This window comes from Bolinopsis microptera, chromosome 8 (assembly GCF_026151205.1).
Source record: "Bolinopsis microptera isolate Bmic1 chromosome 8, MBARI_Bmic_1.0, whole genome shotgun sequence".
Classification (NCBI taxonomy): Eukaryota; Metazoa; Ctenophora; class Tentaculata; order Lobata; family Bolinopsidae; genus Bolinopsis; species Bolinopsis microptera.
In genome coordinates, this window is record NC_087079.1 from 17,146,491 (window position 1) to 17,379,219 (window position 232,729).

The 232,729-nt window shown below is 39.1% G+C and overlaps 9 protein-coding genes across 10 annotated transcripts; 5 read left to right on the forward strand and 4 right to left on the reverse strand.

Annotated features, from left to right (window-relative positions):
• Window positions 1–23,742: 23,742 nt before the first annotated feature.
• LOC134819386 (N-acylglucosamine 2-epimerase-like) lies at window positions 23,743–50,699 on the reverse strand. Its single transcript, XM_063829325.1, has 12 exons — window positions 50,625–50,699; window positions 50,109–50,209; window positions 49,797–49,916; window positions 42,966–43,113; window positions 42,685–42,782; window positions 41,015–41,090; window positions 37,294–37,433; window positions 35,899–36,036; window positions 35,555–35,694; window positions 35,257–35,365; window positions 25,154–25,241; window positions 23,743–24,526 (listed from the first exon to the last, which is right to left on the reverse strand). Exons 1-12 carry the CDS (start codon window positions 50,677–50,679, stop codon window positions 24,444–24,446), a joined length of 1,296 nt encoding a protein of 431 aa, XP_063685395.1. The 5' UTR covers window positions 50,680–50,699; the 3' UTR covers window positions 23,743–24,443.
• Window positions 50,700–55,168: 4,469 nt separating this feature from the next.
• Window positions 55,169–117,047, reverse strand: LOC134819414 (uncharacterized). Its single transcript, XM_063829362.1, has 4 exons — window positions 117,032–117,047; window positions 59,586–59,738; window positions 59,350–59,416; window positions 55,169–56,121 (listed from the first exon to the last, which is right to left on the reverse strand). The coding sequence occupies exons 2-4, from the start codon at window positions 59,729–59,731 to the stop codon at window positions 55,942–55,944; spliced, it is 393 nt and encodes a 130-aa protein (XP_063685432.1). The 5' UTR covers window positions 59,732–59,738; window positions 117,032–117,047; the 3' UTR covers window positions 55,169–55,941.
• LOC134819388 (aminomethyltransferase, mitochondrial-like) lies at window positions 66,672–88,251 on the reverse strand. The gene is made up of 9 exons (XM_063829327.1): window positions 88,146–88,251; window positions 83,879–84,007; window positions 79,560–79,644; window positions 78,457–78,620; window positions 76,873–76,954; window positions 74,011–74,153; window positions 73,580–73,763; window positions 69,411–69,572; window positions 66,672–67,358 (listed from the first exon to the last, which is right to left on the reverse strand). Exons 1-9 carry the CDS (start codon window positions 88,224–88,226, stop codon window positions 67,177–67,179), a joined length of 1,212 nt encoding a protein of 403 aa, XP_063685397.1. The 5' UTR covers window positions 88,227–88,251; the 3' UTR covers window positions 66,672–67,176.
• LOC134819413 (biogenesis of lysosome-related organelles complex 1 subunit 2-like) lies at window positions 92,063–99,639 on the reverse strand. The gene is made up of 4 exons (XM_063829361.1): window positions 99,579–99,639; window positions 98,588–98,718; window positions 94,710–94,842; window positions 92,063–94,028 (listed from the first exon to the last, which is right to left on the reverse strand). Exons 1-4 carry the CDS (start codon window positions 99,625–99,627, stop codon window positions 93,934–93,936), a joined length of 408 nt encoding a protein of 135 aa, XP_063685431.1. The 5' UTR covers window positions 99,628–99,639; the 3' UTR covers window positions 92,063–93,933.
• A 44-nt stretch (window positions 117,048–117,091) lies between the features above and the next one.
• LOC134819421 (heterogeneous nuclear ribonucleoprotein F-like) lies at window positions 117,092–130,181 on the forward strand. Of its 2 annotated transcripts, XM_063829364.1 has the most exons (15): window positions 117,092–117,146; window positions 117,416–117,551; window positions 121,975–122,072; window positions 122,512–122,572; window positions 122,982–123,093; window positions 123,236–123,420; window positions 123,542–123,651; window positions 123,871–123,980; window positions 124,165–124,269; window positions 124,399–124,593; window positions 126,123–126,368; window positions 127,121–127,344; window positions 128,398–128,469; window positions 128,631–128,732; window positions 129,856–130,181. In XM_063829364.1, the coding sequence occupies exons 1-14, from the start codon at window positions 117,096–117,098 to the stop codon at window positions 128,723–128,725; spliced, it is 1,800 nt and encodes a 599-aa protein (XP_063685434.1). In that variant the 5' UTR covers window positions 117,092–117,095; the 3' UTR covers window positions 128,726–128,732; window positions 129,856–130,181. The 2 variants fall into 2 exon arrangements, 1 of the variants encoding a protein (XP_063685434.1); XR_010160759.1 differs by lacking the exon at window positions 127,121–127,344 and having other exon boundaries at window positions 117,093–117,146.
• Window positions 130,182–130,587: 406 nt separating this feature from the next.
• Window positions 130,588–134,084, forward strand: LOC134819422 (mediator of RNA polymerase II transcription subunit 27-like). Its single transcript, XM_063829365.1, has 4 exons — window positions 130,588–130,759; window positions 130,893–131,065; window positions 131,287–131,447; window positions 133,322–134,084. Exons 1-4 carry the CDS (start codon window positions 130,597–130,599, stop codon window positions 133,821–133,823), a joined length of 999 nt encoding a protein of 332 aa, XP_063685435.1. The 5' UTR covers window positions 130,588–130,596; the 3' UTR covers window positions 133,824–134,084.
• A 368-nt stretch (window positions 134,085–134,452) lies between these two features.
• LOC134819423 (mRNA cap guanine-N7 methyltransferase-like) lies at window positions 134,453–136,023 on the forward strand. The gene has a single exon (XM_063829367.1). The coding sequence runs from the start codon at window positions 134,883–134,885 to the stop codon at window positions 135,855–135,857; it is 975 nt and encodes a 324-aa protein (XP_063685437.1). The 5' UTR covers window positions 134,453–134,882; the 3' UTR covers window positions 135,858–136,023.
• Window positions 136,024–136,392: 369 nt separating this feature from the next.
• Window positions 136,393–221,187, forward strand: LOC134820027 (E3 ubiquitin-protein ligase HUWE1-like). Its single transcript, XM_063830204.1, has 83 exons — window positions 136,393–136,532; window positions 136,780–136,878; window positions 137,127–137,255; window positions 137,342–137,428; window positions 137,552–137,625; window positions 137,961–138,039; window positions 141,875–142,050; window positions 142,215–142,344; window positions 143,291–143,419; window positions 143,588–143,738; window positions 143,872–144,035; window positions 144,254–144,361; window positions 144,472–144,576; window positions 144,786–144,918; window positions 145,137–145,256; window positions 145,431–145,511; window positions 145,758–145,864; window positions 146,078–146,252; window positions 150,121–150,212; window positions 151,783–151,865; window positions 152,166–152,276; window positions 152,942–153,072; window positions 153,403–153,509; window positions 153,620–153,741; window positions 154,771–154,885; window positions 160,188–160,386; window positions 160,549–160,699; window positions 161,962–162,113; window positions 162,939–163,070; window positions 165,014–165,201; window positions 165,613–165,739; window positions 165,865–165,974; window positions 166,939–167,055; window positions 168,518–168,689; window positions 169,367–169,494; window positions 169,978–170,100; window positions 170,280–170,378; window positions 170,596–170,706; window positions 171,342–171,506; window positions 173,162–173,249; window positions 174,446–174,629; window positions 174,810–174,957; window positions 175,175–175,251; window positions 175,784–175,871; window positions 175,975–176,136; window positions 177,728–177,898; window positions 178,482–178,566; window positions 178,899–179,056; window positions 179,452–179,641; window positions 180,408–180,584; window positions 180,711–180,829; window positions 184,857–184,932; window positions 185,853–185,977; window positions 186,017–186,056; window positions 186,329–186,498; window positions 186,670–186,838; window positions 186,988–187,151; window positions 188,255–188,354; window positions 189,011–189,124; window positions 189,294–189,521; window positions 189,697–189,823; window positions 189,924–190,059; window positions 190,239–190,369; window positions 190,578–190,689; window positions 191,015–191,117; window positions 191,234–191,416; window positions 192,458–192,616; window positions 192,967–193,128; window positions 193,589–193,704; window positions 195,421–195,494; window positions 196,459–196,533; window positions 196,949–197,090; window positions 197,621–197,736; window positions 197,948–198,065; window positions 198,897–199,049; window positions 215,785–215,946; window positions 216,292–216,367; window positions 216,824–216,956; window positions 217,133–217,310; window positions 217,870–217,995; window positions 218,201–218,410; window positions 218,634–218,835; window positions 219,024–221,187. Exons 1-83 carry the CDS (start codon window positions 136,488–136,490, stop codon window positions 220,634–220,636), a joined length of 12,267 nt encoding a protein of 4,088 aa, XP_063686274.1. The 5' UTR covers window positions 136,393–136,487; the 3' UTR covers window positions 220,637–221,187.
• LOC134819814 (cysteinyl leukotriene receptor 1-like) lies at window positions 203,351–204,304 on the forward strand. Its single transcript, XM_063829963.1, has one exon. It carries the CDS (start codon window positions 203,351–203,353, stop codon window positions 204,302–204,304), a length of 954 nt encoding a protein of 317 aa, XP_063686033.1.
• Window positions 221,188–232,729: the final 11,542 nt, after the last annotated feature.

Below are 232,729 nucleotides of genomic sequence, written 5' to 3' on the forward strand. Positions count from 1 at the left end.
AGAGACACTGGCAGCGGTCCACTCTACCCATGATTATGGGTTTTGGTCAAATTGAGTTATTTCAAATTTAAGGATATGACTGGATCTGGACGAGTCATTTTAGGGTTTATCAAAAAATCGTTACCACCATATTGACCGCCATTCAATTCTACACCTTTTGAACAGGCTCGATTTGTTTGAGTCTCAAAAATAGCGGACTGGGGGTCAAGCATACAAAGTGTCATCAGTAAATTTCAGCTATGGAGTTATATCAAGACCGTGTAAGACCGTGTAAGACCTTGTAAGTCCTTGTAAGACCTTGTGAGACCTTGTAAGACCTTGTAAGACGTTGTAAGACCTTGTAAGACCTTGTAAGACCTTGTAAGACCTTGTAAGACCGTGTAAGACCTTGTAAGTCCTTGTAAGACCTTGTGAGACCTTGTAAAACCTTGTAAGACGTTGTAAGACGTTGTAAGACCTTGTAAGACCTTGAAAGACCTTGTAAGACCTTGTAAGACCTTGTAAGACCTTGTAAGACGTTGTAAGACCTTGTAAGACCTTGTAAGACGTTGTAAGACCTTGTAAGACCTTGTAAGACCTTGTAAGACGTTGTAAGACGTTGTAAGACGTTGTAAGACGTTGTAAGACCTTGGAAGACCTTGTAAGACCTTTTAAGACCTTGTAAGACCTTGTAAGACCTTGTAAGACCTTGTAAAACCTTGAAAGACCTTGTAAGACCTTGTAAGACCTTGTAAGACCTTGTAAGACCTTGTAAGACCTTGTACGACGTTGTTAGACCTTGTAAAACCTTGTAAGACCTTGTAAAACCTTGTAAGACGTTGTAAGACCTTGTAAGACCTTGTAAGACCTTGTAAGACGTTGTAAGACGTTGTAAGACGTTGTAAGACGTTGTAAGACCTTGGAAGACCTTGTAAGACCTTTTAAGACCTTGTAAGACCTTGTAAGACCTTGTAAGACCTTGTAAAACCTTGTAAGACCTTGTAAAACCTTGTAAGACGTTGTAAGACCTTGTAAGACCTTGTAAGACCTTGTAAGACGTTGTAAGACGTTGTAAGACCTTGTAAGACCTTGTAAGACCTTGTAAGACCTTGTAAGACCTTGTAAGACCTTTTAAGACCTTGTAAGACCTTGTAAGACCTTGTAAGACCTTGTAAAACCTTGAAAGACCTTGTAAGACCTTGTAAGACCTTGTAAGACGTTGTTAGACCTTGTAAGACCTTGTAAGACCTTGTAAGACGTTGTAAGACCTTGTAAGATTCAATAAACTTCAGCTAATTCACTAACAACCACCCTTATTCCGTAACACTAGGTATCGATCCGAACACAACCCATAGAGATTTTTACAGCATGTGATTGATGTAATTAATCGAATTTTATTACAATTCGTAAGCCGTGAATGAATGGGAAAAACGAGCGACTGATTTCATTCTCGGTATCATTTAGCATTTGAGAACGGTCAATCAAATTAATATCATATCCTTTTGTTTGGGAAAGAGAGACACTGGCAGCGGTCCACTCTACCCATGATTATGGGTTTTGGTCAAATTGAGTTATTTCAAATTTAAGGATATGACTGGATCTGGACGAGTCATTTTAGGGTCTATCAAAAAAGTCATTACCACCATATTGACCGCCATTCAATTCTACACCATTTGAACAGGCTCAATTTGTTTGAGTCTCAAAAATGGCGGACTGGGGGTCAAGCATACAAAGTGTCATCAGTAAATTTCAGCTATTGAGTTATATCAAGACCGTGTAAGACCGTTTAAGACCTTGTGAGTCCTTGTAAGACCTTGTAAGACCTTGTAAGACGTTGTAAGACCTTGTAAGACCTTGTAAGACCTTGTAAGACCATGAAAGACCTTGTAAGACCTTGTAAGACCTTGTAAGACCTTGTAAGACCTTGTAAGACCTTGTAAGACATTGTAAGACGTTGTAAGACCTTGTAAGACCTTGTAAGACCTTGTAAGACCTTGTAAGACCTTGTACGACGTTGTTAGACCTTGTAAAACCTTGTAAGACCTTGTAAAACCTTGTAAGACGTTGTAAGACGTTGTAAGACCTTGTAAGACGTTGTAAGACGTTGTAAGACGTTGTAAGACGTTGTAAGACCTTGGAAGACCTTGTAAGACCTTGTAAGACCTTTTAAGACCTTGTAAGACCTTGTAAGACCTTGTAAGACCTTGTAAAACCTTGAAAGACCTTGTAAGACCTTGTAAGACCTTGTAAGACCTTGTAAGACCTTGTAAGACGTTGTAAGACCTTGTAAGACCTTGTAAGACCTTGTAAGACGTTGTAAGACCTTGTAAGATTCAATAAACTTCAGCTAATTCACTAACAACCACCCTTATTCCGAAACACTAGGTATCGATCCGAACACAACCCATAGAGATTTTTACAGCATGTGATTGATGTAATTAATCGAAATTTATTACAATTCGTAAGCCGTGAATGAATGGGAAAAACGAGCGACTGATTTCATTCTCGGTATCATTTAGCATTTGAGAACGGTCAATCAAATTAATATCATATCCTTTTGTTTGGGAAAGAGAGACACTGGCAGCGGTCCACTCTACCCATGATTATGGGTTTTGGTCAAATTGAGTTATTTCAAATTTAAGGATATGACTGGATCTGGACGAGTCATTTTAGGGTCTATCAAAAAAGTCATTACCACCATATTGACCGCCATTCAATTCTACACCATTTGAACAGGCTCAATTTGTTTGAGTCTCAAAAATGGCGGACTGGGGGTCAAGCATACAAAGTGTCATCAGTAAATTTCAGCTATTGAGTTATATCAAGACCGTGTAAGACCGTTTAAAACCTTGTGAGTCCTTGTAAGACCTTGTGAGACCTTGTAAGACCTTGTAAGACGTTGTAAGACCTTGTAAGACCTTTGTACGCCCAAATTGATAGAAAATTGCTAAAATCACTGAAAATTACTGTTTTCACCATTTTCTGTCAACTTTGGAGAGCCGTTGTGATAACAGTTTTTCTTGAAATACTTTGAAACTTTGCATTGCTGTTTCGATTGAGTGGTTAAGTTATATCGAAGACAAAGAAAAGATAAGTATAACACACGCAAGAAATGGTGCTGAACACAAAATTGGACCCAAAAGGATCCCTGTCGACGGATATTGCAGGTGAACACATAATCTTAATCCTTACGTCAGCTTTTTTTTGCGAAATTGAATGCATTGAAGTTTTTAAAATAGCAATAATCAATTCCGTTATACCATACACTGTTTATAACCATTAAATTATCGAGTAACTTTATTCTGAGGTATGCTATTAACTTTAAACAGTTATTTGACCAGTAAACTTATTTACTGTCATTATTAATAAATTATGTTTCAGGGAGACCAAAACAGTTTACCAGTTTATGGGATGTTTCTTTCACGGCTGCCCAATTTGTAAGAAAGATAATCGTGACGAGAAGAAGAACGGTTGGCTTTCATCGGATGAAAGGTTTGAGAGAACAGAAAAGACAAACGAGTACATAACCGAAAATGGGTACAGGTTGGAAGTAAAATGGGAGTGTAAATGGAAGGAAGATAAGGCTACCTTGTCAACGAAGTTGGTAAACAAGTACTTGTATCCATTTGAAGAGAAATACAGACTCACCCAATCAGAAATACTTACAGCAGTTGAGGCAGGAACCATATTTGGTGCTGTGGAGTGTGATGTGCACGTACCAGAGATACTTAAAGATAAGTTTTCTGAAATGACTCCAATTTTCAAAAATACTACGATTACAGAAAACGATATTGGGGAGCATATGCAATCATTCTTAAGAAGTCGGGATGAACATTTTAAACCAACACGTTACCTAATTGGATCAATGTTTGGGGAGAAGATCCTGATCATCACCCCGCTTCTAAGGTGGTATTTACAACAAGGATTGATAGTTACAAAGATCTACCAGCTGATTCAGTTTAACCCAAAACGATGCTTTAAAACTTTTGCCGATGAAGTATCTGATGACCGACGGGCAGGTATGTTTTTAGTTTTAGTTAACAAACAATTTGAACTATATATGACCTATTATTAGTAAACAATCACAACAAGCAGTAATGTGTTACATTACTTTAGTGCATCATTAATATTATAAGATTCTGGATTAATAATTAATGATTTTCATCTCCTGACTTGAATCTGCAGGTGATCAAGATCCTGACAAGAAGATAGTAGCTGATACTTCTAAACTTATTGGTTAGAATTCCTTGTTTCCTAATAGAAGTTATAAAACAATTTTAGTTTATAGTATCTCTGGTAATCTTATCTTTAAAATAAATCCGTATTTAACTTATAATCTCGGACATATCAGATTGAATCCATATATTTATGTAGTGTAATGTTGTTTCAATGGATAAGTTTTGGTACAGAATTGTGAATTTGGCAGCAGGTGTAATTCTACTGACACTTACTCTAAATACTCAGGAAACAGCGTGTACGGTCACAGCATAATGAACAAAGAGAAACACTCAAAAGTGAAATTTTTGGACGATGCTTAGGCTTCTAAAGCTGTGAATGATCCATTTTTCATGGACTTGGAGCAATATGATGATAACACATTCGAAGTGAGTTCGACATAATTTGACTAAGATCATACTTATTATTATATATTATTACAATATAAGTATATAACTATTTTAAATACACATTTATAATATGATTAAAGGCACAAACAATATTATATATTTTGACTCGAATATTTCAGATACGTTCCAAGGTCAAGAAGTTCAAGTATGATTTACCATTACAACTTGGTTTCTTTGTGTATCAATATGCGAAGTTAGCCATGTTACGATTTTACTACGATGTCGTAGATAAGTTTATCGATCGCAAAAGATTTTGCCTGCTTGAAATGGATACAGGTTTGTGATAAAGTATTTACTATTTACATCTACAGTCAAGGATCGTCTAAGATTATGTTGTGGAGTCAAAAACGGATTTTTGACTCCACAAAAATGCAGATATTTGTTCGTGTGTTGAGTTAAAAATATAATTTTTCAGACAGCCTGTACATGGCACTCAACGCTGCCACTTTAGACGAGGTTATAAGAGAGGACATGAAGGATGTCTGGTTGTTAGAAAAGCCAAAGTGGTTCCCTAGGACAGATACCAAAGCTAATATTGCTTACGATAAGAGGACTCCTGGTTAGTTGCTTTGTTCAATTTTAAGTTGTTGCATAAACGCACGCAAATCATTTGTTTCAATACTGTAGCTCTAATTTAATTCATGTAAATCAATTGGGGTAATAGCGGGTATTTTGTAGCATTATATAAGAATTTTAGTCGCTTATTTTAAATCAAATCGTTAAATCTTAGGGCTGTTCAAAGTTGAATGGAGTGGTCACGGGTTCGTTGGATTGAATTCAAAAACGTACTTCTGCTTCCACAATGACGAGAAATTAGACAAATATAGTAGTAAAGGCATCAGTAAGCGTTGGAAATTGACGAGAGACGATTACTTGAAAGTTCTGGAGAAAGATAACGACAAAATTGCTAGTAAAGATTCCGATGACCTTACTAATAAATTGTTGCAGACCAACAGAGGATTTATATTAAAAAACAATCAATTGCTTACATATAACACTTCAAAAGAGGGTCTGAAAAATTTCTATTGTAAACGAATTCTCTTAGCTGATGGTGTTTCGACAACATACCTAAATATATAAAGTTATATAAGAATACGGTTACCATTAATTTTAAACAATCTTATGCCATTAATCTATTTTTGTTTGTTATTTGATTTTAGCAGTAGATTATTTATTGTTATAAACCAAACAGTAAAACATTAACAGCTTAGGATGTATGATCAATCAATAGTTAGATATGTTTATCTCTACTATAATTCAAAGAATTATTTCTGCTGTATGTACACTGTACGACCGCCCACGTGCAAATTAGACGAGAAATAAGAATTTAAGTAACAACCAAAACGTTCCATAGCAACGGTGTTTTAATGCACACATGCACGTGCAAAGATTGTTTTAAGGTCATTTTGATCGGTTTTGTGGTAATTACGTTGTGTTTAAAGTGTTTCATATTTAAATCGGCTGTATCTTCGGTTGGGATGGATATTTTTTGATGCGATTAAAACTTTCTTTCAAAGAATACTACTAGCTTCGTCCCTGTTACCACGGGCTTTCTAGTTTTATTATAAAACTATATATTTTTAAAATAAACAACCAAACTACTTTTTAGTTAATATTTTAACATCACTTTTAGCCGTGGATTATTGAAAAACTTGCTTCACAATGATTATACCTAGCTCAGAAATGAATTTACAAAGCTCGCTTGCAGAGATCCCGCTTGCCTTTCAAGAAATCTATCAAAATCGTTGGCATACAATGAATGGTTCAAAGTCAGGAAAACTGAAAGATATCTTTCATTTCCCATTATTAACGGAGACAGATTCTGAAATCGAATCGAACATCAAGAGAGTTCTTTCTCGTTATCGCAGATCGATCAAAGTTAATGTATCATTTGGATTCATTTTGAAAGAAAGGATTGATGGACAATTGAAATTTGTTCATCCCTCAAACAACAGCAAAATCTTTGAAACACCAAAAAGGATCAGTAGTAATTCAGATATCAACGCATTACTGGAAGATGTGGAGTACAGAGACGCGATAGAATATGCAAAAACTCAGCGACCATCAACCAAATGGATCCCAATGCGCATTGTCTGCCTTCGTTTGGATATTTTCAAACTTTATAACTGCGATTAGAAATTTAGTCATTATCTTCAGTTGTATGACTATTCATTAAGTATATTAAGAGTCTTATGGACTATTGACAATGAAATGATCATTTATGATAATGGACTAAGAATGACTATAAATGATAATTGATTGTAGATGTGATAAATTAATGATAGCAGACAATAAATCATTTTTACGACAATGGGCTGTGTTTTATGTGTTAATCATAACTAAATAACAATAATACCCCAAATTATAATTTAATCCAACTAACTGAATATATATTTTTAAAGCCCGTAATAACAATAGTTAAAATATCGGAAGCATAATACCGAAGTCAAATTATCGTCGAATGGGTGATCTCAGAGATTGTTTTAACAATTCATTCAGTATATTATAAAATATGAAAGCAACACAAACGAATCGCTTCTATCGCAAATTAAGTAATCATGAATGCTCAATACAATGTTCCTGCTGTTATTGACCGTATCATCCAAATCAAAACAGATGATCAAAACTGCGTATTCGCATTTACCTTAATTTATTCCGGCGGAATTAATTTATCAGATAAAATATTCCGGCGGAGTTAATTTATCTGATAAAATATTCCGTGCGATTTTTAAAATGTTCACATTTGCCTTTATTTATTCCTGCGGAATTAATTCATCAGATAAAATATTCTGTGCGATTTCTAAAATGTTCACATTTGCCTTTATTTATTCCTGTGGAATTAATTTATTAGATAAAATATTCGCATTTACCTTTATTTATTCCTGCGGAATTAATTTATCAGATAAAATATTCCGTGCGATTTTTAACATGTTCACATTTGCCTTTATTTATTCCTGCGGAATTAATTTATCAGATAAAATATTCCGGCGGAATTAATTTATCAGATAAAATATTCCGGCGGAATTAATTTATCAGATAAAATATTCCGGCGGAATTAATTTATCAGATAAAATATTCCGTGCGATTTTTAAAATGTTCACAATTACCTTTAATTATTCCTGTGGAATTAATTTATCAGATAAATATTCTCTGCGATTATGAAATGTTCACATTTTCTATTATTTATTCCTGTGGAATTAATTAATTAATTATTTTCCTGTTGTACGTTACAATTGGGCTAATTAATGGTTGATTGGGATATAATCAGGGTTAATCCTTCCTGTTTACATTATAATTACATCCTGTTAGGATTAAAATCACTGCATCTCTCTAGGTTAGTACCGTTTCCTTTGAGAGGAAGGGTTAGTTTCCGGTTGTACGTCACGATTGAACTACTTAATGGCTGATTGGATATAGTCAGGGTTAATTCCTCATGTTAACGTTATAATCACATCCTGTTAGGGTTATAATCACCGTGTCCCTTTAAGGTTAGTACCGTTTCCTGTATCGGTCACTTTGAGAGGAAGGGTTAGTTTCCCGTTGTACGTCATGATTGTGCTAATTAATGGTTGATTGGGATATATAATTACGGGTAAAAAATGTTCACATTTGTTCACAGGAACTTATAAATGTTCGCATCTGTTCAAAGGGAATTAATAAATGTTCACATCTGTTCACAAGAACTGATAAATATTCGCAACTATTCAAAGGGAATTAATAAATGTTCACATCTGTTCACAGGAACTTATAAATGTTCGCATTTGTTCAAAGGGAATTAATAAGTGTTCACATCTGTTCACAGGAACTTATAAATGTTCGCATCTGTTCAAAGGGAATTAATAAATGTTCACATCTGTTCACAAGAACTGCTAAATATTCGCAACTATTCAAAGGGAATTAATAAATGTTCACATCTGTTCACAAGAACTGCTAAATATTCGCAACTATTCAAAGGGAATTAATAAATGTTCGCATTTGTTCACAGGAACTTATAACTGATCTAAAACGCTTTTAATATTTCACATGGAATTAGTTATTTTGTAAGATTCCATAAAATTGATAATTATTTTACAATTTTTATGTCATTTCGTATTAAGTATATTAAAATTAAAAAGTAAACATACTTTAATGAAACACATCTGTTCTAGATAACAAAAATCTGTTGTAATCTATTCTTATTCACTCTCAAAGACCAGTTTAGAACATATTGAGAACCGTTTCCTTTGATACGAATGGTTATTTTCCCGTTGTACGTCACGATTGGGCTAATTAATGGTTGATTGGGATATAATCAGGGTTAATCCTTCCTGTTAACGTTATAATTACATCCTGTTAGGATTAAAATCACTGCATCTCTCTAGGTTAGTACCGTTTCCTTTGAGAGGAAGGGTTAGTTTCCGGTTGTACGTCACGATTGAACTACTTAATGGCTGATTGGATATAGTCAGGGTTAATTCCTCATGTTAACGTTATAATTGCATCCTGTTAGGGTTATAATCACTGTGTCCCTCTAGGGTTAGTACTGTTTCCTGTATCGGCTACTTTGATAGGAAGGGTTAGTTTCCGGTTGTACGTCATAATTAGGGTAATTGATGTCTAATTAGGCTACAATTAGGGTTAATACTTCCTGTTAGGGTAGCAATCACTTCCTGTTGGGGTTTTAATCACTTCCTGTTAGGGTTAAAAGCACTTCCGGCCCCGGTTCGGTTCAAAATGGGGGTTGAACGGTCCCTAAATTACTACTCTCTGTCCCATTTTCGGTTTTTGAAGCTGAATTTTCCAGGGCCGAAATTTTACAGTTTTGACCGAATTTCTGACCCGCAACCAATTAGTCAGTCAACTATAGATAGCAAATGTCACGATTGGGGTGCTGGAATTTTGATTTGGGTCGGAGGAAGCTCACAGCAGAAATCTTAACAAAACGAAAAGTTGTATTTTCAAAACTCTGTCCCATTTTCAGATTTGAAAATTTGTGAACCCACAATTGACAGATTGGATGAAATTTTTGCCCACAAACCAATTAGTCAGTTAATTAATGATGATATGAAACCAAATTGAGGTACTGGTAGTCATAATTTCGAAAAGAATTGAAAAATCATACTGTCCCATACTCTGTCCCATTTTCGGTTTTTGAAGCTGAAATTTCCAGGGCCGAAATTTTACAGTTTTGACCGAATTTCTGACCCGCAACCAATTAGTCAGTCAACTATAGATAGCAAATGACACGATTGGGGTGCTGGAATTTTGATTTGGGTCGGAGGAAGCTCACAGCAGAAATCTTAACAAAACGAAAAGTTGTATTTTCAAAACTCTGTCCCATTTTCAGATTTGAAAATTTGTGAACCCACAATTGACAGATTGGATGAAATTTTTGCCCACAAACCAATTAGTCAGTTAATTAATGATGATATGAAACCAAATTGAGGTACTGGTAGTCATAATTTCGAAAAGAATTGAAAAATCATACTGTCCCATACTCTGTCCCATTTTCGGTTTTTGAAGCTGAAATTTCCAGGGCCGAAATTTTACAGTTTTGACCGAATTTCTGACCCGCAACCAATTAGTCAGTCAACTATAGATAGCAAATGACACGATTGGGGTGCTGGAATTTTGATTTGGGTCGGAGGAAGCTCACAGCAGAAATCTTAACAAAACGAAAAGTTGTATTTTCAAAACTCTGTCCCATTTTCAGATTTGAAAATTTGTGAACCCACAATTGACAGATTGGATGAAATTTTTGCCCACAAACCAATTAGTCAGTTAATTAATGATGATATGAAACCAAATTGAGGTACTGGTAGTCATAATTTCGAAAAGAATTGAAAAATCATACTGTCCCATACTCTGTCCCATTTTCGGTTTTTGAAGCTGAAATTTCCAGGGCCGAAATTTTACAGTTTTGACCGAATTTCTGACCCGCAACCAATTAGTCAGTCAACTATAGATAGCAAATGACACGATTGGGGTGCTGGAATTTTGATTTGGGTCGGAGGAAGCTCACAGCAGAAATCTTAACAAAACGAAAAGTTGTATTTTCAAAACTCTGTCCCATTTTCAGATTTGAAAATTTGTGAACCCACAATTGACAGATTGGATGAAATTTTTGCCCACAAACCAATTAGTCAGTTAATTAATGATGATATGAAACCAAATTGAGGTACTGGTAGTCATAATTTCGAAAAGAATTGAAAAATCATACTGTCCCATACTCTGTCCCATTTTCGGTTTTTGAAGCTGAAATTTCCAGGGCCGAAATTTTACAGTTTTGACCGAATTTCTGACCCGCAACCAATTAGTCAGTCAACTATAGATAGCAAATGACACGATTGGGGTGCTGGAATTTTGATTTGGGTCGGAGGAAGCTCACAGCAGAAATCTTAACAAAACGAAAAGTTGTATTTTCAAAACTCTGTCCCATTTTCAGATTTGAAAATTTGTGAACCCACAATTGACAGATTGGATGAAATTTTTGCCCACAAACCAATTAGTCAGTTAATTAATGATGATATGAAACCAAATTGAGGTACTGGTAGTCATAATTTCGAAAAGAATTGAAAAATCATACTGTCCCATACTCTGTCCCATTTTCGGTTTTTGAAGCTGAAATTTCCAGGGCCGAAATTTTACAGTTTTGACCGAATTTCTGACCCGCAACCAATTAGTCAGTCAACTATAGATAGCAAATGACACGATTGGGGTGCTGGAATTTTGATTTGGGTCGGAGGAAGCTCACAGCAGAAATCTTAACAAAACGAAAAGTTGTATTTTCAAAACTCTGTCCCATTTTCAGATTTGAAAATTTGTGAACCCACAATTGACAGATTGGATGAAATTTTTGCCCACAAACCAATTAGTCAGTTAATTAATGATGATATGAAACCAAATTGAGGTACTGGTAGTCATAATTTCGAAAAGAATTGAAAAATCATACTGTCCCATACTCTGTCCCATTTTCGGTTTTTGAAGCTGAAATTTCCAGGGCCGAAATTTTACAGTTTTGACCGAATTTCTGACCCGCAACCAATTAGTCAGTCAACTATAGATAGCAAATGACACGATTGGGGTGCTGGAATTTTGATTTGGGTCGGAGGAAGCTCACAGCAGAAATCTTAACAAAACGAAAAGTTGTATTTTCAAAACTCTGTCCCATTTTCAGATTTGAAAATTTGTGAACCCACAATTGACAGATTGGATGAAATTTTTGCCCACAAACCAATTAGTCAGTTAATTAATGATGATATGAAACCAAATTGAGGTACTGGTAGTCATAATTTCGAAAAGAATTGAAAAATCATACTGTCCCATACTCTGTCCCATTTTCGGTTTTTGAAGCTGAAATTTCCAGGGCCGAAATTTTACAGTTTTGACCGAATTTCTGACCCGCAACCAATTAGTCAGTCAACTATAGATAGCAAATGACACGATTGGGGTGCTGGAATTTTGATTTGGGTCGGAGGAAGCTCACAGCAGAAATCTTAACAAAACGAAAAGTTGTATTTTCAAAACTCTGTCCCATTTTCAGATTTGAAAATTTGTGAACCCACAATTGACAGATTGGATGAAATTTTTGCCCACAAACCAATTAGTCAGTTAATTAATGATGATATGAAACCAAATTGAGGTACTGGTAGTCATAATTTCGAAAAGAATTGAAAAATCATACTGTCCCATACTCTGTCCCATTTTCGGTTTTTGAAGCTGAAATTTCCAGGGCCGAAATTTTACAGTTTTGACCGAATTTCTGACCCGCAACCAATTAGTCAGTCAACTATAGATAGCAAATGACACGATTGGGGTGCTGGAATTTTGATTTGGGTCGGAGGAAGCTCACAGCAGAAATCTTAACAAAACGAAAAGTTGTATTTTCAAAACTCTGTCCCATTTTCAGATTTGAAAATTTGTGAACCCACAATTGACAGATTGGATGAAATTTTTGCCCACAAACCAATTAGTCAGTTAATTAATGATGATATGAAACCAAATTGAGGTACTGGTAGTCATAATTTCGAAAAGAATTGAAAAATCATACTGTCCCATACTCTGTCCCATTTTCGGTTTTTGAAGCTGAAATTTCCAGGGCCGAAATTTTACAGTTTTGACCGAATTTCTGACCCGCAACCAATTAGTCAGTCAACTATAGATAGCAAATGACACGATTGGGGTGCTGGAATTTTGATTTGGGTCGGAGGAAGCTCACAGCAGAAATCTTAACAAAACGAAAAGTTGTATTTTCAAAACTCTGTCCCATTTTCAGATTTGAAAATTTGTGAACCCACAATTGACAGATTGGATGAAATTTTTGCCCACAAACCAATTAGTCAGTTAATTAATGATGATATGAAACCAAATTGAGGTACTGGTAGTCATAATTTCGAAAAGAATTGAAAAATCATACTGTCCCATACTCTGTCCCATTTTCGGTTTTTGAAGCTGAAATTTCCAGGGCCGAAATTTTACAGTTTTGACCGAATTTCTGACCCGCAACCAATTAGTCAGTCAACTATAGATAGCAAATGACACGATTGGGGTGCTGGAATTTTGATTTGGGTCGGAGGAAGCTCACAGCAGAAATCTTAACAAAACGAAAAGTTGTATTTTCAAAACTCTGTCCCATTTTCAGATTTGAAAATTTGTGAACCCACAATTGACAGATTGGATGAAATTTTTGCCCACAAACCAATTAGTCAGTTAATTAATGATGATATGAAACCAAATTGAGGTACTGGTAGTCATAATTTCGAAAAGAATTGAAAAATCATACTGTCCCATACTCTGTCCCATTTTCGGTTTTTGAAGCTGAAATTTCCAGGGCCGAAATTTTACAGTTTTGACCGAATTTCTGACCCGCAACCAATTAGTCAGTCAACTATAGATAGCAAATGACACGATTGGGGTGCTGGAATTTTGATTTGGGTCGGAGGAAGCTCACAGCAGAAATCTTAACAAAACGAAAAGTTGTATTTTCAAAACTCTGTCCCATTTTCAGATTTGAAAATTTGTGAACCCACAATTGACAGATTGGATGAAATTTTTGCCCACAAACCAATTAGTCAGTTAATTAATGATGATATGAAACCAAATTGAGGTACTGGTAGTCATAATTTCGAAAAGAATTGAAAAATCATACTGTCCCATACTCTGTCCCATTTTCGGTTTTTGAAGCTGAAATTTCCAGGGCCGAAATTTTACAGTTTTGACCGAATTTCTGACCCGCAACCAATTAGTCAGTCAACTATAGATAGCAAATGACACGATTGGGGTGCTGGAATTTTGATTTGGGTCGGAGGAAGCTCACAGCAGAAATCTTAACAAAACGAAAAGTTGTATTTTCAAAACTCTGTCCCATTTTCAGATTTGAAAATTTGTGAACCCACAATTGACAGATTGGATGAAATTTTTGCCCACAAACCAATTAGTCAGTTAATTAATGATGATATGAAACCAAATTGAGGTACTGGTAGTCATAATTTCGAAAAGAATTGAAAAATCATACTGTCCCATACTCTGTCCCATTTTCGGTTTTTGAAGCTGAAATTTCCAGGGCCGAAATTTTACAGTTTTGACCGAATTTCTGACCCGCAACCAATTAGTCAGTCAACTATAGATAGCAAATGACACGATTGGGGTGCTGGAATTTTGATTTGGGTCGGAGGAAGCTCACAGCAGAAATCTTAACAAAACGAAAAGTTGTATTTTCAAAACTCTGTCCCATTTTCAGATTTGAAAATTTGTGAACCCACAATTGACAGATTGGATGAAATTTTTGCCCACAAACCAATTAGTCAGTTAATTAATGATGATATGAAACCAAATTGAGGTACTGGTAGTCATAATTTCGAAAAGAATTGAAAAATCATACTGTCCCATACTCTGTCCCATTTTCGGTTTTTGAAGCTGAAATTTCCAGGGCCGAAATTTTACAGTTTTGACCGAATTTCTGACCCGCAACCAATTAGTCAGTCAACTATAGATAGCAAATGACACGATTGGGGTGCTGGAATTTTGATTTGGGTCGGAGGAAGCTCACAGCAGAAATCTTAACAAAACGAAAAGTTGTATTTTCAAAACTCTGTCCCATTTTCAGATTTGAAAATTTGTGAACCCACAATTGACAGATTGGATGAAATTTTTGCCCACAAACCAATTAGTCAGTTAATTAATGATGATATGAAACCAAATTGAGGTACTGGTAGTCATAATTTCGAAAAGAATTGAAAAATCATACTGTCCCATACTCTGTCCCATTTTCGGTTTTTGAAGCTGAAATTTCCAGGGCCGAAATTTTACAGTTTTGACCGAATTTCTGACCCGCAACCAATTAGTCAGTCAACTATAGATAGCAAATGACACGATTGGGGTGCTGGAATTTTGATTTGGGTCGGAGGAAGCTCACAGCAGAAATCTTAACAAAACGAAAAGTTGTATTTTCAAAACTCTGTCCCATTTTCAGATTTGAAAATTTGTGAACCCACAATTGACAGATTGGATGAAATTTTTGCCCACAAACCAATTAGTCAGTTAATTAATGATGATATGAAACCAAATTGAGGTACTGGTAGTCATAATTTCGAAAAGAATTGAAAAATCATACTGTCCCATACTCTGTCCCATTTTCGGTTTTTGAAGCTGAAATTTCCAGGGCCGAAATTTTACAGTTTTGACCGAATTTCTGACCCGCAACCAATTAGTCAGTCAACTATAGATAGCAAATGACACGATTGGGGTGCTGGAATTTTGATTTGGGTCGGAGGAAGCTCACAGCAGAAATCTTAACAAAACGAAAAGTTGTATTTTCAAAACTCTGTCCCATTTTCAGATTTGAAAATTTGTGAACCCACAATTGACAGATTGGATGAAATTTTTGCCCACAAACCAATTAGTCAGTTAATTAATGATGATATGAAACCAAATTGAGGTACTGGTAGTCATAATTTCGAAAAGAATTGAAAAATCATACTGTCCCATACTCTGTCCCATTTTCGGTTTTTGAAGCTGAAATTTCCAGGGCCGAAATTTTACAGTTTTGACCGAATTTCTGACCCGCAACCAATTAGTCAGTCAACTATAGATAGCAAATGACACGATTGGGGTGCTGGAATTTTGATTTGGGTCGGAGGAAGCTCACAGCAGAAATCTTAACAAAACGAAAAGTTGTATTTTCAAAACTCTGTCCCATTTTCAGATTTGAAAATTTGTGAACCCACAATTGACAGATTGGATGAAATTTTTGCCCACAAACCAATTAGTCAGTTAATTAATGATGATATGAAACCAAATTGAGGTACTGGTAGTCATAATTTCGAAAAGAATTGAAAAATCATACTGTCCCATACTCTGTCCCATTTTCGGTTTTTGAAGCTGAAATTTCCAGGGCCGAAATTTTACAGTTTTGACCGAATTTCTGACCCGCAACCAATTAGTCAGTCAACTATAGATAGCAAATGACACGATTGGGGTGCTGGAATTTTGATTTGGGTCGGAGGAAGCTCACAGCAGAAATCTTAACAAAACGAAAAGTTGTATTTTCAAAACTCTGTCCCATTTTCAGATTTGAAAATTTGTGAACCCACAATTGACAGATTGGATGAAATTTTTGCCCACAAACCAATTAGTCAGTTAATTAATGATGATATGAAACCAAATTGAGGTACTGGTAGTCATAATTTCGAAAAGAATTGAAAAATCATACTCTCCCATACTCTGTCCCATTTTCGGTTTTTGAAGCTGAAATTTCCAGGGCCGAAATTTTACAGTTTTGACCGAATTTCTGACCCGCAACCAATTAGTCAGTCAACTATAGATAGCAAATGACACGATTGGGGTGCTGGAATTTTGATTTGGGTCGGAGGAAGCTCACAGCAGAAATCTTAACAAAACGAAAAGTTGTATTTTCAAAACTCTGTCCCATTTTCAGATTTGAAAATTTGTGAACCCACAATTGACAGATTGGATGAAATTTTTGCCCACAAACCAATTAGTCAGTTAATTAATGATGATATGAAACCAAATTGAGGTACTGGTAGTCATAATTTCGAAAAAAATTGAAAAATCATACTGTCCCATACTCTGTCCCATTTTCGGTTTTTGAAGCTGAAATTTCCAGGGCCGAAATTTTACAGTTTTGACCGAATTTCTGACCCGCAACCAATTAGTCAGTCAACTATAGATAGCAAATGACACGATTGGGGTGCTGGAATTTTGATTTGGGTCGGAGGAAGCTCACAGCAGAAATCTTAACAAAACGAAAAGTTGTATTTTCAAAACTCTGTCCCATTTTCAGATTTGAAAATTTGTGAACCCACAATTGACAGATTGGATGAAATTTTTGCCCACAAACCAATTAGTCAGTTAATTAATGATGATATGAAACCAAATTGAGGTACTGGTAGTCATAATTTCGAAAAGAATTGAAAAATCATACTGTCCCATACTCTGTCCCATTTTCGGTTTTTGAAGCTGAAATTTCCAGGGCCGAAATTTTACAGTTTTGACCGAATTTCTGACCCGCAACCAATTAGTCAGTCAACTATAGATAGCAAATGACACGATTGGGGTGCTGGAATTTTGATTTGGGTCGGAGGAAGCTCACAGCAGAAATCTTAACAAAACGAAAAGTTGTATTTTCAAAACTCTGTCCCATTTTCAGATTTGAAAATTTGTGAACCCACAATTGACAGATTGGATGAAATTTTTGCCCACAAACCAATTAGTCAGTTAATTAATGATGATATGAAACCAAATTGAGGTACTGGTAGTCATAATTTCGAAAAGAATTGAAAAATCATACTCTCCCATACTCTGTCCCATTTTCGGTTTTTGAAGCTGAAATTTCCAGGGCCGAAATTTTACAGTTTTGACCGAATTTCTGACCCGCAACCAATTAGTCAGTCAACTATAGATAGCAAATGACACGATTGGGGTGCTGGAATTTTGATTTGGGTCGGAGGAAGCTCACAGCAGAAATCTTAACAAAACGAAAAGTTGTATTTTCAAAACTCTGTCCCATTTTCAGATTTGAAAATTTGTGAACCCACAATTGACAGATTGGATGAAATTTTTGCCCACAAACCAATTAGTCAGTTAATTAATGATGATATGAAACCAAATTGAGGTACTGGTAGTCATAATTTCGAAAAAATTGAAAAATCATACTGTCCCATACTCTGTCCCATTTTCGGTTTTTGAAGCTGAAATTTCCAGGGCCGAAATTTTACAGTTTTGACCGAATTTCTGACCCGCAACCAATTAGTCAGTCAACTATAGATAGCAAATGACACGATTGGGGTGCTGGAATTTTGATTTGGGTCGGAGGAAGCTCACAGCAGAAATCTTAACAAAACGAAAAGTTGTATTTTCAAAACTCTGTCCCATTTTCAGATTTGAAAATTTGTGAACCCACAATTGACAGATTGGATGAAATTTTTGCCCACAAACCAATTAGTCAGTTAATTAATGATGATATGAAACCAAATTGAGGTACTGGTAGTCATAATTTCGAAAAGAATTGAAAAATCATACTGTCCCATACTCTGTCCCATTTTCGGTTTTTGAAGCTGAAATTTCCAGGGCCGAAATTTTACAGTTTTGACCGAATTTCTGACCCGCAACCAATTAGTCAGTCAACTATAGATAGCAAATGACACGATTGGGGTGCTGGAATTTTGATTTGGGTCGGAGGAAGCTCACAGCAGAAATCTTAACAAAACGAAAAGTTGTATTTTCAAAACTCTGTCCCATTTTCAGATTTGAAAATTTGTGAACCCACAATTGACAGATTGGATGAAATTTTTGCCCACAAACCAATTAGTCAGTTAATTAATGATGATATGAAACCAAATTGAGGTACTGGTAGTCATAATTTCGAAAAGAATTGAAAAATCATACTGTCCCATACTCTGTCCCATTTTCGGTTTTTGAAGCTGAAATTTCCAGGGCCGAAATTTTAACAGTTTTGACCGAATTTCTGACCCGCAACCAATTAGTCAGTCAACTATAGATAGCAAATGACACGATTGGGGTGCTGGAATTTTGATTTGGGTCGGAGGAAGCTCACAGCAGAAATCTTAACAAAACGAAAAGTTGTATTTTCAAAACTCTGTCCATTTTCAGATTTGAAAATTTGTGAACCCACAATTGACAGATTGGATGAAATTTTTGCCCACAAACCAATTAGTCAGTTAATTAATGATGATATGAAACCAAATTGAGGTACTGGTAGTCATAATTTCGAAAAGAATTGAAAAATCATACTGTCCCATACTCTGTCCCATTTTCGGTTTTTGAAGCTGAAATTTCAGGGCCGAAATTTTACAGTTTTGACCGAATTTCTGACCCGCAACCAATTAGTCAGTCAACTATAGATAGCAAATGACACGATTGGGGTGCTGGAATTTTGATTTGGGTCGGAGGAAGCTCACAGCAGAAATCTTAACAAAACGAAAAGTTGTATTTTCAAAACTCTGTCCCATTTTCAGATTTGAAAATTTGTGAACCCACAATTGACAGATTGGATGAAATTTTTGCCCACAAACCAATTAGTCAGTTAATTAATGATGATATGAAACCAAATTGAGGTACTGGTAGTCATAATTTCGAAAAGAATTGAAAAATCATACTGTCCCATACTCTGTCCCATTTTCGGTTTTTGAAGCTGAATTTTCCAGGGCCGAAATTTTACAGTTTTGACCGAATTTCTGACCCGCAACCAATTAGTCAGTCAACTATAGATAGCAAATGACACGATTGGGGTGCTGGAATTTTGATTTGGGTCGGAGGAAGCTCACAGCAGAAATCTTAACAAAACGAAAAGTTGTATTTTCAAAACTCTGTCCCATTTTCAGATTTGAAAATTTGTGAACCCACAATTGACAGATTGGATGAAATTTTTGCCCACAAACCAATTAGTCAGTTATTTAATGATGATATGAAACCAAATTGAGGTACTGGTAGTCATAATTTCGAAAAGAATTGAAAAAATCATACCGTCCCATACTCTGTCCCATTTTCGGTTTTTGAAGCTGAATTTTCCAGGGCCGAAATTTTACAGTATTGACCGAATTTCTAACCCGCAACCAATTAGACAGTCAACTATAGATAGCAAATGACACGATTGGGGTGCTGGAATTTTGATTTGGGTCGGAGGAAGCTCACAGCAGAAATCTTAACAAAACGAAAAGTTGTATTTTCAAAACTCTGTCCCATTTTCAGATTTGAAAATTTGTGAACCCACAATTGACAGATTGGATGAAATTTTTGCCCACAAACCAATTAGTCAGTTAATTAATGATGATATGAAACCAAATTGAGGTACTGGTAGTCATAATTTCGAAAAGAATTGAAAAATCATACTGTCCCATACTCTGTCCCATTTTCGGTTTTGAAGCTGAAATTTCCAGGGCCGAAATTTTACAGTTTTGACCGAATTTCTGACCCGCAACCAATCAGTCAGTCAACTATAGATAGCAAATGACACGATTGGGGTGCTTGGATTTTGATTTGGGTCGGAGGAAGCTCACAGCAGAAATCTTAACAAAACGAAAAGTTGTATTTTCAAAAGTCTGTCCCATTTTCAGATTTAAAAATTTGTGAACCCACATTTGACAGATTGGATGAAATTTTTGCCCACAAACTAATTAGTCAGTTAACTAATGATGATATGAAACCAAATTGAGGTACTGGTAGTCATAATTTCGAAAAGAATTGAAAAATCATACTGTCCCATACTCTGTCCCATTTTCGGTTTTTGAAGCTGAAATTTCCAGGGCCGAAATTTTACAGTATTGACCGAATTTCTGACCCGCAACCAATTAGTCAGTCAACTATAGATAGCAAATGACACGATTGGGGTGCTTGGATTTTGATTTGGGTCGGAGGAAGCTCACAGCAGAAATCTTAACAAAACGAAAAGTTGTATTTTCAAAACTCTGTAACGAAATATTTTCCTAATACCCAGTAATCAATATCAGTATGACTATGAGTATGGGCATGGCCGCTTCCTTAAGGGGGGGGGGGGGGGGGGGGGGGGGGGGGGGGGGGGGGGGGGGGGGGGGGGGGGGGGTGTAAGAACAATAGGTAATTTTTTTGAAACTTTATTTCGAGATAGCTATTTAAATGTGGATACTAAGACAAAAATACCCCAAAAAATGAACAAAATTGCCAGTATCTTCGTTCGCGATATTCGAGGAATAGATTTCATTAATTTGGAAATAACTCAATCAGTTTTCAAAATTTTTGCATGAAATTTTCGGAATCGACTCTAAATCGCATTTCCACCTTATTCTAGCAAGCCGATTTTTGATTTAGGCCTCCAAAAAAATTTGGCGGCCAAATTCGAAAATTTGCCTGGCAAAATTCAATCAAAAATATTGATATTTGACCAATTTATGGGACGAAATCTACCAAATTTGATGCGTATGCCAAAATATGGGCATATGGTTTTTTGCTCATAACTCAGTCATTTTTTGTTTCAATCTTGACGAAATTTCATATACGAGCTCAGGAGACCACTAGCTACAAGTAGTGCACCTTCAACCTGGGTTTTGGGCATGTTCAGGGTATTTTGCTAAAGTGGGCCTAATTTGGACCAAATATGGACCAAATATTCGGTCACTGGTCCTAGTTTGTTGGTCAACTGCTATCTCGAAATCAAGTTTCACAAAAAATTATCCATTGTCCCCCCCCCCCCCCCCCTTAAATTGTATATCTAACAGTGCAGTATACAAAAAAAATTGTCCAAATGCCTAAATTTAAAGTAAGTATAATTTACAAATCCTCTGTGATACATGATACAAATATTAACCATATTTAATCAAATCATTTCATTGACTCATTTGGTCGATATTGTCTGAAGATGTCAACGACTTCTGATTCTTGCCTATTATTATATGGAGATCAATGATGTACACAATAGACTAACAAGCTAGGTAAATAAGTTACTGTACAAACTGAATATAAAATAAAATACCATTAATATCATACACTGCATAGATTCAATTAGTTATAGCTGCTGAATAGTAGATCAAATATTGCACAGTTCTATAAAACTATAAGTATAACTAAGAAATAGATAAACCAAACCTCTCCCATCTCTAGCATAGTTTTTTTCCAATTGTTGAGTTCGGAATTTTCCTTAAATATTAATGGCGCGCATTATATCTCCACAGAAAGCACATCCAATTTGATACGTATGAACTTGCTTTTATGCTTTTATGCACACAAGTTTTATTAACATTTAAAATATTATATTTGATTTTATTTCCACTTCGTGATATTGTAACGCTGTTAAATTTTAAGATTTTACTTTCATACTTTTATTCGGCTTTTGTTTTATATCTGAACGTATTTATGAATTGATGTATAGCCAAAACGAGTTCGTTAGTGTTCTCCTTGGTAATTTCATGTTTAATTCCTGTTTAATTCCGTATGAAATAGTTTTATAACTTGCTTGATTCTAACGTGTTTGAACGGGGAATCACTTTCGAGAAAGTAAGTGGTAAATCCATTAACAATGGACAACAAAAGTTACTCACGCTATTGTGCTCTTCTTGGAGAAATAAGACACAAGCTACTCACGCTATTGTGCTCTTCTTGGAGAAATAAGACACAAGCTACTCACGCTATTGTGCTCTTCTAGGAGAAATAAGACACCAGCTACTCACGCTATTGTGCTCTTCTAGGAGAAATAAGACACAAGCTACTCACGCTATTGTGCTCTTCTTGGAGAAATAAGACATAAGCTACTCACGCTATTGTGCTCTTCTAGGAGAAATAAGACATAAGCTACTCACGCTATTGTGCTCTTCTTGGAGAAATAAGACACAAGCTACTCACGCTATTGTGCTCTTCTTGGAGAAATAAGACACAAGCTACTCACGCTATTGTGCTCTTCTAGGAGAAATAAGACACAAGCTACTCACGCTATTGTGCTCTTCTAGGAGAAATAAGACACAAGCTACTCACGCTATTGTGTTCTTCTAGGAGAAATAAGACACAAGCTACTCACGCTATTGTGCTCTTCTTGGAGAAATAAGACACAAGTTACTCACGCTATTGTGCTCTTCTAGGAGAAATAAGACACAAGCTACTCACGCTATTGTGCTCTTCTTGGAGAAATAAGACACAAGCTACTCACGCTATTGTGCTCTTCTAGGAGAAATAAGACACAAGCTACTCACGCTATTGTGCTCTTCTAGGAGAAATAAGACACAAGCTACTCACGCTATTGTGCTCTTCTAGGAGAAATAAGACACAAGCTACTCACGCTATTGTGCTCTTCTTGGAGAAATAAGACATAAGCTACTCACGCTATTGTGCTCTTCTAGGAGAAATAAGACACAAGCTACTCACGCTATTGTGCTCTTCTTGGAGAAATAAGACACAAGCTACTCACGCTATTGTGCTCTTCTTGGAGAAATAAGACACAAGCTACTCACGCTATTGTGCTCTTCTAGGAGAAATAAGACACAAGCTACTCAAGCTATTGTGCTCTTCTAGGAGAAATAAGACACAAGCTACTCACGCTATTGTGTTCTTCTAGGAGAAATAAGACACAAGTTACTCACGCTATTGTGCTCTTCTTGGAGAAATAAGACACAAGCTACTCACACTATTGTGCTCTTCTTGGAGAAATAAGACACAAGTTACTCACGCTATTGTGCTCTTCTTGGAGAAATAAGACACAAGTTACTCACGCTATTGTGCTCTTCTAGGAGAAATAAGACACAAGCTACTCACGCTATTGTCCTCTTCTTGGAGAAATAAGACACAAGCTACTCACGCTATTGTGCTTTTCTTGGAGAAATAAGACACAAGTTACTCACGCTATTGTGCTCTTCTAGGAGAAATAAGACACAAGTTACTCACGCTATTGTGCTCTTCTTGGAGAAATAAGACACAAGCTACTCACGCTATTGTGCTCTTCTTGGAGAAATAAGACACAAGTTACTCACGCTATTGTGCTCTTCTTGGAGAAATAAGACACAAGTTACTCACGCTATTGTGCTCTTCTAGGAGAAATAAGACACAAGCGTTTTTAACTTTAAGTTTGTTGTTCTCTTTCAGAATGACATCAATAACTGCTCTTGCTGCCCCCCCCCCCCCCCCCCCCCCCCCCCCCTGACATAATAACAACAAAACGGCTGCGTTGGTTTGGACATGTCAGTAGAATGCATGAACTATCTACTTGAATGGAAACCCAAGCATGGGAAGAGATCAAGAGGTAGGCCTAGGAAGAGCTTAAATGATGTATTTATTGAGGATGCTGAGCAGATATTGGAACGATTGATTGTATGAGAAGATTAGCTGCAGACCGAAAGGGATGGAGAAATGTTACCCGCCGAAGTTGTATAATACAAAGTAATGGCGCAGTCGACGCAGACTAATCCTTTATTTTGGATGGAGATCTCGCCATGTAACATGTATGTATGTATGTTTTCTTTCAAAAGTATTTCGAGTAATTTATTGCACCCAATAAATTAGGTGGTTAGGTAAAGTGATTTATATAAGTGCATTTATTGATTCTCAATATATTGCAAAAAGTTTGGTCTCGATTCACGAAGTTTAAAAGAAGTTACACTCGCCATTAGTATATATGGGGAGTGAGCTTTCTGTGGAGATATAAACTGCAATATTAACTGAGGATAATGATAACATGTCATCTTAGTTGGTGGAAATTATGATTTGTGATAATCATTAATTAGCGATCGTGATTAAACAAAAAATAATACATCAAATTAATATCTCTTATATTAATCATATATCATACGCAACCACTTATTACTGAACTACAAAAAGTCTACTTATCGACCCCATATTAGGTCCCACAAAATATATAGAGGATGTCTATTTCTCGACCCCACCAGCAGCGACGATATCCCTGACAACCCGAGCACACATCCACAAACATCTTGCAACGTGAAAACAACCTGTGGTAAAAGAAGATGACAGAAAAGTTCTTGAATTTTGCGGACGGTACCATCTAATATTAAGACTTAAAGTGAAAGTGCTGGTACCAGCACGATCGTCCGCCATTTACAATTTAAATAATTAATTTGAGGGGGGGGGGGGGGGGGGGGGGGGGGGGGGGGAGGTAGCAGACCAACAAACTTGGACCAGTGACCAAAACTTTTGAGGGGATCCCAGACCCCAACCGCCAAACGGTGCCTACGGGGCAGCCACCACCCGTAGGCACCGTTTAGGTCTCAAATCAAGTTTTACTATTATACCCCTCTTTACTTTTCTTAAAACCTTTTACTGGTACTAGTAGTAGTATTTCCCCCTTTCTAGTATACTCTATTTATCATCATATCCCTTTACTCCCCTTTACTAATTAGAAACAAATTTAACGGACTTTTACCTGGACGCAGTGGCGTAACGAAGGGCCCCGCTGACCACAGTTTTGCTAGTATCTCAGTTAACTTTTTCAAAATTGTCCCACATTCAAACGACGATTTTTGATCTGCTTTGCGGCCTGGTTATTCCGCAGCCTGGTGCATGGACTGGGCCAGGCTTCTTGGATACTGCTTTATATCTAACTTAAGAGTTCTACAAACCTTTATCTGGACCACCTTTAAACGTGTGTGTAACTCGTCCTTCGTTATCAGCGTACCCGTACCACTCACCATGCCCTGGCTCCCGGAACTGAAGAAAGGTTGTGTCAGATACTTCTGGGAACTGAAGTGATCGAGTGCTTCAAAAAAGAGGGACTAAACATTATTTTAATCATAAATATGCCAAAAGTAGATGTTAAAGGAGTACATAATAGCAAAGTATAAAGAAAGGGAATGTATGTGCAAACTCCAGTATAAAGAAAGGGAATGTATGTGTTGCAAACTCCAGTATAAAGAAAGGGAATGTATGTGTTGCAAACTCCAGTATAAAGAAAGGGAATGTATGTGTTGTAGCAAACTCCAGTATAAAGAAAGGGAATGTATGTGTTGCAAACTCCAGTATAAAGAAAGGGAATGTATGTGTTGTAGCAAACTCCAGTATAAAGAAAGGGAATGTATGTGTTGACGACAACATAGCCCCAATGAAACGATCCTGATCAAATTTTATTACGGTTCTGTAGCAGTGTTCCGGGTCGGTTTGATTGATTGAAATGATTGAAAGCCCCTCGTAAGGGGGTTGTCTCTAATGGACTAATTTATTGATTACAATCATAATTATAATAAGTTAAAAATAAAGACCCCAATGGGCACTCCTGAAAACATAACTACTAGAAAATATATCAAAACTAAATAGAAAAAAACTGAGGACAAATGTGATAAAACCGCAACAAATTGCAAAAAATAGAAAATACATTTTGGATTCGTTATTTAATGGCACGCAGCAGAAAATTGTAATAAAAGTCAAGCAAACGTTATTTTTCCACAAATCACGGTTACAAATGGGTTTGAGATTGAGTTTCAAAATTGATTTCACTGTACGACAAACATATTCTCTTTAAAAATTTACAGATTATAAACATAGCATTGATTTGGTTTGGTATAAAAGTGATAGAAAACAAATTTAAAACTTAATTCTGGACGTTGGATTTAGCCCCAATTAGCAGCAAAAACAGTTAGGAATTTCTGTTTCTTGTGGAGCTACGGAGGCCGCTGATTTTGTGGATGAGAAATTTACTCGTCATTTACACAATCATCCCCCTTCTGCAGCTTCAGTATTGCTTTCTTACATTGTGATTTGAACGCCTTCAGCGATTGGCATGACACTGAATTGAATGCTTCGTCTATCGATGCGTCTACAAATAGGAGTGGGCCGTTGAAGAATATTGAATTTCTATGTGTGGTAGTATTGCAGTGTAAAATCCGGATTGGAGTATTGTTTATGAGTCGCATGGTTGCAATGTATTCTGTGTAAAATTATCTTTATCCCGGTTGTTGCGACAAGTGAAAATGCTCTTATTAGGGAAAGGAGTTTACTCGACGTTTCAATGTAACTACATCGTATTCATGATCTCAAATTATTTGTTATATAGTAGTGTTGAAAGTATTTTAGTATTGCAGTCATTGAACCATTCATAGTTAGCTTCAGTGATAACTTCTGACTTAGGAACCTGTGCCAATGTGCCAGGTAACTACTGGAAGTACATAAGGAATGTATAAAAGGAATGTATAGAAGATATGTATAGAAGGAATGTATAGAAAGAATGTATAGAAGGAATGTATAAAAGGAATGTATATAAGGATTGTATAGAAGGAATGTATAGAAGGAATGTATAGAAGGAATGTATAGAAGGAATGTATAAAAGGAATGTATAGAAGGAATGTATAGAAGGAATGTATAGAAGGAATATATACAAGAATGTATAGAAGGAATGTATAAAATGAATGTATAGAAGGAATGTATAGAAGGAATATATACAGGAATGTATAGAAGGAATGTATAAAATGAATGTATAGAAGGGATGTATAGAAGGTAGCCGGTCATGTGTCCACTGTCCAGTAACTCGGCAACTAGCTAATTAAACTCGGAAACAAGTCCCGACAACACACACTTGCTGTTGTGCTCTGTTTTTAACATTTACTCTCGCTGTCCGCCTACTTTGTACTGGATGGCACTCATCCGATGGTTTTAACATTTACTCTCACTGCCCGCCTATTTTGTACTGGAATCTGGATGGCACCCATCCGATGGTATCTAGTCCGTCACCACATCTGTTGCCAAGGAAACTTTATATTTCTTATCAACAATTGATCTTGCTACAGGGCAACTTCAAGTGACAGTAGCTTGGGAAAATGATTATAAACCCAATTAGCTCACCTTGTTAGCTTTGAAACGACAACTTCACCCAATCATTACTAGAAATCTAGAGGTCATATGAAAATTAAACAGGCTTCCAAATGTAGCTCTAGTTTAGCTGCTTCCTGGTTTCTACTGCTATAATTTTGGAGACAATATTACATAAATGAATTTTTGTCCCCTTTTTTCTTCCGTCCGTTTTCTTGATTAAGGGGGGGGGGGGGGGGGGGGGGGGGGGGGGGAGGTTGGGGGCGCCAATGGATATTTTTTTATGAAACTTGATTTCGAGAAAGCAGTTGACCAACAAACTAGGACCAGTGACCGAACTTTTGAGGGGGTCCCCGGTCCCGGACCCCAACCGCCAAACGGTGCCCGTGGGGCAGCCACGCCCATATTTGGTCCAAATTAGGCCCAAATTAGCCAAATACCCTGAACATGCCCAAAACCCAGATTTTAGGTGCTCTACTTGTAGCTAGTGGTCTCCTGAACTCGTATATGAAATTTCATCAAGATTGGACAACAAATGACTGAGTTATGAGCCAAAAACCATATGCCCATATTTGGGCATACGCACCAAATTTGGTAGATTTCGTCCCATAAATTGGTCAAATATCAATATGAGACTTACTTTATATGAAAGGTAAGCCTAAACTACATATTCTCTGTAAGTTATAGCTTTATATCTGTTTAAATGTGGATACTAAGGCGAAAAGACCACCAAAAAAGAACTAAATTGCCCGTATCTTGGTTCGCGATATTCGCGGAATTGATCTCATTAAAATTGTAACAACTCAATCAGTTTTCAAAATTTTTCCATGAAATTTTCGGAATCAACTCGAAATCGCATTTTCATCTTATTTTGAGAACAGATTTTTGATTTAGGCCTCAAAAAAAATTTGGCGGCCAAATTCTGAATTTTCCGGGAAAATTTACCTTTCATATAAAGTAAGTTTCATTCAAAAATATTGATATTTGACCAATTCATGGGACGAAATCTACCAAATTTGGTGCGTATGCCCAAATATGGGCATATGGTTTTTGGCTCATAACTCAGTCATTTGTTGTCCAATCTTGATGAAATTTCATATACGAGTTCAGGAGACCACTAGCTACTAGTAGAGCACCTAAAATCTGGGTTTTGGGCATGTTCAGGGTATTTGGCTAAATTGGGCTTAGTTTGGACCAAATATGGGCGTGGCTGCCCCACGGGCACCGTTGGGCGGTTGGGGTCCGGGACCCCCTCAAAAGTTCGGTCACTGCGTCTAGTTTGTTGGTCAACTGCTTTCTCGAAATCAAGTTTCACAAAAAATACCATTGGACCCCCCCCCCCCCCCCCCCCCCCCCCCCCCCCCCCCCCCCCCCCCCCCCCCCCCCCCCCCCCCCCCCCCCCCCCTTTAAGCCGTTCGGAAATTACCCACAGACAGACAGACAGACAGACAGACAGACAGACAGACAGACAGACAGACAGACAGACAGACAGACAGACAGACAGACAGACAGACAGGACAGACAGACAGACAGACAGACAGACAGACAGACAGACAGACAGACAGACAGACAGACAGACAGACAGAACATCTTGAGATTATTAGTATAGATATAATTTTGCCAAATTATAAAATAGGCCGACCTCCTGAAAATTAGACCACCATTCTTACCCACATTTGAGAAACTGTTTACCCTAGAAAAATGCAATTATCGTTAGGAAATCGATCACCAGTGTCCAGTGATATTATAGTCCAGTACCGAAAAAAAAAATCATGTTCACAGCTGGTTTCAATTATCTTATTCTATATGATAATATATATCGACGGTACAATGCGGCTACTCGGTAACTATGTATTATCACCGTAAGTGATATCCGTTCAATAATGAATCAAGCGATTTTGACGAGTGAGTTTTACAGTGGCGTAACCTTGCCTGTTGGCGCCGCCCGCTGAAAAAGCGCCCCCCTTTTGGCGCCCCTCCCTAAAATTGAACAAATTAGACGATTTTAGAGGATACGACGGTAAAATCTCTTAAAAAGTGTTTCGGTACCGTAGTTAAGTTTTTCGAAATTGTCCCATAATCAAACGACGATTTGGCGCCCCCCAAGATTGCGCCCCCCCCCCCCCCGCACAGCGGGGTCGGCGGGCCCCTTCGTTACGCCACTCAGTTTTATTGTCAAAATAGCATTACAATATTATTGATTATATTTATACACCTGCCTGAAGAGCATAATTAATAACGACACTTTTATTTACACAACTGCCGTTGTAAAATACCAATTAATATCTCAATAGTAATTATGATTCTAGATGATTAACTCATTATACCAACAAGAAATGCGGCCGCTTTTCTTTTGTGGGTGGCCGCTCAATTTCCCAATCCGTGATGGCTTATTTTATTATGTTCCATGCAACTTGGGTCCTCAGTCTTTACTGTTTATAAGCACTAGCAGGAACCTGTATAACCCTAAAATGGTGTAAAGACTCAAGAGACTAAAATAATTATTACCTATTTAATTCGCGTTTTTGACACCGCTTGGGGGTCCAAATTTTGGGCTCTAAGCTCCTATTCCTTGGCCAATTTTTTATTTTTTCATGCTGATTTGAAAAGCATAAAAGCATTTCACCCAGTCAAAAAAGTTTCAGTTGTATATCTTTTACCTATTTTGCGGAAAGTCGCGTTAAAGTTGATGCCGTGGTGTCAGTAAAATAGTTAGTACTAGTATCTGCAATATTTAGTACTAGTATCTGCAATATTTAGTGCTGGTATCTGCAATATTTAGTACTAGTATAATATACAATAATTAGTACTAGTATATGCAATATTTAGTACTAGTATATGCAATATTTAGTACTAGTATCTGCAATATTAAGTATTACTATCTGCAATATTTAGATCTAGTATCTGTAATATTAAGTTTCTATATGCAATATTTAGTAAGTTTCTATATACAATATTTAGTAAGTTGCAATATTTAGTACTAGTATATGCAATATGTAGTACTAGTATCTACAATATTAAGTATTACTATCTGCAATATTTAGATCTAGTATCTGCAATATTAAGTTTCTATAGCAATATTTAGTAAGTTTCTATATACAATATTTAGTAAGTTGCAATATTTAGTACTAGTATATGCAATATGTAGTACTAGTATCTGCAATATTAAGTATTACTATCTGCAATATTGAGATCTAGTATCTGCAATATTAAGTTTCTATATGCAATATTTAGTAAGTTTCTATATGCAATATTTAGTAAGTTGCAATATTTAGTACTAGTATATGCAATAGTACGCCCAATAATAGTCGCCCAATCAGCCAAATCTATACTGACTCCTTGCTAGTTGCTCTCCTGTATTATATTGTGCATATCTCAATCTTTCAATGACGACAAACAAAATTGACGTTTAAAACATGTTATTTTTACGAGGCCCTACCACAACCTGACATCTTATAACAACTTCATCATAAACAATCACACTGCTAAAATCTAGGTAAACTATAGGTAAAAATATAATATTAATCATAAGCTTAAATGTACTAATCTTTGTATTCTAAATGGGGAAAAGAAGAAACATTGTCAGTCAGTCGAGAAAATTGTCAGTCAGGCAGCAGGCTATATGGCAGCTTTTCGTATCACTTATATGTTTTAAACAAGTCGCCCTCCACAGTTAGCGATGCAACTATCTGACCCAGACCCAGTGATTTTAGGACCAATATTTGGTATCTGTGCGGTAGCCGGAATCATATCCTGCTTCTACTTGATACTTCTGACAGCACAGAGGAGTCTCTCGCTGAGAAATGTTGCGTTTACCTGCTCAGCTTTCGCTAATCTACTGGGTAACTACAATATTTGAGCCTGTAATATCAATTAGATTAAAGCCTGTAATATCAATTAGATTAAAGCCTGTAATATCAATTAGATTAAAGCCTATAATATCAATTAGATTAAAGCCTGTAATATCAATTAGATTAAAGCCTGTAATATCAATTAGATTAAAGCCTATAATATCAATTAGATTAAAGCCTGTAATATCAATTAGATTAAAGCCTATAATATCAATTAGATTAAAGCCTGTAATATCAATTAGATTAAAGCCTGTAATATCAATTAGATTAAAGCCTGTAATATCAATTAGATTAAAGCCTGTAATATCAATTAGATTAAAGCCTGTAATATCAATTAGATTAAAGCCTGTAATATCAATTAGATTAAAGCCTATAATATCAATTAGATTAAAGCCTGTAATATCAATTAGATTAAAGCCTATAATATCAATTAGATTAAAGCCTGTAATATCAATTAGATTAAAGCCTGTAATATCAATTAGATTAAAGCCTGTAATATCAATTAGATTAAAGCCTATAATATCAATTAGATTAAAGCCTGTAATATCAATTAGATTAAAGCCTATAATATCAATTAGATTAAAGCCTGTAATATCAATTAGATTAAAGCCTATAATATCAATTAGATTAAAGCCTATAATATCAATTAGATTAAAGCCTGTAATATCAATTAGATTAAAGCCTATAATATCAATTAGATTAAAGCCTGTAATATCAATTAGATTAAAGCCTGTAATATCAATTAGATTAAAGCCTATAATATCAATTAGATTAAAGCCTATAATATCAATTAGATTAAAGCCTATAATATCAATTAGATTAAAGCCTGTAATATCAATTAGATTAAAGCCTGTAATATCAATTAGATTAAAGCCTATAATATCAATTAGATTAAAGCCTGTAATATCAATTAGATTAAAGCCTATAATATCAATTAGATTAAAGCCTATTATATCAATTAGATTAAAGCTACTATAACTGCAATAGCAAGTTCTTATATGAAATAGATTAAAGCTACTATAACTGCAGAATCGAGTTCCCAGAATTGTGGTATGTTTCTCAATTAATAATTTGACAAATTTTAGGGTTTGCGATAAGTCCTACGCTGATAGCAACATCACTTATGGTCAAGTTTTCAGTGACTACTTCTATAAGCGCTCTTAAAATTGGTGAGTTCCAGCGAAAATAACAGTCCAGCGAATATTTTGCAAAAATATAATGAGCTGAGTTTGGGGGCATAAAATGGAGAAAATTTCTATGGAGAAAATGGAAAAAAACCATTTGGGTAATTCTCCATTTTCTGTACTACTATTTACAAAAAATCTTCGGTCGCTAACCCTTGTCCTTGACTATTAGTCTTTACTGTTAGTAGCGGACAGCACACGGTTGTCGCTGTCCCGTTTAGTTGCTACTAGCAGGAACCCGTATAACCCTAAAATGGGGTCAAGACTCAAGAGACTAAAATAATTATTATCTATTTAATTCGCGTTTTTGACACCACTTGGGGGTTCAAATTTTGGGCTCTAAAACTCCTATTTCTTGGCCAATTTTTAATTTTTTCATGCTAATTTGGAGGCCATTAAAGCATTTGATCCAGTCAAAAACGTTTCAGTTGTATATCTTTTACGGTTTTTGCGGAAAGTCCCGTTAAAGTTGACGCCGTGGTGTCAGTAAAATGGTACGGAACCCTCCATATATATCGTCTCGCTTTATATATAGTAAGATGGTAATTATATTAGAAAAGCTATTTTTGCGCGATAATCTGGATTGAGTACTGTTGGTGCGCGGCGCTAAACTGTTTAAATATTTTGTAATTTATTTCGAGCTAGTATTATTCACTATTATGCACAGATCCGTGTCAGCTTACACATTACATCTCAATAATAATCTCAGAATGTTTGTCTGTGTGTGCGCGTGTAATTTCCGATCGGCTTAATCAAGAAAACGGTAAGAGTTTTAAAAATATCACGCAAAATTGTCTACGCGCCAATAATTATGACATCCCTCTGTACAAGCTACCATATACAAAAAAACCTCGTTCTCTTACCATTGTCCTTGACTCTTTTCTGCCTTCGGTGTTCGGCACTTGAGTCATCGGGAAAAAAATCTATTAACATTTAATCTGCTATGTGATACTACCTTGTGAATGGCGGTTAATTAAGTAATCTAATTTTAATGATCTAATTTTAAAGTAAATGATAATTCGAACTAATATATATTTATACGCCCGCAGGAGATTTAGGGTTCGTTCTGGGAGTGATTGTCTTCTCATTCTCGTTCACAAAAAGACACTTTAAGGAGCGACAAAAGGAACTGCTCCTAATTTACACGTTAATGCCCCTGACTAACATTCTGGAAGCCTCCACCACAATACCAGTAGTATCACGCAATTCCTCTGTGAAAACAACCTTCTGCCTAATGAACATGGTAACAAATACTGGGTTCATGCTCCTAAACTTGGGGGTCTGTTCTGCTGCCATCCGCAGTTTCGCTCTCTTGGGATACCGCAAGGTTTATGATGTCACCGTGATAGAAAGCGTACAGTTTAACAGACAATATGCCGTCATGTGTTACGTCCTGGTTACTCTTTCGTTTCTTCCCAAAGTCACGTACGACGCCTTCAGCTGGGTTACAAACGAGGAAAGGAAGAGTCCGGAGTTTTTCCAACTGAACACTTATCTCATGACTCGTATTTTACTCTATACCAGTGCATTCGTGCAGACTTTCTGTGTGGCTAAACTTTCTTGATCCTGACAGTTACTCCCGAACAATGATTGCAATATCAATATAATATTTGCTTTTTTCTTTGTTTACTCAATTTCTGTTGATATTCCATAGTTATACGAATTCACTCCATTTTTCGTTTTTACAGAAAATATTTAAATATTATATTTCATTTGGAAACGAAGGGAAACACACAATGTTAGGCTTGAATCCTGGAAACGAAGGGAAACACACAATGTTAGGCTTGAATCCTGGAAACGAAGGGAAACACACAATGTTAGGCTTGAATCCTGGAAACGAAGGGAAACACACAATGTTAGGCTTGAATCCTCCGTTACTAAAATACATCTTTAGAGCCTGTAAAACATTTTAGATAAGCACTCTATCAAATTCAATGCGTAGAACGTAGGGTTCTACGCTGTAGGGTGTATCAAAAAGAGACAACCAAACGATATGTGTTAAGGCCAGAAGGAGGGGGCGGGGGGTTAATTGGTTCTACAGGCGGCCTACAAACTGGGGGGGGGGGGGGGGGGGGGCCGGTGGGGCGGGGGGTAATTGGTTCTACAGGCGTCCTACAAACTGGGGGGGGGGGGGGGGCCGGTGGGGCGGGGGGGGGGGTAATTGGTTCTACAGGCGTCCTACAAACTGGGGGGGGGGGGGGGGGCGGTGGGGCGGGGGTAATTGGTTCTACAGGCGTCCTACAAACTGGGGGGGGGGGGGGGGGGCGGTGGGGCGGGGGGGGGGGTAATTGGTTCTACAGGCGTCCTACAAACTGGGGGGGGGGGGGGGGGGGCGGTGGGGCGGGGGGGGGGGGGGTAATTGGTTCTACAGGCGTCCTACAAACTAATTACATCATTCTTGCTATTGGTCTTCTCGGGTATCAGAACGTCTGTAACACCACCAGTTATTACCAATGTCCACTTCAACAATTTTCCCACAGTGATGTGCCACCATACAATATATCAATCGAATAACGAATTACCAACACAACTATTTAATAGGGCTCCACCAGCCACCTCGGGCTATATCGCTACTGGTCGAATTGTGTGGCATGTGCTTGCGGACTGTATTTTCAGCGGGCGGCATGAGCACAGGGCTAAGGTCACCCGGGGTATATAAAAGCACATGCCGCGTTGGTGGATATAAAATCAAGTGCTGAGATTGCTGATCATTGCAGGTATATGTATTTTATTCTATCAAATGTATCATTTAGTCCGAAATCTGAAGATGTCTAATAGGGCTAATAGTAATTAAAGTTTAAAAAGTTTAAAAAGTGAAAGGTAAAAAGTGAGATTACAGAATTGGACGCTTACAATTTTACTTTTTTAAGGTGAACTCTCCCAACTCACATGAACCATAGCGTAGTCGAATACTCTGGAGAAGTTGTTGAGGAACTTTCTTTCACCGGAGATCTTGTAAGAGGTAATTAGAGCTATCATGGCTTCCGTAACAGGCCACCTAAATGACAGATATTATAACTAATATTCCAGTTAGTCCAAATCCTGCTTTTCAGACCCATATCTATATCTATATTTATATTTATATCTATATTCTATATTTATCTAAAATTGGAAATTGGACATGATTTTGACATTAAATGCGTACAGTTAAAATGAATGTCGCAGAAAATTTAGAAATTTCACTGACCACAATTTCATATTCCATGTAAGCTCAGTAGGACTTAGTCCATCAACATCTAGATATGTGAATATACCACCATGATTGGGGTCCCATGCAGCAGTAAACATTTTATCTACGAACAGGGTCAACACTTGCTTCCTAAGTTCCTGTAGTCGGAGCATGGATATTAATAATGAATAATGATAATATGGTACAACAAATAAGTCAAAGAATTATATTTTGCTTACCACTAGTACAGTGTAATTGTTGTAGTTCGTTGTTTGAAAAGAGAATCACAATTGTAAGTCTCATGCAGCGCAGTTTGTTCAATATTGTAGGCCCCCCCCCCCCCACCCCAATATTGTAGCTACCTTCTTATGAGCGATGAGAGAGTATTTCAACAGAAGCCACCCAATCTCCAGGACGGCTCCAGGGTTAACAAGTCTCCCAATTGCTCCTTCGATCTCTCCGGTACTTTGAACAGTTTCTAACACCACTGTATTACTCCTCTGAAACACAAGAGTTAGCAAACAATGTTACTCCTCTGAAACACAAGAGTTAGCAAACAATGTTACTCCTCTGAAACACAAGAGTTAGCAAGCAATGTTACTCCTCTGAAACACAAGAGTTAGCAAACAATGTTACTCCTCTGAAACACAAGAGTTAGCAAACAATGTTATTCCTCTGAAACACAAGAGTTAGCAAACAATGTTACTCCTCTGAAACACAAGAGTTAGCAAACAATGTTACTCCTCCGAAAGACAAGAGTTAGCAAACAGTGTTACTCCTCTGAAACACAAGAGTTAGCAAACAGTGTTACTCCTCTGAAAAACAAGAGTTAGCAAACAATGTTACTCCTCTGAAACACAAGAGTTAGCAAACAATGTTACTCCTCTGAAACACAAGAGTTAGCAAACAATGTTACTCCTCTGAAACACAAGAGTTAGCAAACAATGTTACTCCTCTGAAACACAAGAGTTAGCAAACAATGTTACTCCTCTGAAACACAAGAGTTAGCAAACAATGTTACTCCTCTGAAACACAAGAAACACAATGTTACTCCTCTGAAACACAAGAGTTAGCAAACAATGTTACTCCTCTGAAACACAAGAGTTAGCAAACAATGTTACTCCTCTGAAACACGAGTGTTAGCAAACAATGTTACTCCTCTGAAACACAAGAGTTAGCAAACAATGTTACTCCTCTGAAACACAAGAGTTAGCAAACAATGTTACTCCTCTGAAACACAAGAGTTAGCAAACAATGTTAACACCACTGTGTTACTCCTCTGAAACACAAGAGTTAGCAAACAATGTTAACACCACTGTGTTACTCCTCTGAAACACAAGAGTTAGCAAACAATGTTAACACCACTGTGTTACTCCTCTGAAACACAAGAGTTAGCAAACAATGTTACTCCTCTGAAACACAAGAGTTAGCAAACAATGTTACTCCTCTGAAACACAAGAGTTAGCAAACAATGTTACTCCTCTGAAACACAAGAGTTAGCAAACAATGTTACTCCTCTGAAACACAAGAGTTAGCAAACAATGTTAACACCACTGTGTTACTCCTCTGAAACACAAGAGTTAGCAAACAATGTTAACACCACTGTGTTACTCCTCTGAAACACAAGAGTTAGCAAACAATGTTAACACCACTGTATTACTCCTCTGAAACACAAGAGTTAGCAAACAATGTTGCAGGAAATATTAAAAATGGCGTCCTGCCCATTATTGGTAATACTGACGAGGAAGGAGATCTACCTGAATGTGCTGCAGGATACGTTTGGTGAGATACGCAAAGTCCTCTTTGTGTTGTCGGAGTTTTGTGGGATTATGTTCCGAGATGGCCAACAACATTCGCAGTACATGACCAAGATCACTCAGCGTAGAATAGCTTGTATCTGGGTAGATGATGATGAGACACTTTGGTTTCACCAAATAAATTAGATAGCGAATTTAACATAAACAATAAATTCGACCGTTTTCCCTAGATGGAGCGTGGTGCAACCAGGCATGCTCAGTTTACTTCATACTATTATACTTAAAAGTATATAATATATGAATATAAGTAATACTAATGATCCGTTTATTGAATATTATTCATGAATAATATACGATCAAATTTCATCTGTGCAGGATAATGGAAGTAAAAGAAATGGTCATTCCCCAAACCGTTTTGAATAAAAGCTATTTAAAATGTAAAGCTATATTTTAACAATTACTGCGACGTCAAATTGAAAATTTACAATAAACATGTATCGCACCAAATCCGTTTAATCTATGTTCAGAAAATATGGTCAAAACAATAAGTTTATGCACGTTTGGTTTTTTTGTGGATATTCGCACATTCGTAAAAATTCGCTTTTTATTTTGTAAGCTTTTTTTTGTTCATTAGCATGGTCAAGTCTGTCGGTGTAATACCGATTTTAAGTCATTTGTTTAGGTATTGAGTTCATTTTGATTGAATCTACATATTAACACCTACGAGAACCTTTCCAAAGGATTACTTGATTGAGCAATAGACAACCATGTTACACGCCCATTTATGTCGAGTGAAGCAGAATTCGATCTTTTGACACCGACAAACTTCTACTTATGCTACCAATCACACAGTTCTTGAGAAATCGCTCCACAAATCCTTGTGAATGTAGCAATTTCAAGTTTATCAGTTTGCAGTTGTCATGTAGAATGATGGTTATGCACAAGTTTTTGAAACTGGATTTTGAGTATGTATATACTACATAACCTCAAAAGTGTCAGTTATTTTGAAATAATTTTCGGCAGTATCGAGATAGCCCGACCACGGTCCGCGGACCACGGTCCGCGGACCACTGTCTGCGGACCACTGTCTACCAGATCATATTACTGTATAATAACAGTATCCCCTGAATCAAGCAACAGGTGTTTGTGAATAGTTGATTGGTTACCAGATCATATGAATGGTATGTATGGTATCTTGGATGCAATTAGTTACGACTAGCATAATTAATTGTAGCGTAGTAAATTACTGGATCAAACTATTGATTACGGTCATGAGCAGCGCATGATATACCAGCATGCCTCTTGTTGCAGAAAACGCAGAAGCTTGGGTTGGCTCTGGAGACGATGAGGGTTTTACCAGCTTGAGTCCACTTGTCGAGAGGTGAGATAGGTTTGCAGATAGGGTCGCAGGGTAGGGCTGAGTTCATCCGTTTCGTTTTCTCTGAGACCATAGTTGTAGTTGTTCAAGAAGGAGTTCATGATAGAAATGATTGATATTATATTGCATGATGTGAACTGATCTCGTAAGGTTGCTTAATCGTTTAATAAGCCTTGACACCACCGCTGATTGGAATTCGCGTGCGATGATGTGAACCCTGCCCATATCCAAAAAAATTGTAATTTCCTACATTCTCAATTTTTTCGTTTTCTGTGGCCCGCTCGCATAAAAAGTCTTTGTATTCGCGCGGTTCAAAGATTTTTCATGGCGGAATCCAGATTCTCAATTTTACTTTTTTAGGGCCCGGAACAGGGACGTAGCCAGGATTTTTCTTTGAGGGGGGCTGTTGGCGAGCGAAGAGAGCCGACGTGTCCAATCCAGTTGCGCAGCGAGCGAAGCGAGCAAGCTGTGGCAGGGGTCTGGGGGCGCAGCCCCCAGCGGGGTCCAGGGGCGGAGCCTCTTGGCGGGGGCTAGGGGGGGCCCAGCCCCTCGGAAATTTTTTGCGAAACAGGGTGTTTTAGACGACATTTGGCATTAAAGAAATTTGTAGGACAGCAATAAACTGGGATTGAAAAGAATCAAGTACTCACGTAAATTTGGTAACTGCACAACAGCAATCTGCATTCTCCAATCAGAATTTACGACTTACTCATGCCTCATCGTCTTAAGATTTTTACATTTCCTACGGTCTAGGGGACACTATTGACTATTTATAGAAGTCTTCTAGAATGTTTGCTTGGATTTAATGACAGATATTTACTAATCCACAGTTCAAATCTTTGACTGACTGCAGTCATAAACACAGCCCAGTTACCAGGCGACCATGGGGACTAGGGGGCTTATCTTTTTTCTGGGGTTCGATTTTTTCCGGGGGGGGGCTGCCGCCCCCCTAGCCCCCCCCCCCTGTCTACGTGCCTGGCCCGGAATGCTTTTTAATAGATAATCCTAGGTTACTTTTGGGGGCGAAGCCCCCGAAAATTTTGGAAATTTAAACTAGATTTGGCCTCCTGGAACGAATCTGACAATGGAGAACGATTTTAGCATACTATTTTCTGATTTCAATTTTTATTGGGATAAATTGTCTGGATTCTAGAATCCCTAAACACTTGGCTTAACTAAAGCACGAAATAGGAGACAGCATGAAGTATCAAGAGTTTATAATTTTGGCAAAAATGTTTTCTCATCTACTACCATCACTTTCTGCTTTCAAGCCCGTTTCATAGACTAGATAAGTAGATAGTAAAATGTTAATAAAGTAATAATGACTATTTATGTCGTGTACGCGAAAATGCCTCAATAATTAGCATCTGGTTAGTGGTTACTTGATGCACAGATTTTGTAGCTAATAGCAACAAACTTTGGTCTGTGAAACGAAATTTGATAGACTGGATCAGTGGATCCCTGACTGAGGACATTTAAATAACGGTCCAGCAACTTTTAGTCTGCTCTTTCACTTAAATTCCTACTGAAATATTATCGAAAATTCTCAGAGTTGGCTCTCGAATTTCCTACTTTTTGTCAAAAATTTCCTACTTTTAAAAATTTCCTACATTCTTAGAATGCGAGAATGCGGGTTTTTGGATATGGGGAACCCTGCTTGATTCAGGGGATGATGTGAACCCTGCTTGATTCAGGGGATACTCAATACTGTTATTATACAGTAATATGATCTGGTAGACAGTGGTGTTGATGATAGAAATGATTGATATTATATTGCATGATGTGAACTGATCTCGTAAGGTTGCTTAATCGTTTAATAAGCCTTGACACCACCGCTGATTGGAATTCGCGTGCGATGATGTGAACCCTGCTTGATGATGGAATTCGCGTGCGATGATGTGAACCCTGCTTGATTCAGGGGATGATGTGAACCCTGCTTGATTCAGGGGATACTCAATACTGTTATTATACAGTAATATGATCTGGTAGACAGTGGTCCGCGGACAGTGGTCCGCAGACAGTGGTCCGCGGACAGTGGTCCGCGGACCAGTGGTCGGGCTATCTCGATACTGCCTAATTTTCAAAGGTTCGTAATCAGATTGACGAAAAAATCTCACTTTTTTAGTTTCCACATAATATGTGATATAGCTGCTGGAGACGAACAAGGAGAAAAAACGGGATCATCGAAATGGCGTGCGCCAAATATTGAGGTTTACCAGTAATTACAAGTAAAACTGGACCTTTAAGATTGACGAATAAACTCATACTCTCTATTATCTATATATCTCATTCAGTACCTAGGCTAATCTTGGAAAAGGTGCAATCTTGCTTGTTTTTACATACCCATTCCGTATGAGTTGATATTCCCGCTGTCTTTAATCCACGCAAGAACTGTCTTCAATACCGTCTCTCCACGTGACTAATACCAGAAAAATTGAATTTACTATATTTTAGAATATGATAACCGTTGTAAAATGGGGAATAACTTGTATGTTGAATTGGTTATCCAAATTGTACAATTTCAACATTTTTTATATAATCGCTATAGATACAATAGTACAACAGGGGGATTATGTTTTTGTCCATATTTGTCTATACGGTTTTGTCCAACCTCAGAAAATAGGGTACTGCATGGACAAAAACTGGTTAATTTAGGTGATTATGGTGAGAGAGTTGACGGGTGGTTGTTTTTAGAAGTAGTGGGTGTTTACAGGGCTGAAGTAGTGGGTGTTTACAGGGCTGAAGTAGTGGGTGTTTAGTGGGTGTTTAGTGGGTGTTTACAGGGCTGAAGTAGTGGGTGTTTACAGGGCTGAAGTAGTGGGTGTTTAGTGGGTGTTTAGTGGGTGTTTACAGGGCTGAAGTAGTGGGTGTTTACAGGGCTGAAGTAGTGGGTGTTTACAGGGCTGAAGTAGTGGGTGTTTACAGGGCTGAAGTAGTGGGTGTTTACAGGGCTGAAGTAGTGGGTGTTTACAGGGCTGAAGTAGTGGGTGTTTACAGGGCTGAAGTAGTGGGTGTTTACAGGGCTGAAGTAGTGGGTGTTTACAGGGCTGAAGTAGTGGGTGTTTACAGGGCTGAAGTAGTGGGTGTTTACAGGGCTGAAGTAGTGGGTGTTCACAGGGCTGAAGTAGTGGGTGTTTACAGGGCTGAAGTAGTGGGTGTTTACAGGGCTGAAGTAGTGGGTGTTTACAGGGCTGAAGTAGTGGGTGTTTACAGGGCTGAAGTAGTGGGTGTTTACAGGGCTGAAGTAGTGGGTGTTTACAGGGCTGAAGTAGTGGGTGTTTACAGGGCTGAAGTAGTGGGTGTTTACAGGGCTGAAGTAGTGGGTGTTTACAGGGCTGAAGTAGTGGGTGTTTACAGGGCTGAAGTAGTGGGTGTTCACAGGGCTGAAGTAGTGGGTGTTTACAGGGCTGAAGTAGTGGGTGTTTACAGGGCTGAAGTAGTGGGTGTTTACAGGGCTGAAGTAGTGGGTGTTTACAGGGCTGAAGTAGTGGGTGTTTACAGGGCTGAAGTAGTGGGTGTTTACAGGGCTGAAGTAGTGGGTGTTTACAGGGCTGAAGTAGTGGGTGTTTACAGGGCTGAAGTGGGTGTTTACAGGGCTGAAGTGGGTGTTTACAGGGCTGAAGTAGTGGGTGTTTACAGGGCTGAAGTAGTGGGTGTTTACAGGGCTGAAGTAGTGGGTGTTTACAGGGCTGAAGTAGTGGGTGTTTACAGGGCTGAAGTAGTGGGTGTTTACAGGGCTGAAGTGGGTGTTTACAGGGCTGAAGTAGTGGGTGTTTACAGGGCTGAAGAATCAATATTGCAAAGATTCTTAATAACAATCCGCCATTTATAGATTGTACCTGGCTAAAACATTTTAAAATGCTATTTTTTAGGTATATATTTTCACCCAAATCCAAATCCCACCACCCAATTTTGAGCCGAAGGGGAAGCACAAATGATAAGTTTCGCCAGCATAGCATTAAAATTCCGGGTTGTAACTCAAGAAATATGATTTGTATTTAAAAAATACTTACAATATAGTTGGATTGTTTTGTAGCATAGTGCAGTTCAAAGAAAGCCATCACGAAATAAACTTCAGAGATAATGTTTGGACGAACACTCAAGGGCTTTCCTGTAAACAGAAAGCTGAGTCAACAGACAGTAAACACATTTATAAATATCACAAAAATAAAGAGATCAGAGTTTATAGATGTGGATACTGAACATGTGCTCACTATTAATGTAAACAAACAATTATCACCTCCCCGCCAGTATCCACATCTATAATAAAAAGAGCGGATAAAAAAGTAAATACCTTCTCTAGTGACAGAGTGAAAGCATCGACCATCACTTGACCTATAAGCGTGTCGTAGAAGGAATTCACCTCCCATTTTGGCGGTGTTTAACATATCTTCAGTATGGTAGACATCAGTGCAATTGTACAGCTTGGCGTAAATGTACGTCTGGATAAAAATTATTACTGCTTTATAACTTTCAGTATACTAACAGGAAACGATGTAACAGAGTCGATATATTTTAATGTTGCCATGGGGCAGTGGCGTAACTTAGGGCCCCGCAGACCCCACTGTGCGGGGGGGGGGGGGGGGGCGCCGTATAAGGGGGGGCGCAATTTCCTGAATTTTAGGACCTTTCACTGAAAAAACGCCTTGTTTGTGTATTTCCCTGTTCAATTTAGCGTTCGGTCGACACGAGAAAAAATATTTGGGGTACCCTTTTTTGTTTCAGGGGGCGCAAAAAGCTGTAGGGGGGCGAGAAAAAAAGTACCCGACCTTTTTTTTTTTTTTAGGGACACAAAAAATTTTAGGGGGGCGCTTTTCGTCACTGAGCGGGGGGCGCCAACAGGCAAAGTTACGCCACTGCCATGGGGTGGCAAGTCCCCATACATCGCAGTCCGGTAGTTTCATTGCGTCTTAATATATGGTTAGGTTTAAGAATAGGGTTCAATACCACCATGTAAGCTAATGAAATTAAATCGCAAATTTTCATTTTATTTGCTTTGTTTGACCCATCAATGACTGCCAGGGAATGAGGGCCGTTCAAGAAGAAGTGATTTCCGCGGCAATCTATCATTCCTTCGAAAAAGAATCTAGAGCGAGGAGGAATGACCGACGCGCGTCAACTGCGCGCGTTTCCCACGGTTTTTGCGCATACAAGATACAACTGGAAGCATTCGCGTTCAACAACATTGAAATCCACAGTAGATGAATCCATAAATTTGGAACATGGGCACATCGCAGTATTGGCCGTATTTGAGTGCTCGGAAGGCTCAGTTCGGTTTTCTAAGATGGATATAGCCGTAAGCTAGGCCTAGGAGCCATCAAAAGTCGTATAAAATTACCCATGGAATGACCAGAAATGAACGAAAATGAACATTATTCTCAAAGTGCTCAGAATGGTTTAAAATGGGTCGGAAAGTGTTTACATTGGTCCTAGGACCACTCAAACCAAGTTTGGGAATCACTGCATGTCTAGAACCGATGTGAAGGTGGTTCCAATTTTGATTTTTGTAACCATTTTGGGAACATGGGGACATCGAAGTATTGGCTGTATTTAAGTGCTGGGAAGCCTCAATTCGGTTTTCTAAGATGGATATAGGTGCTCAGAACGGTTTAAAATTGGTCGGAAAATGTTTATATTAGTCCTAGGACCACTCAAACCAAGTTTGGGAATCACTGCATGTCTAGAACCGATGTTACCAATGTTCCAAAATGTTCCAATTTTTGCACAATAATCCTCCTGAGAATCCAGATTTTTGGAACATGAGCACATCGAAGTATTGGTTGTATTTAAGTGCTGGGAAGCCTCAATTCGGTTTTCTAAGATGGATATAGGTAAAAACTAGGTCTAAGAGCCATCAAAAGTCAAATAACATTACCCAGGTTCATGGAATGAACGAAAATGAACAAAAATGAAAATTTTCCTTAAAGCGCTCAGAATGGTAAGAAAATGGTGGCAAAGAGTCAATATTTTCGTCCAACAGAGTCTTAAAGTTGCATTCAGAATTATGTACAATTAGCACACGTACCTCCAAGAGAAGGCAGAAATTATTTTATTGGGCAACTATTTTGGTTTTAATAATCCCCCAATATATTGATATAAATTTTTGACATCATTAGCTGTATTTGTTCGTTGAGGGATGAAGGTAGCAGGTGAAAGGGTTGGTTGAGCGGCGCGAGGTAGGTTGCTGGTGAAGGGGTTGGTTGCGTTAGGTAGGCTGGTGGTGAATGAGTTGGTTGAGGGATGAAGGTTGCTGGTGAAGGGGTTGGTTGAGTGAGGTGGACTGCTGGTGCTTCTTTGAACTGGTAGATAAAGAGGTAGGCTCATCAATTTAGTGATTTAGTTGTGGTTAACAGAGAGGGAAAATGATTTGTATAACTTAATTATCTATTTATTCTCTTCTTATTCATTAACAAGCTTGCTAAGTTAATCCTATTGCTGATGACCTGATCTGATCTTACGCCTCTACATCCGATCACACCAAATAAGATCGGATAACCTTGCTACGCTCGGATCACCTTATTCAGATCACATCTTTATTTGCTTCCACACATCTATTACACGAAGTGATGTGATACAAATGAAACTGATGTGATCTAAATATAGGGTGTACATTGTGTGACTGTCTGACTGTTTATGGAATCACTGCATGCCCAGAACCGATACGAGGGGTGCAGAATACCGAACCATCTTAACAGTACAGTAAATGAATAGTCTGTTGATTGGCCTTATGACTCTTTCGTAAACTCTTTGGAATTGCTCAGAGCGGTTTAAAATTGGTCGGAAAGTGTTTGTATTGGTCCTAAGACCACTCGAATTGGAACATTTTGGAACATTGGTAACATCGGTTCTAGACATGCAGTGATTCCCAAACTTGGTTTGAGTGGTCCTAGGACTAATATAAACACTTTCCGACCAATTTTAAACCGTTCTGAGCATTTTTAGGACAATATTCATTTTTGTTCATTTTCGTTCATTCCATGAACCTGGGTAATGCTATTTGACTTTTGATGGCTCTTAGGCCTAGTTTTTACCTATATCCATCTTAGAAAACCGAATTGAGGCTTCCCAGCACTTAAATACAGCCAATACTTCGATGTGCCCATGTTCCAAAAATCTGGATTCTCAGGAGGATTATTGTGACAAAATTGGAACATTTTGGAACATTGGTAACATCGGTTCTAGACATGCAGTGATTCCCAAACTTGGTTTGAGTGGTCCTAGGACTAATATAAACACTTTCCGACCAATTTTAAACCGTTCTGAGCATTTTTAGGACAATATTCATTTTTGTTCATTTTCGTTCATTCCATGAACCTGGGTAATGTTATGCTACTTTCGATGGCCCCTAGACCTAGCTTGCAAATATATCCATCATTTACAATTATTTTTGGCACTATTTAGAGCTCATTAGGGCAAATAAATGCATGGCACACTTTTGGCACATGTTCCAAAAATGTTCCAAAAATCTGGATTCATCAACTCGAAATCCAGAAGACGTTTCCCTGAATTTTGTAGGGGATTTTGCGCGTCGCACGTACGTTACAATATTTATAATTGTAGAGGATAAGATTTTAGAGGTCTCCCGTCTCACTAAACTGCTCGTATTTAGAGACAATAAGATATAAATATAACCGATAACTTAATAACACATCCAACCCCACTCAGGCCGCCCATCCCAAAATAGCTGAAGTCCCCTAAAATACAGACTGAGAATCTTTACCCCTGTAGGGGATTTATGTTCCAGGGTATTTGGAACATGTTTAGGTGGTTAAATAGTAAGTACCTCTCCAAAACCATCAGAAAATCAAGTTTTGACCTCTTGACCCACTCAGGCCACTCCCAGGAACAATGCACAACTATTTGTAGGGGATTTGAAAACCGTGTCAAATCCCCTACAAATCCAGACTGAGAATCTTTACCCCTGTAGGGGCTTTATGTTCCGGGGTATTTGGAACATGTTTTTGTGTAAAAATGGGTATTACCTGTCCCAAACCATCAGAAAAATCAAGTTTCGACCTCCCAACCCACTCAGGCCACTCCCAGGGGCCACGCCCATCCCAAAATAGCTGAAATCCAGGTAAAATCAAGATTGAAAATCTTTACCCCTGTAGGGGATTTATGTTCCAGGGTATTTGGAACATGTTTTTGTGTAAAAATGGGAAGTACCTGTCCCAAACCATCATAAAAATCAAGTTTCGACCTCCCAACCCACTCAGGCCACTCCCAGGGGCCACGCCCATCCCAAAATAGCTGAAATCCAGGTAAAATCAAGATTGAAAATCTTTACCCCTGTAGGGGATTTATGTTCCAGGGTATTTGGAACATGTTTTTATGTAAAAATGGGTAGTACCTGACTCAAACCATCAGAAAAACCGAGTTTCAACATCTTGACCCACTCAGGCCGCTCCCAGGGGCCACGCCTAAGTCCTAACCCAGAAAGGTTACAGGGGGTGGGGTGGGGCAAAAGTAACGTTACATACGTTGTGTCTTATAGTTTATACCACCACCGTGTTTCATATTATGGACCTGTAACTTTGCAGATGGCATGCTGTAACTATTACGCCCATATGCATATAATATTAAATCACCTATATTGTTCTTTCCGGACATGCTAGACGCCCATTTATTTCAGATTACTGTAGATAATTAATTGGTGCATCTGATCTGAAAAATTGAGGCCAAACGGATTTGAAATGACGAAGTTATCAAGCATTTTGTGTATCTCGTTACAAAATTGATTGGGTGATTATGTGATAGGACACCTTAATTGGGTTCCCTTGCAATTTAACGGGTCGCCTAATCACCTGAACAGGTAATCCAATCACCTGAACACACGTAATGAATAAACTCGTTATGCCTCGTATCTCAGTCAACTGAGAAGCTACAACTCTCATTTTTTCAGATCGAACGTAATTTGAATGGCCAAATACAATTCTATAAAGTTTGGCTTGATCTAATCAAAACTATCAAATAAATGCGATAATGAACCTTCATTCGAAAAAAATGAGCATGAATATTATTTGATTTAACATATTCCTTGAATGAGTGGTGATAGTAAGTCATACCAAAAAGAATACCCCGGAACACAAATCGCATACGACGGTAAAGATTCTCATTCTGGGTTTTATGGGATTTCCAGATATTTTTGGATGGGCGTGGCCCCAGGGATTGGCCTGAGTGGGCTGAGAGGTCGAACGTTTATTTTTTTTAATGGTTTGGGGCAGATACCAACTATTAAACCACCTAAACAAATTCCAAATACCCCGGAACATAAATCCCCTACAGGGGTAAAGATTCTCAGTCTGGATTTGTAGGGGATTTGACACGGATTCCAAATCCCCTACAAATAGTTGCGCATTGTTCCTGGGAGTGGCCTGAGTGGGTCAAAAGGTCGAAAGTTGGTTTGTCTGATTGTTTGGGCCAGGTACTACCTATTAAACCACCTAAACATGTTCCAAATATCCCGGAACATAAATCCCCTACAGGGGTAAAGATTTTCGATCTTGATTTTACCTGGATTTCAGCTATTTTGGGATGGGCGTGGCCCCTGGGAGTGGCCTGAGTGGGTTGGGAGGTCTAAACTTGATTTTTCTGATGGTTTAGGTCAGGTACTAACTATTTAACCACCTAAACATGTTCCAAATACCCCGGAACATAAATCCCCTACAGGGGTAAAGATTTTCAATCTTGATTTTACCTGGATTTCAGCTACCTATTTTCGGATGGGCGTGGCCCCTGGGGGTGGCCTGAGTGGGTTGGGAGGTCAAAACTTGATTTTTTTGATGGTTTGGGTCAGGTACTAACTATTAAACCACCTAAACATGTTTCAAATACCCCGGAACATAAATCCCCTACAGGGGTAAAGATTTTCAACCTTGATTTTACCTAGATTTCAGCTATTTTGGGATGGGCGTGGCCCCTGGGAGTGGCCTGAGTGGGTTGGGAGGTCTAAACTTGATTTTTCTGATGGTTTCGGTCAGGTACTAACTATTTAACCACCTAAACATCTTCCAAATACCCCGGAACATAAATCCCCTACAAGGGTCAAATCCCCTACAAATCCCCTACAAAAATCAAGGAAACGTGCTCTCGTTTCCTTGATTTGTAGGGGATTTTGCGCGCCGCACGTATGTCACAATATTGATCATTGTAGATAATCTTTCAGAGGTCTCACTAAACTGCTCGTATTTATACTTTTATAGACACTAAGATATGAAAAACTTAGTAAAACACCCAACCCCACTCCAACGCCGCCCATCCCAAATAGCTTGAAATCCAGGTAAAATCAAGACTGAGAATCTTTTCCCCAGTAGTGCATTTATGTTCCGGGGTAGGTGGAACATGTTTTGGTGGTCAAATAGTTAGTACCTGTCCCAAACCATCAGAAAAACTGAGTTTCAACCTCTTGATCCACTCAGGCCACTCCCAGGGGTCACGCCTAACCCAGAAAAGCTACAGGGGGAGGGGCCAAAAGTAACGTTACATACGTTGGGTCTTATACCACCACCGTGTTTCATATTATGGACCTGTAACTTTGCAGATGGAATACTGTAACTACTAATTCGAGTATTCCATTTATTCCTTGAACCTGGGGCATTTGATGTGACTTTCGGCCCCTAGGCCTAGCTTATGGCAATATCCTTCCTAGAAAACCGAATTGGGGGCTCCCAGCCCTTTATAACTACTATCCAAGAGTGGTCCAACCTCATTCTCGTCGATTTCGTTCATTTAATTTTGTTCATATCATAAACAAACTTTTTGAAAAACGACCATTAACTACTACTAACTAGTAAACTAACCATATATTCACTGTATTCATAACTAAGTTTAAGTACCTGTTATAGAAGTTTGAGATCCAAAAATCACAGAAAATCATTAAAAAAATGTGTTTCAATTGGTACTGCTTAGTGACCTCCGATTTAAAAAGTCTAGTTGACACTATCTGTCTTATCTGTTGAGAGAGTCCATACTAAAGTAAATGAATTCTGTAGAAAAATGATTTCGAGAGTGAATTTTTTGAAGTGATGGTGGAGCAAGATCGATTCTAGTCCACATATGAAAAGTGGTGGGTTTTGGTATATAATAGATGTGCACTTAAGCTGACTGGACCATATTTAAAACGAACCTGTTGAGCTTCAAGAGCACAGTATTTCGTGGTATCATAAATTGTCCCATCGAAGTCAACACAAGTCAGGTAGCCCAAATGTTCTGTATCTAAGGAGTTATTGTCCCAGAATCTCAGCACCTGATGAATATTGAAGATTCAAGATGATTTAAAATAAAAAATCGAACACAAAAATTTTACGAATGAGTTTGATTATAATTGTAGATTAAATATAAATATATCATTAACAATTCTATCAACTCACGATAAAACAATAACTAGGAATGCCGACACATATATATATATAAAAAGGGTTAAAATTCTACGATTTACATCCTTGAGTTCATGTTCAAGTCGGCCAGCAAGCTCAGCTAAAACTTTTAGCAATTCCTCTCTTTCCTTTGTTGCCGCGTCAGTTTCAGGTGGATCTAGCACTGAAAATATTGCAATATATGTTAGCTTTGAAATTGCCGGAACCTGTATAACCCTAAAATGGTGTCAAGACTCAAGAGACTAAAATAATTATTACCTATTTAATTCGCGTTTTTGACACCACTTGGGAGGCCAAATTTTGGGCACTAAAATTCTTATTCTTTGGCCAATTTTTTATTTTTTCATGCTAATTTGAAGGCCATTAAAGCATTTGACCCAGTCAAAAAAGTTTCAGTTGTATATCTTTTATGGTTTTTGCGGAAAGTCGCGTTAAATTTGATGCCGTGGTGTCAGTAAAATAGTACGGATCCAAATATATATCATCTCGCTTTATATTATATAGTAAGATTGAGGTTTGCAAATGAAGACGTTTTCTATAAACAATGTCGAGACTTACACTTGGTAACGATAACTTACACTTGGTAACGATAACTTCGGGTCCGTCTTTTTTACCACCGCCATTACTAGGCATTCTGAGCAATTAATGTTATAATATACTAGGCATTCTGAGCAATTAATGTTATAATATACTAGGCATTCTGAGCAATTAATGTTATAATACCTACTAGGCATTCTGAGCAATTAATGTTATAATATACTAGGCATTCTGAGCAATTAATGTTATAATATAAAATCTAAAGTTTGAAAGAACCATGCATAACACGAATTATAAAATTTAATGAAGGATTTTCATTATATATTATATATTATACTATTTTAGAATAATGTTAACGATAGATTGAGGCATTTTTAATTAAAAGGTGCAAGTTGTAGTTTTACTGTAGTATTATTTTCGCACGTATAGATTTATTAAATGAATATAATTCGGAAAAATAAAAAAATGTCGAAAATGAATAAAAATGTACACTCGGTAATACAGGCTTCTCCGTAACTTGATATTAGGAGATGCAGTTACAAACTTTATTTTTTTTAGTTTATTGTAAACATGGTACTTTAAAAGCCGGGGGGGGGGGGGGGGGGGGAGTGGATCATAAGGTCAGAATCGTACGTGACGTTGAGGGGTGGGTCATTATTATTTTCCAAAACACACTTAGTACATGGTACATTTCCCAGAAAAACAGTTAGTACATGGTACTCAGGGGGTGTCCAAAAAACCCCATTTTACCTCAAATTTCAATTTTGGGAATGGATTTTTTGGGTTTTGAGGTTTTTGATTTTTTTGGGGTTTTAAAAAAACTTTAATTCGACTACGTACATTGAAAACAAAACCCCTACTAAATAGTGGGTATAATTTGCCCATTTCCCAATGTTTAATGAGCTGTTTAAAGCAATTTATGGGTGGGTATCTTATTTTATATACCGAGACACAGTTAGTACCGTGATTTCTCAACAGTTTGGTGGGTTTGGTCGTTGATTACGTAATCCAAATTTTCTTTTTTGCTCTCTAGAATAATAACAATTTGACAATATTTTAATTCAAATTCCACTCAATCTCACTCTGATAGTGATAAAATTCAGAAATTGATAAAATATCCGGCTATAGTAGTAAGTAGTTTAGAAGGTGCTTGGCCGGATATCATAACAATGATTTCGGCTCATCATGATAGCATGATTAGGGTAGCATGAAACGTATAGTAGAGAAAAGTGTTTTCTAGGGAAAAAAGTCAAGGGGGGGGGGGGAGGAGGGGGTCAGGCTATGATTACGTAATATAGCTGTCAGGAGGGGGGAGGGGTCTTGATTACGGTTGATTACGGAGGGGGGGGGGGGTAAAAATTGCTAAAAAGCTAAAATATTATTGATTACGTAATTTGACCAAAACCCATAATCATGGGTAGAGTGGACCGCTGCCAGTGTCTCTCTTTCCCAAACAAAAGGATATGATATCAATTTGATTGACCGTTCTCAAATGCAAAATGATACCGAGAATGAAATCGGTCGCTCGCTTTTCCCATTCATTCACGGCTTACGAATTGTAATAGGTTTCGATTAATTACATCAATCACATCATGCTGTAAAAATCTATTTGGGTTTTGTTCGGGTCGATACCTAGTATTTCGGGATAAGGGTGGTAGTTAGTGGATTAGCTGAAGTTTATTGAATCTTTATTGCCGAGTACCTAGCTGCCTTCGGGTAGTTCTTCTTAATCAATTACAATTGTAAATGAATAGGAAAAGCGAGCGACCGATTTCATTCTCGGTATCATTTTGCATTTGAGAACGGTCAATCAAATTGATATCATATCCTTTTGTTTGGGAAAGAGAGACACTGGCAGCGGTCCACTCTACCCATGATTATGGGTTTTGGTCAAATATCATCTCTTTTTGATTATAATGTCAGGGTACTTTTCAAAGTCAAAATTCATAACTTTATTAATACGGTAAAGGAGGTAATTTCAACGCGATTTTTGAAATTTTACCTTTGAAAACATTTCCTTGTGTTTAGGTAAGCACTAAGCATATCTGTCGATCACTGACTGAAAATGCCACATTATACTCATTCAAGTCGGCGTTAAATTTATATATAATGCCATTTAACTGTCATGGAAAAGCAGAATCTAATCGAAATCACGATTGAGCAAAATTCTCACCTTTCGCACGTGCAAACTTTGAGCGGACGTTGCGTGCGCATCCAATATTGAATCACCGTAAATTTTTGCATATTCGTTATTTATGTATAGTTTGATAAGCATGCAAAGTTCCAAAGTATTTCAAGAAGAACTGTACTCACAACGGCACTCCAAAGTTGACAGAAAATGGTAAAAACAGCAACTTTTAGTGATTTTAGCAATTTTTAATCAATTTGGGCGTCTCCCCACGTGTGCAACTTTTCGATTTTCAACTTAAAAACTAGCCTAATGCACAATTTATACCTATAGGAAGCAGAACTGAGCTCCACAACCCAAGGGATAGCCCAACACCAGAGAATACTAAATCGCAAAATTGACGTTTTTATAAAATAATTCTTCAAAAAAGCACTAACTTCAATGGCAAATATCTTTATGAAGGAGCGAGCTAGGGAAACTTTCCGGTAGATTTTCGGATTGCTTAAACAATTATCTAACCTGAAAATGTCCTCAGATTTTGAATTAAATTACTCCTTAATGGTGTAAAATCAGTTTGAAAAGTTGTTATTTTGTCAAAAATCAAGTTTTAAAAACACTTAATTTGATGACGTCATCAAGTGGTGATGATGACGTTAATTTATTTTTTGATATAATTGAAACTGAAGTATAAACGATTATCTGTAAGACCTATGGTCGGAAATTGCTGTATCTTTTATAGGTACAAATCTACAGACACCTGAATGTAGCCTATTGACTGGCAAAGCGTCTATCCCTGAATATATATGTATATCTGTATATCTGTATATCTGTATATCTGTATATATACAGATATACAGATATATATATATCACGACAATCTGTCGTAAAACAGGGGTTCCAGAAACCCCACTTTCCGATACTCCTGAAACACAAATTTTTTTACAGTCGATTTGGTCAACTTCCAGACGCCCTGCAAAGTTTCAGATCTCTAACTCAATTTTAACATGGTTTTTAAGGCAACTGAATATGGCGATTTTGGGTTTTTTACCGAATTTTGTATAACATGCTGGCGCGTATTTTGCGCAAATTTCTTAAAAACCTCCACATAACTATTTCTTGTTCCTGTCATCTTTAACATTGAATTAGAATGATTTGAACTTAAATATACCTGCTGAACAACTTTCGATGAGTCTTAATGCCTGAAAAACAATAAAGGGGATATAAAAGTAAAGGGGGTAAATAGTAAAGGGGGTAAATAATAAAGGGGGTAAATAGTAAAGGGGGTAAATAGTATTGTGAATATAAGAGGCACGGTCATGCTTGCCAGCATTGTGATATTATGTGAACGACCCCTAATTTCAGATTTGCTCTTTAGCTGAATGACGCGACCGAAAATTTCAAATTATCACGGTCAATTCGGGTTTAAACTGACTGGTTGATAAATGTAAGAACACTGTTCAGAGTTCATTGCTACAGCTGTATCTTGTGTGAACATATGTTTGTAATTTATAAATTAAATACTAATGTGACCAATCTTAAATATACTTTATATCAAAAGATACTTTCTGCCATGCATTTTTGTGCAGTGCAAGCGATCATTACAATCTTTACAATACAGAAAATAAAAACATCTGAATCGAAAGCAAACACCACGGATATTCTGCAGACAAAACACTCTCACAACATACAAGGGAGGGGCTTGGGGCATAATGCTGGATGTCGTATCGCTAATTAGGAGTCATGCTGAATGTTGTATCGCTAATTAGGAGTCATGCTGAATGTTGTATCAATAATTAGGAATCATGCTGGATGTCGTATCGTTAATTAGTCATGCTGGATGTCGTATCACTAATTAGGAGTCATGCTTGATGTCGTATCGCTAATTAGAAGTCATGCTGGATGTCCTATCGCTAATTAGGAGACATGCTGGATGTTGTATCACTAATTAAGAGTCATACTTGATGTCGTATCGCTAATTAGGAATCATGCTGGATGTTGTATCGCTAATTAGGAGTCATGCTGGATGTCGTATCACTAATTAGGAGTCATGCGGGATGTCATATCGCTAATTAGGAGTCATGCCGGATGTCGTATTACTAATTAGGAGTCATGCTGGATGTCGTATCACTAATTAGGAGTCATGCTGGATGTTGTATCGCTAATTAGGAGTCATGCTGGATGTCGTATCGCTAATTAGGAGTCATGCTGGATGTCGTATTGCTAATTAGGAGATATGCTGGATGTGGTATCGCTAATTAGGAGATATGCTGGATGTTGTATCACTAATTAGGAATCATGCTGGATGTCGTATCGCTAATTAGGAGTCATGCCGGATGTCGTATCACTAATTAGGAATCATGCTGGATGTCGTATCGCTAATTAGGAGTCATGCTGGATGTCGTATTGCTAATTAGGAGATATGCTGGATGTCGTATCGCTAATTAGGAGTCATGCCGGATGTCGTATCGCTAATTAGGAGTCATACTGGATGTCGTATCACTAATTAGGAGTCATGCTGGATGTCGCATCGCTAATTAGGAGACATGCTTGATGTTGTATCACTAATTAGGAGTCATACTGGATGTCGTATCGCTAAATAGGAGTCATGCTGGCAGCTGGATGTCAACGAGTATACACAATTGAATGTTGAATGTAGTAGTGAAAAGTGAAAAGTCTCAAACATGAAAAATGACTATGTTACGAGCATGGCACAAACACGAACGTTGGCATACTGACCATGTAGCATATTATATACAACCTTTAGGTAAAATGCAAGACGTGCCGCAGATTGATTTTACATTATAAGCTTGATCGTACAAAATGCTGTATTTCCTAACAAGCATGTTTGTGAGAGAATGAGTCTTTAGGTCATGTGTTCACTACATGTATATGATAGTGAGTAATTTTATAGCATGTTATTTTTAGCGTGTGCATACAATGCAATGTACATACAGCTTACATGCAGCGTACAAACGGCAAATGGGGAGAAACGAGACGATACATTTTAAATAAGGCTTAATTCGAAACTCAGTAAATAATGATCAACAAAAGTTATATATTGTCGCGAGGCCCTCGGCCTCTATTCTAAAAATTACCCATATACTGCATCTAAACATAGTGACTGACAGAATAGTAGCAATTTAACAATATTAAAAATGTAATGTAATTCAAACGATTAAAAATAGTCCTTTTTGTTTCTAGCACATTGTGACTTCCCCTCGCACAGAGTGCTATGCTGCGCTATCAGCACTTTCTGACTGCGCACTGTCCTCCTCCTGCAGTATCTTGTAGTACTCTCTGACAGTAATCTTCTGGGGGACAATGTCCGAGAGGAACATAAGACAGTCGTACTTGTCCACTACGCTCGCCAGGTCTTTATACACCACCTCATTCATTCTTCCTCCTGATACCTGTACAATACCATCATTATTCTTATATACTTATACACCACCTCATTCATTCTTCCTCCTGATACCTGTACAATACCATCATTATTCTTATATACTTATACACCACCTCATTCATTCTTCCTCCTGATACCTGTACGATACCATCGTTATTCTTATATACTTATACACCACCTCATTCATTCTTCCTCCTGATACCTGTACGATACCATCATTATTCTTATATACTTATACACCACCTCATTCATTCTTCCTCCTGATACCTGTACGATACCATCATTATTCTTATATACTTATACACCACCTCATTCATTCTTCCTCCTGATACCTGTACGATACCATCATTATTCTTATATACTTATACACCACCTCATTCATTCTTCCTCCTGATACCTGTACGATACCATCATTATTCTTATATACTTATACACCACCTCATTCATTCTTCCTCCTGATACCTGTACAATACCATCATTATTCTTATATACTTATACACCACCTCATTCATTCTCCTCCTGATACCTGTACAATACCATCATTATTCTTATATACTTATACACCACCTCATTCATTCTTCCTCCTGATACCTGTACGATACCATCATTATTCTTATATTCTTATACACCACCTCATTCATTCTTCCTCCTGATACCTGTACGATACCATCATTATTCTTATATACTTATACACCACCTCATTCATTCTTCCTCCTGATACCTGTACGATACCATCATTATTCTTATATACTTATACACCACCTCATTCATTCTTCCTCCTGATACCTGTACGATACCATCATTATTCTTATATACTTATACACCACCTCATTCATTCTTCCTCCTGATACCTGTACGATACCATCATTATTCTTATATACTTATACACCACCTCATTCATTCTTCCTCCTGATACCTGTACAATACCATCATTATTCTTATATACTTATACACCACCTCATTTATTCTTCCTCCTGATACCTGTACGATACCATCATTATTCTTATATACTTATACACCACCTCATTCATTCTTCCTCCTGATACCTGTACGATACCATCATTATTCTTATATACTTATACACCACCTCATTCATTCTTCCTCCTGATACCTGTACGATACCATCATTATTCTTATATACTTATACACCACCTCATTCATTCTTCCTCCTGATACCTGTACAATACCATCATTATTCTTATATACTTATACACCACCTCATTCATTCTTCCTCCTGATACCTGTACAATACCATCATTATTCTTATATACTTATACACCACCATTATTCTTATATACTTATACACCACCACATATTCTTATACACCACCTCATTCATTCTTCCTCCTGATACCTGTACGATACCATCATTATTCTTATATACTTATACACCACCTCATTCATTCCTCCTCCTGATACCTGTACGATACCATCATTATTCTTATATACTTATACACCACCTCATTCATTCTTCCTCCTGATACCTGTACGATACCATCATTATTCTTATATACTTATACACCACCTCATTCATTCTTCCTCCTGATACCTGTACAATACCATCATTATTCTTATATACTTATACACTACTTCATTCATTCTTCCTCCTGATACCTGTACAATACCATCATTATTCTTATATACTTATACACCACCTCATTCATTCTTCCTCCTGATACCTGTACGATACCATCATTATTCTTAAATATTTATACACCACCTCATTCATTCTTCCTCCTTAAAAGTAAATTTTTATCCCATCAAAAGATATCCTAACCAAAGATACAGCGTACGCTGAACTAAACGTAATAACGAAATATATCAAAATTCCGTTCCAACAATCATTGCACGGGTACGTGCACGTTTCCACCTGCGTTACTATTAAACTTCTTATTTCTTATATAATTCGTAGGTGGGTAGTCGGACAAACAGACAAAATAAATGTGGCCTCTAAAAATAAATAAGTATGTAGTTAAAGTACATAATATCTGAAAAGTGACAGGTCTCAAATCAAATATGATTCAACATGTTATAAGAACCCCCCCCCCCCCCCCCCCCCCTTTAGGATAAATCCTATGTACTGAGGAAGATGTAGGAAATCATAGAATTCTTGCAGATCTAGCCTTCAAAAAGTCTGAGAAAATGTCGCTCACTGGGAAGAAAACTTCTCTAGAGAGAAAGTTGAAAATCTACAAGATGTGCCAAAAGTCAGTACCCATACGTTGGCCTTTATAGCTCAGTCACTGAGTGCCCAATTGAAATGATTCTTTCTGGTATGACTTAGTACCACCACTGGTTTAAGGAATTTGTCAACTCGAAAAATATTCGTGTTCATTTTATCAAATGAAGGTTCATGTTCGCATTTATTTGATAGTTTGGATAGTCGGATCGAGCCAAATTTCATTGAATTGTGTTTGGCCATTCGAATAACGTTTGTCCTGAAAAAAAATGACCGAGAGTTTATTCCTTACGTGTGATCAGGTGATTGGCTTACCTAATCACGTAATAAGGTGACCCCGTTAACCACTCCGTTAAACATTATGGGAATCGTTAGGGCTGTCCATTTGCCCAATTAAGGTGTCCTGTCACAGTGTCACGTCATAATCATCCAATCAATTTTTGCTAACGAGCTACACAAAATGCTTGATAATTTTTTCAGATCAGATGCAACATTTAATAATCTACCGTCTCTGCATGTTCAGAGAGAACAATATAGGTGTTTTAATATTGAATGGGCGTGGTCTAAAATGTTTGAATTTTAAAATTTTTGCGACGGAATCCTTGAACAAGTAGATACAGTATGCCATCTGCATCTGCAAAGCAACAACTCTCAAATATAAAACACAGCGAGGTATAAGGCCCAGCCTGTATGAGTTGTACAAGTGTAACTGTATTATGCAAACTGTTGGAGTCCAACCTAAGCCAGTGGCTTTGAAAGCCAGCCATTCAAGAAGATTTTCATTCATTGTTTTTGTGTTTATTTTCCTGTTTATAATAATAATCCCGCTAAAATGGAACACTACACACTGACATGACATCTCAACAATTGGAAATATGGGGGTGTCAATTGATAAAGCTTAGTAATTTAGCATTTTACTATTCTTACTTAATATAATTCAATGCATATAATCATCAAAAAATGACTTTGCGCTGCTATTAGAAATAGTTAATATAACAAAAGTTAAAATCAGAATTATAATCATAATTAGAATTAAATTAGTCAGTTAAATTATAACCTTGTAGCTTTCATCCATTACATCGTATGCTTCTCTAGTCATAAGTTCGACAAACAATTCTGTAGCCCTGAAATTATCAAAGTAATGAGATGTTTCAGCAGGGTGACTAAAATGAAACAATAAGTTTTAAGTTTTGATTTAAGAATTGATTTAGACTGCACGACAAGTTAAACAGCTTTCAAGTTTAAAATTTTACTAGTTTTCAATGAAGTAATAATTACGCATTCAAAACCTACCTGGTAATGATGAATAGTGATTCTTGACTTATCGCGTTGATATCAGGGCACTGTTTCATGATGTTTTTAATCCTGGACAGTGGTAAGAGAGTCAAACATTTGTTCTCTTCTCGTGATAGCTCATGTACACCGTTTTCTTCTGCCATGCTAAACCTGAATATAAACTAGAGAAACTCACAGAAATCTCGTCCTTCAAATGCTTAAAATTGCTTGATGCCTAATTCTAAGAACGAGTCATAAGTCATTCTTCGTTAACATTGCTTCTAAAGTAAAACGATCAGTTTCTCATAGTTCAGAGCTTGGCTCTTTTGCAAATGATCACACCGACTTTCTTCACGACTCAGCTAAAAATTCATTATACCTTAGACCATCCGATCCAAGTGAAATCATTAAGAATTTTGTAAAACAAAGCCACACTAGATTCTAAGACATGAACATCCTTAATACGCAAATGAAAACTTCCGCCTTACGACTAGTTTGAGCAACGTTATCAATAATCGTTAAATGAGGGAGTTTTTCCTGATCAACTGAAGGTCACTAGAGTAGTTCCGATAAACAAAGGTGGTTCAAAAACCACAATATTAACATATTAAATTACCGTCCAATCTCCTTTCTCAAAAGTTTATGAAAAAGCGATGGATCGTAGAATCTAGATCAACGCACTTTTTGATGGTTAATATGGTTTCCCTGAACAATAGACAAATATCCCTCTTGTTGCTTATAGATTTTAGTAAAGCTTTTGATATCGTGGATCACGGCATATTTATTTTTAAAAATCTTCAGCACTATGGCATTCAAGGTAAAGCACTAAATCGTATCTCCATAACAGAAACCGAACTCGTAGCATGAAATGTGGAGAAAAGTGGTTTTCAGAAAAACTTTGAAAAATTTTAACTTAGAAAATGTTTGGTCCGAGTCATCCTCGATATGTACCTCCCGTATCAAGAGCTCCCCATTCCGAGCTCGTGTTGCAAAGGGGAAGCCTGTCTTCCGAAATTGTATTACCAGGGGGAAGCCTCGAGTCCAAAATTGTGTATCAAGGGGTAGGTGCGGACTTCAAAAAACCGAAAAAATATTTTTGGCTAATAATGAACAGGGTAGCATGAAACGTGGAGAAAATTGGTTTCCAGAAAAACTTTGAAAAATTTTGACGCGGAAGGCAGGCCTCCCCTTTGCAACACGAGCTCGGAATCGAGAGCTCTCGATATGGGAGGTATGTATCGAGAATGACTCGGACCGAAAGTCTTTCTGAAAACCACCAAAATATTCGGGTTTTACACACTAGTGGTACACACTACCTTAACCGTCACTGGCCAAATGAATCCTTCGGCCTCCTGTAATTGGCTGGTTACACTTGTGTAATAATGTGGCTGTTGGAATACTCTGAAGTAAAATAAGTGTGAGGTTTTTTTAAAGACGTCGGTTTCGTCTTCGCAGCAGACTCTGAAGAGAATCAGAGACCCACGTCCAACAGACTACACCGGAGAGTTAGATGCCTTGAAAGGAGAATTGGACTTCATTAAGCATTACCTGTCAGATCAGTATGAGTTGAACTGGACAGAGGAAAGAGAATGGGATGAAACTGAGGAGGTGTATTACAGAACAGGTCACATTGCCACTTAATGTTTTAAGCGTAAGAGCAAGGCATGTGGTAAGCTGGGCCGAGGTACTCATGAATGTGAGAAGAAGAAGTCAGGAGGATACTCAGGAGGATACTCAGGAGGATACTCAGGAGGATACTCAGGAGGATACTCAGGAGGATACTCAAGAGGATCCTCAAGCTCAATGGGACACCCGTCACTCCAAAGCGATATTAAAATGAGTGTTCACTAGTTTGGGGGTTAGTGAATAGGAGCAGTAGTCCCAGGTTACAATTACAGTAGTCTCAGGTTACAATTACAGAGATGGCAACCTAACTGGCCACACCAAACCTACTTTTAATGAGTATGAATGATAGTAAATGAATAAATTACATTCAATTTCAGCAATGGCCAATTGGCTGACTATAAGGTCATGGCCTGAACAAACAATTTTTTTAAATAGTCAAGTGATGCTAAAGCAGAGCACAAATGTGTAATAAGTTAATAGATTAAAAACTGATTCATGTGATGCATTACGCAGAGCACAGATAAAAATACTGATTCAATGATTAAAATTATAGCTGTGAGTGTCAATAAATTTCTGTGTCATAAAAAAGGAACGATGTACACGTGATCTGAGATACCAATATCTCAATATCAAAAGGATAGTGTCTAGAAACATTCATAGTCCATGGTGGCAGGTATCAAGTTAAACGAAGTTACACTGACTGGCAATGTATACGATTGCCGTCTCCCTCTCTCACCCCTGACCGCTATCAGGGTGCTCCTGAGGATTGAGAATCTAATCCTGGTGCGCATGTAACACTGAATAGCCGCATAGTCTTCTCCTCTCTTCTGGGATAGTTTTTCAGCGAGTCTCTTGTGGTATCTTGTGGCTTGTGGACCCCATCCGCCATTTGTTGAGTATATAAGTGGGGTAAAGGTGCCTTTTTCCACCTGGATGATTCTGTTGTTGTACTTTTTCATTTTCCTCATTTCATGAGCTTTATAGATCTGTTCCATATCTTTTTTGTCATATGTGGGTGAGTTGGGGTGGGTAACACAGACATCAAAGAATGTTCGTTCAAATGTGCTCCAGAGACCTTGTGAGGATACATCAGGTGCAGCTCTATCAGCATTGGTACCAACAATTTCTTCATTATCAAGGGGTATCAATGCTGGCTCAGTCACTACATCTCTGAATACTTCACGCTGCAGCTCTGCATTTAGATCGCGGATGTTGTTGTGTCTCATAGAAACATAGCCACCTTTCTTGCATATAATAATAATAATAATAAATACAACATTTATAAACCGCCTTATAGCTAAATCATATAACTCGATATAATTTAATCCTGGAGATAAACTCCAGTGCTTTCTAAAGCGGCTCTTACATTAACTGAGCTTAGTTTAATTGAAAATTAGACATGAAAAGTTCATTTTACCTATGTAAATGCAAAATCAATCAAATGCTAGAGAAAAGAAGTATGTTTTAAGTTTGGTCTTGAAAGATGTAACTGACTCAGCTGATCTTATGTCGTATGGCAAGGAATTAAATACTTTAACTGCACAGTGACTAAAAGCTTTCTCTGTGTTTACATAGTTAGGAGAGGGCGAAAAACTAAGGTAAAAATATTCATTATCAAGACGTACATTATAAGTGTGTGATTCACATTATTTCTCTCTCCACAAGCACAGTGAAATGGGGTGTTAGGGATCTCCCAACCATAACGCAAGTACAGAGCATCACGGAACTCAATCTTGTTCAGGGACTAGCCAAATCTCTTCAATGGAAGTGCAGTAAGCCAACATCCTGAACCTTTCTCTTTGATGAACTGGAGAGATCTCTTTAGGTTGGGATCTCTTACACTGTCCTCTATTGATTTACTAACCGTAAATAAGTGTTTCTCCTTGATTGCCTTTTTATAGTGTCATTTTGAATTGACATGTTGTAATGTTCAAGGGTGTTTTGCTGGTTGATAATCAGGTCTGTGAGGTCTTTTGTGATGGTGACTGAGGCTGTGAATTCTCTATTGCAGTTTTCAACTGGGTTGGAGATACCTAGGCCACCATGTCTGACTGGCAATGCAAATATGGAGCGGTCCAAGTCTGATACGTTCTTACCCAAGATTGCTGGAATAAAATCTGTTCTGATGCAATCCTCCAATGGTTGAAACAAGTGACTTATACCCGGGATGGTCCTCTGAATGAACGTCCACCGGTGACAAATTCCCTTAGTATGAATAATGAAATAGGCTAGGTGCCAGGTGGTTAGTGCAGCAGGTCCAGGGTTCGAATCCTAGTGTCACCTAGTCTAGGAAGTAGCTGATTAGAATTATTCTCCATTATTATATTAATTAGATCGCAGTGCTCACGGCCTGTACTGCGTGAACGACAGAAATATCTTGTAAATTATTTTGCTTCTGAAATGTTGGCTCTAGTAATTAAGAAATGCGACATGTAATTGTAAGATAACAATTAAATAGATCTTGTGCGCGGCGCCTACAGCTGACCTACGAATTTCTGAACAATTGAAAATTGTGGCTGTGTGCGCGGCGTACTGTATATGTGGTTGAAATTAAAATTTGAATTTATTTATGAATATAACATTATGTATTGATTGTTTTGTCGACGGTCCTGTATATGGAACAGATATTTTACGAGTATCACCCATTAATCAAATCTAAACTGTCTATATTGACAAAGTTCTTTCTTGCCCCTCTGTCTTCCATTTATAAATACATTTAAAGCCGCGCCGGCGTTCGATCTAATTCTTAGATCGAACGCGTTCGATCTAATTTCTGCGTTCGATCTAATTACATTTTGGTGACAGTAATGAACGAATGAAGTTATAACTTGTATTTCTCGCACCTGGAGTACCTACCCCACAAATCCTAAATTCCCACCACTTCTAAGTTCTAACCACAAGCGTGCTAAATCAATTTTACTGGGCGACGCTCAGCTTGACGGATGTTACTCGTCTAAATTTCTTCGAAGTAGCGCGCGCCGCTTTCTTCTCGAAATGGCCCGATGGTACGAGCTACGAAGTAGCGCGCGCCGGGCCAAATCATTAACAATGGTCAACGCTCAGCCTGTCATTCCGCTGAATCTTTATTATGTTTATGAACATAATAATCTGGGGTCCCAGGTAAAATCACTTTACAGTCGAGTGTAGAGTGATGAATCATTCCACATAGCCATGTGTATAACGCGTACTGCAAGCAAAAGGGCTCTGGTTAGAGCAAATGAATCATCATCCTTCTAACCATCCTTAATTTTTTGAAAAAAAGGTCTATGGAAAAGTTTTCCGGGTGCTTCGCCTCCTCGACCGTACCCTTGATTGACGGTGTCAACCCATTGAGATCGTTGCGCGGCGCGTCGAAGCGGCGAAGTCCTCCAACCTCGACCCCTGACAGTGGGCTTTTACTAATTCGCTCGCCCAAAAATTTCAAGTGACTTTGGTTTTTATGGTTTTGCAGCCGTACAAAACGGTTTTACATAAACCCTAATCCCAACCCTAACCATAACCCCGAAGCTAACCATAACCCTTACCACAACCTTAACCCTAACCCGGGCCCTAAACAATCGAATTCGTATTTTACTTGCCTGTCACGTGACCAAAACGGTTTTTTGCCCATAACTCTCCAGGGAAGCATTTTAACCCTACGTCATGGGGATGATTCGGAATCAGCGTCCAAAAATACACCGCGACCGATCCAGATCACTTTCATGCCCAAAGGGCCGGCCTTTTCACAAGAATTTTCTTAAAATTTGGGCGAGCGATTTAGTAGGAGCGCTGACAGTGACCGAGACTTTACCTGGGGATCTTAAGCTATTATATTTATGTTCATAATCTTGCTCTACCCAGAGCCCTTGCGCTTCACCTGACCATGTGCTTTCGCGCCACTTCGGGCGCGCTTGTTTCACAAGTTGTGAGGCGGGCGCGCGCTACTGCAAGCGCAAGGGCTCTGGATAGAGCAACCCTTGCGCTTGCAGTATCGCGCGCCCGCCTCACTTGTGAAACAAGCGCGCCCGCAGCGGCGCGAAAGCACATGGTTATGTGAATTCATAATCATAGAGCCGAATAGAGATTAGATTTAGTAGTCAGTGTAATAAGTGCTAAGCGTGAGCACGGAACTTTTTTTCTCCGATTTCGATAAATTTGGTACCAAAAGTTGTCTAAAAATGTTAATAAAACAAATCCACCGTGTAGCAATTTTCGCTAAAAATGCTACACTGTACACGACGCTTGTTCGCCGCGCGTGATTTCTTCGCGCAAACTTTAGTTTTTGGCCTATAACTTTCACCTTTTTAGTTGTTATCACATAATTATTTATGGCATCGTAATCAGCTCATCGAGACTTGTAGCGCGATGCGTTACTGTGCCGCGCCGCGCACTCAATAAGGCTTCTCACAGCGACAGATCGGCGAGATGCGCTACTGTGCCGCGCCGAGCTGCCATGAATTGACATCGTCAATTAAATCGAGACGAAACTTTTATTTATATAATTGTAGCGCGATGCGTTTAAGCTGAATGAGGCTACTGTACTCGCTAGATCGGCGAGATGCGCTACTGTGCATCGCCGAGCTGCGATGAATTGACATGTCAATTTAAAACTTTTAGTACTTATATTTTAAGATTTAAAGGAAAATTGTTTTCAAAAATTGTTAATCTGAACACAAGGAAGGACCTTGTTTGAAGTTTTGAAAAAATTTTGAAAAATTTGGTCCTTCAAATACTATAACTTTGGTACCAGAAGTTGCATCTGACTAAGCTTATTACGATCCTGTAAGAATTATTTCAAAATATTCAATATTTTAGGAGTTATAGGCATTTTAAGCAATAAATTACCCATTTTTCGACCTTTGTACATTCTTGCAATACACGTACAGGAGGCCCACATACTATACAGCTCGACGTTATCTGTTATCTTGTTATCTGTTATCTGTTATCTGTTATCTTGCTACACGGTGAATTTTCATTATTCACAGTTAGAGGCAACTTTTGGTATCAAATTTATCAAAATCAGAGACAAAAAATTCTTTACCAACTCATGGCGCTTATTACATAGAATGACTGGCTGAGCGCCGCCCAGTAACCGGGACTCCGCCCAAGACCCCGCTGGGGCAAACCGGAGCCAGCCTCGCTTCGGAATTACAAATTACGGCCCTGCTTAATTTGATGGGAATTAATTGTGGTTTCGCGGATATTATTATTAAGCATGATATCATGAAATGATCAGAGCTTGCAACCAATAATAATATAATATTGCAACCAATAATATATGTTTAGTTGAGTTATTCTATTGATGCAATTTGAAATTTCAGTCTTGCCGTTATATGACCACTAGGTATTTCAATATCTAAGTCTCTTGTTGCTGTTATTGGCATTGCTATCATTTACCTATTTCACATAGAATGAACAACAATTTTGCTGACTTCCTAACAAAAAGCTAGACATGACAAAAATATTGTGGTATACTTATAGTAAACTGAAACATCTGTAATCTTAAAAATGTGTAAAAAAACCTTAGAATCATTTTAAAATTCGAAAATAGTTCTGATGGTATTAATTATGAGTGCATAAACAAGAAACAACTTATGAGTTAAGTATCAACACCACGAGTATATAATATCTCAATTTCAACTTGAAATTTATCATTCAAACGATATCTTTAATTTCCAACTGTTGCAGTAAGTTGGCTACGCTGCAACGGAATAACCTGACATCGAAACTCATCATGGAGTAGTTAGCGTGGAATAACACAAATATTGACAAGAATGGTTAGGCTTTCAAAAGGGCAATGAAAGAAGAATGAGTCTCATAACTCTGGAATATGAATGAGATAAATTTGGAGAGTCTCTCATAGAGTTAATCTCACTAAAGTTACGCAAAATCTAATGTAACGAAATAATCCAAATGCTTCAAAATTTATGTAAAACAACTACCCTAAATACAACTTTATTAATTGCAAGAAGGCTAATATCCAATTAGTTTACTGTAAAACACGTCATTTAGGTGGATTGTAGTATTGAGTAGGTACGAAGGGCATGGTTACTTTAGTGGCGGGAAACACCCTCTTCCTAACTTGAACAAGTAAAGGGGTGCCGTTCTTTATGTACTTGCTGTCCACGTAAGCCATTGCGATGTTCAGTCCACTACACGGCGAGGGGGATCCACTCGTCACTTCACCTGTATAAGGTTACAGTCACTTCACCTGTATAAGGTTACAGTCACTTCACCTGTATAAGGTTACAGTCACGTGACCTGTATAAGGTTACAGTCACGTGACCTGTATAAGGTTACAGTCACGTGACCTGTATAAGGTTACAGTCACGTGACCTGTATAAGGTTACAGTCACGTGACCTGTATAAGGTTACAGTCACGTGACCTGTATAAGGTTACAGTCACGTGACCTGTATAAGGTTACAGTCACGTGACCTGTATAAGGTTACAGTCACGTGACCTGTATAAGGTTACAGTCACGTGACCTGTATAAGGTTACAGTCACGTGACCTGTATAAGGTTACAGTCACGTGACCTGTATAAGGTTACAGTCACGTGACCTGTATAAGGTTACAGTCACGTGACCTGTATAAGGTTACAGTAACGTGACCTGTATAAGGTTACAGTCACGTGACCTGTATAAGGTTACAGTCACGTGACCTGTATAAGGTTACAGTCACGTGACCTGTATAAGGTTACAGTCACGTGACCTGTATAAGGTTACAGTCACGTGACCTGTATAAGGTTACAGTCACGTGACCTGTATAAGGTTACAGTCACGTGGCCTGTATAAGGTTATAGTCACGTGACCTGCATAAGGTCACAGTCACGTGACCTGTATAAGGTTACAGTCACGTGACCTGTATAAGGTTATAGTCACGTGACCACTTTCAAAAATGTAGGAGAAGGTAGATTTTTAGACTCGATTTTCAAGACGCGTGATTGAAAATCGCTCGCGCAATACAATTACTCATAATCGCTGACCTTTAACCGGCGATAATTTCGGCTAGGAACAATATTTTTTCCATGGGACCAAAAACAACTAATAAATATCACTCCCCTCTACCAGAAACAACTATAAAATCAATTTAGATGAAGACCCCCCGGCCCCCTTAAAGACTCTCGTGAAGGGGGTTAACTGTTAGAACACTTATCTTCCATGAAAAAATATATAATAATAATAATAACATGGTCGTGGATATTTAATTGAGTGTTTAATACACTGTGGATTTTCTTTTATTTTTGACTGTAATATACGCTTTTTGCCCGGTCCTCTTATATCTCTTCCCTTGCTCCGCAAGCCCTGTCTCTTGTTTATACAACTTTTAACTCCTATCAATGTACATATCGGAAAATTAGTGTATTTATTAAGTATACTGTATTGAAAATAGCCTCAGATTTGTGTAATGATTATCTTCTGGACTTTGTGATATACAATTGTTACAGTTGTTTCTCTTGTTTTTTTCCCTTGCTCTGCAAGCTCTGCTTCTTGTATAAACATTGTGTTTAGTATTTTGTATATTCTTGTATTTATTGTGGTAATTTGTGTTTCAGATTTCAGTATTAGTAATAGGTGTTTGCATAATTACTGTATTATACACTCTGTGGCCAGCTCTTGTGTGTCCCATCTCTTGCAAGCCCTGTTTCTTGTTTATAGTTTTTTTATTTTTTATCAAGACACTTATTTCAGAGTTCTACACGAAGACTTATCAGATCCCTAGGATGTTTTATATTATTACTTCGGATTTGTGTAAAGTTTGATAATAATATATTAAGACTAGTGTAACCCGTGCCTACGGCCGGGACTTCGCTATCGCAGTTGAAATGCAAAAGTATAATCCCGCCTATTACATGTTACAGGGTGATCACGATACATTGAAACAGTTTTAAATGTCTATAATAATTTGTATGAAGGAACTGTCTACTATATTTTCCACTAATTTTTTTGCTAATCGGTTAAGATTTTGTTAAAAACCAGTTCAGATTCGGATATTTTACAAACTTGAACATAGGTCATGAAATTTCGTATCTTTTGCTGCAAGGCTCGTCAAACATGCTATTGCCTAATTTGAGAATGATCCAAGCTCGTTTGTCGCCAAAAGGTTCCTTTAACATACCTTTCAGCCCAACAAGAATTGCACCGGTTAGCAAATATATGTTGCTTTATGTATTATTCTAAATTTTGCTTCTTGGCGGTCTAGTGTAATCGATCTTGAATTTCTAATCATTAGACAAACCGATAGTTTCTCCCTCCAAGTTGAGAACAGGATAGCCGGGCCGAGCAGGTGCTCTTTCTACCACCAGACCTACTCTTCTTTTTCCCGTTTTAGGCTTCGCAATGAACTGTCCCATGATCTTTTCAGCACCAGGGAAGTCCCTTGCCGCTCGGCGTCTTTTACCTGTGGTAGGAAATCTTACATCTTTATCCAATAAGGCATGTCAAAAAAGCAATCTATGGTTTTGGAATTTCGGACAAATCCGGACAGGAGGGGGGGGGGGTTTATGAATATTTTGGCAGAATTAACGAAAAAGTCCCATTTATTTCAACTCTTTGACACTAATTGTTTTAAAGTTTTAAGAGAACTCTCCTTAAATTATTTTAATGCAGTCACTCAGATAAGATTATACCAGGACACTTCAACAAAGACACATACTCTGCCCACAATAAGGGGCCATAATTGTTTCAACTATGTAACTGTATAGAATTATTATTATTATTATTGACACTAATTACTCTGTAAGTTTAGATCCTTGCATTTTGAACGAGAAGGCGATTCCCAGAGCAGCTCATGAGAGCCGAGACACAACTCGCATATTCTCCTACTGCCTTAAAACTTATTCGATTGGATGGCTGCTTAAGTACTTAAATGTGGTTTTGAAAATTCGGACACACCCGAACAGGGGTAAGATACTGCACTTAGCTATAGCATTGTTCACGTTACCAGATTGTTTACGTTTTGTGTCTCGTCCTCGCGGGCTATATTATTCATATAGCCCAGCGGGCTGAAACATGTCATTCGCTCGCGGGCTGTATCATCAGCGGGCTGAAAAATTCCGGGCCCTTTTACTAGCGGGCTGTGCGGGCCTGCTGTAGCAAAAAGAGCCTGCTAATGAATATACTTTAATATAATTTAAGATACCTATATCCGTATCTTTTTGGAGGCCTAAATAAAAATCGATGCCCACAATAAGCTTGAAATGCAATTCTTAATCGATTCCGAAAATTTCATGCAAAAATATTGAAAACTGATGGATTTATTTTAATTTTAATGAAGTAATTTAGGCTAATATCCCAAACCGAGATATGTGCAATTTTGTTCATGATGATTGAAGGACGAAGGTATATAGATATCTTTCACATAAAGTTAGTGTCATTCAAAAATATTGAAATTTGATCGATTTTTGGGCAAAAGCTTTCAAATTTGGTGTGTATGCCCAAATATGGGCATATGGTTTTAAGCTCATAAATCAGCCACTTTTTGACCAAACTGGATGTAAATTCATGTACTACTCCAAAAACAGGCTTATCTTGCAAATCTAAACGAAGAATACAGCTCGAATAATTTTGGGTATATCAAAGTATATTAGAATGTAGGTTTTTTCCCGATTTGAGGGCGGGAATATACTTAAAGGGGACATACACCAAAACCTTTTTTGCCGGGACCCGGGATTTGACTTCATATTATGAAAGTATAGATTACAACTGTAAGATTTGAGGCATTGAAAAATTCTTTTGAGAGTACGCACATTCGAAAAAAAAATTATTTTCTTTTTCGAAAGTTTGGACCAATTCCAAAGAAGGGCGACCTTAGCGAACCAATGAACTATCGGGGAATAAGCTTGTCATCCCTAGTTGCCAAGTCTCTAAACAAGATGGTTCTAAACCGGTTGAAGCCAGAAATCGAGACAATTCTGCGTAGAAACCAGAATGGATTCAGACCAGGAAGGTCAACAACTCAACAGATATTGGTACTGAGACGTCTTATAGAGGGTGTCAAGAGTCGGAAACTGCCAGCTGTTCTGACATTTATAGACTTTAAGAAGGCTTTCGACAGTGTACATCGTGGGAAAATGCTAAAGATTCTAGAAGCTTACGGCATTCCAGTCAAAATCGTGCAGCTTATACGGCTCATGTACGAGAAGACAATGGCCAAAGTCCTAACTCCAGACGGAGAAACTGAATTGTTCGAGATACTTGCAGGTGTGTTACAGGGTGATACCTTAGCAATAGTCATCGACTACTGTATGAGGCAAGCCATAGGCGATGATGCGGAGCGACTTGGACTCACCCTCGAACGTAGAAAAAGCAGAAGAGTGGGGCCCAAGATCATCACCGATGTGGACTTTGCAGATGATATAGCACTTATATCTGAGGACATGGACAAGGCTAACGAGTTCCTGCTCAGAGTAGAATCGGCGGCAGCAAGCGTGGGACTACACATAAACGAAGGCAAGACCAAGGTCATGACACTGAATATGGAGGATCGATCTAGCGACCTACAAAGTCGATCCGGGGAAGCCATAGAAAATGTAGATGATTTCATCTACTTAGGCTCCTGGATTGAGAGCACAGATAGGGAGATAAGGGTTAGAAAGGGAAAAGCGTGGGGTGCCCTACATAGACTGAAGGATATCTGGAAATCCAAACTCTCAAAGAGCCTAAAGATTAGATTGTTCATAGCGGCTTGTGAATCAGTACTGCTCTACGGATCAGAAACCTGGACACTGACAAAGGCTCAAGAGAAAAGTTTGGACGGGACATACACAAAGATGTTGCGTATGGTGCTGGGTATCTCATGGAAGGACAAGGTCAGCAATATAACTTTGTATGGTAGCCTCCCAAGGCTGTCAAACAAGTTACGAAGCAGGAGATTAAAAATGGCGGGACACTGCATCCGACATCCTGAGCTACTTGCCAGTGATTTAGTCTTATGGGAACCTACGCACGGTAGAGCACAGCAAGGCCGACCAAGACAAAGCTACTTGTCTATGTTACTGAAGGAAGTTGGGACAAACTCTAAAGAGGAACTGCGAACCCTGATGCGGGACAGGGATATATGGAGGGGGTTTTCTGGCGTAGATCGGACTTAGCTCCGACATAGTAGTTGAGAAGTCTGTCACTGTAATACCGATATTTCAGTCATTTTAAACGATTTTTGGCTGATTTTTTTACTGAACATTATTAACAATCCGTACAAGAAGCCCTGTAAAGAATTTTATAATTAAAGAATATATGACGAAGTTACAGACCAAACAAGGTCGAGAGAAGCAAAATTGAAATTTTTGTAAAAATCAAAGTTGTATATTTTACCATTCACCCAGGTCATAAGATATCGCTTCAAAAATTCTTGTGAGTGTAGCTGATGATCATATCCAACTTTTTGGAACAGGATTTCTCTCAATTTTGAGTTTTAAGGTATGAAATGTGGCCTCAAACGACTTGGTAAAATTCATCGTAAAAAAGGGCCAAACATGGCAGATTTAAGGCTTAAAATGCCTATAACTCAAAAAGCATCAATTTTTTTTGAAATAATTTTTACAGAATCGTGATCAGCTTGAGAAGACGAATCTTTTAGTACCAAATTTATAATAGTTTAAAACACAAAATTTATAAAAAAATGTGTACAATTTGTACAAAATTTATACAAGGGGGGACCCTTGTGTTCAAGCTAGAAAATTATTTAAGACAATTTGTCTTCTAAAATAACCTATTTGGTACTAAAAGATTCGTCTTCTCAAGCTGATTACGATTCTGTAAAAATTATTTCAAAAAAATTGATGCTTTTTGAGTTATAGGCATTTTAAGCCTTAAATCTGCCATGTTTGGCCCTTTTTTACGATGAATTTTACTAAGTCGTTTGAGGCCATATTTCATACTTTAAAACTCAAAATTGAGAGAAATCCTGTTCCAAAAAGTTGGATATGATCATCAGCTACACTCACAAGAATTTTTGAAGCGATATCTTATGACCTGGGTGAATGGTAACATATACAACTTTGATTTTTACAAAAATTTCAATTTTGCTTCTCTCGACCTTGTTTGGTCTGTAACTTCGTCATCTATTCTTTAATTATAAAATCCTTTACAGGGCTTCTTGTACGGATTGTTAATAATGTTCAGTAAAAAAATCAGCCAAAAATCGTTTAAAATGACTGAAATATCGGTATTACAGTGACAGACTTCTCAAAATTTCCAAAACTTTCGAAAAAGAAAATAATTTTTTTTTCGAATGTGCGTACTCTCAAAAAAATTTTTCAATGCCTCAAATCTTACAGTTGTAATCTATACTTTTATAATATGAAGTCAAATCCCGGGTCCCGGCAAAAAAGGTTTTGGTGTATGTCCCCTTAATATACTTTAATATGGTCAGCACTCAGCCCGCCATTGCCAGTAAAATTTACTCACTGATCGTCCACATCAGAGCTCCCTCCACAGGTGTAGTGGTCTCATTAATATCGTTACCATAAAGACAGAGACCAGCCTCCAGTCTCAAGCTGTCTCTAGCACCAAGACCAGCTAGTTTCACCTCGTCACTCACACTCATCAGTCTCTCCACCAACTCCACTGCAGCGTCATCTGGCACTGAGATCTGCAAAAGAATGAAGGTTAGTCTCTCCACCAACTCCACTGCAGCGTCATCTGGCACTGAGATCTGGTAAAGAATGAAGGTTAGTCTCTCCACCAACTCCACTGCAGCGTCATCTGGCACTGAGATCTGGAAAAGAAGGTGAGAGACAAGGTTACTTAGCGTCATGGCCTAGCTACAGTGTAGCTACAGTGTAGCTGCTACACTTTGTTTCTCAAATATCACGGAACAGCAGCACTACTACACTTACCTCTACGCCGTCCTCGCCGGTATACCCGCACCGGGTAACCCGGCAAGGTATTCCCCACACGTCAACTAACGCTGTGTGGTTAAAATACAGCTCAGACAAATCTTCTTTTATTCCTTGTTGTAGAAATGACGCCACCTTCGGTCCTGTATGATTCTTCATTAGAATTCAGTTGGGGGGGGGGGGGGGGGGGGCCCTCAGTTGACAGATTACAAACTGACTGGACAATCTAAATGGACATGTTCATTTGGAGTTGAGGTAAATATTAGTACCCCTGTTGAAAGGTACGGTGTAGTTAATTTTGTCAAACTAAGAGATTATATAAACTCTTGTTGGCTACGATAATCGTCTCGTCCTCTAGGCAAACTTTGTCACATATCGTCATCGATATCTTAATCAGGTGATAAGATATAAGACCCGTTTGGCCACTTTTTTTCCTTACTCTTGCTGAGGGCAAAAATATCGTAGGGAATAAGTAATCGGGTTTGGATAAATGAGGTGGCCCGACGGCGCTACGTTGATGACAAAAGTCTGCTCCTTCGCAATATAGACCACTAAACGTTTTTGATAGAGAATTAGAATTAGAATCAAATTTACATAGCAATATAATATAAATAGTAAACAATTTAAAGACGCTTCAATCTGCTGTGCATGACATTTAAATCAGTTAAAAACTGTTAATAGAGTACCATTCTAATATAAGGGCATATTAGATACCCACTTTGATATATCGTCAGAATCATGGTTTATTCCGTCACACCTTCAAGAGAATATATGAGCAATGTTTAGAATTAGGGCACCCTGACAATCAAATGTTAGCAACATTTGAACATTTCAACAGATGTGCAGCGTATATATAGACCTGTAGAGTGAAGTGTTACAGTGTACAGTGTACAGTGTTGCAGTGTACAGTGTTACGGTGTTGCATTGGTGACAGTTACAGTAATGTTATTCAAATCTCAAACAGAAATGCGGTCGCTTTTCTTTTAGTCTTTTGTGGATGGCCGCTCAATTTCCCGATCCGTAATCACAGTGCTGCCAAGCATGACCGTTGCCCTTATACCTCCCATACTATTATACCCCCTTTACTGTTTTTTCAGGCATTAAGGCTCATTGAAAGTCGTTCAGCAGGTTTATTTTTAGTTCGAAACATTACTGTAAGTGTCACCATTCATTCACAGGTTACGAATTTTAATAAGTTTCGATTAATTACAATTACATGCTGTAAAAATCTCTTTGGGTTGTTGCCCCTATCGTCAATCATTTCTGGTATAGCTGTAAGAAATGTGCAGGGGTAATGTGAATTTTCTGTCGTTTTGACATCAAAACGTGTTACGTCGTGGTTTATAGACCATCAAAACGTGTTACGTCGTGGTTTATAGACCACCCCAGTGGAAAGTCATGTTATCATCCACATGGGGAAAATCTTGCACCAACGCTGCCCAAATGACCTGAGGATTCATTTTTATACTCAATCAAGACACGGAATCAAGGCCACCATTCCAAGTCTTAACAAGAGCAGTACTCAACGTCAACAGTCATTGTATGATGGTTCATTTGCAGTAATGGGGCCACGTTTATGGAACACCATTCCATCAGATCTTTACCTCATTGAAAACACACTGCTGTTCAAAGCAAAGCTATCAGCATTTCTTAAACCGTTTCCAGATAACCCATTTGTTAGAAATTACAGCTGCCCTAATGAAAATTCGTTGCTGAAGTATGAATAAACCAGCGGCGATGCTGCAAGGGCAGTCGAACTATTCGTTGCGGGAGGGGGGTCATACACTTAGTACCGTACGTGACGTTGGGGGGGGGGGGGGGGGGGTCATATTTTCTTCAAAAACACAGTTAGTAAATGGGACATTTCCCAGAAAAACAGTTCTAGTACATGGTTCCAACTTCCAAAGGGGGTGTCCAACCCCAAAAAACCCCATTTTACCTTTTTAACTTTAATTTTGGGAATGGATTTTTTGGGTTTTTGTAACTTTTTATCTAATTCGACTACATTGAAAACAAAACCCCTACTAAATAGTGGATACAATTTGCCCATTTCCCAATGTTTATTGTTTAATGACCTGTTTAAAGCAATTTATGGGCGGGTATTATATTTTATATACCAAGAAACAGTTAGTACCGTGATTTCTCAACAGGTTGTACCACAAAAGCCGGAAAAAGGGGTGGGTGTCTTAATTATTATCCGAAAAAACAGTTAGTACCGCGAAAGAGGTGGGTGGGTCTTTTGACAAAATTCCAAAATTACACTTAGTCGACGTCACGTACAGAACTTAGTACCTGATCCCCCCCCCACCCGTTCGTTGACCCAGTATAGCAATATACGTAATACGAATCCAAAGTTAGTACTATTAACGCTGAATAATTAACGTGGTATTAGCACAGCTGAAAAGTGAAACATTTCTTTTGCCGCGAAATCTTCAAATAAGGCTGCACTCCCGCTGCACTTGCAGTATAATTTTACAACTTAATGAAAAAACTTTATAAAATTATGAATTTTCCACAACTAATCAGTAATACCAAATAGTATAAGCAATGACTAAAGAATAAAAATGTATAATAGTTGAATCGAGAAAACGGTCGCATTTATAGTTAACATTATCGATTATAGTGCGGGTATAGTGCCTAACAACAATACATTTTCCTCCTGGGCAGTACTGCACATATGTAAGTATGGGTCACGTGGCTAATGTTCAGAACTTTTGAACATGCTAGGTTAAATTTTGCCACTAATGTCAAAAAAGCTATTATTTCATTTGTGTTAAATACCCATAACCTCAACTTCAAATGAACATTTCCAAATAGTTCAACAGAATGCATGGAATAACTAATTTAATTGTATAGCCTCACCCTGTACTGCAATGAGGCTATGCTGTGGTTTCACCTCCACTGTGATATCCAGCCCCGACCTGACCGCTGCATCTCTTCGCTCCTGAACAACATTACCTTTCAAAAGTAGGTACGCAAAAAACAATTTCTCGAAAAATATATAATTTGTTGGCTTCCCAGTGGGAAAAGAGAAAGCGGAGAGACACAAAGCTTTTCTAACATGACCATGTTATGACATGGTTATGACATGGTTAAGTTATGACATGGTTAAGTTATGACATGGTTAGGTTGTGACATGGTTGTGACATGGTTAAGTTGTGACATGGTTAAGTTGTGACATGGTTAAGTTGTGACATGGTTAAGTTGTGACATGGTTAAGTTGTGACATGGTTAAGTTGTGACATGGTTAAGTTGTGACATGGTTAAGTTGTGACATGGTTAAGTTGTGACATGGTTAAGTTATGACATGGTTAAGTTGTGACATGGTTAAGTTGTGACATGGTTAAGTTGTGACATGGTTAAGTTGTGACATGGTTAAGTTGTGACATGGTTAAGTTGTGACATGGTTATGACATGGTTAAGTTGTGACATGGTTAAGTTGTGACATGGTTAAGTTGTGACATGGTTAAGTTGTGACATGGTTATGACATGGTTAAGTTGTGACATGGTTAAGTTGTGACATGGTTAAGTTGTGACATGGTTAAGTTGTGACATGGTTAAGTTGTGACATGGTTAAGTTGTGACATGGTTATGACATGGTTAAGTTGTGACATGGTTAAGTTGTGACATGGTTAAGTTGTGACATGGTTATGACATGGTTAAGTTGTGACATGGTTAAGTTGTGACATGGTTATGACATGGTTAAGTTGTGACATGGTTAAGTTGTGACATGGTTAAGTTGTGACATGGTTAAGTTGTGACATGGTTATGACATGGTTAAGTTGTGACATGGTTAAGTTGTGACATGGTTAAGTTGTGACATGGTTAAGTTGTGACATGGTTAAGTTGTGACATGGTTAAGTTGTGACATGGTTAAGTTGTGACATGGTTAAGTTGTGACATGGTTATGACATGGTTAAGTTGTGACATGGTTATGACATGGTTAAGTTGTGACATGGTTAAGTTGTGACATGATTAAGTTGTGACATGATTAAGTTGTGACATGGTTAAGTTGTGACATGGTTATGACATGGTTGAGTTGTGACATGGTCATGCTGTCGGTATTCTAGTCTATGACCGAAAGTTAAAGTCTCATAAAAAATATTGAAATTTACTCATTTAAGGGGCCAACAGCTATCACATTTTGTTTGTGTTTCCAAATATGGGCATATAGTTTTTGGCTCATAACACGGCCATTTTTTGTCCAAACTGGATGTAAATTCATGTATGAGTTCAGGGGAGTAACAACTGGCTTATCTTGTAAATCTGAACGAAGAATATAAAACTACTAATTGTAGGTATATTAAAGTACATTAAAATGTAGGTTTTTTCCGATTTTGACCCGGGGATATACTTTAATATACTTTAATATGGTTGCCCCACCCCCCAATTTTGGGTTTTGGTGAAAAATACATTCAGCTATTTTATCTATACTTAATTACTTACACTGATATGAGCGAAGTCTTTCTCAGCGCAGCCAGCATTACAGACTAGGTTAAGAAAACCAGCAGAAGATTTGTGAACAATACAGTCGTCAATAATACCACCTTCCTCGTTAGTCATCAGAGAGAGTGTGCCGGTATCTAATGCCAGTGACTCCACATCAGCCACTGAAATACAATAGTTAGTCATCAGAGAGAGTGTGCCGGTGTCTAATGCCAGTGACTCCACATCAGCCACTGAAATACAATTCTAAATGTGGGGAGTTACTGTCATTATTAAAAATTCCCAAATCTTTGCACAAATCATATAATAATAGCCGGCTAGCTACAAACGATATAATAGCCGGCTAGCTACAAACGATATAATAGCCGGCTAGCTACAAACGATATAATAGCCGGCTAGCTACAAACGATATAATAGCCGGCTAGCTACAAACGATATAATAGCCGGCTAGCTACAAACGATATAATAGCCGGCTAGCTACAAACGATATAATAGCCGGCTAGCTACAAACGATATAATAGCCGGCTAGCTACAAACGATATAATAGCCGGCTAGCTACAAACGATATAATAGCCGGCTAGCTACAAACGATATAATAGCCGGCTAGCTACAAACGATATAATAGCCGGCTAGCTACAAACGATATAATAGCCGGCTAGCTACAAACGATATAATAGCCGGCTAGCTACAAACGATATAATAGCCGGCTAGCTACAAACGATATAATAGCCGGCTAGCTACAAACGATATAATAGCCGGCTAGCTACAAACGATATAATAGCCGGCTAGCTACAAACGATATAATAGCCGGCTAGCTACAAACGATATAATAGCCGGCTAGCTACAAACGATATAATAGCTGGCTAGCTACAAACGATATAATAGCCGGCTAGCTACAAACGATATAATAGCCGGCTAGCTAAAACGATATAATAGCCGGCTAGCTACAAACGATATAATAGCCGGCTAGCTACAAACGATATAATAGCCGGCTAGCTACAAACCATATAATAGCCGGCTAGCTACAAACGATATAATAGCCGGCTAGCTACAAACGATATAATAGCCGGCTAGCTACAAATCAGAGAAAACATGTTATTTACCAAGAATGGATTCAATAAACTTTATCCTATCTTTTCCGTGGATGTGAAGCTGTAGCATGTGGCTGACATCGAATATGCTAACACCCTGAGAGAGAGTACAGTGTGGGCCAAAAGTAACGTTTTAAATTAATTACAACACTACAAATCTATTACATTTATCGAGAATTATGTAATGTAACGCGATGGAAGTATTTTATCCTGTCCAAACCCAGGATGCACGACATAAACAATTTGTTTTAACTTGTTAAGCATTATAACAACCCCTAGTTTCATATTTGGGACCTGTAAATTTGCGGATGGTATGCTGTAATTACTAATTCGAGGATTCCGTCGCCAAAATTCGAATATTTTAAACCACGCCCATATATTATTAAATTACCTATTATGTTCTTTCCGAACATGCTAGACACCCAATTTTCTGAAATGTCTGTAGATAATAAATTAATAGTAATAATAAATTGAAATTTAATAACACCGCTTTTAAGATAAATCTTATAGTTATACTCAGCAGTGTTTGAACTAGTCATCCCAGAAAATATCATGAATACTGAGCTAAAAAATAACATATACTTGAAATATATCGTCAATACTAAAGCCCGAAAATGGTACTTAAATATATTATGCAAATATCGAATTCCAAATATGACCACAATAGTTATCGATAAAGTTGTTCAAGTTCATCTGGAGACATTTTGAAAAGGTAAGTTTTTAGAAAAGCTTTAAAAAATTCCAAAGATTGAGCAGAGGTGATGGTAACAGGCAGACGATTGTAGATCTTTGGAGCCACTACAGAGAAGCTACGCTCACCAAACTTTGAATTACAAGAAGGACCAATAAGCTTCAATGAGTGACCATGATGAGCATACTTGAACATGTCCTGCAGATAAATTGGTGCCAATCCTAACAGTGACTTGTGAGATAGTAATAAGATTTTGAAGACAATCCTTTTTTTTACATCTAACCAGTGAAGCTTTATCAGGTCATCATCAAGATGGTCATGTTTATATTTACCAGTGACAGCTTTTGCAGCAGCATTCTGAAGTAACTGGAGCTGATGCAGCAGCTTCTCGCCAATACCAAAGTACAGACCGTTACAGTAATCTAGACATGACACTACTAGACTGTTAACGATGATCTTAATCTGTTTGGGACTCAGTAGAAATCTGATTTTTCTGATATTACATAACGTATGAAAACATTTCTTCTTGAGATTTACGATCTGTTTATCAAATACCAGCTGATTGTCCATTACTAATCCAAGGTTCTTAACAGTACACACAAACATTACCAAAGTGTTAGGAGCTATATCAACGCCATGAAGTTCTATCTCACTGAGCACTTTACTAGGTCCAAAGACTATGAGTTGTGTTTTAGAATCATTCAGTTGCAGGTAGTACTGTGACATCCAATTCTTTATCCTCTTGCTCCTGATCTGAAAAAATTAGCCAAAACGGATATGAAATGACAAAGTTAACAAGCGTTTTGTGTATCTCGTTAACAAAATTGATTGGGTGATTATGTGACACGACACCTTAAGCCTTAAGGGTTAAGGCCACAGGGGGTCGAGGTCATTTTTGAGATTTTGAGTTATGTTGTAGAGCTCGATCTAAATTTTCAAATGGTTTTGTCCTCAACGAAAAAAAGTTTCCCATCTGTAAATATTACACGTAAAATTTTGAGGTTTACCTGTAATTCTACTTTAAATAAGGTTTTGGCAGAAATCTTTCTTCTTTTACAGTTTACACCTTGTAACTTAGCAAAAGTGTTTGTCAAGGTCTTGTCCAACAGAAATATGAGGCGATTTTTGATATTTTGCTCCTAAGCTGAGATATGAGGTTAACAACAAGTGCGTGTCATGATATTTTCGACTATTTTCGACAGTTAACCTCATAAAAAGAGTAAGAAGCAAAATTTTAAAAATCGCAAAATTTTAAAAATCGCCTCATATTTTCTGACTGTGATTATCTCAGGAACATTAGTTCCAAATTTGAGCTGAAACAGATGAAAGCTCTAGTAGAAGATAGATTTTAAAGGTGTTTTCAGGAGAGCCAAAAGACTGATTTTAAAGAAAATGTGTAATTTTTCAAATAAATAAAGAGCATTATATAATAGTTTTGTTGACGTTGGACGGCCAATTTGTACCCATGGATAAGTTTAACTTAAGATGAGAGCAAAAAAATGTTAAGCCCCCCTGCCCCTGCCCCCCTGCCCCGGCCCCCTCTGCCCCGGCCCCCCCCCCCCTCCTGGCTACGTGCCTGGGCATCTCTGGCCATTTCATCTTGTAGCTGTTTTATTTTCTTTGCACCGATGGATGGTTTACTATACAGCCCCACATCCAGAAAGTTAAAATTTTCCTCGCAGATACAAAGTTTTCCGTGGCACGGCTTGTGGTCAGAGAATTTTTTTAAATTCTGCACTTGGAATGGCCCCCCCCCCCCCCCCCCCCCCCCCCTTGGAATGACAGCACTGATTCTATCAATTCAGGCGTGACTGCCATATAGTCAACTACGCTGGCACCATTGTAGTTGAAAGAGGTATATTCCCCAAAGATGTCTCCCAGTGTATTACCTTTTAGCAGCGATAGCCGAGGAAATCTAACAATAGGTTACCCTGGGGTTAAGTACTTGATCCTTGCTTACTCTCCCGATGGCCGCTAGTTTTTGGATGGCTGGAGGGGATTTCATCAGGTTCAGTGCTAGAGTCATCTTCTTCAAAGTAGAAGTTAGTGTTTAGGTCGCCCACCAGCAAGATCTTGCCAAGATCGGGGTTACATGATAATATGTAGAAAACAATATTGGTATTGTTGGTATTGGTATTGGTATTGTTTTCTACATATTATCATGAAACGGATCGTTTGTTTTAATTTTTCGAATTACATATGTACTAGAAAAACCCGTGGTCACAGGAAGGAAGCTAATAGTATTCTTTGATAGCCAGTTTTAAACGCTTCAAAACATATCCATTACAACCAAAGATACAGCTGATTAAAATATTGCTCGCACTAAACAGAACGTAATATCAACAAAACCGATAAAAATGCCGTTCTAACAATCTTTGCACGTGCACGTGCGTGTAACAACCCTCGTTACCATGGTTACTATGCAACCTTTTGCTTTTTACCTAATTTGCACGTGGGCGGCCGGCGGTCGTACATTATACATTACTAGCAGGAACCGGTATAACCCTAAAATGGTGTCAAGACTCAAGAGACTAAAATAATTATTACCTATTTAATTCGCGTTTTTGGGCTCTAAAACTCCTATTTCTTGGCCTATTTTTATTTTTTCATGCTGATTTGGAGGCCATTAAAGCATTTGACCCAGTTTCAAAAAATAATGCAATAACGGGCTATATAACATGGATCTCGACTTCCACCTAAGATATGCAGGTCAAGAATGGGCTAGCTAACATAGCCCACAAAGTAATTACACTATTTTGGTCTTCACTCCTTTTTAAAAGCAGGGTGATATGGGCCAGGTTACTTGGCCCAACTTATTTCCAATAGACTGATTTGGTCTACCCATTTATAGAACATTCTGTGGGATAGGTAAGCTAACGTAGACCAAAAAATGAAGAAATGGGATAGTTTTTTCCGTTTATCTCAAAACTACCAAAAACTTCTTAGCCCATTCTTGCATGTGCAGGTTCATATACTTGTGGCTGTAAGGTTTACTGGTTTGATGAATAAGTAAATAGATAATACCGTTTAAATTCGGCAATATTTCATACTCATTATATTTATACATAAGTGCGGTTTTCCATTTTCCAAGTGTTATAATATTATATCCGTTGTGATCTTCTTAGCCTGGATTCTGGAATGAAATAAGAAATTTGGCCATGCGTCATCGTCATTTTCCCGCAGCAGATTCAAAAGCATACGTTTCATTGAAAATGTCACAATTTAGCTTTGAATATTGTACTATGCGTGTAGAAGACATGAGTATAGTTCATTTTTTGCTTTCAATATCCTACACAGATAAAAGTTAAGTTAATATTCTGTAACAATGAACTTTAATCTCAAGCGGTTCCACATATCATGATATAAAGGAATACAAGGAATACAAGGAATACAAATTTAAAATCTTAAGCTACAATAGTAACTGTTAAGATAATAACAATATCATAAGATTTGAATTTATTATATTAATATAACTTAAACTAAAGTGAAAAATAAAGATTTTGACAAAAAATATTTTGTTTAAAGTGTACTGATCAGAGCATGAAGCGGATGTCGAGAAAACGGACGTAATTCTATTAAAATTTTCTGCGTATTGAAAGAAACCTGAAACAGATTAAATTTAAGAAATAGATTAAATTACCTTCCTTGTATGGAGATGTGACTCCACATGAGATAAGTCCGGGTAGGAAACCGGAAGTGCCCATCCAGCAAAGTCCACCATTTTGCCACCTTTTTCTAGGTGGAAATCATACAGAGATGTCTTCTTCAGCTGAAACAATCCTTATAATGCACCGTCAAGTCGCTGTGTGTATTTGTATATGTATATACCGTGAAGTCGCTGTGTGTATTTGTAAATGTTTATATCCTTATAATGCACCGTGAAGTCGCTGTGTGTATTTGTATATGTTTATATCCTTATAATGCACCGTGAAGTCGCTGTGTGTATTTGTAAATGTTTATATCCTTATAATGCACCGTCAAGTCTCTGTGTGTATTTGTATATGTTTATATCCTTATAATGCACCGTCAAGTCGCTGTGTGTATTTGTATATGTTTATATCCTTATAATGCACCGTCAAGTCGCTGTGTGTATTTGTAAATGTTTATATCCTTATAATGCACCGTCAAGTCGCTGTGTGTATTTGTAAATGTTTATATCCTTATAATGCACCGTGAAGTCGCTGTGTGTATTTGTATATGTTTATATCCTTATAATGCACCGTCAAGTCGCTGTGTGTATTTGTAAATGTTTATATCCTTATAATGCACCGTCAAGTCGCTGTGTGTATTTGTAAATGTTTATATCCTTATAATGCACCGTCAAGTCGCTGTGTGTATTTGTATATGTTTATATCCTTATAATGCACCGTCAAGTCGCTGTGTGTATTTGTAAATGTTTATACCGTCAAGTCGCTGTGTGTATTTGTAAATGTTTATATCCTTATAATGCACCGTCAAGTCTCTGTGTGTATTTGTAAATGTTTATATCCTTATAATGCACCGTCAAGTCTCTGTGTGTATTTGTAAATGTTTATATCCTTATAATGCACCGTCAAGTCGCTGTGTGTATTTGTATATGTTTATACCGTCAAGTCGCTGTGTGTATTGGTATATGTTTATATCCTTATAATGCACCGTGAAGTCGCTGTGTGTATTTGTAAATGTTTATATCCTTATAATGCACCGTGAAGTCGCTGTGTGTATTTGTAAATGTTTATATCCTTATAATGCACCGTCAAGTCGCTGTGTGTATTTGTAAATGTTTATATCCTTATAATGCACCGTCAAGTCGCTGTGTGTATTTGTATATGTTTATATCCTTATAATGCACCGTCAAGTCGCTGTGTGTATTTGTAAATGTTTATACCGTCAAGTCGCTGTGTGTATTTGTAAATGTTTATATCCTCATAATGCACCGTCAAGTCGCTGTGTGTATTTGTAAATGTTTATATCCTTATAATGCACCGTCAAGTCGCTGTGTGTATTTGTATATGTTTATACCGTCAAGTCGCTGTGTGTATTTGTAAATGTTTATATCCTTATAATGCACCGTCAAGTCGCTGTGTGTATTTGTATATATTTATATCCTTATAATGCACCGTGAAGTCGCTGTGTGTATTTGTATATGTTTATATCCTTATAATGCACCGTGAAGTCGCTGTGTGTATTTGTAAATGTTTATATCCTTATAATGCACCGTCAAGTCGCTGTGTGTATTTGTATATGTTTATATCCTTATAATGCACCGTGAAGTCGCTGTGTGTATTTGTATATGTTTATATCCTTATAATGCACCGTCAAGTCGCTGTGTGTATTTGTAAATGTTTATATCCTTATAATGCACCGTCAAGTCGCTGTGTGTATTTGTATATGTTTATACCGTGAAGTCGCTGTGTGTATTTGTAAATGTTTATATCCTTATAATGCACCGTCAAGTCGCTGTGTGTATTTGTATATGTTTATATCCTTATAATGCACCGTGAAGTCGCTGTGTGTATTTGTAAATGTTTATATCCTTATAATGCACCGTCAAGTCGCTATGTGTATTTGTAAATGTTTATATCCTTATAATGCACCGTGAAGTCGCTGTGTGTATTGGTAAATGTTTATATCCTCATAATGCACCGTGAAGTCGCTGTGTGTATTTGTATATGTTTATATCCTTATAATGCACCGTGAAGTCGCTGTGTGTATTTGTATATGTTTATATCCGCTTTGAACTTTATGGAGTGCACGAAAAGAGGAATATTCAAGCCCCGGCTGGGTGGTTGAATTTGTTTGTTGTCTCAATAAAAGCGGACTTTTCTTTTCAAAGCGAGACTATTTTTATAGTCCGTAGGAAGGACACACTGCTAGCATGTCCGACCTGTTTTGCTGCGCGCGTGGGACACTAAAACGCGCGCGTAACGTGGGAAAATTGTGCACTACCCTACAAAAGTTTCACAAAAACAAGTAATCCCGGTAGATGCAGTAGATGAATCCATAAATTTGGAACATGGGCACATCGAAGTATTGGCTGTATTAATTATTTGAGTGCTGGGAAGCCTCAATTCGGTTTTCAAAGATGGATTTAGTTATAAGCTAGGCCTTAAGAGCCATCAAAAGTCGCATAAAATTACACAGGTTTGAGGTTCATGGAATGAACGGAAATGAACGAAAATTAACAATCTCCTAAAAGTGCTCAGAATGGTTCAAATGGTTCCAAAAATCTAGATACTCAGGAGGATTATTGAGAAAAAATTGGACCACCCTTACACCGGTTCTAGACATGCAGTGATTCCCAAACTTGGTTTGATTGGTCCAAGGACCAATATTAACTCTTTCCGACCAATTTTGAACCAAATATTAATTTTCGTTCATTTCCGTTCATTCCATGAAACTGGGTCATTTTGTGCGACTTTCGATGCCCCCTATACCTAGCTTGCAACTATCATTTACAATTATTTTTGGCACCATTCATGGCTTATTAGGGCAAATAAATTCCACTTTTGTTCCCATGTTCCAGTTTTGTTCATCGGATTCATCAACTCAGTAATCCCTGGAATGTGGATTAGTGATTACTCCCTTAGTGATGTTAGGCCCCTATCTCCCTATTTAAGCTTCTCTGAGAATACAGTTTATAACATGATAATTTCTTATGATCACTAGGGTATCTTCTCAGGTTTCTACTTTTTTCAAGAAAATTCCCGCATGTTCATGAAATGAACCTAATGAACAAACTTTACTGTGTGCCAGAACTGTCTCTTAATAAAGTTAAGACGACCAAAACACCAGAGTCATAGGATGTTTTTGAAATGACTGGTCGGAATATTGATTGTACAGCAAATCGGGGACATCAATTTTGCCGCAAACTTGCACTGGGAGGTATGTATATAATCATATCTCAGAATGAAAAAAATTGATATAATGTTTAAAAAATTAACATTTACGTGAAATGCCAAGATGTCCACTAACCATTTGAAATCTGTCTGTATCGATTTAAGAAGTAGTTCTAAAAAGCTTGAGTCCTCTAGTATGTAGTAACATATTTAAACAGCCCAACAGCATTGTTACAAGGATCAGCTAGACTTATTGCACAAGAAAAAACTATAAAATCAATTTCACTTTCTAATACGCAGGGTTCGATATTAGAAGAGTGAAAACTACACTCTACAACTTTGGGGCAAACATTTGTCACACGAATCCCACAGTATTCGTAAAATTGAATGAAGGGTTGTCATGCCCAATGTGTCGAACTTCGAGATTGGGGACGGGTTCTATAAACAAACAAACAAAGAAACGCATAATGAATATATTAAGCTTCATGTCGCTAAAAAACGGTTTATTATGTTATAATATTACAGTGATGGGAAGCATAATTTGATAATTAGTAACATTTTACTAGGTATTTGTACCTAGCATTATAATCTATCTTTATTTATTAGTGCAGTGTGTAATATATCAATAAACCTTCCCATGAATCCGATATGATACTTTTGTAGTGTTTTCTGGTGGTTTATTGTTAATCGTTGTGTGGTAAATATCATATCCTATGATTACTATATGATATAATTAAAGTTTTAATATTTTCTGAATAGACTTGTTTTTGAGATGATTTAGTAGTTTGTTGCTGGATATTTTCACCTCACCCTTTAGAACCGCTCTGTCATGGTTAGTACCTGACACTTGTGTCAGTTGCTAACCATATGGGTGGTATACAAGCACATTATTTCATTTCATAGTTTAATTTATCAATTTTTGTAGAAATGTTTACGATAACGTGTTATGATGTTTTAGGTATAATTATCTGATTTGATTCATATAGTTCTGCATCAACTTTTAATTCAGTTTAAATTGATTAAAATTGGCATAGTTTATTGTTGCGAATACCCCCCCCCCTACCAATATAATGTTGACTACTGACTTACCTCTTCGATGGATGAAAAGTTTCTTCTCAGGAGAATATGTCGACTGCTTCGCAGAGAATTTCGGCTCAGTAACCCAAACATTGCTAACAGATAGTAAACAGATAACGGATCTGTGCAAAATAGTAATACTAACTCAAAATAATAATAATATGCTATCAATTAGTCCCTAGCGGGATGCGTACATGGTGAAATTAACAATTTACTTGAACAGTTCAGCACCGCGCGCCAACAATTGTTTAATTCAGATTATCGCGCAAAATAACTTTGCGCAGGCAGAAACGTGGGCGATAACTGGGGGCGAGGGCACGTACGGTCGCAAGCTACCATATACAAAAAAAACCTCGTTCGCTAACCCTTGTCCTTGAATCTTTTGTGCCTTCGGCACTTTGAGTCATGGATCGGGAAAAAATGAATTTTAGAGATATGATAAATTACTCCTTTATTAATTAATTTTTATCGATTTAATATTTTCAAAATTCCCAAAAACTCCAAGCAATAACTAATAATTAGTTCATAAATATGATATATATATAATGATTTAATGATATTATCATATCGACAGAAAGCTATTTAGGCTCCGTAATGCCTAAACACATGATCGGCAAAATGTGACTTAGTCCCAATTAAGATTTTACTGATTCGATGACAACTTGTTTAAAAGAAACAAAAGGTTACATAAAATTATAATTGAAGTTTGAAAATCACATTTGAATTTCGATTTAAACGTATGTATCAATGTACATAATATTATTGAATAACGATTGACCGTAATTTTTCAACCCAATAGGAGCACAAGAAATGGAATTAAAATTGAAACACCAATTACTCACAACATAATACACAATATTATGATAGCACTATAGCATGTATAGCACTATAGTACTATAGCATGTATAACAGTATAGCATGTATAGCATGTATAGCACTATAACATGTATTTTACTATAGTACTATAGCATGTATAGCAGTATATCATGTATAGTATGTATAGCATGTATAGCACTATAGCATGTATATTGTATAGCACTATAGCATGTATAGCACTATAGCATGTATAGCACTATAGCATGTATAGCACTATAGCATTTATAGCACTATAGCATGTATACTGTATAGCACTATAGCATGTATAGGTCTATAGCATGTATAGCACTATAGCATGTATAGTGCTATAGCATGTTTAGCACTATATCATATATAGCACTATAGCATGTATAGGTCTATAGCATGTATAGCACTATAGCATGTATAGTGCTATAGCATGTATATCACTATAGCATGTATAGCACTATAGCATGTATAGCATGTATAGCACTATAGCATTTATAGCACTATAGCATGTATAGGTCTATAGCATGTATAGCACTATAGCATGTATAGTGCTTTGACTACCTTCAAATCTCGCGTAAAAACGACCAATTTGGATGTCAAAGTGTCAACTGTTATGATGTTAGTTGATTGATCTGGGATTTTATCTGTTTTAAACCCGACAGTAAAGAAGCGAGAGAATCTTTAGAGAGGTGAGCGTTAACTGATTCAGTCCCAGAAGTGTCTTTGATGTTGAGGTTAAGAAAACAAAGTGGTGTGTTGGTGTCTTGTTCAGTACTCACAGTCCAGGAGAAAGCTGCCAGTTTCGGCAACGAGACCTGATTTTCAGCTATCTGTTGCCTCCAAAACGGTAGCAGCTCCACGATAATCTTTGTAAGAAGACTTGCTAAACTTTTATGGAAATCTTCTGGAAAAAGAGATATGATTTCCTCAGGGCTTGCAATGTTGTTCTGTACAATTTTAGAATTAAAACCACAGAGAGAGTTCAATAAAGTTTCAGTTTCTTGGCCAGAGCAGTCCAATGTAGTGGCGATTGCATCTAACGTCTCTCCCGAGTAACTATCATGCTCATTCATCGATTCATGGCATATTTTTTTGACAAAATCTTTACTCTTGGCTTTTAACAGTAAGTTGAATGAAGTAAACTCAGTCATCCTGAATGTTTATATTATTAGCAAAGCAGTTTAAGGAGATTCTCTAGATACACCCCACCACCCCTGGTCCCTTAAATTGCTACAGGGAGTCCCAAAGAAGGCCACCAAATGTCACTTGCCTTGACTTTAATATCAGGACTTGTAACTTCGTAGGCCACATGCTCAGGGTTGCCGGCATTTTTGAGAGTCATTTTTAAGGTTTTTTCACGTCTTTTAAGGCCCCTTTTGACCCATTTTTAAGGTCCAAAACAGTTAAATTCAAGGTTTTTTAAGGTCCACAGTGCGAAAGTTTGGACAAACGTAATGCAATAAAGGTGCAAATTTAAGGTTTTTAAGGTTTTCCGATACAGAAATTGCAATCATATCTAAAGGGGGAAGGTATAATTTCAGAAAACCCCAATCAGATCTACAACAAGCTAGGTATAATTTCAGAAAAACCCAATTAGATCTACAACAAGCTAGGTATAATTTCAGAAAAACCCAATTAGATCTACACCGAGCTAGGTATAATTTCAGAAAATCTTATCAGGTCTACACAGAGCTAGGTATAACTTCAGAATATCCAATCTTATCTACATCAAGCTAGGTATAATTTCAGAAAATTTTACTAATCCGGAAAATCCATTTAGATCTACAACAAGCTAGGTATAATTTCAGAAACACCCAATTAGATCTACAACAAGCTAGGTATAATTAAAGAAAAACCCAATTAGATCTACACCGAGCTAGGTATAATTTCAGAAAACCCCAATTAGATCTACACCAAGCTAGGTATAATTTCAGAAAAACCCAATTAGATCTACACCGAGCTAGGTATAATTTCAGAAAATCTTATCAGGTCTACACAGTGCTAGGTATAATTTCAAAATATCCAATCAGATCTACACCGAGCTAGGTATAATTTCAGAAAATCTCATCAGATCTACACCAAGCTAGGTATAATTTCAGAAAATTTTACTAATCCGGAAAATCCATTTAGATCTACAACAAGCTAGGTATAATTTCAGAAAAACCCAATTAGATCTACACCGAGCTAGGTATAATTTCAGAATATCCAATCAGATCTACACCAAGCTAGGTATAATTTCAGAACATCCAATCAGATCTACACCGAGCTAGTTATAATTTTAGAAAATCTTATGAGGTCTACACAGAGCTAGGTATAAATTCAGAAAATCTTATCAGATCTACATCAAGCTAGGTATAATTTCAAAAAATTTTACTAATCCGGAAATCCATTTAGATCTAACATCAAGCTAGGTATAATTTAGGTATGGAACCTTAAAAAACCTTAAAAACCCGAAAATTTGCCCGTTTTTCACGTCTATTTTAAGGTTTTTTGCCCAAAATTGCCGTTTTTAAGGTTTTTAAGGTTTTTTAAGGTTTTTTAAGGTTTTTAAGGTCCCCCGGCAACCCTGCACATGCTATGATGCTCCAGGATCTGTATTATAAGTTTTCAAGCAAATGAAATTTATATAAAGTAAAGCAGATAGCGCAAGAAATGAGCTAGATATTAGAAAATTTGTAAAAAACGTCACTAGGCTGCTGCGCCTTCCTCAAATGAACTAGAGGTCTGACGTTCTCAAGCCGTTCTGGAGTTATTAGGGCGTTGCCCCCCCCCCCCCCCCCCTTATTAACACTGATCACTTCACACTTGGTTGCCTCTTTTTGGGACCCCTGTATTAACGAGCCCTCATTAATAATGTACCACAACTTAGAGGATATTAGAATAATGATTATAATCAAATCTACACAGCAATTTAAGAATTTTGTATGAGTTGTCAAGGACACTCAAATCAGTTCTATGAAGTGCTAAGTGCTAGTTACAGATATAGGCTCAGAAACCGATAAATGGAGGCACGGTTAATATTTAATAAGTATTTTAATGATAGACTATCTGCGCATTGGTCAAAATTTTAAAATAAAGCATCTGAATTGGGAATATGTTAACAATCAATTTGCAAAAAGATCAACACTAAATTCAGATTTCACATTCTACAGAATAACACATAGCAACTAGTAACACCCTAGTAACACCCTAGTAACACCCTAGTAACACCTTAGTAACACCCAAGTAACACTGATTGCATTCTCACCTAGCTAAAAAAGTATTGTCTTCTTTTGTTAACATACAGATAGGAACAAGAACTTAGCATGCACGATACATTTTCCCTACATTGTAACAGTACTATTTTAATACTTTCAACACTGCCACATAACAAATAATTTGAGATCATGAATACGATGTTGAGATGTTGTGACATTGAAAGTTGAAACGTAGAAAAATTCCATTTCCTGATAAGAGCTTTTTCCTTGTCGCAATAAACAAATTTGGCCCCAGAAACATTACAAGTTTACAACTAATAAATAATGTTCCGATCCGGATATTATATAACCATAACCATAACCATAACCATAACCATAACCATAACCATAACCATAACCATAACCATAACCATAACCATAACCATAACCATAACCATTTTTTCTGGTATGACTTGCTATTATCACTCATTCGAGGAATACATCAAATCAAAGAATATTCATGTTAATTCTTTTCGAATGAAGGTTCATTTTCGTATTTATTTGATAGTAACTTGGCAGTACTACCGGGCATTATATAAGGACGACCGGGATATCTCAGATATGGAGCTAACAAGTTTATTCATTCAAATTTATATATTAAGTGTGATCAGGCGAATGGGTTGACACAAGATCTGCATTATGGGAATCGTGCAGAGAGCCTAATTACGGTGACCTATTGAAATATGTTACAATGAAGGTTCTACCATGTTCAGAAACACGAGTATAAGCAATTCAATTTTGATTGGGTGTGGCCCCTAAAAATCGAATTTTCAAATTTTGGCGATGGAATCCTCGAATGAGTAGTTACAGTATTCCATCTGCAAAGTTACAGATCTCAAATATGAAACACGGCGATGGTATAAGACCCAACGTATGTACACTGACTTTTGCCCGGGGGCATTAGCGTTACTGTTTCAATTTATCATTTCAAGTGAAAAGTCTAGTCGTAAGCCTGCAACCTAGAACGGCATACGTGACCAATGACCATTACGTTTTTGTTGTAATGCCGTATGGGGTAATCATTTTTGCTCCCTTTATGTAAATGAACTTAAAAACCTAGATACTTTTAAAACCTTGGTTTATCTAAAAGCCATACAATATGGTAACAAGCCAATGACATCTAAGCCAAGGGCAAGGTAAAAAACAACATCTCGATCATTCGACTGAGTCAACTGAGGAGAAAGTTACACATATATCCAACGTAATCCTAAGCTCACTTCATAAACTAGGCGACGCTGGGATTATAAAGATTCTAATAGAAACCCCCGATTAAAAGTTGAAGCTGCCATGCTAACCACTCGGCCACCTAGCCTAAAAAGCCGTGCAGTGTGCACATAAAATATCTGATCTTTATCCACTTCTTATTAAATCTACTCATAATGAAACTAGTTTCTGTAGTCAAAGATCTTATATTTGAAAAGAACCTGTCATTATATTCACAATAAATATACCTTAGTTCGTTTAATTATGGCTGGTTAAATTTGGCGGTTTTTCGGAAGTTTCGCCTTATTTTTAGAGTTCTGTAAGGGTATATGGCATAATAAATTTTGGAAAATCCGCAATATTTTAACCTGCCATATTTTACCTGCCACAATATTACCTGCCATAAATATACGAACTAAGGTATCAAAATTTAATGTGCTATGAATCTGTCCTTCAAATGACCCGAACCTCAAATGGAACGTCATCGGTCATTTTGATTTTTAACATTGTTAAGATACTCATCTTTTCTCTAATTTCTTGAACTTTGATTCAAGAACTTTAGTGTAGGCATCTAGACGCAGGGTCGCTTGCTCGAGGGAGGCAACAGAAACATCTGCAGAAAGGAGCATGAAAAATATAACTAGGATAGAGTTATTAATGCTGCAATATCTATTAATATATCAATAAGTATTAATAATTATTACCATTTGCTCGTCGCAAACATAATGTTAAATATATTATCCGTGATCAGATCGATATTTTCACCTAGCTGATTGAGTTGCTCCAGGTAAGGCAAGAGTAATGAACACCCTAGTAACACCCTAGTAACACCCTAGTAACACCTTAGTAACACCCTAGTAACACCCTAGTAACACCCTAGTAACACCTTAGTAACACCCTAGTAACACTGATTGCATTCTCACCTAGCTGATTGAGCTGCTCCAGGTAAGGCAAGAGTAATTAACAGCTTAGTAACACCCTAGTAACACCCTAGTAACACCTTAGTAACACCCTAGTAACACCCTAGTAACACCCTAGTAACACCTTAGTAACACCCTAGTAACACCCTAGTAACACCCTAGTAACACCTTAGTAACACCCTAGTAACACTGATTGCATTCTCACCTAGCTGATTGAGCTGCTCCAGGTAAGGCAAGAGTAATTAACAGCTTAGTAACACCCTAGTAACACCCTAGTAACACCTTAGTAACACCCTAGTAACACCTTAGTAACACCTTAGTAACACCCTAGTAACACCCTAGTAACACCCTAGTAACACTGATTGCATTCTCACCTAGCTGATTGAGTTGCTCCAGGTAAGGCAAGAGTAATTTATACTTGACATCAAGATCATGGAGACTGTCTTTAATCTGTGTTGTGGAGTGAGACAGGTTCGTATACTGATCAATAGCGATCGTGTTTAGTTCCTGAAAAAGTGAAAGTAAATGTTTTACAACACATTATTTATATTATAGGCCCAGTTTTACAATATATATATATACACACTCTGTTACAAAACATACATTGGGGGGGGGGGGGGGGGGGAGGGTAGGGTTGGGAAATACTGATGGTTGCGGACGGGAGGGGGGGGGGGGTGGGTCTGGGCCCAAATCTTTATTAATCAAATTGAGTAATTCGATATATGATCGATATAAGTCGAGGCTTCCCCTTTTATTTGCGATCTCGGAAAACATGCCTCCCCTTTGTAATGTGAGCTCGAAAGCCTGCCTTCAGAGGTGGGTCCGGGACTCTAGGGCGTAAGACTCTAGGGCGTAAGACTCTAGGGCGGCGCCCTACAAAACAGGACTCTAGGGCGTGAAAAATCTTGGGCGTGAAAAAAACAGGACTCTAGGGCGTGAAATATTGTTTTTTTCTAATTTTCTGCGTCTATGAAGTCAGCTTCGTGGTTGTGTGGAATTGCAGGTGTCTCCGTGGACCGTGAGGCTCAAACCCTTGGTCCAGATTCACCCCTTACAGGATCCGGCTTTCTTCACACATCTCCAAGACTGTGACCCATCTTTTCTTAGTTTTCCATCTGGAGAGTACCGGAATCCTAGGTGCAGTGCGTTCTTACTCTTGGCCGTTCTTCCTCTGATTAAAGTAAACGAAAGATCGGACATAGTGTAGTAGGAAACGAATGATAATGAATTAATGATGGGATAGATCACTAGATCATGTTTTTATTGTTATTGTTTTGATTATAAACATCTTTCTTTACTGTACAGGGTGTGTTGGTGAGCTTTTATAATTTGACAATAAAATGTTGGTGACTGACAGCTTCCCACGCTTCCCACCTCTAAGACACTAGCTATCAGTATTGTTTACATTTAAAGTTTATCATTATGTATGGGACCGGGACTCTATTATATATGTATATAATATCAAATATGCATACTATAATAGTACAGTATTGTTTTGAAATAAGTTTAATCCGCTTTCGTTATGCTCAGTCAGTGTTACATTTCATTGGCTGTATCTTAGGTCGAGATAAATACTCCCTGTGAACCTGTGACAACGGACATCCTTATTAAAAATGAAATTAGATTCATTTTGATCGAAAATATAAAAATTATATTTCACGCCCTAGAGTCCTGTTTTTTTCACGCTTTAGATATTTTCACGCCGTAGAGTCCTGTTTTGTAGGGCGCCGCCCTAGAGTCTTACGCCCTAGAGTCTTACGCCCTAGAGTCCGGACCCCTTCAGAGGTACGTATTGAGAATAACTCGGACCGAACATTTTCCCACAAACTTTCTCAGAATCAGAAACATTCTTGGTTTAAGGTCCTCCAAAGTAGATGAACGTTGGTAGTCCACAAAAACTAGAAACAGTCTGGATTGCCTGTCAATCAGGCAATCCAGACTGTTTGGAGGAGATAATGTCCTCTAGATAATTCTACAAAAGGAACTATAAAAATCCTAAAGTTTTCCAAAGCAACCTTTCTTTGTGACGGCCCCACAACAACAATATATTTCCTCAATGCACTTGTATCGGACACTAACAATCTAGAGATCCGATGGATAGCGGGGAAACTAAAAAGCAGATAAGCTGGCAAAGCTTGGCACAACCACTGAATCCAATTTGAATTTCGACGACGACAAAGTCACCAGACTGAATCAGGAAACCTGGTTACCTGATGGTCCCAGGCACACCAAAATGTCACTCGGCCACAAACATGGAACATGTAAACATCATGAAAAACCTTGACACTACATTCAGCTTCATGTCCTATATGTAATGTGTGGCGAAGAAGAGGAGACTGTCTTGCACTTTCTTGGACAGTACCCGGCTATTGCCCAAATAAGAGGGCAATATTTCCAGGACTGTTACCCCTCTGTCAATGACATATTTGACAACCAACATTAGGAACCGACCGGATATCCGGCTGAATCCGGATTCGGCCGGATATCCGGCTTCAATATCCGGTTTCAGCTCCGGTTTCAAAAAATTTTGCCGGAATTTTTGCCGGATATTTCTTTTAAAAATGTATTTCTAAAATCTTGAAATGAATAGTTTTCGTCACATTTTAACTCAAATCTCTAAAAAATCAAAAATTCTTTGACTAGGTGCAAACTTTGAAAAACCGAAAAAATATTCTCGGCTAATAATGAACAGGGTAGCATGAAACGTGGAGAAAAGTGGTTTTCAGAAAAACTTTTGACTTCTGCCTTCCGAGATTGCATTACCAGGGGAAGCCTCGAGTCCAAAATTGTGTATCCTCCCTGCTATAAACGCGAACGCAATGCAACATAATATTATGTAGTATAGAGGAAAACCGAACCTTCTTACGAACAGTAGCTCTAGTATTGCTCTTTCTCACGTTTTATTATTATGATTCAGTCTTGGCTCCGAGTCAACTATTGTGCAGGCAGCAGATTGTTGTCTTACTGTCTAGTAAAACGATCCAGTGATAAAATATTCTTGCATGCGAATCAGGGTACTATTGTGCCCTGAAACGCTTGATTGGAACTAACTAGTGATTAAGTGCGCCTGCATGCTAAAAAGGTACAATTGTGCCCTGAATCGGGAACTATTGTGCTTTGATACTCAGACCTGCATGACAAAAAGGAAACAACTGTGTCTCACATGTGCAATCGCGCTCAAGGTGTCTGGTAGTATTATATGCGAATTGCATATAATTTAAGATAATAACTTGTCTACTCTTGTTCCATCGTTCTGCTTGTTGATTTGATATTTGAAGAACCTTGAACCATAAAACCTTTTCTCAAGGCATGTTCTTAATTAACTGTACTATAGATTATTATATTTGTCTATATAATAAAAAAATTGCGGCCAGGTAGCGTAGTTGGTTAATCATCGGATTTGTAATCGTGAGATTGCGAGTTCGAAACCCACTGCCTGCCTAGTCGTGGGGTGAGTGTCGTCGACATTCAGCTAAAGATCCTGAGTGGTCTATGCAGCCCCCCGGTCTACTCAGCCGAATATTCGAGAAATCGTGTGTGAGGGTTAAATGAGGAGCTGTCCATTGCAGCAAAGTCTCAGGCGAAGAAAGTATGGTACACACTACCTTAACCGTCACTGGCCTAATTAAATCCTTCGGCTTCCTGTAATTGGCTAGTTACACTTGTGTAACAATGTGGCTGTTGGAATACTCCGAAGTAAAATAAGTGTGAGATTTTAAAAAAAAATTTGTATAATAAGTATATTGACGTAGTGGATGGTTGAGGGGGATTCAAGCACAGGTCACTCTCAAATCCTAAAGATAAGCAGTGGCCTTCGGCACTTGAAACCTCTTCAAACCTCCCCTGATTTATTTATTATTGTTATTGTTTGATTGTGCCGTAAAAATAAATATTTGTTTGATTAATATTTGTTTTATTATAAGCTTGATATATTTAATTTCATCTGAATTTTGATAATATAATTTACTGTTACATAATATACGTATAATTTAAAAGAAAGTATCGACTTTCTAATTTCTGTCATTATAATCTATATCCAGGGCACTACAAAGGTTTCGCAAGTTGCACAGCATCTTCAAAATACTGCACTCCATGGAGAATGTGATAAAACTGAGGGGATTTCAAAGTAACCATGGTAACGAGGATTGTGGAAGAAACCAAGTGGAAGAAACCAAGTGGTAAGATCCCAAAGCCGAACTATGGCCTTAACCCAACCCTCATATGATTATAACATATAAAGCAGCTAAAACACCTCCAGAAGAGCGTAAGTGTCTTTGGTTCCAGACAGCTCAGCCTGCAAGTAAGTAGAGAGCTTGTCAAATAATTCATGGGAGACAACCTCCAGCTGTTCAGGACCTTTGTCTTCTTTTGACTGCGTTTGTTCTGCAGGGAGTGGCAAAGTCATTCAACAAGTTTTAATTAAACAACTAGTTGAATTAGATTCAAAGTAAAGGGGGGAGGCAGGGAAGGGGGAGGGGCAAAAGTCAGTACACATACGTTGGGTCTTATTTAAACATAAAAGTGTGTTGGTCTTGGTCTATCATGCTTGTATTGGTTTTGGACCTCTTGCTTACTGTTTTCTAAAATTTATGTTCGGTTATATGAGCTATTAATATGTACATGTGATATACTGATATGTAAACGTGTAAGCGAGCATATTTGATCATGATAATTATATAATGTATTACGACAATGCAACAAGCAAGCACTTTATCAGCTGGTATTTTATACCAGCGACCAGCATGCTAACTGCTTGCATGTACGCTTTTACTCAACTCAAGTATATTTATAATATGTAATAGTATGCTGTATGTTTGATGTTACCACCTAGCGCCAAAATTTAGTTGGATATTACTGTATTTATTCGGTTATATATTTATTGATTGTGTAATAAATTGGTGATAAATAATAAAATTGTATTTTCTCAAAAAAATTTAGAAATAACCCCAATGTATGTGTACTGACAATTTTATATACAGGGGGCGTGGGCCTTAACACTTAACAGGTTTAAGTCAGTGTGCAAACCTTTGGGCTTGCAAACCTAAGTCATTGAATGCCTAATTGAGACGAATTGTTTAATTTCTGTTTTCTTGATTTCAAATGTAGTGATTATTCTTTGTTTTATCAGCTTGGGACAGAGATAATGCCAAAAGTATCAATTTGTATATATATATATACGTATTATATATGCTCAATGAATGAAGTAAAATAGTATCTGTAGTAAATCATACTATACAAGTTACCTTGCTGTGAGGATGTAATTAAAGGAGCTGTTGATTGATCACTTTCCATAACAAAAGCTAGAAAAATATTTCAATAATACAGGGTGGCCCATAAGTAACTGCCCACATACAACCCTTTAATAACTCACATAATTTTTCTTAGAATTGGACAGAAATTTCAGAGATTATAGATATTGATTGAAATAAATTTTCGTGCACATACAGAATGAATGGTTAATAATATGGGTCAAACATAGATTTGGGTCAACATAGATTTCCTGAATGTTTCGTCAAATTTTATTGATTATAGTGGGTGTGGCACACCACTCCCTCTTTTTCACTATTGTCACAATAAAGTGAGAACGCATTCAACTAGGAACTTCAAAGTTTCTAGACACATATACACCCCCCGCGCGTGAGGGCACGTTTTTGCTAGTAATTTGCGACATTACTTTATGGATATCGAATCTCGCGACTTCAACGAAGTGCTGGGGACAAGTTTTCAATAATTCATAAACTTTTCAGTTCCTATCGTTTTAAGCATCGTTAGGGCTTTCCCAGAAACTAACTCTCATCATCCTAGGATAATCATGTGTCGCACAGCACTTGTTTCAGTAGAGAGTGTACTCGCCTTTACGAGAGAATGACGTGTACGTTTCGGTCACCTGCGGAAAAAGGAAGTGAGATATCGAAAATCTGAGATAAACCCGATCGATAAAATCCTTTCAGGTAGGTGCTAGTCAAGGTTTCATCTCTTTAGACATTAAGATGGCTTCAAACACCTCACAAAAAGTTTTCAAAAGTAAAATTGACTCGCGACCTACAAATACCACCATAAAACTTGCCCTCATATATTTTTGAGGGCAAGTTTTTGAGCGCGCCGCGTGACTTTGTCTCAGCAACAGCGAGTATAGTTACAATCTCGCAACTATGAACAGACAAGGAAAATATTGTATTAATATCTGTCAAAGGAATTTAATGTATTTTAACAACTTGTTCTAATAATGCTAATAACTAATCGATGAACCACATAAATGGTCGGCCCGGTGTGAGTGTATAGTATGGATTGTGCTCTGAAATGGGGCGCTGTTATTGGTTAATACATCGGCCAATCAGGATCGAGCTGGTTTGTGGCTGCAGTCCAAATTTAGGATCATATCTGATTAGGTACCTAATTAGTGATTATGCACTTTAAAGTAAGATTAACTCGGTATTCACAATCCACATTAAATCGCTACATTTTGCAAATCAGCTGATATTTGTAACTTTAAAAAAATAATTGTAACTTATATATTTATTCAGGTCCCCAGTTTAACAAGCATTCAGGATAGAAGAACCAGCAGCGGTTAATGACACTAAAACAGAAGTGGAGAACAGTAAGAACAGCAGAAAGAGTGGAGTGAGATAAATATCTTTTCTTTTTCTGCACTGGTTACTGATACTCAACAGTTATTCAAGAAAATTCTGGCCTGGGTTATGTTTTAAAATTAGATATAGCCCTGCCCATGTTAGTTTTGTTTATTGATTGATTGAAATAAATTTTCGTGCACATACAGAATGAATGGTTAATAATTTAATATATATGTAGACCAAGCTCTGTGCACGGGATGCTTCCTGGAAGAATCCAGTTCTTTTAGCGGGGCACCCTACCTAAAGCCAAATTGAGATATAATAATCATATTCCTAGAGAAATAATCAGAAATCGAATACCAATCAAATAATATGATATATATGAGTAGTAACCATATTTACTATGCAAAATGCCCCAACCACATAGTGTAAATTTATATAGAATTCAAATTCCATATCATCATTAAACCTCAATACCTAGTCAATATAATAGCCCAAGCAAAATTAAATAACTTCTTATATACCTTACTGTCATACTACAAATTAATTAAACATTTGAAATCTGTTGACCAGAGAATAAATTTCTAAGCCTAATGCAAGTGAAATAATTTAGATGCAATAATGAATGCCTAATGTGAGTATCATTTGTCAATGTCCTTGTAAACAAGTCTGTACAAGAGATATGAGTAACTAATATAGAAGAAAAAAACAGGAAGTTGTCGTCTGTTGTAAAATAAATAAAATATCTAGAATATAAATTAGAATATAAAATAACATTCAGTCAATGTGTCGTCAATAAACTGTACAATTATCAAATGTTAAAACTGGGTGATACAGTCACCAAAAAAAAATACTAAGTATGATAAGTTAATAAATTAAATGTGGTCTATAAAACTACCACTAAGTATAATAGGTCAATAAATTAAAAGTGGTTTATAAAACTACCACTGTGGGAACCCCTTCTCCAGTTAAAACATGTCAGTCATGTGCAAAATCAATCAGAATGGTAAGGTGGTAAAAAAGGGAATATCTTTTCGATACATCAATTATATATGCCTCAGATTTAAAAGAATTAGAAGTTACTTAGTTATCGGCGACTATGATTGCAGTGTAAAATTTGTCATATGAATTGTCGACGGTATAATTAGGGTCTGTTGTTATAGATGATAGTAGCTGTTTCTTATACGAATCACTATAGCTTTTAACATCGGGCAGATTTCGTAGATCTGTTGGAACATTATTCCAACATTTTGCCCCCAAGTATTGAAAGTTTTTATGTGATGTTGATCTATTGACATAAAGGTTGCAGCTTTCGCCGCTCCTACTACCTCCTGATATGTAACTAAATTTGTTCATAAAGTTTGTAGGACAATTGTCATGGATGATTCTAAACATATAATTTGACAGATGGAGTTGTCGTCTAAGATGGAGTGGTAACCATTTCATGTCTCTATAAACATTAAGGCTGCTCTCTGTTTTTGGAACGTTGAGAGCTATTTTGGCTACCTTTTTGTACAGAGTGTCAAGTTCAGCAAGTTTTGTCTTGCCAGCTCTACAATAGATCGTGTCTAAATAATCGAATTGTGGCAACATGAGTGCATTGGCAAACATTTTCCTATATTTAATGGGTAGCAGTGCTTTACTTCTATACATGGCACCAATTCTCTTCATGACCTTCCTAATAATATAATCTACATGGCTTTTGAAGTTTAATTTACTATCTAGAATGAGGCCAAGATATTTTGTCTCTTTGCACTCCTTGATTGTGAAAGTTACCTCATTACAATCAATGGTTATTTCATCATGTTGGTCAACAGAATCAAACAATAGGAATTCAGTCTTCTTTTCATTGAGTGATAATTTATTAACACTGAGCCATTTAAAGATTGTCATAAGTTCTATTTTCATGTTTATAAATGTGCTTCTGCAGGTTTGATCAAAGAATAGTGCACCATCATCTGCAAATAGAAAGGGCTTAGATAGGTTACAGGCATAAATGATGTCATTTATGAAGATACTAAATAATATAGGCCCAATGATGCTTCCTTGTGGTACACCACTCAGAACTTCTAAAAATGAGCTTAGATTGCCATTGATCCTAGTGCATTGATATCTACAAGATAAGAAGTTCTTAAACCAGGTTAAAGCAATGCCACCAATTCCATAATATGCCAATTTTTGAAGCAATATTTCATGATTCACTGTGTCAAAGGCCTTCTTAAGATCAAGAAAGATGATTCCTGGTTTATAAGACTTAGATTTACTCATATATATTTCGTCCATCAGATCGTACATCAGATAAGTTGTGGAGTGATTTTTCCGAAAGCCATATTGATGCCGGATGAAAAGTTTGTTCTCTTCCATGTAATCAGTGAGTTGCTTATGTTCTATTTATCATGAAAAATGATTGTGCTCGGAGTGATCTGGGCAAAAAATTAGCTCAATCCTCACGGGGCATCGTACACGCGACCTCTCCTTAAGGAGAGCGACGCTCTAACCTTCACGCCACTCGGGTGATATACTGATCAAAATTGTGATGTCTATATAGTGCTTATTTGGCAGAAATTAGTACCGCATACAATCCTCAATTTCGAGTTGGACATGATTGTAATTGGGAAGTGGGAACATTAAACAACTCTTCTGCATTTAATTGGAACTGTCTGTACAGTGAAATACATCGGGTAATTACAAAGATTGTGTACAGTGCATTCGGGGGCTTTGCTTTTGACTGATTTATCTTCCGGACAGTTCTTGGAAGTTCAATTAAAAACAGTGCAGTAGAAGAGTAAACTTGCATGAGAGGTAAAATGGTACTATTATAATTTGTGTTGTCAGGTAAGATTTCAGTTTTCACTTTGATACATTGGTATGTGATTTATATGCTGATTACAGATTACTGATAAAGATTGTTACATCTACAATTCAGAAAAATGTGTACATCAAATGAGAGTCTAACTGTCTTCTCATTTAACCTCTTAACTGACAAGTGACATGTCAGAAACATGAGTCGTCTTATAATGATACAAACACTATATAATATAATTTTCACGTTAAGTAGTGAGTAGTCAGCTTGACCTTGATTGGTTGCAGACAATTGTTAATGTGGATTGTGAATACCGAGTTAATCTTACTTTAAAGTGCATAATCACTAATTAGGTACCTAATCAGATATGATCCTAAATTTGGACTGCAGCCACAAACCAGCTCGATCCTGATTGGCCGATGTATTAACCAATAACAGCGCCCCATTTCAGAGCACAATCCATACTATACACTCACACCGGGCCGACCATTTATGTGGTTCATCGATTAGTTATTAGCATTATTAGAACAAGTTGTTAAAATACATTAAATTCCTTTGACAGATATTAATACAATATTTTCCTTGTCTGTTCATAGTTGCGAGATTGTAACTATACTCGCTGTTGCTGAGACAAAGTCACGCGGCGCGCTCAAAAACTTGCCCTCAAAAATATATGAGGGCAAGTTTTATGGTGGTATTTGTAGGTCGCGAGTCAATTTTACTTTTGAAAACTTTTTGTGAGGTGTTTGAAGCCATCTTAATGTCTAAAGAGATGAAACCTTGACTAGCACCTACCTGAAAGGATTTTATCGATCGGGTTTATCTCAGATTTTCGATATCTCACTTCCTTTTTCCGCAGGTGACCGAAACGTACACGTCATTCTCTCGTAAAGGCGAGTACACTCTCTACTGAAACAAGTGCTGTGCGACACATGATTATCCTAGGATGATGAGAGTTAGTTTCTGGGAAAGCCCTAACGATGCTTAAAACGATAGGAACTGAAAAGTTTATGAATTATTGAAAACTTGTCCCCAGCACTTCGTTGAAGTCGCGAGATTCGATATCCATAAAGTAATGTCGCAAATTACTAGCAAAAACGTGCCCTCACGCGCGGGGGGTGATATATGGCTTGATAATTGAAGTGCTTAAATCCCAAAATTTCAAGTTGGTTGTTCACAATTTAACCGAGTTATAACCCTTTTAAGATCTTGAAGATACGTGATCCAGCACTAACCAGTTATACCTTCACTCAATCAATGCCCTGATTGGTTGGAAACTGCTTATAGGACAGCGACCGAAGTGCTACAACGCAAATTTCTTTGGTTTTAAGGAACGTCACTATCAGTATTCACTCAAAGTGATCAGATCGTCATTCACCAACATGCTCGTTACCGCCCAATGAGTCTCATTGTTGCTTGTTAGCGAATAGCTCCCGATGAGATTACTGATTGGGTGATGAAATCACTGATTAAGTGCCAAGATCACGTATCTGCAATATCTTATCATAACTCTGTTAAATTGTAAACAACCAACTTGAAATTTTGGGAAAGCACTTCCATTATCAAGCCAAATTTGTCTAGAAACTTTGAAGTTCCTAGCTGAAAGCGTTCTCACTTTATGGTGACAATAGCGAAAAAGAGGGATAGGCGTGCCACACCAACTGTAATTAATTAAATTTGACAAAACTTTCAGGAAATCTAAGTTAGTTTGACCCATATCTATAATCTCTGGAATTTCTGTGCAATTCTAAGAAGAATCACGTGAGATATTAAAGGGTTGCATGTGGGCAGTTACTTTTGGGCCACCCTGTACATTTGAAATATAATTTGGAATATTCAATTCAATAATTCAATTTTGCATCAAGAAAACAACAAATTCAAGAAAACAACATACCTTAGTTCCCAAAAATTTGTGTGCCATTATATTGAGCACAATTTATTTGAGCCCGAAAAATTTGGGCAGAAAATTTGAACTCATTTGGGCGACCGAAAATTTGGGCACAAATTCTTCGAAAAATGAACGATTTTCCACTAAAATTTCAGTTAGATATTTGCCTTAGTTAATTATTATTCCTTTTTATTCCAGTCATTTTGCTTTCAATTTTAAGCATGTAGGTGGTAGTCTGAGTTGTTTCACATTATGAAATTTACGATCTGCCCAGTAACTACTAAAAAATACAGTGATGATGGCACAGTACAAAATGATAGATATACAATAGTGATATTTAGTCTCTCTTTAGCCCCTAGACTGGCTAAGAAATTAATGCGCAATAAGTACGAAGATTGGTACGCGAAAAACATAGTGTGTCAGCTCAATGGAGGAGTTTCATCAGACAATGTGAAAATTGATACCCGCTTGACAGTGATCCGTGAAGTACGCGCTCGTTGGATCAACGAACTTTTTGTATATTTAAAAGGGAGGCCAGATGACATAAAGAAAGGCTTTGAGAAATCGGGTATAACTGATGCTTGTAGATCAGACTTTACGGTGGATGATAATCCATTTGCAGATCTTGTTTAAATCTCTAGCTATCTGTACCTCTAGCCATTTGTTTTATTAGTAGCTGTTAGCTATTCCAGTTATTTCTATTCATTTAAAATATAAGCCTTTTTACTTGGCCAAGCCATGAATGACAGATTAGAAAACTAAAATTTCAAATATTATTTCACTTGGATATGAAGAAAAAGCCATCTTTCTATAGATTTCAGGGCCACAGGCCAAATGCCAAAAGTTTGGTTAGCAAAAAATTTAGCAGACGGAAAAGATTTATGCAATAAATTTGGTCTGCAAAAAATTTGGCCGAGAGGCCCGCTCAAATTTTTGGTCGCCCAAATTTTTGGGAATTAAGGTATTCAAGAAAACAACAAATTTGTATTTAAATCAATTATAGCAACAATTTGAAAATATTTAAAGTTATTCTATTACTAAAGAGAATACTATGGGTATGGTGACTTGGACTATTGAGTTGTTAAGTAGATTAAGATTATATCAGTTATTTAGAATATATATTCGCATGTATCCACACTATATTTACATTACACGTTCAACGTGATATCATTATCAGTGCAGTGTGTACAACACCAACTACACCGATCAATTGCCAATCTGCGAAACATTTAATTATTATTATCACTTCGAGATGGCCAGGCCTACTCTCATGCTGTCTATATGCGATGATTAATTCTGAAAAACTAGGGACAACTGGGGAATGATCCCAGAACCTCGAGATTTCGCGTCTCTTGCTCTACCAATTGAGCTACTGACCCTGATTCTCAGAGCGAAATCACCATTCATATACAGCACAATTTCATGCTTAAGATTAGTAAACATGCGCTTGCATTGTATTTATAAAAACTAGAAATTAGGCTTCACGGTAAAATGGAAAAGCAGGCTGATCTTGGGGAGAGCAGACCGTAAAGTATACGCAACCCACCAGGTCTACGTTCTACCTACCCCACCTACCTACTGCCCCAACTTATATTTTTAACTGAATTATATGATAAACCAATATGATCATGATATCAATCCAGAAGATCCAAAGCAGTTGATAAACTGATAACACACTTGGTTATTAATAATATTTTGATTTCAAAACATTGGACAAATTAAGATTAAATTGCATAAATATTAAGAAACGATTTTGTTTGGTTTCAACTTGGCAGCAGCTTGCGGTAGTGCCAAGTACCTGGTCCCACAGATGAGCCGGGGACATTTTTTTGTTCATACTTTACCTGGGGACCTCAGGTTATTATATTCATAAACATAAAGATTCGGCGGAATGACAGGCTGAGCGAGGCCCAGTAATTCATTATATTCAGCTTAATATAAACACGATTAAAAATTATTAAGAGGATTGGCATTAAATTTGCCATGCTGAACGACGCTCATGCAGTTGTAGCGCGATGCGTTACTGTGCTGCGCCGCGCACTCAATTATGCTTCTCGCAACGATTTGTATCACGTGGTGACCCCCACTGTCGCTTCACTATAGTTTACAATAGTGTATCGTCTTCGACGATACAGGAAGAGCCGCGCACTTCGTGCGCGGCGGGTCATACAACGTATGACTTAACGGGTGATACTCGTAAAATATCTGTTTCATATATTGGACCGTCGACGAGTCCAACTCGGCGCGCGTCCTGGTAGGTTGTAAACCTACAACGTATGACAAGCAACGATAGGCAAAATGCACTACTGTGCCTCGCCGAGCTGCGATGAATTGACATCGTCAATTAAACCCCGCTTTAAAAATTAGAGGTTTCAATGTACAACATATAGTTTACATGGCCATGTGTATACGCGTAATGCGTGACGCGCATGTTTCACAAATAGAATATTTGCCTTCGGCGGTCGCGCGCTACTGCAAGCAAAAGGGCCCTGGTTAAAGCAAAACATATAATAATAAAGGATGCTCCTGGAGCAAAAAACAATAATACATTTTTCCTTCTGCGTGATTACTGTTTTTGTTAAAATAATATGTATAAAATGTAAAATTAAAATTAAAATAAAATTAAGTGCGCCGCGCATATTTGAATTGACGTGCCGCGCGCATATTTTGTATTTCAAGTGATATATACCGCAGATGACGATTAATCACTCTACACTCGACTGTCACGTAACTATTTCAATCTGTTCTCTAGCTGGTCTTGAAAGACTATTCGAATTCCTAACCCTCTAATGTGATCCCAACTTTAACCCTAACCCAATCCTTAACAAAAACATTTGCTGAAACCCTGACCCTAACGAGAAATTAGATTAACTTTCTTATACGGCAATATCACGTGATCGAGACAGATTTTCGCCAATGTCTCATCCAGGGGAGCATTTTAACCCTATGTTCGGGTAAGGGGGTAATTCGGAATTAGTGTCCAAAAATACATTGATTGAAGTTGGTTTCAACTGTCGGAGGCCCTTTTAGAACAAACTCGAAGATTGACTGTACTGTAACATCGAGCGCTACATCATACATAAACAACTAGTTGTATTCAATGTTGAATCCCTTATATTTATTTTCCATGAATTTTCCTGAATATGAAGACGCAACAGTGGTTGGAAGATCAAAGAAGTGCCCTCTAAATTTGCTTGCGGAAATGTAAACAGTGTCTACCACGCCCTTGATTGTAAAGGTGGATACGTTTCCATGCGCCATAATGCCATAAGAGACACTGCTGCTTTCTTCCTCCGAGAAGCAAAGTGTAAAGACGTAAGGATAGAACCAGCACCTGTGTATTGTGCTCTGCCAATTGCGTCACTTGATTTAATTGAATCTTTGAATGCATATATATAATATAAATTTGAAAATCTTTCATTATCAAAAAATAATGAACAGTCTTGGGATGTATTGTCCTGCCCGATTTTTTTCGAAACTGCACTCCTAGCAGCTGTCCAACTGCTTCCGTTGACACAGAGAAGCTTGACGATGTCTACTCTCTTCTCGTTTGATAGGGCAAATTTTGAAATTTTATCTGCATTATCTTAAAAGGGTCATAACTCTGTTAAATTTTGGATGACCAACTTGAAATTTTGGGAAAGCACTTCAATTATCAAACTTAATTTGTCTAGAAACTTTGAAGTTCCTAGCTGAAAGAAAAAGTGTCAAACAGTATATATACAATAAAGTAGTGTAAGTGTTGCAATTGGCAGAGCACAATACAGAGGTAACGGAAATTGTCCACTGCTACCAATATTATATAATAATTCAAAGAATTATTTCTGATGTAGAATGTATGTACGACCGCCCACGTGCAAATCAGACAAGAAATAGGAATTTAGGTAACAACCAAAAGGTTCCATAGCAACGGTGTTTTAATGCACACATGCACGTGCAAAGATTGTTTTAACGTCATTTCGATCGGTTTTGTGGTAATTACGTTGTGTTTAAAGTGTTTTATATTTAAATCGGCTGTATCTTCGGTTGAGATGGATATTTTTTGATGCGATTAAAACTTTCTTTCAAAGAATACTACTAGCTTCGTCCCTGTTACCACGGGCTTTCTAGTATTATATAATATGAAATATCAACAATCAGATATATACACATCTACTCCATCATAGACAGTGACACTGAAGCAATACTACAGGTTGTAGAGGTTGGTGTTATACCGGGATCTTGAGGACTAGTTCAAGTACTTTTTTAGGTGTCTAATACAAAGTGATACTCGTTATATTAGTTTGACTTCTTGAAAGGTAAAGTCAACAAAGGCTTTTTAGAATATGGGAACTTAACACAAGTTCATTCGTATCTCTCAAAACGGGTCAGACAGACTTATTTTACAATCGTAGCCACGGACGGCTATGGAGTTGAAAGTAGTGTTATGTGAGTCGTGTTTCTCAATTGTGATTGGCTGATGTTAAGATAGTGTTAAGACGGTGAAAGGTGAAGGTAGTTACTTAGTCTTAAGGTTTCTGAGAATGAATTCGTGAGGGAGGTATTACTAATAGGTGTGAACTTGAAGTGTTGAAACTTGTAGGCAATGCTTTGTGAAATTAGTATGAGTTAATTTGAAGCCGTCCGGGAATAAAACATGAAATATTAGAATTAAAATTAAGAAATGAAATTATATGCTCTACAATCTTCCGTTCAGAAATTTAGTAAAATTTAAGACCCTCCAATAATTTAGTAAAATGTATTAGGATTATAAAATAACAGGTATTACAGTTGATGTTTTTGCAAAACATCAATTAATAAACATTTAAAAAAAATTTAAACGAGTAAAACATACGTAAATGTTAGTGTTTTACACTGTTAACTTATCCTTCGATATCGATTCGTTTCATTTCGTAAGTTAACTTTTACACTTATACTTCTATAAATCGTCTTTCGTTTTAAAATTCGTTCTTGTTACACAAAAAAAAAAAATTCGTTACATTACATAATCAGGTGATTCGACTCACTGATCATCCAGGGTGCATTAGGCGCCCTTTCAGATTAAAAAGTTTAAATAGAAAAATTAATTTTAGTCCAAATCGGTATCCGTTTCAGAATCCGAGTCTAACACATTCATCTTGTAGGTGAAAGGTGATTGTTAGTTAATACTCATTGCGTTTTAGGAAGTAGGCTGATCAGTAGTTGCAATGAGTCTTTTGAGAGTTGGAATTCAAGGTTGATTAGGATATAATTTTAGAGGTACTGTGGGTACGGGAAATCAGTAGTAAAGTTACAGAGCCATGTGCGTCTGGCGCGGGTTTACTGACCACTCAGGGCGCCAGCTCCTTGTGACAGCAAACCTCTACACATGGTGACTCCGCATTACTCGAGATCAGACTTATTTAGCCAGGTCACTGATTTCCCGATGGCCGGTACCGACATTTATCACAGTCATTTGGTGTATGAATAAGTCCATTGAGATAAGACTTTCTTGATGCACCACGGATCCCTGTAGTACTTTCTGAATTTACGGTAATGTTTGATGGAAGGAGATAAAGGTTTCAGGACCAATACCTTGTCACCTCTTTTGTCTGTTCTGCGGAACCTTCTCGTTTTATCGTGAAAAGTCTTGTGGCGTATTTGACTTACACTAATGTTGTTGCTTACGACATTGTACAAGTCTTTTATATCGTGGTACGTGGCCGGAGCAAGATGAGCACCGGATTTATAATATACTGTGCTATCGGTTTTTAGGGATGCATGAGGATCAATAGGGGTATCAGAGTTCCTGATTGGAGTGGAGTCCTGTTTAGTGGATTCCTTTGATTCGGTATCCATTTTATCTTCGTTGTTAGTCTTCACTTTGTTCGCAACGCATATAAAGTAAGTTTGTGTAGGGAGACTTTCAAAGGCAGTATGGTTCACCAAAGGTGACTTTGACAGGCTTTTCTCTCTCAAAGCCGGGTTATTTTCTACAGCATGTTGAGGGAGAGGTTCTTTCTTGAAGTTATTCTGTTTCTTTGTGTGCGTGTCTGCAGTATCATGCTCTTTTTGAGATTTAAGGTCAAACATTAATATTAAATCTTTGACGCTGTATTGCGGCTTAGTTTCAAGGCTCGAGTCTCTTTGGACTCCTGGGGGAGGTGATTTTCCGACAGGAATAGGTGATTCTTTGACAGGAGAGAATAATTCTTTGACAACAGAAGGTGGTTCTTTGACATGAGAGGGTGCTTCTTTGACAGGAGAGGGAGGTGGTTCTTTGACAGGAGAGAGTGGTTCTTTGACAGTAGAGGGTGGTTCTTTGACAGGAGAGAGTGGTTCTTTGACAGGAGAAGGTGGTTCTTTGACAGGAGAGAGTGGTTCTTGGGAGTTGGGTGGTCTTTCGCAAAGATTAGCAATGAAGGAATAGTTGCTCACCGTCTTATTATTAAAGTCTAGGATCATCCCGTACTTTTCGAAGAAGATTTGTCCTAGAATACACTCTTCTTTCATTTTAGATGTAACCACAAGATCTATTTCGAAAACAGTTCCCTTAATAATGACATGAGCATCCCGAATAACTCCTAGAACTTGTAATGGCATACCCGTTATCCCCACTAGTTTGAAAGTGGCGTTTTTAACCAGGTATAAGAGATTATGTTTTTTGACGAAGTCTTCGCTTACTAAGTTCATAGAGGCTCCAGTATCTAGGAGAAAGGTTGTATGGATGTCAAATATGGAAGCATCTAGATATACATATCCATTGCACGAATTCACAGATGTGTCATGTTTCAGCGTATGTGGCGGTAGATCCTCCCTCCCTCTAGGGGAGGGGTAAATTAGTTTTTTGGGACTGTTGATGTAGTTTTGGAGTAGAATCTGCCGTTGCTAGCAGCATCTTGAGTATTACAGTTCCATTCTTGCACTGGTCTTTGGTTGTAGGGTGCCGGTCCATATGGACTCCATAATCAGAATATGCATTTATTCCATTGTACGGGAGGGGTGGATTAGTACAGTGGTTGGTGGGTGAGTCTGGTGGGAGCTGTCCATGTAACTGAGCTTCATCGAAATGTACTCGAGCATCCTGGTTTGAGGCGTAATTTCTAACGTTCGTTTCAGATAGTTCTGGTCTGGTGTGGTTGCCTTTTCCCGGATACCCTCTAAATTCTGTTTCACTGTGGTATCCTCTCTGTGATTGAAACCTACTTAGGTCACTAACCCGGTTTCTGCAATTTCGGATTATGTGCCCAGCCATTCCGCAATAGTGACACGAGAACTTTCGATGGTTCCGGTTGGGTGGACTGGAGCGAGGATCTTTTAGTGGACAGTCGATGATATAATGCCCCGGTCTCTGACATCCATAACAGATAACTGTGGGTCTCCCAGAATGTCTGTTATCTCTTAGATTGTCATTGTAAGAGTTCTGAGGCTGGTTACTTCGTATGGGATTCGGGTCGTAGTAGAAAGCGGGTTGATGTGCAGTAGGGTGTTGATAGGGGTGGTCAGAGTGTTCATCGTTTGCGTATAATTCAGGTCTTCGAATGGGGTGCTGGGGAAGGAATGAGTTGTTACTAGCGGTAATGGTATCTGCTGCAGTGGTTCTCTCGTTCTTTAGTACCGACACTGTAATATCATCGCCTTCTTTAAGAGTGGATCTGGCTCGATAAGCGCAGTCCAATTTCACTGCCACCTCGAGATTTCTGGCAAACGTGTCGTCTGCGTTCCCTATTAGGACAATAGAGATTTCATCTCGGAGAACTCCACCCGAGAGTGCGTCAATCAGAGCTGATTCCATGGCTGCTTGGTTGTCAGAACGGTAACCGAGTCTTCCCAGGTCTCGTAGCCTCTCACCAAACTGGGCCACGGTCTCGTCAGCTCGTTGGTTTGCTTTCTTTAGTTCAAACCTTGCTTGTACGGCTTCACGAGGAGAGCTTAGAGCCCTGATTACTTCGTCTTTGAAGGTGTTCCAATCATCCTCGGTAGCAGAGTCCATAGCTTGAACTATAGCTAGAGACTTAGGGTCCAGATAAGTCTGAAATGATTGTACGGCGTTTGCGTCCTTTAGTCCAACGACTCGCCTAAAGGGTTCGAAACATTCGAAGTACGCAGTGATGGAGGTTTTAGCAGGGTCAAAAATCTCTGGTCTTCGAGTTCAACAAAGTCAACAAAGGCTTTTTAGAATATGGGAACTTAACACAAGTTCATTCGTATCTCTCAAAACGGGTCAGACAGACTTATTTTACAATCGTAGCCACGGACGGCTATGGAGTTGAAAGTAGTGTTATGTGAGTCGTGTTTCTCAATTGTGATTGGCTGATGTTAAGATAGTGTTAAGACGGTGAAAGGTGAAGGTAGTTACTTAGTCTTAAGGTTTCTGAGAATGAATTCGTGAGGGAGGTATTACTAATAGGTGTTAACTTGAAGTGTTGAAACTTGTAGGCAATGCTTTGTGAAATTAGTATGAGTTAATTTGAAGCCGTCCGGGAATAAAACATGAAATATTAGAATTAAAATTAAGAAATGAAATTATATGCTCTACAAGGTTGACGCTGATAATGCGTTCAATCGTCTTAATAGAGAAGCAGCCCTTCACAATGTTCATGAGATCTGTCCTCCGCTCTATCAGTATCTAAAGAACCACTACCAAAAGCCAGCAGACCTGATCATTAATACTACCGAGGACCACTACCAACTAAAGTCTGAGGAAGGTTCAACTCAGGGAGATGTAGCAGCAATGGCATTCTATGCGTTAGGGATCAAGCCTCTAGTAGATGACCTAGCCACAGCCTCCAAGCCCAGTGTTTGCAAACAGTCTTGGTATGCAGACGACAGTAGTGCTGGTGGAAAGATTGAAGGTATTAAGATATGGTGGGATACGCTGTTGGAGCAAGGACCAAAGTATGGATATTACCCAAAAGCCAGTAAGACCGTCCTGATTGTGAAGAATAGCGAGGACCTAGATCTTGCGCAGAAAGTATTCTCAGGCACTGGTATTAAAATTGAGTCTGAAGGAGAACGCCATTTGGGTGCAGCAATTGGCAGCGAAGCTTTTAAGAACAAATATGTCTCAGATAAAGTCCATAAATGGTGTCAGGACATCAAGCTGTTGTCATCAATTGCTGTTGAGGAGCCCCAAGCTGCTTTGACTGCATATACTAAGGGAATTTGTCACCGGTGGACGTTCATTCAGAGGACCATCCCGGGTATAAGTCACTTGTTTCAACCATTGGAGGATTGCATCAGAACAGATTTTATTCCAGCAATCTTGGGTAAGAACGTATCAGACTTGGACCGCTCCATATTTGCATTGCCAGTCAGACATGGTGGCCTAGGTATCTCCAACCCAGTTGAAAACTGCAATAGAGAATTCACAGCCTCAGTCACCATCACAAAAGACCTCACAGACCTGATTATCAACCAGCAATTTAACACCCTTGAACATTACAACATGTCAATTCAAAATGACACTATAAAAAGTCTCAAGGCAATCAAGGAGAAACACTTATTTACGGTTAGCAAATCAATAGAGGACAGTGTAAGAGATCCCAACCTAAAGAGATCTCTCCAGTTCATCAAAGAGAAAGGTTCAGGATGTTGGCTTACTGCACTTCCATTGAAGAGATTTGGCTACTCCCTGAACAAGATTGAGTTCCGTGATGCTCTGTACTTGCGTTATGGTTGGGAGATCCCTAACACCCCATTTCACTGTGCTTGTGGAGAGAGAAATAATGTGAATCACACACTTATATGCAAGAAAGGTGGCTATGTTTCTATGAGACACAACAACATCCGCGATCTAAATGCAGAGCTGCAGCGTGAAGTATGCAGAGATGTAGTGACTGAGCCAGCATTGATACCCCTTGATAATGAAGAAATTGTTGGTACCAATGCTGATAGAGCTGCACCTGATGTATCCTCACGAGGTCTCTGGAGCACATTTGAACGAACATTCTTTGATGTCTGTGTTACCCACCCCAACTCACCCACATATGACAAAAAAGATATGGAACAGATCTATAAAGCTCATGAAATGAGGAAAATGAAAAAGTACAACAACAGAATCATCCAGGTGGAAAAAGGCACCTTTACCCCACTTATATACTCAACAAATGGCGGATGGGGTCCACAAGCCACAAGATACCACAAGAGACTCGCTGAAAAACTATCCCAGAAGAGAGGAGAAGACTATGCGGCTATTCAGTGTTACATGCGCACCAGGATTAGATTCTCAATCCTCAGGAGCACCCTGATAGCGGTCAGGGGTGAGAGAGGGAGACGGCAATCGTATACATTGCCAGTCAGTGTAACTTCGTTTAACTTGATACCTGCCACCATGGACTATGAATGTTTCTAGACACTATCCTTTTGATATTGAGATATTGGTATCTCAGATCACGTGTACATCGTTCCTTTTTTATGACACAGTAATTTATTGACACTCACAGCTATAATTTTAATCATTGAATCAGTATTTTTATCTGTGCTCTGCGTAATGCATCACATGAATCAGTTTTTTAATCTATTAACTTATTACACATTTGTGCTCTGCTTTAGCATCACTTGACTATTTAATAAAATTGTTTGTTCAGGCCATGACCTTATAGTCAACCAATTGGCCATTGCTATATTATGTGTATATTGTTTGAATATTCTATCTACTCCATCATAGGGGCAGGGATGAGGTTATAAGAGACTTCTGATAGTGGTGTCTCCTTCAACCTGATACCTGAGGAGAAGAGCTACGAGGGATAGATGATATCTATTGCTCAGGATTTACGATTGTGCTCTGCCAATTGCAACACTTGATTTAATTTATTGTATACTATATTTTTTTGGGTGTCTCATATTTGCTGTCCATTTTTTTTCCTCTGTACCCTCGTAGAGCTATGAGTGTGGTTCTTAACATAGCGAATCTTATTCTTGTCCTTACATGTCTTACCACATCGCAATACCTCTCTTTTCTTTTCCTGGCGATGAGGTCTGCCACTCTATTTAGAAACCGCTTACATTCTTTGGACATGCCTCCAGTTGTGAGAAATACGGCTGGGGTGAAAGTGGCCTTCTCTACGTTCAACACTCTCTCCAAGTACTCATCCTTCTTCTCCTTTTCGTTCTCTTCGTATACTTCTTGAAGAGTTTTGGTCCTGTTTGATCTAAGCAATTGGGGTGTGAAACCCTTATGTCAAGAAAGGTCCTAGCTGAAAGTGTTCTCACTTTATGGTGACAATAGCGAAAAAGAGGGATTGGCATGCCACACCCACTGTAATTAAGGGTTGCATGTGGGCAGTTACTTCTGGGCCACCCTGTACTATATGTTTTGATTCTTAGTCCTTAGAAGGGAACTCTATTAAGAGTTTTTGAATGATTTGAATGTCCTGCACAGCAGATCGTAGCATCTCTAAATTATTTACTATTTTATTGTATTGCTGTGTAAATTTGAATCTAATTCTAATTCTAAATCTAATTCTTACAAGGCTCAATAAATGTAATAGATTTGCAGTGTTGTAATTAGTTTAAAACTGATTATCCTATTTTAGTCATGGCATCAGTTGTCCAGCCTGAATATGAAGAAGCAGAATCTCCCATGCAGGTTAATAATTATTGATTATATGATTTATTTTGAACATTAAAAGAAAGCTTACAGTTGCAGTTGAATACATAAAATAGCTTTATCATATTATCATTCAGGCATGAGCCATGATTAACATAGCACTATCACAACAAACTTATAAACCTTTGAGTACGAATGTAACTATGTAGGATAGGTTATAAATTTCATATTCCATAATTAGAATTGTGAAACAGTTAGTTGACAAACTTATCAATATCTGTTAATTAAATACAATCTACACTTTGCAGACAGATGAAGATTTTATTGCTAAAGCAAAGGGATTCTCATATGACACAACTGCAACAAATTTAGCACAGTTCTTTGCTGGTTGTGATTTCAAAGATGGCAAGAACAAAGGCATTCACTTTCTTTTCAGCAGAGCCGGTATATGTTGTTCACTGTGCATACAGGGGGGGGGGGGGGTATCACTGTCCATTTTATCCCTGCACAAAAAAAACTGAAAAAAGACAAAGACAAAAGGGACAAAAGGGACAAGAGGGACAAAAGGGACAAACAAAGATAATAGGGACAAAAAAGACAAAAAAAGGGGACAAAAAGGACAAAATGGACAAAAAGACAGGGACAAAATGGACAAAATGGACAAAATGGACAAAAAGGACAGGGACAAATGAGACAAATAGACATGGACAAAATGGACAGTAAAGAAAATAAGGTCAATTATCCGATGAAATGCAAAAAATGAGTTCAGGCACAGTTCCAACAAGCTAATAAGTTGGGTAAATTCAGAAAGAACAGTAAAGTCAATTTTGGTTATATATCAGCCTTAGTGTACTCACTGTTCAAGACAACTTGGTCTAGTTTACCTGGGGACCCCAGGCTATTATGTTCATAAACATAGCCTGGCGTAATTGAACCCTCTAAAACGCGCAAATAGGCGCGTTTATGCAATTTTACAATCAAATGATCAGATTTTACAATCTAACTCAGGCGCGGCTCTTGTAGCGCATACGCCACTTCTTTCTTATTAGTAGTTGGCGTGCCCGTGATCTTTTGCGCGGCTGTTATTGGTTCTGAACGATCACGTGAATGCGAGTCACGTGCGCTTTAACATCCAATAAGCATTCGCACTTTTTTTCAGGGCAATGGAGGTCGTAATTCACTCAGCCCGAATAAAGATTTGTAGGTTTACAACCTACCAGGACGCGCGCCGAGTTGGACTCGTCGACGGTCCAATATATGGAACAGATATTTTACGAGTATCACCCGTTAAATAAAGATTCGGCCGAATGACAGGCTGAGCGCCGCCCAGTAAGGTCTAGTCCGATATTGTTAATGGAAAAGTAATTGTGTGGGTCTTTGCTTCTGGCCGCTTTACCTGGGGACCCCAGGCTATTATGTTCATAAACATAGCCTGGCGTAATTGAACCCTCTAAAACACGCAAATAGGCGCGTTTATGCGATTTTACAAACAAATAGTCAGATCTAACTCAGCACGCAGCTTTTGTAGCACATACGTCACTTCTTTCCAATTGGTAGTTGGCGTGCACATGATCTTTTGCGCGGCTGTAATTGGTTCTGAACGATCACGTGAATGCTAGTCACGGGCGCGTTAACATCCAATGAGAATTCCCACTTTTTTCAGGGCGATGAAGATCGTAATTCACTCAGCCCAAATAGAGATTCGGCGGAATGACAGGCTGAGCGCCGCCCAGTAACTGGCTGCTTTGAGCGTTATGATATTAAAAGATGATGACTTTTTTGATATCACCACTTGATTAATGGGATTAATGAAATATTGACTGAACCGTGTACAGTAAAACAAAATTTTTTAGTAAAACAAAATTTTTATTGACGACAAAACAATCAATACTTGACATACGTTGCATGCCACTTTTCGCCCGCCTGCCGAAGGCGGAAAATATCTCTGATATTTGGATACGAAACATGTATCAAATCAATACATATTTAATATCATTATACATTTACAAATAAATTTAAATTTAAATTCAGCTATATACACAATACACAGCCTGCCGCGCAGACAGCCACACATTGCTGAGAGATTCTCAGGTGCAGATGTAAGCGCTGCGCCTGAGGTTTGTTACCTTACAATTACATGTCACGATATATTATTAATTATCAGAGAATTTTAGAAGCAAAATAATTATTGCATATTGGGAAAATTTCGGTCGTTAACGCAGTACAGGGCGTGGACACTGCTGACTGCAATGCTAATAACGGAAAATTCTGAGGCACATTTATTTATGTGATGCCGTTGATGAATTTTGCTTATTTCAGACCCTTCAGTGGTTTCAGTTGATTCTAAGTGCAGCAAAACACTGACATGAAAATCTAAATTGTTGATGTCGAGTAGAATATAATATACATTCTCTAAATTTGAGCTTGTCTAATTTTTTGTCCAAAATTTTTGTCCCTTTTGTCCCTAGTATTGTCCATTTTGTCCCCAAAACACTGTCCTTCACAAAAAAATGTAAAAAAAGACAAAGACAAAATGGACAAAATGGACAGTGGCACCCCCCCCCCCCTACAGGGCATGATTTGTTTATTTCAGTTTTCATAGGTATGAATTTGTACACCTATAATGTAATAATCTTATTAATAATAATAATAAATTGAAATTTAATAACACCACTTTTAAGATAAAACTTATACTCAGCAGTGTTTAAACTAGTCATCCCAGAAATTAACATGAATACTAAGTTAAGAAAGTAAATTATGCTTGAAAATATGTCGTCAATACTAAAGCATTAAGGTACTTAAACATATTATGCAAAGATCAAACACCAGATATGACCAAAATAGTTATCGATAAAGTTTTTCAAGTTCATCTAGGGACAGTATAAAAAGGTAGGTTTTTAGAAGAGCTTTAAAAGATTCCAGGGATTGAGCTAAGGAGATGGTAACAACCAGACGATTGTAGATCTTTGGATGTACAATCTTTACCTACATATTCCTCTCCAGTAGAGCTAGACCACTTTGTGGCAGTTTTTACAGCAGTTTGCTTGGCCATAAGTGCTTCAAGTTCAGACATCAACTTTTCATGTTGGACACTCTTGTTCTGAACAAAATTTTAATGCAACTCCAAGAAGTCCTCGCATTTAACAGAATCCCTCTTAAGTTGCGTGAAACTCTCAACACTGGCCTTAAGAGCTTTCAGCCCCTTCAATGAGAACAAGTTTAAAACATTGGTAACAAGAGTTCAGATCCATAGTGATGGGTGGAAGAAGGAGGAGAAAATGGCGGTGAAGTTAATACTGGCATGGGGGGGGGGGGGGGGGGGGGCTAAAGTATACTAAGGTATATCCCCGCCCCTAAATCGGGAATAAAAATTATAACTCGTGCAAGTCCGAAATGGGCCGTGTGCTGCTTCTAGGAAGTACATATGACAGTGCATATCAGCACACTGTTGGCTTTCTTAGAGACCTGATGAGTACCAAGCGGAAATCATGATTGCCTGGTAAGCAAGTTCACACTCATTCCGAATGGCGGTAGACTATTACAGCTACACTGCAGCTTACACTGTAGTGGGAATCGCGTCACTGATATCCTCCGAGCATAATTACCAGGATAAATCCTGTACCAATCACAGCTTGGTGACCTGGCCTGCCTGCCTCAGACGGGGTTTGAACCCCGGTCTTCCGCTTGGGAGGCGAGTGAAATACCACTACACCACCCGGCCGACGGGAATAACCTACATTTTATGATCCTTATATAACCTACATTTTATGATCCTTATATAATACCCAAAATTAGCTATATTCTTCGTTTAGATTTGCAAGATTAGCGTGTTTTTGGACTAGTACATGAATTTACACCCAGTTTGGTCAAAAACTTTCGCCCAAAATTCGATCAAATTTCAATATTTTTGAATGAGACTAACTTTATGTGAAAGATATAGCTCAATATCTGTTGAATAGTGGATACTAAGTATATCTCGGTTCAAAATGAAATAACTCCATTACATCAGTTTTCAATATTTTTTCATGAAATGTTCGGAATCAATTAAGAATTGCATTTCAAGCTTATTGTGGGCAGCCATTTTTGATTTATGCCTCCAAAGAACCTACATTTTAATATACTTTAATATGGTCAGCCCCCCCCCCCAATACTGTAGCTAGGGAAGTGATGCGTTGCTAGTATTATAGTAGATCTACATACGGTCACGTCATCGTCTCTTCTATTGCTTTGACATTGGGACCTAAAATTATTTGTTATTTAGTACTAATTAAGATCCCTGATGCTCGGAAAAGCTTAACAAGGTTTCGTATTAGCTGCCACAATCTTTACATTGAGAGGGGCCGTTACGAAACCCCCCTAGTACCAAGAGAACATCGATGGTGCACTTTCTGCTTTTTCAGTAAGGGGCTTAAGCTTATTGAGGACGAAATTCATGTTCTAACTCACTGTTTACTCTACTCCTCAGTTAGAGAAAAATTTAACTTCCATCCCAAAAATATTACTGACCTAGCCGGTTTGCTATCCGATAAAACACTAGACCCTACAAAATTTACTGCCACAGCAAGAGCAATCAATTCAATTCTCTCTGTGAACGAACATTTTACAGCCTACTATAAGAGCCCAGACCGCAAAATAAGATCGAAATCTACAAATCCGATCTATTCTTAGAAAAATAGTATTATAAAACATTTCTATTTTATCCCTACACATTTGTAAATAACTAGAATTGTGTAACCTTAAATTATTTCAGAATTATAACTATTGTGAATTCAATAAAATAATTATCACTTTTGTATCCTTGTATCCTTGTATCCTTGTATCCTAGTACTAGTGTTGAATGTATTGAATTTGTAAACTGTATTCTCAGGGAAATCAAGTGAAGCATACATTGAATTTCTGGAAAGTAGTGATTTGAAACGAGCTTTAGATTTCAATAAGAAGTACTTGGGGGACAGATATGTAGATGTAAGGAATTTCTCTTGAGTAATTGTTATATATCTGATTACTTGTCACTTTAAGGAACCATCTTTTATACTCAGCCCTGTCCAGTTCCTCCCTTCGGGGAAATAATCTATATTATATATTATTGATAGGGCAATCAAGGAACGAATGAAAGTAACTGAAAACAGTGTTACATTCCATGTTACTTTACGCTAGCCACTGTATGTATCATGTATTTGTATGTGCACTGACATTATCCATGTTACTTTACGCTAGCCACTGTATGTATCATGTATTTGTATGTGCACTGACATTATCCATGTTACTTTACCCTAGCCACTGTATGTATCATGTATTTGTATGTGCACTGACATTATCCATGTTACTTTACGCTAGCCACTGTATGTATCATGTATTTGTATGTATCATGTATTTGTATGTGCACTGACATTATTAATCTCAGGTATCCATTGCAACTAGAGAAATTATGGAAGCTGCACTAGCAGAAAATGAGACTGGTGCAGGTATGTTGTGTTGGTGTGCTCTCCAAAATTCAAATACCTTATGAATCCTCTCATTGTCATCGCAGTGGTGTTAATTCAGGAAATGAGTAGATTCAATGACACACGTTGAGTAAGGTAGAGATCAATAGATATACAAGTCGTTATACAAAGACCCCACGGCTACTGCAGACATCTTAAATATAGCATACTCCTGAAATGTAAAGGAGTTAACTCAAAGTCGAATACATATAATACAAACACATGAAATATAATAGAAAGATATATAAAGTTCACAGTGGTTGTGTGTTAATATAGTAGTAGTATGTAGTGTATGTGCCACTGCTAGGCCTCTGTTGCCCAATCTTCAAAATAAATCTGCTAGGCTGCTGTTTATACCTATACTGTTATTAAAATAACGTTGTGAATTTAGATCCAGAAGATTCCCATCACATCATAAAGCTGACTGGAATGCCTTTTGCTGCTTTACACGAGGAGATAGCTATCTTCTTCGCTGGTTGTGATATCAAGGGAGGCAAGAAAAAGTATGTGAAATTTCTTTATCCCTATTAATAACCGGAAATTTTAAAAGTTATTAAAAATTTACAGAAAAAACCAATAAGTAGTCAAGGGTTTTATAATTTGTTTGAATTTCGCTACTGTATTTCTAGTTCCATCACTCATCAGGGGTATACATTTCCTACGTAACCAAGACGGATCAGCGTCTGGGGGATGTTTTGTAGAATTTCTAGCTTCTGAGGACATGAAAATAGCTCTGTCTAAAGACAAGGAGTACATGGGTAGTAGGTTCTGCCATGTCACCAAGTCAACTGCAGAAGAGAGGGAATATACGCTAGCTAAACAAAATGAAGGTATTTTCTCTTTCTCTGTCTGTGCCGAATTTATCTGAAATTCTTTCTAAGGAGAAGTAAAGAGTCAGAATTTTAAAGAAATAATTGAAAGTAATTTTTCTTACAATTCTTCGTTTTTTAGCACTGCAAAACATGAAAGAACCTATCCTGAAACTTAAAGGGCTGCCCTTCAAAGCAACAGAAAACGACATCAAGAACTTCTTCCCTGATTTGGAAATCGTTTCTGTTGAAGTGAGTGAGTCTGCGTTTAATACAGGCATCCTATGATGGGGGGGGGGGTGCCACGTGTCACCCCTCCCCCTATAATGTCACCGAAGATTGTCTAGTGCACGTGGCTACTTATTTCAAATTTAAATGAGCTTGGATATAGTAATCTGCTAATTTTTCAAGTTTACAGTAACAATATGACCTTCAATTAGTGATTAAATTGAATTAAAATTTACCAAACAGATGGTGCTCAATGAACATGGGAACTGTAGAGGGGAATCATTCTTAGATTTCGCCACATTGGACGAAGCAAAAGAAGCCATCAAGTCATACAAGCTCAAATTGTTACACAGGTAATTCATTTCAGAGTCTTAAATTGTCGATTAGATGTGATGGTATTTTCCTTAGCTTGAGAATTGTGAAAAATTACGCAAATAAAAATAACAATTTAAATATTAAGTGAATGTGCTTTAGGCATATCAAACAATTGGAGACGCAGAACATTTTGTCTGATATGTAATATGCTTGACTTCGTAGATTCGTTGATGTGACTAAGGGCAGCAGAACAGAGTGGATGCAAATGATTCCATCCTCCGAGAAGATTAAGAAAACAGCAGAGGATCTGGAGGAGCCTATTGTAAAGTAAGACAGTTCATCATAATGTCATAATACACGTGGTTTTGTAATGTGATGTCACGTGTTTATTAATTAGATACAACTATTTGTCATGTTTGTCAGTAAATCAATAACATACGATTAAATAATGTTCAGACTAAACAACCTACCACTGAAAGTAACAAAAGGTGAGATAGAAGACTTCATGTTTGGTATAGAGTGTAGAGCAGTTCAGATAGTGCGGTTACCACGCGGTGACTGTAACGGAGAGGCTTTTATAGAGTTTACTAATGTCGAGGACGCTGCTAAGGCCTTGAAAAAACACAAACAGCCACTCAATGGAGAATCAGGGTAAGCTTTGTTAACATCTTGTAGTTCTTATTCATAGCCAGTTCTCAGAATTATCTTGTTTGCTATTTTAGCAGTCACACAAGCTACAAGCTAAAACCTCACACAAGCTACAAGCTAAAACCTCACACAAGCGCAGCTACTTGAAGCTAAAACCTCACACAAGCTACAAGCTAAAACCTCACACAAGCTACTTGAAGCTAAAACCTCACACAAGCTACAAGCTAAAACCTCACACAAGCTACTTGAAGCTAAAACCTCACACAAGCTACAAGCTAAAACCTCACACAAGCTACTTGAAGCTAAAACCTCACACAAGCTACAAGCCAAAACCTCACACAAGCTACTTGAAGCTAAAACCTCACACAAGCTACAAGCTAAAACCTCACACAAGCTACTTGAAGCTAAAACCTCACACAAGCTACAAGCTAAAACCTCACACAAGCTACAAGCTAAAACCTCACACAAGCTACAAGCTAAAACCTCACACAAGCTACAAGCTAAAACCTCACACAAGCTACTTGAAGCTAAAACCTCACACAAGCTACTTGAAGCTAAAACCTCACACAAGCTACAAGCTAAAACCTCACACAAGCTACAAGCTAAAACCTCACACAAGCTACTTGAAGCTAAAACCTCACACAAGCTACAAGCTAAAACCTCACACAAGCTACAAGCTAAAACCTCACACAAGCTACTTGAAGCTAAAACCTCACACAAGCTACAAGCTAAAACCTCACACAAGCTACAAGCTAAAACCTCACACAAGCTACTTGAAGCTAAAACCTCACACAAGCTACAAGCTAAAACCTCACACAAGCTACAAGCTAAAACCTCACACAAGCTACTTGAAGCTAAAACCTCACACAAGCTACAAGCTAAAACCTCACACAAGCTACAAGCTAAAACCTCACACAAGCTACTTGAAGCTAAAACCTCACACAAGCTACAAGCTAAAACCTCACACAAGCTACAAGCTAAAACCTCACACAAGCTACTTGAAGCTAAAACCTCACACAAGCTACAAGCTAAAACCTCACACAAGCTACAAGCTAAAACCTCACACAAGCTACAAGCTAAAACCTCACACAAGCTACAAGCTAAAACCTCACACAAGCTACAAGCTAAAACCTCACACAAGCTACAAGCTAAAACCTCACACAAGCTACAAGCTAAAACCTCACACAAGCTACTTGAAGCTAAAACCTCACACAAGCTACAAGCTAAAACCTCACACAAGCTACAAGCTAAAACCTCACACAAGCTACTTGAAGCTAAAACCTCACACAAGCTACAAGCTAAAACCTCACACAAGCTACAAGCTAAAACCTCACACAAGCTACAAGCTAAAACCTCACACAAGCTACAAGCTAAAACCTCACACAAGCTACTTGAAGCTAAAACCTCACACAAGCTACAAGCTAAAACCTCACACAAGCTACAAGCTAAAACCTCACACAAGCTACTTGAAGCTAAAACCTCACACAAGCTACAAGCTAAAACCTCACACAAGCTAAAACCTCACTACACAGGCGAGATAGACAGGTAGATGTCACACCATCAAGTCGCTGTGACTGGAGAAAAGCGCCCCTCCCCAAGACTGCCACAACTACTTCCAAGCCAGTGCCCGCCCGCTCGCGCAGCCCTCCATCCAGGAAGCGCCCCCTCAGCATGGACCACTCCGCAAACACTGACAGAGACAGACACGGCTCTCATCCCAGGATTAGTGCTCCCACTCCTGTGGGATATCCTTCTTATGGAACTTACAACAACATGCCGTAAGTGGCAGGGGGATCCTAGAGTTTGTTGTTCTAGTGACCTGGTATTGTTGCTTAGTTAATACGTGGTTTATTCTGTCTGGCATTATATAAAATAGTGCGTTATTAAAACTTGATAGCTTTGTGTCTTAGTACAGATGTTGAAACAGGGATAAGGAAACTTAATGCCTTGATAAGCTCTCAAGTTTTGATAGGATTGTGTTTATTGTTTGATTTCTAATTACTTGATGCATTTCAGATAATTTCTGTTAATGTGGGCTGGCGATGAATGAGTTGTGAACTGCTGAAATTTATGAGAGTAAAATAAACTTGTTGGGCGGTCCCTTAAATGAGTAATATGGGATTTGTTGTAAAGCGTAGAAGTTGAACCTGCAGTTATTCAAGTTTAACTTCAAGTTGAGCCCCAGTGACGAACTACATATTTGGAAATAATCTCTCGACTTTGAGACTCTATATATATATATATAATGATGCAATACAGTGGGGTGTATTTCAATAATAAAAAGGTTTTTTTAGACTTATGTAATTTTTTATGTAGGTATTAAATGTCATTTGAAGTTATTTAAGGTTACTTGAGGTGATTTGAGTTTATTTGAAGATATATCTTGTCGACCAAGCGCAGGTGTAAAAGTAACAGTTGGGCAGAAAGAACTTTGAATTCGTCACTGGGACTCTCCCTAACAGCTGGTGACTGTTAAGGTTAACTTCTAAGCTGTGGTTATACGATTGATTTGATTTCCTCTCCTCTGCAGTGTGTATGGAGATAGAGGGAATCTGAGGGAATATCTTGTTAATATGATCGGACTACCCTTCTCTGCAAGCGAAGAAGACATCAAGCAGTTCTTCCATCCCATTAGAATGTCTCAAGTTGAGTTTTTAAAGAATAATCGGGGGTTGCCACGCGGTATTGCTGTTGTTGGGTTTCATTCGGAGGAAGATCGTAGCAATGCAATGCTGAGGAATAAGAATACAATTGGTTAGCGACGGTTTTAAATAATTTCAAGATAATTTGTTGGTTTTTATTTCTGTTCCGTATTGTTTGACAATAGGTTATGTGCTACGTTGTTGTGCTCCATAATTCAAGTTTTATATCAGCTTGATTGGATCCTACTGGAAGATATGGCCACGTTTCTTTATTTGAAAGTTTTCTGGCTCGCGGCCAGGAACCATTGAAGAGATAACATCTTTATCTCGATGCCTTGAAAATACGAATGCCGGTTATCCCTTATAACTTTATAAGGATATTGGCAAAATGCCAACAATTGCGACAACAGTATAAACCACAAGAAATATGTATTGAATGAAAATAAAGGTTGGGAAAGACAAAAATGTCGCAGCTTCTTTCAGTTTCTGAAAATAGTGATAGAATAAAAATGATACAATTTTGAAAGGTTGGACTGTCAGTAATTTTGCTTTGGATGTATTTATTTAATATCAAGCTACTAGATACTTCTGATAGATCTGTTTGAACTCTAAATAGTGAGTACACTGGGTTGTAAGACGGTTTTATGAGAGGAAACCATCATGGGCTCGTTGTTAGCATAAGATTTTCAGTACGTCATAAGCTTGAAATTTAATTTCAGTGCATTTATGGTGGCCACAGCGGATTCCAAAAGGGCTTCAAGGTGTGTGTAGTGAAACAATTATCACATATTCTATATGTAACGTGTTATGATGATCGGTGAAAGAATGAGAAGTTTAATTATGATGAACCAATAATTAGTGCTTGATGAATCTCCAGTACTATTCCGTTCGAGGTCGATTGTCGAGCTAGCTAGCAAAGCTTGGACGGGTTTATCTTTACCTGAACTACTTAAAATAAAAGAGAAACATTTGACTACAACAAAAAGAACACAAATGTACATGCTCCATGTTTTAAACTGTGCGATCTCTTTCTCGGATTTATCTTAGAAACGTTGTAAGATCAGGTGTTATAAGATAAGGTGTTGTAAGATCACGTAGAAATAGGCTTCAGCTCTCAGTTTAACTGGTTGTTGTTTCCCAGTTCTAAGTTCTGATTGCTTCCCAGGAAGCCGTTACGTTAATCTGCATGTGAGAAACGAACCTCGTGAATACGACTTTGACTTCACTAAAGGCGGTGGTTAGTAATCTCGTTTTCATCAAGGCTCTAGCTGATTTTCTATCTACTAGAGCTGATATGTACCAACATTAAACTATCGTATCATTTATATGTTTCAACCTCCAGTTCGATTAAAATAATTTGTATCAAGCTCATTCTCATCATTAATAAATGATTTACAGGTAAAGTACACGAAGACAAGCGGGACGACTTCAGTAGGTCTCGAGAGGTGACCTACAGAGATAATCGTAATAGAGACCCTTACAGTAGATACTGACAAACAGGTTATTTGTTGTTACCTTTTATGGGCATCACGTGATAAATAATACCTTATATGGGCATTTCATCAGTCATCTCAAAGATAACTCCCTTGTCTCATTCAAGGAACAAATGAATATGAAATTGGACTGGTACAGGGGATAGGAGCCTGTCCTCGCGCTAGACCCATGTTTATCTACCGATCATGTCACAGCCTACCCCACACTCAAAAACAGTCACTCCAAGTTAATTTTCGAAAGAAACCCGAGTATCACAAAACCACCAAAAGAGGACTTTCTTATTCACAACGGTTTCAAGAAACGAATTCCTCCGCAATCAACACAACCCATCGCGTTGCGTCGGGAGTAAAATATTCACACCCCACGTCATCAGAGACAAAAGGAAATCGAGGCATGTACGGAATCGCGATTTTTCCCATTATTTGCGACAAATTTTATGTAAAGTTTAATGTATAGTGTGTTAAAAATCGCGGTATCGCGATTTTTGGCCAAAATAATCGCGAAATCCTTTTGCCCCTGCACGTCATTATTAAAAGTTTGAAATGTAGCTTTAGAGAATATTGGGGGTCCTGTATCAACACTTCTCGGAAATTAGAATTCTATCGTGACCTAAAATCCAAATTAAACTAAGAATATTACCTAGACAGTGAGTGTCATTAAATATGCAGACCATGCGAATATCACAAGACTACTGATCAGTACACATCGACTCGAAATTGAACTTGGCCGATATAATCAAACTCCTCGCGATGGGCGAATATGCTCCTGGTGCAATATTTATTATAATAGTCTTAGGTTCTGGTATTATTGAGAATGAAGATCACTTCCTTAACCATTGTGATCTTAACGCTGCATCTAGTTACTATTACTACTATTAATATTACTATTGTAACTTAAGATTTTAAATTTATATTCCTTGTATTCCTTGTTATGTGATCCACAGGTTTCCTTCCCTTATTTTAATTCTTAGTATTGATATTGCCATAGATCTAGGCAAGGCTTTAAAGATTGGAAACTAGAAGTTCAAATATTAGGCCCGTTAGTTTAAGAACTATTTTTTAAAAGAGGCCCAACACTTTTAACGTGCAAGTTCTATGTGATGTTTAAATAAATCTTTATCTATTTCAAGGTTCGATAAGAAGACAGAGAAGCTCCTAGGCACATAGGCGGAATACTTGCTGGACTATCACTGACATCACCACTTATTTTTGCATCACTGGATAAGAAATTATATTTGATTAGCCAGATGTGCAATATTTATTTCCTTATTTGTCCCAATAACTGGAATGCAGTTAACATTATCAACAATTTATGTTTTTAATCACTATAACTTTTCTCACAGTTTTGTTTTTCATTTATTTATCAATTAGTGTTGTTTTAAAACTATCAAGATCAGTATTTCCCGCAACCAAATGTAACGAATGAGTTTAAAAAAATTCCAGCAAAATCATTCTAACATCGGTAGAATATTTTAGGAACAAATCTAATTCACAAAAGGATGGAAAGCACTCGGCGCGGGTGTGGGGGTTGTGAGGCCCCAACTAGTAGTGAATATACTAGTCCTATATACTATCCCTGCATAACTGCATAGAGGAAAGAATAATTTAAGGAATGTACTAGTTCCTGCATAAAACTACCTATTGAATTCATCTGATTTCTGTGTTTAGTTTTTGCCATAATAATTATTTACGAATTGAACGTTGATGATCAAATCATATAAAACGGGTGCTTATTTTTAACTGGCCTCCTTATACGAAGAAAATGTTTGGGTTTTATCGTGGGTATTTTGGGTTTCTTTTCAGCTGATTTATGAAATACACAGCTTTAATTTCAATTTTATTAATTGATAAGAAGAATTCCAATTCAATAGATGGACAACAGTAACATATGTTCTGTAGAGAAACTAACAGAGACAATAAAGCTTGTGGAAAACTTGAGGTCCACAGTTTACGTAGTGTTTGATGAGCTGGTGGGTGGTAAAACTATCAACGATGGGATTAAAGATCACAGAACTATCAACGACAAAGAAAAAGGTACTTTTCCTCCCAGATATCTGCTGGGTTTGCCAACTTTGTGGATATGGGTACTTACCTTCACTATAATACTCTCAATCTCCATAATTTCTTATACAAAACCACCAGATAAGGGATCATAACCTGACTTTAGGTAAAAAAATGGTGGCGAACTTGCATCTGAACCTACAAAACGGGGTGAACAAAGCTCTTAACATGTTGGAGACCAGCATGGCAAGTCTTGGACGATATCCTCTGAGTACCCTGCCTCACAACCCCGGCTTTCATCTGCTGTCCTTGGAAACTAACGATATAAGGGGACAAGAGGTATATTGTATAATGTATATATATAGGCTGTATATTTTTAAGTGGGGTGGTTTTAATTTTAGGAGGCTAAAAATGAAATAATAATCTTTATTGAAAGTTACCTCAATTTCCAAGACGCCTTTTTTCTTGTCTCAATTACAGACGTTGAGTTTTAGCGGTAACATTATGAAATGAATATTAATATTATAATTTACCTTAAAGAGTTCACTAAATCACCTCAGCTATATGAGACACTACATAACGACTATCTTCACGTGTATAAAATCTGCGACAATAGCGGACTGATGTTCAAATCTCTGACAAGGAATATGAAGATTCCTAACACACAGGACATCGAGCCAGTACCTCAGAGCAACATCTACCACTCCATCCAGGCTCCCAGGTTAGTTCTACATCTACCACTCCATCCAGGCTCCAAGGTTAGTTCTACATCTACCAGTCCATCCAGGCTCCCAGGTTAGTTCTACATCTACCACTCCATCCAGGCTCCCAGGTTAGTTCTACATCTACCACTCCATCCAGGCTCCCAGGTTAGTTCTACATCTACCAGTCCATTCAGGCTCCCAGGTTTGTTCTACATCTACCAGTCCATCCAGGCTCCCAGGTTAGTTCTACATCTACCACTCCATCCAGGCTCCCAGGTTAGTTCTACATCTGACACTCCATCCAGGCTCCCAGGTTAGTTCTACATCTACCACTCCATCCAGGCTCCCAGGTTAGTTCTACATCTACCAGTCCATCCAAGCTCCCAGGTTAGTTCTACATCTACCACTCCATCCAGGCTCCCAGGTTAGTTCTACATCTACCACTCCATCCAGGCTCCCAGGTTAGTTCTACATCTACCAGTCCATCCAGGCTCCCAGGTTAGTTCTACATCTACCAGTCCATCCAGGCTCCCAGGTTAGTTCTACATCTACCACTCCATCCAGGCTCCCAGGTTTGTTCTACACCTGACACTTCATTCAGGCTCCCAGCCCCCAGGTTTGTTCTACATCTACCAGTACATCCAGGCTCCCAGGTTTGTTCTACACCTGACACTCCATCCAGGCTCCCAGCCCCCAGGTTTGTTCTACATCTACCAGTACATCCAGGCTCCCAGGTTAGTTCTACATCTACCACTCCATCCAGGCTCCCAGGTTTGTTCTACATCTACCAGTACATCCAGGCTCCCAGGTTTGTTCTACATCTACCACTCCATCCAGGCTCCCAGGTTTGTTCTACATCTACCACTCCATTCAGGCTCCCAGGTTAGTTCTACATCTACCAGTCCATCCAGGCTCCCAGGTTAGTTCTACATCTACCAGTCCATCCAGGCTCCCAGGTTAGTTCTACATCTACCAGTCCATCCAGGCTCCCAGGTTAGTTCTACATCTACCAGTCCATCCAGGCTCCCAGGTTTGTTCTACATCTACCAGTCCATCCAGGCTCCCATGTTAGTTCTACATCTACCAGTCCATCCAGGCTCCCAGGTTAGTTCTACATCTACCAGTCCATCCAGGCTCCCAGGCCAGGTTAGTTCTACATCTACCACTCCATCCAGGCTCCCAGGTTAGTTCTACATCTACCAGTCCATCCAGGCTCCCAGGTTAGTTCTACATCTACCAGTCCATCCAGGCTCCCAGGTTAGTTCTACATCTACCACTCCATCCAGGCTCCCAGGTTAGTTCTACATCTACCAGTCCATCCAGGCTCCCAGGTTTGTTCTACATCTACCAGTCCATCCAGGCTCCCAGGTTAGTTCTACATCTACCACTCCATCCAGGCTCCCAGGTTAGTTCTACATCTACCACTCCATCCAGGCTCCCAGGTTTGTTCTACACCTGACACTCCATCCACTACTCCGCAAGCAATTCACTACCACTTATATGTGAGTAGTGATAATTATTCAATTGTCTCTGTGAACGAACAATTTACAGCCTACTATAAGAGCCCAGATTTCCACTCAAACACTGGCCAGTGCATAATGCTATAGGACCTCAAAATAAGATCGAACTCTACGAATTCGATCTATTCAAAGACAATAGTATTATAAACATTTCTATCTTATCCCTATACATTTGTAGATAACTAGAACTGTGTAACTTTAAATTATTTCAGAATTATAACTATTGTGAATTCAATAAAATAATTATCACTCTTGTATCCTTGTATCCTGTGAGTACCAAAATTTTATTTTCCTCTCTAAAAGTACAATTTAAATGAATCGAGGAAACAATGGGAGGACGGTATGCATATACAAATTTATCACTACCTCAGGTCCCACCTGGAAAGTTTCGTAGCGAACATGAACCAGCGATTCAGCAGCTCAGGTGGGAGTCAGGTCCTGAAGCTGAACCTGATGAAGACCAGCAGTGGTAACATGCTGAAAGCGATCGTGGGCACTGTGTTGAAAGCTAATATCATGATGCAAGGACTGCTAGTGGACCGAGTTGTCGTGCATTCCTTCAATGAGGAGACTACCAACGATAACATCTGGCCTCCATCTAAGTTTATAGTATTTCAGAGACTGACCGAGATAGCAAACTCAGCTGCACTTTACTATGGAAGTAGTTCTAAGTTTTTTGTGTGGTTAAGTTATTACCAGAACTTGTACTCTCAGCCTTGTAAAGGTTGTGGGAAAATTCTTATGGACGAAAACAATAGGGACAGATACCTTCCCCCAGTCAGAAGGGACTTTGTGCATTTGGAACTGGTTTATCATCTGTCTTGTTACCAGAGCAGTGACGAGATTATGTTATCAGGGCTGTTTAGAAGTTGAAGGCATGTCATATGTCCTAGTACTAGAGGGATCAGAATTTAAATAAGTTGAAAAATTTGTTCAGAGCTTTAAGAAGAGTGTGAAATTTAGAGGAAAAGTTTTTGAATAGATGCACGCTGTTTCACTTTGCCGTCATTGATTGTAGATGTAAAGCTTTATTGGATGCATTCACCAATTATCTATTCAATCTTCTGTATTATTTATAGCTTAAATCTTAGTTAATTTATATTTTTCTGAATACCAATCATACTTAAGAATAAATTTTGTCAATTTATTGTGCCCAAATTAATATAAAATTATTTAAAATTAGGATGGAACTGACTTTATATTTGATTTTTAAAGTTTGAAGATGTATTATTTGATCAGTCACTGTGATAACAAGTTTATCTCACACACAGCTCTCAGATTTATATCTACTGAACTTACATTCTCAATAATATTCTACATTTGCCATATTGTTTGGAAATTAACAATTTATTTCACTGAAATGCTGGTACTATTTACAGTACACATATATATATTATAAATATACTATATAGTATAATATATAGTATATATAGTATATATATTATATATAGTATATATAGTATATATATATATATATATCAACTAAACTTAAATCCACTTAGATGAAACGAACTCCAACAGTAGCTGATTTGTCGGGTTCTACCGAAGAAATCCCCAAAAAGAAGACCTTCCTGGAACAAGTGTCTGACAAACTTCCCCGATTCAAGATTCCCAAGAAAAGTTGCAAATCCCCTTTAAAATGCAATAGTGCAGAAAAACCTGCCGCGATTGTTCCTATTTCCGATCATGAACCCTCTCAGGAAACTGATAAAACTATTTCCCCGTCTTCTGATCAGAATATCCTTTCCCAACCTAGTGATCAAAGTATTAGTTCTTCTGATCAGTTCATCAGTTCTCAGCCTTCTGATCAGTTCATCAGTTCTCAGCCTTCTGATCAGTACATCAGTTCTTCTTTACCTCAGCCTATCAGCACAGACCATGATGATCAGTTAATCAGTGAAACTAAAAGTCAGTCTGATAACCCCGTAGATAATGCCTGAGTTGGCGCGCCAGCACTACAACCAACTGAAACAAGTCTCCATGGATAAGCGCCACGAGAGTAGGATCTTCAACTTGCGGGGGTTTAACAACTACGTCAAGAGCTTGACAATGAATGATTTCTTGGCGCGGTTAGGTCCGCTGGGTAAACGCGGCGCTAAAATCCTGGACCTAGGGTGTGGTAAAGGAGGGGATCTGAGGAAGTGGGGTCTTGCTAAACCTGCCCACGTGGTATGTGTGGATATAGCTGATGTGAGTGTAGAACAGTGTAGGAGCAGGTACAGGGAGCGACCTAACGAGCTGACTTTCAAAGCTAATTTCATTGTGGCAGATTGTACACGTGTAGATTTAGATGAGAAGTATGTGGAGGAGAATATTCCTGATATAGAATTTGATTTGGTTAGTTGTCAGTTTGCGCTACACTACGGATTTGAAAGTCAAGCGCAAGCAAAACGAATGATAAAAAACGCCGTCTCTCATTTAAAACCAGGGTGTTTTTTTACAGGAACTATTCCTAATTCGAACTATCTCGTTAAAAAGTATTTGTCTCTATCAGAAGGATCCCGGTTTGGGAATGATGTATATTATGTAGATTTTCAGGAAGAGAACAGGAATTTATTTCCCTTGTTCGGTGCTAAGTATGTGTTCTATCTTCACGGTGCGGTTGAAGAGCTGCCAGAGTTTCTAATCCACTTCCCACTCCTTAAATCAATGTTAGAAGATGAAGGATGTGAGTGTGTGCTCGCGGAACCCTTCACAGACTTTGTTTACAAAACAGACCCTAAGACGGGGGAGCGAGTAATGAAGGAGGTGGAGGTGGTGTCCCGCACGCGGGGACTAAACGACCAGGGTACCCTGCCACGCAGTGAGTGGGAAGTGGTGGCCTGCTACATGGCCTTCGGGTTCCGGAAACTTACTGAAGCTGAGCGGGAGGAGCGGAGAGACAAGAAAAGAAGGAAACTTGAGTAGTTACCATGGTTACAGTTAGTTACCTAGTTACCATTACAGTTAGTTACCTAGTTACCATTATAGAATATAGATGTGTGGTGGTGGATTTAAAAATTTAAAAGTTTTAAGAGGAAACATGTAAATTTCTGAACACTGTACTTGGTGTTTTAAGCTATTCTGTCGGAATGTTTTTTAACAATTAACTGAGAATCGGTATAGTTGTTACTATATTAAACATATCTTTTGAGGGATTTGAATCTAAGATTTAAAGATCGTTTTAAATCCTTATAAACAATTTTAAGTGACATCTGCATTCATTTTCGTCAGCTGAATTCATTTTAACCGTTATTTTTGATACATTCTTCCAATAATGATTTGGTTATTAGTTTCAACAACCGCTGATCTCAAATCACAAATGATCGTCATATTATGTGGGATTTTCACATATTATTTCGTAACACTCCTTCAAAATTGTCCAACCATCACATAAATTCCATATAACAGTAACACGCTCCGATAACATACAATATTTAGTTGTTAACCCATTAATGTAACAAGGCAAGATGAAATGAATGCCTGAACACATATTTGAGACAAGATGGAGACCTAACAAACCCACACTCACCGCGTGTTGGCAGTCACAACATCACAATGAGGATAGACAAAGCAAAGTGCAAGAAGATTCTCACTGAAGTGGTCTGTACTATTCTCCCCTTCTGTCTTCAAATCAAAATAGTTTATAATAGTTTATAATAGTTTATAATTTTATACATCATAATGACGTATTATTATTCGGCCGCATTTGTACAGTGCCACGAATGCGTGCTAGAGTAAAACCCAGATTTACCGCGGTTGTTTCCTCTTCCCAAACTCAGCGGTAAATACAAGCACTTTTCAGTGTTCACTACAAACACAAAGTGTTTATAACACCCATACCATCTAGCCGGCTAGCTGTCGAGGACTGATAACAAAGTTAAAGACGTGCCCTGAAAGCGAACTTGTGAATACTCTCAAGGAGATTACTGTTTGGGAATATGGCAAGGTAAGTGTTGTCTCAATCATTATAGCAAATATCATTATAGCAAATATCATTATAGCAAATATCTTACCTCCTCACGGAGTAGTTTGCTAGTGTAACATCATTATCACACTCATCTTACCTCAAGTTGTCATTATTGCAAAAGTTACATTTAGATATATTAAAATCGCTACAATTTTAATGTTCACTAAGTTCCGTATCATGATCCCCCCCCCCTCCGTATCATACAGATAACAAACATTAACCCTCAGTGTGAGCTGTATCACTGGATCGATGTGCTGGACAGATTTGATGCTATTTTGGAGCGTGTCGCTAAGCCTGAAGCTGCGCCGCCTAACGAGATGATGATTTACCTGTGTAGGAAACTGGAGGAGAAGCAGGTTCGTGGGCTGAGTGAGCATTTACTATTATACTATATAGTCCTGCTAATAAAGTTCATGATAGTTATAAAACCTGTTTTTTTCAGTCAAAACACTTAGTTTACTACGTCCTTTACTTCACGGCGCTGCTGATGGAGCATGCATACGCCAGACATCTCTACAGCTCTATTGAGGTACAACTTATTCCTGACCACTTATTCCTGACGACTTTTTTCCTTTGTTAAAGTAAACAGAAATTATTAAACCTCATATTCTATTATTAAAGTTCATTTTGTGTTACCCTCTCTTTCTTTCAGCATCTGACGAATCTGTTGGCAGCTAGTGATATGGACATTGTACTAGCAGTTCTCAATCTACTCTATGTATTTAGGTAACTCTTCATCCATTGTCAGAAGTGAACCAGAATACGAAATTAAATGACCACTCCATGACCGCATCTTTCAGTACTAGCCTAATTTTGCACTTTTCATGGAGCTGTCCGCGCGAAAGTCCTAATTTATATGCACTTTTTCGCGCGCATAACGCGCCATCAAATCTACCTTTGGCTGGAATTTACGTATAACTGGCGATTATTGGGACGGTTGAGACCACTGAAACAAGCACGTGAAACGATCTTAATATAATATTATGAAAATTCCGGGTTAGGCCACAAAAATTTCAGGTGGAACTGATTTATTTACGAAGATAACAGAACAATTGTTTCAGTAAGCGATCAAACTTCATCTCTAGACTGACTCCAGAAAGAAGATCGTCGTTAAAACTTCGCCTGAATCACTTGGCTGAGGTATTTATTTCGTTATTTATTCGTTTATTTCCTTTTGCAGCCAATTGTGTGCTGAAATACATAGCTTTGAGATAATTACTTCTCTGATTAGAAGAATCATCGGCTTTTTATTTTAATGGGATAAAAGAGTTCAGGATTTCCACAGCATTAAAATCTAGCCTCTTTTTGGCAAGCTATCCAGAATAACCAATAAATAATGCAGCAATATATTCCGTACTAGCCTCTTTTTGGCAAGCTATCCAGAATAACCAATAAATAATGCAGCAATATATTCCGTACTAGCCTCTTTTTGGCAAGCTATCCAGAATACCCGATAAATAATGCAGCAATATATTCCGTACTAGCCTCTTTTTGGCAAGCTATCCAGAATAACCAATAAATAATGCAGCAATATATTCCGTACTAGCCTCTTTTTGGCAAGCTATCCAGAATTACCAATAAATAATGCAGCAATATATTCCGTACTAGCCTCTTTTTGGCAAGCTATCCAGAATAACCAATAAATAATGCAGCAATATATTCCGTACTAGCCTCTTTTTGGCAAGCTATCCAGAATAACCAATAAATAATGCAGCTATATATTCCGTACTAGCCTCTTTTTGGCAAGCTATCCAGAATAACCAATAAATAATGCAGCAATATATTCCGTACTAGCCTCTTTTTGGCAAGCTATCCAGAATAACCAATAAATAATGCAGCAATATATTCCGTACTAGCCTCTTTTTGGCAAGCTATCCAGAATAACCAATAAATAATGCAGCAATATATTCCGTACTAGCCTCTTTTTGGCAAGCTATCCAGAATAACCAATAAATAATGCAGCTATATATTCCGTACTAGCCTCTTTTTGGCAAGCTATCCAGAATAACCAATAAATAATGCAGCAATATATTCCGTACTAGCCTCTTTTTGGCAAGCTATCCAGAATTACCAATAAATAATGCAGCAATATATTCCGTACTAGCCTCTTTTTGGCAAGCTATCCAGAATTACCAATAAATAATGCAGCAATATATTCCGTACTAGCCTCTTTCTGGCAAGCGATCCAGAATAACCAATAAATAATGCAGCAATATATTCCGTACTAGCCTCTTTTTGGCAAGCTATCCAGAATTACCAATAAATAATGCAGCAATATATTCCGTACTAGCCTCTTTTTGGCAAGCTATCCAGAATAACCAATAAATAATGCAGCAATATATTCCGTACTAGCCTCTTTTTGGCAAGCTATCCAGAATAACCAATAAATAACGCAACAATATATTCCGTACTAGCCTCTTTTTGGCAAGCTATCCAGAATAACCAATAAATAATGCAGCAATATATTCCGTACTAGCCTCTTTTTGGCAAGCTATCCAGAATAACCAATAAATAATGCAGCAATATATTCCGTACTAGCCTCTTTTTGGCAAGCTATCCAGAATAACCAATAAATAATGCAGCAATATATTCCGTACTAGCCTCTTTTTGGCAAGCTATCCAGAATAACCAATAAATAATGCAGCAATATATTCCGTACTAGCCTCTTTTTGGCAAGCTATCCAGAATTACCAATAAATAATGCAGCTATATATTCCGTACTAGCCTCTTTTTGGCAAGCTATCCAGAATAACCAATAAATAATGCAGCAATATATTCCGTACTAGCCTCTTTCTGGCAAGCTATCCAGAATTACCAATAAATAATGCAGCTATATATTCCGTACTAGCCTCTTTTTGGCAAGCTATCCAGAATAACCAATAAATAATGCAGCAATATATTCCGTACTAGCCTCTTTTTGGCAAGCTATCCAGAATACCCGATAAATAATGCAGCAATATATTCCGTACTAGCCTCTTTTTGGCAAGCTATCCAGAATAACCAATAAATAATGCAGCTATATATTCCGTACTAGCCTCTTTTTGGCAAGCTATCCAGAATTACCAATAAATAATGCAGCAATATATTCCGTACTAGCCTCTTTTTGGCAAGCTATCCAGAATTACCAATAAATAATGCAGCAATATATTCCGTACTAGCCTCTTTTTGGCAAGCTATCCAGAATTACCAATAAATAATGCAGCAATATATTCCGTACTAGCCTCTTTTTGGCAAGCTATCCAGAATAACCAATAAATAATGCAGCAATATATTCCGTACTAGCCTCTTTCTGGCAAGCTATCCAGAATACCCGATAAATAATGCAGCAATATATTCCGTACTAGCCTCTTTTTGGCAAGCTATCCAGAATACCCGATAAATAATGCAGCAATATATTCCGTACTAGCCTCTTTTTGGCAAGCTATCCAGAATAACCAATAAATAATGCAGCTATATATTCCGTACTAGCCTCTTTTTGGCAAGCTATCCAGAATTACCAATAAATAATGCAGCAATATATTCCGTACTAGCCTCTTTTTGGCAAGCTATCCAGAATTACCAATAAATAATGCAGCAATATATTCCGTACTAGCCTCTTTTTGGCAAGCTATCCAGAATTACCAATAAATAATGCAGCAATATATTCCGTACTAGCCTCTTTTTGGCAAGCTATCCAGAATAACCAATAAATAATGCAGCAATATATTCCGTACTAGCCTCTTTTTGGCAAGCTATCCAGAATAACCAATAAATAATGCAGCAATATATTCCGTACTAGCCTCTTTTTGGCAAGCTATCCAGAATTACCAATAAATAATGCAGCTATATATTCCGTACTAGCCTCTTTTTGGCAAGCTATCCAGAATAACCAATAAATAATGCAGCAATATATTCCGTACTAGCCTCTTTTTGGCAAGCTATCCAGAATAACCAATAAATAATGCAGCAATATATTCCGTACTAGCCTCTTTTTGGCAAGCTATCCAGAATAACCAATAAATAATGCAGCAATATATTCCGTACTAGCCTCTTTTTGGCAAGCTATCCAGAATACCCGATAAATAATGCAGCAATATATTCCGTACTAGCCTCTTTTTGGCAAGCTATCCAGAATAACCAATAAATAATGCAGCTATATATTCCGTACTAGCCTCTTTTTGGCAAGCTATCCAGAATTACCAATAAATAATGCAGCAATATATTCCGTACTAGCCTCTTTTTGGCAAGCTATCCAGAATTACCAATAAATAATGCAGCAATATATTCCGTACTAGCCTCTTTTTGGCAAGCTATCCAGAATAACCAATAAATAATGCAGCAATATATTCCGTACTAGCCTCTTTTTGGCAAGCTATCCAGAATAACCAATAAATAATGCAGCAATATATTCCGTACTAGCCTCTTTTTGGCAAGCTATCCAGAATACCCGATAAATAATGCAGCAATATATTCCGTACTAGCCTCTTTTTGGCAAGCTATCCAGAATAACCAATAAATAATGCAGCTATATATTCCGTACTAGCCTCTTTTTGGCAAGCTATCCAGAATACCCGATAAATAATGCAGCAATATATTCCGTACTAGCCTCTTTTTGGCAAGCTATCCAGAATACCCGATAAATAATGCAGCAATATATTCCGTACTAGCCTCTTTTTGGCAAGCTATCCAGAATAACCAATAAATAATGCAGCTATATATTCCGTACTAGCCTCTTTTTGGCAAGCTATCCAGAATTACCAATAAATAATGCAGCAATATATTCCGTACTAGCCTCTTTTTGGCAAGCTATCCAGAATTACCAATAAATAATGCAGCAATATATTCCGTACTAGCCTCTTTTTGGCAAGCTATCCAGAATAACCAATAAATAATGCAGCAATATACTAGCCTCTTAGAAGCTACTCTGATTATTTGTCAATCTAACGTGTTATTAAGAGGAGGCTTCATGTATTTTAATATAACACCTGCCCTCTAGTCATGGGGAGGAAAAGATAACGGGTTTGGTCTAGCTGCTTGTTGTGAAGATAAGCCATTGTCTGAGTTTCCACCTACGGCAACCACACTGCACTACGAGTTTTACATCTTGGGAAGCAACGGGGCCAGCTCACACAAGGTCATACACAAGGAGCATCTGGACACATACTCAGACAGGTATGTAGACCCCATATGTCGAAATATGGATCAATGATCCTCAGACTTGTGCTACAATTTTTAATTTATTGTTAATGTTTTTATCGTGATATATGCTTAAGAACTGAGGTTGTTCACATAGTTGTAAGTGTTAGCAACATATCATTACTATGTTACTTTTTCAGTTCCGCGAGAATAATGGAGGACCTGGTGACGAGTTTCCAGGTTCCTACTGGTAAACAAATGGGACTGCTCACTCACATCAGACTGGCACAAGCTTTTTCTAACTACACTCGCAGACTGCAGTGTGTACAGGTCGGTTTTTTAATCATAAGATAAAAATGTAATGTCATTTTCTTTGCTAAATCCATTCTTCCATCTACATTATACTCACTATCAATGTTACATCTACATTATACTCACTATCAATATTACATCTACATTATACTCACTATCAATGTTACATCTACATTATACTCACTATCAATATTACATCTACATTATACTCACTATCAATGTTACATCTACATTATACTCACTATCAATATTACATCTACATTATACTCACTATCAATGTTACATCTACATCATACTCACTATCAATATTACATCTACATCATACTCACTATCAATATTACATCTACATTATACTCACTATCAATATTACATCTACATTATACTCACTATCAATATTACATCTACATTATACTCACTATCAATATTACATCTACATTATACTCACTATCAATATTACATCTACATTATACTCACTATCAATATTACATCTACATTATACTCACTATCAATATTACATCTACATTATACTCACTATCAATATTACATCTACATTATACTCACTATCAATATTACATCTACATTATACTCACTATCAATATTACATCTACATTATACTCACTATCAATATTACATCTACATTATACTTACTATCAATATTACATCTACATTATACTCACTATCAATATTACATCTACATTATACTCACTATCAATATTACATCTACATTATACTCACTATCAATATTACATCTACATTATACTCACTATCAATATTACATCTACATTATACTCACTAAGAGTTATATTGATATTAGGGAATGATGGGTGATAAGTAGGGCGGGGATATAGGTAGGTTTAAGGGCAAGCTAAGTTGTTATCAGTGTAAACTAGTAGTATAGACTACTTAAACTGTCATCTTCTTTGAAAGACAGGATATTTGTAATATCGAGATTTGTTCATTTCAGGCTCGACTACAAGCGATATCTATACTGGTATACAGTAACGCGGGAAATGACATTCTGCAGAACCTGCTATATGATGGTCTGATAGAGGAGCTAGTGGACGTGCTGGGGGTTTCTGATCACAGACTAACTGTAAGACTTTTATTTGATGAACTTTTTATTTGATAAGCTTACCTTAGGACTTTCAATATCATTTTGAAAATTAATTAATTAAGAACTTTGATGATCGTCGATTTTAATTATTTTGGTATTTAGTAGTATGAGACCCCACCCCCACATTACCAAAACTCATTATGTCAGGACATCAAAGCAGCGGCACTGCGCACTCTAACTGCAATAATACACCTGGAGAGGACGCCACGTATAAACGCTATAATAGACGCCACGGGAATGTCCTCCTATCACGGCTTCTTCCCTTCCCTCTTTAGATCCTGTGTCTTAGCTATGATTGGTAGAGTGACTCTTTCTTCTCAGCTATGATTAATTCATTACCCTTATATTTGATATAATTCTATTAATTTATTTGACTATAATAATATCCATCGCTGACCCTATTACATAATAGTAAATTAACATTTCTACAGGAGAAAGCAAAGAAACACCCCTGCCCCAGACCCTTTCCACAGCCCTCTTCTCCTTCCTCTATCACCTGGCCAGCTACGAGTCGGGGGGCGAGGCACTTGTCTCGTGTGGCATTATGGAAACCCTCCTCCGTATTGTACAGTGGAAGAGTCTAGATAATTCCCAGGTCCGTTATTGCTGGAAAAGTTTAAATCTTTTCGTCATTTAATGGCTGACATTGTTTTCTTATGTTCCTGTTGGCTACGCTTAGATGAGACACTATTGACGGCGTATTCACAAAGCATTTCAAATAGAGATGATCATATTCAGCATAATATCAATGACCTAATTAATTGAATGTGATTTAGTTGCCACGTATTTTACTTTTACACACTTAAATCTCAGTTAACATTTGTAACGAGGGCGGTGCGGCTGGTAGATCTGATAACTAACATGGACATCACAACTTTCACCAACTTCAGTGGACTCTCCTGCCTTATAGCCAGACTGGACGTGAGTTTTAAAAGCTGAACTTTAAAGAGGCTAAGAGTTTTGGGGTGTTTAATAGGGGGGGGGGGGGTTATAAATTGTAACGAAGGAGTAATCTAGCTAATTAATTGCAGCACGAGGTGAACAAGTGTAGAGATGATCTGGGTGAAGAACGTGTCCTCCACGAGTCTCCCACACTTGAAGAAATTGAAGGTGGAGAGGACAACTCTCCTTCCAGGGTTAGGGGCTATAGTTTATACAACTTTACATATAATAGCTAAAGTTGGTTTCAGCTTTTATTAGGTTATGATGGACACATGTTTTGACACATAACGATTCTTAACCTCCCAAAAGTATGGAATAACTTGTATCATCATGTTTTTAATATCTTCTTTGCAGGACATACTGTCAGTTTTTCAATGAAATAAAATCTTCATTTCCCCTCCAGGATGGTGAATCCAGTTCAGACCCTGTTTCTCTTGACGTTATAGAAGTGGCCATGACAGCGGAACCTGCCGTGCCTGCTCAAGACGTTGATATGACGGACAGTGAACGAGCCTCTTCTTCTAAAAGTGGCAAGGGTGAGTAATGAAGAGGACTTCTTAGTTTGTCCTAACTTGAGATCAACTTCAATATGTTTTTTCCTTGCTTTAAATGAACTTGTTATTTAACTATTCAATATGTGAACTTTGCATAATATGTATCGAATGGCAGGTTTTAATGATTCTGTAACCTCTGTAATTTATTAGCTGTAACGTTATAATATGCTCCCTAGTATTAACTATTACAAAACCTTCAGGTGCTGCTAAGTCATGCAGATCTATGTGTATTCCTCAGCGAGCAGCCCTACTTAAGAGCGTCCTCAACTTCCTCAAAAAATCCATCCCCGACCCCCTTTTCTCAGACTACATTAGAAACGGTTAGTTTTTACTTAGTAGTGCCCGTAGTGGCCGTTCTTTCTTAATCACGATTCATTTATTTAACTGAAATTTGGAAATTTAACAATAGTAAGTTTGTATTATAAGTTGCTGAGCTGTATTTTAAATTTAACAATCGTAAGATTGTATTATAAGTTGCTGAGCTGTATTTTCAGTGATGGATGGCTCCTTACCGAGCTCTCTAAAGCACATCATCAGTAAGGCTGAGTACTACGGACCCTCTCTTTTCCTTTTAGGTCAGTTTTACTTCATTTCTCGTAATTTCTCTAAGTATTATTCATTTATACTTTATTCAGGTTTTTTTGTTACTCGTATGCTGCTTTCCAAAGAACCGGTAGAAATTTCCTGTTATGCGAAATATATTAAATAAATCAAGCCTTGATCTTGTCAGTTTTTTTATGTCAAACAGGTTCTTTTTTATTTTGTTTAAGCTGTGAAAAGATATTAACTATTGAATTAACATTTGGTTCTTGTTGCTATAGCTACGGAGGTAGTAACACTTTACGTGTTCCACGAACCTTCCCTCCTGTCAAGTTTACAAGACAGGAAATTAACTGACGTTATACTTGAAGCTCTTGTTGTCAAAGAGGTGGGTTTTCTTTACTTTTCCCAGCTTTTAGCTCCGGATTAACAAAACCCAAAAGTTGGCCCGATTTATTTTATAGGCAGATTTTACCGTCAATTTTTTCCGCCGTTCTTGCCCTATTTTGAAGCAATTATCAAAACAATGATAAAGTGAGCTGAACAAGCAAAATACCGAACTTGAAGAGTGTCAGTAAAATAAATGTCCCCTTTCTTGCAGGTACCCCCAACTAGAGAAGTGATAGCTTCCTTACCCAACATCCTCAGTGCACTGTGCCTCAACCAGCGAGGTCTGGAGGCCTTTATTCAGTGCAAACCTTTCGACAGGCTGTTCCACGTCCTGCTGTCTCCGCAATACCTTCCCGCTATGAGACGCCGGAGCAGTGATAGCTTAGGTAAGTTCCACGTCCTGCTGTCTCCACAATACCTTCCCGCTATGAGACGCCGGAGCAGTGATAGCTTAGGTAAGTTCCACGTCCTGCTGTCTCCACAATACCTTCCCGCTATGAGACGCCGGAGCAGTGATAGCTTAGGTAAGTTCCACGTCCTGCTGTCTCCACAATACCTTCCCGCTATGAGACGCCGGAGCAGTGATAGCTTAGGTAAGTTCCACGTCCTGCTGTCTCCACAATACCTTCCCGCTATGAGACGCCGGAGCAGTGATAGCTTAGGTAAGTTCCACGTCCTGCTGTCTCCGCAATACCTTCCCGCTATGAGACGCCGGAGCAGTGATAGCTTAGGTAAGTTCCACGTCCTGCTGTCTCCGCAATACCTTCCCGCTATGAGACGCCGGAGCAGTGATAGCTTAGGTAAGTTCCACGTCCTGCTGTCTCCGCAATACCTTCCCGCTATGAGACGCCGGAGCAGTGATAGCTTAGGTAAGTTCCACGTCCTGCTGTCTCCGCAATACCTTCCCGCTATGAGACGCCGGAGCAGTGATAGCTTAGGTAAGTTCCACGTCCTGCTGTCTCCGCAATACCTTCCCGCTATGAGACGCCGGAGCAGTGATAGCTTAGGTAAGTTCCACGTCCTGCTGTCTCCGCAATACCTTCCCGCTATGAGACGCCGGAGCAGTGATAGCTTAGGTAAGTTCCACGTCCTGCTGTCTCCACAATACCTTCCCGCTATGAGACGCCGGAGCAGTGATAGCTTAGGTAAGTTCCACGTCCTGCTGTCTCCGCAATACCTTCCCGCTATGAGACGCCGGAGCAGTGATAGCTTAGGTAAGTTCCACGTCCTGCTGTCTCCACAATACCTTCCCGCTATGAGACGCCGGAGCAGTGATAGCTTAGGTAAGTTCCACGTCCTGCTGTCTCCACAATACTTCCCGCTATGAGACGCCGGAGCAGTGATAGCTTAGGTAAGTTCCACGTCCTGCTGTCTCCACAATACCTTCCCGCTATGAGACGCCGGAGCAGTGATAGCTTAGGTAAGTTCCACGTCCTGCTGTCTCCGCAATACCTTCCCGCTATGAGACGCCGGAGCAGTGATAGCTTAGGTAAGTTCCACGTCCTGCTGTCTCCACAATACCTTCCCGCTATGAGACGCCGGAGCAGTGATAGCTTAGGTAAGTTCCACGTCCTGCTGTCTCCACAATACCTTCCCGCTATGAGACGCCGGAGCAGTGATAGCTTAGGTAAGTTCCACGTCCTGCTGTCTCCACAATACCTTCCCGCTATGAGACGCCGGAGCAGTGATAGCTTAGGTAAGTTCCACGTCCTGCTGTCTCCGCAATACCTTCCCGCTATGAGACGCCGGAGCAGTGATAGCTTAGGTAAGTTACTATACTATATTCCACGTCCTGCTGTCTCCGCAATACCTTCCCGCTATGAGACGCCGGAGCAGTGATAGCTTAGGTAAGATACTTTACTATATTCCACGTCCTGCTGTCTCCGCAATACCTTCCCGCTATGAGACGCCGGAGCAGTGATAGCTTAGGTAAGATACTATACTATATTCCACGTCCTGCTGTCTCCGCAATACCTTCCCGCTATGAGACGCCGGAGCAGTGATAGCTTAGGTAAGTTCCACGTCCTGCTGTCTCCACAATACCTTCCCGCTATGAGACGCCGGAGCAGTGATAGCTTAGGTAAGATACTTTACTATATTCCACGTTCTGCTGTCTCCGCAATACCTTCCCGCTATGAGACGCCGGAGCAGTGATAGCTTAGGTAAGATACTTTACTATATTCCACGTCCTGCTGTCTCCGCAATACCTTCCCGCTATGAGACGCCGGAGCAGTGATAGCTTAGGTAAGTTCCACGTCCTGCTGTCTCCACAATACCTTCCCGCTATGAGACGCCGGAGCAGTGATAGCTTAGGTAAGTTCCACGTCCTGCTGTCTCCACAATACCTTCCCGCTATGAGACGCCGGAGCAGTGATAGCTTAGGTAAGTTCCACGTCCTGCTGTCTCCGCAATACCTTCCCGCTATGAGACGCCGGAGCAGTGATAGCTTAGGTAAGTTCCACGTCCTGCTGTCTCCACAATACCTTCCCGCTATGAGACGCCGGAGCAGTGATAGCTTAGGTAAGTTCCACGTCCTGCTGTCTCCGCAATACCTTCCCGCTATGAGACGCCGGAGCAGTGATAGCTTAGGTAAGTTCCACGTCCTGCTGTCTCCGCAATACCTTCCCGCTATGAGACGCCGGAGCAGTGATAGCTTAGGTAAGTTCCACGTCCTGCTGTCTCCGCAATACCTTCCCGCTATGAGACGCCGGAGCAGTGATAGCTTAGGTAAGTTCCACGTCCTGCTGTCTCCACAATACCTTCCCGCTATGAGACGCCGGAGCAGTGATAGCTTAGGTAAGTTCCACGTCCTGCTGTCTCCACAATACTTTCCCGCTATGAGACGCCGGAGCAGTGATAGCTTAGGTAAGTTCCACGTCCTGCTGTCTCCACAATACCTTCCCGCTATGAGACGCCGGAGCAGTGATAGCTTAGGTAAGTTCCACGTCCTGCTGTCTCCGCAATACCTTCCCGCTATGAGACGCCGGAGCAGTGATAGCTTAGGTAAGTTCCACGTCCTGCTGTCTCCACAATACCTTCCCGCTATGAGACGCCGGAGCAGTGATAGCTTAGGTAAGTTCCACGTCCTGCTGTCTCCGCAATACCTTCCCGCTATGAGACGCCGGAGCAGTGATAGCTTAGGTAAGTTCCACGTCCTGCTGTCTCCGCAATACCTTCCCGCTATGAGACGCCGGAGCAGTGATAGCTTAGGTAAGTTCCACGTCCTGCTGTCTCCGCAATACCTTCCCGCTATGAGACGCCGGAGCAGTGATAGCTTAGGTAAGTTCCACGTCCTGCTGTCTCCGCAATACCTTCCCGCTATGAGACGCCGGAGCAGTGATAGCTTAGGTAAGTACCACGTCCTGCTGTCTCCACAATACCTTCCCGCTATGAGACGCCGGAGCAGTGATAGCTTAGGTAAGTTCCACGTCCTGCTGTCTCCGCAATACCTTCCCGCTATGAGACGCCGGAGCAGTGATAGCTTAGGTAAGTTCCACGTCCTGCTGTCTCCGCAATACCTTCCCGCTATGAGACGCCGGAGCAGTGATAGCTTAGGTAAGTTCCACGTCCTGCTGTCTCCACAATACCTTCCCGCTATGAGACGCCGGAGCAGTGATAGCTTAGGTAAGTTCCACGTCCTGCTGTCTCCGCAATACCTTCCCGCTATGAGACGCCGGAGCAGTGATAGCTTAGGTAAGTTCCACGTCCTGCTGTCTCCACAATACCTTCCCGCTATGAGACGCCGGAGCAGTGATAGCTTAGGTAAGTTCCACGTCCTGCTGTCTCCACAATACCTTCCCGCTATGAGACGCCGGAGCAGTGATAGCTTAGGTAAGTTCCACGTCCTTCTGTCTCCACAATACCTTCGCGCTATGAGACGCCGGAGCAGTGATAGCTTAGGTTAGATACTTCTTATTCCTTATTTCCTGTCACATGGTCCAGACATTTTGCGCTCATTGAGCATTGTGCATTTTTTGGTGTAATAGTGGGGGGGGGGCAGGGACAAAAGGATTTCGCGATCATTTTGGTCAAAAATCGCGGTACCGCGAAATTTAACAGGCTATACATTAAACTATACATAAAATTTGTCACGGAGAATGGGAAATTTCGCGATTTCGTACATGCCGCGAAATCCTTTTGTCTCTGGGGGGGGGGGGGGGGGGGGGGCAATAGTCCATTTGGAACTCCATTTTTCTTATCATTTATTAAAAAGACTAAAGTTTCGACCTCTGGTTTTTTTAAAACACTTTTCAGGAGACACGGCTACGAACCTAGGAACAGCTATGGATGAGTTGATGAGGCATCAACCTACACTGAGACACGATGCAATGACTGCAATCATCAAGGTAACATACTCCCTGGAACAATATTATTGAACCATTATCAAACCTTATTGAAATAAACTGTCTTTGGGCACTTTCAGAATAATCAGCAGTTGACAATGATCTCACTGAGTAAGATCAGTGCTACTAAACAGAACGTTATCCCCCCCCCCCCTACTAAACAGTATTAGAAGTATCGGTGGATATAATGCAGATATAGGGTATCCTCAGAAGTATCAGAAGTATATAGGTGTACTTATGCTAAAGCCTTTATTCATTAATTAGAATAAATAATATAAGTCAGGAGGTACTTACTGAGTAATGTCATGCTCATTGCTCAGGGGGGGGGGGGGGGGGGGTAGTTGCTCAGTAAGTCATGCGCGTCTAGACGGTATTTTCTGTAGGTAACGAGTTTAGAAATAAATTCTCCACAAACCAAGAAGTGCCCAACTTCTTTAAAATATTTAAAGACTATATTAACATAATATAATGTGTTTTAAAAGGACGTATTTATGTTTTTGACACATGGCAGCGTTAAGGGGACATACACCAAAACCATTTTTGCCGAGATTCGGGATTTGACTTCATATTATGAAAGTATAGATAAAAATAATAAGGTTTGATGCATTGAACATTTTTTTTGAGATTACGCACTTTCGAAAAAAATGTATTTTCTTTTTGGAAAGTTTTGGAAATTTTGAGAAGTCTGTCACTGTAATACCGATATTTCAGTCATTTTAAACATGTTTTGACTGATTTTTTGACTGAACATTATTGAAAATACGTACAAGAAGCCCTCCAAAGGATTTTATAATTGAAAAATAGATGACGAAGTTACAGACCAAACAAGGTCGAGAGAAGCAAAATTGAAATTTTTGCCTACTATCAGAGTTGTATATTTTACCAATCACCCAGGTCATAAGATATCGCTTCAAAAATTCGATAAGACGAATCTTTTAGTACCAAATAGATAATTTTAGAAGCAAAATTGTTTTAAATAATTTTCTAGCTCGAACACAAGGGTCCCCCCTTGTATAAATTTTGTACAAATTGTACACATTTTTTTACAAATTTAGTGTCTTTAAGTATTATAAATTTGGTACTTATCAAGCTGATTCGTCTTACCAAGCTGATTACGATTCTGTAAAAATCATTTCAAAAAAATGAGTTATAAGCATTTTAAGCCTTAAATCTGCCATTTCTGACCCTTTTTTACGATGAATTTTACTAAGTCCTTTGAGGCCAGATTTCATACCTTAAAATTCAAAATTGAGAGAAATCCTGTTCTAAAAAGTTGGATATGATCATCAGCTACACTCACAAGAATTTGTGAAGCGATATCTTATGACCTGGATCATTTATTGTTTAATTATAAAATCCTTTGGAGGGCTTCTTGTACCGATTGTAAATAATGTTCATTGAAAACATCAGCCAAAAAACATTTAAAATGACTGAAATATCGGTATGTATGTTATTACAGTGACAGACTTCTCAAAATTTCCAAAACTGAACCAACTTAACTTCTAGCAATACCTATATAATATATATATCTTAAAGTTAAGTACCTGTAACTCCTAACACTGAATCTCTGCAGCTGCTAAAGGAGGTGTGTATCATGGGGGAAGATGAGAATGTGATCGTGCAGAACATGTCCCTTTCTGGTGAACTTGCAGACAGGTACTGTGATGTACAATGTACTTTAATGTACTATGCACTGTGATGTACAATGTACTTTAATGTACTATACACTGTGATGTACAATGTACTTTAATGTACTATGTACTATGTTGTACTGTGATGTACTTTATGAAAGTTAAAAACGATCTGTTAATGCGAAGTTGAACTAAACAAGAAATTACTTACTTATTGAGCACTGAATTGGTGACAATTTCTTTGCTCAACTGAACGGTAGGTATTCTGTACTATATTCCGTAGTATACTACAACTGTACCATATAACCAGTGTGTATTGTTGCAGGGGTGATGAGAAGGGAGACGGGTCTGATGAGGATGATGAGGTAGTGATGAGGCGGGCTAAAGTATCAGCTGAGAACTCCCCTGCTGAACCCCTAGCTCTCACAGGAACCAGGTTTACAAGTTTTACAGATTTTAAATGAACCGGGAAAAGCGGTTTGGATTATTGTTTAGCTCTCACATTATGACGAGGTGGCGTGCCAGTGTTTTGACGTCATGTCACGTGTTATGACGTCACTTCACGTGTTATGACGTCACTTCACGTGTTATGACGTCACTTCACGTGTTATGACGTCACTTCACGTGTTATGAAGTCACTTCACGTGTTATGACGTCACTTCACGTGTTATGACGTCACTTCACGTGTTATGACGTCACTTCACGTGTTATGACGTCACTTCACGTGTTATGACGTCACTTCACGTGTTATGACGCCATGTCACGTGTTATGACGTCATTTCACGTGTTATGACGTCACTTCACGTGTTATGACGTCATTTCACGTGTTATGACGTCGTTTCACGTGTTATGACGTCACTTCACGTGTTATGACGTCACTTCACGTGTTATGACGTAACTTCACGTGTTATGACGTCACTTCACGTGTTATGACGTAACTTCACGTGTTATGACGTCATGTCTCGTGTAATGACACCATGTCACGTGTTATGACGTCATTTCACGTGTTATGACGTCATTTCACGTGTTATGACGTCATGTCACGTTTTATGACGTCATTTCACGTGTTATGACGTCACTTCACGTGTATCTAACCCCCAGTAGCAGCAGTACGAGCCCCACTAAACAGAGTCTCCCCCTGATGGAGTACGTGTACAATGTAGTCAGGTTTATTGACGCTATTCTCAGTAACAACGCTACTGACGATCACTGCAAGGAGTTTGTTAAACAAGGTCAGTTCCATAAGGAGTACTTAATAAAATTACATCTAAAGTCTTGTATTGGAGTTGGGGGGGGGGGGGGGGGGGGTTACAACTTTGAAGTGACTCAGTACCTATTACATTTCATCGAGAATTGATTAAGATTAAGCAGTGTTACTGATTAGTCTTTTACTCTTTTTATTCTTCTTGGCACGAATTAAATGAGATCGGCGAGATTTCGTTTTCTGGCAACTGCATCATTTCGCCAAAATGTGAAATTAATGACATAAATACAACCCAGCATAATTGCGTGAACAAGCTAATCTTATATAAAATACAAGTAGCTATTGAGGTTTATTTCAGGTGGGTTGGAACCGCTGATAAAGATTCCTTCGCTGCCCAACATTGCCATTCAGTTCGCTTCATCTCGAGCCTGCATGGATGTAGCCATTACTCTTAAAGACATATTGGCAAGTTTAATTTTGTAATAATTTTCATTAACCAATCAGTATTCAGTTTTAGTTATATTAACGTTTTAGTAATATTAATGTGAAAATATTTAACATATTTACCCTGGCAGACGTTATCTCAAGACGGGACAGTGATAGTTCAGTGCTTCAACCAGATAGATCAGCTGATAAAACAACTGGAGCCAATGTACAATCCTACTTCAGAGTCTTATCTTGTCAACGAACTTTCCAGGTATGTTCAATATATAACTACTATACTACTAGATACTACTACTATAACTCCTACTATACTACTATTACTACTACTATAACTCAATATAACTACTATACTACTAGATACTACTACTATAACTCAATATAACTACTATACTACTAGATACTACTACTATAACTCAATATAACTACTATACTACTAGATACTACTACTATAACTCAATATAACTACTATACTACTAGATACTACTACTATAACTCAATATAACTACTATACTACTAGATACTACTACTATAACTCAATACAACTACTATACTACTAGATACTACTACTATAACTCAATATAACTACTGAATACGCAGTTGTTATTGTAAGGGAAGGCATTTCACGTTCTTCATTCAGTTGTAACGGAGGGGGGAGGGGGGGGGGGGGGGCAATTGTAACATTCAGCTCCAAAAAATATTGTCAAAAGAATTGCAAATATGCGAAATATTATGTACTACTATATACGCCCTTTCAAAGTTTTAATGAACAATTTGATTGGTACCCATTTTACAATGGTGGTGGACTGAAATGTTTTCCAGAAAGTATTACTGTGTTACTGGCACATCACACGTTGACGACCAACAAAACTTTTACCTCAAAACGAAATATAATGACTATCTTCGAGCTATTTAGGTTTTACAATGCCAAGCACCACCGCGGAATTTCAGTTCCATTTACCTCATGAAATACATAACTGTGCGCATTCTTTTAGACCCTGTCTTAAAGTCTCATTGTTGTAAATTTATGTAAAGAGATAATATATTTATTTAAATTTTCCAATAGTGTTATTATGTTTGTACATGCTTGTATATTTCTTAACTAATTTAATTAAAGACTTTAGGGCCTCCGGGTACTGGGTAGTGAAAGGAAAAGTCTTAAAAAAGAAAAACAGTCGTTATTGCGGCTATTCGAAAATTAAGACTTTTCAATTAATAGTCGAATAGTACATCTATCATTAAATCAATAAATAAGTTACCTAATTAATCAATAACTTTCCCTCAGGTCCGCTACTCCGACTCAGCCTTACAACTCTGCTAAAAGTACGCCCCTCCTCCACACAATCACCGCCCTGGAGAGCTACACCACCTTGCTTATCAGCCTCTGTAAAGTCGGCCAGGTAGGTAACAGTAGGTAACACTACACCACCTTGCTTATCAGCCTCTGTAAAGTCGGCCAGGTAGGTAACAGTAGGTAACACTACACACGGGTAGGTAACAGTAGGTAACACTACACACGGGTAGGTAACAGTAGGTAACACTACACACGGGTAGGTAACAGTAGGTAACACTACACCACCTTGCTTATCAGCCTCTGTAAAGTCGGCCAGGTAGGTAACAGTAGGTAACACTACACCACCTTGCTTATCAGCCTCTGTAAAGTCGGCCAGGTAGGTAACAGTAGGTAACACTACACCACCTTGCTTATCAGCCTCTGTAAAGTCGGCCAGGTAGGTAACAGTAGGTAACACTACACCACCTTGCTTATCAGCCTCTGTAAAGTCGGCCAGGTAGGTAACAGTAGGTAACACTACACCACCTTGCTTATCAGCCTCTGTAAAGTCGGCCAGGTAGGTAACAGTAGGTAACACTACACCACCTTGCTTATCAGCCTCTGTAAAGTCGGCCAGGTAGGTAACAGTAGGTAACACTACACCACCTTGCTTATCAGCCTCTGTAAAGTCGGCCAGGTAGGTAACAGTAGGTAACACTACACCACCTTGTTTATCAGCCTCTGTAAAGTCGGCCAGGTAGGTAACAGTAGGTAACACTACACCACCTTGCTTATCAGCCTCTGTAAAGTCGGGCCAGGTAGGTAACAGTAGGTAACACTACACCACCTTGCTTATCAGCCTCTGTCGGCCAGGTAGGTAACAGTAGGTAACACTACACACGGGTAGGTAACAGTAGGTAACACTACACCACCTTGCTTATCAGCCTCTGTAAAGTCGGCCAGGTAGGTAACAGTAGGTAACACTACACCACCTTGCTTATCAGCCTCTGTAAAGTCGGCCAGATAGGTAACAGTAGGTAACACTACACCACCTTGCTTATCAGCCTCTGTAAAGTCGGCCAGGTAGGTAACAGTAGGTAACACTACACCACCTTGCTTATCAGCCTCTGTAAAGTCGGCCAGGTAGGTAACAGTAGGTAACACTACACCACCTTGCTTATCAGCCTCTGTAAAGTCGGCCAGGTAGGTAACAGTAGGTAACACTACACCACCTTGCTTATCAGCCTCTGTAAAGTCGGCCAGGTAGGTAACAGTAGGTAACACTACACCACCTTGCTTATCAGCCTCTGTAAAGTCGGCCAGGTAGGTAACAGTAGGTAACACTACACCACCTTGCTTATCAGCCTCTGTAAAGTCGGCCAGGTAGGTAACAGTAGGTAACACTACACCACCTTGCTTATCAGCCTCTGTAAAGTCGGCCAGGTAGGTAACAGTAGGTAACACTACACCACCTTGCTTATCAGCCTCTGTAAAGTCGGCCAGGTAGGTAACAGTAGGTAACACTACACCACCTTGCTTATCAGCCTCTGTAAAGTCGGCCAGGTAGGTAACAGTAGGTAACACTACACCACCTTGCTTATCAGCCTCTGTAAAGTCGGCCAGGTAGGTAACAGTAGGTAACACTACACCACCTTGCTTATCAGCCTCTGTAAAGTCGGCCAGGTAGGTAACAGTAGGTAACACTACACCACCTTGCTTATCAGCCTCTGTAAAGTCGGCCAGGTAGGTAACAGTAGGTAACACTACACCACCTTGCTTATCAGCCTCTGTAAAGTCGGCCAGGTAGGTAACAGTAGGTAACACTACACCACCTTGCTTATCAGCCTCTGTAAAGTCAGCCAGGTAGGTAACAGTAGGTAACACTACACCACCTTGCTTATCAGCCTCTGTAAAGTCGGCCAGGTAGGTAACAGTAGGTAACACTACACCACCTTGCTTATCAGCCTCTGTAAAGTCGGCCAGGTAGGTAACAGTAGGTAACACTACACCACCTTGCTTATCAGCCTCTGTAAAGTCGGCCAGGTAGGTAACAGTAGGTAACACTACACCACCTTGCTTATCAGCCTCTGTAAAGTCGGCCAGGTAGGTAACAGTAGGTAACACTACACCACCCTGCTTATCAGCCTCTGTAAAGTCGGCCAGGTAGGTAACAGTAGGTAACACTACACCACCTTGCTTATCAGCCTCTGTAAAGTCGGCCAGGTAGGTAACAGTAGGTAACACTACACCACCTTGCTTATCAGCCTCTGTAAAGTCGGCCAGGTAGGTAACAGTAGGTAACACTACACCACCTTGCTTATCAGCCTCTGTAAAGTCGGGCCAGGTAGGTAACAGTAGGTAACACTACACCACCTTGCTTATCAGCCTCTGTCGGCCAGGTAGGTAACAGTAGGTAACACTACACCACCTTGCTTATCAGCCTCTGTAAAGTCGGCCAGGTAGGTAACAGTAGGTAACACTACACACGGGTAGGTAACAGTAGGTAACACTACACCACCTTGCTTATCAGCCTCTGTAAAGTCGGCCAGATAGGTAACAGTAGGTAACACTACACCACCTTGCTTATCAGCCTCTGTAAAGTCGGCCAGGTAGGTAACAGTAGGTAACACTACACCACCTTGCTTATCAGCCTCTGTAAAGTCGGCCAGGTAGGTAACAGTAGGTAACACTACACCACCTTGCTTATCAGCCTCTGTAAAGTCGGCCAGGTAGGTAACAGTAGGTAACACTACACCACCTTGCTTATCAGCCTCTGTAAAGTCGGCCAGGTAGGTAACAGTAGGTAACACTACACCACCTTGCTTATCAGCCTCTGTAAAGTCGGGCCAGGTAGGTAACAGTAGGTAACACTACACCACCTTGCTTATCAGCCTCTGTCGGCCAGGTAGGTAACAGTAGGTAACACTACACCACCTTGCTTATCAGCCTCTGTAAAGTCGGCCAGGTAGGTAACAGTAGGTAACACTACACACGGGTAGGTAACAGTAGGTAACACTACACCACCTTGCTTATCAGCCTCTGTAAAGTCGGCCAGATAGGTAACAGTAGGTAACACTACACCACCTTGCTTATCAGCCTCTGTAAAGTCGGCCAGGTAGGTAACAGTAGGTAACACTACACCACCTTGCTTATCAGCCTCTGTAAAGTCGGCCAGGTAGGTAACAGTAGGTAACACTACACCACCTTGCTTATCAGCCTCTGTAAAGTCGGGCCAGGTAGGTAACAGTAGGTAACACTACACCACCTTGCTTATCAGCCTCTGTCGGCCAGGTAGGTAACAGTAGGTAACACTACACCACCTTGCTTATCAGCCTCTGTAAAGTCGGCCAGGTAGGTAACAGTAGGTAACACTACACCACCTTGCTTATCAGCCTCTGTAAAGTCGGCCAGGTAGGTAACAGTAGGTAACACTACACCACCTTGCTTATCAGCCTCTGTAAAGTCGGCCAGGTAGGTAACAGTAGGTAACACTACACCACCTTGCTTATCAGCCTCTGTAAAGTCGGCCAGGTAGGTAACAGTAGGTAACACTACACCACCTTGCTTATCAGCCTCTGTAAAGTCGGCCAGGTAGGTAACAGTAGGTAACACTACACCACCTTGCTTATCAGCCTCTGTAAAGTCGGGCCAGGTAGGTAACAGTAGGTAACACTACACCACCTTGCTTATCAGCCTCTGTCGGCCAGGTAGGTAACAGTAGGTAACACTACACACGGGTAGGTAACAGTAGGTAACACTACACACGGGTAGGTAACAGTAGGTAACACTACACCACCTTGCTTATCAGCCTCTGTAAAGTCGGCCAGATAGGTAACAGTAGGTAACACTACACCACCTTGCTTATCAGCCTCTGTAAAGTCGGCCAGGTAGGTAACAGTAGGTAACACTACACCACCCTGCTTATCAGCCTCTGTAAAGTCGGCCAGGTAGGTAACAGTAGGTAACACTACACCACCTTGCTTATCAGCCTCTGTAAAGTCGGCCAGGTAGGTAACAGTAGGTAACACTACACCACCTTGCTTATCAGCCTCTGTAAAGTCGGCCAGGTAGGTAACAGTAGGTAACACTACACCACCTTGCTTATCAGCCTCTGTAAAGTCGGCCAGGTAGGTAACAGTAGGTAACACTACACCACCTTGCTTATCAGCCTCTGTAAAGTCGGCCAGGTAGGTAACAGTAGGTAACACTACACCACCTTGCTTATCAGCCTCTGTAAAGTCGGCCAGGTAGGTAACAGTAGGTAACACTACACCACCTTGCTTATCAGCCTCTGTAAAGTCGGCCAGGTAGGTAACAGTAGGTAACACTACACCACCTTGCTTATCAGCCTCTGTAAAGTCGGCCAGGTAGGTAACAGTAGGTAACACTACACCACCTTGCTTATCAGCCTCTGTAAAGTCGGCCAGGTAGGTAACAGTAGGTAACACTACACCACCTTGCTTATCAGCCTCTGTAAAGTCGGCCAGGTAGGTAACAGTAGGTAACACTACACCACCTTGCTTATCAGCCTCTGTAAAGTCGGCCAGGTAGGTAACAGTAGGTAACACTACACCACCTTGCTTATCAGCCTCTGTAAAGTCGGCCAGGTAGGTAACAGTAGGTAACACTACACCACCTTGCTTATCAGCCTCTGTAAAGTCGGGCCAGGTAGGTAACAGTAGGTAACACTACACCACCTTGCTTATCAGCCTCTGTAAAGTCGGCCAGGTAGGTAACAGTAGGTAACACTACACCACCTTGCTTATCAGCCTCTGTAAAGTCGGCCAGGTAGGTAACAGTAGGTAACACTACACCACCTTGCTTATCAGCCTCTGTAAAGTCGGCCAGGTAGGTAACAGTAGGTAACACTACACCACCTTGCTTATCAGCCTCTGTAAAGTCGGCCAGATAGGTAACAGTAGGTAACACTACACCACCTTGCTTATCAGCCTCTGTAAAGTCGGCCAGGTAGGTAACAGTAGGTAACACTACATGACACCACCTTGCTTATCAGCCTCTGTCGGCCAGGTAGGTAACAGTAGGTAACACTACACACGGGGGCCAGGTAGGTGACAGTAGGTAACACTACACAAGGGGGCCAGGTAGGTAACAGTAGGTAACACTACACACGGGGGCCAGGTAGGTGACAGTAGGTAACACTACACACGGGGGCCAGGTAGGTAACAGTAGGTAACACTACACACGGGGGCCAGGTAGGTGACAGTAGGTAACACTACACAGTAGGTAACACTACACACGGGGGGTAGTGTCTGATCGTGTCGCTTATTCTGTGTGGAATAAGCTGGCTGCCTGGCTGTCAGCTTCTATTTGTGTAATCATACTGATCTTGCAGTAGGACAGTTTTTAAAACATGAAAAATAAAATTATGTGGGGCAGTTTGTAAAACCTCACCTCAGCGCAATTTCCAGGTCGACATGAGGACAGTTTGTATCGCAAAGTGGGGCAGCGACCAAGGACTAGCTATTATAAACAAGTTGTCCCACTTATACTCGGCTATAGTGTGGGAGAATGACCTTCTGGGTCTGCTGAGTCCTCCTTATAATCACACCCAGGGCAGGGGTGATTTGGAGAAACTTATTGAGGTTATCGGGCCAAATCCTGTTATTAGTAAGTCAGCTTTCCCCACTTCTCAACAGATTGTTTATTGCTTTTAGGTTTTTGTTACCGAATCACGACATGACATTTTAAAGTTTGGATTTTATCAGCGTTGATTCTGTTAAATAGTTAAAAGTTACCATGTGCATTGTGCAGTTATACACACTTCCCCAGAACTGAAGGGGAAAGAACGGAAGGACAAGTCTCCGCCTCATATTCGACTGATAAAACCGCTGTGGCAATCAGTAGACAGGTTGAGAAAGCACCTGGCTGCCTTTCTAACTGTCCTGTGTAAACTGAGTTGTGGCCACACTCGTGTTAGACGGTAAGTTACTACTCGTGTTAGACGGTAAGTTACTACTATATATACTATACTACTAGATACTACTACTCGTGTTAGACGGTACGTTACTACTATATATATATACTAGATACTACTACTCGTGTTAGACGGTAAGTTTAAACTACTATAACTCAATATAACTACTATACTACTAGATACTACTACTCGTGTTAGACGGTAAGTTTAAACTACTATAACTCAATATAACTACTATACTACTAGATACTACTACTCGTGTTAGACGGTAAGTTTAAACAGTTAACTATATATGTATACTACTAGATACTACTACTCGTGTTAGACGGTACGTTACTACTATATATAACTCAATATAACTACTATACTACTAGATACTACTACTCGTGTTAGACGGTAAGTTTAAACTGTTAACGGTCCTCCTAAAGTCCTATTTATTGAGACCCCTTAAGGGGGCATACACCAAATCTGTCCAGACCAAATGACCTCATAGGCAGTTCAGTGACCTTCTAGCGCACCGTTTCCACACCAAAAAAAATTATTTTGAGAATACCTATTTTTGTAATCGAGCATTTCCTGGTTAGAGTGGAATTTTCGGAAAAACACAATATGTTTGGTGGAGAGGCTATAAGTTAATCATTTCTTGCGGTATCGGGTTGAAATTTTGCTCGCTGTTTATTCAAATCTATTTCAAGGTGTGTGTAAAATCTTGATATCGTATCTAAAAAGGCTGGTGTGCTATAAATTTTTAAAGTTTAAAAAAGTCAAAAAGCTGAAATTGTCCTTTTTTAACCAAAAAGTCAGTCAGGGAAGATCGGATTCATTTGATGCTGGACATAAAATTGTTCTCTGAATTCTGGCGCAGTTTTTGATGCCCTCAAAAATGGTTTTACTCATTTATCTTCAGATCTATTGGACTTCAAAGCCAAACAACAAATTTACCTAGGCACATTTTTCGTTTTTCATATTTACTGATTTTTCTAAAATTTTGATGGGATTGTGCTAGTGACTTTTTGAAGGGCGCAAAATAACCGCAACTAGCACATTTATATATGAGTTATGAACAACAAAACGCCCTAAAATGCTTCCCTTTGAAGTTATGGGAGAAAATGTGATTTTTTGGCTTTGCATCTATAAAAAATCACATTTTAACCTGACATGTTTTCTTGGGTAAATTTCTATTGATCCCGTAATGACACAATATAACATTTACAGTAATGTTGAAAGTATTAAAACATTAACTGACACTAACCCGCCCTACCCTTCAGTACGATGGGTAACAAGCCCGTACCCAGCACTCATCAGTGTGATATAGCTAAACACATTATCAAGTTCGTAGTGAACGGGTTGACGTGGAGACCTCCCAACATCCCCAACATCCACCCAAGAGTTAGCCTCATGGCCATGATCGATCATATTGGTAAGTGTACCGTTACTAGTCAGTAGGGGAAAATGGGCGATTAGGTTTGGCCTCTATACGGCCACTATACGGCCTCTATACGGCCTCTATACGGCCTCTATACGACCTTTATACGGCCTTTATACGGCCTTTATACGGCCACTATACGGCCACAATACGGCCATTATACGGCCTTTATACGGCCACTATACGGCAACTAGCCGGTTAGTGACCACAAAGTGGCTACTAACCGGCTACTAGGCGGTCACTAGCCGGCTATTAGCTGAGCTCTAAATCAGACCTACTTTCTCGAGGTTCCAAACCGGCTACTAGACGGCACTTGAAAAGTGGTCACTAACCGGCTACTAACCGGCTACTAACCGGCCACTAGCCGGTCACTAGCCGGCTACTAACCGGCACTTAGCTACGTTATAAAGAAGACCCGATTATTCGAGGTTAAGTGCGGGTTAGTAGCCGGCTAGTGGCCGGTTTCATGTAAAATATCTTTTAAGTGGCCGTATAAAGGCCGTATAGTGGCCGTATAGAGGCCGTATAGTGGCCGTATAAAGGCCGTATAGTGGCCATATAAAGGCCGTGTAGGGGCCTTATAGAGGCCGTATAGAGGCCGTATAGAGGCCAAACCTAATCGCCCATTTTTTCCCGTCAGTACCTACTGTTACTAGTCTGTAGCTACCGTTACTAGTCTGTAGCTGTTCGTACAGGACAGAGTTTATGATTTAATTAATAACGCAAAAAGTTAATAGATGTGATTTACATCACATTTTACTGTAATGACCAATACTAAAAGGCAATTGTCCACCTGATCTGACTGCCCATGGTTTGCAGGTCTAGCAGGACAGATTCTGTACAGTGAGTCCCAGCAGCCCTACCACCTGATGTTACTGGAGTTTGACAGAGCCCAGGGTCTCCAGGCTCTGGTGGGCACTTACGAGTGGTCTGCTAGCATACCTAAACAAGGTTAGTAGACAGGATACTTGCAGTCTGCAGTCTGGGGTTACCTTATCGGACCTTATTTGGACGGGCATTACTTGAACGCTGGAGGCCCTAGCGTTCATCTTAATGTCCGTTCAAATAAAGTCCGTTCAATTAATGTCCGTCCAAGTTAAAGTCCGTTGAAGTTTTTTCAAAACTTTTTCCATTTCGAACTTTTTGTCCAGAATATGACAATTTTGAGAACTTCATTGTGCCGTAAGTTAACGACGGAAAGGTTCTCATTGGTCTGCCGGAGGCACAGAAAACTGTACTAGTATATGATGTTTTCAAGGGTCACTTGGCGGAAAAAAGTCAACGAAATTATGGCACTCAACAACATAGTTCATGAACTAGTCCCCGCCAACATGACAAACTTGTTCCAGCCTCTAGATATTACGGTAAATCGTGTTGCCAAGGACATTGTCCGACGTTGTTATAGCTCATATTACTCAGGGGCGGTAATGAAACAGTGCTAGGAAAGCTCCACGTGATGTTAAGGTTAACCTTAAGTTGTCTAAGATAAAACCACTTCACGCCGAATGGCTTGTAAAAGTTAACACTGAAATGCAGGACCGGGGTAGTTTGATAAAAAACGGTTTCCATAAAGCTAGAAATCACTGATGCTTTAATGCATGGACTATTTCATGCACGAAAACCCATTTGATGAAGATGATATGTGATATTAAAAACTGATCATGTACACATATTTTAATATTTTTACTGCTTAATGACTGCTTTTCTTACTTACTGTATAAAAAATGGATTTAAAAATTATTTGCTAAAATTAAAAATACATCAAAAAAATTGAAAAAAATTCGGATTTTTGATGGTTTTGAATGCCTTCGAGCGTTCATATTAATGTCCGTTCATAATTATGTCCGTTCATGTAATGTCCGTCCAAATAAGGTCCGATAAGGTATGTTGTTTACTAATGTATCTCTACTATATAATTCAGAGAATTCGCTGTGTAGTTTGTACACTGTACGACCGCCCACGTGCAAATTAGGTAAAAAGCAAAAGGTTGCAAAGTAACCATGGTAACGAGGGTTGTTACACGCACGTGCACGTGCAAAGATTGTTAAAACGGAATTTTTATCGGTTTTGTTGATATTACGTTGTGTTTAGTATAGTGCGAGCAACATTTTAATCGGCTGTATCTTCGATTGTGTAGGATATTTTTTAACGCGATTTAAACTTACAAACAAAAAATACAATTAGCTTCCTCCCTGTGACCACGGGCTTTCTAATATATATAAAATACTACACTAGTTTAACCCGTGCCTTCGGCCGGGATTTCAATATCGCAGTTGAATTGCAAAAGCATGAACTTGCCCAGTCGAAACCGGCCGCATTATAGTCAATTTAATTCTGAACGCCCAACACTTATCTAATAGTAATACTTAATACTTAAATAGGCAATCTTGCGACTTCTGCAGTGGCTCTACAGCCAAATTACCTAATTATATACCAGAGCTGTAATTAGGGGGGCTGTAAATGGAGAGAGATAGTGCACGAGAGAGAGAGAGAGTGTGAGAAAAAGTGAGACACTTTAGTATCACATTTGGGGAACAAAACCATCAATTAAACCACTTACCGCCGGCCGATTTAGAAAAGCTTTGCTTTAAATCGGCTTCGTCAGAGTTTTGTCTAAACTAAACCGAGAAACCCAGTCCCATAACTCTTACCGTTTTCTTGATTAAACTGTTCGGAAATCACCCACAGACAGACACACAAACACACACACACACACACATTTTGGGATTATTAGTATAGATGCGTTGTTATGTAACTATGGTTACTACTAAAGTTACTATGGTTACTGTAGTTTCAATATTAGTCCCTATACTCGGATACTCTAATAGTAACTTTATAGTTACTATGGTTACTATTAGTATTATGTCACCTATATTTATAATAACATCTCCCAGATAACAAGGACCTAGTGCCTGGATCGGGAGAGTTCATGGTGGCGTGGCTGACCCTGATAAAGAAGCTGATAGACGTGAAGCAGGTGATTGAGTCCTCCCACTCTCTGCCTTCTCAGACAGTGCCTCCCTCCAATCAGTACAAACAGTTCGAGTTCGAACCTGTACACTTCCTGGCTAAATCTCACAAGGTAGGAACTGAGTTACTATACTAGTAACCATAGTAACTAGTAACTATAGTAATTATATTAGTAACCATAGTAACTAGTAACTATATTAATAACCTGTACACTTCCTGGCTAAATCTCACAAGGTAGGGACTAGGAACTAAGTTACTATATTAGTAACCATAGTAACTAGTAACTATAGTAATTATATTAGTAACCATAGTAACTAGTAACTATATTAATAACCTGTACACTTCCTGGCTTAATCTTACTAAGTACGGAATTGCATTGGCTGATTAATAATGACAGGCAAGAAAATAAAGATATAATAATTTAAAACCATTATCATAGCAACTACATATGTCCTCTATATAATGCAATATTTCTTCAGTCGATTGTAAGAAAACTATTCATCATTATTGACTTTATCTTCAGTTCGCATTTGAAGTGATAAGTCAGCTATGGGACGAACTATACGCTTACTCAGGGATGAAAACTCTTAAGAATGAGATTGGGCCCATTACTGAGCACGTGATTGTCATCCTAAAACACCTTCTGAAGGGTACGTTGGAATTGTAATGGACTTTTTATTGGGTTGTTAGCCGGAATTCAGTTTTTCAGAATTAGTTAGTTTTAAATGATCACCTTGAGTTGTAACAAACAGTTCATTAATACTCCTTTGTGCAGGAGATTTGCAAGACAAGATACAAAAACTAGATAAGAAGAACGAAGACGGGACCTCTAGTAAGAGCATTAACGAATCTTCCGTCCAGCCAAGCGAGCATCTAGTTCAACAGGTATATATTATATGACGTATATATATTATATATAGGTAACATATACTATACTATAACAGGTAGTTTAAAAGATGAGGGGAGCTTAGAATTTACTTCCAAAGATTCGCGTTTAAGTCCTTCAAAAGTGGGGGGGGGGGGCAACCATATTAAAGTATATTAAAGTATATCCCCGGGTCAAAATCGGAAAAAATCCTACATTTTAATATACTTTAATATACATACAATTAGAAGATTTATATTCTTCGTTAAGATTTACATGATGAACTATATTTTTCACTCAGATTCGCAAGATAAGCCTGTTTTAGGACTAGTACATGAATTTCCATCCAGATTGGTCAAAAATTGGCTGAGCTATGAGCTTTAAAAAATATGCCCATATTTGGGCATACGCTTTTGCCCAAATTCGCTTTTGCCCAAATTCGATAAAATTTCAATATTTTTTAATGAGACTAACTCTATGTGAAAGATATAACTCAGTGTTTGTTGAATATAGTGGATACTAAGTAAAAAGACCTCCATGAACAAAATTGGGAAAATTGCACATAATATCTCGGTTCGGAATACTAGCCAAAATGACTTCATTAAAATTGAAATAACTCCATCAGTTTTCAATATTTTTTCAAGAACTTTTTGGAATCGATTAAGAATTGCATTTCAAGCTTATTTTGGGCGACAATTTTTGATGTAGGCCTCCAAGGAGATAGGGATATATTAAAGTATATTGTAGGTATATTAAAGTATATCCCCGGGTCAAAATCGGGAAAAATCCTACATTTTAATATACTAATATGGTTGGCCCCCCCCCCCCCCCCCCCCCAAAGTGTGTAGAATCAAAAAATACACCGGACTTCCGTTCTTTATTTAATTTGAAATTAAATAAAATGTAATATTTTGCCACTAATGTAATATTTTGCCACTAATTAAATGGGTTAGAGCAGGGTTAAAAGTCAAACTTTCTCCTCAGTTGATGGATATGGGATTCGCTCGACAGCACGCGGTTGAAGCCCTGATACACTCTAACAACAACATGACAGCTGCTACTGAGTATGTGCTGACACGACCCTCCCTCTCTATACCAATGGTAAGTCAGCATCTACTGAGTACATTGAGGGTTTCCAATTGTCCGAGGTTTCATCCAGCTCTTAAGGGTCTCTTTTGTTCCGACTATTTAGTTATGATATTGAATTTAAGTCGGGGTTATACTCGCTCTCTCTTTTGTTCCGACTATTTAGTTATGATATTGAATTTAAGTCGGGGTTATACTCGCTATCTCGTCTACAAACAGATCCCAGTGAAGACTGAAGGGGAGTCTCATTCTTATACCGTGGTTTCTAGATCCTTGTCTTCGGTAAAGTTAGCTGATCCTCCTTAGTTATTGCTTAAAACAAGGTCAACAGACTGCTTTATTGACCCTGTTTTCTCTTTGAAGTCCCTCTTTACGAAATCCCTGAACCCTTTTATCCTCAAATAGTAAATAAGTGGATTGACCACACTGTTACCTGCAGTTAAGACGGTCGCAAATACTACCCACATATACTGTCTCTCAAAGTCCGCACTGAAGAATCTGAAGTGAGATTGTCCCAAATCTGGTGATGTTGTTCCCTCTTAGCTGGATTGACCATCTTGCAAAGTAAATGTAGTACATCAGGGTTGGCACGTTGCAAAGTAAATGTAGTACATCAGGGTTGGCACGTTGCAAAGTAAATGTAGTACATCAGGGTTGGCACGTTGCAAAGTAAATGTAGTACATCAGGGTTGGCACGTTGCAAAGTAAATGTAGTACATCAGGGTTGGCACGTTGCAAAGTAAATGTAGTACATCAGGGTTGGCACGTTGCAAAGTAAATGTAGTACATCAGGGTTGGCACGTTGCAAAGTAAATGTAGTACATCAGGGTTGGCACGTTGCAAAGTAAATGTAGTACATCAGGGTTGGCACGTTGCAAAGTAAATGTAGTACATCAGGGTTGGCACGTTGCAAAGTAAATGTAGTACATCAGGGTTGGCACGTTGCAAAGTAAATGTAGTACATCAGGGTTGGCACGTTGCAAAGTAAATGTAGTACATCAGGGTTGGCACGTTGCAAAGTAAATGTAGTACATCAGGGTTGGCACGTTGCAAAGTAAATGTAGTACATCAGGGTTGGCACGTTGCAAAGTAAATGTAGTACATCAGGGTTGGCACGTTGCAAAGTAAATGTAGTACATCAGGGTTGGCACGTTGCAAAGTAAATGTAGTACATCAGGGTTGGCACGTTGCAAAGTAAATGTAGTACATCAGGGTTGGCACGTTGAATACAATGTAGATCAATGTGATAAGGATTAAGGATGACCGTTTGGCATGCTCCTCGCTGCTTGGAAACCCTTATTCTCCTTCTTTTCTCCCTGTGAACCTTGCAGCTCTTAACACTACCGCCCAACTCCACTCTGACATATAATATTCCTCCAGAAATTAGAAATACAACTGACTGCTGTTATCTTTGAAATCAGGGCCAGTTCTTGAGATATCTTTTCTTCCCCAGTATTTAACTCTCACAATCCCACAGCCAGACAGTGATTTGTCGGAGGAGGAGGCGATGATGCAAGCTATCGCGATGTCTCTAGCAGTAGAGGAAGAAGGAGCTCACCCTGCTGAGGAGAAGGAGCCAGAGGAGCCCCAGCCAGAGATAGAGTATGTTACGGAAGATAAACTGTGGAGTCTCTACGATAAAATACTCGGTCAGTAATACGTCCCTGTTTACGTTATGATAGTTGATCAGGGCGGTACCGGCAGTTCTAATGACCATTTACAAAATTATAACAATAAATAACACTTCAACCACATGTATTGCCGTGTTCAGTTAAAATAATTTATGGGTATACTTTCGGTATATAGTACTATTATAGTAACCACATTAGTTTGGCAGACCTCTTTTAATGGCTACTATGATTCCTATTTTGTGAGACGTATGCATTCAGGCGGGGATTTCTGGTTGGGTATGCTCAAACTGGGCCATAAGAGCCAGACTTACTATACCTTATAGGACCTTATTTGAACATACATTAATTGAACGCTGCACTGGAGGTCCTAGTGTTCATCTTAATGTCCGTTCAAATAAAGTCCGTCCGTTTAAGGTCCGTCCAAGTTAAAGTCCGTTGAATTTTTTTCCAAAATTATTCCACTGCACACTCATATTCTTAGTATTATGGCATGATCACTTGATCTGCGGCTTCCTCGTTCACTTCTTCGGAGTTACTAAATTTACACTGAAATGCAAGACCGGGGTGGTCTAACAAAAAAAGGGTTTTTAAAAAGCGGGTATTACTGATGCTTTAAGCATGAATTATTATCAAATGACAATTAATAACAATCATTTGGAGATTTATATCAAAAGTGGTGACCCCACTAATTTCAGCTGGATGTATCAAGTTGTTGGAGGATGTGCCCTCTGCAGTGTTTAAGATTGGAGACCTGTTAGCGGTTATTATGGACCGTAAAGGAGACATGTCTAGAGCAGATACCATTTCTAGGATACTCCCCCTGGTTTGTTCCTCTTAATTTTCCTTATTGTTACTTTAAATTCAAGTTACTTATATTATTGGGTATTTGATTAACTCCCCCCCCTGGTTAACTTCAATACGTGCCACAGCCCACAGGTGGTGGAAGGGGTGAAACATTTGATTAACTTCCCCCCCCCCCCCCCCCGGTAAACTTCAATACGTGCCACAGGTGGTGGAAGGGGTGAAGCCCCCCCCCCCCCCCCCCCGGTTAACTTCAATACGTGGCACAGGTGGTGGAAGGGGTAAAGCTTCCCCCCCCCCCGGTTAACTTCAATACGTGGCACAGGTGGTGGAAGGGGTGAAGCCCCCCCCCCCCCCCCCCCCCCCCGGTTAACTTCAATACGTGGCACAGGTGGTGGAAGGGGTGAAGCACCCCCCCCCCCCCCGGTTAACTTCAATACGTGGCACAGGTGGTGGAAGGGGTAAAGCTCCCCCCCCCCCCGGTTAACTTCAATACGTGCCACAGGTGGTGGAAGGGGTGAAGCACGTGATAGAATGTTTGAGTGAGTCCAACTACTCCGCACAGATCAACAACAAGAGGATAGCCGTGTTGGGGGCATACCTTCACTGTCTACTACTCATCAGCGAGGTAAGTAGCCCACTTTATTGTAACAGTTAAATTACTATGGTAGCGCTTTAGTTACACTGTAGTTACAATAGCAATGCTATAGTAACGCTTCGGTTACTTCATACGATAGTTACGCTATCGTAACTTATAACTATAGTAACACTTCAGTAACCATAATAACCATTGCACACTCTATACAGGACTTGATGTTCTCATGCGGAGAGCTGTTCAGTGAGACGAAGCTCTTTAACGACCACCTTGTAACACTGCTCCGACTCTACGCTAACCACCTCGTTAAGGTTAATAGCCTCATTATCTAATTAACATAAATTACATTTATTGTTTTATTGGAAGTAGTAGGGGTAGAAATATGCCTTCTTTCTCAATCATATTCTTCCGAATCAAATAATACGTTATATCATTTTGGTACCATATGTAACCTGAAGTCACAGTGTTTACACCAGTAACTAACTGTGTCACAGTGTTTACACCAGTAACTAACTGTGTTATCCTCAGGAAGGAAGTACGGATAGTAAACCTCCTGGATGGCTAACTCCACTCATCTTACTGTTTGACGTCCACGAGAAGATGGCTACCATGGTTAAACGCAGGAGCAATCTTCCTAAGGTACTGTCTATCTGGGTTATCTCAAGCTGCAGGACTCAGTGTTACTTGACAGTGTTTAACGGCACCTTTATATGGGGTGTCATCCTTCAAGCTGCAGGAGTCACTGTTACTTGTTTAACGGCACCTTTGCATGGGGTGTCATCCTTCAAGGGTTCCGTTGGGTCCCTGTCAAGATACCAGTTTAGCTTAGCAACACAGTTTAGCTTAGCAACACAGTTTAGCTTAGCAACACACCGTCATTAGCTTAGCAACACACCGTCATTAGCTTAGCAACACACCGTCATTAGCTTAGCAACACACCGTCATTAGCTTAGCAACACACCGTCATTCGGTCATCATTATCAGCTGGAATGAACCCCCCCTAGGTTGAGCACGTTAACATGAATTATTACAGTTGGTGATAACCTGAACCCCCCCTAGGTTGAGCACTCACCCAACATGAATTATTAGTAGTTGGTGATAACCTGAACCCCCCCTAGGTTGAGCACGTTAACATGAATTATTAGTAGTTGGTGATAACCTGAACCCCTCCTAGGTTGAGCACGTGTTTATTAGTAGTTGGTGATAACCTGAACCCCCCCCCTAGGTTGAGCACGTGTTTATTAGTAGTTGGTGATAACCTGAACCCCCCCTAGGTTGAGCACGTCTGGCAGTACTACGAAGAGAGACACAACAGGTGGGTAAACTACCACACGTCCAGTAATGCTACTATTGAGAAGGCTTACCTAGCGGGCGAGCAGGAGGTGTGCTTCAACAGTGGGAGAAGACATTACATGGTCCTCTTTAACATCATGACACAGGTTAGTAATTAGCAATAATTAGCTGTAATTAACTGTTATTAGGGGTAATTAGCTGTAATTTACTGTTATTAGGGGTAATTAGCTGTAATTAGGGCTTAAATCATTATTTCGGTACCAACTACAAAAAAACCTTCTAAGAAATTCGTAAACCATGGGATCAGAGTGCCACAATTGATGAATATAGTGTCGGTACTGTTAATATAGTGTCGGTACTGTTAATATAGTGTCGGTACTGTTAATATAGTGTCGGTACTGTTAATATAGTGTCGGTACTGTTAATATAGTGTCGGTACTGTTAATATAGTGTCGGTACTGTTAATATAGTGTCGGTACTGTTAATATAGTGTCGGTACTGTTAATATAGTGTCGGTACTGTTAATATAGTGTCGGTACTGTTAATATAGTGTCGGTACTGTTACTATAGTGTCGGTACTGTTAATATAGTGTCGGTACTGTTAATATAGTGTCGGTACTGTTAATATAGTGTCGGTACTGTTAATATAGTGTCGGTACTGTTAATATAGTGTCGGTACTGTTAATATAGTGTCGGTACTGTTAATATAGTGTCGGTACTGTTAATATAGTGTCGGTACTGTTAATATAGTGTCGGTACTGTTGATATAGTGTCGGTACTGTTAATATAGTGTCGGTACTGTTAATATAGTGTCGGTACTGTTAATATAGTGTCGGTACTGTTAATATAGTGTCGGTACTGTTAATATAGTGTCGGTACTGTTAATATAGTGTCGGTACTGTTAATATAGTGTCGGTACTGTTAATATAGTGTCGGTACTGTTAATATAGTGTCGGTACTGTTAATATAGTGTCGGTACTGTTAATATAGTGTCGGTACTGTTAATATAGTGTCGGTACTGTTAATATAATGTCGGTACTGTTAATATAATGTCGGTACTGTTAATATAGTGTCGGTACTGTTAATATAGTGTCGGTACTGTTAATATAGTGTCGGTACTGTTAATATAGTGTCGGTACTGTTAATATAGTGTCGGTACTGTTAATATAGTGTCGGTACTGTTAATATAGTGTCGGTACTGTTAATATAGTGTCGGTACTGTTAATATAGTGTCGGTACTGTTAATATAGTGTCGGTACTGTTAATATAGTGTCGGTACTGTTAATATAGTGTCGGTACTGTTACTATAGTGTCGGTACTGTTAATATAGTGTCGGTACTTTTAATATAGTGTCGGTACTGTTAATATAGTGTCGGTACTGTTAATATAGTGTCGGTACTTTTAATATAGTGTCGGTACTGTTACTATAGTGTCGGTACTGTTACTATAGTGTCGGTACTGTTAATATAGTGTCGGTACTGTTAATATAGTGTCGGTACTGTTAATATAGTGTCGGTACTGTTAATATAGTGTCGGTACTGTTAATATAGTGTCGGTACTGTTAATATAGTGTCGGTACTGTTAATATAGTGTCGGTACTGTTAATATAGTGTCGGTACTGTTAATATAGTGTCGGTACTGTTACTATAGTGTCGGTACTGTTAATATAGTGTCGGTACTGTTAATATAGTGTCGGTACTGTTAATATAGTGTCGGTACTGTTAATATAGTGTCGGTACTGTTAATATAGTGTCGGTACTGTTACTATAGTGTCGGTACTGTTAATCTCACTCTTACCCAGATAAACGAAGAGAACGGAGCTCCAAGACCCGTGATGAGAATTCCTAAACCTGGTCTCCTACCATCTCCCTCTGAGCCTTCAACCTCAGGTGACTGGTGAATTGAGAATACACTTCGCTTTCACTCCATCTTTCTCTTTCACTGTTTTTTTTTTCGCCGGGATTTCGCCTTCACTTTAAATTTGCAGTCTGAAAAAAATGTGAATTTACCAAACTATCATTTCAGTTGGTTTCAGTAGATATCGTAATCAATAAATTTATTCCAATCAGTTAAAATGTGGTTTAAGTTCTGCAAATGCAACTGTTAATTCACATCATGACAATTGTACAGGTGATTATTCCCATTAACAATAACACTGCAGGTGCAACAGAGCCCATTAACAATAACACTGCAGGTGCAACAGAGCCCATTAACAATAACACTGCAGGTGCAACAGAGCCCATTAACAATAACACTGCAGGTGCAACAGAGCCCATTAACAATAACACTGCAGGTGCAACAGAGCCCATTAACAATAACACTGCAGGTGCAACAGAGCCCATTAACAATAACACTGCAGGTGCAACAGAGCCCATTAACAATAACACTGCAGGTGCAACAGAGCCCATTAACAATAACACTGCAGGTGCAACAGAGCCCATTAACAATAACACTGCAGGTGCAACAGAGCCCATTAACAATAACACTGCAGGTGCAACAGAGCCCATTAACAATAACACTGCAGGTGCAACAGAGCCCATTAACAATAACACTGCAGGTGCAACAGAGCCCATTAACAATAACACTGCAGGTGCAACAGAGCCCATTAACAATAACACTGCAGGTGCAACAGAGCCCATTAACAATAACACTGCAGGTGCAACAGAGCCCATTAACAATAACACTGCAGGTGCAACAGAGCCCATTAACAATAACACTGCAGGTGCAACAGAGCCCATTAACAATAACACTGCAGGTGCAACAGAGCCCATTAACAATAACACTGCAGGTGCAACAGAGCCCATTAACAATAACACTGCAGGTGCAACAGAGCCCATTAACAATAACACTGCAGGTGCAACAGAGCCCATTAACAATAACACTGCAGGTGCAACAGAGCCCATTAACAATAACACTGCAGGTGCAACAGAGCCCATTAACAATAACACTGCAGGTGCAACAGAGCCCATTAACAATAACACTGCAGGTGCAACAGAGCCCATTAACAATAACACTGCAGGTGCAACAGAGCCCATTAACAATAACACTGCAGGTGCAACAGAGCCCATTAACAATAACACTGCAGGTGCAACAGAGCCCCCACCAGTAGCAGGTGAACAGACCAGCCCGCACAAGGACAATAAGATAACAGGGTCTGAGTCAGGTAAAGACAAGTCCCTCACTGCTTCCAAGAAAGATGATCTGATGGAGACTGAGGAGATGGCGGCTGTAGAGCACTTTGATGAAGTACAGATATCTGATATCGTCGTGTTAGTTTCTTTCTTCTCAGCCGTTCATTTAACAGTTTATTTAGTTAATGTTGTGAAGAAATAGTTTGATTTTTAAATTATTAACGTTTCTATGGTCGGCTGACAATTATTTGTTGCAATCAGTTCTAAACTCTCAAATCAGAAACAATAGTTTAATAAGTTAACGATCTCATTGTCCAGATTGTGCACTAAGATCCTAGGACACATTCAAGGTGCTGATGCTGTACAAGCACTGATGAGACTGCTGCTGAGATTCACCAGGAACCACAGACAAGCGCAACTATTTGCGGAGAATAACGGTCTTCATCACGTCATGCAGCTCAAAGAAGTGGGTTTCACTAGAAATATCTCTTGTGCAGTTGTTAACGATAAACTGAGTGGTGTTTTACAATGTGGGGTTTAAAAGGAGCCTGGGGAAAGTGGACACATGCCCCCCCCCCCCCCCCCCCCCCCCCGGCCCCCCGGACACATGTTATACACCTAAATTAGAATATCATGTTTCCACGTTGTTCGCCCTTTGTTTTAAAATGAGCTTTGTATTTCAGGGTTCATCCTTCACTGGCTTCTCATCCCTGTCAACACTGATATTCCGTCATCTACTGGAGGACGAACGAACGCTCAAGTAATATGAATATGATATGAAATTATAATTGATAAATATGATAATTTATGAATTTGACCCATATATTAGGATTACACAGGATTACATAGGATTAAAATTAATTTAGAGGTCCACTATCGTGAACCGTCATAATTGTTTACAGAATTGGTAAATAAATTATTAAAAACATTCTCAGCTTTGTTTGAAATCAGGGCCAGGATTAGTATTAAACCTTAATTATGAATAATTCGCGAGGTTCTCACCAAATTGATAGTAAAATTGTTTAAGTTTCGTGCATTTGAATTACGTTGACGCATATCTTCGGTGAATCTATTTCGCTCTTCGGAGCAGCGAAGGAAATAAGTGCACACACAATTGACAGTATAGAAACGCCTTTCTTGAAATTGAATATACTGTGGGGTGTTTGGTTGAATATTGAGTTATGATAATGATTAATCATCATGAATATAAATTATTGATAACAATTTTCTCAGTTTTCTGACTTCTGGTAAGAATTATCATGACAATAAACTAAATGACTCTATTTCAACAGATGCACAGTGGAGAACACGGTGCTGGGTTACCTAGCGGGAACCGTGACTGATGAGAGTAATGAGACTAGGACCAGCGGCAACATCAAGGTTAGGAAGTTTATCATTTCTCTTTCTCCTTTTCCTTACATCTTTACATGTTTCTTTCTTTCTCGTCCTCTTAACTTTTTATCTAAACTTTCACTTTCTGCAGGAGATACACAACATGTTGCAACGACTAGCCCCCGTTGCGTCTCGAGCAGAGCGGATATTCTCCGAAACGTGCCAAACTTTCCTTAGGTTTACAGTCCCTCCTAACCTAAAGGAGTCCATCAAAACAATCGCGGATGTGAACGACTTATCATCTATACTGAAGGTACAACTATTGTCCTTGTTATGAGTGAATGTGGCGTTATTTCAGAGGAACCTCGCGTTGTCGTTATATAACGTGCTGTGTGAACACCTTATATAACGTGCTGTGTGAATACCTTTCACACGATTTAAAGATTTTACCTAAACTTAAGAGCGTTTCTTTATTTAAAGGAACAAGGTATGTGTGTAGTCAGTGTAGCTCACGTTGCAATTATCGAGCTCTCTTATCTTTTGTAACTTAGCGATAAGTTCAGTTTGCTGCTACCGTGTAGTTAGCCTCTGCGTGTGTACTTGTACATTATTATACAAGTACACCATGGAGGATGATCTGAATTTGACCCGATCTCTGAAGAAAATCAAGGATTTCAATTATCAAGAAAAGGAGGATGTAGAGGGCTGTGTTGATAGATGGTTCACTACGATGGCAAAAGAACTGAAAATAGACGACGTCGTCATTCGTGGAGATATGGACAAAGAAATATTAATGGCTCCGTCTTTTTATAAAAGGTATATGGCAGACCTCGTACGGCGGCAGAGTAAGCAGATGAGCACTATGATGGAAATCATTGAGTGCCTCAAGACAGAAGCGCTAGCAGACAAGGAAAAGTTGATCAGGCTGCAGGACCAGCTGCTGGTGCAGAAGGACGAACAAATACAGTTGTTTAACAGAGACAGTACAAACAACGGTGGAGTCAGCGATTAAGAGCTACAGTGCAGCTGTACAAAAGGACAGCACAAGTGGTACAATCTGCAATAGTAAAATTCTGAAGAATGTGAATTGTGATGAAGAGTGTGGCTGCAGAGGAGGACAGTAGCAAGAATCTGATAGTGTTTAAGCTGAAAAAAGAGGATGAAAAACAGCTTCCAGCTCTGGTAACCGCAGTATTGGAGGAGATCGGGGAGAAACCTCATTTCGAAGCGAAAAGAGTCGGCTGGAAGAGGCCTGGTACGGCTATCCGACCAGTCAAGATCACCGTCCCAAGCTCAACAGCAGTTCATCAGATTCTGATGAAAACAGGGAGACTGAGACTGGCTGAGATACACAAAGATGTATGGATTTGTCCTGATATATCCAGTGAAGAGCGTGCAGCAAGGAAGAACCTGGTAACTGATCTGAAGAAAAAGAGGGCTGAACAGACTCATCTTGACTGATCAGTATATAATGTAGGAGTATCTTAAGAGTTTTTCGGACGTTATCTGTATTTGAGAGACAATTATATTATATATAATAATATAATTGTCTCTCAAATACAGATAACATATATATACATACATTATTATTTGATTGTTTCACACTTTTCACATTTCATCATTTTATTACTAGGTGGAGGTGATGTTATTGAGACTTTGGGCGGCCAAAAAACTCCTCTTCTGAAAGTTGTCCTCTGTACTTGTTTCACTGACCCACGCTTTTTAGCATTTATACATTTCGGCCCATTTTATATGTTTGTTTGATTTGCTATACATTTGTATACTTGCTATTTTGTAAAAGTTTCAAATCAAATCAAATCATAAATATGGGTAAAAGAATATATTATATTATATTATATACTATATATATATATTCGATTCATAATCTGTGTCTATCACCCCAGGAACCATACACGATCAAAGCGAGCAGTGAGAAACCAGAGGAATACTCCACCGTGTCTCCTCTAGCTGCCATGGCAATAGCATCTCTCCTGGGACGACTAACTGTGCTCTTCCACACCAGCGAGGAGAACCTTCCTAAACTACCTGACAGGACCGATACTGCTGAGTTAAAGGTAAAGTAGTATAATATATACTATAGGTCTAGGTAGTAAGATGTGCTAGTGGTATAATGTTGCGGAGCTCATGCAAAATGTTATTTTATTTATGCATATTTATGCATATTTGGGGTATAACTATGGGTACATTGTTTTATTTTGTTTCGATATGTTTTTACTCGACTGGTTTAATCAGCTATTTCGTGTTTTATAGCTTCTAAATATACGTCATTTTGCTACCCGGCGACAACCGAATGATAGTTATTTCTTGCATTGCTAAGCTTTAAATATAATCTCACTGTTGATGTCTTGTGACTATATTGTGTCTCATTATATGATCCACTTGTGATGTATGTATATCTCCCCCCCCCCCCCTATGTATATCTACCCCCCCCCCTATGTATATCTACCCCCCCCCCTCCCCTATGTATATCTACCCCCCCCTCCCCTATGTATATCTACCCCCCCCCCTATCGAGCACAGATTAATAATATACTCTCCCTCGTGCAATACTAATTATTTTTCTCTATACAACAGTACAACTCAATGTGTTTTAAAATACATATAAAATGAACTGTATTATTTATCGCCTAATCCCCAGGTTTCGTCTCAAGAGTTGCTGTCTCTAGAGGAACCCTCTCCTTTCTCGGACCCTGTCAGGGCCCCCAAGAAGCGCAGGAAAACTGGTTTGTGCATCTTACTATATATAAAGCGAGACGATATATATTTATCCGTGCCATTTTACTGACACCACGGCATCAATTTTAACGCAAATGTCCGCAAAAACCGTAAAAGATATACAACTGAAACTTTTTTGACTGGGTCAAATGCCCCCAAGTGGTGTCAAAAACGCGAATTAAATAGGTAATAATTATTTTAGTCTCTTTGAGTCTTGATACCATTTTAGGGTTATACGGGTTCCTGCTAGTCATTTTAATTGATTTGACATCTGAACCACAAGCTTAATCACACTGTATTATTGTGTTGTCATCTTGTTTAATAAGTCTACTTTCCCCAGGGCACTCTGAACAGAAAGAGAAGGCGAAATTACCTGGAACAAAGAAGTTCCTTGTAACCCAGTCCTCCATTCTGAAGATGTTGTCGGAGGCTGTTAAGAGTTACTCGGGAGTTGCCGAGTTCATTATCGACCAGACAGTTCTTAACAAGGAGGGCGAGGTACATTTCTTTGCTTTTTCTTTGCTTTTTCTTTGCTTTTTCTTTGCTTTTTCTTTGCTTTTTCTTTGCTTTTTCTTTGCTTTTCTTTGCTTTTTCTTTGCTTTTTCTTTGCTTTTCTTTGCTTTTTCTTTGCTTTTTCCTTGCTTTTTCTTTGCTTTTTCTTTGCTTTTTCTTTGCTTTTTCTTTGCTTTTTCATTTTTCTCCTTTCATTATGTCTACAGTAATATTATACCCATAATATAAATATTTTTGAGAAAATCTGAGAACTTACTTATGAATTTATGTACGTTACATGTTTAAATGTAAAGGTTTCAGGGTAACAGTTAGTTCTGTAATCTAAAGACAAAGTCTTTATATAAGCCCTTTGAAGTCAGGGTAACACCCCTTACCTTCAGAGTACGTATGCTCTAACGTTTATAATGGATAACCTGCTGGCTGCACCTGGCAAGGACGCCCCTCCTGGGCGGGAGGACACGCACGAGCACGCCAAGATGATCCTGTCCACTGTGGCAGCAAGTAACTCTAGTGATCCAGCTAAAGAGAAACTAGTAGACCAAATCAGACTGTCATTCATTAGCTCGCTCAGTGAGTCACTCATTTTCCCTTTATTATTTAATAGATTTTAAATTCATTTTAATACTTTCAACACTACCATATCGGGGGGGGGATCATAAGGTCAGAATCGTACGTGACGTTGGGGGTGGGTCATATTTTCTTCCAAAACGCAGTTAGTACTTTTGTACTAAGTGGTGGGTCTGCTGCTCATTTCCCAGAAAAACAGTTAGTACATGGTACTAAAGGGGGTGTCCAACCCCAAAAAACCCATTTTACCTCAAATTTCAATTTTGGGAATGGGTTTTGAGGTTTTTTTGGGTTTTTTAAAATTTTGTTGTAACTTTTTATCTAATTCGACTACATTGAAAACAAAACCCCTACTAAATAGTGGGTATAATTTGCCCATTTCCCAATGTTTAATGAGCTGTTTAAAGCAATTTATGGGTGGGTATCTTATTTTATATACCAAGACACAGTTAGTACCGTGATTTCTCAACAATTAGTACCGCAAAAGCCGGCAAAAGGGGTGGGTGTCTTAATTATTATCCGAAAAAACAGTTAGTACCGCGAAGTCACGTACGGCACTTGGTACCTGATCCCCCCCCCCCCCCCCCCCCCCCCCCCCCCCCCCCCTCCCGACTATATAACAAATAATTTGAGGCTCTAATGATGTAGTTTTACGAAGATTTTAAGCCATACGTTTACGTTGTGTGTTTCCCTTCGTGTCCAAAAGCATTATGTGAAAACATTATCTTTTTAAAACTTGGTCCAGATTTAAACCCTACTTACATCACAGATACGTTGGAGTCACCCGCTAAACACGCTAAAGTGCAAGCAATAGCCTCTCTGATGAGCATAATCCTGGACCCCAGAGGACCTTACAATCTCCCTGTGATGGTAGACTCGTTCAACCTGAACAGCAGCATTAGTTCCCAGTCTCCTCCTTACATCTCTAAACTTCTTATCGCTAAAGGTCATTCATACTTTCATAGTCGACATATCTGAACGTGTAAAGGATCATTTGTAAGGAAGATGGTTTGCTTTTCCCACACCCCCATTGACAATTCTGCAGTTTTATTTTACCATATATCTTTAACAGGTCTGGTGAGCGACCTAGCCCAAGTTCCTCACAAGTTAGACCTCTCCTCGCCTCACATGGCGCTCACTATTAACATGTGCCTAAAACCTCTCGAGGTTCTTACTCGACTCATCTACTCGGTGAGTTAGCTTACTATTAACATGTGCCTAAAACCTCTCGAGGTTCTTACTCGACTAATCTATTCGGTGAGTTAGCTTACTATTAACATGTGCCTAAAACCTCTCGAGGTTCTAACTAGACTAATCTATTCAGTGAGTTAGCTTACTATTAACATGTGCCTTAAACCTCTCGAGGTTCTTACTCGACTCATCTACTCGGTGAGTTAGCTTACTATTAACATGTGCCTTAAACCTCTCGAGGTTCTTACTCGACTAATCTATTCGGTGAGTTAGCTTACTATTAACATGTGCCTAAAACCTCTCGAGGTTCTTACTCGACTCATCTACTCGGTGAGTTAGCTCACTATTAACATGTGCCTAAAACCTCTCGAGGTTCTTACTCGACTCATCTATTCGGTGAGTTAGCTTACTATTAACATGTGCCTAAAACCTCTCGAGGTTCTAACTAGACTAATCTATTCGGTGAGTTAGCTTACTATTAACATGTGCCTAAAACCTCTCGAGGTTCTTACTCGACTCATCTATTCGGTGAGTTAGCTTACTATTAACATGTGCCTAAAACCTCTCGAGGTTCTAACTAGACTAATCTATTCGGTGAGTTAGCTTACTATTAACATGTGCCTAAAACCTCTCGAGGTTCTTACTCGACTTATCTATTCGGTGAGTTAGCTTACTATTAACATGTGCCTAAAACCTCTCGAGGTTCTTACTCGACTCATCTATTCGGTGAGTTAGCTTACTATTAACATGTGCCTAAAACCTCTCGAGGTTCTAACTAGACTAATCTATTCGGTGAGTTAGCTTACTATTAACATGTGCCTAAAACCTCTCGAGGTTCTAACTAGACTAATCTATTCGGTGAGTTAGCTTACTATTAACATGTGCCTAAAACCTCTCGAGGTTCTAACTAGACTAATCTATTCGGTGAGTTAGCTTACTATTAACATGTGCCTAAAACCTCTCGAGGTTCTTACTCGACTCATCTATTCGGTGAGTTAGCTTACTATTAACATGTGCCTAAAACCTCTCGAGGTTCTTACTCGACTCATCTATTCGGTGAGTTAGCTTACTATTAACATGTGCCTAAAACCTCTCGAGGTTCTAACTAGACTAATCTACTCGGTGAGTTAGCTTACTATTAACATGTGCCTAAAACCTCTCGAGGTTCTTACTCGACTAATCTATTCGGTGAGTTAGCTTACTATTAACATGTGCCTAAAACCTCTCGAGGTTCTTACTCGACTCATCTATTCGGTGAGTTAGCTTACTATTAACATGTGCCTAAAACCTCTCGAGGTTCTTACTCGACTAATCTATTCGGTGAGTTAGCTTACTATTAACATGTGCCTAAAACCTCTCGAGGTTCTTACTCGACTCATCTACTCGGTGAGTTAGCTTACTATTAACATGTGCTTAAAACCTCTCGAGGTTCTTACTCGACTAATCTATTCGGTGAGTTAGCTTACTATTAACATGTGCCTAAAACCTCTCGAGGTTCTTACTCGACTCATCTATTCGGTGAGTTAGCTTACTATTAACATGTGCTTAAAACCTCTCGAGGTTCTTACTCGACTTATCTATTCGGTGAGTTAGCTTACTATTAACATGTGCTTAAAACCTCTCGAGGTTCTTACTCGACTAATCTACTCGGTGAGTTAGCTTACTATTAACATGTGCTTAAAACCTCTCGAGGTTCTTACTCGACTAATCTATTCGGTGAGTTAGCTTACTATTAACATGTGCCTAAAACCTCTCGAGGTTCTAAATAGACTAATCTATTCGGTGAGTTAGCTTACTATTAACATGTGCCTAAAACCTCTCGAGGTTCTTACTAGACTCATCTACTCGGTGAGTTAGCTTACTATTAACATGTGCCTAAAACCTCTCGAGGTTCTTACTCGACTCATCTATTCGGTGAGTTAGCTTACTATTAACATGTGCCTAAAACCTCTCGAGGTTCTTACTCGACTCATCTACTCGGTGAGTTAGCTTACTATTAACATGTGCCTAAAACCTCTCGAGGTTCTTACTCGACTAATCTATTCGGTGAGTTAGCTCACTATTAACATGTGCCTAAAACCTCTCGAGGTTCTTACTCGACTAATCTATTCGGTGAGTTAGCTTACTATTAACATGTGCCTAAAACCTCTCGAGGTTCTTACTCGACTCATCTACTCGGTGAGTTAGCTTACTATTAACATGTGCCTAAAACCTCTCGAGGTTCTTACTCGACTCATCTACTCGGTGAGTTAGCTTACTATTAACATGTGCCTAAAACCTCTCGAGGTTCTTACTCGACTCATCTATTCGGTGAGTTAGCATACTATTAACATGTGCCTAAAACCTCTCGAGGTTCTTACTCGACTCATCTACTCGGTGAGTTAGCTTACTATTAACATGTGCCTAAAACCTCTCGAGGTTCTTACTCGACTAATCTATTCGGTGAGTTAGCTTACTATTAACATGTGCCTAAAACCTCTCGAGGTTCTTACTCGACTAATCTATTCGGTGAGTTAGCTTACTATTAACATGTGCCTAAAACCTCTCGAGGTGCTTACTCGACTCATCTATTCGGTGAGTTAGCTTACTATTAACATGTGCCTAAATCTTCTCGAGGTGCTTACTCGACTCATCTATTCGGTGAGTTAGCTTACTATTAACATGTGCCTAAAACCTCTCGAGGTGCTTACTCGACTCATCTATTCGGTGAGTTAGCTCACTATTAACATGTGCCTAAAACCTCTCGAGGTTCTTACTCGACTAATCTATTCGGTGAGTTAGCTTACTATTAACATGTGCCTAAAACCTCTCGAGGTTCTTACTCGACTCATCTACTCGGTGAGTTAGCTTACTATTAACATGTGCCTAAAACCTCTCGAGGTTCTTACTCGACTCATCTACTCGGTGAGTTAGCTTACTATTAACATGTGCCTAAAACCTCTCGAGGTTCTTACTCGACTCATCTATTCGGTGAGTTAGCATACTATTAACATGTGCCTAAAACCTCTCGAGGTTCTTACTCGACTCATCTACTCGGTGAGTTAGCTTACTATTAACATGTGCCTAAAACCTCTCGAGGTTCTTACTCGACTAATCTATTCGGTGAGTTAGCTTACTATTAACATGTGCCTAAAACCTCTCGAGGTTCTTACTCGACTAATCTATTCGGTGAGTTAGCTTACTATTAACATGTGCCTAAAACCTCTCGAGGTGCTTACTCGACTCATCTATTCGGTGAGTTAGCTTACTATTAACATGTGCCTAAATCTTCTCGAGGTGCTTACTCGACTCATCTATTCGGTGAGTTAGCTTACTATTAACATGTGCCTAAAACCTCTCGAGGTGCTTACTCGACTCATCTATTCGGTGAGTTAGCTTACTATTAACATGTGCCTAAAACCTCTCGAGGTTCTTACTCGACTAATCTACTCGGTGAGTTAGCTTACTATTAACATGTGCCTAAAACCTCTCGAGGTTCTTACTCGACTAATCTATTCGGTGAGTTAGCTTACTATTAACATGTGCCTAAAACCTCTCGAGGTTCTTACTCGACTAATCTATTCGGTGAGTTAGCTTACTATTAACATGTGCCTAAAACCTCTCGAGGTGAGTTAGCTTGGAATAAAGAGTGCAATTACCTAACAAATACAAACAACCTAATAAACAAATACAGAAAGTGTGACTTTTTTGAGAAATGATACAACATATTATGAAGGAGGAGTTGCTAAAAACTCTTCATCACATTGTGTTAATATGTGTCGAATTTATGCGGTACACCATGTATACTTATATTTAAGTTATGAAAATTCGACATGATGTATGATTAACTGGGCGGTAACCTTACATAGGTGTATGTTTGTATTTGTATTGTACACTATTCTAATATTCTATATATTCATTAATCATTGATAGATTCAGTAACTTTTTAAAGGGTATTTTGTATATATATATACAAAATACCCTTTAAAAAGTTACTGAATCTATCAATGATTAATGAAGGTTGATGATAATTGATGTCTCTTTTTAGGCGGTGTTGGCGGAATCTTCTCAAACTACTGATAAATCAGAGGATCCGGATAAGCAGGATAGGGACCGAACCAGAGGTTAGGATACTTGCTTTACAACACAATTAAAACTAACTTAGCTAACTTAAAAACAACAAGCATGAATTACGCCAATATCAGGGGGCACTTAAAATGGGTATATCATATTATTAGAAGGTGGTGTATAGGGAGGGGGGGTTATTAAGGTAACTTATTGTTAACAAGTGATCCGTTGGTTTATAAGTTAGCTTATTCTAACTGTACGTTGACTTATGTCACGTTGTTATACCTATTGTAACTGTAAGTTAACGTTGTTATACCTATTGTAACTGTAAGTTAACGTTGTTATACCTATTCTAAGTGTAAGTTAACGTTGTTATACCTATTCTAACTGTAAGTTAACGTTGTTATACCTATTCTAACTGTAAGTTAACGTTGTTATACCTATTCTAACTGTAAGTTAACGTTGTTATACCTATTGTAACTGTAAGTTAACGTTGTTATACCTATTGTAACTGTAAGTTAACGTTGTTATACCTATTGTAACTGTAAGTTAACGTTGTTATACCTATTCTAACTGTAAGTTAACGTTGTTATACCTATTGTAACTGTAAGTTAACGTTGTTATACCTATTTTAACTGCAAGTTAACGTTGTTATACCTATTGTAACTGTAAGTTAACGTTGTTATACCTATTGAAACTGTAAGTTAACGTTGTTATACCTATTGAAACTGTAAGTTAACGTTGTTATACCTATTCTAACTGTAAGTTAACGTTGTTATACCTATTCTAACTGTAAGTTAACGTTGTTATACCTATTCTAACTGCAAGTTAACGTTGTTATACCTATTGTAACTGTAAGTTAACGTTGTTATACCTATTGAAACTGTAAGTTAACGTTGTTATACCTATTGAAACTGTAAGTTAACGTTGTTATACCTATTCTAAGTGTAAGTTAACCAGTGACACATGATTACAGGTGAGGTAGAGGAGACGCTAGGAGACCTTATTCTGAACAATGTAGTAGATCAGCTACTAGACGGCACTTTACCAGCTTCCTCCGCAAACATCTTAGGCAGCTCGTCTCAGGAGGACATGGACACTATCTCTAGACCCATCCCTATCTCAAATGAAGGTGAGCTAATGGACGTCATCTCTAGACCCATCCCTATCTCAAATGAAGGTGAGCTAATGGACGTCATCTCTAGACCCATCCCTATCTCAAATGAAGGTGAGCTAATGGACGTCATCTCTAGACCCATCCCTATCTCAAATGAAGGTGAGCTAATGGACGTCATCTCTAGACCCATCCCTATCTCAAATGAAGGTGAGCTAATGAGATTTGTGAAGGTTTCTCCACCAACTCCGGCTAGTATACAATAATAAAATGTTCAGTTAATTAAATTATACACTAATTTTCTTATTCTGTAACCACGTAACACACTGTAATCTCAGGAGCTAGCTGGTCAGGACGACCAGACCGGCTAGTTGGGGACGAGGATGAGGACGAGGAGGAGAGACGAGAAGCGGCGGAGGAACCTGCTGTTAGAAGCAGTCCTAATCACGCTTCTAGCTCCTTTATTCAGGCTCTTCAGGGACTTGGGGAACCTTTCACTAATCAACAGGTTCAGATTCGGGGAATCAAATCACTAATTCCGTGTTTTGTGAGGTTTTATGACTATGCTAGTAGCAACTTATGACTACGTCGCAGCTGTTTCAGGCAGCCGCGACCTTATTTGTGATTTTACTTGTAGACTGGAATATTGAGAATTATAAACTTCTGAATTACAACTCAGGGTTACTCTGGCGACGGGGATGAGGACGAAGGTGACAGTTTCAGTGATGAAGAGGACGGGGATGACGATGACGATGATGGTGATGATGATGATGATGACGATGATGATGACGAAGAAGAAGATCGTCTGGGTAACAATCCAGAGGATGAAGATGATCACGGTGTCGATGGTAAGATGTCCACATAGTCAGTTGTTGCTTGTTGAATCTTAAATTGTAAGCATTCTTCTCAGAGATAGTGGCTATCATGAGGAGATGGCACTTATTAGGTTGCAGTCAGGTTTCTACTAGTAATATTATATTGAAATATGCTCCCTCAGACACGGTTGATGAAGCGGATGCTAACATGGTAGACGAGGACGAGGGTAGTGATATGGAGGTGGACGATGATGACGACGAGGACGATGTGGATATGGAACTGGACGACACTTCTAACCTCGTCTTCGATACCACTCGTGCTGACAACTTCAACCTTGACTTCCTGGTAAGATACCACTCGTGCTGACAACTTCAACCTTGACTTCCTGGTAAGATACCACTCGTGCTGACAACTTCAACCTTGACTTCCTGGTAAGATATCACTCGTGCTGACAACTTCAACCTTGACTTCCTGGTAAGATACCACTCGTGCTGACAACTTCAACCTTGACTTCCTGGTAAGATACCACTCGTGCTGACAACTTCAACCTTGACTTCCTGGTAAGATACCACTCGTGCTGACAACTTCAACCTTGACTTCCTGGTAAGATATCACTCGTGCTGACAACTTCAACCTTGACTTCCTGGTAAGATACCACTCGTGCTGACAACTTCAACCTTGACTTCCTGGTAAGATAACACTCGTGCTGACAACTTCAACCTTGACTTCCTGGTAAGATACCACTCGTGCTGACAACTTCAACCTTGACTTCCTGGTAAGATACCACTCGTGCTGACAACTTCAACCTTGACTTCCTGGTAAGATACCACTCGTGCTGACAACTTCAACCTTGACTTCCTGGTAAGATACCACTCGTGCTGACAACTTCAACCTTGACTTCCTGGTAAGATACCACTCGTGCTGACAACTTCAACCTTGACTTCCTGGTAAGATACCACTCGTGCTGACAACTTCAACCTTGACTTCCTGGTAAGATACCACTCGTGCTGACAACTTCAACCTTGACTTCCTGGTAAGATACCACTCGTGCTGATAACTTCAACCTTGACTTCCTGGTAAGATACCACTCGTGCTGACAACTTCAAGCTTGACTTCCTGGTAAGATACCACTCGTGCTGACAGCTTCAACCTTGACTTCCTGGTAAGACACCACTCGTGCTGACAACTTCAACCTTGACTTCCTGGTATGCACTGCAACTCCGGACTCCGGGCCGAATCCGGTATTTGTTCCTTACATGGAAAAACTTGTGGAATTAATTGACTTCACCATATAGATTTTTTTTGAGAAGATGATGGCCAATCTCCATGCTTGGAATTAATCACAACGTTTTTAGTTTTGAGTCTTATAGAAATCTTCTTCGTTCTTCACAAAAGATGCACCAATATTTCTAGTAATTCACATTTCACAACACTGCTATCCACTCCAGAATGACGAAGAAGAGCAGTTTGTAGCAGTGATGAACACTTCCCGTTTGAACAGCGCCAGAACACACTTTAGATGGTCCAACCACAGTCCCCTTGCCAGAGGTAACCCGTTAACATTATTATGGTCCAACCACAGTCCCCTTGCCAGAGGTAACCCGTTAACATTATTATGGTCCAACCACAGTCCCCTTGCCAGAGGTAACCCGTTAACATTATTATGGTCCAACCACAGTCCCCTTGCCAGAGGTAACCCGTTAACATTATTATGGTCCAACCACAGTCCCCTTGCCAGAGGTAACCCGTTAAAATTATTATGGTCCAACCACAGTCCCCTTGCCAGAGGTAACCCGTTAACATTATTATGGTCCAACCACAGTCCCCTTGCCAGAGGTAACCCGTTAAAATTATTATGGTCCAACCACAGTCCCCTTGCCAGAGGTAACCCGTTAACATTATTATGGTCCAACCACAGTCCCCTTGCCAGAGGTAACCCGTTAACATTATTATGGCCCCAATAATAAACGTTCATTCGTTTGTGATGATGTATTTTTTAAGTATGTAGATTGTAAATGATAAAGCTACTGCACATAACTCTGTTAGTGCGCTTCTCTACCAGCCCCCTGGCTACTGTTCTCTAGTTAGAGTCTAAGTAGAACTACCCCCGAAAATAACCCTTCCTCGGCAGCTAGAGCCCGAGCTAACGGCTCCACCAGCTCAGGACTCCCTACTATATATATATAATAACCCTTCCTCTGCAGCTAGAGCCCGAGCTAACGGCTCCACCAGCTCAGGACTCCCCACTTCTCATCCCCTGTTAATGAGGAACAGTGACATCAGCTCCACTACCGACACCACCACCACTGCTGCTGCTGGTTTGTAGTCTTTTGTACAAATCAGAATAGCATAGAATCTTATAAGCTACAGGATTCAAGTGATAATTTTTAAGTATTTAAGCATTTAAATGTCAAGAGTCTATTTCACTTAACATCATTATATTATAACTATTAAGCTAGTAGTCAATAACTCAGTGTCTCAACCTAGGGACGAGCGGGACCGTTACCTCGACAGCTAGAATACCGAGACTCTTGGACTCTGACACGGGGGCACCGTTCCTCCACCGTCTCCTCAATTCAGGAGCAGATGCTGTGCTCCTGGGCTCCTCAAGGAGCAGGAACAGCAGGAACAGCAGGGTGCACGTGTTCGATCAGGTCACTAGAGACGAGATCCTCAACTCCGACCTCAATGACTTCAACCCTGTCGGGGGAAATTGTGAGTTTGTAAAATTGTAGGTCTATGTAATTTATCCATGATTTGAACCTTATAATATCTTTTTAACAATGAACAGACTTCTTAGTGGTTGATAGGACGTTTGGACTGGAGAATTCAGTACTGAGTGTGTATCGTCTTATTTTCCATCTCGTCTTAGTTTTCTCTTCCCATTTAGCAGAGACGGTGTTGACATTACCCAGTGCACTCTCTCGATGGAGAGAAGAAGCTCAGGTCCTGGACGGATCATCTCTCCAAGATCTGGTTCAGTTGGTCAAGCCTCCCGTCATATCTACTCTCCAGAGGTACATTTCTTATTATTTTTCACCCCCTTCCGTCACATCTCTCCCCACACCACATTCTTGTTAGTTGCCCCTAACAATTATAAAACCTCAAATTCTACAGGCACATGGATGCTGAGGTTTCGGTGATCAAGGAGGCTCGTCTGAAGGAACTGAATGAGGAGCTTGCTAAGGAGGCGGTGGCGGCTAAGAAAAGGGAGGAAGAAGCAGAGAGGACTGCTAAGGAAGCCAAGGAAAAGGTTCCTTTTAAACGAATATTAAGTTTTAAATTTCTTTGCACGAGTTAACTGTTAAGTGAGGTGACTTTCCAAGACTTTTCATGAAACGATCGCTTACTTTTTAAACCTCAAGTCGCCAAAATTTAGTGGACCGACTGAAGTTTGTGTTTGGATTTAACTTCTCATGATTCCATTTCCAGGTGACAGCAGGAGAGGAAGAAGCAGGAGAAGAAGACTCAACCACACCCTCCGAAACATCTCCTTCAGACGACCTCGGTCCGCTCCTCTCATCTTCTCTCAACATGGCCAGCAACACCGGTAGTGAGGCTAGGTAAGTTTTACATGTTCTCTTCTGTCTACTGAATATTATCGCTCAATTTGGTCTTTTCCTTTTCCTTTGATTACTAATTGTTCCATGTCAACATTTAACAAGCTATGATATGCAATAGTATTCTAAGGGTACGGTAATCGTGTTAAAAATGTTATCATATTCATACTAATGTATGTTTAATCCTGTTTACTAATGTATTTGTTTCTAGTAGCGGAGGGGACGATGTGACTCCAGGGAACGAGCCCTCTACACGTGCTATGACCACCTCCAGTCTGAACCCAGCTCCTGGCGAGGGGTCTGCAAACCAGCAGCAAGTTCAGGTAACAATACAAGAGTCCTTTAACAAGAGTTCAGTGTCTGAGTATGTGCACAGTGTCTGAGTATGTGCACCATGTGGCGCGAGTAGACGTGCATACCGGCTAGAAAGTTGAAAATTGAAAAAGAAGAATGGATATATTACACTATTACACTGTTTTTATTTTTATATTAAATAATAAACAATAATTTAATTTTATAATTATGATAATAATAACCGACTGCCAAGGTACCTAGGCAGTCGAGACCTCTTATTGAGACCCGATATAATAATAATTGTAATTTAATACGACTTTCTGCAATTTAGTATCATAACCTTATTTGAACCAGGACCCAGACGACACTATGCCAGACATGTTCCCAGAGGACAGCGACAGTTCCCTAACCTCCGTCGGGTCTTCTGTAGGCTGGACTCCTCCTCAGAGCACCACAGGTTAGTAGCGGGGCTGCAGGTTAGTAGTTGAAAACTTAGTTTCCGCCTTTTTACAACCCAAACACGCTACGTGCATGTGCGACGAGCTTAAAGTTAATATCTTATTTTGTGACCAGGTCCAGAGCAAGGCAGCACAGCTCCAGACCGACCCTCTCCCAGCTACTCGCCCATGTCGGAGACTAACCCACTTGTGCCCACTGCCGGCCTCTCAAACACTGCTGACACCATGTCAGCTAGTGATGACGTCATGAGCACTGGTGATGTGACGTCATCATCCAGCGTGGTCACTACTTCTGCAGGTACGGGTTTATTAAGCACTTTTCAGATTATTCAGTATACTTAGTCATTATAATAATGTTTGGGCGGGGTTTCCAACCTCCTTTGCTAGTTTTTAATCTATAGCCCTATAGCGCGGATTACTTACTCAAACTGCAACTCAAACTATCAGTTGTACAGTTGTCCCGAGTAAAGGTGACTTGGTTATAACTTTATTCGAAAGTATTTAAACTTTAAAACTTTAAACTGTTTTGGTTTCATGGCTGTCCATATCTGGTTGTATAATGTATTATGTATTATAGTAGTAGTGGGGGGGGGGACATGTCACCCCCCACTACTACTATACATAATACATTATACATTATACAGTAGTAATACACTAAGTAGTAAAAACAGTAGTATAATGCCATTAAAAGAGCTTGTCTCGACACCCACACATTTATGATAAATAGCATTTGCATTTGATTGGTCTAAATATCGTGAGTTTTATGTTTCGTTTAAAGGTTTAAGAGGTATAACCGTGTGACTACTGGGTACCTGCTATATGATATATAACTTTCCTGCATTAGATTTTATCTAATTGATAAAGGATAGTGAAATGTCGGTAATGGAAGCAGGCATATAAAGTGAAATAGTGAAATTAAGTGAAATATAAGGTACCTTCAAGAGATTATGAAACAATATTAGAAAGACCACAAAACAAGGTCGTGCAATAAAATTACGCAAAAGTGCTGATCTTTGCATTTGACAGACAATAATTTCGGCAAGGAGCAATATTTTTCCATGGGACCAAAAGCATCTGATAGATATCACTCCCCTCTATCAGAAACAACTATTAAGTCAATTTCGAGAGAATTTTGATGAAGACCCCCCTGCCCTCTTAATAGATACTTCTTAAAGGTTTCTAGTTAAGATGTGAGGTGATGCCATTCTGATGCTGATAACTGCAACACCCTCAGTAACCCCAGTAACACCCTCAGTAACCCCAGTAACACCCTCAGTAACCCCAGTAACACCCTCAGTAACCACAGTAACACCCTCAGTAACCACAGTAACACCCTCAGTAACCACAGTGTCCTCGGCAATAACGGAGGTGACCTCTTTAGCCAGTGAGGTAGCAGCCAGCATCAGTGCTCTACGTGGTACTGTTCCTGCTCCTGAACCAACGAACGAGACCTCTGCTCAAACTGACACTACCCCTGTCAACGCTATCTATATTGATGGTTAGTTTACTCGGGGGGAGGGCAAGTTTGAGATTTTGTCTACATCTTCAATGAGATAACTGCCGGGAAATTATTAATTAATTAATTAACTTGAGAATTAATTAAGTTTAACTTGGGAACCTCTGCACGATAGAGTACAGCAAGGCCGACCAAGACAAAGCTGCTTGTCTATGTTGCTGAAGGAAGTTGAGACAAACTCTAAAGAGGAACTGCGAACCCTGATGCGGGACAGGGATATATGGAGGGGGTTATCTGGCGTAGATATGACTAAGTTCCGACATAGTAGTAGTGAGATACTGTATTGCAGAATTTTTCTAGTCCTCAAGTCTCTAAATATCTCCATCTGTCAGGAATTCCAGTACCAGAGGGAATAGACCCCTCCTTCCTGGAGGCTCTGCCCGATAGTATCAGGATGGAAGTGCTACTGGAGCAGAGTGCTGCACTGGAGCGACAACGCCGCGTAGCTGCTCAGCAGCGTGCAACCACGACGGAACCTCAGCAATCAGGGACTGGTGAGCTAGAGTTAACATGTTGTTGAAACTTTAGCTCTGACCTTTTAGAAGGACGTGCACTAATTATTGTATTTCAAACTCCAATGTAGATTATAGATCCAATTATGACTATTCAGAGAGGCTAGGTTCCACTATATTCATTATTTTAACTAGCAGGAACCCGTATAACACTAAAATGGTGTCAAGACTCAAGAGACTAAACTAATTATTACCTATTTAATTCGCGTTTTTGACCGTCGTCTTGGGGGTCCGAATTTTGGGCTCTAAAACTCCAATTCCTTGGCCAATTTTTATTTGTTCATACTGATTTGGAGGCCATTAAAGCATTTGACCCAGTCAAAATTGATGACGTGATGTCAGTAAAATGGTACGGATCCATCCATATATATCGTCTCGCTTTACACATAGTAAGATTTATATTATAGTAAGATTGTTTGTTAATAATGATTGTATTACCTAGTGGAACGAACAGACTCGGCGTACAACCCGAGTGATGTACTCATGTCACTCCCCTCCTCATTGAGAAGAAGTGTTCTGGCTGACATGGAGGAGAGTCAACTCAACTCCCTGAGCGAGGTAATGTAGTGTAGTGTAGTGTAGTGTAGTGTAGTGAAGTGTAGTGTAGTGAAGTGTAGTGTAGTGTAGTGTAGTGTAGTGAAGTGTAGTGTAGTGTAGTGTAGTGTAGTGTAGTGAAGTGTAGTGTAGTGAAGTGAAGTGTAGTGTAGTGTAGTGAAGTGTAGTGTAGTGTAGTGTAGTGAAGTGTAGTGTAATGTAGTGTAGTGTTGTGTAGTTTAGTGTAGTGTAGTGTAATGTAGTGTAGTGTAGTGCAGTACAGTGAGGTGTAGTGTAGTGTAGTGTAGTGCAGTGCAGTGTAGTGTAGTGTAGTGTAGTGTAATGTAGTGTAGTGTAGTGTAGTGTAATGTAGTGTAGTGTAGTGTAGTGTAGGGTAGTGTAGTGTAGTGTAGTGTAGTGTAGTGTAGTGTAGTGTAATTTAGTGTAGTGTAGTGTAGTGTAGTGTAGTGTAGTGTAGTGAAGTGTAATGTGGTGTAGTGTAGTGAAGTGTAATGTGGTGTAGTGTAGTGTAGTGTAGTGTAGTGTAGTGTAGTGTAGTGTAGTGTAGTGTAATGTAGTGTAGTGTAGTGTAGTGTAGTGTAATTTAGTGTAGTGTAGTGTAGTGTAGTGTAGTGTAGTGTAGTGTAGTGTAGTGAAGTGTAATGTGGTGTAGTGTAGTGTAGTGAAGTGTAATGTGGTGTAGTGTAGTGTAGTGTAGTGTAGTGTAGTGTAGTGTAGTGTAGTGTAATTTAGTGTAGTGTAGTGTAGTGTAGTGTAGTGTAATGTAGTGTAATGTAGTGTAGTGAAGTGTGGTGTAATGTAGTGTAGTGTAGTGTAGTGTAGTGTAGTGTAGTGTAGTGTAATTTAGTGTAGTGTAGTGTAGTGTAGTGTAGTGTAGTGTAGTGTAGTGAAGTGTAATGTGGTGTAGTGTAGTGTAGTGTAGTGTAGTGTAGTGTAGTGTAGTGTAATTTAGTGTAGTGTAGTGTAGTGTAGTGTAGTGTAGTGAAGTGTAATGTGGTGTAGTGTAGTGTAGTAAAGTGTAATGTGGTGTAGTGTAGTGTAGTGTAGTGTAGTGTAGTGAAGTGTAGTGAAGTGTAGTGTAGTGTAGTGTAGTGTAGTGTAGTGTAATGTAATGTAGTGTAATGTAGTGTAGTGAAGTGTGGTGTAATGTAGTGTAGTGTAGTGTAGTGTAGTGTAGTGTAGTGTAGTGTAATGTAGTGTGGTGTAATGTAGTGTAGGGTAGTGTAATGTAGTGTAGTGTAGTGTAGTGTAGTGTAATTTAGTGTAGTGTAGTGTAGTGTAGTGTAGTGAAGTGTAATGTGGTGTAGTGTAGTGTAGTGTAGTGTAGTGTAGTGTAGTGTAATTTAGTGTAGTGTAGTGTAGTGTAGTGTAGTGAAGTGTAGTGTAGTGTAGTGTAGTGTAGTGTAGTGTAGTGTAGTGTTCTGGCTGACATGGAGGAGAGTCAACTCAACTCCTTGAGCGAGGTTATGTTCCCCCCCCCCCCCCCCCCCCCCCCTAATGTTTCTATTTAAATGCACATCAATATTATTAATAATAAATATCAAATCAAATATTGTTTGCACCTAGAAAAAAAAGCTATTATTGGAGTTAAGAAAACATCAACGAATTGCAGAACTATCTGTCTCGTATATTTATGTTTTAGTATGAAAGCCCTCTTACTTGTGTGTCGCATCTTTAGTGTTTAGATTAAACTGTAATTACTGAACCTTTCGCTCCCAGGACTTAGTACAAGATTACGAGAGGATCAGATCGGAGCAAAGAGCTCGAACAGTCTACACGACCATTCCCTCCAGGTACTCCTCATTTAGTGTGAGAGGTCCCTACCATTTCATCATGTAGTCTTGTAGTCACGACTTTCCCATTCTCAACCTTTTCATACATGATATTATTTGTTCTATTCGCACAATTCTGATGAACATAACATTTCCCCCCTTTTTATTTTAACGAATCTAATCCGAAAACCACAAGTGGATTTTGTCTGATTTTGTTAATCTTGCCCTTTGACTAAGATTTTTTTCTGCCATGTCCCATATGACTTGTTTCCTCTACCCCACCCCTTTTGTGTTCGACTTTTCCCTCTACTTCTCTTTCAATAGCTCGTCAAACCCCGCCAGTCGCTTTCGGTTTTAAAATCTACATCTCTAATTTTGGTAGCATCTATCGTTATTTCACACCATTAGATTTATTATTGATCTCATAATTGATCTCATAATTGATCTCATAATTGATCAAGTTTACTGGTTCCTCACGTCATGCTCTCTTTTTGCTCACATAACGTTCTCTTTTTGTTCACATAACGTTCTCTTTTTGCTCACATAATGTTCTCTTTTTGCTCACATAATGTTCTCTTTTTGCTCACATAACGTTCTCCTTTTGCTCACATAACGTTCTCTTTTTGCTCACATAACGTTCCCTTTTTGCTCACACCACGTTCCCAATTTTATTTATTCGCATCACGATCCTTATTCGCTCAAATCACGTTCTCTATTTAATCTTATCACGCTCTCTTTTCGTTCACATCAGCGTTTGCTTGCTCTGCTACCTGTGGGGAGGAAATATAACCGGCTCTTAAAATTTCCGTTAAGAAAGAGCAACAACATACTAGTCTTCCCTCAAATTGTGTATCTTTCTCAATGTCCGCCTAATTAACTAAGCACGTTCAGACCACGTTGCCATCGTAACCGTGCACGTGCATGGTGGTGGCGCACGTGCACGTGCAAGGATTGCGCTGGCAATACATCAGTTTTCTCCCCACAGTGCCGGAGGAACAAGTAGGGCTGGTGGGTCTGCCAGATCACTCCTCTCCCGTCTTAATAACCTTGTAAACTTCAGGTAACCCCCAGTAACGCTTTATACTTGTCTTCCACCTCGAAATGTTCTCCTGTCATTTGATCAGTGGATGGCCATTCTTAGAAAGTATTCCAAGAAGATGAAAATTACAAGAATTAATTAGCACTGTTGCTCGGAGGATTATTGAGGAGATAAAGTAGTAGTGGAGATCAAATGAAAGGCGAACATTTCCACAAAAAAACCTGTCCATGCTGTTAAATCATGTTTTTGTCTCGTTATTATAGCTCATGTTAATGTAGTCTTCAGTAGATCAGTCCTAAACTGTTCTATGTTTTCATTCAATGTCCTGTAGTATTATGTTAGTATGCATATTCAGCTCTAAATGGCTAAATAAAGGAAACCCACCCCTCCCCACCCCACAAACTCCCAAAAGTAGCCCTGAAATGTTACTGCGTAGTTACAGGACGCTAAACATAGGCGGAGAAGGCCGGAGTGGGACGAGCAATCGAGCCTCTATTGGTCCTATCTTCGCTTCAACTATCCCTCCCTTCCCTCCCGTCAGTGGACTGTCCACCACCGGCAACACTTACAAACACGAGGTACGTATTTCATAAACACTTACAAACACGAGGTATGTATTTCATAAACACTTATAAACACGAGGTACGTATTTCATAAACACTTACAAACACGAGGTACGTATTTCATAAACACTTATAAACACTTACAAACACGAGGTATGTATTTCATAAATACTTATAAACACGAGGTACGTATTTTATAAACACTTACAAACACGAGGTATGTATTTTATAAACACTTACAAACACGAGGTATGTATTTTATAAACACTTACAAACACGAGGTATGTATTTCATAAACACTTATAAACACGAGGTACGTATTTTATAAACACTTATAAACACGAGGTATGTATTTCATAAACACTTATAAACACGAGGTATGTATTTCATAAACACTTATAAACACGAGGTACGTATTTCATAAACACTTACAAACACAAGGTACGTATTTCATAAACACTTACAAACACGATGTAAGTTCTTGATTTCAATCTTCAAAAAACTAACAAATTGTGTCACGTTATAATGATATCACCCTCTCCCAGATAAAACGAAGTGCGCAGTTGCAAGAAGAGGTGAGGAAGGTGATAAAGAAGAAGCCTATAGAGCACGAGGCTATCACCTGCCTACTCGTCCTCCTCTTTATCGATGATTCGCTCAGGTATCATTGTCAGGGGGAGCTTAACCGCATTTAACACGAGAAGCAGCAGTAGTAAAATGCGGCTGGAGTCACTTCAGACTCTTCTCTTATATCCATGCTATTTTGTGATAATAATTAATACCCGTGCCAATAAAATGACAACTTGTTCACCTACCCTTGAACTCATTATCCTCCTTCTCCCCGGTTCTAAATTTGTTTCCTCCTCTCCTAGGTTACAAACGTCTCGATTACACCGAGTTTTAAGGAACCTGTGTTGTAACACTGCTTCCAGAACCTGGGTCCTCATATCCCTTATATCCATCATACAGAAATGCAGCGCTGCTAAGAAGGTTCGACCTCTAATTAATTAATTTAATTCCTTGTGTAATCTTATCTTTACCTTGTCAAGCTAATTCCTTGTGTAATCTTATCTTTACCATGTCAAGCTTTTTTATGCAACTTATTTTTTAAAACGGCTTGTTTCAATCCCCTAATTTTTTTTAAATCTCTGGTGACAACCCCTCACTCCCCCTACAGACTATTAAACCTCTCACTCCCCCTACAGACTATTAAACCTCTCACTCACCCTACAGACTATTAAACCCCTCACTTCCCCTACAGACTATTAAACCCCTCACTCCCCCTTCAGACTAATAAACCCCTCACTCCCCCTTCAGACTATTAAACCTCTCACTCCCCCTACATACTATTAAACCCCTCACTCCCCCTACAGACTATTAAACCCCTCAATCCCCCTACAGACTATTAAACCTCTCACTCCCCCTACAGACTAGTAAACCCCTCACTCCCCCTACAGACTATTAAACCCCTCACTCCCCCTACAGACTAGTAAACCCCTCACTCCCCCTTCAGACTATTAAACCTCTCACTCCCCCTACAGACTATGAAACCCCTCACTTCCCCTACAGACTATTAAACCCCTCACTCCCCCTTCAGACTATTAAACCCCTCACTCCCCCTACAGACTATGAAACCCCTCACTTCCCCTACAGACTATTAAACCCCTCACTCCCCCTTCAGACTATTAAACCCCTCACTCCCCCTACAGACTATTAAACCCCTCACTCCCCCTTCAGACTATTAAACCCCTCACTCCCCCTACAGACTAGTAAACCCCTCACTCCCCCTTCAGACTATTAAACCCCTCACTCCCCCTTCAGACTAATAAAGCGTCCTCAAAGTCACCTGCCTCCCTCCTCTCCAGTATAAACTGTCAGAACAGCTGGCTCACTCTCTCAATGAACACTAGTTTGGGGTGTAAGAACAACGTGTTCGATATTAACGCCTCCAGCAAGGGTCAAATCAACTCACAGGTGGGAATTTATAACTTTTTAAACAGAAATAATACTGACAAATTAACATTTTTAACAAAGGCAAAAATGTTTATAACTTTGAGTTATGAAAACATTGGATGGTAATTGTTTTAATGCACTTATTAACTCTCTGACTAGAGAATTGTTTTTGATGCCCTAAAGGGTTTCTGATTAGTCTTTAAAACAGCACAATATTATATTTATCTTTTTTTCTGTTCAATAACGGCTTATAAAATAAGTACATTTATTTCACATTTATAAAGCTGACTCGTGGTTTCCACGAGATAGAGTGTAACGTTGCAGTTATACTACCGAGTTGCTTATTATTTATTGTGTTTATTATAAATTACACAATAACTCTCACTACTCCGAAGTGTGCAAATGTAACTGACGAATCTTTTTATTAAATTTCAAATTGTAAGTATTGTGTGTAACTATTGATAGCGGCATCTTCACTCTTCAGCAACATTAAATTTACAATTCTAAGCAAAATTTTCATGTGGGTTATTTATCATAATCCTGATATAGAATATTATATACTCATACATATTCAAACAAAGGATAAAGCCGTTGAATTAAATAACAAAATAAAATTTAAGATTGAATATCTTAATCTTATTAAATCTTGGTCAAAACAGAATTTATCAATAAATTAACGTTTTTCCTTGACATTCTCCACCCTTGGTACTGCTAGAAAACCAATCGGTTTTAATTATAATTCTATTGTTTTCGTTCTACATTATTTAATTAACTGCAGAACTCTCAAATCCCTGTTTAAAGTCCCTTCTACTAATGAACAGACGAACTTATTTGTGTAGTATTATAGTACATTGCAATGGTTACAGTACACTACTATGTAGAATATGTACTGAAGGGGTATCTTAAGAAGTTCTATTAGCAGGGCCCCTCCTCATTTAGCCCTCAATCAAGTTTTCTATCATTCGGCTCAGTCGAGACACAGATGTGTAATTTCGCATAGATCCAACGGATCCTTAACTACCCTCTACTCCATAGACTAGGTGACACTTGAAACGTTCTATTGTCTAGTTTTTCTCATCGATTTGTTTGTTATTTCTCGATTCTTGAGACAATTGTAGTAGTTGTACAGCAATCGCTCATTCTGTTACAGTACGTCATTGTCTACTTTACTGCTCTGAATTAAATTCTTTGAATAGTGTATTGTTTGTGCCCGCCAGATTTCAAAAAGGTCCTCTTGAAATTCTAGGAAGGGTACAAGCAGTTTCAAAAGATTGTCGTTTTTTGAACTGCGATTGAAAATCGCGTCTGCAATAGAATTACCCATATTATGCGCTGACTTTTAAGGATCCATATCTTTGGCCAGGATCAATAATTTTTATGAGACTGAAAGCTTCTGGTAGAGCTCACATACATAAAATCAATCTTCAATTATCAAGACCGCACCCTAATCTGCATTACACAGCATTAATAGTGAGAACTGCCGATATCAATACTATTATCTAAATAAATGAAAACAGTCCAAATAGTGTCTCTAAATGCATCATCCATTCTCATTTGGCTGTTTTGATTGTCTTATTGTTGATCTCGTGATGGTTCTTATGATTACTCCTCATTCCTTTAACGGGTTGACCTCCTTCACCCCCCCCCCCCCCCCCCACAACCGTCCAACCGGGCATGTCCTGTAAAACAGTAGAATTAACACAGAATTAACACTGATCCAGTTAGAGCACTATCTAACTGCCGTTACTTGGACTGGCCTAGTGCTGTTACTCAGTTAGCTCTGGTTTATAATTTACATGTAGACAGTCTTGTTACTACAGAGTTGCACTATTAATATGGTGGTGTTTGCTATAATGTTTCACTTAATAAGACGATCATGAGTCATGACGGGAGTTCCTGATGCGTTATATTTGCACTGTGCGTTATATTTGCACTGTGAGTCATGACGGGAGTTCCTGATGCGTTATATTTGCACTATATTTGCGTTATATTTGCACTGTGAGTCATGACGGGAGTTCCTGATGCGTTATATTTGCACTATATTTGCGTTATATTTGCACTGTGAGTCATGACGGGAGTTCCTGATGCGTTATATTTGCACTGTGAAGCTAAACATATATTTCTCGTTAAAATTATACCTATTCTTATTACCCTGCACAACTTTTATTTCGTACTTTACTTTACCCTTCAAATCTAAAATCTGATAATTCACTTTCCTCTAAACTTCTGGCCTGATTCAGTTTTTTATAGTTTTATAGCGGTTAAGGTTTGTCACTGTACGTTATTATAGCTTTATAGGGGGGGAGGCTGTGCAAGGTGGACGAATAGTTGTGCAATATCAGAATTGTGATCTAGATACTAAAACCGCATTAAAGGTGGAGAGCTCACTTAATTTTGCTAAGGTATCACAAATCTCAACATTGCGTCAACTCACATCTAATCCTTGTTCGCTCTGTAATATTATTACTAATATTACCAATAGTAATGTCAAGTAAAACAGGTAACTAGTGATGTGAGGATGTTATATATTAAACTAGTCATACGTCATCATGTGAGTAAGTAAGTAGTTAAAAGTTGTCATCCTCTTCTCTCCAGGTTGAGATTTTAATCTCTCTCTTGATTTGAATCCAAGGCCTGGGCCGTGAGAGAATCAACAGGAGTGTGTTTGTCGTGCAACCAGTGGTAGTACTAGCGATAACTTTTTTTCTTTGACTTTTAAAGATAACGTGCGGAATTTTCTCCAAATTTATAGTTTGAATAGTAGAAAACGTGGAATGTAGTACATTAGTACCTGAATGCTATTATTTAAGTTTAGAGTGTTAACAACCAGTAAGGATTTGTCTGACTTGTTGAATATTATAATATGTACCCCGCAAAGCATAATAGTACATACACGCTTGAAGGCAAATTGTCTAAACCTTACGTCAAGCAGTTAAACCCTCAATTGTATGTTGTATTTACAGGGGGTGCCACGTCCGTCTATCTGTCCGCTTGTCTCATAGAATCCAAAAAGGACTGGACAGGACAGGACAGGGCATAGGTCCAAAAGTGGACAAAAAATTTGTTAAAGTTTGCTAATGAGGCAGGGTGGTACTTTTTAAAAAAGTCACATTTTATGTGGTTCACCCTATAGATCCTGTTAAAGGTATTTTGAAGTACGAAGTGAGATGTCAAGCAATGTTGTACTACTAAGTCAAAATCTTTTCACTTTTTTTTTTCTGGAAACTACTTATGTTCACGATTCATGCTACCCTGATCATTATTAGCCGAAAATATTTTTATGATTTTCGGAGTCCGGACCTACCCTTTGGTATACGATTTTGGACTCGAAGGTTCCCTCTTGTAATGCGATCCCGGGAGGCAGGCCTCCCTTTTGCAGTGCGAGCTCGGAAGCGGGAGCCCTGCCTTCAGAGGTGAGTGGTACGTATCAAGAATGACTTGGACCAAAAATTTTCTAAGCCAAATCTTTTCAAAGTTTTTCTGGAAACGAATTTTGTTCATGTTTCATGCTGTCATGATCATTATGAGCTGAAAATATTGTGTCCAAATCTTGTGCGAAAAATCCTTATAATGTTTGTCCGTTAATGTCCGCCAATGTTCGTCAATGTCCGCTGATGTCCCAAAAACACGTCCGTTTGTCTCATAGAATCCAAAAAGGACAGGACATAGGCGGAAAATATTTACAGTGGTATTTTCTTCGAAGATTTTCCGCTCCAGTGTATTTTCTTTAAGAGGTCTCCTATCAGACGTAGCCCATAGACAAGTCTGTCTGTTTGTTTGTTTGTGCCTAACAACTTGAAAGCCACTGACCATTAAATATTACAGTTTTTCAGTCAATATAACGCATGCTACTAGTGATCTGGTGATAGCTGACTGATTATTGGTACTGATTGTTAACAACTGAGAATGATAGCAGTCAGCTGTAAATATCAAGTTACATATTCTAATGTGTCCCAAGCCTCGCCGACTTTCTTCTGTGCCGGTATCATGTCCCTGGCCCTATAATAATCCTTTTACTACACCTCGCATTTATTGATTACTATCTCCCAGCATTCGTCACTTTAAGGAACGTTACCTGCCATTGTTATTGATGAGGACCCGGTGCCAAGCGAGCAAGTAGTCACATACTCCGCCGCTTAAAGTTCTAGTTTTGTTTTGGTTGAACACGCTGACCGATAGATGGCTCAGTGCACGTGCGACCTGTAGCTGTGCACGTGCAACCATCTAACCTCGTTATCGGAACTCCCGGAACTTGTTAAAGACAGGACCTAAAAATACCTCATAATAATAACAATGTTAAGTATTAACTCTACATTTCAGGTATGATTATAACAGATATCTTATCCCATACCTGGTGCCACCTATCCTTCCTCCTCGGTCTGCTCGGCAACAGCTACGTGGTATACTCCACTGTGTGTCACAGAGCCATTAAACTGGACAAACTCTCCATCTGTATAATCCAGATGTTAGCGGTATCGGACCTCACCAACACTGTGCTCGTGTTAGTCCCTGTTATCATATCTCTCTACGCGCGCAGCACCTGGATACTGGGCCACACTTTCTGTGAGCTCTCCTTTGTTTATAAGTATCTGGGATATATTGCTAATGTGATTCTTATTAATGCTCTGGCCTTTAACAAGATGATGAGATGTTTGTTCCCATTGAGGAACATGAATTGTTCCAGAACTCAGAGATGGTCAGTTGCCATGATAACCGTCGTCGGCACCTTGATGACCCCCATTTATCATTCATACAAGACAAGCTTAAAAGACCTGTTCTCTGTTCAGTTTTCAAGGTCCCAGTGCATGTGTTGGATGGTGCAGATAGCAGAACCCCCTGGATGGCACTATATCCTAGATTACGGCTTCTCGGGCCTGCTCAACGCACTGCCATGTCTCACCCTCATAGGGATAAACACATTCCTCGTCTCATACGCTGTTAAGAAGTCCACCCGGCCAGTCAACAAGATGAACATAGTGATAGTTGTGCTGATCACCGCTTCATTCCTGGTGTCCAGCCTCCCTTACTTTATCTACTACATGGCGTCTGGTGACGTGTGGCAGGATGATGACGTCATTCTGAGATTCGTTACTTTTATCATGTTCACCATGTTCTGGTCCAACCCTGTCATCTACCTGGCTACCAACAAGTACTTCCGCAAGTTCACTGTCGGGTCGGTGAGGAGAGATGCGAGGACTTCTATTGGTCAGAACATGAGCTTTAGGAATTCTACGAGGAGAGACCCTCGTGCTTCTATTGGTCGTACTGAGCTTTAGGAATTCTACGAGGAGAGACCCTCGTGCTTCTATTGGTCAGAACATGAGCTTTAGGAATTCTACGAGGAGAGACCCTCGTGCTCCGTTGACTTTTCAGAATTCCACAGCATTTTAGTTATCAAGAGTCCAGTGTAGACAGCCTGTTTTCCAACTTTTCCGCTTTAAATATATCACATATTTCTATTTTATTTAAAATTATTGGCAATTTGGTAATCTAGCTAAGCACACCTTGGAGCCCCAGGTGTGGCCCAACTGTGGCCCAACTGTACCTAGCTAGATTACCAAATTGCCAAATGATTACCTGTGAAGATTGACAATCCAGTCTACCAATGATATTTCCTGTCCAAACTCAACTCCAATTTAACACGCATAGAACGGTAACAATAAGCATGAACGGTGAAACACCATGACTGGTAACAATCAGTATGAATACTATGGTGTGCTCTGTGACTGGTAACAATCAGTAGAATAACTATGGTGTCTTCTGTGTCTGGTAACAATTCAGTAAGAATACTATGGTGTGCTCTGTGACTGGTAACAATCAGTATGAATACTATGGTGTGCTCTGTGACTGGTAACAATCAGTATGAATACTATGGTGTGCTCTGTGACTTGTAACAATCAGTATGAATACTATGGTGTGCTCTGTGACTGGTAACAATCAGTATGAATACTATGGTGTGCTCTGTGACTGGTAACAATCAGTTGAATACTATGTGTCTCTGTGACGGTAACAATCAAGTAGAAAATACTATGGTGTGCTCTGTACAGTAACAATCAGTATGAATACTATGGTGTGCTCTGTGACTGGTAACAATCAGTATGAATACTATGGTGTGCTCTGTGACTGGTAACAATCAGTATGAATACTATGGTGTGCTCTGTGAACTGGTAACAATCAGTATGAATACTATGGTGTGCTCTGTGACCCCTGTTAGTAGGTGTTCCGCTCTGTCAAATTAACAGCCATTCTTCTGTTCTGTGTCTTATGAGAGTATAGTCGGTTTTACCATTCATCACTTTGTAGAGATAAACTATTTATTTTTCTGTTACCATCTTAATGTAGGTAATGAGAATTAGTCTTGCTGTTTATTGTATTTAATAGTTTTACTTTTTGTGTAGAAAAACAAAGAACAATTATATCTTATACTTCATCAATTAATTATTAATTCGATTCATGATAAAAATACGATGGGTCGCACATAAAAAATAATAAATTAATAGATAATGGGTAAGTGGCTCTAAAATGTTAATTTAAAAGGGTTGATTCAATCACTGATGATGTTTCATTAGAAATTTCCTGTTAATTTTTGTATTCTCGTATGCTCAGTGCTGAAAAAAGTAGAAAGCAGCTAAAAATAAATGTCCACAGAACTGCCTGGTGTGGAGATAAAAAGCCCGGCAAGGAAGCCCCTAAGATAGACCCCACAAACCCTACTCCAAGTATTATAGCGGAAGCAACTGCCCACTCTTATCACCAAAATGGTTAAAATTCAACACTTCCATTATCATGCATTCAAGTCTGGTCATGGACATAACAATGTTAGCTACCCCCATAGTAATCAGGACAGCTATATACGAACTATCTATCATGAGAGTCCCATAGCAAGTGATCAGGATGACAGCAAGGAAAGACTGTATCACCCAGAACCTAAACCTGTTGGAGACCCACAGCCCCAACAGTCGTCCCACCAGAATACATCCCCCAGTTATCAGGGCTATCACCAAAAACTCGTCTCCCTGCACTGAGCTCTCACACTTCTCACTCCTCTCCTTCTCATTGTTCTTTCTGAGAAGGGCGGGCAGGAGGAGGATACACCCGAACCCTTGTAGCAAGTTCAGGAAGTTCATCACACTCGCCTTGAAGAGCCGCATCTTGAAGTTAGGAGCTGTCTCCCCACTTGTCTAATTTCAATCCACTGCTCATCATCGCTTCACCACAGGTTGGAGAGGTTTGTAACTTGGTCCAGTCTCGTCCTTCAAGCAGCAGTGCAGCAGGATAATAGGAGGTAGGAAGATGGGTAGGGAAGTAAAAAGGATGAACACCCTCCATCCAACAGTACCGAGCAGAAAATATCCCAGCAGGGCCACCCAGCCACTCCCCGCAGCGAAGAAGAGGCTGTCAATGAAGACAGCAGTGCAGTAGACATGGTGACTGGACACGTTCTCCGCTACAAACACGCTGGAGGTGGAGATGTTGAGGCCCACACAGAAGCCAACACTTAGACGGGATGCCAAGATGAAGTAGTAGTTCTCAGGTACTATAGAGCAGAACAAGTTCGCTATTATTGAGATATATAGCGAGAATATGAGGACTGTCTACGTCCACATCTGAGGAAGAAGTTAGCGTTAGTATTCTTATTGAACAACCCTCCTTCACTACAATATTGAATTATCGTTAGTACTCTAATTGAAACAACCTCCTTCCACTTACAATATTGGAAGTTGTCGTGAATATTAGTACTTCTAATTGGAACAACCCTCCATCACTACAATAATTGAAGTTGGTCGGGAAATATTAGTATTCTAATTGGAACAACCCTCCTTCGCTTACAATATTGAAGTTGTCGTGAATATTAGTACTCTAATTGGAACAACCCTCCTTCACTTACAATATTGAAGTTGTCGTGAATATTAGTACTCTAATTGGAACAACCCTCCTTCACTTACAATATTGAAGTTGTCGTGAATGTTTATAAATACTTTTCCCTCTATCCTCCCTTAGTACCGACTACGATACCCAACTATTCACATAAATACAATATCTTACTATATAAAGCGAGACGATATATATATGTATGGATATATGTGTTTGTCCGTACCATTTTACTGACACCGCGACATCAACTTTAACGCTGCTTTCCACAAAAACCGTAAAAGATATACAACTGCTTTAATGGCTTTAATGGCCTCCAAATCAGCATGAAAAAATAAAAAGTTGGCCAAGAAATAGGAGTTTTAGAGTCCAAAATTTGGACCCCCAAGTGGTGTCAAAAACGCGAATTAAATAGGTAATAATTATTTAAGTCTTGAGTCTTGACACCATTTTAGGGTTATACGGGTTCCTGCTAGTCAGTACAACGTTCAAAGTAACTAGGAACTTTTAAACGAGCCCCATATTTACAACTATATGTAACATTACTTTTTGTTGTTGGACCTGACCTGTTAGAGATAGGAGCAGTAACGACAGTGGATACAGTCAGGGCGATATAGAACGCTATCCCCAGCCATCCCTCCTGGGCCTTAGTGGCCCCCATCTCGCAAGATATTATCTGAGGGGAGGGAATTAGTGGCCCCCAACTCGCAAGATATTATCTGAGGGGAGGGAATTAGTGGCCCCCATCTCGCAAGATATTATCTGAGGGGAGGGAATTAGTGGCCCCCATCTCGCAAGATATTATCTGAGGGGAGGGAATTAGTGGCCCCCATCTCGCAAGATATTATCTGAGGGGAGGGAATTAGTGGCCCCCATCTCGCAAGATATTATCTGAGGGGAGGGAATTAGTGGCCCCCATCTCGCAAGATATTATCTGAGGGGAGGGAATTAGTGGCCCCCATCTCGCAAGATATTATCTGAGGGGAGGGAATTATTGGCCCCCATCTCGCAAGATATTATCTGAGGGGAGGGAATTAGTGGCCCCCATCTCGCAAGATATTATCTGAGGGGAGGGAATTAGTGGCCCCCATCTCGCAAGATATTATCTGAGGGGAGGGAATTAGTGGCCCCCATCTCGCAAGATATTATCTGAGGGGAGGGAATTAGTGGCCCCCATCTCGCAAGATATTATTTGAGGGAGGGAATGATAAGAAACATATTTCAATCTGCATACTGGTTATGGTTAATGAATAATGGTATCTCAATTTATGTCATATTTATGTAGATCGTGAATTTGTTAGACGATTGAAGAGGTAAACTACTACACCCCCCCCCCCCCCCCCTACACCCCCACTACATTATAACTACCTGAGTAACTATTCCTGGAAGGTATATCTCGATACACCCCCACTACATTATAACTACCTGAGTAACTATTCCTGGAAGGTATATCTCGATACACCCCCACTATATTATAACTACCTGAGTAACTATTCCTGGAAGGTATATCTCGATACACCCCCACTACATTATAACTACCTGAGTAACTATTCCTGGAAGGTATATCTCGATACACCCCCACTACATTATAACTACCTGAGTAACTATTCCTGGAAGGTATATCTCGATACACCCCCACTACATTATAACTACCTGAGTAACTATTCCTGGAAGGTATATCTCGATACACCCCCACTACATTATAACTACCTGAGTAACTATTCCTGGAAGGTATATCTCGATACACCCCCACTACATTATAACTACCTGAGTAACTATTCCTGGAAGGTATATCTCGATACACCCTCACTACATTATAACTACCTGAGTAACTATTCCTGGAAGGTATATCTCGATACACCCCCACTACATTATAACTACCTGAGTAACTATTCCTGGAAGTTATATCTCGATACACCCCCACTACATTATAACTACCTGAGTAACTATTCCTGGAAGGTATATCTCGATACACCCCCACTACATTATAACTACCTGAGTAACTATTCCTGGAAGGTATATCTCGATACACCCCCACTACATTATAACTACCTGAGTAACTATTCCTGGAAGGTATATCTCGATACACCCCCACTACATTATAACTACCTGAGTAACTATTCCTGGAAGGTATATCTCGATACACCCCCACTACATTATAACTACCTGAGTAACTATTCCTGGAAGGTATATCTCGATACACCCCCACTACATTATAACTACCTGAGTAACTATTCCTGGAAGGTATATCTCGATACACCCCCACTACATTATAACTACCTGAGTAACTATTCCTGGAAGGTATATCTCGATAGCATCCCCACTACATTATAACTACCTGAGTAACTATTCCTGGAAGGTATATCTCGATAGCATCCCCACTACATTATTTAACTACCTGAGTAACTATTCCTGGAAGGTATATCTCGATAGCATCCCCACTACATTATAACTACCTGAGTAACTATTCCTGGAAGGTATATCTCGATACACCCTCACTACATTATAACTACCTGAGTAACTATTCCTGGAAAGTATATCTCGATACACCCCCACTACATTATAACTACCTGAGTACCTTACAAGACATATTTATAACGTACGAAATGTGGCGGTTTTCCGAAAATTTCGCCATATTTTCGGACCGCCAAAATTTCGGTCGTCGTAATAGAATCCGTCGCATTATCTTTTAGCTTATTTCAATGACTGTGCCTTCACTGCTTTATTTTGTTTCTAAAAAGTAATATCAAGTAAAATAAATAAATAAATTCTGGCATCTTGGGACAAATTATCACCACACCAATGACGAATTGAATGTCAAGCAATACAGTTTAAATTTGCATTAAAATACATGTATGTGCTAACATGAAAGTCTTACAGTCTTAATACAGACTAAGTTTGAACATGATTTTACCGAATTTCAGAAATTTCCTTACTGCTTACTGTCACAAAAAATGATGAAAAATACCCTTATTTTCTGTGACGTCCGAAATTTGACGGTTTTTGTTCAATTTCGCCATATTTTCGGACCGCCAAAATTTCGGTCGTCGCAAATTAGGCCGCCATAAATATGTCTTGTAAGGTAACTATTCCTGGAAGGTATATCTCGATAGCATCCCCACTACATTATAACTACCTGAGTAACTATTCCTGGAAGGTATATCTCGATAGCATCCCCGACCTTCATGAACAGGTTCATGAACATGATCATCTTATCTTTCCTGGTCCAGATGTTTAAACCTATCAGATTACTCTTCTCCTCGCTATCATCCTCAGCTTGTTTCGAGCTCTTGCGGGAACTGAAACCTGCTGACTGAGTGACGGGTTTCTCTAGCGTGCGGGAACTGAAACCTGCTGACTGAGTGACGGGTTCCTCTAGCGTGCGGGAACTGAAACCTGCTGACTGAGTGACGGGTTTCTCTAACGTGCGGGAACTGAAACCTGCTGACTGAGTGACGGGTTTCTCTAACGTGCGGGAACTGAAACCTGCTGACTGAGTGACGGGTTTCTCTAGCGTGCGGGAACTGAAACCTGCTGACTGAGTGACGGGTTCCTCTAGCGTGCGGGAACTGAAACCTGCTGACTGAGTGACGGGTTTCTCTAACGTGCGGGAACTGAAACCTGCTGACTGAGTGACGGGTTTCTCTAGCGTGCGGGAACTGAAACCTGCTGACTGAGTGACGGGTTCCTCTAGCGTGCGGGAACTGAAACCTGCTGACTGAGTGACGGGTTTCTCTAACGTGCGGGAACTGAAACCTGCTGACTGAGTGACGGGTTCCTCTAACGTGCGGGAACTGAAACCTGCTGACTGAGTGACGGGTTTCTCTAACGTGCGGGAACTGAAACCTGCTGACTGAGTGACGGGTTCCTCTAGCGTGCGGGAACTGAAACCTGCTGACTGAGTGACGGGTTCCTCTAACGTGCAGGAACTGAAACCTGCTGACTGAGTGACGGGTTCCTCTAACGTGCGGGAACTGAAACCTGCTGACTGAGTGACGGGTTCCTCTAACGTGCGGGAACTGAAACCTGCTGACTGAGTGACGGGTTCCTCTAGCGTGCGGGAACTGAAACCTGCTGACTGAGTGACGGGTTCCTCTAACGTGCGGGAACTGAAACCTGCTGACTGAGTGACGGGTTCCTCTAACGTGCGGGAACTGAAACCTGCTGACTGAGTGACGGGTTCCTCTAACGTGCGGGAACTGAAACCTGCTGACTGAGTGACGGGTTCCTCTAACGTGCGGGAACTGAAACCTGCTGACTGAGTGACGGGTTCCTCTAACGTGCGGGAACTGAAACCTGCTGACTGAGTGACGGGTTCCTCTAACGTGCGGGAACTGAAACCTGCTGACTGAGTGACGGGTTCCTCTAACGTGCGGGAACTGAAACCTGCTGACTGAGTGACGGGTTTCTCTAACGTGCGGGAACTGAAACCTGCTGACTGAGTGACGGGTTCCTCTAGCGTGCGGGAACTGAAACCTGCTGACTGAGTGACGGGTTCCTCTAGCGTGCGGGAACTGAAACCTGCTGACTGAGTGACGGGTTCCTCTAGCGTGCGGGAACTGAAACCTGCTGACTGAGTGACGGGTTTCTCTAACGTGCGGGAACTGAAACCTGCTGACTGAGTGACGGGTTCCTCTAACGTGCGGGAACTGAAACCTGCTGACTGAGTGACGGGTTTCTCTAACGTGCGGGAACTGAAACCTGCTGACTGAGTGACGGGTTCCTCTAACGTGCGGGAACTGAAACCTGCTGACTGAGTGACGGGTTCCTCTAACGTGCGGGAACTGAAACCTGCTGACTGAGTGACGGGTTCCTCTAACGTGCGGGAACTGAAACCTGCTGACTGAGTGACGGGTTCCTCTAACTTGCGGGAACTGAAACCTGCTGACTGAGTGACGGGTTCCTCTAGCGTGCGGGAACTGAAACCTGCTGACTGAGTGACGGGTTCCTCTAACGTGCGGGAACTGAAACCTGCTGACTGAGTGACGGGTTCCTCTAACGTGCGGGAACTGAAACCTGCTGACTGAGTGACGGGTTCCTCTAGCGTGCGGGAACTGAAACCTGCTGACTGAGTGACGGGTTTCTCTAACGTGCGGGAACTGAAACCTGCTGACTGAGTGACGGGTTCCTCTAACGTGCGGGAACTGAAACCTGCTGACTGAGTGACGGGTTTCTCTAACGTGCGGGAACTGAAACCTGCTGACTGAGTGACGGGTTCCTCTAACGTGCGGGAACTGAAACCTGCTGACTGAGTGACGGGTTCCTCTAACGTGCGGGAACTGAAACCTGCTGACTGAGTGACGGGTTCCTCTAACGTGCGGGAACTGAAACCTGCTGACTGAGTGACGGGTTCCTCTAACGTGCGGGAACTGAAACCTGCTGACTGAGTGACGGGTTCCTCTAACTTGCGGGAACTGAAACCTGCTGACTGAGTGACGGGTTCCTCTAGCGTGCGGGAACTGAAACCTGCTGACTGAGTGACGGGTTCCTCTAACGTGCGGGAACTGAAACCTGCTGACTGAGTGACGGGTTCCTCTAGCGTGCGGGAACTGAAACCTGCTGACTGAGTGACGGGTTTCTCTAACGTGCGGGAACTGAAACCTGCTGACTGAGTGACGGGTTCCTCTAACGTGCGGGAACTGAAACCTGCTGACTGAGTGACGGGTTTCTCTAACGTGCGGGAACTGAAACCTGCTGACTGAGTGACGGGTTCCTCTAACGTGCGGGAACTGAAACCTGCTGACTGAGTGACGGGTTCCTCTAACGTGCGGGAACTGAAACCTGCTGACTGAGTGACGGGTTCCTCTAACGTGCGGGAACTGAAACCTGCTGACTGAGTGACGGGTTCCTCTAACGTGCGGGAACTGAAACCTGCTGACTGAGTGACGGGTTTCTCTAACGTGCGGGAACTGAAACCTGCTGACTGAGTGACGGGTTCCTCTAACGTGCGGGAACTGAAACCTGCTGACTGAGTGACGGGTTTCTCTAACGTGCGGGAACTGAAACCTGCTGACTGAGTGACGGGTTCCTCTAACGTGCGGGAACTGAAACCTGCTGACTGAGTGACGGGTTCCTCTAACGTGCGGGAACTGAAACCTGCTGACTGAGTGACGGGTTCCTCTAACTTGCGGGAACTGAAACCTGCTGACTGAGTGACGGGTTCCTCTAACGTGCGGGAACTGAAACCTGCTGACTGAGTGACGGGTTCCTCTAACTTGCGGGAACTGAAACCTGCTGACTGAGTGACGGGTTCCTCTAACGTGCGGGAACTGAAACCTGCTGACTGAGTGACGGGTTCCTCTAACTTGCGGGAACTGAAACCTGCTGACTGAGTGACGGGTTCCTCTAACGTGCGGGAACTGAAACCTGCTGACTGAGTGACGGGTTCCTCTAACGTGCGGGAACTGAAACCTGCTGACTGAGTGACGGGTTCCTCTAGCGTGCGGGAACTGAAACCTGCTGACTGAGTGACGGGTTCCTCTAACGTGCGGGAACTGAAACCTGCTGACTGAGTGACGGGTTCCTCTAACGTGCGGGAACTGAAACCTGCTGACTGAGTGACGGGTTCCTCTAGCGTGCGGGAACTGAAACCTGCTGACTGAGTGACGGGTTCCTCTAACGTGCGGGAACTGAAACCTGCTGACTGAGTGACGGGTTTCTCTAACGTGCGGGAACTGAAACCTGCTGACTGAGTGACGGGTTCCTCTAGCGTGCGGGAACTGAAACCTGCTGACTGAGTGACGGGTTTCTCTAGCGTGCGGGAACTGAAACCTGCTGACTGAGTGACGGGTTCCTCTAGCGTGCGGGAACTGAAACCTGCTGACTGAGTGACGGGTTCCTCTAACGTGCGGGAACTGAAACCTGCTGACTGAGTGACGGGTTCCTCTAACGTACCCTGCGCCATCTTAGGGTGATTTAATGTCTAACCAAGTATAGCAGTGAACAACTCTTATCTCATTAATTAAATTGTATGATTTTTCGTTGGTTACAAGGTAACTAAATTGAATGTGGTAACCTTGCCTCGCCTGGTCACTTGGTTGATCACTACACAACACAATACGACAACAAAAAACACACCAACGATATTCATTCTTTTTTCTGTAACTAGGCATAGGCCAAGACTTATCATACTGATAAGGCCCAAGATAAGGGCAATTCTGATTTAGTGCATATTTTAACAAATAGCCGATTTTAATTTATAATTTAAGACTCAGATCACAATTCTGTAGTATACGGTACTCAGATCGCAATTCTGTAGTATACGGTAGGGTACCTAGGGTACCCATACGGTACCTCCGGTTCTCATAAAAGGATCTGATTTGAACTATAGTTAGATTATAACGTTTATATTTTCTCTACTTTTACTTTTTTGGTTACAACTTCACAACAAGATCAAAGTATTTAAATATTCAACAAAGATTTTTAAAGTGAAAACAACTGAACTGGAAGGGTTTAAAATGTCCAGTTTTAGCAATATTATATATAGTATATAAGACAATATATTGAGTTATTATCCGCCGAATAAACCTTTTCAAGTCGATAAATTACTAAACTTACTTAACTACCCTGTCACTTGAATGATCGATGAAAATTATAAAATTACAACATAGCACGAATTATCACGTATACTGGTAGGATCTGTAGAAACTAGAGAGGTATTTATTAGCCCTTTATACTATACTATACTACTCTTGTAACACCCTGCGCCCTAGTAATCTTAACTAAAAATGAAATAAACTAAGATAACAAACTACAACACTAGAATAATAGGCACGAAGTAGTCAGTAGTACACAAGTTTAGTATAACAACAACACTAGAGTGAGCAGAGTACTCATAACAAGGTGACACTACCTACATTACCATACTGTACATCTTACTGTAACAAGGTGACACTACCTACATTACTGTTAAAATACTGTGGGAGAGAGTCTCACTGTAACCAGCTGTGTGTTAAAGAACATGATATTAAGTAATATACTCTGCTACTGCTCAATTGGTGTACAATCAAAGTAAAGTGGGCCAGTAGCTACATATTATAATCATCTAGTTCTCTACGCTCTCAATGTGTAGTACTGTGTCTATTGTCCATAGTTAATACTTATCTTCAGTAATTCCATGTTGTTGTAATCCATATAATTAGGTTTAACTAAATTTTTTTTTTGGGTTCAACTGAAAAATATATTAATTAGTTGAACTACCAAATACGATATTTTCTACTTTTTGGGGAAATGAGAGAAACTGAGAAAGTTAACGACTCAAATATAAAGATTGTAATGTAAATGTTCGAGTATTGACAATCTAACTTGTTCCTTTAATCTCATGAGCTTTTTTAAGATCGTTTGAGAACATGAATACGACTACTCTATAATCTATATAATAATATGTACACTGTACTGTTAGACACCTGTATACACGAGAACTGTTATTAAGTTTAAATTAGTATGAAACTATTCTTAGACACTGCCTACACCGCCTAACGGCCTCATCTAATGCTTGTAGTAAAAACGGTCGATGGAGATTGTTGTTTAAATTTCATACGGAAATGTAGTACAACTTTTCAACGAGTATAACTAAAGCTAAAATCAGCTTTTTTGTGAAATTGTAAAGAAAATAGTAGTTTATTAATTACCAGTATTCTCTCCCCTACGCGTACACTGGCTTTCGTTATACAATATACATAGAAGGTTTTTGTATATTATGTCCCCTTAAGTGTAGGTACAAGACTTCAGTCTAGTGTTTGAGTGGCATAACAGGGACTTATCGTTAGAAAGTTCTAACTCTTTAAAGATACTGTGAATTCCTTTTAAATAGTTGCAATAAAATATAATCAAATATCCACTTAAAATAATTTAAACACGTGTTAAACCTCCTTGTCCCTGTCAGGAAGTGATAAAGATCCACCCTCAAGCTAGCACGGTGGTTTGCAGGCGGGTACTGGACCTCTTAGTGGCACTTGGCCGGTACTTCCCCAACCACTTCCTAAGCAGGAGTGTTACAGACTCCGGCCTCAAATACGGTGGAAACAAACTTCCTGATGACAAGAAGGTAAAGAGTTCTTTACTTTTCTTCAAATTATATTTTTCTGTAGTAATCTTAGAAATTAACTGGTACTCTCGAGTCTCGAGCATCAAAATATTGGCTACTTTTTTATAATACTAAAAGTGATGTATTAAATACACTTATTAGGCTACTTTTTTATAATACTATTACTAAAAGTGATGTATTAAATACACTTATCAGGCTACTTTTTAATAATACTAAAAGTGATGTATTAAATACACTTATTAGGCTACTTTTTTATAATACTATTACTAAAAGTGATGTATTAAATACACTTATCAGGCTACTTTTTTATAATACTAAAAGTGATGTATTAAATACACTTATTAGGCCCCACAAGCAGAGCTTCTCAACACTGGATTAGCTCTTACTGACTTCTGGGACTTCCTACTCAGCTCAGATCATGGTTAGTTATCAGACATACGTAGTAAGTTGTGTAATAAATATGTAATGAATAATAAATATGTAATGAATAATACATATGTAATGAATAATAAATATGTAATGAATAATAAATATGTAATGAATAATAAATATGTAATGAATAATAAATATGTAATAAATAATAAATATGTAATGAATAATAAATATGTAATGAATAATAAATATGTATACTAATTATATTAGAAATTATGCATTATCTTTGGTTACCGTATTCAATTTCATTGTTTATTGCCTTCTGCTTAAACTTTGACATTGACTTAAAAATAATGAATAATAAATATGTAATAAATAATAAATAATATGAAATGAAATGAAAATTAAAGTAGAAATCTACCAAGGGAAATTTGATCTAGTTATATTAAGTTAATTAACATATAATCAGTAATTAGAAACCACAAAACATGCCCGATATTTTCAGTAAAAGGAAAGACTCCGTCAGGAAAGTCTACCAAGATGGGGACCTCGTCCCACTTCTTATCGTGCCCCATGGGACAGCTAATGGTTCTACTAGATCACCCCGTCATTAAAAACAACCAGAACCTCATAGATAGGTAAGACTTAGCACTAACACAGTGTATAACCTTACTTACACTATTCCTTTGTGATATGGGTGCAAATTCTTGTGAATGACGTTAAATAACGCAAGTCCCTTATAATCTACAACACTAACCACACTAACCACACTTATAACACACTAACCACACTCCTCTATAATTTCCACTTCTAGGTTACTGAGACTGCTGTCCTCTATAGCACATGCTCTAGCCGAACAGACTTCCGACAAGAAAGAGGACAAGAAAAACAAGAATGTGGAACCCTTACCAGAGGACTGTCCAGAGAACAGCATTGAGAAACAACATCTCCAACTGGTTACTAGCATCCTCACCACTGGAGCCTGTAGTGAGGTAATAACTAGATTATTTTATATATAATTATAAAGTTAGAATTAAAAGTCTATTCCCATGAAAGTCATGTCATCCTACTTTGCCATCCGTACATTTCAAAAAACTTTTGTCATAAGATTCAAAGTAAACGACGAACTACAATTTTTACAATAAAATGTATCATCTTAAAAGAGTGATTTAAGAGTTTTTTTTTTAAATGAGCACAAACCTCTGTCTCTATATGGGTCATGGTGAGAGTTGGTTGCATTCCACATGTTGCTCTCACTCAGCAGCCCAGGATACGGTGTTCCGCCAAACCTCTAGCTCTCATCTCGGGGGGGGGGGGGGGGGGGACCAACGGGCATTAATGGCAGTATTTTAAAATTTTGCTCAGACTGCCATTGCCATTAATGCCCATTAATTCCCATTAATGCCCGTTGGTTCCCCCTCCCCCCCCTCCCCCCCTCCCTTAGAACTCGCTTATATATTTGCTCCTGATGTTTGATTTGCATATTAGTTTGATTTACATATTAACTAATTAACTAATTAACTAATTAACTAATGGACTATCTAATTACAGGAGGGATTGGAGGACGGTACTTCACTATTACTCCAGCTGTCCAAAGTAAACTCCAGGCTTAGAGACATGACGCTGTCTCTAATGTTGTCCGGACTGCAATCAGTCGCTGCTGACCTTCAGCAACAGGTAATTTAATGCATTGATTAAATAACTTATTGGTTAATCAATTGAGGAATAAGTAAATTTAAATAAGTAAGTTCCTGAGGAGGTTAAGTTTTCTTCAATTCCTTAGTTTTATCTGTAACCTTGAATACTTTGTCAAATAAGAGACGTCATATCAAAAAAAATATTGGGAACGCAACCGTAACTAAAATCTGACAAATAATTTCAGATAAAGCAACTGTTGGAAGAGCTAAAAGAAGAGCACCGAAGGAACCCACAGAAGAAACAAAAAGAGAAGGATGTGACAAAGAGCAAAGCCCTGACCTTGCAGCCCAACAAGGGTTCTCTCAAGACTCCACACAGGGATCTCCATCTTCCTGCCATGTCTAATCTGACCAAGAAAAACAGCAGCCAGGCTTACTTCCTACGTATACTCAAGGTACGTATTTCTTTCTAATTAACGCCGGTCTCGGCATTACTTCTCAGTATTAATGGTTATACCGATCGAGCATTTTGCTATAGCCCTCCAAATAAGAATTAGCTAAATGTAAGGGTTTAACAATTTCCCATCAACGTATCGAACTTAAGTCTTTAACATAATAATTGAAAAAGGCTTATCTCATTATGTTTACATAGTACTATTAACTATTAACTATTTGTAGGTGGTAATAGCTGTCAGGGACGTCACGATTAAAAGCATTGAGGCCGAGAAAGAAAAGAAGAAGAAAGAGCGTGAAGCTAAGGTGAAGGAAGAGAAAGAGAAGAAGAGGAAGGAGAGAGAAGAACAGAGGAAGGAGGGCGAAGAGACGGAGAGTGACGATGAGGATGACGAGGAGGAAACTAAGAGTGAAGAGGAAGAGGACAGTAAGTCTTCCTTTTTATTTTTTAAATAATCGCATTTTTGTTAGGAATCAATTAAGTGTTACAGTTACATCTCAATATTGATATGTTGTGAGGGATATCTTTAACATGTCAGTAGATTACAAGTAATTAGCAAGATGGTAACAATTAAAGTGGTATATACATGCCTCATTAACTCTTGTTTCTCTCAGAAACGGGAGGTCTGGGTCCACTATCAGAACAACTCAAAGTCTCTCAACTGTGGACGACTCTGGGAGAATGTCTGACTGAGCTTGGTTCCAGCTCCGATACTCACGCCGTCCTGGTTCTTCAACCCGCCGTTGAGGCTTTCTTCCACGTTCACGGTATTGACAGTACCGCAGAGAAGACCTCTTCTGCTTCAAGACGAGGCCGCAACACATCGGGATCTCTGGATCTGTTGAGCGAGAGTCCTGCTCCGCTGAGTGTGGAACCTGTGGATAGTGTGAGCTCTCTGAGTTCAGGGGGTCAATGCTCCTTACCTATCTTTACTTCCGACATGTGTCCTGATACTCGCAAGTTCATCACATTCGCTGAGCAGCACCGTATCGTGCTGAACCAAATATTGAGACAGAGCACTACACCGCTCAGTGACGGTCCCTTCCAGGTTCTAGTCAACCACACTCGTGTCCTGGACTTTGACGTGAAGAGAAGGTACTTCAGACAAGAGCTGGATAAGATAGAAGAAACTAACAGAAGAGAGGACATCGCTATCAGGGTCCGACGTGAGCACGTGTTTGAGGAGAGCTTCAGAGAGCTGCACAGGAGATCCCCTGAAGAGTTGAAGAGCAGATTGTACGTGATATTCGAGGGAGAAGAGGGGCAGGACGCTGGTGGTTTGTTGAGGGAGTGGTACCAGATTATCGCTAGAGAGATTTTCAATCCTCACTACGCTCTCTTCACTACTACCCCCGGGGACAAGGTCACGTACGTGTGCAACAGTTTCAGTCATTACAATCCAAATCACTTGGACTACTTCAAGTTTGTGGGCCGAGTCATCGCCAAAGCTATCTACGATAACAAACACCTGGACTGCTACTTTTCCCGGTCATTCTACAAACACATTCTCGGACAGCCAATTAGTTTCAAGGACATGGAACACGAAGACTATGCTTTTTACAAGAGCATGATGTTCCTTCTGGAGCACGATCTGGTCGAGGCTGGGCTAGACAACCTCGACTTTACTATGGAGATAGAAGAGTTCGGAGTATCAGAGACCAGGGAGTTAAAACCTAACGGTGACAACATTGCCGTCACGAACTCCAATAAGAAGGAGTATGTGAAACTCATCTCCCAAATGAAGATGACCGGCAGTATAAGGTCCCAGATAAAAGCTTTCCTTGACGGTTTCTACGATATAATCCCCAAACACCTCATCTCGATATTCAGCGACAACGAGCTTGAACTTCTGATATCTGGTCTCCCAACCATTGATATCGAGGATCTGAAAGCGAACACCGAGTATCACAAATTCAGCGTCACCTCCCTCCAGATCCAGTGGTTCTGGCGAGCGCTGCGCTCCTTTTCGCAAGCGGAACGCGCCAACTTCCTTCAGTTCGTCACCGGCACCTCCAAAGTTCCTCTACAGGGCTTCTCTTCTCTCGAGGGTATGAATGGCGTGCAGAAGTTTCAGATTCACAGAGACGACAGGTCTACGGACAGACTGCCTTCCGCTCATACCTGCTTCAACCAGCTTGATCTTCCAGTTTACGAGACCTACGATAAACTGAGGAGGAACCTCCTTCTCGCCATCAATGAGTGCCCTGAAGGATTTGGCTTGGCTTGAAGTTTGAACTGCAAAAGCTTAACATGTTGCCGAGCAATTATTATGATACGTGACCTAACTTTTGGTTGCCGAGCGAATATATTCATCGGCTTTTTGGGAACCGCTGTAAATTATTTTCAAGTTGGATACGTTGAACTTATTGCAGATTCATTGGTTTTTTAGTTTTTGGAATATGTTTTCACATTGAAAGGGGTATACGGGGATAAAAGAGAAGATATAAAATGTATCGGCTTGTTATTTATAATGTTGTTGTTTACAACACGACCTATATATCGGGGTAATAGTTGTGACAGGTCGTGTTTCAGATCATTATATTAGATGAGTAGTGAGTTTAGGGGCCATCTACATTTACTAACCTCACTCCGCTATAACTTCGTTCATGAAAATGACTGTCGTTTTTAGGCATCTGTGTGGCACGTGCACGCGGTGCCATTTAACTTCGTTTTAGCTTACACTTCCAAGGAAGAATTTCATATACACGGATTAACCTCTAGATTGTGTACCTGTTCCTCAAAAATCTTAATAGTTTTCAAATAAATTTAACTCAATAATCGCATATCATTTCTTCAAATGTGGCTTCAAGCGAAATTTTACCTCTGAAAACATTTCCTTGTGTTTAGAAAAACATATCTTTCGATCACTAACTGAATATGCCACATTATTCTCATTCAAGTTGGCATTAAATTCAAATATAATGACATTGAACTGTCGTGGCAAAGCAGAATTTGTTCGAAATCACGAATGAGCAAAATTCTCATCTTTCGCACGTACAAACTTTGAGTTACCTGGGGACCTCGGCCTCGGCGGAATGACAGGCTGAGCGCGGCCCAGTAAACTTTGAGCGGACGTTGCGTGCGCATTTGACGTATGTCGCGCCGGGCCAGATCATTAAAAATGGTCAAGTGCGCATCTTGTAGCGCGATGCACTACTGGGTCGCGCCGCGCATCAAATAATTCTTCTCGCAACCACGGTAGATCGGCGAAATGCACCACTGTGCCTCACCGAGCTGCGAAGGATTGACATCGTGAATAAAGTGCGCATCCAATATTGAATCACCTTTTTGCATATTCGTTATTTTTTCATTCCCCTAACGAGGAATTGGACTTACTTCCTTATACGGTCATATCACGTGATCGAAACAGTTTTTCACCAATATCTCGTCAGGGGAGCATTCGGAATCAGCGTCCCAAAATACATCGCGATCGATTGAAGTTTGCTTTTAACTGTTGGGGGCCTTTTAGAACAATTTCGAAGATCGACTGTAAAATGATTTAGCACGCTTGTGCCAAACCGGAACCATAAAAACCAAACACCAAAGTCACTTGACGGTTGTAGCGCAATGCACTACTGGGTCGCGCGCGCGCATCCAATAATGCTTCTCGCAACCACTTATGCACTATGCAGATCGGCGAGATGCGAAGGATTGACATCGTGAATCAAACTTGACGGATGTTACTCGTCTAAATTTCTTCGAAGTAGCGCGCGTTGCTTTCTTCTTGGCCCGATGGCAAGTGCTACGAAGTAGCGCGCGCCGGACCTGATCATTAACAATGGTCAACAAAGTCACGTAATAATTTCTGGGCGAGCGAATTAGTAAGAACCGCCTAGGGTTTTCCAGGTATGAGGTAACAAGTAAACGGCGGGCGCACGCCACTGCAAGTGCAAGGGCCTTGTTTAAAGACAAGTTAATTTTTTATATTGCTCGCTTTTCGTTTACTGGGCCGCGCTCAGCCTGTCATTCCGCCTAATCTTTATGTTTATAAACATGATAGCCTGAGGTCTTCAGGTAAGCTTTTCGAATGTGCAAGTAACTTGAAAATAACGCTGCGCACAGGGATTGACGTTCCAGGTAAACTAGCTGGAGCTCTTCCATTTTCAAATCGAAAACGTTCGGGTGTTAATTGATGATGTCAATTCTTCGCTGCTCGGCGAGGCCCAGTAGCGCATCCAACATTTCGCTGATCTAACGAAAGCATCGCGCTACAAGTTCGGGTGCTACGATAACTTAATTAGGATGCTTAAAGCCATCATTAAAGCTGCCAAACGTTCGCATTACTGCAACGAAATCCTCAACAACTGTGAAAACAGCAAGAAAACTTGGCAAATTATCAATGAACTTAGAGGCAAGAAGAAGAGACAAACCAAACCCCCGTTTATCATTGATAATCAAAGAATAGTTGATAGAAGGACAATCGCTAATGGATTCAATGCTTGGTTTGTCTCTATTGCACCCAAGCTGAATGAGACGCTTAATGACCTATCTCATGGCATGCCTATATTACCCATGAAAACTTTTTATGACTTCCTGAATAAAAGAAATGAAAAAACTATTATGCTAGAAGATTGCTCCCCGACCGAAATATTGAAAATTATAAATCAGTTTGAAAACGGCAAAGCTAGTGACATTCCAATAAGTGTAATAAAAAAGTCATCTCATATAATTGCACCTGTCTTATCAAATTACTTCAATATCCTTATGGCCGAAGGTATATTTCCAGATGTCCTGAAAACTGGTAAGATAACACCTGTATATAAGAAAGGTAACCCTGAAGAAATTGAGAACTACCGTCCTATATCCACACTGTCTGTCTTCGGTAAAATCTTCGAAAAGCTCATTTACTCAAGAATATACGGATTTGTTAGCTCTCAAGGAGCCATATCGGAGACACAGTTTGGATTTAGGCAATCCCATTCTACATCTCATGCAGTCAATTACTCTGTAGATTTAATTACAAAATCTCTTAAACTCAAGAATCATGTTCTAGGAATATTCATTGACTTAAGCAAAGCTTTTGACACTATCGACCATTCAACACTACTTATAAAATTAGAGGGCTGTGGAATTAGAGGAGTAGCAAATAACCTTATAAAAAGCTACTTAACAAATAGACTACAATACACCGAAGTTGTGGGAGAAAAATCAGACACCCTATCTATTCAATTTGGTGTCCCGCAGGGTTCAATACTTGGACCTCTCCTATTTCTCCTCTACATGAACGACATCTCAAACAGTTCTAAACTAGGATCATTTGTTACATTTGCTGATGATACCAATATATTTGTTGTAGGAAAAACAAAACGTGAGGCCTATGAACGTGGAAATAAGCTTCTTTCATCATTGCAGTCTTACATGCGAGCAAATAAGTTACATATAAATATGTCCAAGTGCTGCTACATACACTTCAAGCCTCCCATGAAAGGTTCTAAGTCAGAGACTCTATCAGATGATGAAGTAGGACTTACTATAGACAACTTTCCGATAAAAAAAGTTTCATCCACTAAATTCCTTGGAGTTATAATTGATGAAAACCTTTCATGGGAAGAACACATTAAAGCCCTTAAGCGAAATCTAAATCATTCCACTTCCACCTTATGTCGACTTCGCTGCTCCCTTCCAGAATTTCTACATCAACAACTATACTATACTTTGTTTGAATCCCATCTCTCTTACTGTATATCTGTCTGGGGTGGGGCAGCGAAGCATCGTATAAGCTCTCTGTTTACCGCCCAGAAGTACTGTCTTAGGGTTATGTTCGGTGATAGGGAGGCTTACCTTGATAAGTTTAAGACCTGTGCACGTACCAGACCAATAGGGCACCAAAGACTTAACAACAAGTTTTTCATAAAAGAACATACTAAACCGCTATTCAAACATAATAATATCCTAGCTATCCAAAATCTCTATACATACCACTGTTACCTCGAGCTCTACAAGATAATGAAATTTCGTGCTCCAATATCCTTACATGAAGGCTACACATGCTCGACAAGGAAGCCGACCCTACTTATTTGTCAGGCTGACCCACCTGATAACCATAATACAAGATCAACCAAAATTTTTAACATGATTACTCCAAAAATTAGAATGGATGACTTTACCATGAGTGTGATGTGTTTGCGGGGAAAGCTTAAACGTGCACTATTAAATAATCAACACAGCCACGCCCCGCTTGATTGGACAATCAAAGATTTTGACTGCAACAATATTGTCTTCGAAAGATCACTACTTGCTGGTCACACACATGTCAGCGAAATTCCCCTAGTCTAGTGTTTTCCAAGTCTTGTTCTGTGAGAAAAGTATGTGTGAGAAAGTCTTTAATAAAATAAAATGAATGTATATTTTTGAATTTTTAACATTTAATTTGATAATGCAGTATAAAGAAATTTTTAATTAGCACTGTATAGTTTAAGATATTTATATTAGCTTATTATAACCATTGATACAACGAACATAATTTTTCAACAGCTCTCCAATATCCATCTTAAAGTTGCATCTTATATCCTCAAACTACACAATTTAAACTTAGGCATATATATAGTGTAGACTTTCTGTCACAACAAGACTGTAACCCATAGTAACAAACACAAACAGAACCCCTAACGTCTGCTAACAATTTTCTTCTGATCCTCATATGAGCCCTGTCTCTAAAAACTCAACTGAACTAGCGTTTTGGTGTGTGCAAAAGCTTTCAGGCACGCACATTCCCTGCCCCGTTAGTTGCCTGTCCCTTCAAAATCAAACTAACAGTCAAGGACAAAAAGTCATACACCAAATGAGCATTATATTTTTATAAATTGTTTTACATCTCTTTACTCTGTAAAATGTGCTAAAAATTAAATTTCTTGTTTCATAAATTTCTTGTTTCATTGAATTGGCTTTAACTAATTCGCTCGCCCAAACATTTCACGTGACTTTGGTTTTTATGGTTTTGCAGCCGTACAAAACGGTTTTACATAAACCCTAATCCCAACCCTAACCTTTACCATAACCCCGAAGCTATTCATAACGTCCTTACCACAACCTTAACTCTAACCCGAGCCCTAAACAATCGAATTCATGTTTTACTAGCCTGTCACGTGACCATTGATTCACGATGTCAATCCTTCGCATCTCACCGATCTGTTGCGAGAACAGAGAAGCATTATTGGATGCGCGGCCCAGTAGTGCATCGCGCTATACAACGTGACCATAACGGTTTTTTGCCCATAACTCTCCAGGGAAGCATTTTTACCCTACGTCATGGGGTTGATTCAGAATCAGCGTCCAAAAATACACCGATTGAGATCAACCAAAAAGCCTTTTTTACAAGAATTTTCTTAAAATTTGGGCGAGCGATTTAGTAGGAGCGAACTTTTATTAATCTTGTAGGGTTACAACCTACCAGAACGCGCGCCGAGTTGGACTTACCTGGGGACCCCAGGCTATTATGTTCATAAACATACCGAATAAACCGAATAAACCGCCGAATAAAGATTTGGCGGAATGACTGGCTGAGCGCCGCCCAGTAAAGTTGAATTGGTCGACGGTCCTAATATATGGAACAAATATTTTATGAGTATCACCCGTTAATTTTGCTAGTACTTTAGTTAAGTTTTCGAAATTGTCCCACATTCAAACGACGATTTGGCGCCTCCCTAAGACGGCGCGCCCCCGCACAGCGGGGTCAGCGGGGCCCTTCGTTACACCACTGGTTTGTCGTCTATCCTTGGAATTATTAAAGGCTACAAATTAGAGTGGCTTTCTTGTCCCCTTCCATGTTCTCCAGAAACCTCTCACTGATAGCAGGACTCTCCTTGTTCTTAGGTAACTTCTCTCAGCCGCGCTCTCATGCTATCCTTTTTAAGGCCACCTAGAACCAGCGTCTGTAAAAAGGATAAAAAGTCTCCTTAGGACCTTCAGGATGTCAACAATTGCATCCCTCATTATGTTATGTCGTGATGAAAACTGGCCACGGGCCTAAATATTACATATCAATCAATTAAAATTCATTAATATTACCAATATTAAAAACTATCGAAAATATTCAAGAAAGTATTCTCTAGCCAAAGGGCTCAATATTTAAATCTAAATCTTCAATATTGTCTGGTTTATATCGCAACTTGGGCCCTCTGTCCCCCCTTATCGAAATAACCGTTGTCTTTAATACCTCAAAGCGCAAGCGCTTTCTAAGATATGTAACTGAGTCTGAATAACGCTGACCCGTTGGAGATTCCATCTTTTGTGCAAGCTTTTTAATCATTATGTTATAAAGCAATGAAAGGCATTAGTTTGGTCAAATCAAACGGAACATATAGTAAGGGGAAAAGTGGTCGATTTAAGGGTTCCGTTGGATTTGAATGTTCACAAGGATTTCTCAACGGAATATGGTAGTTAGGACCCCTACGAACATAATTAGACTTGTTGCCAATTTTGTATCTCAACAGAAACACCACTTTTACCACTTTTTACCACCTCTGTACCACCTTTCTGGTTTGCCAAATATCTTTAGTTGTGAACATCGTAGAAGGCTGCAAATTAACCTAGAATGTTTATCTTATCAAGGAGTAAAACTTTTGTATCAAAAAATTTTTACATTGGACAATCAGCTAATTGGATAATTACCAATTAGTTAATCACCAAAAAAAGTGAAAATTTTTTATTGGCTCAAAATGATTGAAATCGTTTGAAACACGGAGAAATGTAGTTTTTAAAAATGCTTTGCAGTAAAACTTCGAAGATTTTTAGATTGGGGAATTCTAAAATCATCAATATTTGAAGTTGGAGTTCAGTAAATCTCGACATATTTTAGTAATTAGGAATAGCTTAGCGGAAAGGGCTGAACCTGAAAAAGGTTAACCACACAATATTAGAGTTTCATAACTAATTACAATACAGCTTTATCAAATTCCACATAAAGAAACAGCACAAAAGGACCATTTAAGATCGAACCGATTTTACCTGCTGTTCTATCATTTTATTGATTTCAATGATCAAAACCTCTGTACTGTCAATCTTGCCAATCTATACCGGGTATCTGAATGTACCGGACCTTTTTATTTACCTCTATAATTAGACCCAGTTGTGCAAGAAATCCGATTTCTCACAGGGGTTTCTTTTAACTGTGCACTTTTTGTCACTCTCGCAAGAGGCCCGGTATTATAGGGGGGTATAGGAAGCGTAAATATACCTTCCATCATCCACTGTGGCTTTTTTGTATTGTGAATGCGCATGCCGCTTCGTTTGCTATGCCAGATACCTCAAATAACCCCCATATCTCATTACCAGGGTCGGGATAGAGCTGGAGATAGCATCGAGAGGTTGCTAGAAATAGCTAGATTTAGAGTAAACTGGTGGTAGCTGGGTGGTGCTAGCATGGATGTAGCAGAACGTAGCTACACGGGGTTTCATTGGAGTTGGTTATTTTAATGGCCAAAGAGTGCCGGAACTAAAGTTACTTAAGATTGCAGTTGAGGGGCAGTGTGAACCACGGTGTAGTCACGGACACAGAGCTACAGTGCAGGAGTACTGCAAAAGAACAGTGCAAGTGATACAGTCTGCAACAGTAAAACGCCGAAGAAGGAGATAAGATTGTGGCTGCAGAGGAGGAGAGGAGCTGGAACCTGATTGTGTTTGGGTTGAAAGAAGAGGAGGAAGAAGAGTTTCCTGCTCTGGTAACTGCATTTTTGGAAGAGGTGGGGTGAGAACTTATTTTCAAGCGACAAGGGTGGGCTGGAAGCAACCAGGTATAGCTATCCAACCTATTAAGATCACCGTCCTGAGATTAACAGCCTTTTATCAGAATCTGATGAAAACAGAGAGACTGACCCACCCCTTTTAGATCCAACGAAACCGTTTATATAAATCGACTTTTCCGCATGAATTACTTCATGGTATCTTCTTATCAAGGCTACAGACCTTGCCGTACCTAAGCGAGTCTCTTTAGCCCTTTTCTTCTTTAGAGCTTTAGGTTAATGATCAAACTCTTCGCTACTCGCTCTTCACTGGATCTATCAGGAAAGATTACATCTTTTTAGGTCTCAACCAGCCTTAGTTTTCCTGTTTTCATCATGTAGTACTAGTACGTTCTGCCACCTCCATTTTAGCACCACCCAGCTTTCATCAGTTCACTCTAAGTCTAGCTTTGTCGGCGTTTTACTGTTGCAGACTGTATCACTTGCACTGTTCTTTTGCAGTACTCCTGCACTGTAGCTCTGTGTCCGTGACTACACCGTGGTTTACACTGCCCCTCAACTGCAATCTTAAGTAACTTTAGTTCCGGCACTCTTTGGCCATTAAAATAACCAACTCCAATGAAACCCCGTGTAGCTACGTTCTGCTACATCCATGCTAGCACCACCCAGCTACCACCAGTTTACTCTAAATCTAGCTATTTCTAGCAACCTCTCGATGCTATCTCCAGCTCTATCCCGACCCTGGTAATGAGATATGGGGGTTATTTGAGGTATCTGGCATAGCAAACGAAGCGGCATGCGCATTCACAATACAAAAAAGCCACAGTGGATGATGGAAGGTATATTTACGCTTCCTATACCCCCCTATAATACCGGGCCTCTTGCGAGAGTGACAAAAAGTGCACAGTTAAAAGAAACCCCTGTGAGAAATCGGATTTCTTGCACAACTGGGTCTAATTATAGAGGTAAATAAAAAGGTCCGGTACATTCAGATACCCGGTATAGATTGGCAAGATTGACAGTACAGAGGTTTTGATCATTGAAATCAATAAAATGATAGAACAGCAGGTAAAATCGGTTCGATCTTAAATGGTCCTTTTGTGCTGTTTCTTTATGTGGAATTTGATAAAGCTGTATTGTAATTAGTTATGAATCTCTAATATTGTGTGGTTAACCTTTTTCAGGTTCAGCCCTTTCCGCTAAGCTATTCCTAATTACTAAAATATGTCGAGATTTACTGAACTCCAACTTCAAATATTGATGATTTTAGAATTCCCCAATCTAAAAATCTTCGAAGTTTTACTGCAAAGCATTTTTAAAAACTACATTTCTCCGTGTTTCAAACGATTTCAATCATTTTGAGCCAATAAAAAATTTTCACTTTTTTTGGTGATTAACTAATTGGTAATTATCCAATTAGCTGATTGTCCAATGTAAAAATTTTTGATACAAAAGTTTTACTCCTTGATAAGATAAACATTCTAGGTTAATTTGCAGCCTTCTACGATGTTCACAACTAAAGATATTTGGCAAACCAGAAAGGTGGTACAGAGGTGGTAAAAAGTGGTAAAAGTGGTGTTTCTGTTGAGATACAAAATTGGCAACAAGTCTAATTATGTTCGTAGGGGTCCTAACTACCATATTCCGTTGAGAAATCCTTGTGAACATTCAAATCCAACGGAATGCCACTTTTCCCCTTACTAATATGCTATCAGACTTTCAACTGACTATGGCAGGGTTAAAACAGTTTTAACGCTATGTCTGAATATATATATTTTTTTTTGCGAAAAAGAAAAGTGTGTCAAACAGTATATATACATTCAATTAAATCAAGTGATGCAATTGGCAGATCACAATCAAATTTTTAGTGTTGCAATTGGCAGAGCACAATTCATTGCTACCAATAATATTTTTTAAACATTTTAACAAAACACATGATCTACTCCATTATAGGGGCAGGGATGAGGTTGTATGAGATATAGTGCAAGATTGATAGTAAGGAAAATTATATTTTTCTTAGCAATTAGTAGATTCCTAAAAATGCTTGATTCTTAAAAATATTAGTTACACTTAACTTTTGGTTTTTGCATAATAATCTATTACTGCATCTAATATGATGCCTTGTGGTGGGCGTTTAAAGGCATATAGTGGCACATATAGTGGCATATATAGTGGCATGGCTCATAAGTAGCTCAACCTAATCTCCCAATTTTCCAATTATTATGGGATTGATAATAATATTCATTATCATTTTTAAAACATTATGAGAGACGGATTTGAAGTGACAAAGTTTTAAGCATTTGGTTAGAAAAGTTGATTGGGTAGTTATTAAATCAATTGATACAACACAGCAATCAAGCATGACAGTTGATTAGCCCTTTCCCTGTCTGCATCTTGTGATCTTTTTGCCCCCATACCATAATGCCCATAACATATATCCTGTCATCACTCCTGGAGTAATGGATATTATATGTTTATTTCAATAAATATAATAATCAATAAATTAGAATAGAATCTTGTCTTCTTTTCAGCTCACTCTTCTGAAACCTCTTCCTCTACATTCTCCACCTCATCATCAACTTCCTCATCTTCATCATCAACATCATCACCCCTGTCTTCATCGCTGGTGGTGTGTGCGAGGTTTAGGTCCAGTTTGTCAACAGGTATTGCTTTCTCATAATACCGTCCTCTGTGTCCTCTCACTGCAATCAAAACTGTTTTGAGTAGCTCAAATCGCAAACGACGTCTAAGATTTGCCATGATGAGGCTTTTGTCCTGGCTGGTCTTGGCTGCCAGAAGTGTTGCCACTCGTTTAAGGAACATGGTAGCCTGTGGGCCCATACCTCCGGTGGTCGAGAATACAAGGCCATTGCAGGTTCCTTTTTCGATCTGTACACAGCGGTCTCCATATTTCCTTTCTTTCTCTCTCTCATGCTTATTGTACATCTTTGCTGGGGTGTTGTGATTAGCGTTGGATTTGGCTCCGGGGTGTAAAACCCTGATATCAAAAAATGCCCATAACATGAACCAAATGCTCCCCTTGTTTATCAGAAATCTTGGCTGCTACCCGCTTTATGACTTTGGTATAGCTTGATGAAGAGGACAAGTGGTTTAAATATTATAGTATAGTACAGGGTTGGCCAAAAGTCAGTACCCATACGTTGGGTCTTATACCTCCGCCGTGTTTTATATTTGAGAGTTGTTTCTTTGCAGATGGCATACTGTACCTACTTGTTCGAGGATTCCGTCGCCAAAATTTGAAAATTCGAATATTATAGACCATGCCCATTCAATATTAAAACACCTATATTGTTCTCTCTGAACATGCTGGACGCCTAAGGTTTTCCAAGATGGTAGATTATTAGATGTTGCATCTGATCTGAAAAAATTATGTGAAACGGATTAGGAATGACAAAATTATTAGTAAAGCCTTGATACACTAAGTTACAAGGTAAAGGGTATGACTTAAGGGAGCCGGGGGTCTTCATCAAAATTCTCTCGAAATTGACTTTATAGTGGTTTCTAATAAAGGTGAGTGATATCTACCAGCTGCTTTTGGTCCTATGGAAAAATATTGTTTCTCGCCGAAATAATTTCCGGTCTAATGTCAGTGTTTATGTGTAATAGTATTGTGCAAGCAATTTTCAATCGCGCGACCTGAAAATCGAGTCAAAAATCTATCTTCTCCTACATTTTTGAGCAACATTCATAGGCCTTTTTAGACTAGATTTTCAAGCCTAAACATTTTTTATTCGATTTTGAAAATCTAGGACCTTGTTTTTGACGATTTTTTGGGATCCAAGATTTTTAGACTCGATTTTCAGGACACACGATTGAAAATCACTCGCGCAATACAATTACACATTTAAAGCGCTGACCTTAGACCGGCGATAATTTCAGCTAGGAACAATATTTTTCCATGGGACCAAAAGCAGCTGGTAGATATCACTACCAGCTGCTACCCCTCTATCAGAAACAGCTATAAAGTCAATTTTGAGAGAATTTTTATGCCCCCTTAACAGTAGAAACATTGAAAAAATTCTAGATTAATTAATATCATAAGCATGTTTAAAAAGAAATTTCAGATACACTTTAAAAGAGTCCAATGACATGCAATTCTTAATTTCAAGAGGCAGCTCATTTCATAATTGAGGGCCAACTTTCTGAAACGATATTTCTCCATACTGTGTATATATGCTCTAGGTTCAGTCAAATAGATAAGATGATTATTATATACACATACATCCATCTAAATTCAAATTTAAATTTGCATTAAGGTGCAGTGGTTAGTCAATCTTATGTTGATTGTTGTGATCATGATAAGTTTTTTGTATCTAATAAAATTGTTTCAGCATTTCAGCTTATGGCTTCTGATAGTTTTACAGAAGAGCTCGATTTTGAAGATGACACTCAGAATGAACCTCAAAATGATGATGAATTCTATTGTGCCATTTGTTCTGACTGCTATGACGAGGCAAAAGAATTTATTGACCACATTCACTCCCCAGATCATGTGAAACTTTGTAATGAAAAACTTTCATTACTTCAGGAAGGTGATAATTACTGTAGCATATGTCTAGTAAAAGCTGAACCAACTTTTGAAGATCATTGTTCAATTGATCATTTCGTTTTTTGATCAA

Coding starts and splice junctions, on each gene's coding strand:
- LOC134819386 (XM_063829325.1), bottom strand. CDS start 50,679: ATGCCTAGTAATGGCGGTGGTAAAAAAGACGGACCCGAAGTTATCGTT. Junction 35,366..35,554: donor ACATGGAATATGAAATTGTG/GTCAGTGAAATT, acceptor TCTGTCATTTAG/GTGGCCTGTTACGGAAGCCA. Junction 24,527..25,153: donor TAAAGGTGGTCCAGATAAAG/GTTTGTAGAACT, acceptor CTTTTACCACAG/GTTGTTTTCACGTTGCAAGA.
- LOC134819414 (XM_063829362.1), bottom strand. CDS start 59,731: ATGGCAGAAGAAAACGGTGTACATGAGCTATCACGAGAAGAGAACAAA. Junction 59,417..59,585: donor TCACTATTCATCATTACCAG/GTAGGTTTTGAA, acceptor TGATAATTTCAG/GGCTACAGAATTGTTTGTCG. Junction 56,122..59,349: donor TAATGGATGAAAGCTACAAG/GTTATAATTTAA, acceptor GGTATTGTACAG/GTATCAGGAGGAAGAATGAA.
- LOC134819388 (XM_063829327.1), bottom strand. CDS start 88,226: ATGTTTGGGTTACTGAGCCGAAATTCTCTGCGAAGCAGTCGACATATT. Junction 69,573..73,579: donor AGCTCTGATGTGGACGATCA/GTGAGTAAATTT, acceptor TTCCTACCACAG/GTAAAAGACGCCGAGCGGCA. Junction 67,359..69,410: donor CTTGGAGGGAGAAACTATCG/GTTTGTCTAATG, acceptor AACCTTATACAG/GTGAAGTGACGAGTGGATCC.
- LOC134819413 (XM_063829361.1), bottom strand. CDS start 99,627: ATGGAAAGTGATCAATCAACAGCTCCTTTAATTACATCCTCACAGCAA. Junction 98,719..99,578: donor AATTACATCCTCACAGCAAG/GTAACTTGTATA, acceptor CACTCCCTGCAG/AACAAACGCAGTCAAAAGAA. Junction 94,843..98,587: donor ACACTTACGCTCTTCTGGAG/GTGTTTTAGCTG, acceptor TCACTTTTTCAG/GAACTAAACACGATCGCTAT.
- LOC134819421 (XM_063829364.1), top strand. CDS start 117,096: ATGGCATCAGTTGTCCAGCCTGAATATGAAGAAGCAGAATCTCCCATG. Junction 117,147..117,415: donor AAGCAGAATCTCCCATGCAG/GTTAATAATTAT, acceptor TACACTTTGCAG/ACAGATGAAGATTTTATTGC. Junction 122,573..122,981: donor AGAAAATGAGACTGGTGCAG/GTATGTTGTGTT, acceptor TTGTGAATTTAG/ATCCAGAAGATTCCCATCAC.
- LOC134819422 (XM_063829365.1), top strand. CDS start 130,597: ATGGACAACAGTAACATATGTTCTGTAGAGAAACTAACAGAGACAATA. Junction 130,760..130,892: donor TATCAACGACAAAGAAAAAG/GTACTTTTCCTC, acceptor ACCTGACTTTAG/GTAAAAAAATGGTGGCGAAC. Junction 131,066..131,286: donor ACGATATAAGGGGACAAGAG/GTATATTGTATA, acceptor AAATCACCTCAG/CTATATGAGACACTACATAA.
- LOC134819423 (XM_063829367.1), top strand. CDS start 134,883: ATGCCTGAGTTGGCGCGCCAGCACTACAACCAACTGAAACAAGTCTCC.
- LOC134820027 (XM_063830204.1), top strand. CDS start 136,488: ATGAGGATAGACAAAGCAAAGTGCAAGAAGATTCTCACTGAAGTG. Junction 171,507..173,161: donor TCTTTAACATCATGACACAG/GTTAGTAATTAG, acceptor ACTCTTACCCAG/ATAAACGAAGAGAACGGAGC. Junction 188,355..189,010: donor CCACAGTCCCCTTGCCAGAG/GTAACCCGTTAA, acceptor CTTCCTCTGCAG/CTAGAGCCCGAGCTAACGGC.
- LOC134819814 (XM_063829963.1), top strand. CDS start 203,351: ATGATTATAACAGATATCTTATCCCATACCTGGTGCCACCTATCCTTC.